Source organism: Prinia subflava, chromosome 5, assembly GCF_021018805.1.
Source record: "Prinia subflava isolate CZ2003 ecotype Zambia chromosome 5, Cam_Psub_1.2, whole genome shotgun sequence".
In the NCBI taxonomy this organism is placed as follows: domain Eukaryota; kingdom Metazoa; phylum Chordata; class Aves; order Passeriformes; family Cisticolidae; genus Prinia; species Prinia subflava.
The window spans coordinates 7,323,037-7,611,394 of NC_086251.1; the positions used below are offsets into that span (position 1 = coordinate 7,323,037).

The following is a 288,358-nucleotide window of genomic DNA, read 5'->3' on the forward strand; positions in this document are numbered from 1 at the left end:
CTATCCTATGCACAGGTGGCTTTTGTTGAAGTTCACCACAGTGAATTAATTGTGTGTTTCCTGATGATGAGGGAAGGTGCATGCATAGACCTTGGTCATCCCTACGTTGTGATGCCAAACCTTAAATAATTCAGAGGGAGGGATGAGGGAGCAGCCCGTGGTGATTTTGTGTTTGTCACCAATGGCTGTCCTGGCAAGGGTTCAGCTTGCCTGAAACCTTCCTTGTGAAGCAGTGGCACAGTGCAGAGATGGTTCTCGTGGATGGAAGCCTTTGGGAAAGGAGGGCCATGTCCTGTCTCTTGCCTTTCTAAAGACTGGTGTGATGACATCCTCTGTATGACAAAAGGCAGATGTATACATTGCTCTGGACTCTGAATGCCAGGCAGGAATTAAGAAAGGCATTGACAGTGGATATGTGTTGATGCCATCCTGTGCTTAACTGAGTGGTTGGTTTGTTTTTTGGTTTGGGTTTTTTTTTTTTTTTTTCCATTTTATTTCAGAGGATAAATTCCAAATATTTTCTGTAATCTAGTTTTTCTTTGGCAGGTTCAGAGATGAAACTGAATCTTGATGGCTAGTATCAGATCCCCTTAGATACATAAACACAAAATCACATTCCAGAGGGCAGGGAAGTTGTGCTGTTTTATCCCATTGTTGTCTGCAAGGAAGGTGTCTCAAAGACTCTTTGTATTAAGAATTACAGAAGAGAAATAATTATTTTTTTCTGAAATCATATTAAGATGACAACACTAACCAGTCAAATCATGAAATTATTCTAATGGGACCATGGACAAATGTTTCCTGTGGTGGTCAGTGCATTTATACATCACTCACCAGGACTGGCAGGGTGCAAGTCACAGAAGCCTGTGCTTGAGCACACTAATGTTAACTGGAGCCACTGAAGTGTTCCTCTGCACAATGGAAATTTTCTCTTACAGAAAAGTCTCTTTGCACTTTTTGCTCGTGTTACAGGTCATCTCCATATCACAATGACTTCACAGTATTGAAAAGAAGTATTTATGGTCCTGTGAACCTGACATTCTTAACTGTCTTTTTTGGCCTGTGATGCCTGTCAAAAACGGACTGTAAGGGGAAGGGGTGGTAGAGTTTTTATTTCTTTTAAATAAGGAGGGTAAAGGTTCTCTTGCAAGTGAGGAAAACTGGGTTTAGCTATGCTGGTTTATCAGCCAGGGTCAGTCCTTGCTGTGTGTCTGAAACTGGTTCAAGGGATGAAGAGCTGGATATTCTGGATCCTTTGGCCCTGTTCTGCAGTGTGGGTGCTCAAAGCACGAGTATTCTCTGGGGGAGACAAAAGGAAAAACGACTGCATTGTTGCCTGAATGTGTGGACCACCAAATGCAATAAAAAAAAGAAGCTCCTTTTCATTTTGCAACTTAAATGTTAAACTTCTGAAGTTCTGTAAGTTCTCATTTTTGCACTTGAGGGGGAGTAATAGCTGTGGAAGGTGTACATGTCACAAAAGAAAGATGGAAATTGTGACTCTTACCTTTTTATGTCCTGTCTGTGACGTGAAAGGCTTGCTCCAAAAGGGCATTTGACTAAAATAGCTTCATGGTGTTTCTGAGCAACCTCAGGTTTAACAATATTGCAGTTCTCTAGCTATCAGACAATCATATTAATCTGCAATAAGAAAACTTTCCACTTCCAGCTGTAACTGGGAGAGAAAAGTAGCAATGTTTCCAGCCAGGGCTCATGGATTTCATGTTTACATGTGGTTAGTGGGAACTGCCCTCTGGGAAAGATAAGTCTTCACCTTTTTGCAGTATCTCATAACCAGTGGAGATCAAACATGTCCTGAATAATACTTTTCCAGCTTAGTGATTGCAGAACTCACTTCTTCATACTTGATCTGTCAGCTAACTAGGTCTGATTTTTTTTTCTTTAGCTGATGTAATAAAATTTACTGTCCATTAAGTTTCTTTATGAATGAGCTCTGCTTCCCTCGAAGAAAAATGTGTAAATATACACCCCCTAATTTACAGTTTTGCCAAATATTTCAGGTTCCAACCCAGCCAGCTTTGACCAGTTAATGAAATTGTTGGTCTCTGGTGCTGATTCATTCAAAGAAAGCAGTCTGGTGAAATGCAAAGGCAAAGCCCAGCAGCAGTGATGCATGAATTAGTGGTATTAAGCCTCCTTTAGCCTCCATCTGTGTTCTCTTTTAGCTCTGCTAGATATTTATTTAGCAAGAAGGAAGAAATAAAATAATATCAGCTATTGGCTGTGGCATCTAGCAAGATTTCAGTCAGAGTTCTAGATTTCTCCTGCCAGTGATAGAAGTTATGATGTGACATTTGTGGAAAACTCAGTGGTTCTCCCACTTTATGAATTAGAATAGATAATTGTAGTTGCAGAGTCTGAGAGGTTTTCCCTGGTTTTATTATTTGTCTTCACTTGGCATAGTATTTTATTCCAGTCAGGTTTAATCTGATTTAGCTGCCTAATGAACTTGTTAAAACCTGTAAAACATTGCAGGAATTCTTTATGGTGACGATGGGGAAAGTGGACAATGGGAATGAGAGAAAAGAGGACTTTAAAGGGAAATCCTCCCCGTTTTGAAAGACAACTACAAACAGAATCTCTAAGCCTTTTTTTTTTTTTTTCCCCGATTCTAAAACTTTAGATTTTTGGTGTTGGAACTCTTTTTTCTATAAAAAGTTACCTAACATTTAGTAATACTACTGGGGCATCACTCCTATAATAAGTGGAATACAAAGATTCATTTATGTAGGAAATAGTCAAGTTTGTGGTCTCTCATATACACGAGTCTATAAAGGTGATAGAAACCTTCACTGTTGGCATGAGAACTTCAAAAAAGGAAAAATTGTGACACCAGCTCCCCCTCCCTGTGATCTCTGCTCTCCGGGCTGTTTCAGCTGCTGCTGTTCCCACCCCTCCAGGAGCCCTCGCAGAGGGGGAACACCACCTCTGCCTGAAGGATATTCAGGTTAGCCCAGCCGTGTCAGCCTCAGAGGCTGTTCAGTCTGACCCTCTCTGCCTGGTATTCCACACTGTTTTGAAAACTACGTGCCGAGTGGCATTGATGGGTTTTGTGTATTTTCCCACTGTACCATCAAGCTTCAGTGTTTTTAAATTCTGGTCTAAAACCTGGGGAAGCTTTGACCTTTTGTTGTTTTTCAATTTCTCCTTACCTTATGAAGGAACACCTGCTGTCTTAGGTGACCCCATGTGTGGATTGGAGTGGCTGTATGGCTATAAAGGGATCCATAACTCAGCTCCTTGTCCAATAAACAAAGCAAGGAAGTACAAGATGTGTTCATTTTGGTAATGTTCTCTATCGGGGCAAGAACTTTTTATCTGATCTGGTATAAAGATTCTCTCTTTTTAGTTCATGAAGATGGGTATGAATTATGTGCTGTCTTATGTCTTGATTTAGGGTATTTATTAAATCTGGCCTAAAGGCTGAAAGTAAATGTTTCAGTTCTTTTCTAAAAGCTCCAGCTTTGAGCTACAGGAAAGTGTGGGAGTTTTCCCCTTTCTGATCATGTTGCTTTGTTTTGTTCTTGAAAGTGTGACAGATTTACTATGGTTTCAAAAGGTCTTGCGAGTATCCTACAGGGTTGTGAGCAGACTCTTGGATTATTTTTTTTTTCTAAATTAGTCCACAGAGTCTTTCTTTTTTACTGGAAGCAAGTATGATTTTTGACTGGTTTCTTTTTATTCCACTCTAAGAATGTCAAGAATTTAGAAGTACCACATCATTAGAATGAAATCTAAGTTACAATGGTAATCAAATAATATACTGATTCTTTTTTCTTTAAATAAAAAATGCTTTTTTTTTCCACAAAAAAAGCCTTTCTGTGCAACAGCTTGGAGAGGAGGGGAAACATATTTAGTTTTTAGGCAAAGCCTTTAAAGTCAGATTAGAGACTAGTGCTTTTCATCTTTGAAAGGAAAGAAATTAATATTTCTCAAAGAGTTATTGATTCTATTTGTGCTGATGTTGCCCAAAGGTAATGGCTTTTAAGGAAATAATGTAATTATTTTAGTCATATTTGTGTCTATTTTTAAAAAAAACATGATTTGTATAAATTGGTATCTTCTTAATGGTAGACATGAATTAGTTTGAAATATTTTTCTGCTCCCTCTTGTACAAATGTTCTCTAGCCTTTGACCAACAATTGATGTTTTGTCTTTCTGGGACAGCACTGGAGATAAAATTTGGATCTGTGAACCAATGGAAGCTATTCGCCTCACATACCCTCACTGCAGAAAAGAAAGAATCTTCCTTCTTGCTGCTGGATTGGCATGTGTTGCCTCATTTAAACAAAACAAAATAATGAAGCATTTCTGGATTGCAGAGATATTCTTGGGCTCTTTTAGCAGACACAGTGAAGTGGAAAACACACTTTAATGAAGGGAGCTGATGGCGCTTTACTTTTACTCCTTCTTTTGTGTTTGTCACAGCCATTAAGTTCGTTTGGTTTAAGAAAATAACAAAAACAACAAACACCTCCCCGCCCCCCAAATCACAGAAAGTTAATTCCTATAACTCTGAATAACAAAAAATAACAAAGAAAGAAATTAAAAATACAAAAAGGAGTCCAGGAGGACTGGGTCACTTTTTAAAACAATCTTCTTAGGGTCTTGGCATTTATTTTGCCCTTGAAGGTTTAAGGACATTGAACTTTTCTGTTCGGGCCTTGTAAAAAGGACCTTGAAATGGAACTTTCAAGATGGTACATGATATGAGTTTGACTTTCCTGAGAAAAAGAAGAAATATAAGTTGCTAGGACAGTAGGAGAATCATCGCCTATTTCATGAGTTCTTCTCTTTGCCACAAACTGGCCATAAAATATGTTCCCAAACAGATGTCCTATTTCAAAACACCAAACTCACCTTCTTGCTGTGTGCTGAGGGCTTCCAATGCCATTTGATTATCAGAGTGCACTTAGAAGCATGAAAACTTCTACTGATAGAAATGGTGAACTTGTTCAGAGTTTGCACAGCAAACAGGAGGTCCTGTTTAATGAAAATCTCCATGGCAATAACTCCCAAATTATGCCTACCTGTTTTTCCTACAATCAAAAACTGCAGCTGGAATTAGTGCTGCTCTTAACAGCTAGCAGTGTGCTCTGCAGCCTGGCATCACTGAGTTCTGCATATATTCACAGAAATATTGTTTGACTGATGAGTCATCCTCAGAACACAGCATTGTAATGAAATAATGCTTGGCATGTAATAGATAAATCTAAGTTAAAACTGGTGGAAATTGCTTGAGCTGAGGGAAGAATTACATTGAAATGTGTTTGGGTTTTAGTTTTTTCTCCCCCCAAATCTTTTACAGCAAGAAGCAAAATAAATGAATATCACTAGGAAATAAACATCAGATTAGGTGTTTCTCTTCAGTCCTATCAGTGGTCCTTCCTCCCCCTTCGAGCAAAAACCAAGGCACGGAGTTGTATCTTGTGCCACAGGTGAACACATAATACTAAATATATCATTTTTATTGTACCTTGTTTTTTCCCTTTGCTTACAGGTTGTTTTGCCCTTGAAGAGTTGTTTTCCTATCTTTCCTCAAACCCCTCCACCTTCAGTCTACCCTTTGCTCTATCAATTTCACTGCAAAAGGTTACAGTGGCGTTTTCATGGTGTTTCACAATCAGTATGTGAATCCTGCTTCTGTATCATTTTTTCCTGAGAGACTTCAGCTGAGAAGTCCAGAGGGGGGAGGAGGACCCACCAAAAACAGACATCAATTCTCAGAGCTAAAAACTTTGTTTCTGAAATATTTACAGCAGAACCTTTCTAATGCCCTGGTGAAAGAAACAGAAGCTTGTTGAGGCAGGCCCTGCAGGGGGAAGTGTGAGGTTGCTGTAAATAACATGAGCCTTGGGCAGAATTTCTGTTGCTAAAATAACTGTATTATTTACAATCTACAGAGAAACAGTGTCTGCTGCGATTCCCACACTTTACAGTCTATATTGCACGTTTTTATCAACAAATAGGTAGAAACACCATCCAGAGTGATGTTTAGTGAAATTTGTGCTTAGCACAGTGCTGTTCACAGAGGTCAGACTGCAGTTGCCTGAAGATGTATGTCAGCTACACTATCCTGTTGATGGCTGAAGATTTCATTTCTTCTAGTCCAAATGTTTTTGGCAAGAGGCCAGTGGAATGTAATCCTATAGAGGAAATTATCTAGAAAAACCAGGGTCATAAAACTGGGTAGGTGAAAACGTGCAACTGAGGTGTTCAAGGAGGAAGAGCTGTGGTAGAATTTAAACAGATTGCGCCTTACTCGTAAACTCGTGTGGTCTTGTGACATTTTTGAACTGTGTGAGTTCAATTGGGATCAACAAGGACTTCTGAATATCTTTTATTCATGAAATTTCCATAGGAAAGCCACCCTGCAGTTGATTTTATCATTTAAACATGTGGTGTTTAGTATTTCAATAACTGCAAGAATTCCAAGAGTTTCCTTGAGCTCACACATTCTGTTCTAGACTCAGAACAGAAGTTTTCTGTGGGGAAGAAGAGACTGTTCCAGCAATTATAAAGCAAATAGCATAAAGAACAGGAAGGTAAACAGGAATATCTACAGGAAACAGGAATAGGGCAATTCAGCTTCTTGTTTCTTTAGATGATCTTGAAGTATTGCTGCGTGGTGGTTGTTATTCTGTGAGGGAACATGCTGTGTGTTGAACTTGGGCAAATAGAAATTCATGCCCTTTCATGTCTTGAGCTGTATAAAAGTAGGTGATTTTATAAAAATAAGCATTTTACCTAGTGTGCAGGCTACTTAAGACCAAAAAGGAAATAAACAATTTGGTATTTTTCTGGCATCCGATATTGAAATTGGCAATGAACAAACCATTTGCAATAGTGACCACGTGAGTCCTGTCTATTCTTGGACTTCACTAGAAAAGACAATACAAGGAAGGGTGAAACCACTATAGCACATTTTAAAAAATGTTCTCCCTTGCAGCCCTCAGCATTTCTGTAATCTTGTAATGTGACCATTAGAGTGGAAGCTGTGGGTTAGTAATACAGTCTCTTATTTGCTTAAGGCACTTAAAATATTCTCTACTTATTTAAAACTAAACTTACATTTCTACTTCATGTCAGCATGGATTTATGTATTTTAGTTTTCCTGAAGGTTTTAATTCAGCCCTCACATTTCTGAGTACTTCTGTGCCTGTGTGAATGGGGCCCAGAGGGATTTGCATCCCAACACTACTAGGACCCCCTTGCCTAAAAACCATCAGCTTTCTTAAACTTGAAAAACTACAACTGCAGAGTAAAAACATTCCTCAAAAACTTTGGAGAGAAACAAGGGGTTTTAGCACAGCTATGGTAGGGAATGTCCCAGTGCCTGGCGTTGGTGCTGGTTATGCACTCCCTCCCTCGTGCTGCTGTCCTATCTTACATTAAACCAGTAAAGCAGAATCATACAGTTTTTTATAATTTCTGGTTGAACAATAAACTGAACCTACAGAAGGTTATTTAATTCTTTCTAACTATCAATTGGAATTAAAAAGGATGATAACCTGTATGTTGCATTTTCTCTGACCTGTTTTGAGTTTACAGTCACTTCTGAAGTTCTACCCTTCTAATCCTCAGTAGTGGTTTCATTACTCTGAATTATCATTCTCTTTACTCTGGCATAATGCTCTTGAATGCTTCAGTGTCAATTCCTCTGAAACACTATGAAGATCCAAGCTTTCAGAAAAGAAAGAATTTGGAAGAAATAATCACTCCCTGTCTTGCAGGAATGGGAGGAAAAGGAGTATTGCAGATTTTTACGCTTCTTTTAAGAGATTTCTGTCTAGAAAAGTAATTCTCTAATGAGCAGTTGAAGGAAGTCACTTTCCACCTATTTACAGATTTTTTTTGAGACATCAGAGAACATGGGTAATGATGACAGTTGATGCTGGATTTAATTGGTACTTGGGCTGCAAAGCCTTCCTAGGAGTTTGTTCTCCGTTATGCTTAAGGAGAAGCTCCATTCATGCATTAAAAACTGATTAAGACAGAAAGGACAAAGAATAGGAAGAAATCATCAGTTGCCAAAGAGAAGACGGTCATGAGCAGGGGAGGTTGGGATCTGCACTGTTCAGCACACGTAGATGTGATCAGACAAGCATGTAAATAGTGAGGGTACCATAGCCTTGGTAACTTCTAAAGCCAGCTGCAAAAGGTGGGAGAAGCCATGACCCTGAATGATAAGTTGATGAAACAGCAAAACTGCAAAAAATTAATTGAAGTGTGGAGCTCCTGTCATGTGAGAAGGGACTGCATATATGAGACTCACACTGACAAGGAGCCATCTAAGAAGGGCGTCTGTGATAGGCCTGCACAATGTGTCTCTGTTTCTTTGGAATATGAGAAAGTACCGGTTCAGAACTTTGTGAATTTGTGATTGCTTGCACAGCTAGTGTAAGCAATCACTTGCAACCACTGACACAGACAGCCTTTAGGCCATTAAGTTTGCTGAAGCTTTTCCAGGAAAAGCCTGGCAAGAGGACTACTCTTGTCCCTCAATATTCAGAGCTAGACAGTATTTGGAAATAGGATATTTGGCTGCCTCAGTTCTTGTTTGACGTAGTACAATGATTTGTATTACTATAGTTAAAGATAGAAAAAAACAGCATTGAGGAATTGTTTGAGAAAGCCAAGATTTCTAGATGACAAAAATTGATTTCCATTTAGTCCCTTTTTTTTTTTTTTTTTTAACTGAATATAAAAAGATTCAGACATTGAGTGGGTTACAATCTCTGGAAATCTGTTTCAAATGTTTCCAAGGTTTAACACCTCAAAATGAAGAGACTTGAAGTTGCTTAGGGACAAGGTTGTCATTGGAGGTGTAGGGTGTAGACATATGACAGCTTTGAGGAGAACAGAACATAATGCTTCTCTGAGACGCTGTAGACGTGCCCCTCACAAAGGACCATATGTTGCATCTTTTACTCCTGCTGGTGAATTGCTGGTCACACATGAGTCACTTGAGATGGATTAACTGAGAGTTCTGTGCCTGGCAAACACTGAGAATGGAAAATGCTATCTGAAAACAGAAAATACAGACGTAAATTTTATAGCAACTGCATCAGGGAGATGGCAAATGGCTTCTGTGCCATGAGTCTGGTGATGGAGAAGACAACACACACCCCTGTGCCCCTAGCTCTTGCAGGTTGCTTTTTAATCTAACTGTCCACTAGATGTTTCAGTGTTCCTTCTGGCTCTATTCTGTTCCTTTGCATGAGGTGTTTTCTCATTGCTTCATGTGCAGTGAGAGCTCAGTGCAGAAGACAGGATACAGTTCAGTTTTCCCTTGGAACAGTGTCAGCACTCTCTTGTTTCTGTATCTTCCATTATGTTAAATTTCTTCCTTTCAGTGCTCAGTGTATGGTTTTGAAATGATGGAGCCCATGGCTTGGACAGGTGAACTCCTGGCTGGGTTAAGAACTTTCTGGACAGCCAGGTCCAGAGCGTGCTGGTGCATGGTGCCACATCCAGCTGGGGACAGTCACCAGTGGGGTTCCTCAGGGCTTCGTGTTGGAGAAGGTCCTGTTTAATAACCTTAGTGATGATCTGGTCATGAGCACTGAGGGCTCCCTCAGTGAGTTTGTGGATGGCACTAAGCTGGGTGGGAGTGTTGATCTGCTGGAGAAAAGAAGGCACTGCAGAGGGATCTGGACAGGCTGGAGGGATGAGCCAAGGCCAACGGTGTGAGGTTCAATAAGTCCAAGAACCAGGTCCAGTCCTTGGGTCACAACAACTCCATGCATTGCTATAGTCTGCGGGAGGAGGGCTGGGAAGGGTCCAGTGGAAAAGGACCTGGTGGTGCTGACTGACAGCAGCTGAAAGTGGCCAAGGAGTGACACCCTGGCCTGGATCAGCAGTGGTGTGGCCAGCAGGAGCAGGGCAGTGACTGTCCCCCTGTCCTGGGCACTGGTGAGGCCACGCCTCGAGTGCTGTGTCCAGTTCTGGGCCCCAGTTCAGGAAGGGCATTGAGGGGCTGGAGCGAGTCCAGAGAAGGGAAACAGAGCTGGGAGGGTCTGGGGAGTCCTTTGAGGAGCAGCTGAGGGAGCTGGGGGTGTTCAGCGTGGAGAAAAGGAGGCTCAGGGGAGACCTCATCCCTCTCTAGAACTGCCTGACAGGAACGGGGAGCCAGGTGGGGATCAGCCTCTTCTCCCAGGAAACAGTGACAGGATGAGAGCACACGGCCTCAAGCTGTGCCAAGGGAGGTTCAGGTTGCACATCAGGAGGAATTTCTTCACAGAAAGGGTGATCAGACTGTGAAAGGGGCTGCCCAGGGAGGTGATGGAATCCCTGCAGGTGTTCAGGAAAGAACTGGACATGGCACTTGGTGGTGTGGCCTATTTGACGTTGTGCTGTTCAGTCAAAGGCTGGAATGGATGATCTCAGAGCTCTTTTCCAAGCTGAGTGCTTCTAGGATTCATGGGATTCATGGATGTTAGTCATGTGAATGTCACTGGATGTCTGTGTGTTTGACTCTAAATCAGCCCTTGGGAGGCTGCAGTGGCCATGTGGAGCTGAGTTTTGCTATAGTTGGTGCTTTGCTGTCTTTGCAAAGTGGTGAAAAATGAGGAGTCCTGCATGACCTAAATGATCTGGTGATTGCTCAAAATGTCATGAAGGGTGATGTGTCACAGAACTAGTGTAAACTTAAAAGTGGTGGTTTTTAAATGAAGAATGGAAAAGATGACAGGGAATAATAGCAAAGGGACAGAGCTGATATGGACCCACAGAAAGCAAGAGAGAGACAAAGAGAAAATGCCAGAGGAATAAGGATGATGAGAATGTGTCCCAGCATAATAAGGAAAAGCAGTTTTTATTTTTCTCGTCTTCCTCCATCCTACTTATCATTCAGTCAGCTTTTTTCCAATTTTTCTTCCTTTTTTTTGTTTTGCATTCAGTTCCTATTCATTATCATACATCCATTTACCAAATCCCTTACTCCAAAACCCACCTCCAGAAAATGCAGAAGCATCTCTGCAACTCTTGCATATGTCTTTTTGTGGTTTAATAGAAGTTTAAGATTGGTTTAAAATTAGTGCTTGTGATGAGTTGGGACAATAGATACCAAAGATCATCAGATCACTTCCCTGGGGACTGAACACTTGACCTTTATCTTCAAAACAGAGAAAGTGGCCTGTTTTGAGGAGCTAAAATCCCAGTTTTACATTTTGAATTGTTGGAAAGATCTCATCTGCAGAAGGGGTAATCTCTGCTTGAGATGTACAGGTCTTGATTTGTGTGTGCAGGCTCAGACATCAGAGAATCCAGAAAAATTACCTTCTCAGAGTGATTCAGACTTTCCTAAATTTATTTAGTCGTCTCTCTCCACAATGTAAAATGCTGTGTCGCTTAGTGAGTGCCTTTGGAATTTTTTATCACCTTTCCAAAAGAAAAAAAGATGTGATAATCATGGGCGAGAAGGAAGAAATAATAGAAGAAAATCTCCTCAGGCTAGATAATAATGAAGATGATATCTCCACAAACTAATAGGATTTCAGCTAAGAATCTGAATAGAATGTGATAAAAATCAAGTTTAAAAGTTAAGCCTTTCCACTGATTTCTAATGAGGTGTAAGAAACTTGTTCTTATAAAATGGGGGAAGTATTTTTGGTTCTGATGTTTCAAGTGTCATCTTAGACATAAAAATGTTTTAACCTGCATCAAAATGCAGCAATAAAAATACAGTTCTTAAACATTTCCCTTCCATGAACTGTAATGATAAGTAAGAAATCCTAACCGAATTTCTTATAGGTCACTTTACAGCTGCCACTTATCTTGCATTATTTACTAGATTGTGAGGTTAATATTTCCTCAGCACCATTTGAAATGGTGTCCTATTACAGCAGTGTAATTGGGGGAAATCCACATTAAAGCCTGTAATACATAAATGTTTTATGAAATGTGAAATAATTACACAAAATAATTTGCATAGCATGACATAGCACAGCAGTATCAGGACAAGGATAAAATCATGACACCTATTTTAATAGCCTGCACCATAGATTGTACTGCCTCAAGCTTAAACACCTGAAGCAGAAAACATCACTTTGATTTAAGAGAAAATATTTCATAGACCTTGTGCTCCCCTATAATTTAAATGTTCAGAAAAGAAACATTTAAGGGTTTTGCCACCTAATTTTCTCCCTGACTATAATGTGATGCTGGCAGCATTTCTATTCTCCTATTGTTCCTTTTTCCTGTTTTTGTTCCCATCAAATTATTAAAGTGGGCTGCTTATGTATTTATGTAATATGTTGCATGAAGGGGTCTCATCTGGATTGTAATACTAAACAATAAATCAAAGTGACAAAACCAACCAGTTTCTAAATGGCATACACTTGGATACCTCCAACTTTGTATAAACCCATAAAAGAAGACTTTTAAAGGGACCTGTCTAGAATGTTGTTACCAGAGGCATGAAAGCAAGTGTATTTTTTTTGTGTATCAAAGCATCTGGAGGTTTTGCTATGAAGTCAGTTTTAAGAGTAGCTTCAGTAAAATCAAGGCTCAAGTTAGGAGACAGGAGTGCAGCTTTGGCTGTAGGAGAATGTGGTTATAAATGAAAATATATTTTAATCATGATCAGAGATCTGATGGGAACAAAAGGCTAAAGAACTATTAATAGTTACTGTAAGTTAATTAATTATGTACTGTTATGAGCAGCCTAATAAGGTTGTGAGACACATATCCATCTTTTTCCAAATGCTTGTGTCACTTATGGATGTGCCTAAAGTCATTAGTAACAAGTACTGTTCATATTTGTTTATAAAAACAGGTAGTGCTTAGTATTTTATATATTTCCATGGAAATTGTGATTTATTAATGCTTGTTACTCATTCCTTACCTGGACTGATTTCAGATAAGTTATGCTTTAAATTGAGAAGTCCCAGGCTAAGTCCTGGATGCTGCCTGAATTGCTGAAGAAATCGTATTTTGTGACTGCAGGCCGAGTTTACAAAGATTAAATGAAGTCTAGGTAACACTATTATTAAAGGCTTCAGCCACAGCACTTCCCTGCTCTCAGTTGCTACAGAAGCAAAGCTCTAACACTGAAGTGTTACACAAAGATAGGAAATAGGACAATAAATGATGGTGTGGACAAACATTCATTGCAGACCAAGCGGATTAAGTGACTTGCAGGGTGGAACTGTTCTAATGTATTCTGTCAGTGTTTTGTCTTTTACAAACCTTGAACTTGTTCATCGACTGCTTTATCCAGCAAAATTCCCTGTGTTATTGAAAATATTTTTTCTTAAAACGCAAATATTGTTTTCTCATTCAAATACCTTGTGCTATACATTCTAATTTCCAAGGGAGCTCTCTTGGGCTCACCTCTTGTAGCTTTACCACAGGGGGAAGCACTTTTAAACTGGCTAAGGTTTCAGTCAGTTTTCAGAGAGGCTCAGAAGACAGAGGGAGCAGTTTGTTTTTTCAGCTTTGTTGGCAGAGTTGACTGCAGCTTCTGTTGCTGCTGGTTTGTATGTGTCTGAGTACTCATCATTTTTACTGTTTCTATGGAGTACTAACTGATGGAGAGGAAGAAGTCATTCTGCCTTCTGGCAGGGCAGTTGACTGCCTTCTCTCTTGAATACCGGGTCTTGCTTGCAATTAATTTAAAAATAACAACCCTCAAGACAAATCATCTGCTTTTACTTCCCTTAAGATGTTGCAATGTACATTGGAGCTGCTGAAGGGTTTGAACGCTCACGTTTCTGCTTCAGAGCAGTGAGTGCTGGTACCTTGCTGGGCGCTCTGCACGCTGGCAAACCCTGGCGGCACCATCAGTTCTGGAGCGTGGCTACGGCGTGCAGTCAGTCCACAGCGTTTGGTATTCTTGCTTCCATTGGGTAAGCATCTAAAATAATTTTAGAATGTTAATTAACACGTGCCTCGTTGTTTCTAATACTGGAGACGCCGGTTACGTTTCTGTCTTGAGACTATCAAAAGAAAATGATCTCATATAGTACAAAAGCCCTTATTTAAAAGGAATGGAAAAGATTCATCATGTGCCTTCTCTCAAATCAGTGAGATTTCATATTGAGGGGAACTTGCCTTTTTACTGTGTTTTCAAAAATAATGCAAAATGCGAGGCGAAGAGAGGAAAGCAGCACGGCTGTGCCGAACTGAGTAGCGAGTTCCCGATCCTGCCCCTGACACTGGAGCTAATTCTGGATGTTCTCGGCTCGAGCGTGTCCCTCGGGCGGTGGGGGAGGCGATGCACGGATGGATCCGGGCTCGCCGCTGCGGATGCCGGCAACCATTCGGTGTTCGCAGCCTCAGCGGGCAGCCAGGAGGCTCAAAGCCCAGCACATCGCGGCGGTGGGTGCTGGCAGCAGCCCGGAGCCCCGCGGAGCCCGGGGCCGGTCTCCGCTTCCACCCCTCAGGCAAATGGGCGCCTGTGGGTGCCAGCGGCCCCGGGGCGCACCAAAGGCACCCCCGGCTGTCGCCTCCGCCTCTCCGGGCCGGGGATCCCTCGGCAGCGAGGGAGGGAGGCCGGCTCGGTGTGGAGCGAGGAGCAGGTGGGTCCCGCCGCGTCCCCGCCCCGCTGGGCGCCCATTGGCGGCGGGCGCCGTCAGTCGCGGCCCGGCCCCGCTCCCCGCAGGCTGCTCGGGGCTGCGGCTCGGCCGCGATGGGAGCGGCGGCGCAGGGAACAAAGTTTGCCCGCTCGGGCGCCGCGCTGCCCGCGCCGCTGCTGCCCGGGCCGGGGGGCGGCGCCTGAGGGCGGCGGGCAGCGCCTGAGGCGGCGGGCGCGCCTCGCCGGCGGCGGTCGGCGCTGCCGCCGCAAACTTTGGGCTGTTTTCGCCTGTGCTCCGAGCCGGGATTCTAATTGTCAGCCCTCCCCGCCCCCCACCTCTCCTTCTAGGTAGGCGACAAGTATTTTTTGTTCTGCGGATTAGAGAACTTTTTTTTTTTTGCATGGAAATGTACTGACTTCGGAGTGGTCTCCGTTTCGGGGAGAGGGGGGAAAGGATTGCTTTTCGTCGCAGCTTATTTTTGTTTTCTGGATCACAGGATTTTTGGAGCTATATGGAGGGATCTCAGGATGGTGTGCACCAGGAAAACCAAAACTTTAGTGTCCACTTGCGTGATTTTGAGTGGAATGACTAACATCGTCTGCCTGCTGTACGTGGGCTGGGTCACCAACTACATTGCCAGTGTTTACGTGAAAGTGCAGGAGCCGATCTCAGAAAAAAAGTTAGAGGAAGACAAAGGGGACACTTTAAGGATTATAGAAAGGCTGGACCATTTGGAAAATGTCATCAAGCAGCACATCCAAGGTACCACCTCGCCCCCGCTCGCTCGCCCTGCGCTCCCCTCTGCGTGTGCAGCTCCATCCCCTCCGCTGTGTGTCGGCTGTGTCCGTGTGTCGTGTCTGTGCCTCGGAGCCGAGACCCGCTGCCCATCTTGCCGTTTTCGTCTTTTATTTTTCCTTCTTTTTTTTTTTTTCTATTGCCGTTTGTTATTTTTCAAAATGGTTTGCTGCTGGTGGAATCCTTGTTCTCCCCCCCTTCTGAGCCTGACTCTGCTAATCCGTGCTGAGTCCCTGTGTTCCCTTGGGATGAGGAAGGTTTTCCCTTAGTGCCGCTGTAGTGCCGCCAGCCTCTCGGGATTATAACCGGGGCAATCTCTTTTCGTGCAATGCCTTTTAACTTGACCGCCCTTTAATGGGTGCGCTGGGAGAAGGGTTGAAGTGGGAAGGCACTGGGGGAGAATATGATTATTTCCCATGAGTTTGGGATTTCACATGACTTTTGCTTTGCTGGGGGATCTTCAGTGTCTTCCTTCATGTTTTCATCATCTGCATGGCATCACACCGTCACTGTCTCAGCCTGCCAAGTGAATTGGATGGTAGGGAGCCTTGGGGGTAGGTGAGAACCTGGACAAAATCTAGAGGTACCATCTTCCTCTACTTCTGCATAGCCTCCACCGAATGCTCAAACCCCAGTTCTAGTCTCTCCTAAATCTGAAAAAGAAAAGTAGTTTCATGTGGTGAAGGATACCTGTCCCCAGTGCAAAAAATCTTGCTCGCTTCCAGGCAGCTTTGACCTACTGGTCTTGTGGGAATATGGAGGAAATGGAGTGAGCAGGGTGGGTAATCCTGTATGAGCTGGGCTTCCCTCCTTGCCAATACACATAACTTTGTAGTGCTATTAAAGCCCAGCTACTTTGCTTTGACTTGTGTTTATATCTTCCTAAATATGGCATATCACCATTCATTTTGTGTATGCACTCATTTCTCAGATAGTCTTGTCATCTTGCTCAAAAGAGTAAAAGGCTGCTTTTTATATTTTTTTCCTCTTTCTGCCCTGGAGAATGGTTACAGCAGCTTCTTCAAGTTTTAAGTCCATACAGTCCTTAAGTTATTCTTGATTCCTGAAATGGATTTTAAAAAGGAAATGTATTCTTGTCTGTATGCCAGTGGAGTGCACTGTGGAAGCATATATGAAGGCAGGGATTTTCCAAAAGGCTCTGGCTAAGAACGACATACACGAAGTTAATGGACTTCCCTTACCAGGCTGGGGCATAACTCCCTCAGGTTTGTTGGTGTGAAATTCAACTAGCCTTGTTTATTTTCAAGGAAACTGGCAAGTGTTTTCAAGGAAACTGACAACTGTTTTCAAGGAAAGGAACCGCACTGGTGCCTTTCCTCACGAGTTCTTAGAGTTGTAGAGTAAAAGTGCACTTCAATCAGGGGAGAGAATTGCATGGATTAGAACATAAGCTTTTTTGGGGGGGGGAGGGTGACTATCCATTAGCCAAACCAGATGTTTTTTTCCTCAAATAATGCTTCTTTTAAAGTTGAAGAGGGTCTTTCAAAATTAACTAAGTGAACAGTTTGGTACTAAGTAAGTACTACAATATTAGGAGTTTAAAAAAAAAAAAAAAAGCTTGACAAGCTTCTTAAGCCTCTTTGAAACTACTTAGTCTTTAAGATAAATAAACAAATAAAATGAAAATCACAGATCCTTAGCTCAAAGTGGATTTTCTGTACCTTTATTTGCCAAACAATTATTACTGGGTTTCTCACAGGAGTTTCCATGGCAGATACTGCAGAATAGGGTATTACTTCAATCAGATTTTGCCTAAAACTGTGAAGTGCTGTGAATTCTGGGTCATGGTGCAAAACTCACTGAAGTTATTGAAAGAAACATCCTAGACTTGACTGGGTTTGATTTGAACTTGAAGGTCAGCTATAAGAAATTATATTTTTGAGAGCTGTTGCCAGAAATTGAGTAAACCAGCCGCTGTAATGGTTCCAGATATGGTTATAAGCTATCTGTAGTTTGCTATTAAACTTTTCCTTGGACCTCTTCTTTTTTGTGTTGGAGAGAGGTCTCAATAGCTCAGATGTTCTGCAATGCTGAACAGGCATGAAATTAGCACGGGTAATAGAATTACATTCCATAGGATATCCTGCAAATGCCAGAGAGCTTTGGCTGCTGCATTTTACACATGGGGTAGTGCTAATATTTCATTTTAATTTGCTTTCTGATTGAATTGTTTGATTAGATGCCATCTGGGAATTCCTGTAGCATATAAATTGCAATCTTGTAACATTTTATTAAGTGTCCTGGAAATGAGAAGAAATAAAACCTGCCTTCATATAAAACCCTTTTTAAAGTATGTATTTTTAAAGAGACATTTTCATGGCAAGAAAAGCATCAGACTGAAGAGAGATTTCCAGCTAAGAGAGGTTCAGAGGGAATCAAAGCTGGTGTGCCTTGTGTTTGGAAGGAGCTGTATGGGCAGGGAAACCCTGGGCCACAGAGAGAAGGATCCTGTGGATCTGAAGCTCCATGCTGAAACTTGAGCTGGCTGAACCCGGGGAATCCTGAGCGCCTGGCTTGTGGCCAGACACAGCTCACAAGATGGTTTTGGTCGAGTGACTCTACCTTTTTGCAGTGATGGCGACCTGCAGGACTCTCTGTGGCAGTGTGTTGTGGGATTTTGGTGTTACTTACATCTGGATGCTCCCCAGCCAGTACCAAGGAGATTCTCCTTCCCCCCAGCCCAGATCTTCAGTAGGAGGCACATGCTCCGTGCTAGCAGGCAGCCCACTGAGAGAAACTTTTAGTTCCCACCTCCTTTGGAGTTTGCAAACAGGATGGTGTGTTTTTCAAGATTAATTGTGTGTGTGTGTTTATGTGTATGAAAGAAACTGAGTAAAAGACCAGACGGGTGGCTTGATGCAAAATGCAGCTCTTGTCATGCCTGACAGAGGTATGTGGCACATGGACTGCGTAGCAGCACTGAGCTGTATTCCTGGAAAGTGTGCTTTAGAGGGCTGAGGTTAACAAGTGTTAAATGGGATAAAAGAATCTGTGTTCTGTTGAGTTCATAAACACCAAACTGGCTCAAAACCCCCAAACACTCTCACATTATTAAAATCAATAAAGAGTGCTTCAGACAGATCACAACATATCCTTCATCTTAATAATGCACCACGCATTGGCTCTGACACCAAAAACTCACCCTAAGTCGTACGTGCAGTTGGAAGATGAGGGGAGTGGGCAGGCTGCTCTTAATCTGATACTTAGTTTGTATCAGTGACAAAGTGAAAAACACCAGCCAAAAGGGAGCAATGTGCTGTTTCCTGCAGCCTCACTTTAGGCCATCATAGTTCACAGTTTAATTTTCCTTGAAAAGCTAAGCTGTGATTAAACCCATATCACTCAAAACACCGCTGCACATCATCCTGTCTGTCTTATTATGAAATGTCATTTTAGCAGTTTTAAGCCTTCCTGGTTTTAATCAGATGATGTTTTTGTTGCGGAATTATCTTAAAAAATTATAGACTGTGAAGTCCATGACATGAACTTGCTTCCTTGCCCCTGCCCCATTCTCCTCCCAACCCCTTGGGCCTAAACAGAATTACTAAACAGTTAGGACATAGGCTAGATCTAAATGGAAGTGGTAACACACAGTTCATTTCTGTGAATTAGCTGAATTCTTAGTTAAGGTCGTGGATGGTTGCTAAGACATCTGTGTCCTGCCAGGACTTTGGTGCTCCATCCTTGCAAGCTGCTGCATCTCTTCTTATCAGTGGAATATCAGGCGCTGTGTGGACTTGGGAAAATTTGAGATAGAAGAGTTGTTTACATTATCTTTCATTCTGCTGCTTAGAATGATTTGCTGTGTGGATTTACTTGAGCTAATATTAGCTGTCCCACAGTTGGATATCTGATCACCCTCTGTGGTCAGCTGGACAGGGGAGGGGTCTCAGTGTGTGGTTCACTCAATCCTGGTGTTAGGGTGAAATGATTTGTTCTCTCTGCATATTTTGAGCTTGGGAACTAGGTCAACTCACTCTCTTCATTTGAGCCTGGGAAAATTTAAATAAGTAAAAGTTGTGTTTCTATCTACCCTTTATTTCTTGATCTCAAACGCAAGGAAGAATGTCTTCTGTCCTTTGTAGCCTGTCTAAGTAACCCTAGGTGGGTTCCATAAAAGGTCACCAGGATTCAAATGGCCACTCCACCATGTCTCTTACTCCTGAGGTACTTTCCTTTTGGGAATAATTAATGGCTAAATCCCCCCAGTTTATTTCCCTCAAGCTCAAAAGCAATTAGGCATGTTTATCACTCGCTGCAGCGTGTTTATTCCACTGAGAAACAAATGAGCACCAGGCAGCAGCCCTGGGAACACTCAGCTCTTGCTCCACTGCAGAGGGCTCTGTATTCCCTGTCTCTGTACAAGCACAGAGATCTGCTGTCCCAGTGCACCTAATTGCAATGGAAGCAACTACTTGCATATGTAAGACAGGCAGGATTAATCCCATTATTTTTCCTCTTTAGACTGTGACTTCTCAAGTCATTCTAGATGGCTGCATGTCAGTGCAGATTAATTGGAATTTAACTTTCATGTTCTTCCATGCTTAGGGATGAGCACACTAAAGAACCTTTAATAGAGTTATTTCAACAGGAAGACTTAATTTGCTGTAAATTTTCAAGCAACACTGGAGGTGTAGGTATTTCAAGGACAATCTACTGAAGACTCAATGTAATTGATTTTGTTGACTAACCTTGATAGTATATTCTTACTGTTATTAAAATTAACTTTTTGGTGCTTTTAATATCTTTAGCTCCCTTCTAATTATATTATTGCTGGTTCTTCCACTGAGGATTTATGTCACTGGGATTAGGATGCAGTGGGCAAAACTGAGGAGTGGTAGTTTGGCCTTATTAAGGTAACTGGATTTCATTGCTGGATATTGAATGATTCCTTTCATGATTAAAGTTGTTTTCTTCAGAATGAGGTTTCTCTTTTTTTTGGTTTTCTATTTCTCTGATTGTCGTCTAGATTGCTCTGTTTCTTCAGGTTTATACACTGGAAATGGCATGGCAGATGTATTCAAGATTGTTCCTTTTGACAGAAACAAGAAAAGTTTTACTTGGTTACAGAGTGAGAGTGAATGACAGCTTTGTAGTTGGGAATTGACCTGGATTCCGTTTCCTTCAATCATGACAATTTCTGAAATTCACATGAATGAAGTCTTCAACAAAAGGTGAAAAAAAAAATGAGGAGCAGAGCTGTGACTTCCATGCCTGCCATAAATTCCCTCATTGCTAAACTAGAAAAGTATGCCTGTTTCTCTGAAAAATTTCATTTTTGTTGACATTTATCTCTGCATAATGGGGCAGCCTCAGTGGAAGGAGGAGGGTTTTTAGTGCAGTGTCTGAGCAGAGCATGGATGGGCTGAGCAGGGATGGAGAGAGCTGTTCAGGTTCTGCACTCAGCGCTTCCTTTGTGCCACTCTGGTGTCACTTTGGGCTGTGTTGCTCAGGTTGGCACCAGCAGCCTGCAGCTGTGCAGGGGTTCCAGCTGAGGTCTTTCCTGCCAGCTTGCTCTGCCCACTTCAGTACTAACGAGTGATTTTTGTCTGTATGACCAGAATAGAGGTAAACACGTCTGAAAAGGAACATGAAGCAAGACCTACACACAGCTGCTGGGAATTGTGTGTAATGTGTGAGAGATCAGCTTGGTCCTGGACTCTTGCTCTCTCACAGCATCACGTGGGGCAGTTTTTGTCTCTCTCCCCCTAGCATTTCTCCCTTGCCTGTGGCAAGTCACAGAAGCAATTTACTCGATCTGGGTCCTCAGTGTTGCATTGTGAAAGTGTGCACAAGCTTGGGGTGGTGGGGTAAGCCGGTGTTATCCGTCTGAATGTTAGAGACATGATGTACAGAAAATCTGTGGTGATTTAAAAAGGCAAATATTGGGCTCAAATCTTGAGACAGAGGGGCAGTTGTGAAAGATGGCTTAGCTGCCTCCTGAGGGTGGTGCAGGATCCTTATTTGTCTCTGGAACAGCCCAGGAACTTGATTATCTGCTATTGATACATGGAATGTGGAAAGGGACACAATGGGACATGAATCCTCTGTGGCTGGTTAATGGCTGTCCTTGTTTCTTGCAGCCATAAGATTATGTTGTCAGCCACACTTGGCCTGGAGATTGGAGGCTGGGCTCTGTGGTGCCTTGGAGTTGTCCCTGAGTCCAGAGCAGTGAGGTGATTTTCTGGTCCACAATTAACAAAATGAATGAATTTTTATTTCTGTCTAATGCAAGAGTGAAAAGTACCTTCGTATTGTGAAAACTAACTTCATTCCTCTGAGGCAGATCCCTTTTCATTCATCTGCTGTATTATTTCCCTTTTAATCATCTCTGGAGGTATCTTTCTGTGCTGCCCTTGGCCTTGCAGTGCAAGCTCTGCAGTCTCTAAAAACTCTGGGCTGCTTCCTTTTAGCAACCTGATGAACAGCCCAGTACCAAGATATTGGATTAGTGTGGATATTCTGCATAGACACTGGAATTCTCAGGTACATGAAGCTCAATGCTTTGACTTCATGCTGCTGTTATCTATACCTAAATCTGTCCTACACTTGTGCAATGCAGATGTGCTCTCTGTGAAACGACATTTTATTTCTGTTTTCTCCACAGCTTTTCTCTGCTCAACTGGTGTTTTGTAACTAAAGTGCTATTTCTAACATGATATCCTCAGTTTTCTGAGGGAAAGGCAGAGATGTTTAGGAGCTGAAGCCATGATGGTCATTGTTACAGTCTTCCAGCATCTCCTTTGGTTGCCTTTGAAAATTAACAAATGAGAATATTATGATTTCAATTTTTGGAATATGAAGGTGGAAGGTCCAAGCTGCCACCTTGAAGTGCTCTGCCTTTAAAATGCCAGTGTGCCCTCTCAAGTCTGTGAGGGTTTCTTGCTATAGTTGCTACTTCAAGTGTGTTTTAAACACATGAGATTTTAAAAATGTATTATTTCTATGGCAACAATGCTGTGGCATCTGGCAGGAATCCCAGCTATCCTGTGATCAGTGCCATGTGAACGTGTAGTGAAGCCCTGACTCGGAGCCTTCATCCCTAAGGATGAGGTGTGCAGGAGCAGGGCAGAGGAGGGGGATGGAGAGAACTGCCATGGCCCCACTTTTACTGACTGCTGGTGCCAGCTTTGAGTGCCCAGAAGAATCAGACACAAGGCCCTTTCTCCCCCAGGAGGAGCCCAGGGAGTGTGAGTCCTGCAGCAGCCAGATGTTGAGGTGTGCTGCAGCAGCCACATCTGTTGTCCAGTGACACAAATTTGAGGCTGACGTGAGCCCTGAAGTATGAGATTAAGTAGCCCTCCCAACATGCACATTTTAATTAGCACATCTTAAATACCACACAACTGCTTGTATGCTGGAAATTCAGGAGCTCAGTGACCTTGTGTTGGCAATGTCAGTAGGGGTGTGGAAATCCTGTTGTAGTTTTGGTTTTGACATTTCCTATCTCCTGAATCAAGCCCCATATTTTAAATGTGAATGTTTGAGTTTTCCTTTTATTACAGCTGTCACAGGTGATCTTTGAGAAAATAGGATTTCTATAAGCAGCTTTCTGAGGAGTGTAAGAAAAAGATAGTATTTCTGGTGAGTTTTTTTTCTTTATAGATAAATGATCATTCTAGTCTTCATTTTAGGGAGATAATACAGATTTTTAGACTGTGTTACTTGCTCATATGTAATCTGAATCTAGCTAAAGATCTCTTTCATGAATCATCCAACTAATGCATAGAATTACCTGTCCCTGCTTTCATGGTGGATTCAAATTGCTTTGAAGCTTTTCTTTCTGCGTCAAGTCAAGACTTGCCAGAGGCTTTGCAAGAAGATTTGGCATGCTGGAGGCATGCTAAACTTTTACCTTTAAAACTGTCAGATAAACTTTTCAAGCACTGCAGACTCAGTGAGTCTGTACTCATCCATTACAGGATTATCATTTCATTGCATTGAAATTATGGTTGAAGAAAAAGTCTTCTGGGATTTCTCTGTGCACAGAATAAAAAGCGGTTGCAGAACTGAGCACAGAATCATTTTTAAAATAACTTTGTTCTGTGTATTTGTCTTTCTCTGAGGTATTTATAATTTAACCAGCTGTAGATGGAATGATCATATTATGCCAGCCTTTCCTTCTTCTACTTGTGCTAACAGGAATATTTTAAGTTGCTCAAGTGAAGGGTGTGGGAGTAGTATGCTGTAATTTCTGTGGAATTTCTGATTAGAAGATGTGTTCACATTTAACAGTTTGGGGGACAAAGAGGGTCAAGGAAGAGAGAAGTACAAAAGCTACAGGCTGCACAAGACTACCTGAATGTTTTATCCTTTTCTAGTTGATACGAAATTGCAGTTACTGAGTGGAAACTCTGGATTCCCCACTGGTTTTATTGAAACTGGTGCTCGTGAGTTTCCATGGAGTGGAAAGAAGCGATGCTCCATTTTTGATTCTCTTCTGAAAGCCTTTTGCTTTCCTGTCGCTCTCAAAACCAATTTCACATCTAGTAGATTGCTACGAGTATTTGCTTGTTAATTAACCCCAAATCTGGCATTCAAAAGTTGAAGACTTAAATCTATTTATTTAGTTCATATGAATCTTATAAAACATGTGTAGCACCTTTAATGAAGTAAGATTTTTTTTTTTTTTTTTACATACAGCCAGACTATCATAAGCAAAATACTGGGCCTGAAGCCAAAATTGTGCTGCTCTTTGTCTCCAGTGTTATAATTGTGTCTTATTGTTTGGATCCTGCTTTTTCACAGTTAGAACTCTGTGACTTTACAACATGATGTCAGCCATAAAGGATTATGACATCATTAAACTTAGATGTAACAGAATGAGGTATTTTGAGCTTCTGTTTAGCTAATGTTTTCATGTGGCTGTAAAGCTGTACAAGTTTAAAATGAATTTCAAACTGTTAGGCATAAACCAAACAAACCAGCAGTAGAAAAACCCAAACAGAAGTTCTAAAGGGATGAGTAAACTTGTATGCAATGCTGAGAAAATGGATGAATTTAGGCACTAAAAGCAGGAAGACCAGAAAGAACTACAACAAAATGACAACAGAAGACTTATATTTGGATACATCATTCCCAGTTGCTGTCATTGTAACAGGAATGCTTTTGGTATGGAAACATTTAAATCTCATTGATTCATTGTTATACTTCCTGTAAGTGCAATTCTATCAACACACGAGTTTTCAGCACAGCTCATGTCTTTCTTACATAAAAAGACATCATATTTGTTAAAAGGACCTTCACAGTGCTGATTCTACTTCTCTCATTGAAGTACTGAGACAAAAATTTAGATATATGAATACGGAAATGTTAACAATATCTAAAATATTTTCTATATGACACCTTGTCTTGGGTTGAAAAATATAACCAAAAATGTGTATTCTATTTTCATCTGTTGAAGCCGGTTGGGAGATATTGTTCCTTATCTCTTGTAACTCTAGGGGTGGAAAGAGGGAGATGCCTTCTGTTAATGGGACACCTGATAACACCAGATAAGGCAGAGCCTTCTTATCTCTTCCTGCACCCATCCTCCTCCCAGGGACATCCCCTGGGAATGGGCCATTGAAGGCTCTCACAGGACTGATAACATCACCTCATCCCATTGGGAGATGCTCCACCCAGCGGGAGGAGCCAAAGCCTTTCCACCGGGATAAAACTACAATCCCAAACACCAAGGCAGCCTGTTTCCACTGGATTCCCAGAGGATGACTGCCCCTTTCTTGAGGATCATCTCTGCTTCAACGGAGCCACTTCTGTCACTCTGGGAGGACTTACTTCTGTCTGCTTCCAACACCCTGACCAACAGGGTGTCAGGTTTGCATTCTGACTCTGTCAGTGGTCCTTTGTGCTATTGCATTTATCTTATTTTTACCCTTGTGTTGTTTGTTTCTTCTCTCTCTATTAAATTGTGTTTCTGACTTGGAGTCTCACTGGTTTTGCTTTCAGACTAGTACACACCTCTCTCTAGAAACATGGTTCAGCTAAGGATCCATGTGTCTTGTCTGGAGGGTAGGAAGGGGCTCCACCATTCCCTGACAGGGGCTTACAGGGAAGGGTTTGTAAGTGGTAATGCAAAAGCTTGGTTAGATAAGCACATGGGAGTGTGTTTGCAAAATATCTCTGTCTGGAAGTGCAGAGGATGGAAGCATTGCCTGAAGAGTGCTGGAATCAGGTTTTCAGACCGTTGTCAGTGCTCTTTGCAGTAAGTGAGTGATAGCTGGTGGCTAGGCTGATTCCTTGCCTATTTTGTCTCTTTTCCTGGATGACTGCAGATGCAGGTGGAATACTGGGCCCCTGAGAGAATGGGGAGCCACACCATTGATTTTGTGTTAGAAGAAGTAAGCAGAGGTAAAGCTTTTCATGTGGGCACTGCCAGCTCTTGAGGGTAGGTTTTTAACTGCTCAGCCCTGGATTCTTTTTTACTTAATTAAGATGCTCTTGGAGAATTTCTAAATTTATGACAGGGTAAAATTCCTTGTTGTGAGGAAACCTGGAGACTTGAAAATACGTAAAAGGAAATTCAGTGTTGGAATGTGGGAAACATTCTTCAGCTCCTTGCAGTAACAACATGTCAATATATTTTTGTCTGCTTGACAATATGTAGGAAATGCCTTTGATTTTGTAAAATTGCATGTAATTTCTCAACATTCCTTTTGATTCTATTGATTACAGCTTTTCTGCTTGCCTAGAGACATTAAATAGCAAACCATCTGCTAAAAGTGGATTGGCAACATTCCTGAAAATTAACATTGAGAAAAAAAAAATGTTTAGCCTAAATATATTTCAAAGACCATTTCTCTTTGTGTTCTGAGATGAAGAGGAAAACAAAAGCTTCTGTTATGGTCTGGCAAAAGGTGGCAATACCTTGTGATATACCAGGATTGTCTTCACACTATGGGGAGAGAGATGTTGTCTGTGGCGAAAAAGCAAGAGTGGCACGAGGAGCTGTGGTGCAGAAGTGCAATTCCAAACACTGTCCCACGTGGCTGTGTGCTCACCACCTGCATCCCTGTCGCAGGGATTGATGGATAAGCAGCCACTGAGCCCAAGGCACTCTCTGTGTGCCTGCAGCAGGGAGATAAATACCTGCCTGCAGTCACTAACTCCATGGGTTAAGCGTAGGCTACAGACTAATCCCCAAGCCCTGCTAAAATAATGAGGTGGTAAACACAAAACTGGGGTGATCGTGGAGAGTGATATTGCTTTGGATTATGCCGAGTTCTGCTCACCAGTGACTTTCTGATTGCTGTTTTTTACAAAGACCTTTGTGTGAGCAGCGTTCGGGCTGTGAGTGGCTGTCCTGAAGTTGGGAACAGAATGCTTACAGGAGCAAGAGCTCTCAGAATGTTTGAAGTGTTGGGTCAGCCACGGGGAATGTTCCTTGGCAGGTTAAGACAAAAACCTTGTGGATTTAACCTGACTTCTGTGGCTGGCTTTGCCAGGTAAGAATGCCATGTAGCTTCCTTAAAAAAAAAAAAAGCGTATTTGTCTTAGGTCAAGAAGGAACAGAGAGGAAGAGTTATTCAGTGCTCTGTGTGTCAGCTCAGATTCAGTGGAAGATAATTCTGAGCATTTGCTTCATCAGCAACTGGATTATCATTTCTAATTATCCAATTAAGAGCAACTTTTAAGTAGTAAAGTCATCTCTGAAGGCAGTGTACCTTCACACCCTTTCTGTTACTAAGAAAAAAAGATACAAGGTTTTTATTTGAAAGTAAGAACGAGGAAGTCCTGGGAGTGGCTGTTCTGTCATAAGATTATTTTCCTTACCTTAAAAACCTTAAGATGCTGATAGATATTAAATTATTATTTTTAGACTGCATTCTTCCCATGGAAAGAATGCAACAGAGAGCCCCTGGACTGAGTTCTCAGTGTGACTGCACTCAAGGTCCTCGCTCTAAAACCTTCTCTCTGTCGGACCCACACAAATTGCTGTCATGGCCATGCTGTGTTAGCTCACGGATCTGAGGCACGGTGGGGCTGGGGAGGGAGCAGTGATCTGTGCAGGGCAGTGTGGAAAGCAGGGACTCTCCTCTGTGTCCCCTCTGATGCCCCAGGATTGTCCCCCGGGTTACCCACGGGATCAGGTACGGGGGCTCTGCCTTGCCTCACATCTGTGCATTTCCTTTTTTCTTGTCACCGTGTAAGCACTGGGTCCGAGGCATGAAGATGGGCAAGGGAAAGAAGAATCAAATATTCACTAGCATAGAAGAGAAAGTAATTACTGCAGGAGTGATGATGTAAAAGACCATGTCAAATTCCAGGCAGTGGCAAACATGATGTGTTCCCTGGTGCCTGGCTATTTTTAAGACTGGTGCTGAGCTGGCAGCCAGGCTGTTCTTGTGTCAGTGAGTGCCATGGCATTGTCTGGCTGTTTTCACAGCGAATGTGGTGCAGACAATGGGAGGGGCTTAGCCACAATGGCAACTTGTGACAGTGAGAGGGATGACAGGGAAAAAATGATAAAACAACAATGTAGGTTGTAGCAGTTTAGCTTTGCTATATTCAGCTAAGAAAAGAGAGTAGTTTTGCTTTAAAAATATTTTTAATGGATCTCTTTTGCTCTCTGTTCAATGTTTATGCCACACGTTTAAGAGTGACTTTGAATTTGCCTTTCTGCTATTTGATGAGAACAGATGTTATTTTCTCCCAACTTCTTGACACCTGGAACTGTCAAAATTCTCCATACTCATTCAATTATCATCCAACAAGAAGGATTTGTTCAAGCAATTTACCTAGAAGGGCCAATTCGAAACAAGATACCCATTTCACTGCTATTAAAATAAACTCAAGAAGTCCTCTTTATTTCATAGGAATGGGTAGCTCTGTCTTTGAGATACAAAATATAAAAAATAAAAATGCAATTTTATGAAGTCACCTTAGACAACAGGAATAATACTGGGAGTAGAAGGCCCCAGCTGAAGGAATTTACACATTTACATTTCCCAACTTTCAGTTCCAGTATTTTAAAAGGAAGTCTTGCACCCCCCTTGAAGTGAACAAACATAATTTTCCTACGGGTAACTATTGGTATTGATCCTTGAGGCCTGAGCACAGTGTTTGGGCCACATTCCTTTTCCCAGCACTGATCACCAGGATGTGTTTTCAAGTCATCTCATGTCTAGCAATGTTCTTGTTTCAGCTTGCCTTTGCAGCTCCAAACCCAAAAGGTGAACTAAAATGGATTGACTAGAGATACAAAGGAGGTTGCAGTCAAGCAAATAGAATTTGGTTGAAAATTTAAATAGTTTAAACCACTGCAGCAATGCCACGTGGCAGAATGTGCTTGAGGCCCAGTGAAGAGCATGATGATCTTTTCCCCTTTACCACTTTTCCCCTTTTCAATTTTTTTTTCCTGTTATTAAACCTAATTAATATCTTCTGTTTTCTTGGAGTGGTTCCCCCCACCCCCCTTCCCCTTATTATTTAAACCTTGTGCACCTGTGTTGTAATAAGTTAAGAGTTTTCAGTTGGTGGACTTGGGCAACTTGCAGATAAAAGTAGTTAGGAAAAGATAAGTGAGGCCATGGGATGTCTGGTAGAAATGTGCAGGACTTCCATGCTGCCTGTCTCTTGGAAAGAGATTTTTGAAAACTAAGTGACTGCTAAAAAGATCTGTGCTAAACTCTGTGAGCAGCCAAATTTCAGTGAGTAGTTACAATGCAAAATAGCATAAGGGGGAATGAAAATTGATTTCTCTCCAGCAACATGATGCACTTTACTAAAAAGCCATGGATGGTAAGGTTAGTCTCCTTATGTTCTTGTTATAACTTATTTTCCAGAAATGTGGAAGCAGCCAGTTGGCCAACATGCTTCCTTTCTACTTCCTCGAGAATGCCATTCTTTGAATGCCCTGGAGCCCAATATAGAATTGTAAGAGAAGCTCCATGGTCTGAATGCAAGTTGTTTCCAGTTGTTCAGTGTGGGTAATTTCATGAATGACTTTGTTTGTTGATATGTATATTTTAAATTGGGTCTTGATTGCCCTGACATGTTTTAGGCACTGCCTCTTACCTGACACAAAAAGTGCAGTCAAATCATGACAACTTCAAACTAGAAATGATGACAAAACACACAGCTGTCAGAGGAGCAGAATTCCAGTAAAATATTTTTTAAAAAACTTGTCCTATTTCTATAGGTCTCTTAGATATGTTTTGAATGTTTTTTTATTCTGTAAGTTACTTTGGAGCCTCCACTGCTTAATCTCCTTTAGTGTGTGTTACCTTTCAAAAAAAAAATGAAATTGCTTGAGGCATACTTCAGAGTTTTCACATAGGGAGCTGGAGGTAAAACACCAGCTAATAGAAATTCGGAGGAATTCACACAATAGGTTTTTATTATGATGTAATTGCCTAAAATTATTACCAGTAATGTTGGCATTAAAAGGAGGAATCAGATACCTGCTGGGTTATCTCATAAGCTTTCTATTTTTTATTTCTGAACCTGAATTATTAAGAAAGCAATCCATCTACCTTTCTAGTCACTTTGGAATCTAGCAATCAAATTGATGTAATCAGAGGTTAAAAATCTTGGAAATAACTATATCCATATAAGTCTCCTCCAACTAATAGAGGGAGACACTGTAGGTACTCTCTTGTGCCAGTTGAAAAGCTGCATTTATTAATTCTCACTGTCAGACAGTGTACATGGGAAAGAACACTCACCTGCTCCCAGTAATTTTCCTGAACATTGCAAAATTTTCAAAAGCACTCACATTAACCCCAGAACTAAGTCCAAAGGAAAACTGGCGTTATCTGCTCTTGTGCTCAGTGACCTGATTTATTTAATCATGTCCTGGGTCCTTCCTAAGCTTTTGGGAAGAATTTCTGAGCAGAAATGGGCCTGTTCATTCTGCTGAGGTGACTGCCTGATCCTGGCCTGTGCTGCAGCGCGTTTCCTTTTCCATCAGCTAAACTGAATTCTGATTGCAGATGGACGAGAAACTGGGCCACAGCAAAATTAGCAGCAGTATTAGTAAATGAGACAGAAAGTGTGCTCTGCTATTTCCAGATACTGTGCAGAGGAGCATCTGAGCTGACTGTCCATTTGCTCAGCTTGGCGGGATCACGTGGGCTCTCGGAGGCTGTGAGCAGGAATTCGAGTGGCTGTCGGAATTCAGCATCTCTGGGAACCAAGATGGGTGTTCACCACCCCAGTCTTCATTTCAGGAGCCAACTGTTCCATTTGCAAGGACCAGAGGATGTAAATAAGTGAAAACTGGATGGGAAATCACCAGGTTGCATGTGCACACTTGCAGAGCTTGGGAGCCTCAGTCAGTGGGAAGGGCTGAGCTTTTGACACGCTTCAGGCTTATTTATTACAAGCTTGGCAATTTCAAAACATACACCATCCCCGTGGGACAGATAAGTTTTCAGTGTCTGAATTCATGGAGTATAATTTCTGTCACTATCTGAAGGTCTTTCCTGTTTTCTGGGCACATGTGGTATCCTATAAGAAATCAGCTTTTTGCAGCTGCAGGTGGCATTTTGGCATTTCTCAGAGCACTGGTTTCATCACTTCGGTTAGCCAGTTGATTTTTACATAATCATTTGCCCTTCTACAGGAGCCTGAACTTGAAAACAAATTGTCAATAGAGTTCTTTGCCACTGAGCAACAGGAGCTAAGAATGTCAGTAAGATCTGCTGATGACCAAGCTGCAGTTAACAATTTTGGTGTACTACTCCCTGACATCTGTTTTCTAACTATTCTTAAATTAAAGTCAGCTTTCTGAGACAGAATATATTCTCAGAGCAGTAAGCACTGTCTTCACACTCTGTTAAGGTGAAGACAGGCCCCTGAGCCGGTCTGTAGGGAATTGTAACATTTACCTGGATTGGCAGTTCTCAGTTTGCAGAGAGCTCTCCCAGATTTCCATTTGGACCTCCAGAGCCATTGGAGCAGGATCATTATTGCTAGTGGGATGATCAGATACAGGAAAGATGAGGGTCTGGTGGAAACCTGCCTGTTGGAATAGCCGGGATCCTGAGTCATTCTTGAAGGGAATGGTCCTGCCTCCTTTGGATGTTACTGGTGGCTGTCTACCAGCAGGTGGGGATGATTTTTCTTCCATTCTGGCACAGGTGACACGTTGAGCTTGCTGAGCTGATTAATATCCCTAAACAAAAGCTTCAGTGTTTACTGTTCTAGAAGGAGGCTTGTCAAATTCAATCTGTCGTTACATTTACATGGCAAATTGGTTTGGGGATCTATAGTAATCAGCCTGTGTATGAATATTTTTCTGAAACAAACCACAGAAACTTGACACTGTTTGGGACCCTGTGCCATAAACAGAATGGCTAAAAGAATGCTTGCAGCAGGAAGGTAAATGTTGTTACATTTTTAATAAGAGCATTTTTTTTCTTCCATAATGGAAATTCTTTTGCTGTTTTTGTTGGGAATCTTCTTTGCCAAAGGACATACTTATCTCCTTTTGTTTAGGCTCAATTTATATGCTAACTGCTTTGGCAAAATACCAGCTGACCTTGTGACAATTTTGTACACAGTGGAACTGGGGCCCTCGTGGTGCTTGTTTCTGTCACTAGTTTGGGTGCACTTCCTTTTCTTGCTTTGCACTGCACGGGGAATGCTACCTTATACTTTTAAATTCATAAAGAAGAAACAAAGATGTGCAAGGAAGGTGCTGTGTTTCTTTTTGGGGCCAGATTTTTATGGTGCAGGTGTAGTTTCAATCCTCCTTTTTGAAATTGTCTGCCATTTCAAGGTGGCAGGGCAGGCATATTTGCAGGGTTACCATGTCCAGTTCAGGAAGAAAAAAAAAAAAAAGTGTAATTTGGCCTATTAAGGAAAACTCTGATAGCCCATCAGTTGTTGATGCTGTCAGCTCTGTACTTTGTATTACCTTGGCAAAAGTTCAGCTAGCAGGCTTTTGTAGAGTTATGGATTGTCTTGACAATGACTGAAACCTGTCTCTGAAGCAAATCTTATTTCATTTGATGACTACAGCATGGTTGCTTGGTAAAGCATATATTTTCTGTGGTTTTCTGTAATGTAATTTAGTGCTGTAGCAAATGTTTCACTCCTTGTTAGGAGAATTCCCTCATTCTGCAAATGAAGTCTGAAAATTTACTGTGGAGGCAACAAAGCCATTAAGAACTGCAGTAGTGCTGTACATGAACGAGAATTGCTGTCCATTATGGTGAGCTGATACTTTCACAGTGAAACCCATTTTAATTCATTCCTTAGTAAGAACTGCCTAGCAACTTATTGACAGAAGGCAATAGTTTTTCTTTTAAAATTTCACTTTCATGAAATTCTTTGCACATAGATTACAAAAAACCCTCAAATAACAAAACCAAACCACAACCCTCAAACCAATGTAATCACTTAAATCTTTCCCTAGAACAATAAAGAGATTTCTGCTAGGTAACTAGGGATACTTTGTGAATTATTACAAGCTTTAGACACAACACTCTAAGGAACTACAGTTTAAAAATCCTTGAGTTTAGCATTAATTTGGTAATGACAGATATGAGGGATATAATTAGAAAATCTTATGTGTGAGTACAAAACCTGTGAAACCTCACATCTGGCAATTTAAGGAATATCTGATCTTAATGTACGCTATTGATTGGTTTTTCAACCCAGAAGCTCTGTTTAATTATTAATACATCTCTCTCCAGGAATCTCCAGTTTCTAATGTGTGTTTAAAAGCAAAACCTCTTCCCTTCCTCCCCCTGCCTCTGGAAGCCCTGAAGCCCTGGTGCCTTTGCCTGACTAAGCTGGTGTTAACTCAGAGCTGCAGTACAACCTATCGAGGAGCTGGGTTGCCATTTACCCTGTTAATATCTTAATTTCATTAAGCTTGTGCTAATGGCCTCAGTGCCGTGAACACTTCCCTTCTAATGGAATGTTCTGAGCTATTGATTCTCTTCGGCTGATGTTATTGCATGCCTTAAGGTACAAACAAAGTCAGAGGCCAGCTCTTTGTTCTGCAGGTTTACTCCAGAAATGCTTCTGGACAGGTCAGAAAAGGATTCCAAGGCAAGCTGCCTACCCCTAAGTTTCACTGAGTTACAGGTGCTCAGCAATTTTAATGGAGAGCCTTTACTGAGACAGGAGTTTGATAATGGAAATGCACGTTCTGAACATCCATTTCCTCTTCCCCACATAGATTTTCCCATAATGACTCTTTAGAATAGAGGCATCCAAGATTTGCATGTTTGATTTTTCTGATCTTGAGAATATGTGCTGCCTTAAATTAAGCTCCCAATTGCCTTCTAAAAGTAACCTAATTATTTTTTTTCCTTGTCTTGGGGCTGGAAGTTTTCCAGACAAAATATTATATTTTCTGGATTGCAGAGTACTTTACTCTTTTCTTAATCCTAATGACTCCTGCAATCCTACTGGCTTGATCAGTAAAGCCACAGTCAGCATGACTGACACTGGGATAATCTGCTTCACTATGCATTTTGATAGAAATTAATTCCACCCTGACCCTGCTGTTTTGCCAGACCAATCTGTAGCCTGGTTCTTGACCAATTTTTGAAAACTATGGCTGGAACAGTTACGGTTGAGTTTTTACAAGTACAGAAAAGCCCAAGTGCTTTATTCTGTATATTCCAGATTGTTACCTGTGCGTGTAGTTTTTTCTTCTTAAATGTTTGTTTGTTTTGCTCAGTCATATAAGAGTAGGAAAATGTGTGTGCAGAACACTAAAATTTATTATGGCAGTCAAATTATGAGTTCAGTTTTTCTCTGTGTGCCAGTTACAATGGAGAGGGCAAATGTTAGTTGCTCACCTTGGGAAAAATGCATTTATTCCCTTGCACGAAAAGTCCAAGGTAAACTTTGAAAAACATTTTTATGAAATAACCATCTTGAGAGAGAATTTCCGTGCAGCTTTTCTATATCTTTATTTACTTATGCAGCTGAGAGGAGGAAGGGGGGAATAAAACCCCCACACAAATGTATTTGTACAACAAAAGAGAGAAAAACATATGCTAGAAGCTTGCTTTCTTCCTAGTACATTTACTGATTCAACAGTTCTACTGTGATAACTTCTAGAATTTTGCCTGAGGTTTTTCAGTTGATCACAACTTAAGGGGAAAAAACAACCAAACCCACACCAAATCCACAAACTTGGCCAAGGGTCTGCTCTCTTTGACTTGACAAAGGGCAGGATTTCTTTTCAAAGGTATGCTTAGCCTGGAGTTGACTTCTAAATTGAACTTTTGCCTCAAATGCATGTGGCAGGGTCATTGTTTGCAGCTGGGGGACAGTGCACAGGGCAGTGTTTGGACATGACATGCATTTAACATTTCCCCCTTGATTACTGGTGTCATGGTGTTCATGAGCATCTGCTGTTGCTGGCAAGTGCCAAATTAAGATCATCAGTAATTAAACTGAGTAATTACCTCAATTTCTGTATCTTCTGGTGTTGTCCAGAAAGAGGGAAGACAAGGAAGTCTCAGTGTTGCAGAGGGTCTCCTGTTCCTCTGTAGTCTCTAACCTTCCTTCCTGGAAGGTTCTGTGAGACTGAAACCTGCCTTAGGGCCAAGTTTTGTAATAATGCTCCAGTGGCAATTAAATGTACTTGGGTCTCTTGCTAATTCCTTGTGCAAGTCTGCTGAATGCTATCTGCAAGGGTTTGATTTGCTTGAAAGCATAGAAGATGGGAAAAACTCATAGACATTATATAATAATCATTTATTGTTTTCAAAGAAACGAAAAAAGAAGAACCAAGAGCTTATTTTAAAGGAAGTGTATTCTTAACTATTTCAAATTAATTCTGATATAATTTTGATTGGCAGTTTGGGTGACTTTGTGCCTCACTAACATTTGAATATTTTGCTTCACTTGGGTAGCTATCTTTCATGATAAATTTAAAATTGCTCATTTTAAATCAGTGCTTTACAGGAACTGAAGCAGCAACAATCTTTCTTCTGCAGAACGACAAAGAGCAGGAGCATGCACAAAGTGGATACTTTAAATAAAGATGTTCACAGGTCTAGTGTGAGCTCTGCTTATCCTTCTTCCTGCTCAGAGGTGCCCTCTCATTTACATAATGAGAAAGGACTCTGCACTGTATTTAATTGTTTTGCCTTGAACCTTGAGCAGCACCCTGGTTTTCACTTCCTTTCCCTGTTGTGACCATTAAAGAGAGTGGGAAGGCATTTAGCTGATGCAAAGTTGGTGTCAAGGCTCCCTGTAAAGGAAGAGGCTCAACTCAACCCAGCCTAGAACACTTTTCATTGCTCTGTGGAAGCACCTATTCCTATCCACAAACAGTAGAGGTAATAACCCACATGCAGATCCCTGCTGTAAAAGCAGCTTAATCTGACTCACCCACGTGCAGACATCCACCCTGTAAGTGCTTACAGTCAGATGAGATCAACCCCACTTTAAAGGTTTGTCAGTCTAAATCTCTTGAAATCAATAGAGTTAATTATGTGAGGCTGGCCAGTTTTAAGCAATGTCTTTGAGCAAGCAAAAACCCCTGGTTTTCCTTCTCTGCTAAACCAATATTTTGTTGTGTCATGTTAGACATCAGCTCCTCTTATTGAACCCTTTTAGGTTGGCTGTATCAGCCATATGTGAGGTTAAAATACACTGTTAAAATAAATTCAGTCCCAAGATGTTTATCTCAGTATTTTAGCACGAATATCATTGTCTGTTGTATTAGTGAATATATACATAAATACACTGACATACTGGCTCTTTGTTCTGGTTGCATCTGTAATAATCCCTTATTTCACTGGTAGTTTAATCTTCATTGTACTGAGCCTTTTACTTGGGATACTCATGTCCATTTAAATAAAACACTAGATTTGGGATGTATTATGCACAGTTGTAGCAATGCTGCAGAATCTCAGTCAGAAGCTAATAGAGAAGGCAGGAGGCTAGCAAGCAAACAGGGTATTACTGTGCAGACTGGAGATATTAATTTATATTTACAAACTCAGGAAATTATTTCTGCTGCCATTTGGGAATTTTGAGCGACAAGCCATTATGAGTACTAAAAACCAATTTATAGCAGTGCTTCAGTTCTAGCTTTTCCTGTAGGCTGCTGCTTCCACTGGGGACTGGGAATATGAGACTGGGCTCTTTTGTTTTGTGCAGATTTCAGTGCAGCATCACAGAGATAACACATCATGTGTAAGGCACAAGTTCTCATTTCTTTTCTTTTTTCCTCTTCATCCTGAAGTATTACAGTAGTGCCAGGGTCAGCTCAGCATACTCTGTTACAAGCCTGCAGTTGGGTTACAGCTTATCTTAAAAGAAATCCCAGTATTATAAAGAAGGAGTCATGGACAGGAAGGATTTGTAGTGCTTTGTTCTTTACTGTGGAAGTTACAGGAACAGGAAGGGTTTTGCCTGTGCTGCAGCAGGACCTGCTACACTTTGTGGCTTGGAGCTGAAGGGCACTTCCCAAACCAAGGGGATAATTTCTGCTGGTGAGGAAATTACCTTCTCTGGTAGTGTGGGAAAAGTGAAAATGGAAAGCACAAGGGACTGAGACCCTTGGCTTCAGTGAGAAGTGGATGTTGGCTGTGACTTGGGTGGTTGCCAGCCTCTGTTTATGTAATGGGAAAAGAGAGCCACACACTCTGCAAACAATTTAATTACACTTGGTTCTCTGGGGCTGCTGATCTGGTGGCTTTCACAAACATGAAAGGATTTCTTCATTTCATTAAAAAGTGAAAGCAGGGAAAATAATAAAAATGGGAGCAAAAAGAACACTTTCAAATGCTGCCGGTTAGAAAGAATTTGTAATGTGAAGATGATTGAGTGTTTTTATTTTTAAAGGCTTTATCTAAAGTCCAAGATTTGCAAAACAAAACAAAACAAAACAAAACAAAAAACAAAAAAAAAACAAAAAAAAAAAAAAAAAAAAAAAAGTTGAAGTAGGAACGGTTTCACAGGTAGCCTGAACCTCCTTTGAGGTCATTTTAATATTTTGTGTGTCATCCCTTACCCACTGGAGATCCAAAAGGGCATCTGTTCTTCAAGCCAGTGCCATATGCCAGCATTTGAATGTGCATATTGGTTTTTAGGGAGGATAAACCCCCACAAAACAAAGATGAACTAGAAGCAGCTGTGATAGCACAGTTTAAAATTCTTTAAATAGTCTCCAGCTCTCTTGAGATCAAGTGAAAGATAAATGTGAGTCTCCATAGCTGAGGACACGCTGTGCTCAGTGTATTTGGTACCAGAGGCTGTGCTGCCCTGTGCCTGGACTAACAGACCCAGCCTGGCCAGGCTGCCAGGGCCATCCCTGCCCTGCCCCTCCTGCCCTGTGCTGCACCAGCCCCTTCCCAGCCACTCTGGGCCTCTCTGCTGGCTTTAATTAAAGTCAGTGCAGTCCAGGAAGGGCAGTTCTGGTCGGCCCAGTGCTAGGCTGTTGTTTAGGAAGCCTGGGTTTAATGCAATTCCATGGGTATATATATGTGTTCTTCATCTGCAGACAAAACAACCTAATGAGCTGGACTGGGTAATGGCAAGATGAATATAAATAGCCCTGTGCTTTAGAATAGCATAATGTTATGCTGCTTGTCACAGCTTGTTACCTGCCTTGGCAATGTCACATTACAGGTTGTGATGTGTTTATGACAAGAGAGAGTCTGAAGGTCATGCAGGTCTCACGTCAGTGCTTTTTTTATTAGTTACCTTTCATATTTTTCTTCTTATTTCCCTGAGGATACTTTTTAAAGTTTTTTCTGTGTCAAATTAATTTTATTCAGTTTATTTATTTACTTCTAGAATGGCTCAGCATAAAAAGGGAAGATTCAAGGCAAAGAAAAAAAAGGCAAGCAGCAGATTCTTTCATGTTGTGCACCTTGAATTTAAGTGGATATGTAATTTGAGGCATCAGGCAAATTAAAGCTGGTTGGTTCCATCCAATTAACTGTGGTTGTATACAAAGAGTTAAACAGTTGCTGCTCATTATATTTAAGATGATAATTAGGGTGCTTAAGCTGTGTGTGAAACAACATGTATTATCTCATAAAGAAGTTTTTTCTAGTCATAGGATTTGTTCTTATTTAATAAGAATATTTATTTATGGACATCACAGAATGAATTAATTCAAATTAATTTTAAGGCTCTTTTGTGAGCTTTTTATATGTGGCCAGGTGATTGTCCAGTGGTTGCCATCCAAAGTTCAGTCTGAAACTGTTGTGAGTTTGCAGCCTTTGACATTTTTTTCTTCAGTACAGAATTAGTTCACGGTGTTCCAAACTCTGAACACCATTAGATCAATCATGATGGTTAGGAGTGAACTGTATTGTTTAAATTCTGCTTCTGATAAGGAGCATTTGTTGAATTCCTTGGTTTGGTGGGGCTGGAGCACAAGCTCTTTCCGAGCTCTGGGTGGAAGAGAGTGGTAGTAAAGGGGTTTTTGTCCAGAAATATATTATACCCTTTGCATATGGCATTAAGGAAGAATAGCTACTCTTCACCTATGTGGCCATACATGACAGAATAAAATTGTCCCAAAATGTGACAGGGATTCCTGAGAGTATTGTGATACAAGTAAACAGTTTGTGTTAAAAGGTTAATCTGCACAGTTGGGGCTTTTCTAGGAAAAGCGTGTGGAATTGCCAAATTTTGGTTGAGGTTTCAAGGCAACAGCTATTTCTGGTTGTTTTGAGGCTGGCACCTGCAGTTGTCTGGGACTTTCCAAGAGCCGCTTATCACAAAGTGTTTTACCTTCTGCCAGCCGTAAAAGTTGTTACTGAAATGAAAGATGTTGCCAAGATTCATCAGGAGATTTGCAGGGCTCTGCCTTTATTGAATCTCTCACCTCAGACAGGCAATGACCGATGTACTGACCTTGTCTCATGGGATTTTCTGTAGATTAATGTCTTCTGCCCTTTTCCTCCTGCTTTTGTTCTTCACCCTTCCGGTAAGTCCTGCTGGCGAACTGTCAATGCCTGGAGATCTTTGCGGATGAGAAGCCCTGGAAATTTTTATCCCAGCAACACCTGAAAAACAAGTACAAATCCTGAGTTTCCAACTGACGTTCAAATATAATGAATATAATATGGACAAAGTAAAAGCAGTGCTAGCTCGAAATCCCTGTCCTTTCCAGACCCCTCACTTAATTAAACGAGTGCTTGTACCTGCAAGAAGGGATAAGCTGAGAAAATCAGGTTTATTTTGATGCTACAGTTTTGGCAGACTGTACAATCCTTCCCATTTGCAGAACGGGCTTGGGGAGGATGTGGCTTCTCTAAGGAAATAATTCAAAGCCTGAGAGATGTGAATATTTTTTATGGTATTGATTATTAATGAAGCCAAGGGGAAGAAAGATATGACTACATTTTTTTTAAGGAAATTTGATAGCAAAATGTCACCACTGTTCTTACTAACTGAATTGGCACTCTTCTTCTGGCAGCTAAGACCGTCTGCACAAAAATAAAACTTGGGTCCTAATCTTGTAATAAAACAAATGTCCCCAGTTAGTGTCTGCCAATATTTGGTATTGCTAGAGTGCAAATCAGTTAAATCTCTACATGCTGCAATATCTAGATTATATCCAAGGCTCCAGGCTCTTACTTTAATAACAGCCAAGACTCAGCAAAGAGTTTTCTTTGAGCCCTGCGTTTTCCTGTCTTTGTGCATGGTTGTCTTAGAGTCTGATCTTGCAATTAGAGTACCACTGTCATCCCCAAAGACTGATCTTTTAATTTGTAGTTTTAAAGAAGCCTCTTTTCATGAAGTGAAAGGAAATTGCATATAAATATGAGTACCTTTTTGTGTAACTGGGACATTGTACAGCACTAAACCTCACAAATACTTCCTGTTGTATAGGCTATATGAATATTTTATTTATGAACATTCAAAACAGAATGATCTTGAATATATTAAGCAGTGAACAATTAAAAGAAAATAATTGCAGATTAAATGTAGGTGAAGTGATTTGAATTGTAAATAGAAGAAAGAAATTCAGGGTAGTATGAAGTTTGAGTTGTCATGTGCACACATTGAATTTAGGAGCATAAGTTTATGTTAAGTCACATGTAGATTAAGGCAAACATTACACTGTCCTGTCTAGCATCTCTGAATAATTAACAGGGGGAAAAAGAGAATTGTGCAGTAGATCTTTGGTTTGGAATTCCTTAAATTTAAATATCTGCTTCTGAATATGTCACTGAATGTTCTGCCTCCTCTCAGTCTCCTTACATCTGGTCACCACCACATAAAATTTGTATTTTCACCTAACCCTTCTCTACAGGCAGTAGAGTGAAACTGTTAAATTTAAATGCTTGGCAAATAATTTTGTTTCAGCTCAGAGCTGTGGACTAAATTGAAGGGGGAAATTAACAAATTAAGTTGTCTATATTGTATAACGTTAGTCCATGGAATCATTCTATATTTTACTGTAAGTGCTGGAACTTGTTATTCAAAATATGTGTAGGTGTACAGATCTCTTTTCCATTATGATGGCATCAGGTGTGACCTCTCTGGAAGCAGCCCAGCCTGGTGGGGAATGGATCTGGGATGTGAGAGTCTGTCCCTGATGCAGCTCTGGAGCAGAGGGAGTGAAGCTTCCTGCTTTGGGTGGCCGTGATTTAAACCTCCAGGACTGATCCACCTCTCAGTGGGAGATCTTGCTCACCTGCAGTCCAGCTTCAAATCTTACTGCATCAAAAGTAAACCCTGAATCTCAGCAAAAGAGGCTGGAAAGTGGAGCATCCTCCTGATCTTAGGGGACAGATCTGCAGTTTGTAAAAAAGCTACAGTGAACAGAAGCATAACACATCACTCTTACTGCATCTGCTCTCCAGAATTTTCATATGAAACATTATTTTGTTGTAAAGTTTCCCTTAATTCGGCCAGAATAATATTTTTAAAATAAGGACAGTTAAAGAATTAGGACTAGACAAATGTTTGTACTGCATCCAGGAGCTGCTGACAGCTGTAGTGTCAAACATTTAGTTGCTCTTCATTTGAATGAATCAGAATTTTTTATTCAATGAAAAATACTATCTCAGCCTAACAGTCAGTCTGGGGTGAAAACAAATTATATTTGTGAGTATGAACATTGTTTACAGAATAAACAATTATTCTATGAACCATTTATAGTTATTAGTACCGACCCCATTATGTGAAAGGTAGAAAGAGACAGCTTAGATGGGAAAGCTGCTCAGTATCTGAAAGGAATTTAACTTGCAAGACTCTGAGATTGAGGTTTGGTTACATTTTGTTGGTCATAAAACAAACAGCAGGATTTGCCTGTGAGATATATGGAAAGTTTATGAAAAAAATCTTTTGTAGGAATTAACACAGAGGCCTGGAGTGAAGTTTTAAAGTAGTGATGTCTCCCATTAAAAGTGATCCCTTTGTCTGGTCTTGATTTGCTGCAAGAGAGCGTGTATTGGAGTTTGCCAGTGTTAGGAAGATCTTTTTAGTTTCTTTTCAACCAGCAATGAATTTCAAGATACAGATGGCTTAAGGACATGTTAATTCAGTGTTATTTGTCAAAAATGTGTACTGTACCTTTTTTTTTCAGGCATGTCTTTGAATTTACTGAGATATTAGGCAACATCTTGAGGGAAAATGATAAAGCTGAGAGGACCTAGTGGTTCATTTCATGTAATTGGAATTTATTTAAGGCTCCTCATTTTTTCAGCCAGCTCTGGTAGAGATGTAGCCTTTGGAGGGCATAATGCCTGTTAAATCACCAAGACTTCTGCTCCTTAAAAATGAATACATTGGAACTTTAAAAAGAGAATTGCTCTTTGACACTGCTGAACAGTCTCATGCATGGGTTTTTCTGCTGCATGATCTCTGTACTCTGCTTAAATTACTTTTTAAAAGTTTCTAACTTACACTGAATTTTGGTCATCAAGAATTTTTATTCAAGAATGAAAAAAATACTGTGTAGTACAACAAGTGCTGGATCAGACCTTAGATGGGTCAATTCTGCCACTGACTTCTGGATTTGCTAGTTATTAGCAAGAAAACTTTCAAGTTCCTTGTAGGAAAGTGACAATTAGGAAAAAAAAAAAGGTGTGGAACAATACTGTTTATAAATCAGATCTGTAACACCTTTTGCCGTTGTTCCTGTGGTGAAGCAGATGTTTCAGGTTGTTGTGGTTTAGTTGTGGAGTTCTTTGAGGCAAGTTGAGTTTTGAGTTGTGACTTTTGGAGATGTTTGATGGCAGCAGTGACATCCATAGTGATGGGCAGCTCCTCTGACGGTCACATTCCAACTTTTGCAAGCACTGGTCTGAACTGAAGGCTCAGAGGAGGGCAGGGCTGGGGCAGAGCAGAGTTCAGGGCTCCCAAAGAGCAGCCCTGCCTGATCTCCCTTCTGCCCTTCACCTATTTGCATTTTCATTTGCCAAAGCCCTTTGGTTTCAGGGATCACTGGGGTGACCGCTCTGTGTAATTAGGACATTGCATACAGATTTTTCTAGTGTTTTGATTTGAAATGTGCCAGTTGCTAGGGAATCATCAATGTATCACCTCTGAGGCCCTTTCACATGCAAATTTAAATCTCACACTTGTCTGCAGCATTTTGAAAAAGAAAGTCAATATTTGACTTTTGCAAAAGCGTTACTTCTTTTTCTGAATCTGTGTTGAAATTCGATGAAGTTTTTTCTCTCTCTGCAGGTTTTCAGTTTCTAATGAGAAAAGGTAGGTGAAAAAAGGTATTCAGTGTAGTAGGCTTCATAGTAGCTGTATCATCAGATATCTGTGAGTGGCTTTCAAAATGTCCATAAGTTCTGTAAGTATATGATTGGGGTTTTTTTTGGGTTGGTTTTTTGTTTTCCATTTAAATCTTGGTATTTCTTTTCCATTATATAATCATTCCACACCACCAGTGAAAGTAAATTTAGGGTGGGAAGGAGTCATCAAAGCAAATAGCTTTCACTTGTAGGTAAGACAGGATCCTTGAAAGGGGTTTTGACCTTGTTCCTGTTGGGTAACTCCTAGAAAGCCTCTAACGGGTATTAAATGTGCACTGGCATAAGCTTGCAGACTGACTGGAGGGACAATGCAGGAAGATTCGTGTCACTTCTGGGTGACAGGCTTTCTTGGCATCTGTCAGCAGCAAGTGCAGCTGTGCTTGCTCCATCACAGGTTAGCTGAAAGCAGACAGGGCTGCGTTCTGGAAGGGCAGGTTTGGAGGCAGCAGCTGAAGCAGTAATGGGCCCTGACTGCTGTGGAAGTCCCTCTGCCTTCAGCAGGGATGGGGAACAGAAGATGTCTCCAGTGCTGAGAAACCTGGGCTCTGTGGGGGTAGCAAGTGCTGGCAGAGGAACGTGGCAAACAGGAGTTCTGGAGGAGAGGAACACGGTTCTCTCAGGAGTAATTGTGAGTTTGGGTTGTATTCCTGTGCAGTGGAACTGCCCAGATGAATTCAGGTGATGCTGGAAACTTGGACAATGTGGAATTGTGCCCTGTTTTTTGAGCCGTGGTGTTGCTCACCTGTTAGAGGTGTGGGGAGGGAAGGGGCTGTGTGTGCACAGGCACAGCACTGACTGCTGCCAGCACCAGGGACGGGTTTGCTCCCATTCTTAGGGTGTCTGGATGCCTCCCATGTTTGCAGTGTGTTTATCCTCACAGCCTTCCCCCTGGAATGGGAACGTGCTGTTCACTGCAGTCTTTCTGATGGGGAGCAGAGATGGATGGGGGCAGATGAGTGCCTCAGGGTGTCTGTAAAAGTGCTGCAAATTGAATCTGAGGTTCTGCAGGCTGGGGTTGATACATTTAATTGCTGTCACATCCCTCCACCTTTGAGCTATCCTGTGTTGTGAAACCATAATCGTGCTGAAGTGGGCTTGTTTTGATATTGCCTTCTAAATCTTCTGCATGTACCTGAGCCTTGCTGAAGTACTCTAAGTCAAGAAATGATTCATGCCAAGGTGAGTTATCTGATTTTCCGTGTTTTTTTTGTTGAGAATCTAACCTTGAAATGCACATTTCACACTGAGCTGAGAAATTCTTTTTTTGTGAACTTCATAGATTCCTACCAAACTGCAGAACTTCTCTAACTGGTGAAATTCTGTTTCTTCTGGGATGTAACTTATGACTTCACCTGCTTTATTTTCCCAGTTGTCAGTTTAGATTTGTATTTGTTTATACTAACTTATAAGAGGTTTTAGGAGAATTTTTTTAATTAGGGTTTTAGCCTATTACCATCCTGTAAATAGAAGAAGCTTCTTGAACTAATGTCTGAGCAACCAATCTTCTGCTTGGGTGTGTGAAGCTGCTTCAATGTTGAAAAATATTTCCATAGCAACCTATTAGAAGCACAGAATGTTTTTGCTGTGTAAGGTTTTTGTTGTTGGTGTTGTTACACCCTTGCAGTGGAGATTTTTGACTGCTGTAACCGAGCCATAAAAAAGTAGCCAGTAATAGCACAGCAACATTTGTTTTTCTATTTGGGACTTTGTTCTGCTTATATACTTTTATGAATAAATCTAAGCTGTTATTAATGAAATTACCTCAGGTTTCTAGAACAGCTACGTGTTTTGCCCACATTGTCCAGCATTTCTTTCAAGCCCTGATAAACCAGAATCAACAGACCTGCAGAGCAGAAGATCAGAGAGCAAAGGGGAGTTAACAATCATGTACCATGGGTGTGTTTAAACAGCTGGATGAGCTACTCCCTATCTCCCCTAGGGAAGAACCATGGTTTGGCATTTATTTTCATCAAGGGGTGGCTGTGCACCACTGTACCTGTGCTGGAGTGCCTCAGGATAATGGAGTGAGCCTGAATATTCAACTTCTGCTTTGGTCACATAAGGCAGTTGCACATTCCCTCCCAGGGCAGCCCTGTTTAGTCCTTTTTGGGTGGTGTTCCAGGTCATTTCCAGTCCTTATGGGTGGGCAGTAATAACAAGGAAGGCTCTGGACTTTTCCAGTCATGCTTTTTTTATGTTGCCAGATGAAATAAAGTCAGCAACAAGCTCGCACTTGGCTCCATAAGCAGAGTGACACAACACTGCTGCCCCTGAGTAGCTCCTTGTTTCACCACCATGTTGGCTGGGATTCCTGATGCATGATGAGGAATTTCTTTTGCCACCTGGTGGGCTGAAGGCTGGCAGGGAGGGAGGGTTTCAGGCTGCTCGGTCTTTCTTTTTGGTTGTCATTGTTGTTGTTATCTATTTTCTTTTGTTTAAATGTCTGTGTCATAGAGGAACCCAAGAAAACGAATTAGGGTTTTAAAAACATCTTTCCTGAGAAATTTCATATCTGCTCTGCATCGTCTTTTGCTTGTTTCCATATTAAGAAATCCTTTCCTGTTTTGCTCCTCTTTACCATGTCCCAGGCCCAATATCACTGCACTGACTGGATTTACCTCTCTTTGCATCCATAGATGGTTTAGTTGTGGACTTGGCAGTGTTAGGCTGGACTCAATCTAATGTTTTTTTACAATCTAAATGACATGAGGGACTAATGAAGAAACAGGAGAGGCAGTATGAAATTTAAAAGCTTGATTTGTTTCAAAAGATACACAAAATGGCATTTATTTGGCTTAAAGAAATTATTTGTTTGTACATTCATCTTACTTTGATAGTAATTTCTGGAATACTTGGATTTTGCCCCAGGACCTTGCAGTTGACTTCTCTGCTGCTCTGTAACCCTTTTGCCATTGTAAAACTTAATAGCTTTGAGTAGATATTTAAGTAGATACTGAGTGGTGTCTCAGAAAAGAGTTGATTGAAGAAGTGGGGCCTCATTTTACCTGTGGTGAAGGAACTGATTAACAAAGAGGATTACAGGGTGGGAGTGCTGCCCTAATCCTGTCACTTCCATGTTGTGATTATATGGAATACTTGCCCATTTAGTTCAAACTGATTTTTTTTATTTGATGTCACTATTTATTTAATTAAAAATGCTAAGGAGAAGTTCTGAACAGTTGGATTTACTGCATGGCAATGTGACTGTTTTGCACCAATTTACTCAATACCACTTAAAGGTTATTAATTTAGGTTATGCACCTTTCTGTAGGCTCACAGGCTGCTATATTTTGAGATTGATACAGGAAATCTGTACTTGTCACTGCTTAGCTTGGCTGTGATGTCACACACTGGGATCAACCAAGTGACACCACTTCACATTTGTGTCTGGGTTAGGAAGGCCGTGGGGATTGTGGAGGCTGCTGATGTAGCAGTGATACTGTGGTGCCTGTATCCTGACTGGTGTTTGTATACTGGTATGACTGACAGGATGCATTAATTAAAATTAGGATGGGATTTGGAGATTCTTACTGAGTTTATGTGAAAAACTACTTGCAAACTGCAGGAGTTTGGCCGTGTATAATTTGCTTTGCTGACCCTTGTTGACAGTGAGCCTTCAGGCTGAGAGAGGCAGCTCTTCACTTGGTTAATTTGTGAACCTCCAGCCTAACTCAGCTGCTGTTGGCTCCTGTGGGATTGGCGTGCAGAGGCCTCTCTGAAGAGCTGTCAGTTTAGCTGGCAGGTGTTTATTCTGCAGTGGTGTTATCTCTGGGCACTGCTGATCCCTATTTCAAAATAGCTGTGACACCAGTAAGCACTGAGGCTAGCATTTCTGAGAGTAAATTCAAAGAGCTTGATCCTACAGGCTGCACTACATCAAGGGAAAAGCTGACTTCTGGTAGCTTACTAAATGGCTGCCATGCCCCAGAACTCCATCATACATTGTGATCAGCTCCTACTTACTTGCTTCTTCTACCAGAAATCGTAGTATCCTAAAACTCCCATTAACATTGTGGCATTCTGGGAAACATCTTTTCTTGTTTCTCAAGGAAGAGTTTACTTTCTCATCTTTTTAATCTGAAGATTTGTGTTTTTTCTTACCAACTCTTCTCTCATAGTTACTTACTACTAACAGATTTCTTTTATTTTCCTTTTTAGCACTGGAGTAGTTTGCTACTAATAAGCTGCATCTTATAGCTGGAATATGTCTCTGTGGCTGAAACCCCAGGTCGTAGAGGAATATCAAAATTAAAACGTAGTCAAAGCTTTGTTCCTCTCTGAAGATATTTCACTCATATGTTTTGAGCACATTAGTTTTTCAAGGTGTTACTCTCCTTTTGTGCTACCTTTCAAGGCAGTGAAAATGTGTTAAAATTGACTAGACAATGTACAGACATAATGTCAAAAAATGGCATTGCTCTTTAGATTAAGCACCTGAACTTCCTCCCGTGGTGAAATGCACGTTTAGCGTGATTTGGTGTGAACAGAAACCAATTTTCATGGCTTTGCAGTTCAGTTAGTGGAGCATTTCATTACAGTGACTGGGAACCCTCTGCCTTCTTTCTTCAGAGTTAAATCCAGGCTCTTCTAAGGCTCAGAGTAATGTGTACTTTTTCTTGTTTTATCTTTACTCTTAGGATTTGCTAATACTCCCACGGCTGCCTTACATGTCATTCTGTTTTTCTCAGAGGTATCCAAGCAATTCCCATTTTCTTCCTGCTTCCTCTGAAAAACTTCAAAGATCCAAAACCAGAACCCCAAAGACAAGTCCAAGGGATGACAGAAAGACTGTGTTCTGGTTACATGTGCGTTCTGCCACGGACTCTTAAAGTCTGCCATAGATTTTGAAGTCCTTGATCTCTCTGCCTGAAATCCCCACCCGTGTAATTTTGGCCTGTTTCATGAGAGAATCCTAATTCTTCTGTGATATCCTGAAGGGGCTCACTGGTGTGCCATTCCTCTGGTTAGCTGCTGCCTCTTCTCTCAGTTCTGTGTTTCTGTGCTGCCACTCAGACCCTTCAAGTCTTCTGGCTGCTCAGAGGTCTGTTAAATCTGGTTCTGGCTGGAAATAAACAGGAAAGATGTAATGACTAAATAGGATTTTGCTGCATGCTGCAGGCAGATCTCTTTGTGTTCATCAGGAGCTGTGTTATGACCAGTACTGGAGAGTGAGAGAGTTTGTTTATAATTACAAAGTCTACCATGTGAATATTGATTCAACTACAATTAAAAAGAAAGGCGTCTCTTACGTTTTGAGAAAGAATCCTCAAGAGTCCCATCATGAATGTGTTAATGCATTTTGTAAGAGTGAGAGTGTTCCTGCAGCACATCCCACCCCCAAATGAGAGACATGCCAGGCTGTTTTTCATGCCTGTCAGTTATTGGAATGTAACAGATGTGAAACTCCAAGGCAAACTGCTGTGAGCAGCTCATGTCCTGACCAGCACTCTGTGTTAGTTAATAATACCTGTGTCTTCCACAAATGTGGGAAAACTTGTAGAGCACCAGCAGCACATGGAAGTATCTAGAAAAAGCAATGCAGTGTGTTTCAGATGTGCCAAAGGTTGGAGGAATTTGAATCCTGGTTCAGCCCCTATAGTTTGAATTGATATAAATGATATTTTCAGGTATAGTTTTTTTACTTTTAACAGAACTTACTTACAAAGTTGTTCTCCAGGTATCTCTTCCATCAGGCAAACCTGTGTGTATGAGTCAATGGTATATTTCCATAAAACAGTACAAGTACTCCTCTCCTACTGAAACCAACTTTTAAACAACCTGTGTGAGAGAGAATTACAGATTTGAATATTTATATATACTTGATTGATTTATATATAACCCTGATTGAGTATCAGGGTTATTTGACTTGATACTGTATCTCACCTAATTCTGAATGGTTTATCCAAAGCTCCTGCCTGTTCTTTTGTCTGTGTAACTCAGGACAGGCAGAATCCAGTTTTTGGAATGAACAGCACCTCGAACAAGTGAGAGATGGAGAACCTGAGGTGTTGTTTTGTCATACCAAGTCCAGTAACACGTGCTGAAGTTGAGATCGATCCTTCTCCCACTCAGTGGTGATGGGACAGCTTCTCTGTGGGGCAGTAGATGTGTGGATGTTAAAGAAGGTGAGCTGGCCAGCAGATCATGATGTCAGCATCCAGGGCTTTTCCTCTGGTGCTTTTTCGCTTAATTGCATGCTCCTGAGACATGCAAACCAATGCAAGCTGAGGATATCGTAGGGGTTCCTTGTTCTTCATGCTCTTTTAATCAATCAGTTGCTTGAAACACTTCTGTGGTTTAAGGTGAATGGCCAGTTATTGTAGAATTTTATGGTAGCTTTGACTAAAAACTTGACAAAGTTATATTTCATAACCCCTTTATTTCAGTAAACAGGGCAGTTGCTGACATCTCTTGAGGAAGCAGCACGTGTTTTTTCTTTCCCATTATGGGTTTGGGAGGGATCACTTCCTCACCATCCGTGGTGTGTCAACATGAACCCAAACTCCTCCCCAATGCTTTTCTCCTTTGGAAACTTTGCCTACACAGTGGGCTTCGTTCGTCTCTGTCCTAATTCCCTTCTGACTGTAAATGCAACAGGAACATTTGCAAAGAATAAATCTTTTCAGTGTATTGACAAAGCTGCTTCTGTAATTGTGTTAGCTGAAGCAGACGATGAGCTGAAATCCTTTCTGAATTAGGGTTTATGTAACTCTAACCCAATTCCAGGCTAAGCCTTGCAGCTTGATCCAGAACAGTGAGCACTGACAGCTCGTGGGTCTTGCTGCAGTCTGAAATGTGTGCCTAACACGATGAGGCTGCAATTGTTCAGTCTGCTTTTCCAGCTTGGGTCTGCCCTGCTTTACAGTCATTTCCCTGTGGTGGTGTCACCAGGAAAAGAAGGAGAAGAGGCTCAGCTGTAGCCAGGGGTGCAGTTGTTTCCCACTGGGACAGTTTGGGGTGCGAGGAGGAAGCCAAAGGAGTGGGGTTGACTGTTGGAGCAACTTGGTTGTTGCTGTTTCCAGAAGCTCCATTGGATGTGGCTGAGCTGGCCTGGGAAAGAAAGCACAGTCCACTGCAATGTGCTTGGTCTGAAAGCATTTCCTGTGAGCACACGGTGGCTGCCAGGAAGGATGGAGGGGGCTCACCTATCACAGGGTCTTTACACACTTGGGAGCCTTCCCTTAGCTCCCCACTGCTGCATTCTTTCACCATTGTGTTGGTCGGAAAATGGTGAAAAGCAGTAGAGCAGTGGCGTAGGTGAAGAGCTGGAAATTCTGTGTTCTTCTATAACTTTATTTACTGTGTATCACAGAGTGAAGGCACAACCAAGTTCATTGGAAGCCATAATTGTACCGTGTGTCAAAACAACACTAGGATCAAAAAAACTCCTCCCAGACTTGCACTGGATATTAGAAAAGAAGAATTGGTTGATGACACCAAAATCTCAATGGGAGTGAAAACCAGTATCACATATTTCACAAATTATCTGAGTTTTGTGCTACATAAAGGTATTCAATAAGAGGCAAAAAAAAAAAAAAAAAAAAAAAAGTTTTAAAGACAATCCCAACCATCTGTGCTCTTTTGCATTTTATAGACTTTGACACGTGTAATTTTTTATAAAAACTAATTTTAAATGATGAGGCCATTTTTTAGTTTTCAACATCTGCAAAGGAGTAGTAGTCAGGATGTTGGATTCTTCTTTCTGTATTTATTTGTAAATACTACATGGTGGAATTTGAAATTAGAGCAAAAAAAGGAACTTTGTGCAAAACAGGTGATATTTTTCTTGCCAGACATTACTATTTAACTTTTTTCAGTTCTGGAACATGAAAATTTCAGTACAAAAAAAAATTACTATTCAGCTTCCATAAAATTTTTAGCAGATATCCAGTGGCATTAGGTTTTGGACAAAATTTCTGGTAAGTAATTAGTAAGATGAAAATCAGCTTATTTTTTCACTCAAATAATATTTGACTCTCAACTAAAGATTAAAGAGCTCCCAAAAGCTTCCATAGTCTGCATTTGAAGACTAGTAGTAAACTCCCAATTGGATTATGACTGGTGGTTTTTCAGCTTCTGAGGAAAGAGGGGATTAATTGAAAATGTCAAGTTGGGTTTGTTGGATTTTTGAGGGGGCAGTGAGAAGGGTGACAGGGCCTTTTTTCCTTCCTTCAACAGTTCTAGAGATCAGAGTCTTCCCAGATATGATGAGTGTAAATTTGGAGCTGTGTTCAAACTGATCCTTGAGATTTGCATGGAAGTCATTAAGAAGTCTTTGGAGTTGAATGAGATTGTCATTAGAATTAAACTGGCTGTGCCAGGCAGCACCTACTGTCCAGATAGTGCTCAGGGAGAAAATGGAATGGAAAACTCCATCTGGACTCCTGAACAGTTTTATCATGTGGTGGCTGAATCTGTATTCTGAGCTTGAACTTTGACGTTTTGTGATACATATTAGGAAAAGTATTTGTAAATTCCCATTGGAGGCTCAAAGAAGGGATGTGTGGTTTATTTTTTGATCTTTTTTTATTTATTAGATATTCTGATGGATTAATCTGTAATCCTTTTGACTTGCAGAAAAGATGACTGTCTCAGATTTTGAGGTGCTGTAAGCATGTTTCCCAAAGGTTTACAGCAGGGTTAGGTAAAATACAGCCAGGCTTGGACAGGGCTGAGGAAAATAAGTCAGTCCTTGTTTAGAGTGTTGCTGGACACTGACAGCAAAATGTCTGAGTTAATACATGGAGCTGCAGCTCTATTCCATAAACCTGACAGTCCCTCCTTATTGTTTTGACAAAGATCATTGATTTCCATATTCAACCTTTTCTCTATTTGCAGTTTTTCACACTGCTAGTCTAATGTGATGGTGTGAAAAAATGTACTGCTTCTTTTTTTAAGACTTCTTGGGGCCTGGTACCTTTTACCTGCAGGGCTTTTGCCTAGAAAACAACTGTTTGTTGCACTTCAATTTCACATCAATATTTGTCATATTACACACGGATTTATACTTAATATATAATACACCTATATATTGTGTATCTCTAAATATTTACATATAATTTTAATACATACTGCATGATTGTTGCATGATTGTTGCAATATACAGATATTAGGTTATATTCATATAAATTTTTTTTTCAACTAAAAGCACATTTTTGTCATGTATTTCCTTGCGTTTCTTTTCATCTGTGGAGATGTATACATAATTTCTATGAATAATGGCAACTTTTATGCATCTCTACTCTTGAGTTGTTCTGTAGAGAGTATCCCGAAAAATTATCATCTATATGGAGTATTTCCCAATAGTAATTTACTCTGTAGTGTGTAGCCTGCTGGGACTTATTATGCAAATGCTATATTTGTTGGCTCAACCCTGTATTTTTCTGAAAGAATTTTTTTTCCATTGCTTTGGGGAAGAAAAAAAAAAAAAAGTTTTCACAAGGTCAGTATTCATTCCTTTCCTCACCTGTTATCCCTGTCCTTCCTTTTCAAAAAAATTAAGGCAGATTACCTCCCGTTGTTTGTATAAATATGTCCTAATTGCTTCATGTCAGTGAAGGCACTGAATGCCCACATGCAGACAGAATAAAACACTAGCTGTGGGGATGAAAAAAACCCTGCTGAGGTAGCCCTGAGTTTGAAAACAACTTTGGAGCTCTCGTTCTGAGGTCTGACCTTTCATTCCTTAGCAGCAGTCAGCTGGAGACAGACGCGTGGGGAGCTGAGGCGTGGTGAGATCCACGTCCTTTGGTCGTGTGCACATTTTTGCCTTGCAGCACAGATAGCTGAGCTGCAGGAGGAGATGCTGCTGATGAAATGGGAGGCTAAGGAAAGTGTCTGTCCTCCAATATTTTCACATTACAAAATATGTGGAATAATACTGCTCAAGAATATGTTCTAGGCAACAAACGAGTGTTAAAATTACCCTAATAACAAAATTACCCTAAATGATGAGAATTTTCCTTGCTGAAAAATCTGAGTTTCATAATAATTTCTTATTATCGGTTTTTAATTTCAAGCTGAGGAGCTTTGCAGCAGCTGTTTCAATTACTGTGATCTTGGGAATTTTTTTTTGTGGCTTCATTATGCTCTGAATGCGTTCTTGGCTTCCGTATTGTCATAAGGATTTTGTGGAACTCACTCTCTTCCCAGTGTACCCACACACACAGGACGAATGGATTCTGTTTGTAAATTCACAACTCCACAGCATAATTCGTGTTTGTAGAAGTGCTTTGTGCTGCTTAAGGGATGTGTAAATGCCCAGAGGGTTTTTTTAATCTCTTTGTATGTGATTGTGACCTTTGGCCACTGGGACTGGTGGCAGAGCAGCCACAGGGTTTGCCAGGCAAGGGTGAGATCTGTCCTTGTGTGCAAAGCCCCGTGCCAGGTGGGGACAGCAGGGACAGGGCTGACACAGACTCAGAGAATGCTGCTGGCCTCGGCTCCCTGCTCAGGCTGGTGCCTGGATGGGTCCTGCAGAGAAAATACCAAAGAGAGAAAGAGAGGAAGACTTTCAGAAAGCTGTGAAAGCAGGCCCCAGAAACAGGAGCAGAAGAACTTAGCTTTAGCTGCAGCTGCAAAGCTTGAAAATAGAAGTTACAGTAATACAGCAAGCAAGGACATGAAACAATAGTTTGAGTTTTAGGTTTGGCTAGGATAGACCTTTTAAGACTGCAGAAAAAAAAAGCCTAGCAAGATAGTAGAAGGTTTCAAGCTTAATAGGAGTATAGTGTAATGTTAATAGAAAGCATACAAGCAAACACTGTTGGAAGCAGGTGTACCTGTGCATTGGCTAGAACAATTGTCTGTAAGCTTTAGCAATATGCTGTTGGCTGGAAAACTTTTAAAATGCCCTGGGATAAAGAGATCTGTGAGCTGTTGTGGGAGCTGACAGTGGTCAAATAAGAGGTTTTCAGGCTTCAGGCATTAGCTGGAGCCTGTGGGAAAGCCAAGTACATAACTCCCCCCCTCTGGACAGGGAAATCATAAGGAGGAACCCAAACAACCCTTGTAGATATTCTTTTCCTGACACCTGGTGTTTTTCCAACTTGTTTACTGGCAAAGATGTTCCCAAAAGGGCGTAGGCTCTAAATGACCGATCACATTCTTTGTACTGAAGTGCTGTATGAAAGGGTGTGTCTTTTAATAAGCCTTCGCTGTATGCCCTCCAAAGGAGATCCGAGTTTTGAATCCTTATTCCTGCCCCAGAATATTGTAAGGATAAACTGTTGCCATCTTTCAATTGTCCCAAACCCTGCTGTGAGACTGATGCCGCAATAAAAGTTGGATGAGCATCTCCCAGTGGTCTCCCAGTGGTCCCAGATGCCCTCGGAAAGGGCATCCTTCCCAAGGAACAAACCCCTCCTGCCTCAGGAGTGTTCTGCCTCAAGAGTCAGTCCAGGTATTGCTTTGGCTCCCCTGAGCTCTGCCTTTGTGAAGAGGGAAGGTGAGGGAGGGAGGATGAAAACTTAGTGTGCAGAGTTTGGTTTATTTCTACCTGCTTTTGTCATGGGTGGCACTAAATGGAGTGAGATGAGGAATTTTCTTTTGGAATTCTGATAACCTTCAAGTTGTCAGTGTTATCTATAATACACTCACCTTTTTTTCTGGTTTTAAGCTTCTTGCTGTCCTTTTCCCTCTGATTACATGAGGCATTCTGGGGCTTTAATAAGACTGCATTGAAAGCTTTGTGTCTGTCATTTCCTTCATGTGACAAACAAGTCTTCTCATTGTATTTGCCAGCTTTTCATAAATGAATATTGCTTAATTTGACCACAGGAGTGCTTCTTGCTTTCCAATGGCAGACAACATCTTTTACTTTTAAAATACTTTTTTTGTTTTTGCCTTTTAAGTGTTACAAAATGACTGTATAGCAGAGGATAGACTTGGGATCTGAAAAAGAACCAATTTTTTCCTTCTGTGGTTTCTTGCACTTACTTCAGGCAGGTGTAAGGAGGATATTCAGAACAGGAGGAGCAAGTTCAAAACTGGCTATAATGAATGGGCCATGTAATATTTCCCTTTCTGCTCACTTAATTATTTAAAAGTATGCTAAAAATTCCATGTATGACAGAAGAAGATGTACTCACTTCTGTGCTGCTGGAAAGAAAAAGTTTTGTGTGGAACTAGAGTGGGAGTGAAGAAAAAAACAAGAGCACATTGTGTTTGGGAGGCAAATCAGACTAGTTCTCTTTAGCCATGTTATTTTTCAGACCTTGTATGCTGGAGGATTGGAGAATGGTTTTCTGAGGGTTCTGCTGCAAATGATTACTGGTACACACATCTCAGAGTTAGAAAGACATAGGGAATATGATGTATTTTTTTTGTTGAACTGAGACTGAGAGCCTAATTCCCCTCTGCTTTGGAACTCTTGTTTGATTTTACCTGGAGAAAAGGGTCAGTAACACCAATTCTGGGAACATTTTGTGATGTTACATTAATGGAAAGCTGTTGGAATCTAATTCTGCTTGATATTATCCAAGTGATACAGCACAGATGAGATGAGATGTGAATAATAAGGCCCAGAAACTTCATGAAATTTTGAAAATATTCATAAGAAAATCTGTTCAGAAATCTGAGAGCCAGCTATATGAGAAAGCAGTACTGAGTTGTAAGGCAAATTTAGTCAGTATGAATTGATGTAGTTTCACAAAGACAGATGAGGTTAAAGTAGTCCTTAATTTTTGCTCTGGTATGTAAGAAATTAGGCAAATTGGCAACATCTCTGACTTTCTAAGAATATCACCAGAGCAAGTACAGATGTGGCATCAACACTATTGTCAAAGTAGCTAAATTCTGAACAGTGTTACTTTGAATCTTTAATATATTATGCCAGAAACCAAGACATGCAGCAAGAAGATGATTTTCTTTTTCCTTAGCCCCTGGAAACACAGCTTTCCTGTGGTGTGCTTTAAGGGAGGCCACCATAGTGTTTCTGCTGTAAATTGTCTTTTAACACTTTTAACATGGTGATCAGAGACAAAACAATGTTGTTCCCTAGCTAATATTTGTACCTATTTCTTGGGATGCAAAAATGCTGAACCAGAATGAGATCTGAGGGAACACTAAACCTGGACTTTTCTGTGAGCAGAAAAACTGTAAAATATTGAAGTTAGAAGTGCTGTGAACACAAGGCTACCAAAAGGAGAAGAATCCTCATTTGGAGCCAGTGGCAGCAAAGCTCCTCATGTGTTACAGTGATGCCCTATTACTGTGCTTTCTGTACATTAACATGAATTAAAATGAATTAACAGTGGCTCAGGTCTTCAGTTTCCTTTAAAGACAGAAATAGGAGAGCCCTTTTAATGGATCTACTATATTCAGTTAGGCTAGAGCCAAAGTGGATCAACAAGAGATACGGAAGAGAGAAGCAAACAGGAGGAAAATGGGGACGTTGCTGGAGATGATGAGCATTCACTTAAAAATAAAAGCTAAACTTGGCCTTTATTATGCAGGTGATATTTGTTAGTATAGAACAACTGAAGCTGTAGAGCATGAACAAATTGCCTTTAGGAGAAGGTGAATTTTAAGAAAGGGCTAAAAGGTGAGTCATGTAGCCTTGTGTCAGAGGTAAAATGCCTCCTGCATTGCTGCTCCTTCTGCTCACTGTAGCTCTAGTGCTGCTCTCAGAGGATTAACATTGCTAACATGCCAATACCCTCAGCTGCTCTCCTGTCTTACTTCCCACCTTTTCTGTTTTGGTAGGGGCCAGAGGCTTGCACCCAATGCTCCCTGCTGTGTGGAGCCCTGTGCAAACATCAGTCATGGTTCTTGTCCTGAATGATTTGCACTGCAACAAGCAATCATGGTATAACAAGCAAGTGGATGGGCAGGAGGACATGGAGGAAAGGAGACAAAATTAGAGGCTACTTTATTATTGGTCTATGTGCACAATTCCTTTCAACAATCCCTTTAGCCCACAGAACACTACCTTATCTGTCACTTCAGATGGTGACAGACTGAGGCCAGTTGAGGTTTGTCATGTTGCCACCAAGCTTCATTAGATGTGAAAGTGAATTTGAATCCAATGTTGTTTTCCCTGTGGATTGTGCCTTTGGTAGGCAGTGGTATGGTGCACTTTGTAGAATCTCTCTGGTCTGTTTTCCTGTGACACCACTTTTTATTGCCAAACAGTACTGGATCAAATGAGAGATGTCCTGTCTTGAGCAGCAGCCATCAACAACAAGAGGAGGGCAAGCATGCATGATAATGTTTTCCATTCCCTTCTGAAACTTCAGTCATTTTCACCCCATGGATTTACTGAGATAGGCGTGGTCTCAGTGTTTTATTCTACCTGTGGTTTTCCATGCCCATTCCTGCCATTCCCCCTTCCATCAGCATGATCTTCTGCTCCTTACCAAGCTGGACAAACACTTCCAAAGCTAAGCATTTCTTCTGCCAGGTCTTTTTCTTGGAGTCAGTGATATATTATACAAATTCTATACCCTGGCTAACAGACAGTAAAAATGCACATTGCTGATCTAGCTCACATTAATTTGTGAAAATAGCTAAGGTAGAAAGAATTTTATCTAGGCTTTTCTGGTCACTGTTCCATCCCTGTGTCACGTACATCTGACCTGCACCTATCTACATTTTGCTCAGAGACACTAACTTAAATGAATTTCTTAACATTATGCCTTTATTTATATAACCAATGGTAGCATTGATAGCTAAATTAGCATGCAAAAGAGGGTGACTCACTTGTCAGTGTGACTTTTTTGATGATGCTTTATTTTACATAAAAATGATATTCTTGTTTCAGTGGCTCTTAAGTACACACTCAGTACTCTGAATTTCTCTGTCAGAACTGTGTCTCAAATGTCTTTAAGGCTTAGGAGTGAAGAGTAAATGAAGTTAAGATGCAGTCTCTCCTAGGTGTTGTTAGACTGTTATTTAAAATGGCTTTTTTATGACTTTGGTTTTCAGTATTGTTTGTTTCTCAGAATTGCATTTCTTCACATACTGTTTTCATGTAATCTGCACTCTGACACAAAGGTTGAAAATATATTTACTAAAAAGATCAGCCAGAAAACTAGTAAAACTCTTTGGTTTTTGATTTGGTGGTGGGTGTGTTGGTTGGTTGGTTGGTTTTGGGTGAGATTTCACTACAGAGGGGAAGATAAAGCTCCATGCACCTAAAAGATTTCCTGTTGGGAAGATGAATGCCTGTGCAGGAGGCACAGCCTGCTTGAGATTTTGCTGTGTGATGCCCTCAGACATATTTCATCTAAATGTACATTAAATTTTACAAATAACAGCAAAACAAGTTACAGGTAGGGTGATTTAGAATTCAGGCAGGTCGGCAGGAGAATGCTGGTGATGCCATTCCATTTGCCTTAGGCTGATATTAGTTATGTGCTGCCCTTCATTCCTGGGAAAAAAAAAAAAAAGGGTGGAAGCCTGGGAAGCACTGAATATGTGATTCTGAGGGTTACAGGTGCAGTGCAGGCTTTGCATTCAGAGATGTTCCCCACTGCTCCTGCTGCAGCGCCAGCTTTGCTCTCCTCCTGCACATTGGGGATCTGTTTTCATGAAGTATGGGGACCTGGGAAGGAAGGCATCTGTAGATTTGTTAGCCTGAGAGGAAAGGATGTCACAGTTCTTTGAAAAAAAACCCAAACGTTACTCTGGCACTCCGATGACTGTCATCTGATGTCCCGGGTGAGATGGTGGAAAATGTTAGAAAACCTTCAGACCCATGTACTGGAACACCTTCAGACAAACCTCTCAACAAAACCTGTGGCTCTTCTCCCAGGATGGGCTGGGTAACCTCTGGTAGCAGCACTGCAGAAAGTAACTTGTTATAGGTGATTGAAATAAAGGTGCTCGAATAATTAGCTTTGATCTAGGACTGCCTTGATCTAGTAAAATATTTAATGATTTTCATTTTGAGCTACAGCTGGGTGCTTATGCTGACTTTAGCTGTGTGAGTGGCTTATGAAATGAGGCTGCTGTTGAAGAGCTTTTTGGGCAGGCCTAGAAGACAATGAATAAATAGCATTCATCTGTGTCACTGCTGCTCTCTGGTCTCACTAGTTAGCCTTATGCCTTATGTGGTTTGCTTTGTGGCTTTCCCCTCCCCATTTTAAAGAGGTTAAGAACAAATTTTCTGAGCAGTGCTAATTGCAGCAGTGTGCACAGTACTCATCCATGTCTGCAGGGGTGGCAGAGCATGGCCCAGGCTCTGTTTGGTGGTGCAGAGCAATAGGACAAGAGGCAAGGGCAGAAAGCGATGCCCAGGAAGTTCCACCTGAACATGAGGAAGAACTTTGTCACTGTGCACTGATCATGCCCTGGAACAGGCTGCCCAGAGAGGGTGTGGAGGTTCTCTCACTGGAGATACTCCAGAACCTTCTGGACACAGTCCTGTGCCCTGTGGTCTGTGCTGGCCCTGCTTGGGCAGGGAGGTGGGACCAGATGATCCTCCCCTGTGGTCCCTTCCAGCCTGCCCCATTCTGTGATTCTGCATATACCCCATGCCACTTTAAAACTGGCTTCTTTTAATAATGTAGAACAATTATTAGAACAATTATGTGTTATCAAAATCTTTTCCTCAGTCTGGGAAGTCACAAGAAATAAGATCTGGTATGATTTCAACATATGCCTTGCTTTTTCTCTCTCTGTTTAGTTATCCTTTCGTGCAAGTCCTTGTCACTGATTTGGCAGCAGTGTTAGAAGTGGAAAAATCAGCTAAGAGTTACTGTCACTAAGAAAAAGCAGCTTGCAATGTGAAGTGCCTACTCAAAATACATATTTTTATAATCTTTTTTTAATGCATTCCACATTTTTGCTGCTTTTCTGGATTAACATGTTACATGGAATGCAAACACGAGAAACAGTGTGGGCAGATCCCTAGCAAGTGATGGGAGCGATGTGGGAAGGACACCCTGGGGACACCGATCTCTGGAAATGCTCAAGAGCTGCAGAAGATGAAGTACTCAAGTGTTGTTATTCACAGCAGAGGCTCATAGACCAGATTGTTTCTGCATTGTGCCCTTACTCGGGTCCTACAAAATGTACTTGAGAGGGGTTTTAAGAGGGTCTTCAGGATTTATTTGTGGAGCCTCTCACAGTAAAACTTATTTTTAGTTTACAAAAGAGCAGAGTGCATTTTTCAAAACTGAAATTTCTCTGTTGTTAACTGTTTCTAACCAGATCTAGACTGAAACAAGAATTACACTAGTCTCAAGACACATTTAGCCAAAGTGTTGTGAGGAGTGAATTTTTTGCAGCTTGGAATATACCCTTTTTCTGCTCGTTGTTCTGAAATGTCTACGCTTTCAGCTTAGTATAGAAACTGCATTTGTTACTAAGGGTGGAACTCAGGTAAGCTCAGGTGAGCAATTAGAGGTAATTTAAACGCTGGGGAGCAGATTGTAGCCACTTGTTTCCCCAGTCACGGACTGCAGGGAGGTGACTCCAGGAAAGGGAAAAAAAGGGGAGCAGTGCAGGACCTGTCCTTCACCCATGTCAGAAATACATCTTACATTGTTGGCTTTTCGTAAGTATTAAGATAAATGCTATATGTATGATGTTAAAATAGCTTTGCTGTGTAGATACAGCTTTTATTTCTGCTATTAGCAGAATTAGGTGTAGTAGTGATAGCTGATACAGTATGCTTGAACTGTCTGCTTAGTTAGGATAACATCCAGTGAACATTTGATGGAGACACTGCTAGTAACATGCCAGTTATTAGCATCTACCATCTAAAAAAAAATTCTAGACCACGGCCCAAACTAAAAGTGATAAAAAGAACGGACTGAAAACCTCAGCCAAGAAACATGCATGCTCTGAAAAGGTAGACCCAGAGAATGGCCGTGCAAACAGTTCCTAGAAAAGTGTGAGTATGCACAATGGACTATGAATATGCAACAGGCTAATGTAATAGTAAAGGTGTTTAAGGAATGTCTCCAGAAATAGTAAGTGTGCTCTTAGCTGAGTGCCAAGCACACCGATCATTAACCCTTTGCTTAATTATCTCTGTCTCCTATTGTCTTTAATTAAACTTTCTAAATTTTACCAAAAAAGTAAACCTCGTTTTTCACAACCCAGCAGCACAGTGTTGGCTTAAGCAGGAAAACTTCCAATGCTGAGTACCCAGTAATCTTCCTGGTGGGAATTCCCTTGCAGTTCCCTGGATATCTTGCAGGTGGGAGGGGATGTGCTCTTCTGTGATTAGCAGGATGTACCCCGGCATGGAGATTTCTTTCATAGCAAAACTGGTTAGACCTAAAGCACTGTAATGGTATTTCATGGTGGTCTGTGGTAAACGGTTCAAATTCAGAGTCAAATGATGATCTAGGAGTGGCATGGCAAGTCAGACTACTTTTATTTTGTTCTCTTTTCTAATAAAATATAAACAGTCTTTGGTTTAGGTTGGGCTGAGTAGATATGGAAGTTACCACTGTACAAGCAGGGCTGTCAAATTTAGTGTGCACATCTAGACTTATTTAATATTGAATCCTCAATTGCCCTTCTGTAAATGCTCTTAAAAATAGACAGTGATCACATCTCACAGGTCAAGCTATCTGCATTTTTATTCCCCCTGTTTCACATAAATGCACACCTGCTCTTTTATTTTCCGTGTATTACAGAATTAATTCATACAGGGGCTGCAGTGGAAGCTTTGGACTATTGTCAAATGGCCTTTTAAAATTGATAGAGATTCCTGTCACTGGTGGCTATGCAAATCTCCTGTCTCCCTTCTCTGTTTGCACTTCAGCAAATCTATTTGCTTCGTTCTATACTTTGTAGAGGGGAAGAAACTGACTTTGATTTTATTATTTTGTTTTGTGTTCTCAGCTCAGTGGCTGAGCTGTGCACTTTGGTGGGTGGGGTTAGAGGCGTGGGACTCCCAGTGCTGCAGGAGTCAGGAACTTTACGGAACTTTATGGTTTAAGGAACTGCAACAGAAACCCCCCCCTTGGTTAAAGACAGCTGGGAACCTGTGCATCCTAACCATTGGTTTTGTGATATGCAGCCTAACAGTGTAATGACCCTTAATGTTATGCTCATGTTTATTTCACAAGTTATGTGGAAATGTCTGAGCTTTTCTTTAACTTTCATCCCTCTTTTCCTCTTGCTTTCCAAAAGGAGTGTTGCTAATGAGTGCTCCTTTCAGCAGCTTAGTCCTGTGCTCCTCTTGGAGGTTTCTGATGCCAGGGGGTTGCTCACATGATGTGAGCATTATGTCCATATTCTCAGGCAGCCTACAGGAAAGATGTCTGGCAAAGCTGGAATGCAAAAAAAAACCCCACAAAAGCAACAAATCAAACCACCCCCCCCCGCCCTCCTCCCCAAAAAAAAGGTCTAAAATTGTAATCATTATTCTCATTAAAAGCAAGTTACCAAAACAGTTCTTTACAATTAGTTTTCCTTGACAGCTCTTCACATAAAAAAAAAACAACCTCAAGATTCCTATCCACTGAACCAAATCCCAGTGTAATTATTCCCGTGTGATAGCACTGAAAGGAATATGACTGCAGAGATAAAACCTAAAAGCAAAATCTGTCTCTCTGGTTTTGTTCCAGAACTGAGGAAAGTGAGGGCAATTAGTTGACCTAGAGAGGGTTTACACACAGTCCTAATGTGGTTTTTGATGCCTTCTGCAGAACAGTCCTGAAACCTGGTTCATTTACAGCCACAGGTGATGAGCAGGCTGGAATTCTAAAGGTGTGCTCATCAGAGCTCCCTGTACAAGCCTGGGTTCCTGCCCACAGGCAGATGGTCTGGAATTAAAATATCCTTCTACTTTCTTACTATTGTTTGTATTTTGAACGTGGGAGAGAAATGTCACTTCTCAGTTAATCCGTGTGCTAGCTGCCCTTGTATACAGCTGCTACCAAGAATCTCTGTTTTTAAGATGAACAAATTGGCAAAAGGTTGGGGCTCTTACCACATTTGGCTGATCTTTATAGAGGTTCCCCAGACACTTCCTATAGAAAAGAAATGCTGCAGAGAGGGAGATATTTATGATGCAGTTTCAGGAGACTCATTAACTTCCACAACATGGATGAACTTCAGGTAAAATAAACATTTAAAGGGCAGCCTAGCATTTTAAGGGACAGGTGGCAAGAATAATTTGTATCTGCGGTTATATTTATAAACATGGCATTTAGGAAACCTCAGATGCTGTACAAAAGCTTGTCACTATTTGGTTGCTTACTAAATAGGAGAAAAATTGTTATTATGAAACCATGCAAAAAGAAGAGATATCTAATGGCAGACATAAGGAGCAGAAATGGATTGGTTTTTTCCCCAGGTCAGGTTAAACCTGACAATAACAGCAAATGAACATTCTTTTACTCTTCTTCCTTTGATTTTGACTTTATTTTTCTCACACTTAGAATGAGAGAAGCTACAAGCCAAGTGGGATATTTCTGAATTGCTAGGAAGATATTTTGATGGTTTCATTGCCAGTGGTGACTGTGCAGTGGGAATACCCACATTCCTGCAAACTGAAGAGCAACCTAGTGATACTGGGTTACTTTTTATTTTCATTTTTGCTCAGGCTAGTTCTGCATCATTACATCTGTGGCATTAAAGCAGGTACTGGGTTAATGCCTTTGCAGGTGTTGCCAATTGTTCCTCTTAGGAGAAGGAGTGATCAGCTGTTAATGCTGATTCCTTGATGGAAATTACTGAGGGGCTATTGGCAAAGGCCAGCAGTCTGCTTTGTTTCAGCTGAGGTGGCTCTTTGTCTCTGGCTTGTGTGTCCCCCCAGTGTCAACACCCAGTTATCAAAATCTAGTTATCAGTTTTACTGAAGAAACATTGCTCAGTAGAGAATTCAGTTTGTTTTCTCTTTGCCACACTGGCATGGGCTTTGGAATGCTAGCAGGGAAAAATAAATCCAAGTCAGGCTTTTCATCTAATCTTGTTTTCTCCTAATCCATGGTGTCAGGCCAGTGGCACATTAACAGCCACGTACTTGCTATGCAAGGAATTGTTTGTGAAGTTTTTTTCTGCAGGGTGAACCTATGATATCAAGGTTGATTTTTGTCAAATGTTTCTGTTTGCTGTGTTGATGTCCCAGGTTACCAAGGGCCTAGGCACCATGACTAGCAATGTCTCTTGAAATCAGACTTGAAATCCATTTTGTAATAAAAAACAAAACAAAACAGTTTAAAAGCTGGTCTTATTGTCCTTTGCCTGTGTTTAAATGAGTGAGGAGTAATTGTATGTTCATTAGATAGAAGGCATAGCAAGATGCAAAGGTTTGAACTTTAGAGTAAGTAATTTCAGGTTGACAACTAATTTTTAAAGATCAAAGTAAATGACAGAAGTGTTTTTTTGATTCAAATTTACTCCTTAATGCTTTCTGTTCTAACTTAGATACTGCCATAGTTGAATCATTGTGTTTGATGCAGAACTTACAGAATTAGCAGACCTGATCTGGATTAAATTTTGGGAAGACTTGCACTAGCTGCAAGTTACTGGGGTAAAACTGTCTGAGCTTAGAGAGCTCCTGTGTGGGAGGTGCAATCTCAGGAGCAGTGGGGCTCTCTGCCCTTAGCCTGTAAGCACAGAGAACTCCTAAAAAATTCCTTTGGGCATGAAATTGAAGTATAATGTATAGTAGGCATAGGGGGTTTTGGGTCAGTGTAAGGTTATCAGTTATATTGTACCGAGTAAGTTAAATGTTAGAATAATATAATAAATTAAAGTTACTGCTTTGTTGTCCTTCCATGAAGAAGCAGAATGAGTTAATTCACTTGTGGTGAACTTAATGTCTGGCTAGCCATTAGAATGGCTCCAGTGCAATTACTTTTGTAGATCATAATAGTCTTGAAAAGTAAATAGTTTATAAAAGAAAAAACCTTGAAGGAAATTACAGAAAGCATTATGGCTTTTTGAGAGGCATGCCTTTGCATCTATATATACTTTTTTCTTAATCAAACAAAATTAAATTGGTCTGTTAGTTATTTCTGCAATATTTTTTTGTCTCCTGCAATCCAGCAATTCGTTAATGAGTGTTTGTCCAGTCAGAGCAGCAGGGGGCTTGATTGCCAGAATGTTTCTTAGAGAGGGGAGGTTGTCCTCAAAGACTTTTTTTCTTCTTTTTTTTTTTTTTTCTTTTTTTTTTTTTTTTTAAATATAAGAATTTAAAAAAGGCAAAAAAAAAAAGAAGGTTAAACGAAAGTCATTCTCTGCTTGCAGTTGCTATGGCTGAAGGGCCCCCACTTCTGTCATTTTTGGAGGCATCAGAATTGATACTGGCTTTGTCCCCACTGCAGGCAGTGACAAGGGGTACAAAGGTTTCACAGAGCTGGCTGCAGTGAGCTGCAGTTGCAAAAGATGTGCCTCAGGTCAGTGCCTGAGGTCTCCACAGGGTTGTTTTCCTGTGTTTCCTCACTCTTCCTCCTTGCAGTGTGATATACGTCTCATTCTCTTAACCACCTTCTTGTGTGTTCCCTTTGTTTTTCCCCACGTGTTCCGTGTTCTCCCTGCGCTTCTCTCACACGCTGAATCTCACTTGCTGAGGTACAATCATGTGTTTCCTCTCTTTCTGGGACAAGATTATCCAGACAGCTGACATGTGAAGTGTCTCTGGAAGATGGGGTGCCCAGAACATTCACCAGCTGTGGTACTCCACAGTTGTTAGCCTGTCACCACCTCAGCTGACACAGAAATCCTTGTTTGATCCTGGATCCTAATTCCCCTGAGCCAGATGTGTCTGGGTACTGCTTCTGCACTTACCTGGCAGCCTTAAACAGCTCAGGATGTCCAGAGTCAGAGCTACCCTCGGTTTTTATACAGCTGTTATTTAACCTAAGAGGCTGAGAGGGGCAATGGGGGAAGGCAAATCAATTAGATATGCTTAAGTGTCTCTAAGCAAATAGACATGTTGCTCTCAGAGGACTTTTTGGCTACAGTCTTTAGGGTTTGATTATTCCCTACTATGGTGTGAGATACTCCAGGGGGACTGGATGATGTAGATAGCAACATATCATATACTGTGCTCTCAAAAATGGCTGATTATGGAACCTAAAACCAAAAAGAGCTTGCAGACTCTGATCTTTTGCCCAGTTTTTACTTTCTTGTGACCTTCTCATGACCTGCATCTTACCTTGCTCTGTGTGCTATTAGCACATGCTTTATGTTCTTTGTAACAGCAAATTCAGCTTGCTGTGGGGAGCCATGGATATTGTAATAACAAACAGGAGTGGGTAATAAGGCTGCAGAAATTAGTGTAGAGAATTGGCCTCACTCCACAAATCATCCAGCCATTTATGTGCTGACTGCTGTAGTATTTATGTGAAGGTGCTAGATGAATGTATATGAGCATTTTTATGTGTATGCATCTCCCTATAACCCATTCTTCAGTCCACATGGGAAAGAAGGCTGCAAACTTGGAGGTGAAATCCAAGGAAAGAGTTAGTGTATTAATTAGTTTATTGGAGTGTAAGGATTGTTAACCACCTATCTGATCATTTTAAACTTTTAATTTTAAGACGTTCGTTTCTGCTCTCTCTGAAGCTGGAAAATTAAATGTGGGAAGATGTATGTAAATCCACTGTTGCAGTAATGTTGATGGAGGACAGCCACAGGAGTGCCTTGCAGGACAGCAGCTCCCTGTGAGAGGCACAGGGACACTCGAATGCTCACCCAGCAGCAGTATGTGTACTAAAGCTCTTCAGCAAAATCTGTATTTCTACACCTGTTCCGTTTTTCAGGATAGTAACTGACTTTCAGTGGGGCTTCTTGCTTGGGCTTCTTGCTTGTTTGGGAAACAAAAGCAAATTTCTCCAGCACCTTGCTGTAGTTCTTTTTGGTTCATGATTGTGTTTCTTAGAGCACATCGTGATTACTCTAAGCCGTGACCTCCACCAGACCTGTTAGTTTCTTGAAAAGGCTACTTAAAAGTATTCAGCATTTCATTTTTTTAGGCACATAATATCACACTTAGGAAGAATATATGCACTCGAGTTTAACTTTGGAGAAAGTGTGGTATTCCTAGAGTTGAGAGGGTAATTAATCTTTGAGTAAATATATCAAGTTGAAATCTTTGTAAGTTCATAATGGAGGTGTGTTAGCATCCAGTATCCCCAAGGCATGCCAACAAGAACGGCTTTTCAGGATTTTGGACAAGTAAATGTTTAAAATTATTGTGACTTTGGTGAAATTGTAATTTTTTTCTTGCCTCTGCCAATACAGGAGATGGAACAATTCTATTTTCTTAGATGCACAAGTTATAGCTCTATCATGTTTTTCATACCAAGCAAACTGACAGTATTTCCTTGAATAACTGCAGTATTTCCATGTAATGAGTTGGATGAATGAAAAGATTAAAAAAAATAATAAATTGGGCAGTCTGTTTTCATCAGTTTGGTAGGTCACAATATTATATAAGGTCATTAACTATCACTGCAGCCAGTTTTCAGATGGCATCTAGAGTTGTGCACAGACATCAAATTTGAAGTTCTGCTTACTCTTACAGTAACAGGACAACTTCTTTTCCATACAAGAAATAGATTTTATATACACAAATAAAAATCTATATCCATAAAGCCTGTGAACCCCTAATGTGGTATTTGCTGTCCAGTCAGGAGTCACATTTGAAACCACACTACTTAAAAACTTAGGACAGTCTTTTTTCCTGATAAACAAAGCAAATGCTTATTTATTTGGTGCACAGACAATACAGAGATGTGGCACGTTTTTTGGAAGAGAAGATGCATTTCATGAGTGTTTTTAACTGCAGCAAAATAGTGGAATAATTGATTTGTGCTGCGGATAGGGAATTCTGTGATCTGTTTGTAAATTTGAAAGCGTTTTGGGATTGAAAACCCAAAGTAAGACACGTCTAGGCAATAACAGTAAATAGGGAGAGATGCAGAACCGCCCCCATTGTAATACATGGAATCTTTCTATAGCTTGTTTGTTTGTTTTTCAGTAGAAGGTGCAGCAAACAACCTGTGGAAAGCTCTTGCTTTTCTCCCTTGTGCTTTGCTGGTGTGAGTTTTGGTTGGCTTAATGCAGTGTGCTGAGGATGTGTGGTTGGACTTGCCTGTGTACCTGCCCCTGGCCTCTCACAATGACTGACTTCTTTGGAAAAACCATGTAAGTCAATCAGAACCCTCTGGAAAAGGTGATTATTCCCCCAGTTGACATTAATCCTTCAGCAGGTCATTTTTTTCCCCCTCCAAACTCTTCTGTGGACAGGCTTCCTCAGCTGAGCACAAACTTAGAGTTTAGTGGTTCTGTTTGTTCCATACTCCACCTATCCTCTTGGTGGACAGAATAAAATTTGCCGACTGGCTTCAAGGCTGATGTTCTTTGGAAATAATGCACTGTGTGCCTTATTTAGCCTTGATGTAGCACAAGATGTCCCTTAAGCAAGGTTGGATTTCTCTTTTTTCCTTGTGTTTTGCTTACTTTCATCTTGAAATGCTGATATTTGCACTGCAGTTTAAACATTATTAAACAATACTTAGTTACCATGAAAAGAGCAGACCTGATAATTTCTGAAAATGTACTGATGCAGCCTTGCTTCTCTTGCATACTGACATATACTTTGTGAAATAAAAGCTTGCATTACTTTTCTATTATACTAGTAAATTGCTTTTAGCCTGTTGATTGGTAGCTGTATTTTACTGGTTATATCCAGATGTAACTCAGATGCCTAAAAACATCATTTTACAGGCTAAAGTATGTGGAAATTCCCCGTGTGTGACTGGGGAAATCTCCTCCTCTGTGCAAACGGGCTGCCTGGCTCGTTCCTGCAGAATGGGTGGGATGGAGCATTGCAGCTCTATCTGCGGAATGCACAGACTGGATTTTGGGGCTGGTGGGCAGAAGGTTCTCTGTGAGGTATTGGAAGCATGAGAGAGAGGTTGTGTGAGTCCTCTCAGTCCAGGCACAGCCACCACTTGGTGGATTTAGCAGGAATGTGCAACAGAGAGAAAGAAGCAGGCAGTGCAGTCCCACCACTGCTGCCTTTCCACTTCCTTGGGCTCTGCTTTCGCTGCTGAGGCAGGAATTCATTCAGTGCAGGAGTTACTTACAGTACAGCTGTGCTGCTTTGATGGTGCCATCTGCCATGCATGGGTGGGAGCCAGCTTCCTGCAGGCTGCACATTCCAAGAGGAGCTTTCCTTGGCACACCCAGGAGCCTGCATGCCCCATCAAAGGTGGGAGCAAAGGAAACTGGGCAGCTCCTGGGAACCGCTTAGCTGAGATCTGCATCTTCGGACTCTGCTGCTAGGACCTGAGATACTTGTGTCTAACTGAGGTGGGTTTTCATCAGCATTGAGGTGATTCTCATCAGAAGCAGCCCTGCTGGCCAGTGCTCATTTTTTCTCCTTTTAGATGAACTGCCTAATTCAGCTTTGTAAGGTGCAGCCAGCCGCGTCTGCCAGGGCATAGCTAGAAGAGCGAAATTGCGAATTGCCGTCTAAAGAGATCATCCCCTTAATTGCAGCAGGCCTTAATTCACATTCCATGGGTGCATTTTTGCATTATTGCTTAATCAAAAAGCTGCTGGAGCCAAATATTTTTGTGGATGTATCTGTGTCCTGTATCTCTCCTGGTGTTTGCTGTGTTGCCTGTGTCAAGTGAGGCTTTCCTGCTCCCTTACCTGGAGGCACTGCTGCCGGGGCCCTGTGTCAGAGCAGCTCAGGAGCTCACTGTGTGCAGGGTGGGCAAAGCTGTGGAGGAATTTGCCTTTTTCTGGGCCAGCTGAAGCTGACAAAGTGAAAGCACCTGCTTAGTTCAGCTGCTTGGTTGATGCTGCCCTGTGCACTGGGGAGTGAAAATCTTACTAGAACCAGAGGGCAGTGCTGGTCAGAGCCACACGTCTCATCAGCCCAGAGTGAAGCTGGGGGTTGTTATGTGATTATTTTGCAGCAGAATAGGGGATTGTGCTCCAGAGGGTTGATCTCAAAGACCTCTTGAGCTGTACGAATCAAGGGAGGTGTTGAGACATAATCTCATGTACAAAACAAGTGAAAACTTGGCTGGTCTAATAAATGGGAAAATAAGCTTTGCCCAAGTCTGTGCTTCAGAGAAAGCTAATGAATGTTTTTAATAAAAATGTGTCAAGTATTGCTTTAATGTATTCCTTATTTAAAAAGAAAATAGATTATTTTAACTAAGTTATATCTCCTTTTCCACACTTGGGGTACAGGGAGTTTTCCTCATAATTTGGCAGTGTTTTCCTGGGTTTTTGTGTCAGCCAGTATTTGCTGGACAGAATTGAACTAGGTATGAAAGTTTTCTCTGAGAAGAGCTGGTTGATGAGCTTTTTTTTTCTAGGTGATGTTTACTTGAATGCATTTTTAGCCTCTTAGCAATAACACTGCCTACTTTCATCTTATTTTTACTTAATTCACCCCATGCACAGCATGCAGAAGGACCACAGTCCCTGGTCTGAGGAATGACTGTACATCCTTGCCCTGTAGACTTTCTTTAAATCACTGCACTTGCAGAGTTTTCCCAGTGGATTGAGGGTCTGTCTGTGGAGAGAAATCAGCACAGGGAGTAGTGGCAATTCAACTGGAGGCCGGTTAGGTGCATTTCAGATGAACACTGGTTTTATTCCTAAGTGTCTGCTGTGGCTGGAGCTCATCTGAGCATGGCAACTCCTTCAGACTTTGTTTGAAATAGTGAACAATAATCTTGACACTTGTGTGAGAGCCGTGTCAGCTTACAGTGACAATTTAAGTCGTTGACAAATGGCAGCTATTTGCCATCTGTCCCTTGTTGTAGTCGTGCATTTCTGTACCCGAGCAGGTGTTTCCATATAAGGAAGTGAAGCTAGAATTTTCTATAGCCTGCTCGCTGTAATTGGCTCAGTCCCAACACAGACACAGTGATAGGACTGTAGAAGTGCACCTCAAAGTCTAGTGTCCATCTCATTGGGCCAAGAGCCAAAAAAGCCCACCTAGACCATCGAGTACTAAAGGGCCTGCATAAGGGTACACGAGGCTTTTTGGGAGTGCCTTAGCCTGTGTAGCTTTGATTGGTACACTGTGCTCGGCTTATCTCTTTTCATTTTGTAACGTTTATTATTTTTCCTGTTATTAAAACTTTATTTTACAAAGCATATCCTGGGAAGCCGTCTCGCTATTTTATTAAGCCATTTCTCCGCTGGCTGGACCCTCGGAGTTATCGGGAGATACCCCGATAAATGGCGCCTTCGAACAGGGACCCTACATTAGGGTAACTGAATCGAAGTTTGCTGACAAAGCCCTCACGTTCAGCTAGGCCATTTTGCTCTTGGTTTCGTTTTTTTAAAAGCGAGCTCGTGGTGGTTTTTTTGGTCGTGAAAATAAAACCACATTTTTGGGTCAAAAAGGCTGAGAGGGAGCCTTTTGACTGAACCCCTATACCGGTGAGAGGGGGTCTTTGCCGGACACCGATTCTGGTACAAGGTGGATTACTCTTTAGAAGAGAGAAGCTACAGTCTAGCAGAGCTGGAGAACAGCTAATCACCGAGTGAACTGAGAGAGTCGGAGACAACCAAGAGCTGCCGGGAGATCACAAGAGCCATTCTGGTGAGTGACAATGGGGACCCGGCAATCCGTAGAACAGCGAGACACCTTTTGTTATTTTAATTATAAACTGACTATTCAAGACTATAAGTTTGAGAGGAAAGAACTTAAAAAACTTGTGAAATGGGTCTATAAGAAGTATCCGGACACTAATACAGCTGAAACAGTAACAGTGGAATTTTGGGACATTGAAGTTGTATAATTCAAAGAAAAAATCTGTGTTAAAATTAAGACCCATCTTTAAAACTGTGTTAGACTTTGTAACAGAAGAAGGCGAAAGGCTCAGCAGTGAAAAAACACTTGAAACTGCAGAAAGAGAAACCTTGGGAAAAGCCTCTAAAAGCAACCATAAAAAAGGAGCCCAGAAAGTAAAATGCAAAAAGGCTCCTGCTCACCTTAGACATGAAGATAAAAATCCAAGTTCTGATGCCCCAAGTCCCAGAAAAAACCGGTTTGATTTACTCCCGAGAAGCAGGCAGGGAAGGGCTCAAAGCCCTCCCCCGAGCCGTCCTCAGACCCCCGGAGTGGGACCTGTGCCAGCCTTGGCCAAGCCGGCAAGGGTTCCATTCCAACCGCCCTCCCCACCCCCTCAGTCACCCAGTACGAGATTCGGGCGATCCCGGTCCGTTAATTTTGAGCGCGCGAGTTTTGAACAAAGCCCTGAAAGCGCGGGCTCACAGAACAATGAAAAACGTGGAATCCTCCCCATCTCTGAGGCAGAAGCTGCAGCTCCATGTGGGCGGGCTCAGTACAGCCCGACGCTGCGGCACGCCCCATCTGATGTGTCGCTCAGCTCCTCCCACTCCAGCACGAGAAGCTCCCCCTCCATGGGCAGTCCCAAGCCTCAGGCACCGCCCCGGGTTGCCACCCACAGCCTGGACAGACACGCCCTGGCTGTGACGAGCGTGGGAACCGGATGTGACATCCCGGAACTTGCCCTCCCCAAGATGGCGGCGCCCATGCCGGAGAAATGTAAACAAACTCCGATAGAAAATCAGAAGGTTTCCCACACGTCCTGCAGTTTCTCTGATGATTCAGAGGATTCATCAGCCAGCATAGACCCCTGGCACAACATAAGGAAAGAAACCAGCACCCCAGAGCCAGCCCGGCTCTGGCGACAAGAGACCAAAACAAAACAAAAACAAGGACAGAGCAAGACTGAAGCAGTGAAAGTTTATCATCGTCTAAAACCCTCCAAGAAAACAGAACAGAGACAGCTAACAGTTCAATTCCAGCAGCCAAGATACAAAGTAGACTTCGTCCAAAAGAAGACTGTCATGAAAACCACCACAAGAATCCACCAAAGCAGCAGGCTCAAAATACCTTAAAACCCTGACCTATTCTTTTATTTTGCAGTTTTAACAAGAAACCCAGAACTTTATAAGTTAATTTTTTCATTAAGATCTGGAAAAGACTACCAAGTAATTCCAAAACAAAAGGTTTTTCTTTTCTGTTTTGTTAATTAAGCAAGAAGATTGTAATAACTTACCCAAAAATTTATATTCCAAACTAATTATAAAAGCGAATTTCTAAATAATTTTTCCTTTACAGGAAAAGATTCTGCAAAAATATTTTGCTTGCTCATATCTTTAATTGAAATAGTTAATTCAAAATTCAAAAGTTTTTAAAAATAGCCCGTATAAATATTACAAAAAAAAAAAAAATTATTAAATTCATCTCTATAATTAAATTGAAAACCTTTCAAAATTCATACTCCTCTAAAAACAATTCGTTTTATAAATAAGTCAAGAAAATCTAAAATCTCATAACCATGTAGTAAAATCCTAACACCAAAAAAAAAAAAAAAAAAAAAAGATTTTAAGAAAGTCTAAAAACTATATCTCAAAACCAAAAAAGAACAACTGTCTACATGTTTTTCAAAGTTCATATTTTATGTTTACAAATTTTTATGTTGCAAGTTTGGTAGAGGGAGCGAAGACCTCTCAAGAAAAAGTTCTAATCAATTGTAAAATTCACATTAAAATACTAATCTTTTTCCTTTTTTTCTCAACAGCAACTGTATTGTGTCACATGTTAAAGCAAACACTAAACTCCTAAGTTTTATAGCAAATAGCAAGGTAACAGCAAACTTTTAACCATACATCAAAATACATCAGCTCTTGTAAAAAGTGTCACATATATCTCAAAGTCAAATTAAGACAATTGTGCAACCATGCCCAAACTACCAAACACTAACTACACCATCAATAGCAGCAAAAGTTAACCCTCAAAATTAAAAACAAGTATCATGCAATATCAACCATTTAAACAATTCAAACAAATTCACTTGTCTAACCACACACTTTTTAAAGTATGTTCTACCTCAACACATAAAGGAGAAAAAGACCAAAAAAGACAATTAAAACATCTCTTGTAAACATTTCTCATTCCTAAATGTACAGTTCTTAAAATTACAGAAGTTTTTCAACATATCAAATCTACCACATATTATAACTAATTCATTCAAAAGCCAATCTATTGTTAAAAAACACACAAACAGCTAAAAATGCTCTTTAAAAGATAAAAATGGGAAAGGGTGTAGTGCTTTCTATTATAGAAAGGTTGAACAAAGTTATATATATGTTTTTTAATCTCTCATATTCATAAAAATTCTGAAAACAAGACAAATTTTAGAGCCTGTCCTTTATGGCAGGGAGAGAGGTTTTGTTTGTCTCCACAGGTACAGACTCTAAGAAAGTTCCTGCAAAAGAAGTTGAGTCACAACTACAAAAGAAGAAAGGAGAGCAGAACACACCTCAAGAAGAGCATGCAAAAGGACCCAGAGTGACCACAGACTGTGTCTTCAAAAAGACTTCTGCATTTTGACACAGCCCAGCACTATAGACACTGAAATACGTTTGAAGCAGAGACTTAAGTTTTATAAAAGTTGCACTGTTAAAATTTCTGAAGTTATTATTGTCATGTCAAAATTGTTCGTTGTTGTATGTTAAAAGTTATTGTCAAATCTTTATGCAAAAGAAAAAGAAAATATAGTTCACTTGAAAAAATCTCCCCAAACAAAAAGTAAAATAAAATTCATATGTAATTTGAGACTAAAAATTAATTTTAAAGATTGGCTAATAAAAAGAAAGTACCAAATTTAAAATTTTGTAATCCATAAAACTACAGCTTAACTATAAACCAAATTTTTAAATAACAATAAGTTATTGACACAATCACAATTATGAACAAAAGTGAGAATTTTTTCAAAGTAACTATTTCCCTTTTTTTTTCTTTTTTTAATATGATTTTACAGGGTGAGATGTAGTCGTGCATTTCTGTACCCGAGCAGGTGTTTCCATATAAGGAAGTGAAGCTAGAATTTTCTATAGCCTGCTCGCTGTAATTGGCTTGGTCCCAACACAGACACAGTGATAGGACTGTAGAAGTGCACCTCAAAGTCTAGTGTCCATCTCATTGGGCCAAGAGCCAAAAAAGCCCACCTAGACCATCGAGTACTAAAGGGCCTGCATAAGGGTACACGAGGCTTTTTGGGAGTGCCTTAGCCTGTGTAGCTTTGATTGGTACACTGTGCTCGGCTTATCTCTTTTCATTTTGTAACGTTTATTATTTTTCCTGTTATTAAAACTTTATTTTACAAAGCATATCCTGGGAAGCCGTCTCGCTATTTTATTAAGCCATTTCTCCGCTGGCTGGACCCTCGGAGTTATCGGGAGATACCCCGATACCTTGTATCAGCCCAGAATCCATATGCAACTTAGTGTTGGTTGAGTGGATTAACTTTCTCTTTATAGTTTTGCCATAGCAAGCAACTCTCTGTTCCACTTTAGTTTCATGATTCTTTTTTCTCCAGATGTGTTTTTTTTTTGTGAGAAAGAAAAAGAAAAAAAAAAAGCCCTACAAAAAAGGTAAACACTGGGCATGTGAGCTGTGTTGACTTCTGTGGGACTGTTCATTTTCCAAAGCAAAGGGCTGTGGTTCTCCAAGAGGGCGAGGAAGGGGACAGATGAGACTCCTGTTCCCAGTCAGTTGCAGAGCCTTGCTGTCCTGTTTTGACAGCAAGATGCAAATTCCCACAAAAATTGTGTGGGGTGGGGACTACTGATTCCAGGATGGCAATTCAGCTGTTATGGAGCAGCTGTTGGGAACCTGAAGACACCTCAGAGGTGTCAGACCTCTGACTGCCATAGAGAGTTTTGATTCCCTTAGTTCAGTGAGCTGCACACCTATTTTGGATGGACTCTGTCCTGGGTGTCAGCAGCCAGACTGCTCTTCCTGGAGCTCTGTACCATGTCCAGAGCTGAGGAGGCACTGCCACCTCAGGAGTGGGGTTATGGAAAGAAGCGTGGCTGAATCCCTGCCAGAAACCTGACACACAACAGCCTGGGATAAGCAGGAGGTGGGCACAGCTGGCTGTGAAGTTGTGGCTGATGCCTCACCCCGGTGACCTTTCCAAAAGGAGACTTGTCCCCCAGAAACCCTCTTCAAACAGGAGCAGCAGCCCAGCTTAGAGCAGAGCTCGATGTCACTGTGGGGATTTTGGCAAGTAGAAATGGATATAAGAAGCAGTTATGATAACAGGTGGAGTTCTATTTAAACTATTCTATTTCAAGAGTGGAGATAGTTAAGGTGTGGCTGTATTTATGCACACAGGGCTTATTAGAAAGCAATGTTTCATTCAGTCTTCAAGGGCTCCAGCCTGCACTGCTGTTAGCTGTTCTTCACTTGCCTGAAGCTTGGCTTTGCTTAGCCTGGTGGGCTCTGAGTAGCATCAACTAAAATAGAATTGCTGTGCTGGGTAAGTTCTAGAATAGATTTCTGTGAGAAATAGGAAGGAAGAAAAATCCTGCTTTTAAAAAAAACCCCAAACTTGCTTAGTTGCATAAATGCAAGGGACAAAGCAGTGTTTTTCATGCAAAAAATATTGTGATATGTCAGCATGTTGGCACTGATGGTGAATAAGCTGTTTTAAATATACATCCCAGAAACAGGAAATATGCTGTGATATTTCGGTCTGGGAACCTATCTTAAATGGAGGAAAAAGGATACAAAATGATACCATGTAGCTGGAATTTTGGATTTTATTGAGAAGTGAATAAAAAGTGATCGTGAACTCTTTCTATAGACAGCTGTTAAGCAAGTTTTAAAATATTTCTAAGAAAAATTGACTAGCAAGGCAGCACACTGAGGTAATGAGAGATGCAATGTCAACCCTTATGCATGAATAAATGTTTAGTATGGTTTAATGGCATTTCTGAGGTTGGTGTTGGAATAGCTGCTTTCATTAATGATCTTTCAAAGCTGAGTGAAGGCATTATTACAGAGATAAAATCATTCTCTAACAGCACAAAGGTAATAATACATTGGTGGTGGATTTGGAAGGCTGTTTTGGAGAGAGAGCACCAAACAGTGCAAGTTCTTGGACATGGCTGTAAAAACTTTGTAGACTTAAAAGATGATTTCCACTGCATCTGACTGCTTTCCAAGCAGGCATAGATGTCTTGTCAGAATCAGCCTTGCTGGAAGCCGGAGGCTGAAAGTTAGAGGAGGAATTAATTCTATAATATTTGTTCCTGAGAATGAAAATAGAAACAGTGGCCCTATCTCCTGTGAAAACCTTTTGTTTTCCAACGTGAAAGCTGCAAACCTTTTGGGGTTTTTCCTCTTTTTTTTTTTTTTTTTTTTTGTTTTTTTTTTTTTTTTTTTTTTTTTTTGTTTTTTTTTTTGTTTTTTTTTGTTTTTTGTTTCTTTGTTTTTTCCTGATACCATTCTCTCTTTTCCCCAAAAGTACTCAGAGCCTCTGGAATATGAATCATGCTGTCTGTCCCTAAGAGCTGTGATGCCACTAGCATCAAACTATTAAACAGGGAGAGAAGGCCTTTTCTCCTTGGCTCTTAGCTCATGTATTTAATTCTGATTTAGAGGACAGACCAGAGTAGTGTCCATCACACCATAAATGGATGCACATGGGAACAGGCTTCTTGAGAAATCAAATTTATTGTCCACTAGATATTAACATCTATGATTTTGCAAAGTAATTTAGCACTTCACTATGACTGACATTTATCAATGGGATGTAACTCATAAATGGCACGTTCCTGCTTTTTCAACAAGGACATTCTTCAGGCTGTGTTGGAGAAATAGTAAAAGAAGTTAAATTTGAAAGTAAGATAATGTAGGTCACTATTTAAACTATATTGAAGTTTTTATAGTAATGAATAAAAGCAAAGTCCCTGTTTTTAAAGCATACTTCATTTTTTGTGAGAACAGATACTCCACCACTTTTGTTTTGGATGGTGTAGAAATGTATTGCTGCCTAATAAGAAGTGCAAAACTTGGAATATTTATATGGTATCTCCTGTGTTATGAGGGGAGTGAAACCTGGGCAAATTTCCTGAGCAACTTCAAAAGGGACATTAAGCTTTGTTGAAAGAAATGATGTTTGTAAACACTAGAATTGTGAAATGCCCTAGGAGTGGTTGTCTGCAACTTGTGTTGTTTTCTTTCATGCAATAACTGCCACTGAAATACAGCAATTGCACATTTTGAATTATAGAGCTTTTTCTGGTGTTTTGGCTAATACTGCAAATACTTGTGGGTTCCAAAGCAAGGAAATGAATTGGAGTATGCAGGATGATATTGGATTGTCACGCCTGCTGTTTGTAGGGGTTTTTGGATTGATTTGTTTTTCTTTTCTGAAGCAAAGTTATCTCAAGCTCTGTGATTTGTGCTGATTCTCATTCCTGGTGGCTCTCATCAAACCAGTCTTTGATTGAGAAAGGATTCTACCTGTTTGATGCATCCAAGAATAAATAAAAATAAAAATGTGTTTTACCTTTCCACTCCCTCCACCAGCTGGGGTTTCACTGGGAAGGTAATTGATAAATTCAAGAGTAGCAGGAATGAAAATTATTTTGGAAGGAAAGGTGTAAGTTTTCACAGTAGCACATTCAGAGATGCAGTGTTTTTACAAGCACTGCTGTAAAATGAGTATGAACAAATACCTTGATTTTTTTTTCCCTTTATCTTAGCAACACACCTTCTCAGTAAATAGCAGGAAGGAGAGCACTACCAGACAAAGCTAACAGGCTAAAGTTCACCCTAGGGGTTTACTTATGTTATGCTTTAATTATGGAGAGATTTTCAGTTTTGAAGTTGATTTTCAATTCTTACTAGATGAATTTTTATAGATGGAATAATCCTTCCTTCATGAAATAGAATTATTAAAAAATGACGGTGTTAATAATGCAAATTTAAGAATCTTGACATGCAAATGTTCCTAATAAAAGGAAGAGCAAACTGTGTAGAGTACTTAGTTTGCAAAGAATTCAGCATCAGAGTTTAGTATTGCTCTGGAGTGCAGTTATTTGAAAGTAAAATGTATGAAAACAATCAAATACAAATACGATGTTTTAGGGTTTGGGGAGTTTTTTTGTGAAGTCAGGCAACTTAAGGAAAGTGGAAATCTTTTAATTAATATTTTGCAGAACCACTCATTAAAACTTGGAAGTGCTTAACTAAACAAAACCTTAATTGAAAGTGTCAGAAGTGATCCATGGCCGTATTACAATTTTCTTCTTTATGCATCATTTCCTTTGCCATTTAGTTATACCAGCCACTACTCTGACCTATCAGTTCAGATACAAAATGTTCACCCTGGTTTTTTGTGCTCTGTAAAAAGAGTTAAAATAGGCTTAGATCAAAAAAGGTATGAGCTTTATTGGTTGAGTTTTTTTCTAGAGCAACATCAGTGTTGTGAACAGGTGGTCACAGGAAAAACGGTGGGATCCAGGGATGCAAAAGGCTCTATTCCATGTGTACTCGTTGTATCCTTGAGTCTGATTTATTATTTAAACATGTTTTTATGAAAGGTGAAAAGTATTTTAACGCCTCTAACAATGGCTTTGTTAAATCCAGATGTCTGTAGTAAAATGGATGATCTAAAAATCCTTAACTGGCATAGATAAAGATGGTAGTCTAATCAACAGGTATTGTTTTTAATTAATTTCAACCAGTGTATTTTACTACTATCACATAGATTTTTGTGTATGAGATAAATATTTCTAAAAAAAAAAAAAGTTAATTGGGACATATTTTTGATGATTTTTTGAAGTGCTACTCACTTTGTGAATTTTGTAGCAGGAGTGAGTTATAAACTCACTTTGAGTAAACACATTCAAACCCTTTCACTACACAGTTATTTGCTGCTCACTCAGAATGAGTTCTCACCGTGCTTTGTGTAGTTTTCCAGAACTGGCTTCTGCCCTTTCCCAGCTGAGGATCTGCACTCACAGCAGTGCAGCAGCCACACAGCTCAAAGAGAGGGGTTTTTCCCCAGGAATCCAAGCCTCTGAGAGCACTGATGGAAGCTGACCTTACCTCCCATTATGCTTGTGGAGAAATGGTCTGTAGGAATGGAAGAAGCTGTAGAGTAATCCAGTTTATTGAATATGTTCTTGGGGCTTTCCAGACCTTGATACCTTCCTCTGAATCATGGCTATAGCTTATAATTGTCTTGCAGCCTGTGTGGCTACCCCAGGGCAAAGTTGATTTTAAAAGTAGTTTCAAAAGGAATACAAGTTCTTGTGTGCCTTAGAGGCACTCAGGCAAGCTTGCCCTGTGCTCATCTGAGCTGCTTTGTTCTGTAATGGTTAAAATTAGGTCTGAAAAGTTTCTTTGAGATATTAGCAGGCAAGACAAGTCCTCATAACCCAGGAGAGGAAATTTATGTGTTGTATCCTCTCCCTGCTCTGCTTATCAAAATGTTTTCAAAGACACATTCAGATCTAAGAGTATTTTAAAGGGAAATCATCTTGGCCCCAGGTAGTCTTTCTCAGGGCAATATAGGATTCATCTGTCCTTTGAAGCTGACAGTTCTATCAATTTACATCCCCTGTTTTAAAGTCCCTTCATGTTTTGAAGAGAAAAACTCATGATCATCTTTCACAGAAAAAACCCCCAAACCTTTCTGGTTGTCTCTGCAGTGAGAGGTAAAGAATAAGTTTTGAAAAATACAATAATGGGAAACTAGGCTAGCAGGGAAGATTCCACTGTGCTGTTTTGCTGGGAAGTATGGAAGTCGAAGGTTTGAACCTGAACAGAATATGAATGAATTTTAGCCCTTTTAACCCCAGTGGTTCATCAGGTGTCTGTTCTCATCAATTAATACAATGCTCCACTCTCCTCAGGAATGGTGCTGTACCACGCAAAATTCTGGACTGTCAGCTGCTCTGAGAAATGAATGCCAATCACAGAAAACACTAGATCCAGGTCTCTTTGCAAATTGTGACTCTTACAACAAATATCATCTGGACTAAAAACAAACCCCAGCTGGAATATGGAATCCAAGGAACTTGGATCCTAGAGAAAACTGAATATAGAAAAGAGCAGTTGTAGTTGTATTTCTTTCAGATGTAGTTGGATTTCTTTCAGATGGAGGTTTGTGAGTGCAGAGAAAAAAAAAAAGCTCAGATCAGTAATTTCACATTCTGGCAGGAAGATGTGTGTAATAAAGTCCCTGGGCTATAAAGAGTTTGGCATGTGGAGTCCCATCTCTGTTTGTCCAAGAGGAAACAACCTTTAATGTACAAACCAAGCCTAAACTGGGAAGTGAAGCACATTGCAGGAATATAAACTGGGTTTTATGGCTGTTTTTAATGGCACTTAATGGAAAGCTATTTTCAACTCAAGCAGCACATTTGTGTGTGTGACTGCCCTTCCTTGCAGTTTTTGGCTGCGTTTCTTAGCTGACAGAGGCAAGGGAAGGCTCACTGAGACGCCACCTCTGAAAGGTGCTGCTGTTCATTCAGCAATGGCCTTGGGATTTCCACAATGAGATTTATTCATGAGACTCCTCCAGCAGGCTCCTGTTCAAGTAGGAGGTGAGAGTTCCCTTGGAAAACAAGAGGTGTCTCACATTTGCATCCTTAGGAGGTTCTTACTAAACTTATCCTTGGAACCACGGAGTGCTGTGTGCGGCGAGGCGTAACAGCGAGTCGCCGCTGGCTGGCGCTGGATGTGAGTGCACCAAAGGGACACGGAAATTCAGTGAGATGCTCTTGGCTTGGAAATCTGTCCTGTTGATGTTCTCAGTCACACAGCGGTGCTGAGTGCCTCTCCCCTGCCTCCTGTGCAGGCGTGGATGTGCAAGAGCCCCAGCAGGGCTGATGTGACGTGGCCGGAGTCACTGCAGGCAGGCTGCTCAGATTAATGTAATCTGTGTTGATCTCGAACACCACTCATACTGCAGATTAGTTCCTCACTCCCTGATTACAGCTGACCTCTTTTTCTGACATGCCCTGACATTTTACCTTACAAAGAATGTAAGGCACAAGCAAGTGTTGTATTAATTACCCTCTTTAATACCCGTCATGCTTTCCCATTTCTGGCAGAGGCTCACTATGAAGTAGATCCGAAAGAATGTCTTGTGTAAAACTGGAGAGCTGCTCGTTTTGCTTTGTTACTAGGGCTCCCATCAATAGCTGTCTCACTCTTATGGATAGTTAATCCTTTCTCTCTCACCAAAATTCAGAGTAACAGAGGTAGTACTACATTTAATTCAATGTGGTAACTCATTTCTCCAGCATTCCACACCAACATCTCTCCCATTTCAGATAAAGTGATGCAAGTACGTGCATTTTTATTTAGCCTCTTCCAGGCCACTGCACAAAACTAGGAGGTTACTTTTCTGAATTAATTCCTGCAAATAGCTACAAGTGATGTGTTTGGTTTCTGCATCACCAGCATTACATGAGAAACAAAAGGATTTATGTTTCTCTGTCCAGACCTTCTCTTGATGAAAATATTGTTCTGGGACTTCAGCTACAGCTTTTGCACATCTGACTCTTGGAGTCAAAGAAGTCTTGATGATTACCTAGGAGAAGCAGATCAAGTTTCTCGTTCCAATTTCTTCTTACTCTCTTTTTAAAAATGTCTAGTCACACATATTTCACAGGACCAGAGTTTTCTGCATGGATTTTGGTTAATACCTTGCATAATTACCTGCTTCAGATACTGTCAGTGTGTTATATAATCCAGGTGTTGTGTAATGAGCACTGCACTGTACAGTGCATAATGCCTGCTATAACATGTGTATTATATAATGAGTGTAGAGCTACTAGGAGCTAGGAAGGTTTTTCTGCTATGTTGTCCTATCTCTACCAGCAGCCAGTGCATATGGAGGAAAGCAAAAAAAAGTGTTGAACATCAGCTTCCCTGAAATATTCTCCTGGCTTTCAGCAATTAGTACTTCAGGGAATTGTGGAGGTGGTGACCACTCCAGAGTGAAAATAACCCCTCAGTAACCTGGGAGTCTCTGCTGCTGGTGAATCCACGTCTGCTATGTGTCTAAAAGAGCCTGTGAAATGAGCTGTAGGACACAGGTTACGCTGCCCTGGCACGATGCAGTCCACTGGGCAGGAAAAGAGCAATAAATAGGTAAAGCAGAGGCGCCTGTTCCTTTCCTGAAGGATCCCACAGGGCAGTGTTATCATGGCACACTTGCACCATGTGCTTTATATCACATGGAGTATTTTGGTCAGCAATGTCAAGAATCTTGAACTCACGCAAATTTATTTCTTCAGAATTACATAGGAAGAAAGCAGATTTGGAAGTTTTCTCAAGTTTTGAGTTTTGAAATTGAAATAAATAAGCTTTCCAGTAGACCCATACTGCACCAAGTAGTGAGAAGTGTATTTCATGTGGCAGACATGCTAGACATTATTGAGTCCTTTAGGATCTTCCTCACATGGATTTAGATGTTGGATAGAAATATTGTTGAGTGAAAGTTACAGAGTCCTCAGGCTACTTTAATAGATATCCCCAATCCCTTGCAGAAAACAAAAAACAAGGCAAGACTTTGTACGTTTTATTTAGAATTAGACGGACTCCTTCAAATGGATTACTGCAGTAATAAACAGAGGAAAATGTACAATTTTCAGGTTTTAAATTGGTAATATCAATTATCTGCTGAGGTTACGTGAAAAGAAAATGAAGGAATCATGTTTTCACTGTTTTAGTTCTGGTGTTTTCCTTTCCTTTTCAGCTCACAGATACTTTTCTTGTGCTTTTTAATATTTTATCTAGAAATATGTAAAAAAACCCCTATGAGTTTAATTCATGTTGTCAGGTGTTTATTCCAGTATTGTCTCTTTCTCAAATGGTAGAGAAATTTCCCTTTTTGTTTAGACATTTGTGAAAGTGGAGGAAGAAAGAAAAAAGATACAAAATGAGAAAAGGAAAAAACACTAATGAAAGAAATATGTGGTTATGCAGAGAAACAAATATATAGAAAAGAAATTAATTTGTGAAAGTACCTGTCTCTCCAGGTATAAATTTATAAACATTTACTTTATCACAGAAGCAGTGTTTTGAAAATCTGTGCCCCTTTTCTTGTTCTGTAGATACTTTAAGGTTAATCCATATGAATGTATCTCTGCTGCTCATGCTGACTGAAAATGAGATCTATTTTTTTTTTGTCTGAAACGTTTTGAGAACACTTTCTATTTTGATTTCTTGAGATTACAGATTCTTTTGAAGTAAAATAGTCAAATTTTAGAAAAACGGAAGGCAGGCACTTGATTCACTTGAATGTTCGCTGTAAGTGTCTTCCTTTCTCACATCTTTCTAGCTGGGATTTGAGGTCCAGCTAGTTCCTGGGATATGGCACAGTCTGTGTAGGTTTCTGCAATGACAGTGACATTCCATTCGTTCTCTGCCAGCTGCTGCTCTCCAGAAGTTTAACTTTGACCGTGTGTGGATGTTCTCCAGACTGTGGGCGATGGGTTTGGTGTCTAACCCAGTGCAACCAGGATTTGCTTTGCCAAATCAGCTGAGAGGGGCTGGCTTGTGGTGGTGGTCAGAGCTGCGAGGCTGAAATGCTGCCCTGCTGGGGAGAGGGCTGTGGGAGCTGTGGCTCTGAGTAATGGCACTGTGGTCTGGATTGGTTTCTTTGGTCGTGCAACTGTGAAGCTGCTGGCAGAGCAAGACTGTGCGCTCGGAAAGCGGAAGAAGAGCTTTGTTATTAAGCTGCAAAGGCAGCAGCCAGGCTGCCTGAACAGAAATTCATGTTCTCAAACAGAAGTAGAGCCTGCATTGAATGGAGTCTTAAGGGTGCTGGTTCACAGCTGGGATGCAAGGTGCAACTCAGAATTTGCCTGAGGAGCTGAGCTTTGTAGGTCGTGACGGTGGTGACAAATCCTGCCTTGAAGTGTCAGCAGGGTGTCAGCCGGTGATTCAGAGCACCCAGCAAAGGTACCTGCTGGGTCTGTATCTGCAGAGGGCTCCTGCATTCACCCCTTGCATTGCACTCAGGACTCAAGACCTGCTTATTTAAACCTGCAGTTTAATCTTCTTTTTGCCAGGGTCGGGATTAAGTGTGGTATTTCTTGTTCAGACTCAGGTGTTTATTAATTCTTATCTATATTACAGTCTCACAAGATGTAAGTTCTATAGCACTTCTAGCTAACAAACTAAAAAATGGAGCCATCTCTCTCTCTCTCTACAAGTCCTTTTAAGGATAAATAGTCCAATTATGAAATGACACCTAAATTACTTTTACTTTTAACCCAATGACCAACCACCGGTGGCCCGCAATGCGGACTTTTAAATCCAATTATAAAATACTACCCAGACCCATGAAGAAGAAGGTCAAAAAGGACTGGCCTCCACCCTAAAACCTCCATCTTGCTTTATATATATATATATTACTATATTCTAAAACCTTAAACTCTTAAGTTTTCCACCATGTGATATCACACACTTCTATTCAAACTACACACCCATAATCCCAGTTCTGTCATTCAATTTTGGGAGCCTTTTCCAAGGCCTCAGGTCAAATGCAGGGTTTTCTTGGGGGTCAGTGCCTGTCAGCACAGAAAGCCTAAAATTCTCAGTGACCAGGGTTGCAACACTTACTAAGAAATTTCCTGATGAGGTCAGTGGGATTTGGATCCAGTCTTCTACTGTGATGTTCAGATCAGGGACTTTTTGACTTCTACCAACTCTTAGTAAGACAAAGAATTACCCTGTTGTGGTATGCTTAGATGAATATTTGTGCACCTTTCAAGGAGGAGCATGTCCTAAATCACACAATTAATACATCCTGTACTGCGCTCACGGTCTGATGTTAACACCAGCTGGCAGGTGCTGGCATTCAGTAAGCTGAAAATTTGCAAACTGCTTTTCCCTTACGGCTCTTATGTGAGGGTTCCTGATTTAATTTGAACTAGAGGATGTGCCTTTAGTGGTCTGTCAGTAATGGAGAAATCTCAAGAATCTTTTGCATAGCTTGCTCTATTATTTCTTTAGCAGTTGGCTGCATTTATGAGAAGCAAACGTGTTCAGTTAATAAAAAGGATAATTTTCTTTGAGCTTCATTACCTTGAAAATTCAGTAAAATAGGTTCAGTTGGACCTCTAAAATACCATTCATAAAAAGTGGAGGGCCTTGCTGCTTCTCCTGGGTAATTGGAAAGGTGCTGGTGTTTAACAGACTTCCTAAATTGATTTATGCTACTCATGAGCGCCCCGTAGCAGCGTTTTCAATGCTTTGGAAAGTAGATAATCATTTCTAAATTAAGTAATTCTGTCAAATCTGACCTGGAGGGATCAGGTTTTATGTGTTGCCCTAAAATTAACAGAAATTCTGCTTTGGGTCCTCAGAAAATTTGAAGATCGAAGAAAAGCAGACTCTGAGCAAGAGTTCTGTGCAACTACTGTGCTTTGCCTTTTTTGTAACTATCTCATAAAGTTAGATCGTTCCCTCTCCTCAAGCAATTATAACTTAATTTCTTTATATTAATTTTGATTCTTATTCAGAGAGTTTTATCTCTTCATTACAGACTCTAGCTGTAATTTAGCTTTTAAAGCATTGCTGATTAAAAAGAGATTTATTTTACTGAGCTAAACATTATTTTAAAATGGGTATAGAGGCATCTGCTAACACACCTCCCTCTGAATATTGTTAATTGTATGAGCAGAGCTATCTAGAAGTCAATTTTGTCATTATCAGATGCTTTCAGGGATGTTAAAGGTTTTAATTTAATGACTTCCAAAGAGTTTTTGCCATTTATCGTTAGAAAGGGACTTGAGAATAGGTTGATTCTTCCAGTGGTAACCAATCAGTAGTCAAGGTACTCATGTGGGATGACACTTTGAATCTGATCTTTCTTTTTGGATTCTTTCGGTTGAAGGTTTAAATATCTTTTTGGCACAATTGAAAATTTAACTTCTAGAGCTCAGGATTCACCTTTGACAGGGTGACATGACTGAATGTATTTCAGCAAGAGATTTAGTTCTTTCTGGTGACTCATCGTTGTCTTACAACAATTTAAATTTTTCTGATAGGCCAGGGTTACAGGTAGAATAGCAGCTTCTTTATTTGTTAGATTACTTTAAATATTGCATGAAAAAAGAAATTCCACAGATGTGCCTTTCACTTCAGGAATATTAATGGCTTACATTTCTTTTTTATTTACATGGTTTTTGTGTGCGTGGTGGATTAAACAGTCTTTGTGTTTCACATTCACGTTTTGGATAGAATCAAATTAATCAGAGACTTGGCATTTAGAAAAGGAAAACAGAGGCAACATAAATGTAGCCTGAAGGTTTGTTTCAGTTATGTAGTCCTTGGGGAGGATAGTCAAATCAGGAAAACCAATCCAAGCTGCATAGTCCGTAACAATTTATAAAATTAAAAAATTGGAGAATGCTAGATTTCCCTATGAAGTCTACCTCACAAAACTGGGTATGCAATATGAAATTTAGCACTTGGCTGTGATCCTGTGGTGAGCATCAAAACTGAGTTAAAATGAAATCTGAACTGCCAGGTATGTAGTTGAAATTCTAGACTTTTATAGAGTAACTTTTTGATTACTTGAATATACCCAGTATCTTCCTCTTTTGATAAAATGCTGAATTTTAGCATTAAGAAATCCCCTTGCATGATAGCAAGATGAATCAGTAAAAAAAGTAATGTTATTATCCATGAGGAGCATCAATAAATATCTATTTGTACTCTTCATCTCTATGATTATCATGCTTCAAATATAAATCTACCACAATGCCTTGTTATATATGCTGGAAAACAATCCATGGAGGATTTTTTTAATGAAGAATTATTTTGTCAAAAGATATATCTGCAGATCTTTTATAAGGGAAAATGAAAGGGTGAATGAAAATTAAATCGAATACTTTATTAATGGTATGCCATCACAGTGGTTTGGTATCTTCTCTTGTGTTTTAGGGTGAGTTCTGTCTCTGAAAATGAACAAAGTGAAGCACTTGATTGTATCTTGAGCTGAGTTGTGTAATGGTAGGTGATTCTGGATGAATTATGCAATGGCCATCTTTTTCTCCCAATGTATCTAGTCCAGGAGGAAAAAAAAACAAAACAATGCACATTGTGTAGAGCCCCAGAGAAAACTCTGAAGCTGTTGAGCGAGCTCATGGATATGGATCAGAAATGCCAGGTGAGATACTGCCCTGTTTCCAGGCTCCAGTCTCTGGTGGAATGCTTTTGCTTTCCTGCTGTCAGAAAGACATCCCTGAAGGCTGGGGCGCCTCCAGGGCCACTCTCTCCATCTCAGGCCAGGTGTTGTTTGCTCCCATTGCTCGGATTGGAACGCTGTGAAACATCCCGTTGTGTTCTTGGGGCTGTTTGAATCTGAGTATCAGAGAATCATTTAAGGTTGGAAAAGGCATCCAAGAGCATCAGGTCCAACCTTTGACAGAGCAGCACCGTGTCTGCTAAACCACATTGCCAGCCGCCACGTCTGCTCATTTGTTGGACTCTTCCAGGGATGGTGGCTCCCCCACTTCCCTGGGGAGCTTGCTCCAGTGCTCAGCCTCTCTTTCAGTGAAGTAGTTTTCCTAACATCGAGCCTGAATCTCCTGTGGCCCAACTTGAGACTGTTTTCTCTTGTCAGTCCTGGCCACTGGTGACTCTGTATCACACCACGTTACACAAGGAGCTCTTTAAACCAGAGAGCTGTGGAGAATCTGGTACAAAGCTAAAATCCAGTGGGATACCTTTGGCTTACTTGCCAAGATGGTGTATGAGCCACTAATAGAATGTTGTCTCCTCAAAGACAATCTGTCCTGTCTGTCTAGAACTGTTTGTCCTACTGCTCCGCAAATGACAAAGAACCAGGTGGAAAATCTCTGTGTTCTTGTCAAACGTTTTGTGAGCACACAGGTATTGACTAAAATGAAATGGGGACTGGCAGAGAGAAGAAAAAAATTATTGCAGTCTTGGTCTTGCCACAGAGTGTCCTCTGTGTTATTCTGACGTGGGAGATATGGCCAAAGAGGGCTGGCACTGCTGGGGAAGAACAGGGGAGAAGGAGGCAATTATGGAGACGTACTGAAATTTGGGAACATTTCTTTGAAGCCAACTCGTCATGGACAAAATGAGTAAATAGTCAAAATGACAACATGTAATGTTTGCAGTATGCAAAACTTATTTGTTACATTCACGCTCTTTTTTTCAGAACATGAATTGCAGTCTCTCAAAGGAGTAAAGGGACTGCTGCACATCCCAGTAATGGCACATTAATGCTGAGTACTGTGCTAAAAGCTAAAAGCAGCTTCTGGAAGGAGTATAGTTAAATTTCATTTCTTTACAGCCTAGAGTAGAATTTGATATTAAAATGTAAGCACGTTGTATGCAAAACTGAAATACTGTAATTAAGAAATACAGCATTATCATGTCTAAGCATTTTAAACTCAAATACCTGAATCACAAAATTGACCAAGAAAGGTGTGATTTAAAAATATTGACTTTCCATGATGCATTTCAATTTTTAAACCTCATTTTAGGACCTGCCGATTTGTTCTGCAGTCAGAGTGGTTGAAATTTTATTTTCTTAAGGAAATCTGGAGTTGTCAATTTAAATGTTTGTGGTTAAAAGAAACATTAGTAAGAAACAGAAAGCTAAAACCAACAAGAATGTGTTTTGCCATTGCATGCATGTGAAGCACTCCATATGCTCCATTTCCAGCTTGGAGTGGAAGCTAACCCCAAGGAATACTTCAGCTGTCACATTTCACTCTTCGTTCACTGTCATCTGTGATGTGAAGGGGTCACATCATCTGTACAATGATTGGGAATTAGGCTGTTTCTGGTGCTGGAGAAGTGGCAGTATCCAGCAGATGAGATCCCACAAGTGTGGTTTTCCAGTCTGTAACTTTTGTATGCCAGTGTTAACAAAGGGTTACCTGTAGAGATGGGGTGTTTTGACAGCCCTCTGAAGGGGGTCAGAGCCTTCTTTCAGGCATCTGTGCTCTCTGGCTTTTCTGGAAATCTGCTGTAGATCAAATAACTTGCTTTTAATTAATTTTTGACACTTAGAAAATAAAAACAGTTGAAGGGAATTGCTTCTGGGGCTTAATTCTGTCAGCTGTTACCAATAACATGAACAAAAAAGTATTCTGGAATCAGTTGTGTGCTCCCAGTTCAGGTGAGTCAACCAGATTCTCTTTTTTTGTCACAGCTCAGTGAATTCAAAGTGCTTTGCACTTGAGCCCTGCTGCAAACCCCTGTGAAGTGCTCTACTTGAGGGAGTTGTGCTGCCAGTTGAAAATCATCTGAACAATTCCCCTGGGGTAAAAGGTTTCGGAGCTGGAGTGTAGAAGTCCTTTCTCTCAGAACCCTCCTAGCCATTAAGCACTGGTGCTTTGCCTTTCCCACCTCACTGGGTTGCTTCTGTGCAGGATTTTTTAACTGAGGAGTTCTGACATCAGCCCATTTTGAGGGAGACAGTGTCAATCAGCAGCATCCCCTGACCCTTCCCCATCGGGTCTCACGATGAGCTTGTGCCAGAAGATATAGCTGGGAGAGCTGTCACTGCTCACTCACTTGGCAGTGATTGTTCTTGGGGAAGTTGCAAACTGCAGCTCAGTGGAATGACACGGTTTGATTTTGTGTGTTGAGAGAAAAACAGCTGTGAAATTTTGTGGAAGACCCGAAGGAATTTTTTTTCCTGCCCTCTCTTCTTGCTTCATCTTGCCAGTGGGAAGGAGTATAAGAGAGTGGCTTGCATGATAATTCAGTGCTAGATCTGGAACTAACTCCTGGTCCCTGAAAAACCTCAAGTATCAAAGGAAAAGAAGAAGTCTGAGTTTGACTGTAAGGCTAAGCTCCGCTGAAGGGCTGCAGATTTATTGAGCGTTAAATGTCAGTACCAACGTAATAAAGATGGTACACAGTCGGTGATGAGAACTTTTCTGAAGAAAAATCCTTTTCAGTAAGTTGTCAACCTGTCTGGAGTTGTGAATTGTTATTAAAAACCAAAAAGACAAAATCCAAAGAAGACAGGTAGACAGAATGGAAGCACCTTCTGAGCTGCTCAGCTTTCAGAGGCATTTCTGCAAGCTTAGTCCTACATTTGTTGTTTTGGAGTGTTGATCTCTTTTGATAAAGAATTGCTTTGGGAAGGGCATCTCTTAAAAAAAAAATCTGTCATGCTTCACACGTGTTTCTTTTCTTGACCAGAGGGGCCTGGGTGAGGCACAGCTGGAGCAGAATGCAAGGCTGTGTGTATAATGTGGCCCTTATCAGGCAAAACTGCCTTTTTTGAAGCGTGCTCAAAGCACCATTTCTGTGGTATGGCGTAAAAAAAATCACACAGAAAATACCGCGTGTTCTCCTGGGGATGGAAAGTTATTTAAATGTTGTGCTTTGGATACTGGGAACTTTAAAGAGAGGTGTATGTCATAGCTGGGAAGGTATTTTGAGAAGTGAGGGTGGGGAGTGCAGTTATGCCATGAGTGGGGCTGGAATCCTTCTTCAGTGTAACAAACAGCACCAGGCTGTCTCTGAGGCTGGCTGAGTATGGATTTTCAGTGGTCTAGGACCAAGCTCAGCGTTTGCTGGTCAAGGCCAGGGGATCTGGGACTGGATGCAGCTCATAGATGCTGTGGCTGGGTCAATATTGCAGGAATCCATTTGGAGGCAGGCTTGCTGAGCTGAGGCTGCCCATTACCATCTGTGGCTGTCAAGAAGCAGAGCCAGAGTTTCTGTTCCTTGCAGGCAGGGAATCTGATTGAGGTTATTCTTTAGTGTGTAAAATCAAAAACACTGTAAAATTTATAACCTCCTCTACTCACTGCCTGCTTTCCATTTTGTAAACTCTCTGTGATGACAGTAATCTTTCTTGAGGTTTTATTATTATTATTCCATCTGATCTTCTGAAAACTGCTGCTGACAATGCTTTAAACAAATCCAGCATTTACAAAAAATGTATAAATACACACTGTCTCAACTAAAAAACTGATTATCGAGTATGGTGGGTACTCCTGGATTTTTCTTAAAGGTGTTGCATTTTGCTTTGACAGCCTTGCAGAGTCCAACAGGTTGCGAAGAGAGCTTTTGGGTAGGTACTGCTACATTATGCTTGAGGCTCTTTCATTTCAGTGGCTGGATCTCATTTACTCCTTCAGCATTTTTTCTCTATTTCTGGTCCCAGGCTAGTGTTTCATCATAAATAATAGGAACAAGAAAGAAATTAATTAAAAAAAAATCCCTTTTCTAGACCATATTAAAGGCATTATTTATTTAAAGGATTTAAATTTTTGCCTTAATGCCAATGCCATGCGCTGGTTATGATCCAGTTGAGCAGCAACTGAAGACTTCATTTTTTTGGAAGACTTTGTTTACTGCTTGAGGCTGATGACACTTCTGTGTTTTGATCACTTAAGAGTGTGGAACTCACATGCCAAACATTCCTGTAGTTTTAAACAATAAATCTTGAACAGAATAAAGAGCGCTTTTTCTTTGTCTGAGCACCTGGTAGAGGATGCTTTAGCCACTAAAGAACCACAAGCTAAGTATTAGACACATAATAGAGAGCTTTCTATTACAAATGAAAAATAAAATGGTATTTTATGCTGTGGAGTGATGAGGTTAATAACTGTAAAGATGCAAATGTCTTGCTGAAGGTGAAACTGGGCAAGAAGCTGAGGCAACCTGCTGCTATTGCCTGAACTGGAAAATCAATGTCTTTGTTTTGCTGTGGGGAATACTGGCTGAGGCTGTGTGTGCCCAGCTCCCAGTGGGTGTCATTAGGAGCACAAGTACAGCTCAGCTGTACAGGGGTAGCAGGCGTGTACCTCTGATGAAGAGAAACTCAGAACATCTGTCCTGATACTTGACACTGTAAGAGGGCATTGGAGTCTGTTGTTTCTTGAAGCACTTGCCAGGATGCATTTCTGACCAAGTCACTGAACAGAGAGGATTTAATAATGCTGCAGCTAATGAGTGGTTTCAGCTTTGTGTGTGGAAGTGGAAACGTTTTGGTAAAGCACTGAACTTCCATAATAATCCATAATAATAATGATTGGAAGGATTACAAACTTCAAATCTGACTTAAACAGGTTGCCCTCTTGTCAATTAGTGATCTCTGAAAACAAGGCTGCTTGTAAGTGAACACTTGTGTCAGGATCTCCTGCTGCTGTGCTCCCTGGAGGGGGATTACCCAGCTATCACAACACCTCAAAATCACTGTGGGTATTTGGTCGACCTTCAAGATTCTTTGGAAGAGGTAATAGGTTATCTGTCTGCATTGGCTGCTTCTTCCACCCATCTGCCAAATTGATGTGATCAGCTTCACGAGCCAGGTGTATCTCATGCAAAATAACTTCATTCTGCTGTCACTTTTTCTCTGCTTGTTGGTCTTTTTTTCAGTTGGATCGTACCTTCTTGAAAGCTTTTGTTTGCTAGCCAGAGTGATGGCTATGCAAAAATGTAAGCAGATAATAAAACATGGATCATTTCCCATCTTCTGAATCAGTAAAAGTAGTAAATTCTAAAATTTTTTGCAAGTAAGCACAATCGATAGCTGGTCCTATAAAATGCAACCAAGTGCTCTTAACGCTGCTTTTTATTCAATACTGGGTCTTGTTCAGCATGTCCTGTGGGATTTGGCAGAGAATTTTAACCAGCTGCAGTGTTTTCAGAATGGCACCCTGAAAGCTCTGTCCACATGTGAAAACACAATGTTCTGGTAGGCTGGGCAGAGCTGGTACCCTGGCATCACACTGGCACACCTGTCCTTGTCCTCACGGTACTCTGGAAATTAAGGCACTCTTGTTCCTGAAGGAGGGGCTGCAGATGGCAGGAATCTGCACAAGAACTGAACCCCACCACCACAGCTGTTTTCTCTGGTGGTTCCTTTGGGGGATACAGCACTAGCAGGAGACAGCCTGAAGGGAAAGAGAATCCAGTGTGTCTCTCTGCCGTAATTTACACACTGAGTCTTGGCTTCTCTTTGACCTAAAATGGTCTCTTTAAGCTGGATTAGCCTGAGAGTACCTTTGTCCTGGGAACAAAGGATTTATCATCTTCCTGCATTGTTTTTGTAAAATCTCCTCTGACTCTTTCCAGATAAATTACATCCGCTATGTTTTTGAGTGGTGTACAAAGCAAGTACAGGTACCAAAATGAGATCCTGATCTCTTCAGGGGAGAACAAGCATCATTCCAGAGGAGGCTGGAAGCCTGGCTGGAGAATCAAGAAAAAGAACCATGAAAAAGCCAATCTAAATAGTGATATGTGCCCCAGAGAGGACTGTTGCAGAGCAGTATTTGTAAAGAGTTGATCTTCAGGTGGAGGAAAGAAGTTCAGGTGAGAGGAGAAGGAAGTTTAAAAACAAATATTGTGACCGTAAAGCATATCTGCAAACTGAGGGAGTAGCTGGGGGATCAGTGGGATGAGGTTTCTGTAGCACATGTGGGAGAATAGGCTTCCTACTAACATATTCAGAGCTAGGGAGAAAAAGGGGGAACTTTTTGCTGAAATGTCAGGACAACAAAAGCAGCTTTCCTGCTTTTGAAAAGGAAACATATTTGTTTGAATCTCTACAGGAAAGTAACAACATACCTTGTGTAGTGGAGCTTAGCTTACTTATTACTATGGCAAAGCTTTAAAACGGTATGAAACTTTTTTTTTAATGTCCATCAAGTAAAATTTTTCTCATCAGAGTTGGGCTTGAGCAATATAAATCAACATCAATACACTTGGGAAAGGCATTGTCATGAATTGCCTTCAGGATAGGTAATAAATATGGTAAAGGTTTCAACTGTGCATCAAGAACATCACAGAGCTATAGAGATTTCAATTGACAAAGACTTTTAGAAAGAAGCAAAGCATAGCTGCAGTTGGAGAGCATGTGCTAATTAGTAAGCTGATGTGTCAGCACCATCACCAAGTTGCTCAGTATGGGGGACGGCAGTTTCACAAGTTGCTTTATGGGCTCTTTAAAAGAAGCATAAATAGAATAGTCAAACCCATGGAAAATGCTTTTAATACTTTTTTTTTTATAGATCACTTTAATTTTTGCTAGGTAGAGGATAGATAATTGTACTCGGTGACTACTAAAATCAAGTAATGTTTCCCTTTGTATTCTGGGGAGTGGCGTGCACATCTGATAGCCCGACCTTGCAGATAAAATCTCTGTTTTTTGCATGTTTTGCATCTCTTGTAGCCATTGCCATAAAAACCATTGTCAGCAGTGTGTCACCAGAGAGCATTCTTGACTTAAAAGCTGTTTCTTCTGAGCTGCCTGTTGGTTTTCCAGGCTGGATTGCCCTCGTTAAGTAATGAGCTTGACAGTGCTGGTGGCTGTTAGGAATGCTAACGGCTTCCCTAACTTGAAGACAGAATTCTCAAGGCTAATCTAAATTCTCATTCAATAGTTGCTCATTGGCTTTTCGTGAAGACTTCCATTTATTAAGGAGAACAGTTTGGTATTTAATTTCACAGAAAGAGTAATGATCTTTCTAAAAGTTTTTGAATTTTCATCCAAGTAATTAATCTCATCTATGCATAAGCTCAATCTTGCATGAATATATTTTGCTTCGACGAATTTTAACTGATTAGAAAAATGTTTTTATTGTAGAAATTGTGGGAATGCTCTGCTCTATCTACCCTTCACTATTCCAAATAACATTTTAAAAATGTAGCTAGCAAAATCTTCTGAAGTATTAGAATGCCATGGTAGATTACGAGATACCTAATCAATAAAGCATAAATTAGTATGTGTTTAAATTGGTATATAATAGACCTCCAATTCATGTACCCTTAAAAATGGAGATTTTTTTTCCCAGTATTTCTTGGGGCTCTCATCTGTGTTGTTTTCCTTCAGTGTCTTTGTTGCAATAGTTTCTTTGCTCAGAACAAGCTCCTTGATACCTTCCTCCTGGATATTCCTTTTTTTTACACATTCAGAACTAGCCGATGTTCAATGTTGATGGAAACACGGATCACCCTGAAGCTGGCATCCAGCAGGTCATGGCAGGATGTAGGAGAAGCAGCCTGACAGCCACATTTCTGTGCCTATCACAGACTCAGACACGTGTAGAATGACGAGCCGCAGCTCTGCAGTGTCTCTGTAAGCTCAGGACAGATCTGGCTGGCACTGGGACAGGCTTCCCAGGGAAGAGGTCGTGGCACCAAGCCTGCCACAGCTCAGGGAGCACCTGCACAATGCTCTCAGTCGTGTGGTTTAGTTTGAATAGGCCTGCCAGGAGCAGGGAGGTGGACTTGGTGATCCTTATGGGTCTCTTCCAGTGTGAGATGAAATGTTCTGTGATTCCGAGAAACAGTTTTTAACCAAAAAAACCATTCTGCTATGACTGCTATGGGAAAACATATCTAAGTCAATTTTACATTTACATTGAATACAAAATAAGCTGTGAAAATTGTAAGTTTGGATATCAAAGACTATTTATTTATATGGAAACTGGAGATTCACACGACCTTTGTGATTCTGTTTTTGTTGCTAAGATGAAGATTGGGAATCAGGTTGTTCTTTGTGAAAACAGAAATTGCAGACAGTTTTGGGGGGTTTTATCAGCTACAGAGTAATTTGCTTTCTGGATCTGAGGGAATAAGTTATTAGATACGACTTTGTGTAAATAGGCATTAATCTTAATAATAATGTACAGTGGCCTCCCTGACCTTAGAAAGAGTTCTGACTGTGCCTGGATTTATCATGGAGAATCAACAGCAATTACAAGGAGACTGCAAATGTCCTTGTGGGGTCTTCAGTCCTACAGAACTGAATCTCCCCAGTTCTCCCCAGTCTTACAGGATAAATATTTCAGCTTCTTATGCTGACTTGTTTGGAAGCTCTGTGAGGAAGAAGAGGGGAAAAATGAGATGAGGGGCAGAAGATGCAGCTTGGTTTCCTAGCTGAGGTATCCCTATGTGTTTTCATGCTCAGTTAACTGTGCTTATACTCTTGACTCTAATTAAAGACTGTTTTTATTTAATATTTACAGTATGATCTGGGCAGCACTGAGATAAAAGAAATACTAATGATTTCAGATGCAAAGGCACAGCTATGTCCCTTACAGGAGAAGGCATTCCTTTAAATATTTGAAAAAAATGAGAAGAAAAAAGCCCCAACAACTTAACCTGTATGGTTGTTCTTAAATAATGCACATGGAAAGTATTACTAAAAGCTGCACAGAAACCTATTTATGTTGGTTGGAAACATCCCCCAGAAAATTTGTGGTGTTTTTTTTTTTTTACAGTGCAAGTCTTCTGCCCTGCTGTTTTAATTCTAATTTCACTTTCCCCCCCTCACTGATCTGCTGGAAGTGGTTCAGATGGAAGATGGGAAGAACAAGATCATAGCAAGTGGATGCTAAGAGATTCTGAAATATGATCATTAGCAGCTGTTTGAGATTCAGTGGCTGTAATATGTTAATGAACTATTAAATTATGCAGATAGAAATCAGTGAAAGAGGAATGACATCAAATGGAATTATGTGACAAATATGACAAAATCTCATTCCTCACTCTCCTGTTCTTTTCTAACGGAAAATATTAAATTAAAAATGGAATTCTGTGTTTATACATTGAAATTCTGTGAAGAAGCTTGCATAAATCCAAACTAATTAATTTTCTTTGTCAAGTATGGCTAAAAGACAAACAGATGACGATGTTAAAAGGCAGACCTTAGAAATCCAGTTAAGCATTGGCAAGACACGATCATCTATCACCCAGTCACAAGTGAAACAAAGTTTTGAGTTATTCCTCCTTAATTTGCAGTGCTGTTTTCTTCTGTCAGTATGTCTTCTTACCTCTTGGAAAGATACATTATGATTTTCTAAGTCCTGTAGTTTGAATATACTTTATATAAAGCTGTTCATTTAACTGATAGTTGTGAAAGAATAACTCCATTTCCTTAAATGTTAAAATAATGTTGGAATTACTGTTTCAATGTTCCTTTATGCTTTATCTTCTCCATTAAGGAGCGTTTGCTTCAAAAGTGTGGTTTAGAAATTAGTATCTAAATTAAACATTAGCAAGGGCTGAGTTGGTGCCCAGTAGGGAGATCTGAGTAGTCATTGCAGAAAACACAAGGAGCAACACTGTGGTATTTAAAGTGTCCTTTTACTCCAAGAAAAAAGAGATTTACATTGACTTTCTTCCACCCCTGCATAATTTACTGCTTTCCACACAGCAGCTCTGCATTGCTGGTTGGAGGGAATGTAATGAAAGTGCTTCCTCTTCTTGCTCTTACCTGTTCTCTGCTTCTATGATTCCGTACAACGGCAAAAATATATTGTAAAAAATATATTAAGAGATATCCTAATACTCAGGGCTGTGCTGAGATTAATGTTAATAATTGGAAATAGAAGTTTTAAAGAAGTTTAAAGATTTATAGAACATGGCTTTTTTTTAAGTGCTGGAAGCTGTGAGCATCAGTGTGTGAGAGCTACCAGCAGAAAAATACCATTAATAAGAAACTCCTATGAGTCTGTTGAGTGTATTTAAATTAGGGTTTTTTTTTTCCCCAAAACATGAAAAAGGGGTCTCTTTTTATGAGACAGGTTTTAGCTTTGGTCAAAAGTATGTCTTTGCTGCAGTTTCAGCACTTGTTTGTGATTGAGAAGCTGCTCATGTTCTTCACATCAGTAGTATTCAAAGTCAGATTATGTCAGTGTTTGTCCTGTAGTATCACAGTGCTGTTTACTCAAGTTCTAGCTGGTGGCATGACTGTGTAAGTAGCATCTCACTTAGGTATACCCTTGTACATTTACTAAGCCAAATTTAAAAAACAACATGAAGAATTTAATGTAAATTTCTGAACCAGATTCCCAAAATACAGTCTGATGAAAAACAGCGTGAAAATTTGAAGACAAACACTTTCCGAGACTCTACAAACATTTGTTTTTATGGGTCAAGGATGTATCTTTTGACTCTGGAATCTTCCTCTACGTGTAAATGGAGCATGTAAATTCCCTGGAGTTTCTTTAATTATCCCAAACACTTAAATTTTACCAAATAAAAAAAAAGTGATAAAATGAGCATATGTTTCTACAGTGTGCAAGTGTTATGAGAATAAAATTTAAGTGTCTTTTCAGGAACTCCTCAGAGGAGTTTTGAATGCTCTAGCATCATAAGAATAAATCATAACACTTAGTAGCTGGTACTGTTTGGCCTCCCAGCTTTGGGAGTGTCACTTTCAGGGAACAGATTTGCAGACAGTTATTAGACCACGTTTACTGCACAGATGGTTTGCATACCTCTGAGCAAGGAAAAACAAAAATGGGAATGGGAGAAGAGAGGAGTGAAGCAGGCAGTGTAATTAAGCAAAGAAGTGCACATGCTGTTTGGGCTAAAAGATACAGTTTAAAGAAGGGGATTTTGCCTCAACAAAATTATTTGCCTGCAGTATTTTCTAACCTGCTGTATGATTAGGTCAGTTGGGAATGGAAACCCTCTTGGTAACAATTGTTGTTCACAGAACCAGGCTGTAGGAAAACGAATATCTGAGTCCACGTGACTCTTTGCAGGGAAAATGGTGCTGCTGAAATATCTAATATTCCTCACAAGCCACACTCTAAAGAGGTTGGAAAAATCTAGTAAATCTCCTTACGCACAAAACAAATCCTCTGATACTAGTTAAGGAAATGGAATTGTAACATAAACATCTGCTCCTTGTAATGCAGAGAGTGTTGGAGCCTGGTGGCTTGGAATCAGCCAAACCAACATTATCAGGATTAACTTCTTGTGGGACAGGGACAGCGAGCAAGTGAAGATTGGGGATGGCCAGCCTGTCTGCTGATCCAGAGGAATTGGTGAAAAGTGGCTGATCTTAACGTCCCTGCTAATGAGAAGAAAGAAGAGTTTTATTGGTTTTGTAAGCATTTCGGTGATGGCTGGTGCTGAGCAGCTCTGAAGTGCAGCTTTGTTTTAATACTCCTGCAAGGCAGGGGATGCACTGCTGTTCCTGTTTTACAATGGCAAAATGAGATCCACAGGGAAAACATTCTGGCTGTTCTGCGAGCGCTCAGCCGTGCGGAGATAATCAAGGAATTATTTTAGGAGGAAAACCGAATCCTCTTTTTCCATTACAGCTGTTGAAGGGTACTGTGAGTAGCAAGAGGGGAAAAGTAGTCAAAGTCTTGGTCTAAGTTCCCAGTTCAACCATCATCCTCCACAGGAGGCCAAAGGATGTGCTGCTGGCTGTGGACAGTTTGCTTATGAAGATTGTGTAAAATTAGACTGGAGACTGTACGGGAAAATACCAATGACAAATCTTCCATTGACTCTGGGTGATGCTGAGGACCTAAAGAAGTGGAAATCTGCTATGTGTGGTTCCACTTCTTGGAGTATTGGAGAACCTGGTGGTAAATGAAGCAAAAAAAAAGTTGTGATGGGAAAACAGACACTCCTTCCTTCACAGCTTGCTAGCTCTTTGGCAGGCAAGTGCATAAACAAAGAAGTGTTATCAGTGCAAATGTCTGAAGGGACAGAACCTTCTGTAACAACATTTATTGGAGAAGAAACCATACAAGATTTTGCTCCATTCTCTGATTCTGATCAGCCTACTCTTATGTAAATCATATGGGATGAGCAAGATCTCATCAGTATTTCCTTGCATATTTCTTTTTTTGTTAGACTCCCACATTGGCAGAGATGCAGCTGCAGAGAGATGCTAATAACAGTCAGAAACTGCTCTGCTGAACTTTTTAGCAGGCCACTCTTCCAAAAGGAGGATGGAGCCAAACTCGTGTAGGAGTTCCCTTGGTATCAATGGCTGTTTCTTTCAGGAGTGTTTGGATAAGCATTGGCAAGTTTTCTAAACCACCCCAAACTTTCTATCTGGGAGCATTAAGCTCTTAAAATGCACATTTATATTTTTCTGGTAAGTGAGCTTAACATGCAAAAGCAGCCTGGGAGTTGGAGATTTGACTCCTGTGCACCTGCTGGCCTCTTTCACACAATGACCACAATGACGCTAAACGCGGAGAGAGATTGCACAGGTGAATTTTAGTCAGGTGGACAGGGAAGTAGAGGCATTACAAAATTCCAGCCAAATTGTGGCTCTGCTCATGGAATAAGCTCAGTCTCCTCAGCAGGTTTACAAATCCTTTTCACCAGGGACACAAAGAAACACTATGGGGGCTTGGGAGATTTTTTCTGGCTAAGTTTTGGAGTTGTTTGTTAGGACTAAGGCAGTGGGCTTCCTGCTTTCTAACTTGCTTTAATTCATGTTATAATTATTTCTTTTTATTGGATGAAAATATTCCATTTTCCAGGTAAAACATTTAATTCTCTGACATTGCCTCAAGCTAGGATTTGTTTACAAAATTCCTGGAGCCTTTACTGCCGTTCCCTTTACTTGCCTGCCAACTGTGTTTAGGTGTCAAAGTATTAAAGGGCAGCTTTTCTCCAGGAGCAAAGATTGATTGGAAACAAACTGTTAAGAAGCTTAATTTGCTGTTAAAAAAATCATTTGCACTTTGAATATAGAAAATCATTGGTTTTATTGATGAACAGTTATTCCAAAGGAACATCAGCTTCTCCCTATCCTTCTGTTCAGAGCTGGCTGCTTCTAGAACTTCTTCCTTCACTAGTTCTGTGCACTTAATGTCCTGACTCTTATGGTAAAGTGATTTTTTCGTTCTTTTCTTTTTCAGATAGGGTTTAATTAGCCCATCCCACCCCAGTGACTGACCAGTAATTAATTTGCAAGCCCTGTGGATTTCAAACATCTGCAGGGCAGGCGGAGCAAATGAAAAAACCAGTGCTCATTTTGGACATAACCTCGGGATTAATGAAATATGTTATAGTGCTTAACAATTCCTAAAAGCATTATATAAATTCAAAATTGAATATCTCACAATTCTCGGGTGATCTATCAGAATGTATTTTTCTGGTATCTATCCAAAAAATGTCTACTACAAGTAATGATAAATAATAAAGTCTCTGATTGTCTAGTACTAAAGATATTCTGCAAAGCTGGTGAAAGTCTGTTTTAATTACCCATTTTTTAGGTGTTTTTGCTGATGTTTGCTAACACTCCTGGATAATTCTGTTTCAGTTTAGAGCAGCTAGGATAAATAAGCACCTCTCTGGGATTATGTGTATATGAGATATGTCCTAAGTGCTCTCATCTATTTAATGCACATGAAATGTAACTGTGGTATCCTTCAGCAGCTTTTAAAAAGAAAGCAACCTCTACTCCTGCCCACTTTAAGGTAGCTTACATGAGAATTTACCTATAGTAGAATATTTTAAATGCTCTTCTAGATCTTCACCTGGTAGAAATCAGTAGGAAGTCCTTTTTTCCCACTCAGTTAAGCAGCTTTGCCGTGGATGCCAGTGCATCCTCGATGTAGCTGTTGCCTCTGCACCCAGTGACTCGGTGGGAGCTCGGTGAGATGTGGATGTTTCTGCAGGAGCAGTGCAGCAGGCACAGTGCTCCTCTGACCTGGGTTAAATTTGGGTGCTGTGCTGGTGAGGGCTGGAACCATTCTTAACAAAGAATTTTGATCTTTATCTTCGGACAAAATGAACAAGTTGATTTTCTCTTCAGGATGTGTGACACACAGGGTTATTAAAAAAAACAAAACAAAACAGAAGAAAACTTTTGCACAATTCCAAAATACGTGCCAGTAAGGGATGGAGCTTTTTTCTCCTCATCCTTTTTTTTGCTTTGTGGGTTTACCAGAAGCTTGTCATCAGGTGTGGGGTGAGGACAGGAAGAACAAAGATGTGTTTGAATTTTACCAAAGTATAACTTGGGTTTATGTTGCATGAAAGATAATAAATTAAAAGCCATTGAAGATGTTTCTACTTCTCTTCTTCTGTGTTGATTTAGCAGATTTGTAAGAAGTTGATTTGTGAATCTCAGATGTTTTCAATAATGCTTCTCACACTAAAGTCACAGAGATCTGCAGGGAAATCTGTAGTCTTATGATGAGAAACTACTAACTAAATTGCCCGTTGTATCTAGCATAATGAATTGAATTTTCCAATATTTTCATTTAGTTTCCTATTTTGGCAGTAATGCCAGTTTTTCTTGGCTTCCTCATTTTTCCTCTTGCTTCTTATTTCTGTTTAAAACTGTATTTCTAGCTATAAATTTGTTTCATTCTCTAGTCTAGCTGTATTTTGGTGTTTTTTGTCTTGTTTTGGGGGGTTTTCTTGTTTCTTTGTTTTTATTAAAATTCTGACAGAGCTATGATGACTTACAAAAAAACCAAAAACAAAACAAAAAACCAAACCAAAAAAACCCAACAAAACCCCAAACCCAAAAAACCCCACAACCAAACAAAAAACCCAACAACAACAGACAAGACCCCCAAAAACCAAAGCAGAAATAACCAGCCAGCCAGATGTTCCCATTCTTCACACAACTGAAGCAGAGGAACAGTCAACTTAGTCAATGTCAAAAAGATTTTTCTTAAAGTTAGTCTGCTCTTTAAAGTTACAAAGGAAATGCAAAATGCTGTAAGTTTTAAGCCATTTTTTCTGCAGTTCTTAAATTAAGACACACTAGAGGAAAATTCTCAGATACCTAATAAATATTTCTCTAAGTTCCTAGTTGTAGAATAGAGAGTGAGCTGAGAATAATAGCAAACCAAAGTATTTGCTGGGTGCAATCTAGAAAATCTAGCAGTTCCTCTTTGCCTTCTATTGATGCAGACTGCTGCTTGTCCACATGATTTGTTGTCTCCTCTCAGCATGTTTTTGACTTACTGTCCTATTTCCAAAATTAAGCTAAAGTATCATCTCACATCATTTACCCAAATACCTGTGAAACCAGAGAACTTGATCTGATTGCATTTTCTTTAATTTTTCTATTTCCAGGACAGTCCTTGACATGGTGATAGGCTCAGTGTGTTACTGATGTTAGCATTAGCACAAACCATCTACCTGGTATCAAAGATGGGAGAGTGCTTTTAATTTGTCACTCATGTTTTTTTTGCCAAGAGGAGGAGCTGTTATGCTTAGGGTTTGTGTTTGGGGGTTTTGTTTGTTTTCTTGTTTTGGTTTTGTATTTCTTTTTTCTTTTTTTTTTCTTTTAATTGAGGTGTAGTTTGCAAACCTTTAAAATGTACCTGCTCCCTGCTGCTGCATTTGTCTGCATCCAGTGCTGTGGCACCTGAGAATGGAAAATGCTTTTACAGAAGAGCACACTGGCTCTTCTAAGCAGCCCTGTTCTTCTTCCTAAGTCTTCAGGGTCCTTTTGAAACTGAAACTCATCTTTGTCTCTTGGGGTAGCTTAGGAGGATTCTTGGAAGTGTGAAGTAGCTCCACTGTGCAATAATGCCTGCACGGGTTTGGGAAGCACTTTTTAAGCAGGAGCCCTGTCAAGCAGAGTCCCACTTAGCCAAGTGTTTGTGCACTGAGGTGCTGGTGAGACCACGGTGGTGGAAGGGGTGAAGCAGCTTACAATGTCCAATTTTGAAGTACTTAGGAGAAGAGAAAAGGATGTCTTGAGTGAGGGAGCTGCTGCTCTCTAAAACTTCGGTGTTCACAAAGAAGTGGCCAAAACAAAATTCCTCAGAGGACTGAAAGAACTGAATGGACGTTGCAGAAGTAATCTGAGAGAGCTCAGTACAGCCTGGCAAGCAGAGAAAAATCTCATTTTCTGTGATTACTGAAAGAGGAAGCCTATTTTTGGTGCTTTGAGTTGGGTGACTGTAGAGGAGAGTTAGTTCTGTTTCCTTGTGTCAACTTTACTTTTGGTGTGACTACTCAACTCTGCATAAAAGGAAAAGCTGTATGTATATGACTAATTAGCTGTGTCACAGCCTGACAGCTCCTGGCAAAATAGTTTTCAGAATAGTTAAGTGCCTTTCATGTTTACTCCAGGTGACACAGACTTGGGTTTATGATATAAAACACACTGAGCTTTTAAAGCCTCTCAGCTGCACAGATGCAAACTCCACTAATTCCAAAGAAAAATGTGGTGTGCTATTCATTAAATGCAGATGAGTTTCCTTTTTTAGTAAGCCCATTAGCAGATGCCTAAATTTAGGAGCACGTGCAGTGACAATCAGTGGAATATTCTGAACCTTTTTATCTTCCTTCTTGCTCTGGAACTCGCTGTGCTGTGTCTTTGAGAGGGCTCAGACTCCAGCCCCTGATGTGGAGCCTGGGTTATTCTGTTACCTTTGCCAAGTGCTCTTTATATATAAATCTCCTCGGTTTCCACTTACTTCTTTCATGGTGATAAGGAAGTGGGGAAAGTTGTCATTAGAAATTCAGCTTTGTGCCTGAGCATCAAGTAGAAGCAATCTCAGTTTTTGGCACAGCTCTGTTTCCAGGGTGCAAACTGGTCTGTCATCTGTGAATTTCTGTTGTCTTCCACTCTTACCTGGAAAAAAACACCCAGGGTAACCAGCTAACTTAATGAAAAACTGTTAGTTCTGCAAAATTGGGGTTTAATTTGTACCTTCTTTTCCTGTCTCACTATCATAAAGTTTCCTGGGCGTCTTGAAAATATTATCACAAATAATTTAAAAAATGGCAGTTATGTGTGATGGTAACATGATGTCTTTTTCATCCAAGACAGGAAACATGTTAGGCCAGTGCAATAATTCTCACAGAATTGCACAGGTCAGAGATTATGGGTTTAAACTGGTCTAGCATTTTCCTTGCCAATCTGATCTAATCAGCATTGCAGGGGGGTTTATTCCTCCTGACCAATACCATGACCTGAAACTCTGGTGACAAAGGCTGTCACTCTGCTTGTCTGAAAAATTGGGAAGGTAATTGTGCCCATCTCATTTTTCTCTTTCCATTATGGGTACCACTGCTGGTTCAGGGCACTTACACTGCGGTTTGAGATACTGAAATTTGTATATCACAACTGAATAAGTTCACCAAGTCAATTTTCAGGCAGATTTTGGCAGATTATTATTGTATTTTTAGTCTCTTATTCCAAAAAATGTGGTATGTTTGCCTACAGATTAGGTTTAAGTTAATGCCTTAAGTACAGAATTATTTGAAATGAGAAAAGTAACTTTGCCAGTAAAAACAGTACTTCTTTTAATGAAATGGGTAATCCTTTAAGTTATAGTCAATAAATAATTATTCTGACCACCCTTTATCTTGGAGGTCTATAGTTATGAAATTATGTGTTGCTTCAAATAAATTGATGCTGTCTTAAAATCTGGTTTCCAGGTAGAAGGGATGCAGAGAGATATTGCTTAGGACAAACTGAAAATTGTGTTTTAGAAAGTCTGAAGATTTGGAACTTGGTACTGCTTAGTCTTTAATATCCTCATAGTGTGTTTTTTGAAAATACGCCTTTTACACCTTGGAGAAAACAAAATTGCTCCCTGACAAAATATTGATGTCAATGGATGCAGAAAGCCTTAAAAGTGCAGTATTGGTACCTGTCAGAGAGTTCTCTGTCTTCATCTGAGGGGAAATGTGTTGTACTTGCAAATTTGTATTTCCTTAGATAGGCCCATTTCAGTAAATTAGCAGCTTTTACCCTGTTTTCAAGTTGTCCAGGCTTGTAGTAACTTTATGTTAACTTTGCCAGAATGATGCATGGACCTGTCTGGCCTGATTCATATCCATGGCACAGTTATGGCTAAAGGGGAATTTAATGGGCTGGTAGTGGGAACATATCTAGCAGAAACAACAGTGGCCAGGATTTATAGTGTTTTCAGATCAGAACAGGCCAGATGGAGTGCATACAGAAGAAATATATAGCCCTTACCAAGACCTCGTTCCTATAAAATGTTGTTTGTGTGCACCCACATCGTATATTTTGGCATTGACTTGATAACAAACATTTCGTTTTTCTCCTATGCATTTTCCTACCCATACGAAATAACCACTATCATTTTGGAATGTGCTGGTTAATTAGCAGTTGAAAGGTTTGGTACTTGTAGTTCTGAGAGCTCTTTAACAAGTTCTGAAGAAGCCTCAAAGCCCTCAGGTTTCTCTCAAGACCCAAATTTTCCTGTTTCTTACACTGCCCTCTAGCGCTGAGCGCGTTTTGAGAGACATCTCCAGACATCTTCCTTCGGTGTGAAGCTCTTCTGTGCCACGACTTTTTAGGAGCTCTTGGGTTATCAGGGTCTGCCAGGACAGGGAGCATCCACCTTCTCTGTGTTAATGTCTGTCCTTGTTGGGTGCTGGGCTGAATTTCCACCCTAATATGCACAATAAGCATGGACTGTTTATCAGAAAGAGCTCCAAACAGAAACAAATTAAAATAGATGTTAGCAGCATGCTAATAGCTTATACCATTATGTATGTGCATTGGCTGCTTAAATGCAGCAAAGGTAGCATTTAAATTAATTGCATATATATTGTGTTTCAAGTTCTAAAAAATACAAAAATTGAGCGAGTTTTAGCATTTCCTTCTGTATGTGCTGTCATACACAGTTTATTCTTTAAAGTTTTGTCTGATTGCATAGTATTCATAGTGTTATCATGACTTCTTGACAGCTGTTGAGGAGAGGATCACATTTCTTTTTTTGAGTTTTTTTTTTCTATTCCCTCTCTGTCTGATCTGTCTGGTATTGACACTAACTACAGAGTGTGCAAAGACTGGATATGGAGCTGAATCCTCTCAGGATGGTTGTGTGTTTTGCATGTAGTTCAGATCAGGTTTATTTTTTCCTAAGATTAGGGCTCTGCCGCTCTGTCATCTGTGCAGACAGGGTCTGACAGGCTCTGTCAGTCTCTCTGAGGATCCCTGGCAACTTCAGTACGACTGGCTAAGCTGTAAGTAAGCAGAAGTAGCAGAATTTAACCCACTTGGATACTGCATTTTTTCTTAGGAGCACTTCTGCTAAAGTCATTTCTTTGGGAGCAAGACTAGAATGCCAAGTGGAATTAACTTAACTTGAATACTCACAGCAATGAAGTTCACTTTTCAGCACAAAGCTATATTAATGCTGACACCTTGCCAGCAGTATTGTGTTTTTTTGGGGGGAGGCAAGAGAATAAGTAAAATAACTTTTTTGAGGGAAGATCTGTTGCTGTAACTTTCAATGTTTGTCTTCTGAGTATACTTTCCTCCATTGCTGAGGCAGTAGTGCATCTTGGTGAGCTGCTTCTGCTTTTGCTTGTCGGTGTTTCACCACGCCATGCCAAGAAAGATGTTTTCATTTAGAGATTCACTCATCTGATACAGGATTTATAGCAGGCTCCTGCACGGGAGCAGCCTTGCAAGGCGGGAATTGTTAAACCACAATTTTTGAGAATGCTGATAAGGCGTTTTCATGAATGACAACAGATTTTGAAAGTGGGATTTTCCTCTGTGTATCTTGCTGTGTGACAAAGTTTGGGTGAAGTTTTCACACTTCTAAGCAGTGTATCATGGCTCTGTGACCCAGTGCCAGCCTGGGATTTTTACCTGTCACACCGAACAGCCTCAGGCAAGAGGGTGGAGAGGGTATGGATTGCCGAACAGATGAAGGGCACCTGCAGGGGAAAAGGATGAAAAGATCCTCCCTTCTGTAGAAAGCTGAAAGGCTACTGCCTGCAGGAAATAGAGTATAGATTTTTTGAGTGCTGGGAGCCAGAGCCAGAGTTTGAGGCCATTAGGCCTCACAAGAGAGCTGAGCTTTGTTTTGCCTTTAATCATAGTCTGCTTAGATGCACATCATGAGTCCTCCTTGCACGCTGAGGCAAGGCACAGCTGTGGCATCACCTCTGTAACCATGGCCTGTTCCTTCCTCTCTGGGCTGGGAAATCAAAGGGTCAGGCACTGGAGAATTTGGGGGAGCACGTGATCAAAGCCTTTCCTCCTGCTCCCTGGCATCATCTCCAGCTCCTTTTTGTGAGCAGCCTGTTCCACGTGAGCATGTCTCATTCAGTGCAGGTGTTGATGCCTTCTGCATGTCTTTAGCTGCCATAGGGATGTTTTTGCTGACCTACTGTATCTGCCTTCTTGTTACTGGCACTTAATGAAATCAGCAGATAAGGTTACACTGCAGGCTCTGTAAAGCAGTTCTGTTTCCATGGAAGGCATTTTCACAGTGGCAAAGCTTTGATGTGAAGCACTGCTGCTTTTGTGACTAGACCTGCAGTCAAATAAGGGGTAGAACCAAAATGAAACGTAGGTGCTTGTGAGAACAGCATGTCTGAATCTGTCTCTGCAACTATTTTTGCAGCCCTTTCCTGACTTGATCCTTTCTCTTAATTGTGAACCTGTTCATGGTAACTTTTTTTAGGAAGAAGTGTTGAAATCTGAATGGGGCTGAAAAATTAGTCTCTCTTAATGAGCTTCAAAGGCTTTCATGGAGATTAAATCAAAGTTATTAATTAAATGATTGTGTTAATTGGTAATAAATATTTGCTTTCTTTAGAGGTTGTAGCACAAAGCAGCAATCAGGCAACAAAATGTCTATCCCTTATTATCTCAGTGGTGTCTTTTGATTTGGTGTCTCTGATTTATTTTATACAGTGAGCAATAGGAAGAGGAGAGTGAATTTCTGTCTTGGAGGCTGGTCAGTGAGACCAGTTGAAGCGATAGATTTATATAAACATTAACTGCATAACTAGGAAATGTGAGTATGAGCTAAAGAGACAGAGATAATTTTGGAAAACAAACGGTGGGTTTTTTAGCTCAGGTAAGCAATGTGTGACCAACTCCAGGCTGATGATGCCATCACCAGCCAGTCTTCTGGAAGGAGATTCTTTGGCCCAGATGTGCAGCCAGCTGACATCTGTGTGGTAAATCTCTGCTGCTAATGGATTTAACTGCAGGGTGTCAGTCTGCCAGGAGTTAATACCAGGTTCGTGTCTGGTGCAGCTTTGCATGGTCTGTAAAGTTAACGTCGGGAGGACCTCCCGGTAACACTTGCAGGGACTCTTCCCACAGGAGAAATGGAACTGATCTTTCCTTTTTGGTACTAGCTGAGCAGATGAATGTGCCTGCCTTTGTATTGCTTCAGGCAGTACTGCTCACGTGTCACCTTTCAGCCTTTGCTCCCCAGCATCGTTCTGTGACTGTGGGAGCAAGTGGGAAGGAGGCCTGGCTGTGGGACCTCAGGCCATGGCCTGTTTACAGAGGCCAGGGCATCAAATGCACTTGTTGACTCGTCAAAAGGCAGCTGATGGTCCCTAATCATTATTTTTATTTCTTGTGAGGGACCAGCTGAAGAAAGTGCCTTCCCTCAAGGGTTTTCAGCCAAATAAAGGAAAGAAAGGTTTTGTCATCAGAGATATGGGCTTAATTCCATTGATTGGAATTGTAATTGAAAGCTCCTGCTAATGTGGGTTTTTTTTCTTGTAGAGCAATGTATTAAATAACATGTTTGTTTAGCATACAAAAAAATTATTGCATTTGGTAAGTGGTTTAGTAGAGCTTCTAAACTAAATTCACAGAAATCCATTACTGGAAAATCTTAAACTGAGATACAGCCTTGATTACTGAGCACTTTTTCAATCAGAAAACAGCAAGAGATTCACAAATCACTTCAGGAAATGCTCTGACCCACAGAATCATTAGATAAAATTCAATATATACCCGTGTGAGTCTGTGAAGGTAGTTGTTTCTGGGATGGCTCTTCATCCATGAAAATACAGAGACATCTGCAACCTCCTATGCTGCTGTGATTTTTGAACTGGTATTCAAATGCTTTTCTGCCTTTCTCAAGTTAGGACCCTCTAAAATGATCTGAGTTTATCCAACTTGAGTAGTTGCCAAGCTCCTCTCTCAGACATCTGTGTGGTAACAGGGCCTGTCAGAGTAGTTTCTTCCTTTGACTGAGGGTTTAGTTTGTCTTTCATCTTTGAAGAGTTAGAGCTGATTCCTGAATTCAGGCTGGGAGACAGTTCTTTGACGAGTAAAGAAAAATTTCCTATTTACAGAAGTTGGAACATAGTGTAGGAAGCAAGTGCCATTAGTTTCCTGTCAGTGTTGTCAGGGGGAAAAAAGGAGAACATCTTGAACAAATCAAATAACCTAGTCTTCTCAATTTATGTTTTTGCATTTTGGGTTCTTTTTAGTAGGAGATCAAAGGATGCTTCAAGGCGTTCTTTGGGAGCCAGGATTCTGATGGCATATTCTGCTAGTACATCAGCTGTTGTCTTTAGGTGCTTCCATGAAGGTTAAGTCAGCTCTCAGGCCTGTAGGTGACTCTGGGTGCTGAGGAGGACTTTGGGGACAATTGACAGATTTGAAAAAGATTCACTTTAATTTTCGTAAGTCTTTGTCTTGTAAGTACAGCCCTTTCTAAAAGAAAGGAGAGGTTTTGGGTCACTGTTAATGTGACTGTTGATAAATAGTAAGAACTTCCAGCAAAAGAAGGTGTTTTTTCTTTGCATGGCTCTAGTTCATGTTGACAAATCAGAGTCAAGTAAGGCATTTGATCTTGCCTTACAGGTGTGCTGTGGATTGTAAAGTGTTTTCAGAAACAAGGGGTTCTCTTGGTTAGATTATGTGGTCAAATGTGATGGGTCAGTCACAGAGAGCTCACAAGTCACCTTGAACAGACTTTCTGTGCAACTGAACATTGAGAATGAATGCTGTGATTTCATTGTACTGGAGCTCTTCTTAAACTGAGTTCTAGGCATGTTTTTCCCCCTCCTCTCTGTTTGGCATAGCAGCCAGAGATGTGGCCTTGTGAAATGCAAACCTTTTCTAATCATGCAAATACTCAGAGTGATGATCCCATGCACCTAAATATGGACTAAAAATTCAAATAGGCTGGGTTGGTAAACTGGAGCATAGTTATTGCATGACTGAAATGGGTTTGCTATTTAAACATGGATGCCTAGTACAGTGAATTTTCTCTGATTTGAATATGTAGTTTTAAAGAACTTACTTTACACACGGACTTTGGCAGCCATTTTATGCATTACACACAGATGCTTTGTCTCTCCCCTTCAAAACTTCAGTCTTTTCCTAGCAAGATAATCCAGGCTGAAATGAAATATTTCATCTTAGTATATAAAAGCAAAATAGCGTTCTTTTCTGATAAGGCTCCTTCTGAAATTTAATTCATTTGGGTTTATCAGTCCTGTCCTCTAGTCAGATTGTGATAAAAAAAGAATTGTTTCTACCTAACCTTATTTGACTATTAAATTGTGATCCTTACGTGCTAATAGTTACACCAACAGAGAGTGCATGAGGGCACGTCATGGGAAGACTTGGAGGCAGCAAGTGGAGCTGAAGTTAACACTTTTTAAAACAGCAGATCTTTGTTGTTTCCATTTGTTTCTCATAGAAGCTCCACCCAAACTGGAAGACAGTCCTGTGGAAGCATTAATGGACTCATCCCTGTTTGCAAAATATAAAACAATATAACATTCTTTTCTGATAAGGCTCCTTCTGAAATTTAATTCATTTGGGTTTATCAGTCCTGGCCTCTAGTCAGACTGTGATAAAAAAGAATTGTTTCTACCTAACCTTATTTGACTATTAAATTGTGATCCTTACGTGCTAATAGTTACACCAACAGAGAGTGCATGAGGGCACGTCATGGGAAGACTTGGAGGCAGCAAGTGGAGCTGAAGTTAACACTTTTTAAAACAGCAGATCCTTGCTGTTTTCCTTTGGCCTTTGTCTCTTGTAGAAGCTGCACCCAAAACTGCAAGACAGCTCTATGGAAGCGTTCATGGACTTGTCACTGTTTGCAAAATATAAAAGAAAAATAGCATTCTTTTCTGATAAGGCTCCTTCTGAAATTTAATTCATTTGGGTTTATCAGTCCTGGCCTCTAGTCAGACTGTGATAAAAAAGAATGGTTTCTACCTAACCTTATTTGACTATTAAATTGTGAGCCTTACGTGCTAATAGTTACACTGACCCAAGAGTACGTGAGGGCATGTCACGGGAAGAACTTACAGGCAGCAAGTGGAGCTGAAGTTAATGCTTTTTAAAACAGCAGATCCTTGTTTCCTTGTGTCTCTCTTAGAAGCTCCACCCAAGCTGGAGGACAGCCCTGCGGAGGCGTTCACGGACTCGTCCCTGTTTGCTCACTGGGGGCAGGAGCTGAGCCCCGAGCACCGGCGCATCGCCCTGAAGCAGTTCCAGTACTACGGCTACAACGCCTACCTGAGCGACCGCCTGCCGCTGGACAGGGCGCTGCCCGACCTGCGGCCCAGCGGGTGAGCTGCTCTTTGTCTGCTTCTTCCTGGAGTTGGGGTTAAATGAGCGAGATGGTGTTTTGTGTTTGGCCTTAGATGGTTACGAATTCTTGCCGTCGTCTAGTTAGGGACAGCGCAAAACAGCGACATAGACTGTCGGCACTCAGAAGGCAAAGAAAGCCAATCTTTATTGTTTCTCCATTCTGTTATAGACATCTTTGAGAAAGAGAGATGACTGGACATTCAGAACAACACCCCTTGACCGTTTTATCCAAGTAAATAAGAAGCTAGAAAAACACCACCCGCTAACGGTTTTTTCACCTTCCAAGGATTGTTTTTGATTCCTCCACATACTTTCCCAGGCCTATGTGGCTGAATGTCACACAGACTCAGACGCTGCTCTTGCTGTCTGATTTCTCTCTCTGATCAGGTTTTCAGCATCCATAATTTTTTATTTATATTATCGTTTTATAAGTTGCGGGTTTTACAGTACTTTTAGTTAACAAACTAAAATTGGAGCTCTCTTTATTTCTTCACAAGGCCTTTTAACGATAAGCTGTCTAATTGGGAAATGATACTTAAATTATTTTTACTTTTAACGCAATAACTAACCACCTGTGACCTGCAATGTGGACTTTTCTATCTAATAACAAAATGCTACTTAAACTCATGAAGAAGAAGGTAAAAAAGAAGGACTGGCATACACCCTAAAACCTCCATCTTGCTTTATATATATATATATACATATTACTGTATACTAAAACCTTAAACTCCAAGTTTTCTACCATGTGATATTACACGCTTCTATTCAAATTTTACACCCACAGTCTCAGTGCTGTCATTCAATTCTGGAAGCCTTCTCCACAGGTCCAATGCAGTGTTTTCTTGGGGGTCAGTGCCTGTCAGCACAGAAACCCTAAAATTCTCAGTGACCAGGGTTCCAACAAGTGCTGGGGCACCCTCTGGGCAGCCTGCAGTTCTTGTCCACCTGCAAGCCTTGCCTCGTAGTTGAGGCACAGATGTGTTGAAATTCTGTGTGAGGCCAGCGTGATGTGAGCCCCACGAGGGTTCAACGCACTCTGGGGGTGTCCAGCAACCTCCCAGAAATGGCTTAAAATGATTAGCTAGACGGCTGGATCGGATGTGTTCTGAAAAAGCAAAAAGGTTTTAATTAAAGAGAAAATCACAGATGATACAAAACAAAAAGCAAAAGCCGTGCACAGTGCAGAGAAGCCCCTAGCACTGCTAAGACACACTGAAAATCTGAGAGGCTTTGTGCTCTTTCTTTTGTACCCAACGATTTAGGAGGGTTTTTTGGCAAGCTGCCCAATAGAAACAGCTACAGGTTTTGAGGTACAGGACAAAGATCCAACAGGTAGGTGCCTTTGTGCTGGTACTGGGCCAATGACGATGAGTGAAGCACAGAACTTTCTGGTTCTTCTCCCTTAGAAGTCCTGGGGTGTAACAGAAACTTTTCCTGTTATGGAACATCCACTCGGTTGTGGGGGTGCAGTGTAACACAGATGGCAGCCAGAATGAGCAATTTCTACCAAATGGATGCAGGCTCCAAGTTTCAGTTGTCCTCTGAAGCGCTGCTGTGCCCAAAGTCAGTCCTGGTCAAGTCCCACCAAGTACTCATTAAAATTTCTTCAGGATCCGTTGGAAGCTTCATCTCACCGACAATTTACATTAGATAGCAGGTGTGGTTTTTTCTGCTAAAAGAAGAACCTTTTGGTGCTAGTTTTTGGTTTTATCAGATAATCTGGCTAAGTAAGGGCTACTTTCTTTGAAAGCACAGAACTGCCTGATGAAAGTCAGTCAGCAGGTGAAGCTGGTGAGTTTTAGTGGTGAAATGCACCCTTGAGCCAAGCACTGAAAGCCCAGGGATCCTGCTTCCCTGGGCAGGTCTCTGCTCAGTATCACTCTTGCCAGTCAGGGTGAGTGCATCCAGGGTTATTCCACAATGGGGATTCCACTTGGGCAGTTGGATGGGACCAAGGGAGGGAACAACCTCCCCTTCAGTGCATCTGAGGCCTCTTTAGACAGGACTGTTCACAGAGACAGTTAATGCTCAGCTTTTTTGGAGCCTTGGTGATACATCTGATGCTTTGAACAAACAGAAGCTCTGGAGATGGATAAACGGGTGGAAGGAAAACTGCATTTTTGCAACTCATTAAAAAAAGAAATCATTAAAAAAATATGCTGGGTACTTAGTGAATCAAATGTGATCTTATTCACTATTTCTAAACAAATATTTTAATAACTAAAGCAGTAGTGCACTTTGCTGCGCATCAAATTGATGCTGCACATTAAGCTGATGATAGCAAAAATGTATGAACACCATCCCAGGCAGCACTTCAACAGTATCTATGCTATATTTTATTGTATATTACATTGTAGAAATATTTTTGTTGCAGATGTGCTGAAATACTGACATTAAGGAAATCAAAGTCCATGCACTTGTATCTGTGTTTTAGTTAAATCAGTTTAGCAGTGCCTGTAGAGACACTCTCTTTTTTGTTTTTTAATTGTAAACTAATCCAGAGGAAAAAGAAATCTTTTTAACTAGACATCAGTGATAGAAATGTTTCTGTTCTTACAGCTCTTTTGAAATTACTCTTCTGAATGATTTCAATATAAATTTTTTATGACTATGTGTTTTAAAAATTAAAAATACAGAGAAAACGAATGTTCCTGTAGCTGAAAACAAATGAAAGTTAGGATTTTAAAAGAAACTCTAGTTAGAAATGAATCATGATCCTAATTCCTGTGAAAGTTTTGATCCTTTGCTGACTGTCTGCCAGAAACATGACAGACAGCACAATATGTTTAGGGACACATAAATACAAAATAATGGCTCAGTCATGGTAGCTCAGGCAGGTTCCCCACACACTCCTTAGGCTGGGGAGCAGGCAGGGACTGTGACACTGGGATGCAGTAAGTTCTGACCCTGAGGGAAGTGAACTGTCTTGTCACACAGTGTGCAAACCAGAGCCACAGGTGTTCTGAAAGTCCTGTTGAAAAAAGAATTCCTGCTCCCGACAGGCAAAGTCTCATTTGTGTCAGAGCACATGAATGAATGTTATGGGGAGAAAAGGTCTACCCTGTGAGAGTATGTTTCCAGTGTAATAATCAATACAGGGATTTCTAGCACCTGGTTTTTAAGCCAAGTGCAGAAGTCCCTTCCCAGGTCTGTCTAGGTGTATTTAAATTATCCTTGGGCAGGTCCTGGGCTCAAGCAGCACAGCCTGAAAGCCAGGGACAGCTGGTGTGAGGAGAGCATGCAGTGAGTGACATGGAGACCAAGTTAGGCAACTTTGCTGGACCTCAGATAGTTGGGGTATTTCTGTTCTGGCTGGAAATGTGTGAGGGCACAGATAGAAGAGGTACCACAGCAGCTCTGAACAGAGTTAGCCAAGGTCTATCCAAGCTCATTAGCCTGGATTTAGCAGTGATGCTGCAAGAGTCAGCATGACAGTGGAACCCTATCAGAACCTATCGTATGACAGCAGTATTTGGGAAGACAACAATATTTGCAACTGAAACCTAAGGAAATTCATACATTGTTAGCCCCAGTTGAGAGCAGGGGAATTAAGTGGTCTGCCAAAATTATGATATTAGTCCTTTATATCATACTGGTATGACTCAGCTTTGACCTTTCTGCCTTCAGTGCTGTGAGGATTCACATCAGCATATCTTGGCGGGGAGCTCAGCGTGTCTTTGCGAGGTTCTGCAGAGAGAAAGGCCATTCCACGTGTGTAGTAACACCAAATTAGAACATGCAGCATTTTCTAGAGTTGAGGTTGTCAACATTAAATGCCATGACAGAAGCAGAGGGCAATTAGAGATTGCTGAGCCACAAGACAGCTGGAGGAGAGGGCAAAAACCCAGCCTTGCCCAGTCCTTCAGCATGGGTGGCAGTAGAACACATTTAGCAGTTTAGGGCAGTGCAGTCTGCCCAAGACTCTGACCTCTGGCTTCTCTAGAAAAAGTTCATCACATTGGATGGAAACATGCAGCAGAGCACAGTTGGGTCAAGCTGTGGCAGTTGTCACACCTTTCAGAAGGACCTTCCCATGCTTTAGGTACTGCAGAGTGGTTTCTGACCCACTCTACAGCCCTGAGCCTCCTGTTGCACTCTGAATTGGGTTCCTTTTCACTGCGAGTATTTGTGCTAGCACAGGGTATCCCCAGCACAGTCCAAAATAATCTCTTGTAAATCAATAAGAGATTAACTGCCCTGGATACTTTAGCCTCCTGAAGCAATCATCACACCCTGAAGTGGGCTGAGTTTTTGCAGTACTCAGTAGACAATGCAGGGTTTATTGTGGAGCACTGTCTCTGCCAGGGCGTGATTTTTGTGATTTTGTGCTGCTGAAGTTGGGTGCTGTGCTGTTTCCCACCCTTCTGTGCATCTGTTAGTCCATAATCTGTCTGCATCACAGACTGACAAATAGCTTCTGCTTCTAATGAGCTTGGAAGCACTGAGGAAGGCAGTGTTGCCCTTGCTGCATGCAGGAACAGAGGATAATAGTTCTGTGTTAGCTGTAATTCTGTTGTGCTCATTACTTTTAGTAGGGCAGGCAGTAGCCACAAAGCTTATGAGTGAAATGTGAAGGAAACAAGCTGATGCAGAAATTCATTATAACAAGCTTGGTTGTTTAGGGGTCCTGAAGCTGTCTCCCAAACTCCTTTTGAGTGGATGCACTTAAGAGTCTACTTTGTTGGCTTGTAAATTTTTGTTGCCTGATCCATTGTGCTGAAGCACATGTGGGAGAGGGAGGTGATATTCTTCTTTGATTATGTGATGAGCAAGAGAGGCGCAGCAGGAAGGAAGGTTTGCAGCAGGATCCCAGCAGAGGAGCTGTTTCAGAGAGTTTGGCTCCTGCATGGACTGTCTAAAACAAAGAAACCTGGCCAGTAAATGCAAACCAACCTTTTCAGCCAGTGTAACTGACTGGAAGAAAGCAAAGAAGCAAAAGAAAGAAGCAAAGGCAGGAAGGGTGGAAGGCAAAAGAAGCATTTAAAGCTCAGATGTTTTAATTCTTTGGAGACTGTCAAATAGCATGGCATAGCATGTGGCTTGCAGCAGGTTTGCCCTTTTCCTGGCTGAAAGTTTGGCATCTAGAAAAGTGCAGAGAAGAAATAGCTTTGGCTATTTTGTAAGCACTTCTTCCTTCAAACAATATCACCACTCCCAAACTGGTTATTGAGAGGCTCAGTTTGGCAAGAGACAATGGTAGAAGCCTTGAAGACAGCAAAATCAGGTTTGTGATAAAGTGGGCACAAACACAGCAGGCAAGAGATCCCCTGAATGAAGATGGGACTACAAGGGAGAAAAATCAAGCATTGGCTGGTTGAGGAGAGTGATGTGGTTTGGGACCAAAGTTGTTTATGTGTGTACACACCTGTCCAAAATGTCCATCAGACTTATCCAGGTAAACACAGTCCTGGATGTAGCATGCATCAGACATCTATGATTTTTTTTTTCCTTTATTAAAACTGATATAAGAAAATCATATGATTTCAACTAGTGAGGTTCAGGCTGGGCATTTCACAGCTTCTCCCCAAAATTCAGCTCCTCCAGACTTGCCTTCCATAAATCTTTGTCCCCACATGTCCCTGTGGGGACAAACCCAGTTCTGTTCTGCTGGGTTTATGTTAGTGATGGATATGGCTCCTTGTTAGTTTCTGACCAGGTTCTTTTGTTGCTGCTGGTAAAAGAGAACATTAGTATTGCTTGTTGGTTTTGATGTTTCAAAGGAGTAATTTAAAAAGAGCACAAAAGCCTGTGATGTATTGTTTTGGACAGATGTCCTAAAATTACCAAATTATTCAGTACTCTTTTTAAGTACTTAATGTTTAATTCTGTCCTATTTCATGCTGTCTTTTGCTTATCTCTCTACCTCTGGTTCTTCTTTTTCTTATCTCACCTTTGCCTTTAGAGTGGTTCCCAGCAGCAGTGTGTGCTGCCTGAGCAGCCACCCCCTGGGATTCTGAGCTCAGCTTCGTTCTCCTGCTGGGATCTACCCCCTCAAATGGCTGTCCTAGAAGTGTTTAATATCACTGGCAGTGATACCAAATCTGCTGCAGTCTTCAGGCTGCTCTAATAACCCAAGTTAATGATGATGCACACTTGTACAGGAAAAAAAAAGACCTTTTCAAATGCTGTTCAATGCCAACCTGGTTAACATAGCTCAGTTAGCACTTAAAATACTGATAACAGCAAAAGGAAAAATGAAGTATGATCACATAATGAAATTATAAACATAAATACATAAATAGTTTGCAGGAATTCCTAAAATACTCAGTTCTTTTACCAGAGTTTTAGTGTTACTTATTTCATTTATACCAGAATGTGGTTTTTTTTCTACTCCCATATATTTTGAACTTCTGTTTGACATGTTGGGTGTGGACAAATTGTTACTAGTTCTTAGAGAAAGTAAGTACCAGTTCTGTTTGTGCTTGTGCTTCTCAGAAATTCTTACCCTATTGAAACTACGAGTTGCTCCCATGTATGTTACTAAAACAACACATGAACCCCAAAAGTTAATATCCTTATTGCATCTTGTGCTAAACAAAACAAATAAAAAAGTGGAATATGTGCTATAAATTCTTTTCTAAACAAAAACTTGGGGTTTTGCTGTTGTTTGATGTGATACTATTGGTGGAAGTTTTTTCAAAGCTTGCAGAAAATAATTTGTGTTCATAATTTATGTACATATTTGTTGAAGGTCTCAGAGATAAGTTATTAATACAGGAAATAATTTTTGGTTTGCTGCTTTAATGCGTAGTTACGCTAAACTAATTTTAATGGCTAATGACTGGCTAAATTGAATTATCACAATGCAGAGAGGAACAGAGTTGTCTTGTGGACAAATATTTGAAAGAAGCCTCATAATGTATGCTGCCCTCCGTTTACCAGAGCTGTGCTTGAAATAGAACACCAGGAGTTTCTCTAAATTTCTGGTAACCATGACAACTGCTATTTAGCGCTATTAGCCCGGTGTAATTGAGCCGAGTGCGTTGCTGGTGGTAATTTTGGGCTTTGTTGGAGTGACATTCACACGCGCGGCTCTGAGTGCCATTTGGAGTCCGTGTCTGAGGCTGAGCTCACCCTGGGCCAGGCCGTGTCCCTCGTGGGTTGTGTGTTCGTGGGGAGCCCCCAAGGGGCGCGAAGGGCAGGTCGGGGCTGTTCCCAGCCGGGATGAGCCCTTGGCGGGGATGCCACCGACACTTGCACCTTGTGGTTGCCACGCAACCGCTCCCTTCTCCCAGCTCCGTGGAGCTGAGATTTCCACCCATACCATCTCCTCTTTCCCCCCTTCTGCATGTTTCAGACACTTACACACACCCCCTCGCTCTCTGGAGCTATTTTTTTGCTCATTCCTATCACTGTGGAATTTTGTTCTGCATAAAGATGATGACAGACGTGCTTGTGAAAACGCACAGGTGCTCTGCGTTCTGTGCAGGATCTGGGGCTGGGTTAATGTTTAAATAAATAAAAAAATGTAGGTAATTCCCGCTGTCACCAGCTGATACGAAAGACAATGTAGAGAGGGAAAAGTGTTTTTTAAAAACTGCAGACACACTGAAAACTAAGTGAATTTGAGCTGGAAGTAATGAGAATGAGTCTGAATGGAAAAAAAAAAAGGAAACATGAACTCAGTTCAGGACTGTACCCTCATTGAAAATGAGTCTTCTTGAAAAGACAAAAGAAATTAGACAAATCAGGAGTCTAATTCTATTCTCTCGTGTCATCTGTAGTTTTCTTTTAAGGCATGGTGGTGCAAAAAGGGAATCAAAATACATGGACAGGATTAAAAGCTTTGCTCTTGTCTGTACAAGTTGCCAGCAATGAAAAATTTTGTCCAGAGTGATAAAAATTGCAAATATATAAGATGTAAATGAATGCAGGTGGGAAAACCAATACAAATAATTTCTTTTAAATGGATGGAAGACTCACCAGAAGCAGAAATTTTGTTTGAGCATTTCAGTTTATGTATTGATTTATGGCAGGGCAGCAGTGTATTTGGGGCTGTTTTTTCATCTAGAACCTTTTTGGAATATAATTTGTCACTAGTTTCTTGCTATAGAATATTTTACATTTATCTCATGCTTAGCTTATTTGACAGATGAGAAAAAACCACCAGTAGTTAAAGAAACAACTTCTTCTAACTATTTTCAAAAATCCCTGTTTTTCTTAATTTAATAGGTACAATATCTTACCAGATAGTTTGATTTTTTGCTGGAGTCTCATTGTAACTCCTTTGTACATTGTTATGGCTGAAGATAACAAATATTACCATGCCTGAGGCAGACAGCTAAAAGATAGATTTGCTGTAGAGTTGTTTGCTGGACCATTTTGTATCTGTTCATTTTGGCTGCAAGCACATCACTAAAATAACAAGTATTGTAGGTTCTTTAGAGGGTAATACTGAAGCTTATTTTAGTAGATTTAAACCTGTTAACTAGTTCATAGTCTATTTGAAGTCAAGTTTTCAAAACTTGGATGCATACACACCATTTGGCATGAACAGGTCTGTTCTTCAAAGACCTGGATCTGCAATGGTGTTAGCATCTTTTGGAAAAAATTGAGTGTTAGTATTTCAGAATTCTGATGTGATTATAAGTACGGAGGCTTCCCAGCCACTTTGAGCCTGAAATGTGCACACTGGAAATCCTTCTGATGGATGCCACTTAAACCTGATGGTCCCTAAAACTCACATTTGTCAAAGACTCGCCCCAGCTTTGACAGTGCTCAGCCCAAGTAAATTTATGCCTGCTTCAACTACTGCATTATCTGGGCAGGACTTTTAGAGATTGTTCACCACCAAAGGTGATCTTCTTTTTGAGGAACAATTTCAGAGGTGAAAACACTCACTCTAAGGTACAGGAGGCAGGTGTGGAAACTATCTTTTCTCCTTAAGAAGGTGTGAAACCAGTGTGTGTCTATGGATTGGGACTGTTTTGATAGAGATGAGGAAGCTCAGAGGGAATGTCAAGGCAAATATCTGAAGGGAGGCTGCGAAGAGGGCAGAGCCAGGCTCTTCTCAGTGCTGCCCAGAGGCAGTGGGCACAAACTGAAGCACAGGGTGTAGAGTCCCCACCATTAGAGGTATCCCAACCCTGTCTGGGTGGGGAAAATGCTGTTCCTGGGCAGCTGGCTCTAGGGGACTCTGCCTGAGCAAGGGGCTGGGCAGGAGGACTTCCCAAGGCCCATTCCAACCTCACCCATGCTGTGATTGTATGGCACCCCAGTAAACTGCCCTGACACCTGGCTTGCAGGCTCTGTGAAAATGCCTTTGTTTCTTCAGCCAAACCGTCACTAGCAAAAAGGAAATAATAAATATTAGCTTGTAAAAGAAAAAAAAAGCGTTCACAAGAATTTTTGTGGCATTATAATCTAGAAGGTTGGACATAGCCATGAAGAGTGGAGGGTTTAAAATGCACGAACATCCATTTGAACATGTGCTGCAGGTCCTTCCTCCAAGGGATTTACCCTAAACACGAGGTTAGAGAGACTTGGTATCACTCCAGCTGAGTTTAATTGCTCCACAGAAAGTGGAATGACCCTGAAAAGGGGGTCTGAAAATAATCACACCAAGCTGGCTAGTAGTTGGCTCTCTGGGGAGATCAGGGAAGATTGAACTCATGCTCCCTCTGTCCTGGCTGAAGGTTTTAACTCCTGCACTACTGGCTGAAAGAGAAAAACAGTGCTGCCTGGAACTAATTGTCTTCTGGAAGAAAAGGCAGCTCCCCTTGCCTCTTATTGTAGTGCTTTACTTTGCATAAAATCCACTTCTGGATGCTTTAAAGAAAACTTTTCATTTTGATGCTGCAAGCTGTCTTACCAGTGGATAGAGGATTAGCACACCAGTAGAAATACAATCTGATTTGGGAAAGAAAGTTTTAGTTTGTTATGATGCAGAAGATCAAGCCACAAGTGGGAATCAGTAAATCCAAACATAATTTTAATTATTTCCCACTGGTATTGGTGCCATGGAACAAAACGTTGTGGATCTCTGTGACACTGAGATTTCATATTTGTTTCCAAAAGGTGTATGAACCAGGTTATTAAAAATACACTGTATACTTTTAAAGATTTGAACTATTAGTACTTCTTCCAGACTGTGTTTTCTGTTTTATATGTCCTTATTATTCTTTTGTGTGGTGACGGAGAGAAAAGAACCTAAAATATTAAATAGCTTCTTTAATGTGATTTCCATCAAACCAATGACTGAATTTAGAAAATTGGTTGACCAGCTGAATTCTGAATATTGTGCTGTCTCAGTTGTTTTGGTGTCATGTGTCCTATGCACTGACTTTTTTCAGAACCTGAAAAGCCTAGAAGTAAATTAATCACCTTGACTGAACTTAATTTTTTTTACAACATCCAGCACATGAAGAGGAATGCTTTTGTGATACTTCAATCTATTTATTTGCTCCACAAATTAAAATACAAAATCCTAAAAGATTTTTTCTCCTTGAACTGAAGAATTTGGTTAAGGAGTCATATTCAAGCATGATGTAAAAGTACTAAATCCATCCATGCTTTCTGTATGCAGTACATTGGCTGTTCGTTTTGCTTTCCACAGTTTTCAGGGGTTCCTGGATGTAGTAAACCCTGGCATCTGGACAGGATAGCCACTCAGTGTTGTAAGGAGGTAGAGAAAACCATTAACATCAATAATTTCTATTTACAAAGTCTGTCTAAAAATGATGCCTGAGTCAACCTGTGCCTAATTGCATCCTAGTAAATAGTTTCAGATCTGAGAAAAAGGTACAATTAATTATTGTTCAGAAACATTGTATTAAAATACTAAAAGTTTCACAGAAAAATAATTAATTCCATTTACTCAATTAAGTTGTGGCTTTGTTAAAAAAGCAAATATTTTGCTGACAGTTTAACAAGGTAAAGTGGCAAAAGAGCTTTCTGCTCATATAATTGAAAGATTTGACTTTTTGGAAAGAAGGAGGTGAAAAAAAAAAACAAACCAGTAAAACACTAAGGAGCTTTAAAGTTGTGGGCAGCACTTGCATACTGCTGCTTCCATAAGCGAGTTGGAGTGTGGCTGAAATATCTGTTTTTGAAAAGGGAAAGAAAATGCACCAGGCTATGGGGGTGTTCCTCTTTCTGATTAAGCCCCTTGTCTGTGCATACAGGTAAGTTTTCCACTGTTGCATGTGTTTTTCTGGCTGCACCATCTGTCTTAGCTTTAGTAGCAGGGTGTTCTTTGGAGCACTATCTTTCAATGCGTTCTTACAACCGGGGCTAGATTTCTCTGGAAGGGTTTTTGTTTGCATTGTGCCTGCCCAGAATTTACATCTTTTCCTCAACCTTTCTCTCCAGGTGCAGAAACCTGACGTTTCCTGAGAGCCTCCCCGAGGTCAGCATCGTGTTCATCTTCGTTAACGAGGCGCTCTCGGTGATCCTGCGCTCCATCCGCTCAGCCATCGACCGCACTCCTGCCCACCTGCTCAAGGAGATCATCCTAGTTGATGATAACAGTAACAATGGTAAGAGATTTAGTCCTTCCCCTGTGGGTTTTTTATCCCCTCCCTGCCCTGAGGCTGGATCATACAAGAGAAACTTGGAATCCTGGCTCTTGCTCGTCCTTTTGGCCGTTCAAATGTTATCGGTGTGCTTTCGCCCTTCTTCATCCCACCCTCCTGCTGGGCTGTCCTGAACCCTGCATGAGTGGGGTATGTTTAAAAGTGTGTACAAAAAGAGAATGTTTGAGGTGTTTTGTATTCAGAATTTTGAATGTAACAATAGATTAGACCTAGCAAGTTTTACTCGTAGTGCTTCAGAGTGTTTTCAAGCTTGTTTGGTTTCTGCGCTTCTCCTGTTTCCACTGTGTGATTCCACATGTGTGCTCTGTTTTGTATAAAATGTCTTTTTGGGTTTCTTAGACTTCTCCTTTAGATTTCCTCTCCTCATTAAGCAACTTACCTTGCTGCTTCTCTGTTGTCTGTGCTCAGATGTTGCTCTCCATGGTCTGAAGGATTGCACTGCCCATCTCTGATGGTTCAGTGCTTGCCGGGGTGTTTGTCAGTGAGGCCATGCTGGACACTATTTACAAGTCTTATTTTCTAGCAACTTTAGTAATGAAATTTTAATAAGCACAGAATGCTGAACTTAAAAATTCTGCTGTGCTGGGGGCATTAATTCTGAGCTGCTAAAATGCAAGGAGAATCTGAATTTACCCAGTTGAAGGAAAAAGCTGAACAAAGGGCTTCTCTTATCCTTGCCATCACGACTGCTGTTACCTGGCTATATCCCTGTAGCTAAATCCTGTGTCTTGCTGCTGATGTGTCTCAAATTTGTACAGAAAAGAAACTTAGAGGGAAGCAAGTAAATAAGTTCCCCACCCCAGGCTATGCACGTCATCATATCCTCTTCTGCTGACTATAAATGAAGGAAAAACTGCAGTCCTGACGCTTTAAAGTACAAAACTCAACAACTTGGTGTAGGCCTATGCCTTAAGTGTTGTCCTCTCCCTTATGCAACACCTGGCAATTTGATAGGAAAGAGCACAACACTGAAATACACCTTTGGCTGGTGGACTTGGCTGCCATTGTGTGAATCCACTTTTCAAATGGGAACTCAGAGAATCTGAGTAGCTGCTGGTGCTGCAGGGCCTGAGGTCTCTGGACATTGATAAACTGGCCACAAAGCAGACATAAAAGGAGAGAAATAGTCTGGTGGAAAAAAAGGTGGCTTCTAGAGTTTGAGTCTGATGCTGTGTGGTTTACAGGCAGTTATTGCAGTGGGCACATTGCAGAGCAATGTCAGAAATACCAGTGCTTCTGAGAGCCTGTCATCACTGCCATGAGCTCTTTGCACTGTGCTCTACAGACTTGTCAAAATCATTCTTTTTCATTATTTCATACCTGAAATAGATCAGAAATCACAGGAACTCCTTCATCTTTCAGGAAAACCTGTCTAGCCACATTTTTTGTTAGTACCAGTATTGGTACAGTACTCTGTAATATTTTATGATTTGCTGTGCCTTCTATTCAGGCTTGCCTTTCTTACCTTTCAGTGCCTTAAATCCTTGGGTTCCTGGCCCCAAGCAGGGAGACAGAAATTGAGAGGAAGGTAACCTTTGGTTTAGCTGCCTTGGCTCGGTGTTATGTGTCATTTTATACAAAATCACACTGTGCAGAGCTATAGTTAGTCTCACAGAAAAATTCAGCCCTCCACAGGATTTTGTGCTACTTCTCTAACCCCTCCTCTGGCATCTCTTCCCTGCAGTTGTAAATTAGATTTCTAGTCCTCTTTATCCCATAATGTATGCTGAAGACCTGGTAATAGGCATATATTTGGATCAGATGGATGTTTGGAATGAGAGCGATTGTAAAGATGATTTATGGGCTTTCCTACTATCAGTTTAAATCTTGAAATATTTATTTTAAAACTTACTTTTCCTTTTACAATATTCTATTTTCCATTTTTTCCTCCCTTCTAGCATTGCTGAGATGAATCCTTTATATTTAGTGTCATTCTGTGTTTTTGTTAGTAGCTCTTTAGCCTGCAAGTGTTGCTGCTTGGAAGATAAGTGGGTTACTCTGGGTTTCCCTGTAATGTTACCGGAGGGGACAAACACTTGGTTTGTGCTTGCAGTGGGCTCCAGCCCTGCTTCTCACAGGGATCTGTCAGAATCCTCATTATAAGTGGTATTTTTGCTCTCAGGCTTTTCCCAGGCATGGCAGCTTCTCTTAACTTGATGCGAGATTTCTTTCTGTGGTGCCTCAGCCATGGGCTTCACAGGCAGGAAACATCACACTGTGGGAAGTGACTGGAAAGAAAAAGTGAGACCAGAGATCTGGCAGAGTCCAAATGGGCACGTTTTAATGAATCCCAAATTTCCACAGGCCTGTATTTTGGAAAAGAGCAGTGCAAGAATTAGATGGGTTTTTTTAAATTCTGGAAGGCTGATTTCAGAAACCATTAATTCAAGTAAAGGGCCAAAGTCTGTACGTTTGTCTTGAGCAATATGTGCTGTGGTATTTCATTTCATGCACTTCAAGGTATGTCAAGCAAATTATTTATGACTTTCCCTAAACCTCAGTGCAGTTTTTCAAGTTCCAAATTATGTTTCAGGAGACCCCAGTTACTTTCTTTGGGAAGTTTCCCTTTTTAAAAATAAATGTTTGGAGTCAGAAAATTGTGAAAATGCCAGTGCATGCCATTTAAAAGCAGAAAATAGATTTCGCAGGTCCTAAAATTTTGATCCTTTATTTAATAAAGCTGTTTGAATGGCTTAATGTGTGCATTTCACCATACCATCTTTTCTGGTGGAATCCCGATGAAGATTGCTCTGAATTGTTTAATATTTGCTGATAGGTAGATTAGTAGTAGAATTTAATTTATTGAAAGATAAAAAAAGCACATTTCAGTGACTGCCTGTGTACTATATAATGAGAACAAAACAAAAGAACGAAAGTTTTATTAAAACAAGCCAAGTATCAGTGTTATTTATTTGTGTCTCATTCGAGTCTTAGTCACGTTGGTGACTAAGCAACTGCACAGATTTCAGATGTTTTACTGGATTTTTTTAAGTGTCAGGTCAGAATCTTTCCCCTTCTCCTTACTTTGCAGAGATAATGAACATATAAGTTTACAAATTGGCAATATAATTATTAATTTATTTTTTCCTTCAAAAGCAGTAGAATTTTATTTTTATTTTCAGAGAAGAGGCTTAAAAATTTTAAGTGACCGCACCCATGGCTGCTGGTGATTATTAGACCTCAGAAACATATTTAGAAGCATTGCCTGAGCTGGAGACTACTGGCATTGTGGTTTATCTGCCCCTGGTTTGTGGCATCCTGCCCTTTGGGGACAGGGTGATGACCTTCTGTGCCATTGGAGCCCTGGCTTGGCTTTTGAGTCTTTTTGCTGGCACTGAGCACCACTGCATCACAAAGTACCTCTTGAAGGTGTTTTCAGATGATTTGAAACCTCTCTAGAAAAGCTCCTTGTGAGCCATGATGAGTTCAGCTTCATGGGGAGGCAGTGAGCATTAGTGTGTCCAGAGTGTGCCTTGCAAAATCGAATACTGTAGCAGTAATTATCATCCTCTAGGACATTTTTATTTCACATTCCAGTTCATAATATTGCAGTAGAGGCTCAGATTTTGCAAGGTTCCTTCCTTTTCCTTGAAGCATTGCTTATGAATGAAATATTCCTACATGTTCAGTGTAATGATTCTCATTTTGCCCTGAGATTTGCATGAGTGCAGCTATTGAGCTGCAGTAATAATTCTGGGTACCACAGGATGTAAATTTTACGCCTTGCGGTGTTGAGAATTAGCACAGACTGGTAAAAAGTGGGTCAGGTGCAGTCATATCACCTGTGAGAGGTTGTCCTCAAAACAGTGACTGAAAAGAAACTCTTCAAAAAGCATCCAGAGCTTTTCATTAAAAAGGTATATTTCTTTGGTAATTCTTAGGAGATAGTTGGGAATAGAAGAATGTCTGATTTTTTTTTCTTTGCAAAAGCAGTGATGAATAAAGCTCAAGACTACTGTTCAAATGCATGCTAGATTTCACAGCACAGCATAATTTGAAGATGGCTTACTTGTAGATCATACAACTATGAAAAACCTGTTGGTAGCAGTCTCCTAGGGAAAACCTTTTGTCTTGCATTCTTTCTGTTTGGATTCTTGTTCTTCCCTTACTTGAATGTCAGGAAAGCTCAGAGACAAACGGAAACATCTGAAAGCAAGGAAATAGGCCAACTTTATCCAAACCTGCATTCATTTTTGGGCTGTGGTTTATGCATTGGGAAGGCTTTACTTCATCTGCCTAGACTGATTCTCTGCATTAGTTAAAGATCTTGATACTGAAATCATTCTTGCACAAGCAAACTCTTAGAAGGGGATTGACAAGAAAAGAGGGCTGTGAAGTGCTGGTCAGGAATCAGGTGCTAAAAAGCAAATAGGTATGTATAGAGCAGGAAATCTGTTCCCTTTGTGGATTTGAGAACAATGTTGGCTGCTGTTGCAAACTCTGCGTTTTACTTTGGTAACGTTTAGCGCTGCAACTTGAATTAATGAAGGCAATTCTTTGAGCATATGTCTGCTGCTACGTGTTGTGTGCCTCTGCTGGGACTGCAGTGAGGTGTGCCAGCTACTGGGGATGCATCTGAAAAGACAGAAAAAGGAAATAACTGGAGGCAAACCCTCGTCCTTTGGCCATCTGCTCCAGGCGCCACCAGAAGTTAGAGCATAATGTTCTTCTTATTCAGGGCTGTGAGAGACTGTCCTGGCAATGCAGATCAGAACTCTGGTGGAAAAAAAAAAAGTGAACTACTAATGTAAATAGACTGTGAGATTTTTATGAGGACACTGAGTCCTGGAGATGATGTCCTAGACTGGCTGTAGACTGTTGTCTCCTCTTACTTGTCAGTCCTTGTGAATGAATTTGATTCTTGCTTTAAAGGGGAGAAGTTGTGGAGTAGGATATCAAAATGAAGTGAGAAACAGAGCAGAGAAGAGAACCACACTGCTGATGAATAAGGCACTTTGTCCCAATTATTCTTCCCCCTGGTTTTAGTTTGGGGGTTTTTGTTTGTTTTGGTTTTGTTGTGGTTTGGTTGTGGTTTTTTGTTTATCACTCTTCACACCATTTTCTCCTCCTGTGTTCATTCCTTCTTCTTTTGATGCAGGGGTGGGCTAGTTCCTTTACTGTCTCAGTCCACCTGCCTTGTCCTCCTTCTACCCTGGCGGTCTGCCCTTTTTGAATGCTCACTCCCTCATCCCCATTCCCTACAACTCATCCTTCTTTGTGAGCTGGTGTCCACCAGGCTACCTGTGCCTCTTACCATCCCACTGTTTGCTGCACTTTCTCACAAACTGCATTCCTCCATCTCCCCATCTCACTGCTCAGCTTTCCCTTGCTTTTAGCTGCAGTAATTAAACTCCTGCCTGAATCATCCCTTCCTGCCTTCCTCTACCTCCCAGGAATAGTCTGTTCATTCCTTTTTTTGGGCATGTTTTTATCATTTCCCGCTTTCTTCCTTTTTCTCTCCACTGCCTCCTTTTGGTACATGTTTTTCCATTCTCTTTTGCTTTCATTTAAGAATAGTTATGGAGTTTTCATTCAGCTTTCCTGACTCCCCCGTGCCTGAACTCCATAGTCCATCATACTCAGGACTCACATTCCATCACACAAGGGGCAGGGACAGCATCCCTTGCTGGAGGCAAGGCTCTGGTTTTTGTGGTTTCATCATTACAGTTGTGTGAAAGCTATTCCATAAGCAGCGTGGAGTTTTATACTAGGAACCCCCACAGTCTCCTTTCTTTGTAACTGCAGTGGAAGGTCCTTAGCCTTCCTTTTCTGGGCACTTAGGAGAGCTCCAGTGCTATGGGACCATTTGCCTCTGTGGAAGCTCTGTGTGCTCCAAAGGTGTTGGCAGTGACAAAGTGGCCTTTCAGCAGAACAGTTATTTTAATCATCTGCAATACACCACCGTTCAGTCTGTTGGTATGGCTGGAAAAGCAACATTTCAATGTGTGTGCCAGCTGATAGCAGAACCTCTGCCCACATCAGGGGGTGGCTGTGCAGGGCAGAGCTTTTATTGCAGTCTCCTGACATCAGACTTTATGACTCAAGCATTCAGATAATGCTATGAATTGAATCTTCCCTAGGCAGCAGAGCCCAAAAGTTAATGTATGGCCATCTTATCTTTTATTCCATCCGTCAGGTAATTTGGCTTGTTCAGTCCTGATCCACTTGCAGTGTTGCACTCTGATAAATACCTTTTTCTGATAAATACCTTTTTCTGATAAATACCTTTTCCTGATAAATACCTTTTCCTGATAAATACCATTTCCTGTGTCAGATTCAGCACACCAAGTCTAAGGGGAATCCTTGAATGCCAGTGTGCCAGTTCATGCTGTGCTTCTATTCCACATCTGCTGTGTCCCCTGAATGGCAGGCGGTGCAATGCACAGTCAGGGTGTTCTTGCCCTTTGTGAAAAACCAGGTTCGCTTTCTGAGAAAAATTTAGAAGTTTAATAAAAAATAAAAAAGAAAATTAGGAGCCAGAAATAAAGCAAAGAGTTCTTGGCCGAGGGTGCCTAGTGAGCTGCCAGAGAACACACCTTACCCCTTCACATCTCTTGTTTTTAGGGATCAGTATGTTACATATTCAATAGACCCTAATGCATTATTCAGACATTCCTTTGAGTTCAGATGTTCTCTTGATTTTGACCCCCCCACCTGTCCCATTTCACCAAATTAACATTTTATCACTCCTTGTAGATAAAAGTTCTTGTTGACACCTTTTTGTCGTCCTGTGTCTCATGCTTCTGATACTGGGAAATCAATAAATTCCTTCTTGTAGCTTTGATTCAGATTGTCTTCATCTGGTTAATTCAGGAATGCAGATTTCCTGAATTCTACCTTCTGGTAGACCCTACCTTCTGGTTTGACCCCTACCTTCTGGTTTGACCTGTTTTAAATGTTACAAAAAAAAAATCTTTATTTTTAACGCTATGTTACACCTCAAAAAGAAAATATACATCCATCACATTTCTAAACTCTGTTAATAATAAGATACATTAAAACCTTCCCACATTATACATATAGCATTCATTTTAATATTTGCTAAAAGCCAACTTTATGATATGAATTTGTAACACCCTTCCTCCCCACGCCTGTCCTGCCACCCTCTCATGACTGAGAGCACACTCATGTGTGCCCTCATGTGCCTGGCCATAGCAAAGCCCGGAATGGGTGAATAAATTCCAGTTCCAGTTTCTAGGTGATGATAAGTAGCTGCACACTGGCACTTTGGGGTATTCTGGAGGAATGATTTGGGTCAGCTTACAGAAAACAGCAATGAGGAATTCATCCTGTGTGCTTTGGAGGTGCTCTGGGCTGCTGGCACCCCGACTGTGAGGATGCCAGCACATAAATACTGCCTTGGTGCACTTCTCAGTACCATCACTGTGATTTTAGCCTCAAAAATAATCTCTGGAGAGCTCTGAGAAATTGCTTTATTGAAAAACCCTTTTCTTTTCCCATTTTTCCTCCCTTTCACATTTTTCAGATTATTTTGACTTGAAAAATTCTCGAATGGTTTCTGTTGATAGTGTTCTCAAGCAATTGTCACTAAATTCAAGTAGCAGCCACTGGTATAGATTTGGTGCAGTGACAAACATGCATGTGCAGCCCATGAGAAAAGTGCCAATATCTGTTGATGTCAGGAAGATGCTGTGCTTTGATCAAATTATTTCCTTTTGACGTCTTTTCCCATGAACTCTTTGGCAGAAATAGTATTTGAAATATTCTAGTAATGTAAGCTCTTATGAGCCTGAATGACTTCTTAAAGGTTTTCTTTCTCTTTCCTTATCAAAAGAATGGCACTTATAATTGAAAGAGTTTGACAGGGTGTGGGAAAATACTCTGTAATGTCAGACAAAGGAGTTAAAGGATTTTGTCCTACAGAAAGTTAAGAAATGAAAATTGTCTTTTAAATGAACTTCATTAAAATTTGCCTTTTCTTCTCAACCCAAGCATACTTTTTTAAAAAAGAAAAGTGAATAAAAAGATAACTTTCATAAAATCAATACTGAGTTCTTAACTTTACGCAGTGGTAAAACTTCCTGCCAGAGCTGATAATTTCAAACAGTTTAATTTCTTTGTGATAGAACCTCAAAATTCTTGATGTGCTGAAGGGTCCAAGACATGATAAGAGATTTGCCTAAGGAAGTATTTGAGAGTGTTCAAGCGTATCGCTAAATGATAAAAACCAGTTAGCAAAATATATGAATAAATTACAGATTAATCTTTGGTCACCACACAAAGGCACATTTAGAGGCACTGCTAGATATTTTAAGGGCATTGTGGAACCTACTGTAAGTCCAAAGTTCAAATACAGAACATTTTAACAAAGGATATGTGAATTCTAAAAACACTAAATCAATTCATGTTGGCTTTTCTTTTGGCCTGCTTTTCTGAAGATATGCTTGGCATTGAGTTCTTTGAAAATGTTCTCAAAGTATTTTCAGTGGCCATATTTTAATTTCTCGACTTCACTTGTTCACTGCTCGTGATTTCTGGGGATGTTACTAAGATGGAGTTCCTTCCTTTCACCTTGGAAAAGCAACCTATTTAAAGTTGTGTGCTTCAACTAGCAGCCAGGGAAAACTTTGGGGAAGCTCAATTTGAAACTTCATGGAAAATGTGATGAAGATGACGAAAAGCTAACATTTTCATTTATGATGATGCAGTTAGCAAGGGAAAAATGAGGAATTTTTATTTATGATGATACAATTAACAAGGGAAAAATGAGGACTTAAGGGTTAGGCTGTGAGAGAGTGAGAATTCCCACTTGTTTTTCCTCACCTGGTGTATTTGGGAAAAAAAAAAGTTTTGTTTTCATTGAGCCTTCATGACCAGAGCTGTTGTTAACTCCACTTAGTGTTGTGGAACTCTGTTGTGAGAGTCTCTGGGGGTCCATGAGTCCGTATGGATGGAGATACAGGTTATATGCTGAAAATATAAATACCCTTCATGCTGAAAATATAAATACCCTTCATGTTCCTTGTGGTTTTCACAAGTGTCCAGGAGTGTGTTAGGTTTTGGGGAAGCCCTGCAGCCAGTTTCCTACAGGGCTGGGCAAATCTTGCTCTCCTGGCAGTCTGATAGGTGACAGCTTCAGGCTGGGGACCTGTGTGGTGTTGAATTCTCCTGCCCCATCCCTGTGGCATTTTGCAATGGAGTTTGTGAATAAACTGATGATTTTATTTTTATTTTTTTCATCTTAGTTTCCTTTCAAGCATGATCTGAGAGCAATGGTAGATGCTTTTTGGTCCCAACTCAAAGGATGATTTGCCTTTCATTAAATTTAAAGGGGTTTGTCTGCACTGCAGTGTGAACTTTCCACTGGGTAATTCAGAACCATGATGAATGCTAAATAATATGGCAGCATGAATCATTGTTGTTTTTGTTTGGCAGCAGGGAAAGCCTTGATGGAATTGCTAAGTGCTTTCAGTTCTCTCCAGATAGCTCAGTGTCGGCTGCTGCATTGTTCCTTTGCTCCTCACTGACACACTCCTTTGGCCCAGTGCCTGTCTAATCATTGTTTAATGTTTCAAAAGCTGCCACCTTCTATTTGAAGCAATCTTTTCAAGCAGTACAAATACCAGCAGATTTGCATACAGTAGAAATAGAAATAATTGGAAAAATAAAGTTTTTAAAAAAATAAAGAAATGAGATGTTAACAGCATTAATATTTTATGAAGATGAAAAAAAATTCTGCATTGCTAATCAAATTATGGTGGAATTTAAGGAAGCCTAAAGATATTTCTGTGGGTAAATAGATGGTCTCTCAGTCTTAGAGGCTATGGAATAATTACTCCTCCTGACCTATTGCTCCTAATCTCAAGCTTTGCTCACGTACGCGAAGTGGAAAGAGAACAACAACAAGGTCTTCTAAAATGAGAAACAAGTTGCAACTCATTTGCCAGCAAATAAACAAGTTGACAACTTCTCTGCCAGCAAATAAACAATGATTTCTGTTTTTTATTACCGTGAATGACTGCAGTGTCAGTACTTGAAAAATGTATTTACATTCCCGTGTCAAATAAGTGACTGTGATTCCCTGCCTTGTAGTGTTATTATTACTGTATGGGCAACAAGTCTGAAACATCTCCCCATGGTCTGCTTCGTATATGAAATGTCTAGGATTACATTTCAGTGATATTTTGCCCTTGAAGCTTCTTTGTTGGTTGACAAAGAGTTTTGGAACATGCAAGTGAAACTGGGTAGTGCTGGCTCTGGTTTTGTGTGTTCTCTCATCAGGTATCTCTGTTTGCAAAGAAATTCTCTCCTTACCAATCCTCCCCCCCCACAAACAGATAAAACTCAAAGAATACCGAGGCAAAAGTTGTGTGACTGTGTGTATGGTTAATATCTCACAGGCAAAGACAAAATGTATTCCATAGTTAGCTTCAATTTTTATTAATGCTATTTGTGCACAGTGTTCTGTAAAAGGGCAAGAACAGAATGAAGCTGTGCCATGACAACCTCTGGAATCTTGTGTGCAAGTCTCACAAGACCTGTGAGACTCTCAGGGTTCCTGTTCTTCTAGGAATAAATCTTGAGCATCTGAGCTTGGAGCATTAGTCCAATGTGAGAAAAGAGACTTTAGGAAAGCTTTTTTATCAACAACATTCAGCTATAGCATAGCCAAGGGGGGAAAAAATGGTAGATTGGTTAAAAGAAAGGGAGATCTTTTTGACTGAGAAGCAAATACTTTGTTCAGAATTCCCTTCTCCTGGGGAGGCCAAAGACTGACTAAGGACAAGAGAAACAGTCAAGTTGTTGGGTGTTTTTTTTTTGTTTTTTTTTTTTTTTTTTTTTTTTTTTTTTTTTTTTTTGTTTTGTTTTGTTTTGTTTTTTTTTTTTTTTTTGGTCTAGATCTGCACACTGTTGGAGCTATCTGAGGTAAGCAGTGTCTGACTTGGGAAATTATCATTTAGTCTGTCTCCTTGCTTCAGCAATTATGTCTCCCAGAGGAGAAGAACATCACAAAGTAATGAAGTTACAGGAAACCTCAGTGGCTTGTTAAAAGGAACATCATCACATGTGGACACAGAATGATCACATAGATCACAGGAAGAGAAATTTCAGATGAAATAAGAGAATTTGTACTTTAATTTTACCCTGCAAGCCTGAAAAGATCAGTTGTTACCCAGTGATACAGAAGTACTTTACAGGTTGCCTGATACTCAGTTGACCCTGAGCAGTATTTTATGTAACTCCAACTAAACTTCCACTGATGTACTCTTCTCCTAAAATCTGAGTAAGTGTCTCTGTAACTGTACGCCCCAGTAGGAGCTCTGGGAAGAGTTTGATGGCAGGGAATGTTGGTAGTTCATATCCTTGAAAACACATGGAGCATGGGAACTGCTCGGTGCCTCTCTCTCAGATGGAAATTCAGCAGCCTGGAATACTCTGCAAAGCTTCAGACGTCATGTGGGCAGGAGCACTTCTGCAGGAGACAGATCAGTAAATCCAGTTTAAAGCAGTCAAAATTACTGTTTTACTGCATGCTGTAGAATGGGATTTTCTGTTGGTTTTGCAGATGTGCAGTCATGGTCCCTGAGGTGAGAATGGTACAGTAATTTTAGTGTTCAAGCTTCCATCACAGACAGCTCTTGGTGCTGGTGTGCTTCCCTTTCTCAAAATGATGCTGTGATTAAACTGAGCATGATACTAAATCTAAAGAAGATCAGATACATGAAAGCTCTCAGTTGAAAATTATTTTTAAAAACAGGAAAAAAGTGGGTTATTCAGCTACTTAAAAAGTTTTAGAGTTTGTTTTATTTTTTCTGTAGCTTGTTTTATTCTTATGTCAGTACTCCATCTTTACCAAATGTTTAAAGCTTGTAGGTTTTGTTTCTAATTTGTGGACCAGTCTTGGAAGGTGCTGACTCCTAGGACTGAATTTTTCATTAGTAAGCTGTGTTCTACAGCATGACATAGGTTTTTTGTTGTGACAGAGAAAAATATTATCCATAAAGTTGTCTGATTAGTCCAGAGAGGGTTACCACCCAATGAAGGCAATCCAGGCCTTCAGTGGTGTTAGGTCAGCTCGCATAGCCCATCTCCTCAGATTAGAAGTGGTTCATCACTGAGAGGGAGTGTTGTCTTCCCAACTGGAGGTAAGTGGAGCCTCTGTGATCCTGTCAGCTCCCACCAGAAGTTTGAGCTCCTTGGAGCACCCATCTGAGAGCCAACAGAGTCTACCAGGAAGAAGATTATAAAACTGAACCCAAGTCACTTTCAGAGATCTGCAATTCATCCTGCAGGCTCTGCACAGGTCAGCCATGTCCAATATTTGTTCTTTTTGCCACTCATTCAATCACACCCACAAATTAGGAAGTCAGGGGTCTTTTAAAATATCTAAAAAGAAAAACCTTAGAGAAGGTGAATGAATAAAATGGTCTGTTAAACTAACCATTATTTTATGGCCCTGAACTTGAAACACTGAGAGAAATTACTTAGATGCAGTAAAATGGGAGAAAAAAAAAAAAGGGGTTCTAATCAGCTTTCCTTATACTGGAAAGTACCCTAGAAAAATATACCTATTGCTTCAGAGTATATCAAACTGAGTTTAATCAACTGTGGGTTACTGCATAATAGCTCAATCAACTTCAGGTCAACAAGAAAGAAAGTAGAGGAATTTTTTTAGTAAAACTATAAAAGAAGATGCATGTTGAATAGTTTGCTTGACTTCCTGGGTTTGGATTATCAAAGTTATCAAAGTAACATGAAAAAACAGCATTGAGTGATTTATCTCTCTCAGGATCTTATGCATCAAGACTTGGCTCTGATGTATGACAAAGCATATTTCAAAAATTGCATGAATTTTTATGGTGTTGCACAGTGTTGTGTGCACACTGTGGTTTGGAGTTCGTGTAGATTATTTTCTAGCAAATGCTAAACTCTCTGGACAGACTCTGCTCCACTGCTGCTCTGGCTGTCTTTCCCCATCCTGACACAGCAGCAGTGGGGTGATGGATTTAATACAGAACAATGATCACTTAGCTTAGGCCAGATGCAACCTGAGCTAGCAAATCTGTGTGCTGGAGATGGATTTTATTTCAATTAAGTTTCCAAATTCAGACACCTTTAATGGCAGCAGGTTCCTCTGGCTGTCAGATCCAGGCTTTCTGCAGGCTTAACTTCCCCTACCTGTCCATCTCCAGTTGGACTAAGGGGATTTCTGATTCTGGTCATTTTTAAAGGTTCCTAGCAGTGTGAAGCTACATTTCTGTCTGTGCCATACATACCCATTACAGTAGGTAAATCCTGTGATTTATATAACTGTCTGTGACGGGGGAAAAGTGTTTTCTCTGCCTTTGTACTATATTTTTAAAATGTGATGCCGCTTGCAGTTACCTGTGTAATCAGTTACTTGTTCAGTGGTTTCCTGACTGAGAAAGACCTATAAAAGCACCAGTAAGTATAAAATAAATATGTTTCTATTTTTTAATGGGCCTTTTTAGCAGTGGAAGGTCATTCTCTGTGAGTTTTGGGTAATTTGATTAAAGATACTTCTGAAATTGAGGAGTAAACTGCCTGCATTATCCTATTACCAGCAGAACCCGTGTTGACTAAGCTTCAGCCCAGGGGCTCAGTAGCATCCCAAAAGGGAGTTGACTAGTGACAGCTGAGAAATACACAAATTATGGAGAATAAAAAGACAGTTTTGAAGGGAATAGTGAACAGATCTTTGGCCTGTCACTGTAGGTACTGTACAGTTATTCTGAGAGAACCTGTGTAGCTGCCTGATAGTCCCACGTCTGTTTGGTAGAATGAGGCACCACCAATGCCCTGTCTGGCATTCTTCTGGAAAAAATTAGTGAGGAATCTCTGTAAATATTCTGCAAGACACACTTTAGCACAATTCTGATTCCAACAGTTTCATCTGCCCCAGGAGACAAAACTCAGTTTGTGGGTGAAGTGTGCAGAAGTTCCTGCAGAACAGGAGCAGGAGTGCTGGGGCTGGGTCTGCCCGGAATGGGTGAGGCTCCCCAGGACAGGCAGGAGTGACAGCAGGTTGGTGGTGTGGCACTGCAGGATGTTTCTGCCTCTCTCTGTAGGAAATAAATGCCTCTCCAATGTGTGCCAAGTCATGGCTCCACTGGGGAAGACTTGAGCAATTATTACTGCTCGCTCAGGTCCATCCCTGGCGTCAGATTCCAGGCTCCTCACTGTGTTTCCTTGGCATTTCTTTCAGCAGACTCTTTTGCTAATGTGCTGTTACTGGCACAGATTGAGAAGCACAAGTCTGCTCAAGAAAATCTCACTTAAAATTTAGTTCCCTTCTGAAAAGTATCTAACCCTCATAACTGTCCTGTTTAGTGCATTATGGACTGAGCACCTCATCATGCAGCCAGTTGTGTATGTTGTAAGCCTGGTTACTTGTGTGATTTATATTATTTTGTAAGCTCCCATGTGGAAACAGGGAAGTATTCCTTCGTTTAGGTACTCTTCATCAATTAGATGCATAATGGATGCCATCCTCCTTGATGCCATTGCATCCAGAGAAATTATTTGTATCATATGATACCAGAACTGATGAACAGTGACTTCAGTCTCTTGGCTTCCATAAACAGAGTGATAATTCATCACTGATTTGATATGGAAGAAAAATTGAAATCCAAGGAACTGTATGTACTGTGACAACTGTCTGGAATATTTATTAGACAATTTATAAATTCCTGTCATCTTATTATTCCTTTTAAGATCGAGAATATGTTAAATAACCAAATTAATTTATTTCTGAAGGGTGTTCAGTGCAAATCACAAGATGGTTGTGGACTTTTTGTCTGAGATGGTAGATGAGTTTCATTGTTAATCAGCTGACTTTAGTAAATTTTTTGTTTTTAAGTGCTTAAAATACTTTTCTTTCAATCAGTTATGTCCTTGGTGGGATTTGATACATTTGATGTTTTCCTGGTTTAGCTTTTAAGACTTATATTTAATTTTCCTTATTTTATTGAAATTGACAGCTTTATATCCTAACACCTTCCCTGTATTCCTCCTGCAGTTTTGTGCTTGTTTTTTCTCAAACTAGTTCTTTGCTCTTTTTTTTGATTGTGTTCAAGTGATTTGGCAGTGAGCAAATTTGGACGTTTTTCCTGTGTTCTGTATAAAAGCTGGTTTTTAAATGTTACTGATGACTGTGTAGGGTTTCAAGCCAGCTGTGTGTCTTGCCAAATTGTAAAAGCTATCATCCCCCCACAGGCTGCTGGTGTGGCCGTCCAGCAGTGCTGGTGGGAGGATTCCCTCGCAGCTTGGCGAGGGGAGATAGCGCTATCTGTCATTCCACTTCCCCCGTCCCAGGGGCAGCCTGAAACACCAGCTTCAAAAGCAAAGTTGCTACAATGAATTTGCCATCAGAAATATGTTAATATTTATGAATCTTCAAAGGGGCTTGTTGCTCAAGAGTAGCTCTTGGTCTTCAGATTTATGAGGAAAAGGTATCCTTGTCAGTGGAGAGTTGCAGAAAGAGTTTTACGTCTTTTATGCCATTTTTTTTGTCTTATGGCTCATGGCTTTTATAAGTGGATAGCCTGAAGAAAGTTATTTTTATGGTTTCAAATGCAAATATCTAGACTTAATTACTGCAGGTTTGGAGTTTGTGCTTTTTAACTGTGCCAGACAACAGAGTTAGGTACACTGTTAATATATTTGCCTTTACAGTGTGCTTCATTTGATCCATCTATAAAGAGCATGGGACAATATTTGCTGAGTAAACTTAAAAGGAGATGAGAGAAACTTCTGTCAGGATTAATTGGAACAAGTGTCTCTCTGTGTTGGAAGGACCAGATGATCTCTGTTTAGTGCTACAGTCTGATGGTATATTTGTAAAACTATTTTTGGTCTTTTAACAGAAGAGCACTAAGGTGAAGTTCACAAACATTCATTTATTAGTCAGCATGTGGATTTTCAGGCAGGGAATTCATTTTCAAAGAAACCTCTTATGGTTTCTGACCTGCCATAACAAATATTTCAGAAGCTGTTGCTCCCGTTGAAGGGAAGGTGGCAGAGTTGCAACCAGCAGGACAAAGTTCTCTCTGTATTTGGTAGGTTTATTTTCACTCCACTGTAAGTAATTTCTGACCTCAACATTTTGTGAGGCCTGGATAAATAGGAAAAAATTAGATTCTCTGAAAGCCCTTAACAGTCCTGTGAATGTTCTTCTGCCAACAGGCAGAGCCGGAGTTATCTTTAGCATCTCTCACGTTGGAATATTCAAAGTAGTTGGTCACCATTCACTGTGTCCACATGAAAAAATGTTTTTGAGGTGTACTCTTAAGCAGAGATCCCTGTACATGAAAAAAGCCCCATCAGGCTCTGCAATCTGTTTGAATTATGTATGGAGAATACACATAAAAAGGCTCACAGCTTGTTCTTTGCATAACAGCCTGTGGTGCGTAAGATCACCAGATTCCTTCTCATTAATGCTTTCTCATTTACCATCTGCAAACAAGTCACTGCAAGGCTCAATTTCTTTAGCAAACTGTTGCTCTTGGAAGACTTGTGACACAGAACAGCTACAGTGGGATTGGTATTTATTAACTGGTGTTACATAGGTTTAAAGTGGAAGTGTTTTATAACTTAGTCACTGACAGGCAGAGCTTTATAACCAATGAAACAGACTCAGTCCCATTATTTCACTACTGGTGAGCCCATTTGTTCAGCTGCATGCTGAAGGGTTGGTCTCTGCAGGTTTGTGAAAATCAGGAAAATTCTACTTAATGACCTAAGCAAGGGCTCAGGAATCCAGCTTCAGACATCTGTTTCGAAAACCTTGACCTTACAGTGTCAGAAACTTGTGCTTGGTTTCTTGGCAGAGTTTTAGTTTATCTATGAAATTGAAAAAATACTGTTATTAAAATCAGATTCTGTAAAACTATGACTGGATGTTGCAACCTCACAGGAGGGCTGAATCACTCACATCCCAGTTCCTGTATTGCTCTCAAACCATCTACTCATTGTTGTCATTTGTTCTGTACCCTTATTTTCTCAGAAGATTGGTGTGCATCAAAAGAAATGAATGCATCCTCTCCAAGGCAGATGTGAACCCCTGGAGACCCTCTAGTCCCACCACCTGCTCAAAGCTGGGTCAGCCAGAACAAATTGCCCATGTCCAGTTAGGTTTCAAAATCTTCAGCCTCAGTAATATCTTTGTTACACTAGTTAAACAGGTTGGGTGGAAATTTAAGCCAGAAATATAAGTTTAAAACTTAAAAAAATGTTGACTGCATTTTGGCATGTGAACATAATCACTTTTGATTTATGAGCCCAGTGGAGCCTCACTTACTGTATTTGTTTAATTCAGATGCTGAATAGTTCTCACCAAAGCTGCTCTTGTCATCTTAATTCACAGAATTATTTCTGATGGCCAGATGCTAAGGAGTTGTAAAAGTGCCTTCTCTTCAACAATTAAAAGGATGGAGCTTCAGAGCAGCCTCTCACATGACTCAGAGACTGTGGTCATTAAAATGCAGATTCCAGGAGAACAGTTAGCTGTATTTTAAGAATGCCGTATTGGCACTGAACTGCACTTGCAAGACAGCAGACCTGAGGTAACAGCTCAGGGGGTTTGGTGCCATGCCCCAAGGAGCTCAGCCAAGCTGCTGTCCCAGAGCTGGAGGGGACACATCTGCACAGTGCCCCACGTGCTGGGAGCTGCCGTGGTGCCCTGTCCTCACAGGATGAGCCTTTGCCTGCTGAGTGCCAAATCCCAGCCGTGTATGCCTGGTGGCACTGAGATCCTGGATGTTTCAGGCTTTCAGACAGAGAGGGTTTAATTCTGGTGGGTCATGCAGTAGTGAAACACCAAGTGTTTGTGAAGAGGATGAAATGACTGGATTTTGGTGACAAGAATGACGTTATTTCAGTGAAAAACCATCAAGAGGCGTGCCCTGTTTCTCCTGCTGGTTTTGTTCATTACAGTGCAAGTCAATCCAAAGGGATCAATGGGTTCCAAAATCGAAGTAGCAGAATGGGTGGAGAAAAATAAGGCATTGTTTGATAATAGGTGTTATGTGTGGACACAGCCAGGGGGAAATGGAGACACAGATCATCCAACTACTCTTGAATTTTGATCCCAGCAGGTTTCAGAGGGATTTGTGGGTGCTACTGCATATCAAATATCGGGTCCATTTCACATCAGTAGGGAAGGACAGTCTTGACAAGAGCAAAAGGATGGGGGAGTCGAATTCATCAGGGAATTGTCACATGGAAACAGTGGTGGCATGGTTGGTACTGAAGGGATATACATCCCTTTGAGCTTTATCCAGGGATAACTTGTACTCTGCTCCCTAATTAATGTCTTTAGATTGGCTCCCTCTGTTTACTAAGATATGACTGATATGTTATTTGTTTATCCACCTGAAGGGATTAAACAAGGCATGTACAAGAGGAACAAATCTTTATTAGGATTTGATACAAAAAACCTTTTCTGAAGCACGACTGCAGCACAACAGTTTTAATTAGTTTTCACAAATGCTTCCAATTAACACATACACTGTTTGCTTTTTAGCTACCAAGAAGAATCACTAACATAGCAAATAAAAAAGGAATCTTGACATAAGCTTTCATGTGCAGCTTAGCAAAAAGGCTGAGAATAACTCCTTGTTAGGTAGTCTTTTTGCTTTTCAGAAAGTTATTTGCTTTTGCAGTAGGTTTGAGCTTTTTGTTCTTCTGGGTGGTAATGGAAAACAGAAAAAAACCTCACCTGCCACGTTTTTCAAACAGATGCTAGGAAACCTACTGGTTCTCTGTGTTTTAATCACCCTGACTTGTCTGTGGTGAGAGACAGGAACATTGACTAGTCTCCAGTTTGTAGTATTTGAACTGTGACCACTTTTTGTTTGCTACTTCAGGCATTTTGCTTCTTTATGTTTATGGCATTTACTGGAGTTACTTTCCTGATTTGTGTTCCCTAATTGGAATTGCAGTGTGTGGTTCAGGTTCTTCACACTAGCTGCTGTTGTAGCTCAGGTAGCAAACCCTGCCAGTTCCTTTGACAACAGCTTTGCAAGCAGCTCTTCTGAGGGATCTATAAACCTCTCAGGTAGAGATTACTGTGCAGAATGTAAGTGGCTGCATTTGATTTTTTTGTTTATGTCAAACTGCTCTGTGGAAAATGCTGGATTATCCATGTGGTACGGCTATGAAATGAAAAAGTTAGTGCTTAACATAATTTATTAAAATAATATTATTTTGTTTTGTTTCCATAAGCAGAACCTTGCTTTAAGCGTACTGCATTGTATATATGGAAGCTATAAGGAAGAAAATAATTACCCTTGGTTTAGGGTATAATACTTAATACTTCGTATTATTACTTTCAGTGTGTGTAGGATCACTGTGTTTGCTAAGTAGGGTACAATTTACACATTTTTAACTTAACATAGGGCAGGTTTAGAAAGTGGGGGTGATGTGAGAGCCTTGGAGCTGGAAGAGCCACACGCCTCAAGAAGCTTCTTGCACTGTGGAATAAATGCTGCTCAGGATTTTGCAGGTTTGGATATGAATTATAACTCTGAGTTTTGTACCCATCGAAGCAACCTCCTCCTGTGACACAAGAATGTAGCTGTACAAACCCTCTGATGAATGCCATGTAGGAAAATGAGATCATTACCCAGTCCAAAGTTGTCTTCAATGCAACATATTGCAGTACGCAGACAAGGTGGAAATTTAATGCTTGAAGATGGAGAGAATTTAATCATGGAATTTCATTACACATTTAGCTGTTCAGGAAGCATTCTTTTGAAGATGCTAAAGGGTTTAAATCTGAGAAGTCAGGCAGTAACTACTCTGAAAAATGTGGATATACTGCAAATCAAATTGCAAATCATTGCAAATAAAAATCTAGTCCAAGGAAATTAGCTAGTATCGGTACAAAATCATTATTCACAGTGAAAGGTCAAACAGAATACTGGAAGAATTGGATAGTAGGTAGTTTCAAGCCTTTGGATATCTATAAGAAATGGAGTCTGGTAGTTTTTCTGCAGAGTTACAGACTATAGCATGGCTGGCTAAATGAGATACAGGCAGCACTTAATGCTAACAAGTCCTTCATAGAAACATGTCCTGGAAAAAAAACCAACTTAAAATTCCCAAGTAACGTTTTATGTAAATGTCAGGATTCAGAATTTTAATGTGTATAAAAATAATCACGTCAGTAAAAAATAAGCTGGGAGCTCTTATGGAAGTCATTTAAATGGGCTGCATTTATTGAGAAAATGAAGCTATTTGAAAAATGCAGTGGGGGAGGGCCGGATACAAGTGCCCATGTGCACAGTTTTCCACATGAACAATCAGTTTCACACATCCTGAGTTCTCCTTAATGGGCAGTGACTGATGTGTCCCAGGAGTCTCTCTGCTTTGACCACAGGTGTTCACAAGCCTTGCTTCAGAAGGTAAATTTTGAAGTAAAGAGCTAAAATTAAATGACAAAAAAAAAAAAAAAAAAAAAAAAAAAAAAAAAAAAAAAAAAAAGGAGAGAGAGAGAAAAAAACAAACTGAAATTACTGTGAATTCTCCCAGAACACAAATGTTGAACAAACCTGGTCTAATAGATCTAAATATTAGCATGAGGCACTGTAATTCAAGAATATTCTCCTCAATTTTTGTTTGCCTAATACTTAATTAAAAAAAAAAAGGCAGCTTTTAAAATGTTTTTGTTAAAACATGTAAAAAAAAAAAAAGGTTCTACTGCCAGTTGCTCCTAGGGAGCAGGAAAGGCAAGGCTGGTGTGTGCTCTTGTGTGTGCTCTTGTGTGTGCATGTTTTATGCAGGCAAGGTTTCCACCATGCTGGGAGGCATACTAACAGCAAGATTAACATATCTAGTTTTAAAATAACATACACCCAATTAAGCAGGATTTAACCAAGTCTTTCCCAGACTGCACTAAGTTGCTCACATCAGTGCTGTTGTGAATTGAAAAGGTATGTTGAATTTTAGTTCAAGTTACTACCTGGGTTATTTTTAATGCCTAGTCTTTTTTTTTTTTTTTTCCTGAAAACAGAAGGATTTCTGCTGCTGTCCCTTCCCTTGCATGTTTCTGATGCAAAAAGGCAGGGCATAAACAGCAGTGTAATATAACAATTGACTCCCAAACATGTCTTTAGAAATAATGGATTGATTGTGATTAAGTGCCTACAGAAAAATTATCTATAATAACTGATGAAAGGCTTGGAACAATTTGCCTCGGAATATATTTGTGATATATTTAAAGATACAAATTCTATAGTATTTTGTTCTATTAAGACTTGGAGTTCAGGATTTTTAGGAAGCAGTGGATGATATAGTAGTGTAATAAGCAGTTTTCTTGGAGATTGTATGTACTGGATTTAAAGATCCTCCACAGCTACCAAATGGCACCATCCCAGCACTGTGTTACTCCTAAGGAGTAAGCAAATATGCTGGGAAAGAAGCAAGCCAGGATTTGTTGCTTTAATTTGAAAATGTTCATAGTTGATTCTTCCAAAAAACCAGTTTCTGTCTTTGGAAACAAACCTGTGGCTCTTATGGTATTCCAACCAAATAATTTCTGATTTGAATGGGCATAAAATCTACTTGGATTTTATCCATACTTTGGGAACTTTCAAAAATGAGCAGTTGCAACTTCCAAGTTCTTCAAATGATGTAAATTAAAAGCCACGACCTACATAGCACAGTAGCTGCCTTCCAAGTTGTCCCAAAGGAACTTGGCAGTGTTGCTGAGGTGACTTTCCTGGAAGGGTTGCAGTGGAAGTGCATTCTGAAGGCAGCTCTTTGCTTGCTGGAAAGTGATGGGCTGGGTCCTGCTCCTTCCCTTTATGCCAGGTGAGCAGGACTGGATGGCTTTGCAGGTAATAAATTGTGTTTGGCTGAATTTTTCAAGACTGTATGATCAAATAAGAGGATATGTGAGAGCTGACTCTTAAGAGGTGTAATTTTTAACTTGCACCTCAGTGTGACACTGCATTTGGGCCCTGGACACATAACAGTGTTTTCTGAGAAGTTCTCACTGACTTCAGTGGCTCCAGTATCTCCCATGTAAAATGTTTACCTGCAAAGGGCACTACCTGACCTACTCTGTCTGCATTGCCAGAGATAGATTAGCTATTAGAATAACAACCAGATTGGCTCATGTTGGGATAATTTGCTTTTAATTTTATTCCAAGAAACATCCTGTGTGACTGCAGCTCTGCTTATGTAAAACCAGGTCCTTTTTGTGCACTCATCCCATCTGCTGAGCAGAGCCCTCCTGTATTTCTCCCTGGTGGATTGGGTGCTGTATTGCTCTTGCTCTGTGAATTGCATCCTTCTGCAAGCAGCCTTTGAAAGGAGAAGGTAATAGCAGGTCACACACAGCATGGTCACAGGTAGCCAAGGAATCAACCTTTTTGGCTTGGGATATGGACAGAACTGCTTGCATCTGATGTGCAGGAATTGTCTGGTACAGCGAGAGTCATTCAGTCATAATAAAACGTTACCAAATGTAACTCTGCATTTGGGCAAGGTTAAAGAAAAAGAAAAAGGCCCTGTGAAGTAGTGTTATTGCTGTCCTGACCCTCGAGGATGCTTTCACAGTATCATCAGGTTTTGTGCATGTTGGTTTGCTCCCAGGGAAGGGATTCTGTGCAACAAATATAAAGTTAGATTATAATTTCTGATATCAAGTAAGATTTTAATAAAAATCAACATGGCACGCAAGGCTAAGTCCTATTCAAATCAAAACCTTTTAATGCTCTGTATCATTCTTTTAAATAAGTACTTAACAGTGAATGTTGTTTCATATTGTTTACTTGGACCTGTTTTGAGTAAAGGATTGGATTGCACAGGTCCAACAAACAAGAGATTGCTTTCTCTTTCCTATTCCTTTTATAACCCTGTTCTCAGAGGAGTATAGAAGAGGTTTGATCCAGAGAGGAATATTAGCAACTCTGTTTCATCCAGCTCTAACTGAGTATTGGCACATTCCATTTTTAATGCAACTTATGTGACTAATTTCCTCAGAATCCGCTCCAGAAATAAAGTGGTTACACTTGGACTAGTGTGTTTTAATTGGCAGAGGTTTTTCCTTATGAATCTGTTATCACAACATGAAGTGCCACACTGTGTCTTGGAGTCATGATTATTTATCAAGTTTACAGTAGAATGAGCAGCTTGCTGCATCTTATGAAAGTACAGAGGTTTCTAATGTGCTCTTTAGATTGTATTTTTCTTGATTTATACAGTCGGATCTGGCTCTGTTCAGGCATTTAGTTTCTTTTCTGAATAGCGATTTTCCACACACATCCAAGAAATAGATTAGAATTAAATGCTGTATATTGGAGGGGAAAAAATGCCATTTGGATTACTGGAAACAGCTGGGACTAGAATGCATTTCTCAAGCACTTCTTTTAACATTTAAAGGTCATTTTACAGATGAATCCAGGAACACCAAGGAATGAAATGATGAACTCAGAATTTTGGGGCAGGTTATTCTGGCAATGCATTATATCAATGTGTCAGCTCTAATGCACACCCTTGGTGTTATGTTATGCCTCTCACTCTGCAGCCCCTTTCTAGAACCACTGTATCCAAAAAAACCCCATCAGAAGTGACTCTTGCATCGGATGTGATAGGAGTATCTGATTTCAGCAACAGTGCTTATTCCTGCCCTCAGTGATCACGTTATTGTAACCATGATCCATCCAGTAACAGCCCCTGAACAGGAACAGCCTTGCACTGAAAGCTGGAGTGGGACAGTGCTCCTGCTGAGAGGAATTCAAGCAGCCAGCAATCTATACATCGAGTGGAACTGTTAAGTTTATATAGTTAGGTCTGTATTTAAAGATGCTTTGAAATTTAAAGACCTTTCTAGGATTCTAGGTGTGGCTCTGAGGAGATACATGGCAGTCTCTGTCCCTCTGGGTGGCAGCTGGTGGCAGCACTTGGCAAGTCCCTGTTCTGTGTTTAGCTGGGATTGCATGTTCCACACATGCACCCCTGACTGGCAGCCTAAGAAAAGGCTTTTTGTGCCTTTTTATTTGTCCTGCCCTGCCTCTTAAAGAGTTGGAATGTTCACCTGAGAGGAAATTTGTTTTCTTTTCCTCTCTGAATGCCAACACATCCCTTTAGTAAGCTCTGCTCTGTCCCCAGAGATAAGGATGCGAGTCTCCCCTTGTTGGTGGGATGGAAGGGCAGTGTTCGGTTCCTTTGGTGCAATGCATTTCTGCTGACATTAGCAAGATCCCAGATACCAGCTGCCTCTTAATCCTGGCACAGCGATGTGGAAGAGCCCTTGAATCTGCTCTGAGCCAGAGATCTCAGGGCTCCATATGGGCCACGGCTCAAAATGCAGAATCACAGCCTGAGGGAACTTGTGTGGTGATAATGTGCAGCCCTGGGATTTGGGAGATCCAGGTTCAATTCCTCCCCTTCTGCAACTTCTGGTGTCACCTTGGAGATTCATCTGTTATCTCGGTTTATGTCTGGCAAAGAGTTGGGAGGATAATGCTAGAATGGGGGCTCAGTGATCCTTAAGATGGGATCCACCTTACATGAATCTAGTCTTGTCTCCAAACAATACTCAATAAATAACAGAAGGGAAATAAAAAGAACTTACAGCCCTTGTAATAAAGACATTACCCCAGAAGATTAGTAGTAACAAAACATAACAGCTGTAATATTTATTTCTTCTGTATCCCCCTCCTCCACAACACAGTGTTGACCTGTTAGAGTTTCCAAAAGATGCTTTTCATAGTTCTTTCCATACTTTTGGGATTTATTAAGACACAGCATTATTTCTATGTAGGACTTAATGATCTGAAGTGTGGTATCCCATTTTCATGGCTGGGATTGGAAATATATATCTTTTAGAAAAAAACCCCAAAATGAACCTAAGTAGTGAAAGTGTCTGCTAGATGGCTAAGGAAGAGTTGCTGGCACGGTTGTCTTCTGTTTTTTGTTGGAAGCTGTTTAGTTGCTGTTTTGAAGTGGATTTATTTGCTGTGTGTTGTCCTTTTGCTGTGGGATTCCCAGGACCTTACACAAGGATTTATTGAAATGCCCGCCTGAGCTCCTTCCCTGCAGAAAGAACAAGTTTGTGAAGGAGCTGAGAAAGGATCAAAGCAGCCCCTATTAGACCCCTTGAAAACTCCCCATTCCTCTGTACGGATTTGCCAGGGCAGTCAAAAGAATGTGTGTGTGTGAAGGGGTAAGAGGGGAAATGCATTTCTTTTCCCTGCCCTTACAGTGGGAGAAGGGTGCTGTTCATGTCCTAAAAACCCCTTGGTTTGTAATCCAGGATGTGAGCTGGAATAGATTGTTGTAGGCAGTTTATCTTACTAGACCTGAGGAGGCCTGACAGCAGCTGGGACTTTGGCTTGCGAATGCAAAGGTTGTGAAAGTTCATTACACTCTCTATCTTTACATGTGGCTAGCCTGAACTTCTGAGATTAGACTATGCATCTCTGTCGAGGGTGCAAGTTATGTATGGGAGTGCTGGAGAAGGATTCCACTGCTTTTTTTGTTTCTGATGTCTGTCCAGATCAATGCCTTGCATCACGTTGGTAATTTCCCCTGGGTGGTTTATCTGTTAGCAGATAACAGAGGGTTATTAAATACGTGTGCACAGCAGGCCCTCCTTATCTGCCTGAGCATTGTTACCCTCTGCTGCAGACATTCTCTGTACACATGTGCATTACAAATGACATGCCTCTGTCTGGTTATAAATATTTTCCATTTGGAATTATCTGCTTCTGCTGCAGAGATGAGAGTTGATCACTCGAGCATGAAAGATAAGCGACCAAAGGTAAGAGAAATAAAAATGATGAAGCACTGAGCTGCATATGAAATAAGTGACATAATCCACGTATCCTATTAGATAAAGTGCAGCAGAACAGGTTCTCTTTATATGCCTAACTGCTGCCATGAATTCATGTAATAACATGAATTCAGGTTGGCTGCCTACAGAGGGACTTAGGGAGAAGAGAGGAGGGATTTTGCTACAAACCTGTCCTAATAGGCTCTCTTTATTTGCCAGAAAGTAAGTTAGCTATGTTAGTACACACTAAAGGTGGAAAAGCAGCTCTTCCTGTTCCCAAGACTTGGAGCCAAAATTAATTGGGTAAAGAAGATGGAAAAATTTTGGTTTAAAATTAATTGGCTTGTGTGAATTGTGTCTCTTTGCCAGGTCACTGGTCTTTCATGCAGAAGTAAGATGTACCTGATGAGGCAGATGTTCCCAGTGTGGCAGCAGCCCTTGAGGTGCAATGACTTCCTGAGCTGTGCCAGGTGGCTGTTTTGCCTTCCTGCAGGGCACTGGGTCCCGTTCTGACCTGCTGCATTCAGGGGATTCAGGAAGGCTCTGGGATCCTTGCCAGAAGCAAGCTGACCAGTGGTCTCTTGGCTCCAAATGCAGGCATAAGCTCCTGCTGTATTCCTGCAGGTGCTGTAATGATTTGCCTTTAAAAGTGTCCTTTATGATCCAAGGAAATATCCAACACTTTTCTTTGCCTGGGGGACCAGAGTGTGCCTTCCAGGGAGCTCATTGAACACAAAGAGATAAAATAATGAATTGGCAGCCTTTTACCCCTTTCAAATAACATGTCAATCCACCATTTTTGGCACAAGGAGGCCAATTGTTAATTTAAACTTGGTTCTGTACTGAAGACTAATTCTTTCCCTTCACAGTAAAAGAAGCCATGTTTGTGCCAAGGTAAAGAGGGGCATGGTGATTCCTGGGCCTTTGACATGGAAGTAAACACTTCCCTGAAGGAAAAGCACAAGGTTTGCAGAGATGGCAATAATGTGCACCATGCATTGCTGGGCCAAAGTCAGCACAGACTCTTAGACTTTAGAAAATGCAGAGTGTTATGAGTGTTATTTCCTTTATATATTTGTTATTTTAGCTCAGTTGGCAAACTTACTGAGAAAAAGGTGAGTAAAACGCATGTCTCAGCCAAGCATGGCGTGGGGCTTCGTAAATGTGGTGGTTCTGAGAGATGCAAGCTCGTTCAAGCACTCAGAGTGGGAGTGTGTTAAAGTATGAGAGTTACTGAAAGTTTGCCTTAGTTGGTTGTTCCTTAAGCTCCTTCTCAATGACTGTGAGGTACTAATTTGTTATTTATGGCAAGGCTGTTTGTATCAAGTACTTTGACATTTGAAGTGTGGGGGCAGACCCACAGCTGCTGTAGGACACTGCTGTAAGGGCCTGAGGCACCTGACAGCACTGAGCCTCCCCACTTCTCAATTTAGGAGGGACAGAGGCTTACAAAAGATAGCCCACTTCATGCAGCTGGATGAAAAGCATGATCTGTAGATGGTTTTTCTTTCAAGAAAACGGGGTGGCTGATGCCTTCTAACTCCTCATGCTCCTTGCCTCCACCCTGAGCAGCTTCTGCTGTTTCCTAAGAAGGCAAAGTTGTGTGAATCCTTTAGCACTGCTTTGTCTTACTGAGTAGGGGAACTTGACAAACAAAATCTTTGTCAATTTGTTAAAAATAAACAAACAACCTCTTGGAAGAGTTTGAACTTAATTATGTTAATATTAAACATAATTATGGCACACTAATTATGTTTTCTACATTTGTGAAGAGAGTTGTGCTGTACTCTCCAGACATCTGTACCATATAGAGACAGGTGGTAGAGTGCAACATTTCCAAGTGCCATTTTCCCACTCCATATATGGCTGTTCTTTCATTCCAATTGCAGAGCCTCATTCAGCTTAGTCAAATTGAGGCCCTATTTGAGAGATTCTGCGCTGAAAGGCAAATGCATCTATCTTTATAAGCCTGTTTGTTTCCATAATTAGACACTGAATCAACAGTGTATTGAAGATGACATATTTGCTTATTCCCTGTCTTCTCCCTATGGTGACATAAAGCTGTGAAGCACAATAATTAATGAAAAAAACTGTTTGTTATTCAGGCAACATATCTTGAAGTGGGAAAAAAAAAAAGAACATGGGTTGAAATGATGTTGCTGAAGACCATCAGTGCCATAGCAAGTGTATGAATAGTTCTGGGGGGAGAGTCCCATCATTCAGGCCAGTTGGGCTGGGCGCTCTAAAACTGTCAAACACAATTGAACTCAGATTTCTCATGTAAAACTCAGGAGGACATGGAATGCATGGGGGGAAAACTGGCTCAGCTCTTTTGCTAGGGCATCTTTAAAGTGTTTTCCAAAATTGTGACTTTTTAACTTCATTAACATGTCTTCTCTGACTCGTGGCTGAGTGAAAATGATCCATTTTTCACAACCTTATCTTTTCTTCTGGGAGAATCTGCCCAATAGGTCTTGTAAGACAAGAGGGTGCACGTAATGCTCTGCTCAGCACTCTGCCTTTGCAGAGCAAAGCTGATCTGTTTTAAATAACAAAGGCCAGAAAGTGCCTGACTGCAAAATATTGCTCTGTCTCATGTGCATATGCCACAGACTGCTTGTGGGCCAGTGTTGAAGATTAAGGAAAAAGCAGCAGTTTCCTCAACCACCTGAGGTGATCCTGAAGCCCAGGGGATGGTTCCTCCATGCTGACTGACCCCGGGTGAGCCTCCAGGGTTCCCCTGAGATGCTCTCAGGCCGTTCACTTCATTTGCAAAGAGCTGTGGTGTAACCAGAAAACCAGAAGCGTGCACTGCCTGGTAGATGTCACAGCTCTAATGTGCAGCTGAAGTCATGCTGGTGGCAAGCCAAGGTTTGGGTTCCACTTCCATCTCTCTCCCTTCTACACCAAGCTATGAAATAGATTTTGTGTTTACTCAAGCTTCTCGAGTCAGTCCACATTAGGAGCAGTGTAAGGCAGGAGTAGGAATAGCCCACTTAGTGAAATGGAGTGACTGAGAGAACAATGACTCTGTCAAGGCTACTGATTTTCGAGTTCTTGATTAGAGCCTGCTTTCCTTTCACTCGTTTTATCCTCAGTGGTGATGCTGCATTGTTTGGCAAAGCTTCCTGCTATTGGAAAGCTGGGAGCAGCCACTTACTTACACCAAGAACAAAGCTTTGATCTCTTGTTTTGATATTCACTCTCCACAGCGTTGCCTTTTGGGAGCAGAGAATGGGTTTGCACTATTTTTAGGTGCATAGGATTACAGTACCATAAATGTCTCCTTTTCGATGTAGCCTGCTGTTAGCCAGTGGTTGGTTTGATAGTTCTGTGCTTGCTACAAATCTCTTTGTGTTGGGGGGTGAGCAGTAAGAATTGTGGTTTGGAACAAGCATGGTAGAAATTAATGTGATTTTTTTTCACTTCATAAAGGAGAAAAAGCCTACTGATCAATAAGCAGCAAGTCTAATACAAAATAGAAGAGTGCTCTGTGCTATGTAAGTGGCTCATGTTGTTTATTCCAGGTGATACAGTCACAGACAAGAAAATTGAATAGATATTGGCAATGTAACGTCAAAAATTCTGGGAATATATCCAGTCAATTCCTGAAATATTGCTGCAGTTTAAATGTTGTGGTGGACATGATCAGCAGACTGTTTCTTTTTCATTCTTGTTTTTATGACAACTTGTAAGTATTAGGACTTTTCAGTGGTATTCTCTCATTTCATGCAGAGTTCAGTGGCACAAAGGTACGTGGCATGCACAGTCCTTTGAGGAATCAGCTGCATCACACCTGGTGGCTGTCGAAGAGTCTTTGCAAACAGGGACGAATTTAAGGAGGCTTTGTGCTTGATGAGCTCTGTTCCTCTGTCAGCTCTAGAGAGGACACACCCACCTGCTTTCCAAGGATGAGCGTTTAATGTGGCTCATAAAGTGTGCTTGCTTTTAATTTTCTGTGCCATTAACCATTCCAGCATGCCTGTTGTCCAGATCTGTATGATCTGATTTTGCAGTCAGGCACTTTCTGGCCTTGGTTGTTTAAAACAGATCAGCTTCCAGCTCCCTGGAGCAGGAGGCTGATAGTTTGAGAAGCTGCCTGGGCTTGATGCAGGACACCCCAAAATGCACATGCCAATGTGCCTGAGGGTTGTCCAAACACTCCCTGAACTCAGGCACGTTCGGTGCTGTGACCACTTCCCTGGGGAACCTGTTCCTCAGGAGAATTCAGTGGCTTGCTGTGAGAATGACATGTAAAACAACAACACGGAGGCAGGAGGTCTGCAGTGAAAAGCTGATCCCCCAAAGAGAGGGCAAGCCTGTTTATTTCTTTCATCTTTATACATTTGTGGGTCTGGTTGTGGATTGGTTTTTGGGGTTACTACCCCTTCACCTCACTGGCCAGACCCGCTGTCAACCAACATTATTTTCAGGCTAGAAATATGTAAGCAAAGGACAACAAGAAAGGCTGTTTATGTTCCAAAGTGTGAGAAAGTGAAAAACTGACTCTTAATATTGTACAGAAACTAAAGAACGGACTCTATCTTATGAACAAGTAGAAGGCTTTAAAAAAACTCAGAAAAACCAAGGCAACAGCTTGCTCAAGTTTTCACAGAAAGGACTGGTCAGCACTGAGGTTTAATGCAGATTTGATAGTGCCCAGTATAGCATTATAGCCACAGGAGCATTATTCTGCATCACAGCAAAGACATTCCTGGATTGGTGGAGAGACACAGAATAAAGGGAACTTATTGTCCCAAAGGGAATTCTGAGTGATACCATAATGTAAATAGAACATAGGAGTGCTAATAAAGAAAAAAAGGGATCAGTGCTTTCAGTTAATAATAATTGTGAACACAATATTTATACTCCACATATTGAATTTTCTCATGCAGTGGTCTTTAAACCAGAGATATAATAACTGTTGATCTAAGAGTTATTATATTTTAATTAGGAATGATTCTCCTCCAGACCTTTTAATGGCCTTTGTTCTAAGAGCAAAAGTTGTTGAATTTTTAAATTGAGACAGAAACCAGTTGACAAAGTTGAGAAAGAAAAACGGAAAGAGGAAAAACAATGCATTTTCTTCTTACTTCTCTTTTTTTTTTCTTGAAATATTAGTAGAGAAGATTCATGGAAAATACTTATGCTTTTTTCTTTGGCCTGGAACTACAAGACAGGTGCCTTGTTTATTGTTACAGTAATATAATATGCTCTTAGGCAGCTATGACACTTCATTTTGTGGCATGCTATTGTTAAAGAGTGCCAGGATTCTGATGGCAGTCATGTAGGCTAAATAGTTATATATGAGGGTTTTTTTTATTGCTATATAATTTATTGTCTTCCTCCTTTTTGTTCGCCTCCTTTTACACTGACTATTTGAGAATTCTGAGTACTGTGTGAAGGCTACTCGCGTTTCGCTGCAAGAACGGATTTTCACGTCTTGTCAGGCTAACACGCAGTTCTCTCCCCTCTGCAGAGGAGCTGAAGGAGAAGCTGCAGCAGTATGTGGATGAGGTGAATGCCCACAAGCCTGGTTTCATCAAGGTTGTGCGGCACAGCAAGCAGGAGGGGCTGATCCGCTCGCGGGTCAGCGGCTGGCGGGCGGCCACCGCTCCTGTCGTCGCTCTCTTCGACGCCCACGTGGAGTTCAACGTGGGCTGGTAGGTGCCTCCTTCAGGTCCTCTGGCCCAGGGGCCTTTCCCAAGCACTGGTGTTGAGTTTCTGACTGGCATTCCTCTTGCATTTGGAGAGTGAGCTAGAATCATGAGCTTTTTAATGAAGATTCAGACATAACCATGGGCACGAGCAGGAAAAATGTGTTTGTACTGTTTAATATGGTCTAGATCCATCCTTATGGTTTGAGTTATCTGCTGATCTAATTGCAGTGCATTTAAATCACATTGGGAAACTGCACGTTAAAAATCTCCAATAATGTAGCCCTTTGCTCATGAGAGCAAATGTATCTTCTTTTCATTAAAAATATTTTGGGTTTTTATGTTCTGCAGTGTAAACAAAGAGGTGTTATTTTGGCCACTCTGCAAAAGTAAATATAACTAAAATAATGCACTTTTAACTTGTTCAGTTAGTATCTCCCTTGTATTTAGTATCTCCCTTGCTCCTTAAGTAAAAATGATGGTAAAAAGGCAGGACCTTCTGTCCCTAGGATAGATCTATTATTAACTCTGATCCTGATGTCCTTGATAACGTTGGGAGCCTGAAGTTATCGTTACTTGGTAGCAGGGGTATAAATGCTCTATGATATGCAGATACTCATTTCTTCCATCCACCAGCTCAAATCAAGGTTAACATCAGGCCATCCATGAGAAAATGTTGCAGTGTGTTATTCTGGGGCAAATCCTGCACTGTCAAAACTCCATCTTAAAGCAGAGAGGGCTCTGAATGGGTAACAGCTTTAGACTTTGCTCTTTCTGAAAAATACAGCATAAGCTCCTTTATTGTTTATTTGGTGGTGGGCTAAATAATCTTTAAAGTCTCCTTCCAAACCAAATTATTCTATGATTTCCATCAGTGCTGTGCTTGTATTAATGTAATCTCAACTTTGTATTTTTTTTTTTTTTTTTTTTTTTTAGGGCTGAACCAGTGCTCACCAGGATAAAAGAAAACAGGAAGAGAGTAATTTCTCCATCCTTCGATAACATTAAGTATGATAATTTTGAAATAGAGGAGTATCCCCTCTCAGCTCAGGGGTTTGACTGGGAGCTGTGGTGCCGGTATCTGAACCCTCCTAAGTCCTGGTGGAAACTGGAGAACACAACTGCTCCAATAAGGTAACAGTGGCCTAAAGTACAGTGCCATTGGCCATGCTCTCCTAGGTATGGCACAGGGCGAGTGGGCTCAGCCTATGTAATAGGTTTTACTGACTGTAAAGTTCAAATACTTAAATGTCCCAGAGCTGTCCTCTTCAGCTTTGTCCTTGACACCGGCACAGTCATCACGAAAACTCTCATTTTCAGTAGATCTTTTTAAAGGTTTTTAAAGGAAACTTTTGATTTCAGTAGATATTTTTAAGGGTTTTTAAAGGAAACTCCTGTTTTCAGTAGATCTTTTTAAAAAGGTTTCCTGCCGAAGTGGAATGGTAGGCAGGGCTGCTCAGCAGCACTGCTTTCTCCAAATGTCTTCCCTGCTAATTTAGTGCTTACAGGCCAGAAATGGAGTTTTCTTTGCAGTTACATTACATAAGCAGAGCTGATCTGACGACTGTATTCTTTATAATGCCGTCACATGGATGTACAGCTGTGCTGTGTCCTAGGAGTTCATGTTTGGTCACTGACACTGTGAGCAAAGGCTGTGTTGGGGTCCTTGCTTTGGGACAGTCAGGGGCTCTACTTTCTTACCATGTGCAGAGTGTTGTTAGGTGCAGAACAATGCCTTTGTCTCAGGGAGGGGAGTAGTAGCCTCTGAACCCACTCTGCAGCCCTGCTGAGATTGCAGGGCTTTCTTGTAGGTACTCATTCATTCCAAGGAGGCCATTGGTCCCTGTGCTGTAGCTCCCTGTAGAAAGAACACTGTTTTCACCACCTGAAAAGCAGAACCTCACATAGCCCTGGCAGCTCTTTTTCATCCAGTAGCTCTGCCTTTACAGGCAGGCCCTTTTCTCAGGTTCTGTCAGTTTAACACTCTGAACTGCACTGAACAGGACCTAGAATTGGAAAGCAGGAGATAAAAATTAAAAGGTTTGCCACAGACAAATGTAAAAAAGGGTGATAATTTCCACATCATTAGAAACAGTTATTGCTGTTAATGAACTCTGTTAACGCTATAAAAATGTTCCTGTGAAGACAGGTTGAGAGAGTTGGGGTTGTTCAGCCAGGATAAGAAAAGGCTTCAGGGAGAATTCAGCATCTTCCAGTCCCTAAAGGGTGGTTCCAAGAAAGCTGGGAAGGGACAACAGTAAGTAGTGATAGGACAAGAGGGAATGGCTTTAAACTGACAGAGGGCTGCATTATGTTAGATACTAGGATGAAATTCTTTACATGAGGGTTGTGAGACACTGGCACAGGTTACCCAGGGAAGTTGTGGATGCCCCATCCATGGAAGTGTTCAAGGCCAGGCTGAATGGGGCTCTGAGCAGCCTGGTCTATTTGAAGATGTACCTGCTCATGGCTGGGGTTTGAAATGAGACGGTCTTTAAAGTCCCTTCCAGCCCAAGCCACTCTGAGATCCAGTGATTAATTATACAGAATAATTATGATGATTGTTAAAATTAAAAGTATTGAAACACAGTAATGAGCAAATGTACCTTTCCATTTTACCCCCAAACTCTGTTCTATATGAGGACTGGGGAGTGAGTGTCCTTCATGACTTTGAGTTTGTTCCCTAACCCTTTCCCTGGCACATTTTTTTTAATTCAGTGCAATATGGTGCATGTGTGTGTTGGATAATTAAAACAAACACACCAACAAACAAAGCCATGTGTATTGATGGATGGTTTCTATCATGCCTCCATTATGCTTTTAGAATTATGGCAAAGGGGAAGCAGGTGCTCTGAGAGATACGTAAAAACAACAACAAAAGCAAAAGTACCGTATCATAAAGGAAGAGTAACTTTTGTATTGGTGTTAATTGCTATTTTCTTCATTAATAAATACATCAGAAACAATCTTTCATTGTTATAAAGTGGGTACTATAGCATTTAGAGGCTTTAATATATAGATTTCTGTAGAACTGTACCATTTGTGATCAAGGCAGCCTATGATCTGTTTGACAGCAGATGTGTCCACTAGCTGTAACTTGAGTGTGTTCTCAATAAAAGCAGTGATTTCCCCTGTACTGCTAATTAATATCCTGTCACTAGCAGTGTGCCTGATACCAGCATAATAATCTGAAAAGAAATATTTATCTCTTGCAGTTGTGGATTATAAGGTAGGAGAAAAATGAAAAGGCTAAATGACTCTGTATCCTTCTCCACTGCATCTCATAAATGTAAAATTGTACCCTCTGTGGCTGAACTCTCACCTGATTAAAACTGGTTCTGTATAGTAAAAATCAGTTTGTTCAGACCATGCCAGACCATAAACAGAGCTTTACTGATCCAGTAAAGCTATGTGATGTGTTTAAATTTGGCTCAGGACAATGGACTAATGTTACACTATCCTGGTAAAGGCAGACTTTTCTTGATTCGGTATTAAAAAACCTTATCTGGATGGTCCTATTCAAGAAATAATCTCATTTTTTTTATGTTAGCTTACAGACACAAGTTTTTTAGCTCTGGCTGAACTTGGCTTCTGGCTAAACACACACAATGTGCATCAGTGGGTATCATTTGCAATTGTCAGAGACAAGAGACTTGAGGACTTGGCAAGGACAGAGACTCCATGGCTGGTGCCTCAGAAACAAAATTGGGGCTCCTGGGCCTTGACTGTTAGCACTGAAATCATAACTGCTCTGGTGAATAATTATGTCTGATAATTTAATTTCCTTCAGTGGTTTTCATTTCACTTTAGAATTAAGAATATTAGAAAGCAAGGCTCAATAAAACTCTTTGAGAAATACTTTCTTAAGAAACTGTTTTGCTGCACCATTTTACCTAGCAATGATAAGCACAATCTATCTGAATAATTAAATTCTTCCTAATTTATCTGCTAATTTTGGTTGCTGCTGGTTTATTCTTCCAGAAGTCCTGCATTGATTGGATGCTTCATAGTAGATAGAGAATACTTCCAAGAGATTGGATTACTGGATGAAGGCATGGAAGTATATGGAGGAGAGAATGTGGAGCTCGGAATCAGGGTAAGGAAAATAATTAGCCACTACTGGGGGCTTACATTTAAAATACAGCTTGCTCCTTATTGCAGGGGGGAAAAGCAGTCCAGAACTTGGATGATAGCATGCAAAGGAGATCCACAGCTCCTAGACATGTGAATTTATTTGAGGAGAGAGGGGAAAAAACAGCAAAAGCTCTCTTTACAGAACTTAATCTGGGACAAGGGTAGAAATTCAGAATTTAGGATTGTTCTTTCAACAGTGCCAGAATTTTGCAGAGTTGATACCTAAAACTCCCTGCTTACCTGTGATCACAGATTCAGTAAGGAAAACAGTTTCTCACAGGTGAGATGGGAAAAACCTTTTTAGATTACTTGGTTTATTTAAATTAGGAAAATCACTGTGGAGCCAAGTGGAATATAAAGGCATTAATGCTGCCTTCCAGAGGGAAGGGAATTAAGATATTCATGAAATGCATAAGTGGATATATTTTCTTTTCCCATTGTACACTCTTCACCTGTTTGCTATAAGGCAGTATTGTGTGTGACTTGTGTACTTCTTTCTGTGTCTCTTCACACTAAATACCTTTCTGATCTCTTTGGGAGTCTCACAGGTTTTTGAGAAGAGCAGAATTCTTAGGTAGATAATGGTAATGAAAAATGATGTGGTGTGTTATAAAACTGAAGTCTGAACCTTGTTATGAAATGTAAGGGGAGGTTAAGGTTGTGTTTGGAGCCTTTTAGTTACCAGAATAAAAGCACACTGTTGTACAATAGCAAAAAAAAAAAAAAAAAGGAACTTAGTGTAAGAATATAGAATTATCTCCCGAGATAGCAAGATATAACAAAAATACTGAAGTTTTATTTCTGGTTTCTTGAAATTCTTTTTCTTCTGCCTGTCAGAGTTATTTGAACTGAGTGAAGCACAGGCCCCCTTCCAGCTACACTAGAGCACTTTTTTAAGGAAAGGGACAGAAAAATGCGAGACTGCTTCTTTTAATAACACCATTCTTCTCACTAAGAAGGCCAGAGAGCTGCCTCCTGTTCCCTGCAAAAGCTTATTTTGCAGCTCAGTGTTGCGATGAGCTGAAATCTAACGTCACTTGGATTTTTCTGTTCTTTTTCCAACTGACAAAAAGCTATTGTTTCCTCATGAGTGCTAGGAGTTTTCTCTCAGTTTGCATCATGAGATGTACCCTGTCTGGTCCACAATACATAGCCTTGGAGGAGTTGATTGTTGGTATGTGTTGATACACAAGACCAGAGAGACACAGTGTCTGCATAATTGAAATTTTGGAGTAAGGCTGGACACTGCTCTGATTTCCTTATGGCTTTTTGTCTGTCTCCAGGGAGGCAGTGCCTGACCTACATAAAGTACTTTCATCTGTAACAGATTGTGGTGTGCAAGGTAGCATAACATATGCTGCCTTATCTGACTTTATGCTGGCTTGGATCTGTGTTCCTGGCTATATGAAAACAAATTACAGAGCTGTAATAAACAGATTTTTCAGCAGTTTTTTACCAGCTCTTCTCACAATCCTCAGCGTGTCCGAGATCATACAAGGATGGGACTCAGTGAGGGGAGACCTCACCGTGGTCTTCAGCATCCTCTTGAGAGGTGCAGGCACTGATCTTTTCCCTCTGGAGACCAGAGACAGACCCGAGGGAATGGCCTGAAGTGATGTCACAGGAGGTTTAGGTTGGATATCAGCAAAAAGTTTTTCACCCAGAGGCTGGTTGGTCACTGGAACATCTCTAGATTACTTGTGTTGCTTTCAACTGCAGAGCCGGTGATGAATCACTTAATCAAAACGTTGTTGTACAAAAAACGACAGTATAATTACAACATTACTGCAATAAATAATGTTTCCATTTTAAAATGGTGCTCTCCCGTCTATGACTGTGTATTACTCACTGTAAAGTGAGTACCTCATCTTTCATTGCTGTTTTCCTTTTCTTTTTTTAAGAAATATCTAGATTTTTCTAGTATTCTGCTGTGTGATTACAGGATAACAGACAGACAGACACTGTCTGTCCAAAACAGCCTGCTAGGGAAGTTTTAGGCATAAGCTTGTAAAAGCAAACATCTAGAGGAACTGGAGAGTTTATTTTTGATGCAGAAGTAGCAGCAGGAGTTTGGATCATTTGAGCTACCTGTTTATCTTAAACATGGTAAGTAGAGCATGGTCCCGTGTCCTCATATTACTGATTCTGTTCCAGAGGATGTAAAACTACTATGAGGAATTAGACTCTGCCAAAATGGAGACTTCTCCCACTATCCCCACCCAGGAGTTATTTTTGTCACCTCATCATCTGCACAAATATCTGGTTATTTGTATTATATGAGTGCAAGAAAATCCCCAGCTGTTGGAAACTGTATTTGAAGTATCCATTGTTGGTAAACCGTAACAAGCCACAGAAAACAGGGCTTTGCAGGATTAGTCTCTTGATTCTGAAGAATTTGTTTCGTTACTCAGCTCTGCTGGTCTCTGATTTGGAATACTATTTTAACTTCTAAGATTTTTACCCTTGTCTGTGGCTTTGTAACAGCATTTGTGAAATACTAAGCATATATTATTAAATAAATATTAATAGAGATCTTTTGCCTTGAGGTGGAAGCTGACAGATGAGTTCAAAACACGAATGCATTTGATTCTTAGAAGAAACACTTTATTTACTCCTCGAGCAAACATTTTCTTGCAAAGCTATTTATTTGCCCTGTAAGACAAAAAGGCAGGCTGGTTGATGCAAGACTTGATAGGATCTCTTTGAGCAGTTCAATCACTTTATCAGGGATTTTTTAAAGATTCATTTACTGTGAAGCAGCATCATATTTGTAAATTCAGGTTAGGATGAGTGGTGCTTCTTTTTGGTTTATGTTCAATCATTCCCAATTGAATAGATTTAAGTGTGCTTTTAAATTACCAGATTGCATTTGGAGGGCAAATTGGAATCACATTCTTATCCATGTGACCAAGCAGGAGCTGTGTTGGTAACTGCCTTAAAGTGGAAAAAGAGTGTAAGGCTGGTGTTTCTCAGTGGCATTTGGGCTCAGCTTCTGGTTTGTGCCTGCACAAGCAGTTCCTGTGGCCGTGGAAGACCCTACAAATCCTCTGCAATCAGCTGGATGCAGTCAGTTTCTGCTTTGGATGGTTCAAGTCTAGTTTGCAGCAGGCTTCTTAAAGGCCTCTTCCAATTCCTACTGAAGTTAGAAGAAGATTTTCTATCAAAAGCAACCCTGTAGCAATGCTTTTGTCTTCTAAAGTAGCCTACATGCTTGATAAGGCTCCCAAATATCTGTTACAATAAGTTATTTCTGCCACTTTTAGGGATGCCTTAACAGACACTCAGTGATTTGCCCCAGGTTCCAGACTAAGTCATCATTGGAATCAAGGAAATGCAAGCCCAGGCTTTGACTTAGAATAATTCTGTCTGTCACAAAGACTTTGTGCTTGCAGATGAATTCATGTTCACAAGGATATAATGGCCCTATTAAGTGGATAAGAGGAAATTTTATTAGAAAGTAAAAGCTCTGTAAGGGAAAAGGATTGGGTCATGTTCCCAGTAAATGGTGTATCAGGACTTTACATCAGCTGACCCAGGAGGAAAATTGCATTTATAGTTAGACTGAGTATGGCTCGCTACTTTTGTGCTGTATATTGCTGTAGTGTAATTAATTGCTTCATTTCTTGCTAGTCTGGTGGTTTGTCTGCAGACCTTTTGTGAAGCTGATGCTCTCTCTGTTGGTGGAGAACTAGAGGAATGCAGTTAATGAACAGAGATGGAGAAATGAGTTATTTGAGCAGAAAATAGTCCCAGTGTTCAGTGGGGTATTTCCCATACATTAGGGTTCCTCTGTGACAAAGCAAGCACATGTGAAGTCTCCCATGCCTCTCTCTCTGATCTATTGCTTTTTAAATTCCAGAAGTTACTTCCATTGTTTGTTTGTTTTGGAGTGAGTCTTTTATTGCTGTTTGTTTGAGGTTTTTCTAATGTATTTTTGGGCCTTACCTATCTTGTTTTTTCTTTAGCCTCCCCCATACTTCTGGGATCATGATTTTTCATTGCCTGTTAATTAAGTGTCTCTCCCATTTGGTGCATAGATACTGATAGCTCCTTACATGTTCCAGCCATTTCCAATCCACTGTGTCTGTCTATCCTGATTGTTCCTCACCCCAGATCTTTCTTATAATATTGCCCTTGGGGTAGTGTTCTTTTTGTAAATCACAAGCAAGTGAAGATATTTGTGCTTGCCCTCACATGGCCATACTTATCTGGAAACATTTTGCCCTTTTTCCTCTTTTCCTGGAAGCTTCCAGCAAATTTACCTGTCAGTGTTCCTAACACAGGCCCGAAGTTACATGAAACTGTGACTATATTGGATGTAAATGGATGTCTGGTTTTATCAAGGAAAGCCTTTGCACTTTTGTCCTGGGCATGCCTGGGGTGGAGATGATTTTGTTCCTAGTAGCTGGTGCAGTGCTGTGCTTTGGGTTTAGGATGAGAATAATGTTAAACCACACCAACAGTGTTCAAGCTCGAGTGTAGTTTCACAGCCCATAGGCTACACTGGATTACATTTTCTCCTTTTCCCTGCCATGCTCTTGTTCTCATTCCTGCAGCAGCTCACCAGTGCTTTGGCCCTGCCAGCACCGTGGTCTGCCCCACACCTGCTGCCTCTGAACATCTCTGCTTCAGTAAACTTTAATTTTCTTTTAAATGCAGGGTTAATTTTAACATTAAACAGTTTGTGATTCACATCGTGCTGCCTCACAAACTGTTTTGCCAGGCAGATTGACAGGCTGGTGTGCCAAGAGGTAGAAATGTCTGGGAATGAGCAAAGAAGGTGAGGGGTTTTTCACCAAGCTGCTGTGTTGTGGCACTGTTTGCATGGAGAGAGAGCAGTGGATGTGTCGTGTGTGCCTGGTGTCCCTTTCTGTCCTTGCTGCTGGGCCTCCCTTCATGGCACTGCACTGAGCAATGTAGATCTTCCCTGAGTATGCCTCAGGAAAATGAATCAAGACGTTTCCCATTCTTGCACTTGCAGCTATCATGGCTTGTTGTAGTCTTAAAGGCATGTTTTTAGGTTGTTTTCAGTAAGGAGGCCAATATCCTTTGCCGCTAGGGAATGATTTGCTGTACAGAAAACATCCTTAGTGTGTGATCACAAGTGCTGCTCAACAGTATGAGGTTGGTGATGTGTAAAGGCAAAGGGCTGAGAAGTCTGAAAACAGAAATATCCTTAGTTGTTGCTCTAACTTTAAATACTGCTTTTTCAGATAATGATTTCTCTTTAACTTTGTATTAAAGCTTTCAATAGAGAGAAGTTTCTTTTTCTTTTATCCATTTTGTGGATTGAGAAAAGACTATTTCTAGATTGAAGCCTGAAAGAAAAAAACTGTAAAGATTGACCAAACGGTACTTCTTACAAGATGTAGCCTCTGCTTTTCATAGCCCACACTTTCACCAGGACAGAAATAAATCCTCAGCAGTGCAGGGATGGCATAAGCACTGGCCTAGCACCCTGTGTAACCAGCAGTGGCTTATCAGTGTGCACAGGATTATTCCTGAGGTTAGTTTTGTTTTGCAAAGTACCTCACTGTGTTAACAATCTGAATCCCAAGATGACACAGACCAAATTTCTCTATTTACAGGGCTGTAATTCCAGCAGGTTAAAAAAGAAAGGCTCTGTTGAGAACAAAATAAGGAATTGTCATGCCTCCAAATTCTGTCAGTCATGACATTACCAGGAACTGGCTTTTTTTTTGGCTTATTCTGGTTTCAGTCGCTCCTACATTGGAATAATTGTTTTTCCCCCTGTTCTGCCCATGAATGCCTCAGCAGGTAACCTGCAGCTACCGCATGTGTAATTATACATTACCAAGGAATCAGTTTTGTGGTTTTGCTATTTCTGGGGAGAGAACATTTTATTAGCTGCTCCCACAGGAAAGGAAAGTATTACAGCAGCAGCTAACACAAGCCATCTCTATAACCTACCAGGAGGGATGAGGAGGCACTTGGAGATGTCTCATAAATGTTTTATCACCAATTGTGCATGTGTGGTTGCAGATTACCAAGTGGGAAGAAATACAGGTATCTTGATGTTTTATGAGAGGAAATTTTTGTTTATAGTGGTATGAGAAGAAGTAAAACAATTTAACTCAATATACGCTTAAAAATCAATGGACTCAAGTGAGATGCAAATTAATAATTAGCTTCATGTTTAATGCCTTCCTGCAATTTCAAATCATGGGATAGTGTCATTGCCATTGTACTTTCTGGTACTTCAAGAGGTCTTACATTTTTTATAAGCTTTGTTCCATTTGCATATTGGGGTTTAATTGTCCAATTACAGCTTCAGGTTGTGAGGTCCCATCCTTCCTGTTCCTCCCTTCATCCACCATTGTTTTTGCTTTTGGGCCTGAAAGTTGTCCTTGGTCTCCAGCAGGAAAAGGATTTGTTCTGTCTCCCTATTCTGTGAAGAGCTCACCAGCACTTAGTGTGAGGCTCAGAACTGCACCCCTGGGCAGCACAGAATCTGGAAATACAAAAGCTAAAGCTTAAGGCAACAGGAGGGATGGTCTCGCTCTGCTCTGGGCTGAGGCAGCCTCACCTTGAGTGCTGGAGGAAATTTTGGGTACCACAATATAAAAGAGACCTTAAATTGTTAGAGAGTGTCCAAAGGAGGGCAGTGAAGATGATGAAGGGCCTTGAGGAGAAGCCGTGTGAGGAGCAGCTGAGGGCACTGGGTCTGCTCAGCCTGGAGGAGACTGAGGTCAGACCTCACTGCAGTTACAAATCCCTGGTGAGGGGAAGAGCAGGGACAGGCACTGATCTCTGCTCTGTGGTGACAGTGACAGGACCCGAGGGAAGGACCTGAAACTGAGTCAGGGGAGCTTTAGGTTGGACATGAGGAAAAGATCCTTCACAGAGGGTGGCTGGGCGCTGGAACAGCTCCCCAGGGAAATGGTCACAGCACCAGCCTGACAGAGCTCGGGAAGTGTTTGGATAAGGCTTTCTCTTGGTGTGACTCTTGTGGTGTCCTGTGCAGGGCCAGGAACAGGACTTTGATGATCCTTGTGGGTCCCTCCCAGCTCAGCGTGTTGTATTCTGTGGTCAAGTCTTCAGGCACAGTGAAGATTAACAAGACTGCTCAAGCTAAATGTAGCTGTGGTAAGGGAGAGAAAGGTAAAACCATTTTGATGAACCTAAAAGATGGCCAGCACAATACATTGCTCCATGAGTGCTAAACCAGTGGTGATCCTGTTCTTCAGTCCCCAGCTTTTGTTCTTTTTAAGACAGAAAGTGATTTCTTTTACTTCCTGTTCATGACTTAAACTTGGCAATGCAGTCATTGCTGTGTGGGTTATTTACTGTGCCTGGCAATGAGATGGACACGTTTGGAAGAGAACAGAGCCATAACCCTTCAGTGACCCTTGACATGTGTTAACTCCAAGTGGAGAATGGTTCCTGCAGTTTAAACCAGCTGCACACCATGTGGAGTTTAACAGTGCACCATAAAAGTTTCACAGCTCGTGAAGGTGCACGTCAAATTAATCCCTGCAGAACAAAACAATTTTAAAAGTACATAATGAAGCAATTAGCTAAAAGAGGAAGAAAAGTAATGACAATTTAATTTGGGAAGAATCTTTACATGTATTATGTTTTTAATGAGAGTGTTTTATGAAGGCACAATTAATGTAAAATGAGGCCTGTGAGGCAATTAATGATGACTTCAAAAGTTAGACTTAAGGGATAATTTACATTTTAAATATGAAGACCAGCTCTAGTTATGTGAAAGTCTTTTATTTTCCTTTTAAAAAGCCTTTTAGATGGGGGGGGGATGTTTTTGTAGGTTACTTACATTAAGATATCAGCTTGGTTATGAAAAAAGGCTGTTCTTACATACAAATAAATAAATTACCTGAAAGTATGACGGGATGGTGTGATGATCAGAAATATTTAGTGAAGATTATCTGAATTCAGTGGAGATACGACCTAAATAAATATTAAAGTATTTCATCCACTGGGTATAGTTTCTAGCTCTACAGAGGCAGATACCCCACAAATGAGCATGACAATCCAAAAATTTCCAGGATGTGATTGAAAACTCACTGATAGGAATATGAACATTGATTTCAGTCACCTTTGTGTCTGGCAACTCTCTCTGTCCTTTCTGCAGTCACCTGTCGAGTTACCAAAATAAAAATTCAGATTCAAAATTATTATGGTATTGAATGAAAACAGCTTATTCATACTGGTCTGTAAGACATCAAGCTCATTACTGGTTATCAGTAAACCACTACTGGTAATGACAAAGGCTGACATGATTCACAAGTAGTTTTTACAATAAGTTGTTCCTAAAAATGTATTTCAAAGATAGTGGTAACTAATTAGTTTGTATCCACAATAGTAATTAATTTACACTGACTGTGTTTTGTTAACTTCAGGGCATCTTTAATGAGTACTTCTAATTTTGTAATTTGCAGCCTTCACAGAAGCTAGAAATTACTTCAGCTTTTTGAGAAATCACATAATTATTAAAAGGTTTTTGTTTGCAGTCCAAATGAAGTGATGGTATCAAACAGGGTCACATCAGCTCTTGGAGAAACTGCACGATCTGTGTAAATTTAATGAATGCAGTACATGCTAATAAACTGCTCAATGACTTGTAGGGTTTATTTTTTTATCAGATTAAGGTTCTAGAACATAAAAAGAACACTCAGTGATTAAAGACATAAAAAGAAACTTCTAATGAAGAAGTGTTATGTCATTTTATAATGAAGCATAAATTAAATATTCGAGAGAGGGATCGGCTTTAGAGTTGTGATTGTTTTGATTAAATATGTAAATTCAAATACATTTAAACAAAATTGGGGAGGATTTACTAAATAATGTGGTGAAAGAGATTTTCCAGGTGTGAATGGAATTTGCTTTAAAAAACTTGTAACCAGACTGGTTTGGGTATTTGTAAGGAGGCGTGAGTGGCCCACGGCTCCATGAGTGCTGTGGGGTGCCTGGGGGGAGTGAGTGAGGGGTGACAGGGGTTTCAGGGCTTGGCAGATTTCTCTTAGAAGCTGCTTGCTGTGTTCCTGCTCCTGTCACCTGTGCCACCCCCCTGGACTGCCCCGTGCTCAGGTCCTGTATCCCTTGAGCAGGGGCAGGCACAGCTGAGCTGCTGTGCCACCGCCTGTGCCCTCTCCGTGGTTTGAAGTTGCTCTCCTGGCTCTCCCAGTGTGGAGAGCCTGTTTGCTCTGTGGTGCTACGTTAACCTTGTTGAACATAAATTCTCCCAGATTTAGGGCCACAATTACAACGATGTACAAATAAACATTGAGTAAATTAACAGTGTGAAGTGCTTAGAGCTTGGACAGATTGTCCACATAAGCCACAACAATTGAAGATTTAATAGGGACTTTATCCTCCTTTCCTCCTCACTCCCCCAGTAGATTCTCTGCATTCCTTTAATGTTGCTGTCATCTCTCCTTTGATTTGCTTAGTTGAGGTCATGGGGTGTGCTGATTTTAGCCTTTCAGCTCTGTAAGTGTTCACCTTGGCACTGCTACTGTCCCTTTGGACCTTGAATTTTTTAATGTAATGTCACTACCTTTTGGAAGTGGTGAAGGGACAAGGAACCCTTTCAAGAAGAGGAATCCCTCTAAGTCCTTCTTGGGGCTGTACCAAATATATGAACCTCCTCAGGAAATTCAAGTATAAAGAGCCCTTTCTCAGGCTGTCTTGGAAGAGAGCATTGAAAATGCACTGAAGCAGGCTCAGAGCTCTGTGGAAGGGAAACTCCAGTTGCTGTGTTCCTTTCCTGAAAGACTGTTTTTGCAAAGTAAGCCAGCAGGACCAGAACCTCAAGAAATTCCTCCAGAGCAAAGCAAACCTTTTGCCTTGTTGAGACTCCAGCAATCATGGAAAGTGCTCCCAAAGATACATAGACCCTCACACTCCAAAACTTTCTAAGGCAAAGTCTGAGACCTGTTGGTACAGTGTGGCAATTGATGCTTTTACAGCAAGACATGTGAATTACTACTTATTGTGTCACAGTGATGAAAGCATATCTTATTTTTTACAACTGCTTATTTCGAAATTTGGCAGGAAATTGAGATTATTCTTGGTCTTTCACTGCTTGCCTGTCATAGGTAAATCATCTTCATGGGCAACAGGAAAAGTTGCTGAATTTCCTTTTAACCATGGTTTAGGAAATTAATCAAGTTTTTTCCTTGCAATTTGTACAAGCACATTAGTCATTAAGTATTACTGATTGCAGCCACAGTATGCTCAGAGATATAACATTTTACTTCAAACCATTCCATGTGGTTATAAAAAGTCTTTGAAGCTCTTTTATCTTTAGACTTCTTGCTAAAGCCATGGGTGATAATTTGAAAAAGCTCTACTGATTTTTAACTTTTGTATGTATTTATAGCCATCACATAAAATAGCAGTGCTGGAAAACTAGAAGGGTGCTATTCAGTGTGGTTAAAGCCTGAATAAAGATTGCTAATGACACAAAAAATAGCTGCAAAATCCACAGGGGAAATGTGTGAAGCTGCAAGGAACTAACCCCTCAATTGCTATTCCTTCTTGTCTACAGAAATTTTATTAGATGTAGAACAGGCCACTCTAAAAAGCTTCTCAACTTCCCTCTGAGTAGAGTCTTTGAGAAAGTATATTTCTTAGAATTAAAATATTAATTTAAAAAAACCCTAAAAAATTTATCTGACTGAAAGGTATTTGTTCAGAGTAATTAATTAGTATTTCCTGTGCACTTCTGATGTGAGATTTATACCATCTCAAGTTTTTTCTCTTGAAAAACCACCCAGCTATCCACAATAGCTCCAACACAATGGTTAGAGCACCAAGGATTAATGTACATAATTGAAAGAGATGAGGGGAGGTAGAATTGGACAGATTCAAGTGAAGAGTTGGTCTAGAAGGGAAAGAAACTGCAAGAAATTCCATTATTTAAAATATAATCACTGGAGAATTAAAAAAAGAAAACACCCTGATGCTTTTTGTAACCATTAATTATGTTTATTGTTTAGTATTCATGCGTGCAGTTCGGGGTAGTGTCGTGTATGAATAGCAAAGCCCTTCATTCCTTGGCAGGAGGAATTTCCATATTTTAGAGAGCTGGGAATCCAGATTTCCATGAGATTTCAGGAGAGCTTCATGTCATTTGAAAGTCCCACTTTAGTGCCTGCTACCTACTTTTTTTTTTTTTTAAACAACTTACCACTCCCTAAATGCAATAAAACATTTGGATAAAAGAGATTTCTTGCTGGACTGTGATCCCACTGGAAAAGAACACTGGGAGGGAGGAGGGACATTGGTTTGTCCCAGATGAGACTAGCTGGGCATGTCAGGATTGTACTTTCTGTCTCCTAAGAGCATTGCCTCTCCTTCACTTGGCAAGGTGTCATAGCCTGTATCCAAGGTCATGCTCCTTGTTGAGTGCTACAGCTAAGTTTTGTGGATTTTAGGAGATGTTTCTTTGGAAATAATATGGTTTTGAAACTGTTTAAGGCAATTTAGCAGTTCTGTATTGATAGCTAATTAATTGATAAAAATTAATTAGTCTTTGAAAATAGAACAAAGACTGACAGTGTCTGGGAGAAAGGAGTGGCCACTGGAATTGATTAACTGGTGCTTATTCAGGTAGTTGGTAATTCTTATTTGTAAACTCTGTTAAAGACTTGGTCATCCGAGGTTGTTCTTTGAAGACATCTTACTTCATTATAAAGTCAAATCAAGTTTCCTGATAACTGAAACAATGCTAAAATTATAGATGAATCTGCTCTTCTGAATTTCAGTTCCTAGAAATTTGCTTGGAAATTCAGCTTATTGCAGACTGTGAATATTTTTGGCTCAACTTCTTGTCAAGATGGCATTGAGACCTAGCTCTGAAAATCCCACAAAAGATTTGGTGTTCACTTGCTGGCCTGGGCTTGTGGCCATCCCTGGTTGGCATGAGCAGAGGCTGGGCAGAGAGTACACAGTGCATGTGTATTGTGAATTGTCCTGTCCTGGGCTAAGTTATGGCCATCTCTACATCTTCCTTGTCTTTTATGATACTAATTTAGGCAGTGTACAGTGAGTAACTCTGAAACAATTTATAGCTGGATGTCCATGCTGTACTGAGAAATGACTTGGACTGAAAGCAGGCGTTCCGTGAGCACAGCCTTGTGGTACTTCACATTTAATCTTTATTAGGAGATGTAGCTGGACCATTTATAATTAAATGTTTGACAAACCATTATTTTTGTTAGATTGTTAAACTGGATTGCCCACTTAATATGATATTTAGAAAGACAGGACACAAATGTTTCCAGATTATTTAGTCTTGTGCCAGATCAATGCCATGTTTATTTTTTAATATTTATGACCATCTTGCTCTGATTTTGATAATGGTTATGTTTATTTACTGTAATGGTCTTCCAAGTTCTGGACACAGAGATGTGCTGAAGTCTTTTCATCTCCCTTTCTGACTGTACAGCAGGTTCATGGGTTAGCTCCCTTTCCACAGAGCTCTGCAAACCAGGGCTCTGTCTCTTCTCCCAGCATATGCTGAATGCAATTAGGCACCAGTTCAGAAAAAGCTTTGTAAACATTCTGAATTCATGCCACATTTTCTGGTCTCAGGAGCTGCCAAATGCCTAAATGCTGTATTCAAGCCAGATGTCTAAATATATAAAATGAATGACTGAACAAAGTGCCTCCTTAGTAGAGCATATGCCTATAGGGTGGACAGATCTGAGGGGCCTGAGATCAGCTCCAGAACAGGATGTTCTGCCAGCCCACATCCCTGGCCACCAGGAGGGAGACCAGAATATGATCCCCTGGATGAGTGTACAAGGAAAGAACACCCTTGCTTCTCATTTTTTGCTCTCTTAATATGAGGTACCAAGCCTCAGGAGTCGGTGCTGGCAGTATCATAAGGCAAACTCTGTCACTTCTCAGTGAGCATGCCTGCCTCTGGGACACCCAGCTACTTGTTCAGCAAGATCAAACAGTTTGGGTACATCTGGGCTTTCACCTGAGCAGCATCCACTCAACCATTATGAATGGGCTGCCTTGATCTTGTTAGGAAGGTTACGTAATACAAGGTACATGGAAAAAGAGCTGCTATGTAAAATAACTCATGTAGTTCACTGACTCTGAAGTTTGGCAAAGTGGTTTCCTCATTTGTTGAGAGCAGAAAGAGGAAATGAGAAATGAAAGCAGTAATTATGACTAATGTTGTGTACTCTAGCTCAGTTGTGATAGTGGGCAAAACTGAAATCTATTTGAGCAGGTAGAGTAACCTACATTAAAAAACCTATTATAAGATAGTTTCTGATCAAATTGTTCACACAACAGCTTTTGTTAGGCACTGTCAGTCTTCATCACTCCTCGAAAGAAATAGACCTGGTCCTTTCTCACCCATGTTCAAAGCAAAGCATAAGATGCATTTATGCTCCTCATCTTCATAGAACCTGAAACTTCAGCTGTCTGAAGAAGCTGGTTGGCTTGGTTTCCCTGTTATGACAAGCTGCCTAGTTTGAGATTCTGGGTAGTGCATGTATGGTCTGGTATGGACTGTACAGAACCTCAGAGAAAAGCCTTGCAAGGCTTAGAACTTGAGCCAGGTGTTACTGTTTTGAGTGCCCTATAAATAATTTATATTAATAATCTTGAGAACAACTGATTTAATCCAGGTAGAGTACGATGAGAGGCTACTGGTAATGTAGAAACTCTGAATTAAGGTTAAGCAGCAACAATAATTAATGGTAAGGCAAGGCAATAACTCCACTCATAACCTCTGTATAGTCCAACAAGTCCTGAGTGGTTCCTCTCCTCTGTAGCAATTGCAGTGTGTTTGCTGGGGGCCAGCAGTGGTGCAGGGAGCTGCCATGTCCTTTTCTTTTCCCCTGCTAGGTGTGGCAGTGTGGGGGAAGCGTCGAGGTGCTGCCTTGCTCCAGGATTGCCCACATCGAACGAGCGCACAAACCGTACACGGAGGATCTGACTGCCCACGTCCGCAGGAACGCCCTGAGGGTGGCTGAGGTCTGGATGGATGAGTTCAAGAGCCACGTCTACATGGCCTGGAACATACCCCAGGAGGTGAGTCACACTCACAGTGCTTCCAAGCTTTGCCTTTTGGTTTTGGTTCCTACCAGAACCCGCCTTTGGTTTTGGAGCCTTTTGGTTTGGGTTCCTACCCTGAATTTTGATTTTTCTGGTAGGATTTCCTATGTGTGTATGTATGTATTTATATCTCACACACAGGCATAAGGTATATGCCTATACATACACAATTGCATATAAACATATATATGTAGTTGTGTCTTATTCTAGAACATTTTTTTTGTCTTTAGGTTCCTTAAAAATTTAATTTCTTCTCCAGTTTATTCTCTTCACTGATGACTCTTCATGGGTATTTTAAACTAGTAGCTGCAGAAATATGGGGGGAAAACCCATCAAATTTACATTGCACATCTTAATCTGAATTTGAGTCTCCTATTTATCATCACAGAGAACTGTAATTCCACCAGATTTATGAGGAGACATCTGCCAGGGGGTGTTGGATCTCTTGATGCAAGTGTGGGGAGTCTGAAAAGTATTTCACATGAGAGTGAGGGTGGCTGGTGGGTGTCATGTCATGTTGCAGAATCTTGTTGCAACTCCCCACTAGACTCCTTGTCCTGATTTCTGTGGATGAGCACTGCTTGGTCCATTGCATTGAAGAGATAGTGTCAGATGGCCAACGTCAGAGTTCAGTTTGATTTTAGCTGTTCTTATTTCTATAGTCAATGGTATTTAATCTGTGAACAGCTATGAGCTGAAAGGCTCAGAGCAAGGGCACTGTACTTACTGAGTAACAGGATCTATGTGAATAGATTGTTTCCACTTGGAAGCTGGGAATCATAGCTCTATTGAATTTGGAGTTTAACTCAGAATACAACAGCAAAAGCCAACAGTCTAGACTTAAATTAAAGGGCAGATTAGTTTTTGTTTAATAAAATCTCTCTGATTTGACAACAGTTCAGAGAAACTGGTTTTGCTACAATTTCTGTGTCAAGAAATAAAATGCTGTACTTCTCCTTTAGTTTAATTAGAAGAAAATGTTAGAAATGAGAAATCAGCTAAATGCATGAATGCTGATGTTGGTTCAGCTGCTCTCAGTCGCTTCTTGCATCTCTCATGATTAAAACTAGATAATTTTGGCAAACTGGGGATTGTCCTATTTTTAGGTTGCAGCATTAGCCACATAATTTGCTATGACCATGAAAAGAATCCTCTATACCCTGACATGAGAGGATTTTTCTGAAAGTCCCGTGTTCACGGAATCCAAGCTGCCCTCTATGTGTCCCTGTTTTGAGTAGTTGCACAGCAGTCCATACAAGAATGAAGACATTTCTGCACTGGATAGGGTTGCTTATTTTGTATCAAAGCATTTCCAAATGAATTTTACTTGCCATTAGCCTGGTAGATTTAAACTTCAGTTTCTATTTCATATTGTTAATTATTTTCTTGAAGATGGGTTGATCTTCATTGATTGATCCAAGTTTTAGTTTTTTGACTTGAAAACATAACATTAACACAAACCTTAGAAATTCCTTTTGCTAACAAGGATGTAGAGCACTATACACTGATTTGCATCGTGTTCATCTGGATGTGATGGTGGTGTTGCTTAATCTTGTGCAAATTTGAGATCTGAATGCGATTTGAGATCAAATTCATAAAGAATGCAAAGATAAATTGCATGTGGGCAGCTACAGGAGTAATTCTCTCTCTGGAAGCTAATGAGTACTGGTAATGGACTGTGAAGGTAAAAGAAATGTATTTAGTTACAATAGTGAGGACTTTCCATTAAATATGTTGTTCCAAAATGTTAAACACGGGACCTGATTTTTTCCATGGAAGAATTCCCAGATCTGTGAGGAGTCAGATGTTTCCAAAGGTTTTAGTCTTTGGGATCTAATAAAGATAATAAAAAGGAGTCAGACTCATTTTGCAGTGCTGTGACTGCCCTCGTGGGATCTCTGGGCTCCTCTCTGAAGTACTGAGGGTTTCAAATGGAGACCTCTGCTGCCATGGTGACTTCTGCATCATTGACACTTGGATAAATAGATTCAGAAAAGCACTTGAAATCCAGAGGGAAGATTCTTCAAGTCCCAGAGTCAAGAACTGTGCTTTCCACGTGTTCTGCCTGTGCTTGTGGTTTTGTTTGTTGGGTTTGGGTTTTTTTCCCCCATCATATTCTCAGCTTTGAGGAACACTCTCTTATTGGTGGTGATAAAGCCAATGTGCTAGATGTGAGCTATTTTCCTTCTCCAGCTGCATGAAAGGATGTGATTACTGATGCTCCTCCTTATCCTGTGAACTGTGAGGGAACAGGCACTGGTGCTTTCAGGGCTGCATGAGAAAGGATTTGGGAGGCAGTGGACCAATTTAGCACTTGATCCCAGGAAGCCTTGTTAAGGCTTGGGGTGGAATGCCTGTGTGCTGGCACCCTGCTTTTCCTTCACACAGGATACACTGGCAAGTGCAGCGTGAGCAGGATCTGTTCACGACATCCACTGATTGTCTTTCAGCACCCTACAGCCTCTTTATTTAGTCACTTGCTGCAAAATTCAGAAAAAAAAACCCAATTAAGAAATAGTTCCACGTAAAGTTTTATGAATGATGTAGGACTAGAGAAGGAGAGTCACCAGTTTTAAAAATGTATGTCTGATCTGTGTATTCCAGATCATAGTTTCCTACTTTTTAGCATACTTTGCCAATGTGGAAGTCAATTTGACTTTAGTTAGAAAATGCTTCCATAATAAAATATACTTCTTCCAGATTAGCATTAATTCAATGCTTTGGGGTGCAGTGGTTGCTTCGGCAGCTGAGAAATGTAGATACTTCTACAGATACCTTTTTTTCTTGTGTAACTAAGAAAATTCAGTGCTTTCAGTGTTTTTTTAAATCTTGTCTCACAGCTGACAAAATCTTTAGGGTGTTTATGGCCCAGTAAAGGCTGTTGTTAAAGGAGATAGATTATAAGATTTCCCTATTAAAATGTATTTATCCTGTGTTTTGCTCTGAGGCAGAAATTGTGGAGCAAAATGTCTCATTTTACTTCCTGTCAAGAGCAGCCACAGATTTGCACTTAGATCCCTCTCTCAGAATTTCTACTGATGTGATAAATTATTGATCTTTATATACACGCCCTTTATGAAAGTCATGCTTTGTGATCTGCTCTTATGAAAAGCAGAAACTAGGTTAGCCAGAAACGTAAAGGGGAATAAAAATTATGGAGAGAATATTCAGCAATTGCTTTTAACAAAAATAACAAACTTCTCTTTTTACATTACAAAAGAACTTTAATAAGTGCTGTTTCAGAGAGGTGAGCAGAGCTTCTGCTCTTTGCAGTCAAGCAGTAACCCAGACTTCAGACATGGCCAGAAAGTGCCATACGCTAATGATTAGGCCACAGTGGGACACCAGCAATGCCCATGTTTCTGGGACAACTTGCTACTTCCTGCCAATTCCTTTTGGATTGGGAAAGTGCCAGGAAATTGGAGATCAATGGTGATATCCATTGGAAACTGGATCTAAACCCACTGGAGTCAATGGGAGTAGTCCCATTCACCAAAGCAGACTGTGATGGTGAACTGTATCATATTTAACTGGGACACTTCTGGGGTGTGTGTGGGTAGCAGAACTCACTTCACAACCAAAACATGGTTATTGTCATGGGTCAAAACCCTGTCTGACTCCTGGGGATGGTGCTGTGCAGGGCCAGGAGTTGGGCCTGATGATCCTGGCAGGTGCCTGCCAACTCAGTTCGTTCTGTGATTCTGCAGTGAGGGAGGTTCTGGGTGTTTGGTTCACACAGAAGTGTATCACTGACGTCTCTCCGGCTTCTTCTGCCCTTTGTTCCACGTGCAGGACTCTGGAATTGATATTGGTGACATCTCGGAGAGGAAGGCTCTACGGAAAAAGCTGCAGTGCAAGACCTTTAGGTGGTACCTTGTCAGCGTGTATCCAGAAATGAGAATGTACTCAGATACCGTCGCCTACGGGGTGGTAAGGACCTTGCTTACATTTCCCTTTGTACAAACGGGGGGGAGAAAGGTGTAAGAGTGGAAGTAATTCACTAATACAATGCCTGACTCAAAGAATCAGATCAGTTTGGAGTCACTAGTTAAATTATACATTGGACTGATTAGCTGACAGAGACAGCTGCTCTGCTGTCTTTTGTGCTGAGGTATCCTGAACATTCCCTTCCTCCCTGATTTTTTGTTGTTTGCTTGCTTCATGGTTTCACAGAAATACTCGAGGTGGATTCTGCAGACACATTGCAGCTGACTGGTTTGTGGCAGTAGGGGAATTCACCAAATAGGCTCAATATTTCAACTGCAACCTTCTTAAGATTGTAGCCAGATGTTAATTTAGAATCATGGAGTCATTTAGGATGGGAAAACCTTTAATATCATCACATCCAACTGTTAAAGGCTGATGCTTTCCCTTCTTAAACTTTTAGCCATTTAAGCGAAGTCTTGATCCACCCTAGAACAGGTATCACAGTCAAAGACTAACCAAAGCTAACCAAATTTCACATAGCTGACCCACGTGTAAAGCACCACTAGAGAGGTTCAAGAACTATGTTGCATCCAACAGAAAGTGCAGCTAAATCCATGAATTTTGGGCTCACCATTGCTTGTGGGACTGTAGTGCCCTTGTCTGTGTTGCAATCATGCTTGAGTTGCACGGTGCTAATTAAGGCAGAAGCAATTCTTGCCCCTCAGAAACTGGCAGGGCCCCTATCAGGGGGAGCAGGTGTGCATGGCATGGAAGATGAGCAGAACAAATTAACACAGGCTCATAATAAGGTAGTAGACCTAGGATGTCCTTTTCACATTCTCCTCCACAGTCATTTTCACAAAAATCGATTCCTGTGAATTAAATTTTTCTTTCTGCATGACAATCCTAATTAGAAAATGCAAGAGCAGATCATACAGATGAAAGGTTTGTCTTTAGACATTCCTCCTCAAAAAGAAAACTGATCTGTGCAGTTAGCCAGTATGGCTCTGGAAGAGCCCTGAGGGTGCCACAGAGCAGCTGCTGTGTTTTGGCAAACAAAGGCATTGTACATCCTGAAAAGTTCTGTGGCCCCTGTGATGATAAGTTTAAATAACCATGCTGGCTTTTCATACAGTCATACAAGAAAAGCATTTCCAGCAAAGGTTTAGGTCATTGCCAAATGCATGAGATAATGGTTACTTTCCAGACTAGTTCAGAACAATGCCAAAGTCACACCTGTGTGTGAGGAGCCTCTGCCACACTCCATGGAATTGCCCTCAGTGATGCCATGATCTACTCAAGTGTGGAGTTTCCTGAGGAGAGGGAGGCACAGCAGCTAACTAGTGCATGGTTCTGCTTGTAGGTGGCTCTAGATGAAAAAAGTCTCTTTAGGTAGAAGTGTTAACAATATAAACAAAGGAGGGGCAGTGGAAAAGCTAAAGTACTTGTCTCAGGATCAACTCTGCATCGTGCGAGTCAAAATGAAAATCAGCAACAGTGATTTTATACTCTGCTGAGAGATTTTCATCAACCAAAAAGAGTAAGAAGAGTTTTTCACAGAAAAACTGAACACAGTGGTCAGCCTGGAGAAGAGAAGGCTTCAGGGAGATCTTAGAGCAGCCTTCTAGTTCCTAAAGAGGGCTGAAGAGAGCTGGAGAAGGGCTTTTCATGAGGATGGATAGTGATAGGACAAGAGAGAATGGCTTTAAACTGAAAAAAGGCAGGGTTAAGTTAGATACTTGGAAGAAATTCTTTAAGGGTGGTGAGGCATTGGAAGAGGTTGCCCAGAGAGATCATGGGCTCTTTGTCCACCTGGAGGTGTTCTAGACCAGGCTGGATGGGTCCTTGAGTAACCTGGTGTAGTGGAAGGTGTCCTAGCCCATGGCAGGGGGGTTGGAATGAGCCATCTTTAATGTGTCTCCAACCCCAGCCATCCTGTGATCCTGGGATTTAGGGACTGCCTGGCAATGCACATGACTCTCATCAGCTGAGAGGTGTGAGGAGCAGGCCCTGTTTGTACCATCACAAGGGAAGTAGAGAACAACAATGACAACAGATAAAGAGGGAGTGTTTTGTGAAATACACAGCTCACTGTTTTATGAAATACTGTCGTGTGACACGAGATTAAGTGCCCCTATCCTTTTAGTAAAAGAATCACATGGATGTCTGATCTTCTCTTGTGTCTGCTTTGCTGTTTGCTTGCACATCTTACAGGAGAGAAAGGTGTGATATTTCAAAGCAAGTCAGCTGCTTTCTGATTCTCTAAATTCTTCCATTCATCAACTGGCTTCATTTTTTTTTCTGTAGAAAATAGAGATACTGCTACTATAGCATTGTCATAAATTTTAAAAAAATGCTGAGTAATTGAAAAAACTGTCTGAATGGGGGTAAAGGTAAGAGTATAGGCACCTGCAGAGTTACTCCACATATTTATCTCCTGAATCCTGCATTTCCTCATGTTCTGTGAGAGTTGGGGAAATAGTTGCATCACTCAGGTCTAGCTTATGCTGTGGCATATAGCTAGGGTTGGCGTTGGTGGCAGAGTTCATATTTGGGAAGCAAATTTCATTCTCAGTTGTCCAGTACCCTCCTATTTAGAAGAAAGCAATGCCACTGTTATAACGCTGTTGTATTCAGATTAATGATAATTATTTCTGGGTTTCAGCACAGGGATTGTCGCTTATATTTTGGATTGTTCTTAAGATTAAGTCTTGGTAGGCTAAAATTGCATTACTCAGGTTAATTGTTGGTTGCCACAAAGCCACTAGATTTTGAAAAGTGATTGTTCCTGAGAATCTGGGCCTCAGATTTTGAAACAGCATTATTAGTTAACAGGTCACTGGCTGTTTTGTTTCCGTTTTTTTGCTGCCTTTATTATGGGGATTCTTGTGGAAAAGTTTATAACATTAGTACTAGGACAAGCATTAGGATTGGAGTTTATGGAAGAAGTTTTAAAACACAAAGGTAGTGATAGACCCAGGTATGAATTAATGAGGCTGATATTTATCATTGGTTTGGACAGAGAGGGGTGCTTTGACATCTGTTTGTGATTAGAGTCATGGCTAGGGTTACATTATGAGTAAGAAATAGAAAGCTTTGAGAGAGAAGATTTTATATAATTCTCAAGGCTTTAGTTCTTGAGAGGAATGCCAGTATTGATAGCTAATGCATATTTTCTCTTTAGTGGTGAGATGCATCCAGTCCATTACTGGATTTAGTGAGGTTTGGAGTTGGAAGTCTTGTACAGATGAGTTGATGGTTTCAATTTTATTCACTGCCAGGCTTCATCCTCTGGCTTGTCCACTCCTCTTATGTGCTAGTGCAGTTCTAGGCTTCTTTTCTGAAGGTATGAGTTTGTTTTCCTCAAAGGAGGCCCCTGTGCACAGCTGGCAGAACTGCCCAGTTAGTCCCAGGTGGCTGCAAACCACATCTCCCCTCCATCAGGCATTGCATCCTGTTCCCTGAGCCAGCCTGACACCCCTGAACACCTTTACACACGTCCCTGGGTGTGCAGTCCTCACCTCTGAACAGGCCTCCCAGCTATCTGTGCTCATTAATTTAGCACTTTACTTTCAGAAAACTCTGTCTCAGCATTGCCCAGGTTTTTCACAGGGCTTTGTGCTGACCAGGGCCAAGTACTTTGCAGTCTGTTCCTTGCTGTGTGTGGGTTAGCCCAGAATAATCAGGGGAGCTGGTGCATAACAATCGCCCTGAAGTCTCCAGGTGTCAGCTGAAAGCAGTTTTTTGAATTATTTCTGGAAATCAGAAGACTCTCCTGAGTGATTCTTAAAAGCTGTTTAATTCCTCATCTATCTTGCTCAGCAGGATACATTCAGGTTCTGTATACAGTATGTACCAGAGACTAAATACTTCTAAAACATATCAAAAAATTATTGCTATCCCTGAAGGCTGTTTGAAATATACCCTGCCTGAAACTTTGTGCAACGTTATTGAAATCAATATGGTGTTAGATTATCTGCAAGGAAGAATTTAGTCCAGATGCTTTCTCTTCAAGATCATTGCTGCAACATATTTTAATTTTGCATATTTCCTTACTCAGCTACATATGATTTTTTTTCAAAGAAAAGAAAGTAATCACACCATCTTTTTCTCATGTAAGACTTGCTTGATTTCTTTTTTTTTTTTTCCTGTTTATTTTAGCTGCAGAATTCCCTGAAAAGTGATTTGTGCCTTGATCAAGGGCCAGACACAGAGAATATCCCAATCATGTATATCTGCCACGGAATGACACCACAGGTTAGTTTGTCTAATGATCTCTGATTTTGCTGCTGCTCTGAGCAGATTGTGTGGGAGGAACCAGCTTGTACCTGTCATTGTTTTCCTGCAACAATCCCTTGGTAAGATGCTTTTTCACAGAGAGACGACATTTTCTCTGTAAGTTGAGAAGCACTGGTGTAATAATGCTTTGACAAGGAAGTTGATTTATTCATTTTGAAAGAATTTAAGGAATATGAGAGTCAGCACTGACCCAGATTTGCTGATAAAAGCTTTCATTTCTGATCCTTAACTGTGCATGTCATATGAATGAAGCAATGCATTCTAAAACATTTTGCATACACACATAGGTATACTCACAGTTTATTTATGCATTATCTGAAGCAACCTGGTTTTTTACTCTATATTTACTGTGTCATTTCCACAAATGTGAAATGTATGGCCACCTTCTTCACCCCATACAGCTCTGTCAAATTCCAACCCCCATTCTTGTGAAAACCTCTCTTCTAAATCTCCTTTTTTCTTTCTCTGCTGTTGTCGTCTTACTCTAGTATGTGCCAAAGACTCAAATTACCAAAACCTTTCCATTATCCTACATAATAGCTGGATTTACTAACTTGGCAGACAAGAGGGTTAGGACCTGTGTCTCCCCAACTAAGAACATGGGCTTAAGGGAAAGGGTTTTGAGACAAATCTTAAGAGGAAAAATCATGTTGCATGGCCTAGAAGACGCTTGTCAAAGACAGATGTGCAGATTATTTAACCCTAAAAATAACATATGCAAAAATGACATAAAGGAAATGGATATACTTGTGGGGGTGACTGGAGAAACTGAAAAATCCCTCCAATTTGAATGATTTTTTACCCAAGTTTTATATTTGCTGTCTCAAAAGGATCCTATAACACCCCACCCTATGGAGTTATGGAATGTGGTTTTAGCCAGGAGTTGTTAGTTACCTGAACTGACTCTACAGCAAATGAATCCTCACAGTATCTCAGAAATAAAAACAGAGCAGCAGGGTGGTCTTGTCCCCTGTGCCTGGACCTCACAGTGCAGTGGAAGCACGAGTTTGGTGAGGTGCAGACAGGATTCTGTACTTCCCTGCCAGGCTGCATGTGCTGCAGCTCTGTTCTGCACTGGCTTCCTTCGCTGAGAGCCTTCAACACTGATCATAGTGGCATCGTGCTTGAGCACATTATGAATGATGAAGCCAGAAACATCTCAAAATCCCATCCATCAGACTCACTCAGTGCATGGGCTGTGCCTTATTTGTCACATAATGATGAGGGACCCCTGTTTGCCTGCAGGAGGTTTGCAGACAGTCCTCAGTGCCTGCAAAGGGACTGTGCAATTCACCCCTGAGCCAGAGCCATTATTCCTCATCCCTTGGGAGCACACCATAACTCCTGGCACATCATCTGTGAGAGCAGCACACTGCAGGCATGCCTGGAAATTCCAATTAGAAACTTTAATTAGAGTTGAGAGACAAACAACAATAACTAAAGTCGCTTCAATTGGCGCAGTTGGGTATTCACCAGATAAAGAACTACCTCTGAATGTCAGCTCAAGTTCTGTGCAAACGAGATAGCAGCAAACAAATGATAGAGGGGAAGGAGGCAAGGCAAACTTTTCTTGACAGGACTCTGCTCCTTCATAATTTAAATGTTGTGTCTCCTCCCCATTACTGTGTATTTCATCTTGTAACTAATGTTAAAAACAACATCCAAAAAGGCCAAATTTGGGTAAGAGCCCAGTAATGACTGAGAACTGTTTCACAAGAGAATTAGACTTTTTCAATGTTAGGGATTACAGCATTAAGAGGGTAAGAACTAACAAACATCACTCAGCATACTTCTGTGAGATTTCCATTGCAATGTTGCATCTCTTGCTTAAGCAGTGCACTTCTTCTCTTGCATGTTGCAAATATTTGTATAAATATTCCTTTTAATCATAGTGATCTTTCTTGCCAGTAGCCACAAAAAATATTGCTAAGATGTTAATTTTATTCTAGTAGTGGTGAGATGCTGTATAAAGGAGATGTTTTTCCCACCTGGCAGTCCTTACCAAAACAGATTAGTGCCCTGATTCAGATGGGTGATGCTGTTCTTAGCTTGGATGCAAAGTTTTTTCTGTTGTAGCTATTCCATTTACAGTTTTATTGCTGCCACCACTTGGCACACTTGCATCTAGATGTGCAACAATATATCTGCCTGCCAGGAGCCACTCCCTCATATGCAGTTAAGTTGATGTTATTAGTTACTACTACAGCCCCTTTTCTAAACTGGGTAACTTCCTTTTTTTTCCCTCACTAACTGCTTTCAGATGTTTTTGAATTTTCATCTTTTTGCACGAGAAGAGGCTTAGATAAGGTGTTTGACATCAAGGAAATGTCTTACAGTCATAGGTACAGCTTCCTTTTAATATGCTTCTTTTAATAGCTTTTTTCCTTATAATATGATTCAAATAGGAAAGAAATCATCAAAGTCAATAGAAAGGGAACTGCCTACCTGACATTAAAATTCCATAAAATGCTCTGGTTTTTTTTAGACAGTATCAAAAATATCATGTGTAGCTTCATAATTAAAAGAGTAGAAAATGGCAAGGAAATATCCTAAAATATTGCAATGATATGGTCAGCAGTATATTTTCCCATGGTGTTTCTGTTTCATTTTAAATAGAATCAGGGTTAGTGATGGTGAGACTTCTGTGATTTGGATTTCTAAGTGTTTCTGCAACCCACTCTGTGTCTGCTGTAACTAACATTGGCATATTCACAGTTCATCCCTGCAAATATCTTGGAGTGCTTTGTAACTGTTTTTTTCAGGTAGAGAAACTGATGCAAATCTTACGTGTGGTTAAATATTAAGATGGAATGGAAAATCTGTCCATTTCTGTAGTCCTCTGATGCTACTCATGGGAAAGAATTCCTCACAGCTGGGTGTTTGGCTTGGCCTGAAAAGCAGAAGGCACTTGAAAAACTACAATCCATGGTTAGGTGTGTTTCCTACCCTCCCTCAGTCCTCAGAGGGTGCCTTCCAGGGCAGCTGTGTTTTGTCCTGCTCCCCAGCAGCCTGGACATTTCAGGAGTTATCATTCACTGTGTAGAGCACCTTGAATGTTCGACTGGTGGAAAAAACAAAGGGTGATAATCCTGCAGTGTACCTCCATGAATTTAAGGGAAGAATTCCTATTCCTTTACCTCTAGTAGGAGTGAATTCATTAGAAAATGCTGCCCAGATAATTAGAGTTTCTGTTGAGAGCTTCCTTGTCTCAGTGGTGGCATCTGAACAGCATGGCTGCCTAAGGAGCTCATCGTCCTCTGATTGTGATGCTGAGGGGTGTTTCTCCCTGAGCATCACATCTTTCCATTCCTGCCTTTAGACACTCTCTGCCCAAACCAGCACTGTCACTTCTGCTCCACCTGTACAGCCACACACAGAGTTTTGGGTTAATTCCCCAGACTCGTGTGTGGGAACATCCCCATCACGCCTGAGCCTCTGCTGCTGCTCCTCCAGCCACCAGGGTGGCAGGAGCTGTTGGATGTGCACAGACAAGGCCCTCAGGTGGTTTTGGTACCTCTGCTGTGCTGCTGGCCATGGTTTGTGAGGCACTTTCAGGGTCTGTGCTAGCCTGTCACACCAAGCCTCCCCTGCTGTGCTCAGCACAGCTGGGCAAAACCCGGCTTCTGCAGCTGTTGGAACAGCCAAAACAGTAAATGCAGCATGGTAAAATAATTAACCACAGGAGTTAAACCAGGCTCCTACTGCACTGTTTAGTGGTGGTAGGAATTGTGTTGCTTTAATCACATAAGATCAGTCCACAGCTCCCCATCAGAGTGATACAGGGAATCAGGAAAACTGGGAGATGAGGTGGCTTGGCAGTGAGAGGAGATAAATGAGAAGGCAGAAGAACAGTTCTGGCAAAACAGTACCTCAAACATAAAGTTGATGTGAGGCTCTGGGGGGTTTGCTGGGTTTTTTTCAAGTGCTTCATGTAGAAAAGGATAAAGGTACTGTTCTAATTCCTGAACCTGTTAAAGTAAAGCAACAATTCAGTCATACATTGAGGCCTTAGAAGATCCATTCCCTGCTGTGCCCCTGTTCTGCATGGAAAAGATGGTTGCTGTAGTTGCAGTGAGTACCTGCCCCAGGCCTGACTGCATTCCCTTCCTGATTCTGGGCTCTGCCTGGGTGTTTGCTGTTGTTTATGACTGCTATTTAACCAGGCCTGTAATCTTGAAGGCGGGCTGATGACAGCATGTCTCTTGCATTAAAACTGCTCCTGAGTGATAGTTTAGAAGATTCTTTTATGAGAATGAAATACCACATTATTAGAGACTTTATTATGTAATAAATAAGTACCATCAATCAATGAAGTGATATTTTAAGTGCAGATTTACCTTGAAAATTGCTTGTGACTGAGAGGATAATGGGCAGTTCTGTTCCTTTGTTCAATAGCTTCTGGCTCATATAATTCTCAATTTATAAGCAGTTAAACCCCGAAGCTCATCTAGTGATGTGAAAGTCAGTGGAAACCAGTTAGACTTTGAGGAATTCAAGTTGAGGACCAGGGTCAGAAGATTAAATGGAGAGAATCACTAGAAAAGAAATCCAGGTGAGAAGGGACACCCATTTATATAATTTCATATTCTTGTGAGAGATTGCAGAACTGACACCAGGGACTACAGCCCTGCCTGGTATGAATTATTGCATCTCCAGTGAGGGCAGTGGAAGGGAATCCTGCCAACACACAAAGCTGTGCCGGTTCAATGTACAAGGCTCTGACCTGAAAGCATAATGGATATTCAAAGCACGGTGTCTGAAGTACTGGGAGCAGTTGCAAAAGCTCCCAGAAACTTCTAAACTTCTAAGAAGGCTTTGTGTGGTTCATGAATGCTTTTTTTAAAGAGTTTGTCATATATGTTTTTATAAAAGCGATGTTTTCTTCCATCAAATCTCTTAGCATGGTGATTGTTCATACGCAGATATTTTTCATACATTCCAGAAAATGTGTTCTGTTATTTAAAAGTTTAAGTGTGTGTGTAAAACACATAAGCATTGCAAACTGAGACCCTGTGCAAGAAAATAGTTTAGCAGAAGGCCCCACATGCAACAGATGCTGATTCACAGGGAATAAGGAAGAAAACAAAACCTGCAGATGGATCAATGACTGGCCCTTCAGAGCTGAAAAATCACTGCCCTGAAGAGGAAGTGTCTACAATAATAACATTTCAGGCAGCCTTTTTTAGGCATTAAACGGGAGCAGAGCAGCTGTTGAACAGCTCTCAGGGATATGAAAACTCAGGGCTGATGTTCACGTTTGTCTGGGAGGCAAATGTCAGCCACGTTCAGCAGCTGTGTACAGGGCAGCCTGATCTGGCAGCACCAGTTCTTCCCAGCGTGGGCTGAACTGGGCAGTCAGGAGGATCCTTCCCTGTGTGCAGACACATGGAGGGCTGTGCAGGGCCTGGGCTGTGCAGAGCACCCAGCTCTGTGCTGGTGCAGGCACTTGGCAGTGAGCAGTCATCATGAGCAGAGGCAGCATCGGGTTTGCAGCTGGACTGGCTGATCTTAGCCCTCCTGTCCAGCCCAAATTAGAGAGGCTTTCATTGCAGCTGAAGATCAGTGGAGTTGAGTGCTTAGCTGGTGAGCGTGGAGCTGAGGGATTTGCACACTCCTGTCTTGGCCCAGCCAAAGTGAGTCTGTCATTATTCCCATGCCTGGCGGGGCAGCCTGACTCCCAGGGGTGTGTGCTCCTCTTCTTCCAGGGGCTGCCTCTGACAGCACTGCCAGCTCATTGTTGTCCTTTGCCTTTTTCATGAACTCCTGTGCAATGATCTAAGCACTGGGCCTAACTCTAACTTTCATTTACTTGCTTGACCTCTGGGAGCAAGGATATTTTTCCATAATAAATAGCCTTTTTTTTTCCTTTTTTTTTTTCTTTCCCCCTAGGTTGCTCAGTTTGGTAGATGCCCAAGTAAGAGAAGATAGAGAGTCAGTGAAACTGCCTGGCAAGCATGGTTATCAGCATTAATAAGTCATAATTTTTATTTTAAACATATTCTGTAAATTGCTGTGGCAATTAATGTCTTATATAAGACATTCCTGCTGAGTAGTTTATTAAGGCTATTTATATTTCTGCTAATTTCTTTCAGTGCATAAATCCTGATCTTGATCATGGTAAAGTTAATAGGAATTGTGACCTTGTTTGCAAGGGAAGCAAAATCTGGTGTTAGTTTTTTGCAATCCCTTTCAAAGTCGAGTTTTTCTATGTATACCTGAGAAGATGAATTCAAAGCTGCAGACTCTCTAGAATATGTGACAGGTACATCAGGGAGCTACAGAGATGTTTCAAAGGCTTCCAAAACCAACCAGTCCTTCTTGGCATAGAACACAGGCAATGCAATGCTTTCTTCTGGGGGATGTGTTGTGGATGAAGACACTTCACATTGTATAATACTTTTAATTTTTAATCTTTTTCCTTAAGTTTGACTCTGGCCATATAATAAATTCTCATTATTTCCTTCAGTGCAAAGTTTCAGAGGGAGAATCTGCTAATCTGATTTCTGGGTTTGGAGCAGTTTCATACTGAGCCCTTTGCCATGAGTGAATTATTTCTGTGCTTGCTGTGGCAGCGTTAAGTTTGCAGTTGGACTCAACCTTAAAAGTCTTTTCCAAGCTGAAGAAGAGAGTTTTTCATTTCAGGTGAAGACCCATGGTGTTGAATTTTTAGCTTGTGAGTGTGGATCTGATGGGTCTGAGGGATTTGCACACTCTATTTTGCAACTGAATACAGTCTTTATAATAATAGGACAGAGACCAACCTGTCTCTTCATTTTATGAAAGTATCAGACACTAATGAATGTCATTTTCTGTTCAGAGGGTAAATGTCACTGGAATTCAAAAGAATCAGCACAAGAAGTCCTTCTTCAGGTTTCAGAGCTGGGATAAGTCTTTTGTATTTTACACTTCACCGGTTGAAAACAAAAGCAGAGGAAAAAAATGCTGTAGAACTGCATTATTCTGGATCAGAGGGAATATCTTTTACATCCCTCAATTTGGAAATAATGGAATGGATATTTCTGCTTATTTATTTTTGTGTTTGAAACCATGTAGTGTGAAAACATTGCGTGTGCCTGCGAGAATTGAGAGAACTGATCACTTGGAATTGAAACTCCAACCATGGTGAAATGAGAGAGTTGAAAAATAATCTTTTTTTTCCGAAGAGTAACATTGATTTTCTCATTTGGAAGCATATAGGATTTTTGTAGTCTTGGAGAAATGGTTTTGTTTTGAAGAAATTTTATCTTTGTTTCAATAGAATGGCATAGAATGAAAAAGAACTTAAAATTTCTTCTGAAATGTGTTCTTCCCTAGTGTACAGGATCACTGCTGAAGGTGAGCATGAATGAAAAAGAGAAAATACTACTCTAAACTGAAATTAATGATCTGGCTAAAGCACTAATGTTGGCACCCAGGTTTCAGGACCTGAGCTGAAGTTAAAAAGCAAGAATTCAAAAAGTAGTTCAATTCTTTTAAGTGCTGTGAGGAAGAGTATTAAGAACTTGAATTACTTCAAAACTTAGAGCCAAGAAGGCGCTAAGAAAAAAAATAGCCAAGCATTTTTCTGGTTGAGAAATGACTGCTCCTTTGAGGAAGCAGATACAGCAGGATAGTCAAAGATAACTTGGCCAGTGCCACAGAAGACACATGCTTGAAAAAGCAAATAAAACCCCTAACCACAAAATGTAACAGGAATAAAAGCAGTTGCCTGTAATATGCTGTATCTATTCACTCATCCATTCTTCTAAATAAGAGGGAAATGCTCATCTCAGAGAATGGATAAGAGCTCTTTTATGATAGCAGAACTATTTAATATTTTACAGTGGAGGTACTGGTGCAATTTTCCATATATTAGAAGATGTGCTGAAAAGATAGACAAGCATAAGTTAACCTTTAATGGGAGGAAAGATTGCAAATGCCGATCAGAAGCAATGTCAGAAGGGTACTCAGAAAATGCTATCAAAGGCATTCAGTTCCTCAGCTTTTGCCTAGCAAAGCAGGATTTCCATAGAGATAATAGAAACTTCAACTGGCAAAAAATCTGATGTAATTTACCTAGCCTTGATAAACTCAGCTTTCATCACATTACTGCAGAAAAGAATAATGCATCTTGTCAGCAAAAAATAGTAGTGAGGGAGCGTGTAGAGTGCTCAAAGCAGCACCCTGAGGCCACAGAGGATGCTCCTGTGGAGAGACAGGGGGATTCATCAATTAATCAATTAACACCTCTGTTCCCCTCTGTTGGACCACACAGCTTAGACTGGGGGCTTTCTCACTGTGTGGTTTCTTGGGGAGGGATTTTATTTGCTGCTTTTAAGAAAAACTGGTTAGTTGACGATGCTGTACATCACAGAAGGTTCCTCACAGATTTTGTTTTAATAATTTATGAAGTATTTTCACTTTGTGGTTTTTTTGTGTCATGTTATCATTACCTTGCCTGTTTTCTGTATTGCTTTAGGTCTTACATTTGCCTCTCAGCCTTTGGGTTATTCATTCTGAATTCTGTTGCCTTTCTGTATGACTAAATCCATCTTTATCATGTTTTCTGGTTATCTTGTCCACAGTTGCTATGTCTGTTATTGATATGGAAGGAGAGGAGCATATATCTGCTGTCTTTATAGTTTGACCAGAACCAATTTATTCAGCATTTTGTTAAATAGGTGAGGCTGGTGCAGAAAGAAGGCAAGTGGAATATCAAACTAATTGATTTCCAGGCTATGTAATGCTCTCTTTTGATTTTTTTTTTAAATTTTATGAGATTCAAATAATTATCACTGAGATTCTCATGGTCACTGTAAGAGCTTTCTTTGCTAGTTTACATTTTTAAGGCAATTTGCCCAGGATATCTGTAATAAAAAAACCCTGCACTGAAAATGTAATTGAAACTGTTGAGAGCAACTGCAGTGCCTGAGAATTTAAAATTACCAGAGCATTTCAAGCTCTCATGTACTTTTTTAATTTAGAAGACATTAGAGTTGTTATCCTGAATATTATACAACATTTCAGAACAATTCTCATCTAGGAAATAAAAATGCCCATACATTTCCAGGCTTTTTCTGTTTTTTTTCCTTGTGCTATGCTATAATAAGTGATTTTTTTTTGTAAGGCTAGTTTTGGTCAAATTGATTTCAGCAGTTTAAAATACCATACCATTTGAAAATGTGGAGGTGAAATATTGCTGGGCTTCTAGATGACAAGCCTGCCACTGGATTTTGGGTTTGGGTTCAGAGCTGTGGGCTGGTGCTGAAGGCTTTGGAGCCCACAGCCCCAGGTGAGTCGGGGTGTGTGGTGCTTTTGGGGTGCTGCTGCCTCTGCAGGGCCTGGTTCCTGCCCTGATCTTGGGGCCCAAAGCTGCCCCCTCTGAGCTCTAATTCTGCAAATGAGCCCTTCTCTATGAGATGATGCAGTACAACCACTGAAGAAGGGCAGGGCTCTCCTTTGCGAGTTTGGAAATGGTTTTAGTTCACACTCCTGGGGAAACAGAGCAGCTGTGTTGGGTACCTGCAGTCTCTAGTCTCACAGTCTGAGGCTGTGGGAGCATTTCACATTTTGTAAGTGCATTAATTTGAAATAGATCAGAGCTGGATGTTATGTAGCTCTTACTAGAGTTATCCATATTTTAAAGATGTCTCTTCTCATTGCAAATTGGCAGTTCAATCAGCAGTTTTTAAAACCAATTGTCGCTTACAATCTAAATTCAGCATAAAACTAACAGTTATTGGAGCACATGCAGAGCACTTGGAGATGGATGGTGTAGTAATTGTGGGATGGTTGTCAATTTAAACATTCTTTTGATTAATACTACACTGCCTCTCATTACTTCATCAGACACAGACGTTCTGAAGGTCAGATTTTTGTTTCTCAAATTCTTAACAGCGTGTTATTAACTATTAGAGAAGATAGTTAATATGGTAGATGGAAAATTCACTTTATAGTTACTTTAGTTTTACTGATAATTTTATTATGTCATTCCATTAATTGAAGTCATCCGCTGGCTCATTTAGAATTCATGGACCAAGTTCAGTGCCCATGGAAGCATATTTAGCTCCCTCTGTAATTACATGAGCCATATTACTTCCACAGCCTTCATTCAGATTCTGATCAGCAATTCAGCCTCAGCTTAGTTTCTCCTCTGGTATTGTTCAGCCCTTGCAGATTGTGGTTATTTGCAGAAATGTTTATGGAATGATTGCATCCACAGCGTGTTTCTGTGAACAGGGTGGGGGTTTTTTTGTCCTGCTCATTAACCATCGTTTGTCCAATTGGGAAGCACAGAGAATGTCAGAAATTATTTGTTCACATAAGATGCTGATTGAATAGTTATGAGTGACTGAAAAAAAAACCCCTGCATTGATTTGGAAGCCAAGGAAAGAGCTATATTTGTCAGATAATTCATTTAAAATCAGCAATCAAACTCTTAGCTCTTAGCAAGAGTTGAGTTCAGTCTCAACCTGAATATATTTACAAAGTGGATGTATTTTTTCCCAAAGAAAATATGGGATACTGGAGATTTTAATCTAGGGTGGTTTCAAGAGCCAATGGCTAGAAATCAAAGCCAGCTGCATTCCATCAGGAATAAGGTGCATATTCCTGTCAGAGCAGGCCAGTGGCCATCACAGGAAGTGATTGCTGAGGTTATCCAAGCTGACACAACTCTGGAAATATCATTTACTGCAGTACAAATCATTGCACTTAGAGGTAAGCAGGTGGAAATACAGAGTCTGTGGCATACGGGGGAGCAGAGTGAAAAACTGGTGGTCCTTTTTGGCTCATGAATCTACTCACATGTCAGCCAAGTGGCAGTCACAGCCAGGACTTCTTGGAATTTCAGTTCACCTGAGAGGGTTCCAAAATAACACTTGATTGTTACAGTGGATGAATAATGGCATGCCTTTAAAGAAAATTTTGGGAGGTAGGTTTTAATGTGTTCTCGTATAGCTTTAAAAATAGTTGTTAAATTTCTTGAATTAATTGTCCCCTTTATTTTTGTTTTTGTTTTATTTCTCCAAAAGTGTGATTGCACAAATTGTACAGGGATAGCTGTGTTATGCCAAGCCTGTCTGCTCAGCTGGCTGTCCATAAAGGCTCAGAGCAATCAAGTGGAGAAGCTGAGGAATGCATTTAAGTCATTCTGATGTTACTACAGAATTAACTTTGGGGGTTTTTTGGCAGGGAACTGCACTGATTGTGGACATTGCAGCTTTGTTGCTCTTGCTGTGTTAAAGACAGTGATTTGTTCAGCATGCATATTCCATTTCAGCGGTTATTTTTGGTGCTTTCAGGCTCTCAAATTAGCCTTAAAACTGTGATGCCTGCATTGACTGACTCACAAACGGCAGTTTGGGAAGTTAAAAATAGAAACACAGCTCATGAACTCACTGGTTTTGATAAAACAACATGAGATTTAATTAAAAATTTTTTAAAAAGGATAAAGCTGAGGTTACTGCATTAAACCTGGAATTTTTTAGATCCTGCTGCTTTGCCTTTGGGATGGAGGTCTCTGACCAAAAGGGCATGGACAGGACTCAGTGTGGCAGAAGCAGATCACAGTAAATCAGAGCTGTAAATTTCATGTTGGTTTGGGGGTTTAATTTGATCTTCTATTTTATATTAACACAGAACCAAATGCTTACATTTTTTTACTTGCCCTTAAATGTGTTTACCTGAGGAAATCTTCAGCTGTTCAAATAGAAATTATTATCAAATACCATTGCATCAGTGGGACTCAGTGTGCTAAAAAGGTTTTCTTTGTTAAATTGTGCCTGCCCAGTGTTTTCATTGGAGGGGGCATATTTTGGGTACCAGCTGGACTCAGGGTTGTGTGCTGTCAGCACTGCTGGGTCAAATTATGGCAATGACTGACTAATCATAATTCAATTTATTTGTGTCCAGTGCAGTCACGACACTAAGTCCTTTCCTCTACTGGATTGATTTAAACATCTCATCAAGTTTAACCTCTTTCTTGTTAGCAACTATGAATTTGGGGGGGTGTAAGCATTTCTGGAGCAGATTGGTTTTTTCCCCAGATGACATTTTTAAATTCAATACGATAAGTAAGAGGAGTAACGGTGAGTGTTTGCATAAAGGTAGACTGAGAGTCTGGGGACCTTCCTGAGCACTCAAGGCACATTTAAGTGTGAGCTGTCAAGTGAGCTTCATGTCATTCTGCCAGATGTGTGACATCCACTCCGAGGTGCCTCATTTCCCCCCTTTCAGCAGGGGCCACGCTGAATGATTATGGATTAGCTGTGTGCTGCAGAGCACCCATTTCTGGCAGACTCTGCTGCAGCCTCTGCTTGCTGCACATAAATTTGAAGGAATTCTCTAATTTGATCAATACTCCCAGTAGTTAAGGACACTAAGAAGAAATAACACCACTTCCAAATACTGTGTCAGGTTTGATGTTTACTTCAGCTTCTCTGGCACTGTTTAGACTTCTAAACATCAATATTGATTAACTTTTTTGTTAATTAAACATTTACCTCTTAGGATTCTTCCTGTCCCTCCAACTTTGTTGCTCTCCAGCAGTTTTCAGCCTTGTTCTTATGGGAAACTATTTCCCACAGTCACCGAATGTTGGAGGGACCTCTGGAGATCATCTAGGCCAACCCCCCTGCTTAAGCAGGATCAGCTAGAGCAAGGAAAATGTCTCATGATACTTTATTTTCTTGTTCTGTCCATAAGAGCAGATGAAGCCCAGTTCATCTTGGGAATATATGGGTAAATTAATGGCATTGAAATTATTATTGAAATTATTTCATCTCTTCCTGAATTTGCCATCTCTCAGACAAATATGTTGTCTGGACAGGAGTGAAGAAGAGATCCACGATCTCAGGCTAATCACTTCCCCAAAAGGCTAAAAAGGTCTCCAAGATTTGAGATAGATATAAAAGAAACTAATATTTCTGACACCTCTTCTTTAAAGGAGCAAAAGCAATAATTTAAAAAGCTTTAAATATATAAGGTAACAATAACCAAATAGAGTAACCCATGAAAATGTTTCATCTTCAGTAGGAAGCAGTGGCAGCTGTGAGTCAATAGTGTAAATAAGGGTGGGGATGGAGCCAGCTGATTGTGAGGGATAAACTCTGGGTGCTTTGGGATAACAGGACACTGACTAAAGCTCTAAATTCAGCTAGGCTGGCCCAAGGATTTCAGTCAGTGCCTAAAGAAATGCTTTCTGGGTAGCAGCCATGAAATGGTTTTAATTAAATAATAATTATATCAGGCTTTAAATGCAAAGCAGCTTCAAACAAGTCAGATACTCTGTGCAACAGGAGGGTAAATCTGGTGCCCCATGTGCCACAGAGAATGGAAAGTTAGTTTTATTTAGAGAGCTCTCAACACCATACCAGGATCAGGTATGTCAGTGTGATTCAGCATCTCAGATGAGGATGTACCCTGTCACCTCAGCTTCCCATTCGTCTCCCAAATTGTTCTGTGATTGTTGCAGGAACAAAACTTTCTGGCACCTCCTTTTAGGGTTGATGCAATTCGGTTCACAGGGAAAGGAAAGGGCTCTGTTGGCTTGAAGCACACAACAAGATTTTATACTGAATGCTCAGGGCTGTGGGTGGTGTGATTTTAACTGTTCCACTGTCTGCCTGCAGTGAATCTGACAGGTGCAGGTCACACAGTGAGCTGCACTGGGGACTGACAAATTGCTGCCCCCAGATTCTGCTGAAGAGGCTGACAGCAGTGGGCTTGGAAAGGAGCCTGCTGAAGGAGTGACTTGTAGCTGGCTGTAGCTGTGTCCTCCAGGTGTGTACCAAGGGGACATCTGGACCAGCAGGTCGCTGACTGAAAATCTGATGCTTTACTTCAGTCTGGTTTAGTCTGGGGGTGAAAGCTAAGCACAATTAATGCAGCTTTGAGTCAAACTCAGCTCTGCTCTCCTGAGGTTTTGCCACACTTGGTTCCTGTCACAGGTCACCACAGCCCGGCTGGGACAAGGACAGGGTGTGAGCTGCCTCTTTCCCCAGCTCCTGACAGGCTGGCTGGGCCTTGGAGCTGTCTAGCAATTGAGAGGGTCACTGCCCTCCCTGGGTGCAGTTTGGGCTGGATACAGGGCTCAGAACTGCAGTGGTGTCATCTCCCCCTGGCAGTGCCCTGGCACAGCATCCCCTCTGTTGTGGACACGGGCCCGTGTGCCCTGGGAAAGAGGGGAGAATTCCATTCCACTAATTATTAATTAATTCCCAAACCACGATTTCTCCAGTGCATGCCTCCGACAGCCCTGCCCTCCATGGGAACATCTAGCCCTAGAGGCCCTGTGTAGGGCCATAGATTGGTGTTTTAGGGACAATCTGCACAAAATAATACAAATCACTAAATAGTTTATTGTACAATAGACAATTGCAATAATCCTTATTAGTGTTTCTATTCATATGCAAATTAAGAAGCTAACAGTAGTCATTGTTGTTGGTTTAGAACAATCAAAGGATATTGTAAAATTAATTTACTTAAAAGAGTCCTGAAAGAACTATTATTTATATTGTGAATATTCAGTGACTTTTAATTATGAGTGACTGATGTGCCTAGTTTTTGTATTAATTCTAAACAGCAAGACAGCAGGCTTTTTCTATTCTTTAAGTCTGTGTCCTGCAGATACTGTTGTGGGATAATCTACTTCAGATATTAAAATAAAGCCTTCTAAGCCAGGCAGAAAATGCAGGCAAAAATCTGACATAATCTGTCTTTGGTGCTGAAGGCAGCTCAGCGTCACAGCCCAGTGGTACCTCGGCAGCCTGGAGCTTAGCAGAGATATTTTAGCTATTCAGTGTTGGACTTGAAGGTCATTTAAACAGCCTGGGTTTGGAGTTGTTGGTTTTATTTTGCTGCCTCAACCATCTGATAAGCTGCTACTCAGAAATCTGAGCCTCTTCTGCTTGGACTGTGAAGGGCCTGAGTTGACGTCGAGGCTTCACTGTAAGATAGAATGGCCTAGAAATGAAATTAAATGAAATGAATGAAAATGGGGAGGTGAGAGGGGGAGATACCATTCTATTTGCATGATTAAGCAACATGCCCTTGCATACCCCACAGTATTTGCAGTTGCATTTCTTGCCAAGGTTTCCAGCCTGATTTGTGCAAGGGGCACAACACCGAGTTGGCAGCGTTGGCAGCTGTAGGAGAAGTGAAGCTCACCCAGCCAAGCACAGTAAGGCTTCCTCACAGCTAGGGCAGTTGAATTAATGTCTTCCTTGACATCAAACCAATTTTCTGCTTTTTGAACTGCTTTATTTGTTTATTTGTTCCTAGTTTAGAAAATCTTTTAAGACTTAAATACTCAGGATGAGAAATCTTGATGTGTGGTTGCTTCTAACAGCATTCTTCTCTTCCATCTTTCTGTTAAAAAATGGTATTAGCTCTAAAAGTACATTTAGTGACAGAAATGTATTAGATGATGCTTTTCTTTGCCCTTCTTTTGGGGGCCAGAAGAGCAGAAGAAAAGAGGAATCTCTGGGATATGAGCACAGTATTTCAGCCTGAAACACATTTCAATCTCACTTGCAGAGCTCTGTGAACTTTGCAATTTATTCATGAACACAGGCAGGATCGAAGCTCCAGCTTCTGCATGAGGTCATAGTGTGCAGGATCTTCATTTAAATTCTAGGTGTGACTTCTTTCTCTGAGTGTCATTTGCTGTCACCCTGAAAACAGTGGAGCCACTCCATCAAGACATTTGGTGGGCAGGGAAAGAGCCTATTCTATTAAGGCACATATATTTCTCCACTTGCCTTGGAGAGCTTAAAAGTATTTCAGGGAAAAAAAAATTCTTTTAGGATACAGTTGGGATGGATAAAGCCTCATAAATTCCTGTCAGTCTCTACAGAATAAGACCAACAGTAAAGATTGAAACAAATCAGTTGAAGTGATGGGTTTTATTACTTGAAATACATTATCTAGAGCTAAGGCATAATATTTTTACTTTTTGTAGGCTACTCTAATCAAGGATTTGCTTGGAATATTGATGCTGTCGATTTAAAGATGAGAAATTCTTTTCATCAGTTTAATGGGCTTAACTTGGTTTAAGAGGAAAAAAATACTCTTGAGTGTGCCCAGGTGGGAGCAGAGTAATTTTCCTTTGTTTCCATGGAAGGGAGGGTGCCCCAAGCTGCACCTCTCACCCCTGCCCTCTGAACAGCCACACCACAGGCCCCCATCAGCACAAACCCTCCATGGCCTTTGCTCTTCTATAAAAATGAGAGAAGCTGAACTGTTGATGACAGAGATAATCAACATAAAATGGTAAATGTGCTCTTTGCTTTGGTGGTTATCAATCCTGTCTGCAACATCAGAATTCAGGCAGTCTCATCCATTAATACTCTGTTGTGAAATTGGCTGTTAAGTCACATAAGTCATTTAAAGAAAAGGACATCACAGCACAGACATTTATTCATATTATGACAAAGCAGGCAGCTAAACCTGACAGAGATTTCTTTTGTTATAGTTTATTAAAAACAATGTTACCGAGCATGAACCTAGGCTACCTATGATATTTGTCTTTCCTGTCAATGCAGGCATGTATGACATGATAATCTGAGGGAAACCGTGTCAGGTTTTACTCTGAGAAGTGACTAAATCTAACCTGGGAAAACACTACAGAAGTGCCCACTGAGCAGCTCAAGTGGTGGAGCTTGATGCAAGAACTGCTGCTTGTCACTGAAGCTGCAGCTCTGAATGTTGTGTGCATGGAAATGCACGATGTACCTGCAAGTAATGAGCCTTTAAGGTGGAGTTCCCAGATACAATATCTCAGCTGCAAGACAATTCCTGAAGCCATGTGAGAGACAAAACACCAAAGAAAATTGTCTGTGTGAGTGCTGTGCATCAGCGCTGAGTTTCTCTCACATTCCTGTGTTTGAACAAAGTGAAGTTCTTTTTGTTTTGGTGTTTGAGGCCCTCTGCTGCACTGCAGAAGGTTTTTGTCCCTCCTCACTGTGTTGGAACACTGGGAGTGCTCCAGACCACAGGTGCTGCTCATCCTGTGGGTCTGCAGATGGGTTGTGTTCCTAAGTACTTCACAACTTTCATATATCCAGAATAAGACTTTCAGAGTATTATTATTTCAGAGAGGTCAGGAGGTCAAGTGGGAGGTTAAAACTGCTGCTGAAGGAAACACTGCTAATAGGAGTAGGTGAAAACTTCAGAGCTTCCCTTTTGCCAAAGTGCTCTGACACTCTGGTATGTTCTAAGTTGTTATTTTAGTTTTAATTTGCATATTAATTTTGACATTTCCATTGTAACTGAGGTCTCTGAGCAGATTCTTTGGCTGCAGGTGGTTTGCCACTTTAGTTTGTCCTCTCAAGGATGTATGCTTGAAAGTCTCTTTATAAACTTAACTCTGGCTGATGAACTCTTGTGAGTGCATTGTTCTTTGGGGTTTTTCTGTGGGGGAAAAATAAATATGTCCTTGCTAGTAGTTGAAAAAAAAACCAAACAAAAGAAATTGTCACTAACCAGCTTAGGTTAAAATGTGTTGCCTCACTTCCACGTAGAAGTTTTAATGTCTTTATTTTATTGTCTTTAGCACAAAAAATAACTACATTTTAGATGATTTTTTTCTTGAATTTGCATGTGTTGGTGTCAGTATGGTGTCTCTGGAAAACTGACATGAAATGCACACGAGATTCTAAGAATGGGTGAGACTGACTCATCTGATCTTAGAAACAGATCTTGATTCTTTTCAGTGAAAAAAGGAGAAAAAGAGTAGGCTTAGGCATTAAGAAACATCTGTGGGGAGCTGGAGGTTCTTCCAGAGTTGTACAGGAGCTGCCTTACATTTTCCTGTCACAAAATGATGAAAAATTACAGCACTTGTGGAACACAAGAGGAGTTAAAGGCCCTCTGTCTCCACAGTCATTGCTCACTGCCATACAAAATTAAACATGACAGGGCTGGGTTACAGAGCAAAACTAAATGAATCTACAAACTGAAAACTGCAAACAAACAGACAAGAACCTCAAAACCCTTGAGATCAAGATGTTTACTCTAGAGCATCTTAAGAGGGTGTGGCACTTGTTGTAATTCGCCTTAACTTATCCCTTGTAGACAAAAAATTCATCAAATTTAGTTTAGAGAACGTGATAGTGGTAGAAATAACATCTTTTAGAAAACTGTCAGATGGTTATACCACTAGAGGAACCACTTTCTGAGGTGTGGTAAGCTACCTGATTTATCCCTGGCTCTGCATCTTTTTAATTGTTATGCTTATTATTGCAGTTCTAGGCATTCCAATAATGACCCAGATGTCTTTTATATCAAGTGCTCTACAAGCTCAGAATAAAACCTGTGCCCTTGACTTGAAGAGCTAAAGCCTACAAATAGAATATTGGAAACAGGAGATTCTGGAAGAGAGGAGAAGGGAGTGCTAGGAGGTACTGACAGAGCATTCTCGAGTAATGCTTTGGATTCATCAGAAGAAATAAAGTTACTGATCCATTTTTGTCTTTTTGGAAATTTGGGAAATTCTGTGGAATGGGCAAAGAACAGTGAAGGCTGGCAATTAGGAGCTGGATGATAAGCTAGTGATACTTGTTTGGCTGATAAGTAACAGGAGAAGGGTTCAGAAGGGCTTTGAAAATGAAGACAAGCAGTTTAAGCAGTGTGGAAAACAGAACAAGAGGCAGGATGTTGCCTTCCTGAAATGCCTCTGAAAACTGAGCTTTCAGAAGGATTCAGGAGGGATTTGAAGTGGGCATGAGTCTGGACATCAGTGAGAGAAGCAGCAAGGGTCAATTTTAAGAGGAAAAGCTGTATTTTATTGCAGGAAAAATAGGCTGCAGGGCAAGACTTGATGATTTAGGAAGAGGTTCAATGTGAAGACGTGCATTATGTAAACACACAATTATCTGAACATGACTGTGTCCATAGTATTCTGGAGGCCTAGCTATGAAAAGGTCAAAAAAATCTACTTTTAAAGTTATTGATGGTGAGCTACCAAATGCTATACACAGATGGCAGTGAACTAGCTCAGATTTTAATTTGCCTAGAAGTCAGCTCTGCTTTAAAGGATGGGCCCGTGCATCAGCATATAGAAACAAAGGCTGTTTGTTTCTTGGTGAATATGTGTTGAAGGAAAAGAAAACAGGGTGAGAAAGACATGAGGTTCTTGAGGAATACACAAGGAAAACTGTGAAGGTTAGAGATTGGTGGGAAAGGATGAAGGAAACTGCAGATAGGTCCAAGTCACAGGAGCCCTAAGAAAACAGGTTTAAAAAAACAAAACAAAAAAACAACAGGACATGGATGCCAGAATAGCTCTTGACTTTTTTTACTGCCTTTTAAAAATTTTTTTCTTGTGGAAGAGATGTAGAGATCTTGTGCAGAGAAATGAGCAAAACGTGGAGAAGCATTAGGAAGCAAATCAAGTCAGATTTTAATTTATCCAGGACCTGTTAATTCTGTACTTACCAGAATTAGGAGAACTATGGCAGTAAATACTGAGAGCATATATAAAACCCATGATTGACAGTTTTATTCAATTTAAAAAGTGGAGCTTAAGTAATAGGATTTTTGTTTGCTTGTTTTAAATAAAACCAAAGCAGAATACCAAAGTAGGGAACGCCAGAATTAGGTATTCCACTGCAATATAAGTTCATGAATTTAAATTAAAAAGAAAAGGTCTGGCATTTAGTACCTATCTATTTTCTATTAAAATGTTAGCATTTTTGTGTCTTTAAGCATGTATTCATAGCACCACACTGTGTTGTTTAAAGTTTCTGAGCACCTTGGTTTTATTATTATCAAATATTGTTGCTCAGAGTTCAGGTCTTAATTAGTGCATGGACATGAGAAGAGCAAGTAGGTCAGATAATCAGTATGCTGGTGCCTTAATTCAGCAGATGCAAATCTGAACACTGAAGTGAAAAGGTGAGCCTTTCTTACACACTTTAATACAATTAAAATCTAAGTTAAGGTGTTGCTACATTGGTATACCAGAGCTGTTTGTCAGCTCTTCACTAAGGCAAGATTCATAGTTAATAGATCCTCAGCATGGATAAATATCATCATAATGGTTTTAAAGTTGAATTGTCAGGCTGGAAACCTCCCTCCAAAAATAGCATGAATCTTCTGAGGGTTGCCCTGTGGCTTAGGGGTACCTTTCTATAATTCTCAGCCCCTGTTCTCATGTATTTCCTTCCTCAGCAGTGTTTTAGGGCAGCACAAGACACAGAGATGGTGTTGCTACAGCACAGCCTCTCTCCTCTGCCACTTCCTACACAAATAGTAAATGGGAAAACACTTGATTTTTATCTTGGTGATGTATATGTTTGTGTGGCTCAGAATGACCTTGGATTGTGTTGGGCATTTTCTTACCAGGGTTGGAAAGCTCTTTCCTTCAGGTGTGTTTATGTATCAAGAAATGCCAGAATAGGAATCACCAACAATACAAATAGCCAAGTAAAGGCAATGGGAGCTCAGTCTGGATTTACTGGAACCCACCAGGCTGCTCCTTAGCTGGAGTTACAGTCAAGTATGAATCTGCTATGAGACCTTGGACCTAGTATGTTAATATATTACTCCTGACAATAAATGACTTCATGGATTCATCTGGAGAAAAATATGGTTCAAAGATAGAATAAAGTAGTGGTGAATCAGGCTTCTTATCCCTCATAGTTATTATGCCAAAGGCAGGGTAGCAAATAAATACTGCTGGTGGTGAGCCTTAAGTTTGCCCATTATAAATGCAGACTCCTCTACCAGTCTCCAGCGTGATTTCATCTGGGAACATTGCCATGAGAATTACAAATGGCTTTCAGCCTGAAAATTGGTTTGTATTGCTCTAAACTTCCAGTGGGGAGTTAGCAATTTATCCTTCAGATAATCATCTGTGTTAAGTTGAACATCTCAGTGTCACTTTTTGCTACATGATAAACCTGCTCCTATGAACAGTTTACTGCAACTGGCAACCCCCTTCAGCCCTGAAGTCTTTATAAAGTCTGGTGGCTTTTCTAATAACAAATGTGGAGCCAAAAATCCCATTGCACTCAGAGTGAGTGGATTTTCAGTGTCAATTGCAATGGGAATCACAATTTGACCTTTTAGGGCAAACTTCTCAAGAACAGAAGCTCTACATGACATCGTTGAGAGGCCAAAGCTGTGCATTTGTGTCCAAGTAAGCAGAGCTCATTTACCTTCCCCTGTACTCTACAGCATCATGGGGGGGTTGTGCAGATTTTATCTTGTGTAGGTGTAACATTTTCACTGGGCAAAAGAAAAAGTTGGTTGAATTACCTGGAGTTTCATTTCTCCCATGGCAGATTTAGGTGTGTTCTGCACTGCACCACTGCAGCGCAGCACACGAGATGTGAGTGATGCACCAAAATTATCCTTCCAGCCCTACAGGAAACCTGCCATGGCATTCAGGTTGGTGATTTTCAGAAAGAGCAGCAGCACCTTTCAGTTTGCCAGGCCCTGACTGAGTGGCTGATCTGTACCAGTGAGGTCTGTCCCAGCCTTTTGGTCTGGCTCAGGCTGGGGGAGAGCTGAAGTATGAGAGGGAATTCTGTGGATTGTGCTTAGCATCATCCCTCTCTGTAAAACAGGAGCAGCCAAAGCTTGTCAGAGCTTTAACATCAGCAAAGAAGTATTCTACATGCCCGTGCTAGGTTCCATATACATTATCCCAGCTCCAACCCCTTGTAAATCACACACTCTTATTTTTCAGTTTTGAGCACTCTTGCTCAGCTCTGCTTTGTGCTGTGCACGTGTGTGTGCTGTGCAGGGCTTCAGGGAGCACTAGCTGAGCAGAGGGTGAGCTCTTTGGCCCTGAGAGCGCTGTGCAAGTGATATTTCAAGATTACAGCCTAAAGCAGAATTTGTCTTGGAGGAGATGGGTGGAATAGAAGGGCCAAAAGACCTTTTGTTGTGAATGTAACAACTGAGATTTAGGGGAGATTGTGACTCCAAGCATAAGCTGTCTGTTTTCTCTTTCCTGCCGATTTTCTTCATGAGATTGCATCAGGAGAGAGGGAGAATCCTGGCATGCCTCAAAAATGAGCAAGGGTACTGCTTGGCCCAGTGGCAAATAAAGGGGTGAAGATGCATCTCCTTATTTCTGGAGTAGCAGTACTGAATACAGCTTTTGTTTTCATTGCAATATTGTAGGTTTTCTTAATAGGCAAATTTTTAGAAAATGTTAAGCTTAGAATATTAAATAGGACAAAATAACATTGAGCAAAGTAGTTCACCTGAAATGTAGGTGTGGAGAGCATTTCAAACACCTAATTTCCTCTAATAGTTCCTAGTCATTATTACGATTTCCTGAGAACCCTGTGCAGCTCTCAACTACCACTCATTCATGTTCTCATCTTTTAGATATATTTTTTAAGGACAAATAAACATTTTTCTCAAAAAAAAAAAAAAAAAGCTATATAGTTTAACAAAAATAAATATGCCTTAACTAAACCTCACACCTTCATATGAGGATTTGGGGAACCATTTTATTAGTTTTAATTATGTGATACCAATCTCCATTTTCTTGTCTCAATGTGAGTAGGCAGATTATTGGGTAGAGCAAACGGAAATGAAGCGATGGCTTTAGATAGGACACTTCTGAGAAAATAAATTCAAGAAGGCTGCAGAATAATTGGTCCTTTAGTAGGAAGGTGCCAGTTTACAGGCATAAGGGTAGTTGCAGGCCAAGTTTCTCAGCAGATATTGAAAATACTGGAAACAATTTACAAGAAATCCCCCCATTTTACAGTCTGGGGGAAGATTAGTTATGAAGAGTTTAGTTACGAGGCTGGTCTGTGAGAACAGAAAAGAGACTGGAACAGAAGCCTTGTGGCAGACACCTCTGTCATGCTTTGAAGGCAACCCATGTGCTTCTCTTCAGACCCAGGCCGGAGACCTCTGTTACTTTAATCGTTTGCTTGCTGCAAACCATTATATTGATAACACAGGCTTTTTTTTTTTTTAAGAATTTCTTTCCCATCACTTTAATGTGCTGTGAGCCCCAGGCTTCCAGGGGAAGTTTCCTGAGGTCACCGAATGCAGCTGGACCTGCAGGGGAAGCAGGCAGCCTGTCCCTGTGTGCGTGGCACTCACCCACCTGAAGGAGAGGTGGCAGTGCCAAAGGCTCAGGGCACACGTTGACTCTGAGCCTTCGTGGTCACAAATCCTGCCCAGGTTTTTACAGAGTTTCTCACTGACAGTAATGCTGAATCCTTGCAGGTTCACTTTTTGAGAAGGTGAGGGCCTTTTGTCAAACCTGATTTCCTGAACAGAGGTACTCCCTGCCACATGCCCAGGAGACACAGTTGTACATCAGTGCTGCTGTGGTGAAAAAACAAGATGGTAAAATGCTGGGGGCTAGAACAGACTAATGAAATGTGAGGAGGCTTATTTTGTTACAGATGAAGGGAGTTGTTACCAGGTGCTTTGGTACCAAGCAAGATTCTTCCAGTGGAAATTCAGTAGCTCCTCCAGGAGTATGTGTGTGATGGTGATGTGAAAATGTGTGCTTGTTTTGCTAAGGAACTTAGAATGAATGCTGTAAATCAGCATAGAGCATGTCTTGACTTCAGTGGAACTAAATAAATTTTTGTCTAAGGTCTAATCCCTTGAGCAAGCACTGCTGTGACATTTGCTGTTGTAGCTCAAATGAAAAGTCCAAGTTCTAAGTAAAATTTTCAAAGTTACCCCAACAACTTAGCAGTTCATATTTAGTGTTCAGTCATTTGGACTTCCAGGGCAGCACTGGAGTGATTGTTCAACAAATCACTGCCCTGAATTACTGCAGAATTTCTGTCCTGTTGTGTTGGTTGATGGTGATGTTTGCAATATTGTAGAAAAAATGTGCTGGTAAAATGCATTTCGCCTGTATCTGTTCAAGTGTTATAAACAAAAGTGCCTCAATTGCCCATTTTGTGCTGAAGTGGACTGTAAAACAGCTCGTGTGCTTGTTGATGCTTGTTAAAAGCATCCTCCTCAAGAAGGACTGCTGTGACCATTTATCTGTTCAACAGCTTGTTTAAATCACAAGTGCGAGCTGTGTGTTTACAGGGCTGCAGGACCTTAAAGCGTGAGCACGGTTTTAATCTGCAAGGCCATACTTCACATGAAGGTCAGTTTAAAATATGTTCAATAAAAAGGCATAGATGTGCATAGCTAACATGCACATTTTGAGAGGGTAATTCAGTTCATGTAACTCAGGCCATTTCCTACAGCCTGCTCCAGACAACTCATTTGTGTACTACCCTTAAACTAAAAAAAAAACCCCAAATTATAAGACACACACTGCCCCCCACCCCCAAAAATGAAAACAAAACAAAACCCCAAAAAACCACCAAAACAAAACAACAAGTATTTTGGAAAATGCAAGTAAAGAAACAGAAACAGGAAGGTCTGATATGAAAGCAATTAAAGTATTTTTAATATATGACATTTTTTAAAGGGAGGCTTTACCATGGTTTCATGTTTAGTAGCTTTAGGTTCAGATTAGAACATTAATTAGTAGTGTCAATAGCTAATACTTTTTTACCAAATGGATCTCCTGCCTTCATCCCCACACAGTTATTATTGTGTTCTCTCAGTGCAGGGCCTGTTTCATTCTCAGGGTGGGGGAGAGGAACCAGAGACTGTCAGCAGGTTTTAGGAAAAGTTTTCTGGCCAAGTGCAACACAAACCAGTACCTCCCTGTTGGCTAACATGCTGCTCAAATCGAATTTTTAGAGGTTGTGTGCTTTTGATGTGATTCCTTCAGTAGAAAAACACAGCAGTCAAGCTGCAGGGTTGTGCAGTGTTTTCAATTCTGAAGTAAGAAATAGATTTATTGTATAAGAGACTGAAATGTTTGTAATGATATATAGAACAGTTAAATGTTGTCTACATTACTGGATAAGCAAAGTGACATCTTGAAAGAGCCTTGCTGGACAGGCTGCCACCCTACCATGTTCTGTTTTAGTCTGAGCTTATTTTTACATGCCACTTACTGAGCTGAAAGGTGCCTTTCCCAACACTAGGTGACAATTCAAGATTGCTCACCTCTTCTTCTAACTGGCCCACAATGGAAAATGAAGTGGTATTATCAAGTAGGCTCTCTTAATTAGCAACCTGCTAATTAAATCTGTTAAGCATATTTGTATTTGATTGTTCTGCTTCTGTATAATTTTGCCAACAAGCAGAATTGAGTAGTTCCTCCAGGCAAAGCCATTGCTCTGCTGCTGCCCAGACTGAACCATTGAGCCTTGACCCCAGAAAAAGCTTTGGGCCACGCTGCAAAAGGCTCAGGTGTCTGAGCTAATAAAAACTGCTCAGCCCTGAGGGTTTGCAGGCACCCTGCTTTCCTTGTGCAGATCTTGAGCCATAGAAGGCACTTCTCAGAGTTACAGCCAAGCCTGCTCAGTTGTTTCCAGTGACTGATACATATCATTAAGAAAAAGAAAATACAACCCCCCTTCATTTTCTTGTATGTTTTCTGTAGTGTGACAGACTGACACATGTGCTGAAGTGAAATACCCCTTTCCTATTAGCTAAAAATTTAAATAACTGACACTTTCCCTTTATGTTTTCTAGTAGTAGTTTGAGGTAAGAGGTAAACGAGCGGCAACAAAAAGTTCAGCTGTAAGGTGAACAATCCCCTTTTAAGATCATCTTGTTCTTATAACCTTGTTCTGTCACTACTTCACTCTCTCTCCAAAACAAAAAATCATCTAAACAGATCATAAACATGTCTAAAATAGTTGCTCTTGTCTGTCTAGAAAGTGCATTCTAAATGTTTATTTGTTTTCTGAGGCATCAGCTTTGTTTGCAGGAATGTTAATAACCTGAGTTGTGGATGCAGTGTGATCTTGTTAGTGTGCTCACAGTTCTTACACTGCTTCAGTCCTTACTTCAATCCTAACCATCCGTTCTGGAAATGTGCTCTGCCAGGCCCTTTTATTACCCTGCTCTCTCCTGTAGGCATGACTGAACTATCCAACTTCTCTCTGTTCAACCTCTTAATACTTTCACTCACTTCACTTCAGCCAGCTCAGGCTTGTTATCATTTCTGTGGGGTGAAAACAATGAAACTTCATTAAGGGGAGGCAAAACCTTGGATTAGTCTAAACCATTAATGGTAACTTAATTAACTTTAATGCAGCTCTGTCAGGTTACATCTGCCCTGGCAGAGCTACAGGAGGGCAAACAGGGGACACAGTCTTGTCCAAAACACCACTGTTTGTTGTGATTGTATTCAATCCCTGCACTGATTGCTTCCAGCATTACTTTTATTTGTTTGTTTGTTTGTTTATTACATGAAGCTCCTAAATCTTTTGGCAGACCTGGCTTGTTCTGCTTTTCTGCTTTCTCTCTTATTTTACCAGAGTTTTCACAAATGAGAATGCTCACACACAGAACAATTTACAACATTAAAGTGAACAAATACCAGGAAATTCTGAGTACCAAAAAGAGTCCTAAACACACCCAGCGTAATTTCTAGTTTTCCTTTTGTTCCAGATGAATAAAATAGCAGCAATGAATGATAGGGGCATTAATTTGGTGCTTCTGTCCACTCTTGCAATTCTGCCAACCCTGAGTTATCAAAAACTTAACACCTACAGCATGATGCTTCCATTTTGCATTTCTTGTGATCCTTCCAACAAAAAGGTCTGATTTTAGCAAAATAAATTCTATTTGTGATTAGCAAACAGGCAATCCTGGCATAGTTCTGTGTTACCTTCCTGGTAACCTGTCAATCTGAAAGAGGACACATCTGCTCCATCCTTCCCCTTCTTTTTCTTTCTTCTGGAGAAACCTCCCACATATCTTTGCAGTCAGACAGAGTAGAAGGAATTTGTATAACATAATAAACTCATGTCTTTGGTCCCAGGTGTAATCCCTGAGGCCTTTGAGTGCCCTTCTTTGCTAGAAATACAGAGCAGCCAGTGTCTGTCCCTTTTCCAGTCTGTGTCTGTGTGTATTGACATATAAAAAGTAAAATGAGAACAAATGCCCTGAAACGTGGCCATTCTGTTCTCTCTCCTGCCTGTATCTGTCACCAGTTGCTAATAACTTTTTTTATATATAGTAGCTGCTTCAAGTGTGGGTTTTAGCATTTAATTGTAGAAAACCTTCATTTGACTTTTTATCTGTCCTTTAAAAGACTGAGATGCTCTGAACTCCTGGGCTGCTGTGCTCTTTTTTTACCTCTCCAGTGAGGTGTTATCCTCTGATGAAATAGTCTAATCAGAGCTGATGGCCGTATTCACATATTCAAGCCAATCCCAGGGTGTAGATCTTCCTCTTTGAAGACCCCCAGTATGACCACAGAAAAGAGAAGTAAAAAGGCACATGATGAGACACAATAATCAGTTGTATTTGCATAATTCCTCTTAAATACTTAACCGGCATTTAAGCAATTAATTGTCAGTTTAGACCAACTTTTAAAACATTGTGTTGCTTCCTGAATGAAAGGAAACAATTTAAAAGCCACTATGGGGTCAGCCTGCTATTCAGCATATTTGTCTTTGCCATTAGCTTCTGGGTAAAAGTGCTGCTTCTGTGTAGAGGCCACCAATGTTGTTTGTGCTTCCTGTTGCAGAATGTTTATTACACGAGCAGCCAGCAGCTCCACGTGGGCGTTCTGAGCCCCACCATCGACGATGATGACAACAGATGCCTGGTGGACGTGAACAGCAGGCCCAGGCTCATTGAATGCAACTATGCCAAAGCCAAGAGAATGAAGCTTTACTGGCAATTTACTCAGGTAATTCTTACCCAGCAGCCATTTCAGAGAGTTCTAAAGCTCTGTTTCTGTGTTGAAGTGTGGATAATCTGTCTGCTAACAGAACACAACCAGGTTTATCCTTGCTCTCTTTGCACAGAGGCAGGAAGCTGGTGTTTAGTTTTGATCCTGATGTCAGCTGCCTCAGAAGGGTACAAAACTTGTATTGTATTTTCTGAGTTCACCATGAATAACTTGTTTCTAAGGCACAGCACTGTTATGGGTGGGGGGAAAAGGTTATTTCAGTGGAGTCAAATGCAAAGTAACCTCTTTAGGAAAGAGGAACAGAAATCTTTTTGGTTTTTGTTAGAGGTAGCAACTCAGAAATGGGGGTAGTGGATCATTGATGGTAACAGCCTCAAAATGAGCTCATTCTGCAGTTTCTTTCTTTAAAAAGCTCATGCTTTTCCACATGAGTGTCAGAGATGCAGGAAGAGGCTCAAGGAAAGGCTGAGAGGTGCTTTCAAAGTGATGAGAATGCTGATAGGACATGCAGGCCAGATCTGGTGTTTGCATTCATTACTGGTTCAGAAATGTAAGGGAGAGTGAAGAAGCCACAGAAGTTCTGGGGCTAGAAAAGGTGCTCTGCCACATGACACTTCTGGAGATCACTCTGGTTTAGCCAAGAGCAAATGGCAAGGTGACTCAAGGCATCTCAGTGTTATCCTGAAGACAAAACAGGTTCTTTGGCTAGAAGCTAAAGACAGTCAAATTCTGTTTCTCCAGGAAAGATGAGTTTTTCCTAAGGTAGGTTTAACACAGTGGAATGTTGCCACGTCAGGTACTGGCACGCTGGTGAACCAATGAAATGAAATGACATTAATTTCTAAAACAAGTGCATGAATTTGGCTTCTGGGGGAAATGTCCTGTCTAGTGAGAGTTTGCCTGGTGTCACAGCTGCTCCTCTGCAGTTTTAGTTGGGTACTCCAGCCCACAGGCTGAGGCTCACCATTAAAGGCAGGGTTTTTTTCCTGCATTTAATTTTTCTGTACCATCCATGTGAGTTTGCAAGTATCTTTTCTGTCAGCTCAATAATTCCTTTAACAGACATTACCCATCTAATTTAGGACGTGGTTAATACAGTTAGTATCAGTCTTGGTGCAGACAGCATCTGGACGTTAACCAGTAAAGCATAATATTAGCTTATCCTATGTATTTGTATTTATATATACATACATTATATATACATATGTATTTATACTTGAAAGTCATCTAGGTCTTTAAGAGGTGAGTCTCAAGCCACAGATTTTAAATCCCCAAATTGGCCCCTCAGGAGCAAAGTTTTAATTATATCTTCTCACTAAATTTGACACCAGTCTTCTCATGAGGGGAGCCTCACTGCATCCATCTCTTGTGCTTGATTTTTTTATAGCATTTCTAAAAAATACGATTAACTTTAAAGAGTATTTCAGTAACATTTTAGCATGGTCCACCAATCCGGTGATTGCACTGTATACCCCAAAGTTTTGGTGCCAACGAATGGTTCCTACTGCAGGATACTGCCACTATTTCAGAACACTGATTATGTTAGATTATATTTTGGGAGGGGGGGAGGGGGCAGCAGTAGAAGACATTGATAGTTTAGCTATTAAACTCTTTCCAAACGGGATTTAGCAGTGTTGGGTTTGTTGCAGTTCCACGCTCCAGCTGCACTCCGGGAATGAGGGAGCGGCAGCGGTGGGGAGCAGCCGTGAGCGGGGAATGCGCTCCGGCTGCTGCCGCCTGCTCAGCTCGCGCGTTCCGCAGGGAGCTGCGAACCGACCGCGGCTCGGGGCTTTTCTGGAGGATCAAACTCACTCCGCGCGGGTGACTTTGATCCTCCAGATAAAACCCCACCGAGGCCGCCGCCTCCACGGCGGCTTCCCGGGGAGCGGCAGCGGCCGCCCCGCGCCCCCTGGGCAGGCTGTGTCCCGCCGGAGCCATTTTACGGAGGCGCCGGCACGCGGGTTCCGCCTCCCGGCGCTTTGTGCGGAGGCTTCACGTGGCTTAGACCGAACGCGGTTACAAAGGGGATATAACAGTTTTAATAGTGTTTTCAGCATGAAAAACGGAATTCAAAGGTAACTTTTCCATCGTTCGTGGGTAGAGGGAACAGGAACGGACCTGCGGACACAGGAGGTGCTGACCCAGAGGTCTCTGGAGCCCGGGGCGGGGGGCGGTTCCCGCAGCAGCTGCGGTCCCTTCAGCAGATTGTCATTTCTTTAACCAATGTCTAATAAAATATCACTGTTCCTGTGCTCCCCCGCCCTGTTCCTGTCTCTGTGCATTTTGTGCCGTCCCGCGGCCGCCTGCAGCCGCAGCCTTTCGCTGCTTTGTGCATTGGCCGCTTGAATTTCGATTGAAATGTCATTTCATTGAATTTCGTTTCTCTGCGGGCTGTTCGAGCCTGACTTTGTGGATTCCGGCTCAGTCTCAGCTTAGCCCTCCTCCTTTTTCATCAGCTGTTGTAACAAGGTAGCCGAGACTCCGTTTTCAATTCATGCGGGAAAAGCCGATTCTTTATTCACATCACTTATTTTATACATTTTTCACAGACTTCATGTGCAGCACCTGTTGGCTGGTAGTTTTCTTATTTCATTTTTGGTCAGAAGGTGAGTAGTGTGTATGTGCTAAGATTCAGGGTGTTGACATTATTCCTTTATGGGTTCTCATGGAACAGATCTGTTTACAGCTCTTGTTTGCACAGATGCACTTGTTTTTCAATCCAAGAATAGGTTGTTGTGTTAACAAACATTTCATACAAAGATTATTGCAAATTGCTTAACTACACTTAGAAGGCATGACAGGCTAGCTGTTAATTTAATAGAGCAGGCCTGATTTTATGAGGTCTTTCTTTTATAAATTCTTCTCTTATAAATTCTTTCTTTTTATAATTTCTTCTGCATGTCTCAACCTGTATGGCTTTTTTTTTTTTTTTTTTATGTCCTTCAGGTAAGATTTTCCTCCTCCTTTGTACTTTGTAATGATGAGTGAATTCCACATGACAAAAGTAGAAGATGAGGTTGTCCTCAGTTAGGGAACTCCTTGCTTCTGTAGATCTATTAGAGAATTATTTCTTTAATTATTAAGTCACATCTTTTAGATGAGAAGTGTGTGTATTCGCTTGTGCATAAATCTCAAACTTGATTTCTTTTTTAATTTCTCTTTTACTTTGATTTTAAAATTTTAAATTCCTTGGCTATCTTCAGTTGCAGGGAACTGGAGTCAGGCCAGTCCACTGCTCCCTTGTGGACAAAATTATGGTTTGATGGGCAGGCACTTGGAGGGAATCTCTGCCTCTGGTGTCTGTCCTGTACAGAAGCTTGCATTGAGCATTCAAAGCTTGTAGGGTGTGTTTGTGTAATCAGGATCTATCTGAGCACATTTCCATGCTCCACAGTTTTGTACAGCTGCCAAATGCAATGAGACCCAATAAAATGCAGGCTTTGGTGGCATTCTTGCTTCCAAAGCTTCTTCAAGTGTTTATAACAGTAATTATGTCAAATTATGTAAATTAGCCCAGAAAAGACTCCCATCAGCTGGGTGATGTTCAAGAATTTTATTGTTCGGGCTGTTTGTCATGTCTTCTCTTAGGGAAATGTTTGTTTTGGAGATATTTTTGTGCTGGGATCTCTTCTAGATGTCTGACAGCTCATCTAGTTCAGTTTGTTCTCCACTTTTTCATTTAACCAGAACAAAGTTAGAGCTTGTAGCAAAAAAAAAGTAAGCAATCAGAAATTAGACAAGGCAGAGAAGATAGAGGCAAGAATTACATGGTAGTAAAAAGGTGAGAATTTTAGTAAAAATACGATTTGAAACATGGCCTCGAGGAGGCTGCTTTGGCATCCTGAGGCACGAGGAAAGCAAAACCTCAGGCTGTGAGCTGGTTTGGTGGGGAGCAGGTGCAGCACTGGTGGCAGCAGCAGCTCCCGTGGAGCAGAGCGCTGGCACAGAGCACCAGCTCAGCAGCATTTGTCACTGTCCCCGTGCTCCGTGAAGCTGTGGGGCTGCTGCAGGGGCTGGGGGTGGCAGAGAAGGGAAGTGGGAGCTGCACAGAATGAAGGACAGAGCACCTGGCGAGGCCTCGGGACAGCGGTTGGTAGAAACTGCTTGTGCCCAGCCCAGACCTCTGATGACGATGAGGTTTGATGATGTTCTGGAGAACCAGTACATTCTCAGTGCTGCAATGAGGTCTTTTCAGAGGGCAGATCCCAGATTTGGGGGATTTTAAGAAGTCTCTGAGTCTCCAGTCTGATTTCTCAGGTGTTTTGCAGTTGCCTGGCCTACAAGTGGAATTTGTCTCCATGTACCTCACCTGGGTGGCAGCAGAGCAGTTAGAAAGTTCACTTACCTCCTTAGGGCTCCTCCAGGGCATAGCAAAGGCAAAAGGAGGAAGCTTTTCTGTAATTACTCTTTATCTGGAACTGTCTTTCCGTTTCTGCTTAGCTGGACAGGGATGTGATTATTCCATTTCTAACCAGATGAGCCACACTCTCACTTTTTGCTGTAGTGAGAAATGCAGTAGAGGAGAGCTCTGTGTAAAAAGAGGCAAAAGAAACAACACCAGGCTGAGCTAAAACCATGGGATTTAATCATTTACAGCTGTTTCATACTTAGATAATTTAAGTGATTCAGCTTCGAGTGTGGCTGCCATGGAAATGTAGGAAGACTCTGCATCTACAGGGATGGACACTCACCACATCCTTCGTTGGAAGGAGATGATCTGCAGGCCTGTCCTGTTCCCTTATCTTCTGGTAGCATTGTGGAGCATCTTATACATGTGTGGAGAATTGTGGTTCTAGTCCCTGCTGAAGCTTTCCACAGGATGTTTTCCCATTCCTAAATCTTTGGAGGGAGTGGTTTATGCTATGCCCAGAAACTGTAAATAAAACTTGTTGCTGACAGCTGTAGTTACAATATGTATTTCTTAAATGTCATAGTAGGAATTGTTTGAGAAGGAAAATGGAAGACAGACAAGCATATTAATTAGTGAGTTGTTACAGGTATTCCTCAGATAAATATGATGATTTAGATCTTATTTAAATAGGTATTAGGTAATAGATAACGAGATCTTCTGTTCAGCTGTATAACGAAAAAACAGACCTTAAAATCCCTGAATTTCCATCTTGTTCCTCCTGCAGCCTCTGGCCTTTCAGTTACTCTTACCCACCTTTATCTGATGAACACAAAGGTTGTGCAGTGCTGCATTTTCCCCCGCCACATCCCAGAGAAGCACGGGATTGAGCTGCCTGGCAGGATTAAACTGCTGGGCTGGGGAGCAGGCAGAGAATCTCTGCACCAGTCCCAGATGCCCCCTTTGCTGAGCACACAGGGTGCAGGAGCAGAGCCCAGCACCATTACACAGCAGCCCTATTCCAGTGTCCACTCCTGTTTTCCATCCCTTAGCCAAGGACATCAGCCTGCAAGAGGGATTCATCTCAGCAGAGCTGTGTGTGCCCCCATCCACTCCATCAGATTCCTCCATTATGAGAGCCACAGGCTGGCAAAGCAGCACCATTGATTTATCAAGAGTTTGGATTTATGTGGAATTTCCAACCACAAAGGATGCAAATACTCTCAATATGTCTCTGTAGTTCAAGACATGCTGTACTGCTACAGAACTGTGTAATTAGGCAGTGCTGTTTGCCTGGCACCTCAGGACAGACAGGGATGGTGTGATCCTGTTAAAAGAGATACAGACTTTGATCCTGCAGAAGAAATATAAAGAAAAACAGAACCTAATTACTCATTTAAATGAGCCAATGGACTGAGTTAAGCCCTGTATTTTTAGTGAGGCAATCTGATTTTTAAGTAATCAGTGTTGCCAAGTGTGGAGTTTTGAACCTCAGACATAAAAGAGCAGTTCCAGAAACCCCAGGGCCCCACTGTTGGTGTAGTGATCCAGTACATCAGCAGAATTTCTGTATTTAGGTATTCTTTGCCCATTTTTTGATCAAATATTACCCAGGTTGCCTGTACCTAATATTTCAACTGATTGGACAACAGCACAAGATGTTACAGCTGGAGGATGAGGAAGCTGAACCATTGTTCTGCTCAGACATGAGAAAATGATAGTTAATGTTTCAATTTTCATTTTGCTCTAGTAAATTTATCCCTAAGACGTGTAACATAATATTCTTGTCATATTTTAACATGACAATATTAATTTAAAAAAAGGTATATTAAAATATTTATTTTTGAACTACATGAACTACATCTTACTAGAAGCCTATAAACATTTTAGTACCATTTCAGCAGAATGGAATTGAGAAGTACAAAAATCTGAATGCATACAGGCTTTCTCCATTTTGAATACTAGACTGCAACTTAAATATGAAAATGTATATGCAAAAAACATGCATAAAAATATGGAATAGAAATATTACTATAAAGTATTGTGTTTTAACAACTGATGTTGGATTTGCTTGGCAATTACTGCTAACTTATGCTAAATTTACTTGTTAATTATTGCCGTAGCTAGTGGTAACCAAAATTTCATTGTATCACTTTAGTTTTCTGTTTGGAGTAATTTTCTAGTAGCAAGTTTTAATCTTTGCAAATTGGTGTAGAACTTGCCAGCTAGAAAGTTTGTGTGAAATACAGCAGTAAAATGAGCTTTTAGTGGGTGCATTTCAAATCTTTTCTAGCATATCACATTATGCAGTATTTACTCTCCTGAGAACTACATTTAAGCTCCAAAGACACTTGTGCTGAATTAATTTAGAAGAAAGTTAACACATACCCATGTTTTTCCTTCAAAACAGATACCCTATTTGCATATTTTAACATCTAATTTGAATTGCCACATTTATTTACAAGGAAATTATTTGTTGGAGTTGCACATGAATTCTTCCTCACTTCAGCTCTCTGGATAGGCTGCAGCCAACAATGGCAGGTGACAGCTGCTGCCAAGGCATCAAAACAGTGGCCAAATGCAGAATCTCTCCTACAGCCTGAGTGATAACCAGCACTTACCCAGTGAGGGGCCTGAGTTTCAGGAGATCTGAGCTCTGCTTCTGATTCCTCCTTTGCATTACTGCACCAGTCTCTGCGTGGGTTCTGCATTCCCCAGCTGTGGGAGGGATGGAAGGAGTTCTGCTGGTGTTATTTCTAAGTTCCCAGCTGAAATCAAAACTCTGTCCCTGTCAAGTCAGTAAAAGTTGCATCTTAATCCCAATGGACTTAAAAGTGGTATGTATGTAAGCAAGATTTGGCTACCAAGTGATTGTCTACAGTCTGAGATAAGAAGATGAGAAAAATGTTCCCCTGGAAGTCAAATAAATCAGGATGAAAAAATTGGCAAGAAAAGAGTGTTTGTTACTCAGTGAAATGATCAGGCCATCAAGCATGGTGTCCTGAACCCAGGAGTGGTGACACTCAGTATATCAGACAAAAAATCCTGATTCTTTTCGTTACTGTCTGAGTAAACTGCACAAGGTCTGTGCTGCAGCAGCAGCAAGGACATTCCTTTCCCAATATCAGTTACAACCAGATTTGTGTGGTTAGTGGGGAAAAAGCCATTTTCAATAACTAGACACTATCATCAGAGTCCCAAAGAGCCCAGCCTGAATTCCCATGTGGGAATATGCAGATCAATTGAAATAGTGGTGCAAATTCATTTCCTAATTTGCTTCACTTGGCACTCAATTTATTTCTTAGGCTCTAGAGACTGGTTTAATCATAAGCATATAATGATAATGCAAGTAGTTCAGGTTCTGGGTTAAAATGCATTAAGCCTCCTTCTTATGGAGCATTCAGATTAGAAAACTTAGATTAATTAAACACAACACACACAAAAGAAGTAAAATTGTCATTCAGAACTTTTGTTTTCCAAGGGACTTATTTCTCACAAATAATTTCATCCAAACTCATAAACCTTTGGAAATCTGTTAACATGTCTAGGAAAAACATAAAAATTGTAGGTTTCCTAGTTGTGCTGAAAGGAGTTTCTCATTTATCTGGCTGGAGAAGAGTAATCAGTATAACCTATGCTAAGGCTGATCAGTAACAGCGTGAAGTTGTGTTCTTCACATCACTTTTCCATCTGTGCTACATTAGAGCAATATTTCCATCCCTGGGTAGAAAAAGAGAAGGAATGAGGCAGCGAGGTGCTCCTAGGCACAAGCTACAGCCGTGAGACGTGGAGGGGTTTGGACCCCTCACTACCAGCAAGACATTGAGGTGCTGGAGTGTGTCCAGAGAAGGGCAGCAGGGCTGCTGCTGGGTCTGGAGCACAAGGCTGGGGGACACAGAGGTGGCTCCTGGGGCCTTCCTGCCCTGGGGGAAAGGAGGCTGTACCAGGGGGGCGTTGGTCTCTTTTCCCTGGGATAGGATGAGAGGAAACGGCCTCGAGCTGTGCCAGGGGAGGCGTGGATTGGATATCAGGAAGAATTCCTTCACAGGAAGGGTTGTCAAGCAGTGAAATAGGCTGCCTGGGGAAGTGCTGGAGTCCTTGTTCCTGGAGATACTTATTAGACACATAAAAGTGACACCTAGGGACATGGTTTGGTTACAGCACTGATAGTGTTGAATTAATGGTTGAACTCAATGAGCTAAAAGGTCTTTCACCACCAAAACACTTCTGTAATTCTATATACCACAATGATACTACTTCAAATGGGAAGGCAAAATCTAGGAATACACAGTTTGCTGCAACACAGAGCACAAGATCAATTAACTAGATTAATTACCTGATCCACAAGACTGTCCCAGGCAACAGTACTTACTGTTTCCCAGAAATGAGCTGTGTTGAGAGCCAGCAGTTCACTGTAAGTCCAGGAGGAGGATTCCCTTCTTGACCCCTGATGTGCTCTCTTCGAGAAGATTGAGGCTTGATTTGTCTGAACGATCATCTCAGCATGCCTAAAAGGAGTTATCAGCACTCTTAAAATTAACTCTGCCCATCAAAAACATCCAGTCAGTCACTGAACATTGGCTGATGTCTGAGACAATGAATTCAACAGGTTTCCTATACTCTCATAAGTCACAATAGTTGCAGCAAATTCTTTATCTAACACTCCTTTTTTCCCTAGAAGCTTTGTTTACCAGTTCCTCACTGCTATTCACAGATACTCATACTTTTGAACACTAAAGGCACTAATTTTCATTCCTCTACTAAACAAAGTCCTGTTTTTATTTCATGTTACTATATTTTGTAATTTCCCCACCATCTGAATATTCCATCACACTTCAAAACATCTTTGTTGCCTTTCTCTGACTTACTCTTCAAACATCTTGAAGCAAGCCTAGATCACAGCAGATGAATCAAGCCTGAGTTGTTTGCAGAAATCATTTATATGTAATCTCAGAATGGAAGAGAAAAAGGTAACTTTTCTGAGCTTTTCACAAAATGCATTATTAAAACATGCAAATAAAGCAAATGTTTCCAGCGCTCCTGTCTTTTTCTTGGTTGTATCAAGATATTGTTTCACTACAGGCAGCTGTTGCATGGCACAATCAATGAAAAGAAAAACTGTAAAAAATTCTGGGTTTTAGTTAGAGAAAAATGATCCTGCAGAAAACACTGGACAAAGCATTAACTTCGGGTATTTTCTATGGGTCAAGTCTCACACAGGACTCCAGAGGTGTTTCAAACACAGGATTTACCTCTATCCAACTCCTCTCCTACTAGAGGGAGTGCAAAATGCAGCAGTTGTAGTTGTTGCTGTGAACTAACATCGTTTAGAAACACGTCTCAAGTTCTGATGTAGCACTTGAGTATCCAAGTTGGAGCACTGAGTAGGCAGGAATGTGGTGGGTTCTGCACATGCAGTTTTCTGAATGCTACTAAGTGGGACAGCAGGCAGATTAGGACAAAGGAAGACATCAGAGACACGAGTGAACATCATCCCTTTAGTGGTGAGGAAAATAAAATCAGAAATATCAATCTGTGAATCATCCCTCACCAACACATCTCTGCAGCTTGCTCCTTTAAGTTCCCAAAAAGGCAGTTTATTTCTGGGTGACCTGTGCTGTTACTGGGTGCTCAGGACAGCTGTGGTCACAAAAACCAAGCACACCATCCTCTGCAGAGGAACAAGCCAATTTTTTCCTTTCCCACAAAGGACTTGCTGGGTAAGCCTGGCTCTCAGAAGATTATCATAACACATCATCATCTGGATTTGATGCTAAATAAAAACCAAACACTGCCTTCAGCTGCAAATCCTGCATTTAGCCATAATTATCAGGGCGATGTATGGATAAAGGATTCCCTTTTCAATCTTTCCACTCTACCACAGCCACCAAGACAGTGTTCAATAATTCCAAAACTCATATTATCATTTTATTATCATAAACAATACTTGTTTCTGCAGATGTTCTAGCATGTCAGGTAGATTTCTTGGCCACTGCTGATACAGTAATAATTAATCTTTACTTTCTGAAAAATACCTTAGTCTGGCTAATGTATTGTATTCCAAAACTTGTATTTTCTTAGTCTTATCCCAATTTTCTGGAGTAAAACACATTTCCAGCTATTATATCCTAAAATGCTTCTTGGTATTTCAGTGAAGGCTTGAATTTAATTATCTTCAAGTTACTATTTTCTTAATCTTGCTATTAACGGGACTGCAACCTGTTACAAATTTGTGATAACTTTTTATATATGTGGAGAAATAGTAGTGATAGATACATATCCATGTTCCATTTAGTTTTGTTTATTTTTTTACTGTATCTCTGTAATTTGTTTTCTATTCCAGTTACATTCTCTGTATCAAACTGCATTTCCTTGTACCGGTTTAGTTGCTTTTATTTTAATACCTTAATTAACAGTGTCGTGTATTTCTACATCCTGGAGAGAGTCAGACAATCCAATCTAGAGTAAATATAGCAGAAGATGATTGCACAGATCACTAAAACCTTTTTAGTTACTAAAACCTGCTCTGGACATACAGATGAGTCTGCTTCATTTGATTTGTCACAGCTGCAGTATTAAAAATTTGTTGCAGCATTATGAAAATCCAGCATTTATGATCATGTAAAGCCTGAACGCTCACATGTCTTGGGAGAGGAATGAGGCAAAATTGTAATGTAGACATTAAAGTGGTGTAACTGTTGAATGATGTGTCCAATCCCACTGTCAGGGGATGTTTCACAGTATTTACACACTGAGTACCAGCAGGTGGGTGTAAGTGTTTGGGTGGCTACCTGACAACAGAACTTGAGTGCAGGAGGAGGGGAAAAATTAACTTTTTCCTTAAGAAATGGTTTGGCTGATCCCTATTATAACACTACTTACATTTACATTGTATGTAGTAATTAGTTTTGTTTATTATTGGAAAGACAAATTCAGATTTTAAGTGTGTCTTGTAAAAATTCTTATTTGCTTATCTACCCTGTAAATAAAGATATAAGTAGCTGAACATATACCAATATATTTTCGATACTACTACTGTACATGATACTTCATATACATAAAAGCAGTTAAAATACACCTTATTGTCACAATACTCATCTAAAATATATTGCAAAGCATGTCTTTGAGTAAAAGATAAGAATATACTTCAGTGAGAAATATTTCAATTAAAATAGTTCAAATTACTTGATGAAAAATTTTGAACAGCAAAACATGTTGTAGAGCCTGCTTTACTTACAGCTCACCTGTTAGACAAAGAGTTGGAAAATTTGTCATACTTCTTTGGATTCAAGAAGGAGTTAATCAGTTACCTCTATATTATATATATCTATGTCTTTTATAAACTGAAAAGCAGAAAATCTAAACTGAATAACATCATCCAATATTTCCAAGAAGCAGGCAATACTGAAAATACATTAATTAGTAGATGGAATAATTTTTTTTTGTCCTGTGAACATTTTCTTACTGCTTCAACATCCATACAGAAGTGAATCACAGAGGAATAGAAATGCCTTGTATAATCTGAATAATTTTCTTCAGGATTAAATTTGGTGTTCTAACAGTCACTGAAAATTTACGCCAGTGTTCTGGGGAAATGCACGAGGAGATCAAGTGTTCTGTGAGGAGTGGAGATTATCTCTGCCTCAGACACCTCACCATAATTCTTTGATTCAAATGTATCAAAGCAACAGCAAAGATTAGAGTTTCTGCCTCAAAGGCAGAGCGAACATGTAAATATTTGAGGTCACTGATTGAGGTCCAAATAGAAAATTAATAGACTACAGAATGCAATGATCTATACAGTGTGTGTGAGAGGAGGCTGGATGTACTTATTAACCTTTCCAGACATTTTTCTGAAATAGCCATGGTTGGGCAAGCAGGTAGGAGCATGTTTTTTCTCTTTCAGGTAGAATAACATGAGCTATGATGTGATGAGCAAAAGGCAGGTTTAAACTCTGAAATGAAAAGTGTTCACTTTAGAGTAAGTCCTTAAGAATAGCCATTAATCTGATTTTCAGTAATGCTGACAACCTCCAGTGCTCATTTAACATCCCTCATCTCTACCAGTGAGCAGGTCTGGTAACTGCATCCACCACCCCAGTAAACCAAAACAAATCCCACAGAACAGTTCAGCAAAAACTGTCTGATAACTCTGCACAACTTGGTACTGCAGGCACATCAAGCAGTGTTCGTGAGTGCCACACTGTAGGATAAATTCTGCTTTAGTGAGAGACTGGGAAGGAACCCCTCACACACAGTGGAAATGCGGAAACTGCAATGACTCTAAAGGAGGTCAGAAGCATTGCTTTCCACTCTGCCTACCAGGATGTTGACTTGAGACAGTGTTAATATTAAAAATACACTTCTGAAGCACTCGATCAGTTTTCTGTGTGTCTGAGTGCCAGCAGGAGCTGAGAACATTTGTGCTTCTCACAGGAATTGCTTCAATTTGCTCCACAAAAACCATGCAGTTTTCAGTCAGACTTGTTAGTGCTGACACATTCAGTCTATTTTTTACAGAATAGTTGACCTGGCTGCTTATTTATCCTCTTGAGACTTCTACTCCCATTGAGCTGCCTCTCATCATCAGTGATCTTAATCCTAATTCTGTTCAATTGCTCAGAATTCCTCTTGAAACTTGTTTCAGCCTACGGAATTGTGTTTAATGTCTCGTGATTAAAGAGATTACCCTAGGCTATCAATTTGTGCCTTTAAATTGGGAACTAGAGATCTTGCCTAGAACGGGGGAAGGAACCCAGATGGGCAACTCGCCTTTCGCTGAGCCTGAACTGTAGTAACATGATAAACCATTTTGCCAAGCACGCAGTAAACCCAATTATGAGAGTTTTATACAAGTTTGGATAACTGCTTATTTAAAAAAAGGCAAAAAATAATTAACTGAAAGGACACCTTTGCCTGCATTTGGCCTTAGGGCTCCAAATGCTAATGATGACGACAGACTGCCGAAACCATTCAGGAATGCTGTCATTTGGAGGCCAAGCCAGTTAGGGGAGCAAAGTATAGTGCTAGCTTTTGGTGCCTCAGCCCTGCTTGGCCAATTCTCTCACTGGAGTTGCTCAGTTTGTGTGCTTTAATGCTTACACAGCTCACTAGTTCAGGCCTTGCAACCCAGAGCTGACAGGACAATCCCACTGTCCCAGGCTTGCATTGGGCATATGAAGGGGTGAAAACAAATGCAGTTAAGTAGAAAAATAGCGGGAATTTTAAAGTAAGTACCATAGAAACCTTCCTGCCTGTACTTCAGAGCAGTTCTTTCATTTATATGGCTGCTGGAAGCATCCAAAGCTGTGTACACTGCACCCTCTCTGAGGGCTGAAGCAGTGGCTCTGCACAGACCTTGCATCTCTTAGAACAGCTTAGCTCCCAACAGGGCTTGAGCCTTCCCATTTCTCGTGTGTGGTTAATAAAGGCACGTCTTGCTAGAAGCATCTGTGCTCTCCACAGCACTGAATTCACACACATTAGCCACCACTTGACTTTGGTGTCTCTTTTCTATTCCGTACAGCAGCTCCAATGTGCTCGGCAGGGTGGGTTTCAGTAGCCAATGCAGAGCACTTCCCACACATCAGAAAAAGCTTCCTTGGCTTTTTATCTCCCAATTCACTTTGTTTCTGTTAAATAAAAGCCAGATTTCACATGAGGACACATCAGAAAGAGTGAAGGAGTGTGAGGGAGCTCTTTATATGCTGTTGTGGTTGCTTGCTTTTGTTTTTTTTTTTTAAGAGTACACTTTGTTTGTGTAGCTGCCTGTATTAAAGTATTTCTCATGAATACATTTACTGTAACACCTAGGTCTGCTCTACAAATCTTAGAAAAAAGGAAAAAATGTTGCCTCCACTGAAAACATCCTCCTTCCTCCACCCCCAGATCGACAAGGCATTTCAACTGAAAGAAACCCTTCACCAGTGAAACAAATGGGAATTAAGCAGAAAAATTCCAACTCTGCATGGCAGGCTTTAAGTCTTTAACGCTGTGCCCTCCTCCACCTGACAGAGTTCCAAGTGCAATACTTCACAAAGAAATGGAGAGAGGGAATTCTGTTCCTCTCCCTATGGCCAGTAAGTTAGAAATGACAGGAGAAGCCTCAGAGTACCATGCAGAGTCATATCCCATGTCCAGAAATCAGGCGAGTGATGGACCCAACCAGGTTAATTTACCGACAAGACAAAGTGGGACAGCTTTCCTCAGCCTCCAGGATCTGAGCTGAGGATGTGTCAAGCACCAGAGTCGGAAGAGAGGCAACCGAGAAATGAAAGATACAAAATTAGTTTGTAGCAACACAAAGCATCTCCAGCATCAGCTGATGAAACAATGAAGTTAATCTCGATCTTGGGTTTAGGCAGAAACACTTGTAAAGTGTAATTCCCAATTCCCAGTTTAAGCCAAGAGAGCTGACCCTGGGTGCCATGCAACACTGAGTCTATGCAGAGGAAAACCACACTCCACAGCCTTCATCAAGAATAAAAATGTCATGTCATTCCAGGAGAAAACAAGATAACTGTTCCTTTCACAAGGAGAAAATATCCATTACTTCAGAGTTTTACAAGTGAATAACCTAGTTCAGAGCTCATTAAATTAACTTGGAGAAAAAAGACAATCAACCTCACTAGAATGATCTCCAGAAGGCCAAAGTAACCACAGAGTGAGGGAATGAGAATAGTGGGGTGGGGATGTAGGGTGAGTGTCTAGGATAAGAGAAGAAATGGAATATAATAAAGCTTTGACAAAATTTTCGTCCTAGTTTCTTCAAATTTCTTGTATGTCATGCAGTGTTATTGCTTCTGGATAGTTTGGAGTTTATGCTCCCACCAGACAGCCAAATTTAACTACTGTTATTAATAGAAATGTCAATAACAGTCATGCAGCAGTGGGAAAATACAGTTCACTCAGCATTTCATTATGGAGGGGCATTAAAATGCCTCTGCAAGCCTGTCTGTCTGGTCAGGTGATCAGTGGAAATTGTATCAAGGCTGCACATAGACCTACCAGGAGGATCCATGGGAGCCACACGTTTTGAAGCTTTGTGGATTATTCTAGAAATGGTCCCTCTTACCCAACGCTGTATTTAAAATGTGGAGCTTTCAAACCTAACTCTGTACTACATCAGCCAGGCCCCAAATATTATTTTAGAAGTCATGTCTTAGGGAAAGTTCTTGCTGAGCCTTAGTGGTGGGATAGGAGAGGACCCTCATGGCACGAGCTGCCCTTGTCTGGGGAGCAGCCTGCTCCGAAACAGCACACGGCCCTTCTGTGGGGTTTATGCCAGTGTCCTTGTGATTATAACAGAAATCCTTCCCAGTTATGACTTTATAAAGCAAGGTATAACACAGATGTGAACAAAACTGTGAGGTGGTGGGGTTTTTATATAGCATTGGGTGTTTGGTTTGGGTTTTTTATGGCAACTATTTTTTCCCATGGTACATATAAGCAATTTAAATGCTTCTGCTCTTTCCATACTTCAGGTGTACTAATCTAATTCTTTGATTTTCACATTAAGCCCGTAATTCTCTACACAAGTCCAAGAGACTTTAGAGAAAGCCACTTTCAGACTTCTGTGCAATTACTCTACTCTATGTATCTCCATGTATCTTGGAAGAAACCTCCCATTCACTCATGTGTACAAGTTATCTTTTGGCTTCCTTAGACAGGAGAGAGGAGGAAAGAACCAACTGAGAACAGATTTAAAGGAGGGGAAAATGTAATTTATGTCACCTGCATGACAGTTTAATTGTCACTGAGGTCTATAGCTGTCTGTGTGATAGCAGTGATTTAAAGCTTGATGCCACTCAAAAGTGAAAGCAGGCTTTAATAAGGCAGCATTAAGCTGGGAATTGAACAGAATCAATACTGAAGATTAGCAACAAAAGATTATAAAAGACCTTTCATTATTCAAGGAATAAACAATTTTTATGCATTTTATCCTTTATATAGCATACCCTGGCTGTCTTTTACCTTACTTTGGTGTTCAGAAGTGCAGTAGAGCCACAAAATCAGGGCACTGAAGCAAACAGGAAAGCTTTGGCTCATGGTTAAAATGCATGGCGAGAAACACAGCTCAATTCCAGAAATCCCATTTGCTGAAATGGAAACCAGGCAATTGAGCCTATTGCAAACTGCATCAGAGATTAAAGCAGCCTGTGACAAAGGAACCTTCACTCCCAATCCAACGCTTATCTTGTCTATAACTGGGAAGCTTTTCGCAGTAGGCAGAGACTGGAATGTTCTATAACTTACATTACCCCACAGCAGCAATGCAACAAGATTGGTGTTTAACACAAACCCTTCTTTCTCTTTTTCCCCCCAATCTTTGTGCAGGGAGGTCCTATCCAGAACCGAAAATCCAAGCGCTGCCTGGAACTGCAGGAAAACAACGAGAACGAGTTTGGATTTCAGCTGGTCCTTCAGAAGTGCACTGGACAGCGCTGGTCCATAACAAATGTCCTGAGAAGCTTGTCATCATAGCAGACTAAATTTTGTACCCATTTCTTTTTGCTACCGTGTAGCAAGTACTGCATTGTCGCCTGCTGTACTGTATTCCTACGCTTCCTATCCCCCCCAGTTCCTTCTCGCCCCTTTTCTGTCTCTGGTTTGATTTTGTGAGTGTGTGGAAATAGGGTTTGTGGGCTGGAAATAAGACGTTTTTATTTCACAATGATGTTTTCATGACATTTATAGAGACGCTGAATGACAGGTGACGGGTAGGCTATCCTGAAGTATTTTACAACTGTAAATAGGAGGCAAATGGAGAATATTTATAACTCAAACTTTTATTGAATAAAAAAGTCCAAACACTATTACTGTCTAGCTGTCTCCATGGAAATCCATTTGGAAGTTAAGTGCTGGTTTCACTGCTTTCATTAACCCAAGCCTGATCTCGGCATGTTGCTGCAGAGCATCAGGATTCTCCAGACTCCAGATAAAAAGTTCTACCTGCACATGAATAGCTACAGTGAGGGAGGATTTTCTCCATTCTCCCTCTCCAGAGATCTGTCTAGGCCACTGTAGCCACTGGTGTGCAAATACAGGGGGAAGGTGTGGTGTGTGGAGGTGCACAGTATGCCCCCAAGTGTTTCTCCTTTGCTGTACCACTTAATGAAACCCCAGAGAGAACCCCAGGGCTCAAGTGAGGCAGAGAAGAGAATTTGTTAAAAAAGAAGAGGAAAAACAGCTACAAGAGAAAAGCAGCAGCTACTGGAAGAAAACTAAAATATAAACCCTGACATTTTGCAGTGGGTTGGCTTCCATTTCAGTGGCTGAACTTTCCTTCCAATTCCTCATTGTTCTTACACTCCTTTTTTAAAATGCACTTGTTCCCTGGGTACCACAGGCTTGGGTAAAAATGGCTCCATCCAAGAGAAAAAGGTTATGAATTCACTCTGCCTTTCTCCCTGCCTTGAAGGAGGTGTGAATGCAATTCCGTATCCCTTCACCTCTGCTAAGACCAGTGAGGAGAGAAAATTTGATGAGGTAAACCAGAACACTGGGATTACCAGAGTCTATTTCCAGCTGCTTTTATTTGTATGTAAATTCCTTTCTCTTTTATTACTCTATTTGTTCTTTTTCTGTTCTGTTTGCTACCTTAAGCAACAGTCCTAACCTGTTTTGAGTTGATTGTGTGCCAGACTGTCTTTTACAGGCCAGTTCCACCTTCAGCATCCGCTCACAGCCTTGCTCCTGGGGCTGTTCAGTAAGCCTTGGGGCACATTAATTATAGCTGTTCTAACTTCTGCTATATATATTTATTATATACATACATGTATAGTTACCATACATCTGCTTCTCAAAGAGGAAAACCCTGAGCCAGCAACAGGAGAAAAGTCACAGAGGTGGTGAGGGGCTGAGCACCTGACCTTTGACTGGCCCCACACATGAAAATTGGAATTAGAATGCAGAGTTGTTTTGAGCAGTCCCTAATCCAGCCATTATAGGTGAATGGAGAAGAAACGACATGTTCAGATGGAAAAAGCATGGGACACATGCAGAGGAGCAGGAGACAAACTGAGCTTCCTTCCAGCAAAGATACCGAGGCTTTGGTGCATGGCGATGCAGCCATAAGGAAAAAACAAATGCCGTGGATCAAACCAATCTCCTCTTGATTTCTCCAGGCTTGCTGCTGTGGGCCTTCACTTTTTGGTCTGGAATGTTTTTATTTATGAGCACTAGAGGGAGATACCAGGCAAAGACTTGAAAGAAAGGTGCTGAGCTCTGAACTGCTATGTTTCATGCCAAAATGAGTATCCTGTGTCCAGAATCTGCCCAGAGAATAGTGGAGTTACTCCTTGATCACATGGCAGCAGCATGCTGATGCCCACTGCCAAGTGAAAAAAGAAAACAAACCTACAAAAAACCACACCCCACTGAAGTGACCTGCATCATGGTGCAGAACCACAGTCACAGAATGGTTGGGTTGGAAGAGGCCTTAGAGATCTCTAGAACACCCCTCTGCCATGGGCAGGGACACCTTCCACCTGCCCAGGTTGCTCAAAAGCCCCGTCCAGCCTGGCCCTGAACACTCCCAGGGATGGGGCATCCACATTCTCTGGACAGCCTGTGCCTCACCACCCTCACAGGAAGGAAATTCCTCCCCATATCCAACCTCAGTCTGAAACTATTGCTCCCTGTCCTAGCACCCGTGTTCTATCCAGCTGAGCCTCTGCTACACACCAGCTCCAGAGCTTCCCTTGCTTCCCATGGGGTCTGCACTCAGGAACACTTTCCTTCAACAGCCTTACAGGGAATCCCTCAGTGGTGACTGGGTTTAAATTTGAGCACACTGCCATTCCAGTAACTACAGACAAATCGCCAGAATAAAAATTCCTGGTGGGGAACCCCATAAATCTCGACTTGAAACGTTACTTTGTACTGCAGCAATTTGGCTATAGGTAAAATGCATGTTTTAGAATATACTTTCTCCTTTGTTTTTTATCGTGGAGCAAACATTTTTATGTGATCACATCATAAAAGGGAAAGGGGTTTAAATCTGTGGGCAAGCCTACAAAATGGGTACAGTAAAAATAAATGTACATAAGCATTCATGTTATTGTACCCTGAGACCTCAGGTCTCTGAACAGACTTTCTTTGACAAGCCTCTGAGAAAAACACAACAGCACCAGCAGAACTGAAGGACGTGGGCACATTTCACTGGACACTCTTAGTCATGAACTGCCTCATCATTCCTTTCTTTTGCAGCTGCACAAAAATTACACAGATACAGGAGCACTGCCTCACACTGCAAAGGACAAATAATCAAAAGTACCAAGTGGAAAATAAAACTCATCATCGCTTTCTGGAAAACTATAGAATCTTATTCAACCATCAGTGCCTCAAAAGGTAAAAAACATTCCCTAACAATAGTTGTTTGTATCTGGGGGAGGGTTTGATGGTTTTAAAGAGGAACAGCTAGCATTGAATACTATTCCAGGAGTCATACAGCTCCTCCAACTGAGTCTGGTCACAGATGAAGATGACCAGAAAGATCCAGTCTGCTCCCTCTTCCTCCTACTGCTTGACAACTCTTCCCATACATTTGGATCAGTTTTTCTTGACAAATAACAACAGTACATCTACCACATCCACCAACTGATAAGGATATACTGACAAAGGAGACAGCACATTTCAAGAAACCCTAAGCCTTCTTCCCTTAGTCCTTGCTTCAATATTTATGGCCAGTAAATATCTTCTCAGGTATCATTCACTCATCCCAGGATATCACCTGCAGTGGTTTCCCAAGGCTGGAAGGTTTCCCAAGGTTTCCCACTGTGTTCTCTCCCCACATCAGCAAATGGGGCAAGAGGGAGGAGGAGGAAAGGAAGGAAGAAGCTGTGCTGGTGACATGAGGACAACATGCAGAGAAATGCAGTGCCACATCCTTAGGGGTGGCTTGGGTTTGGCTGGCACCAGAGATCCCTAGGCAGTACTTCTGGAGAAGGGCTGTGCAGTCTGCAGAAGAGATCCAGCTTCTAGGAATTTATTCATTTATGTGTTTATGTACTTATTTTTACAAAGCTACAGGTATTCAGGGGTATGGATTACCCACACCATGCCTGTTCATTCCCAACTGGAACTCTGACAGGACAATTCAAAGTTATCCTTGCCTGCCTGATCTTTCCAACATCTGCTGGGAGTGACTGTGCGGGGTAGGGTTAAGGATTGTCCTCTTCTTGCTGTGAAAGAGGCAGGGGTTTTTTAAATTTTGTCTTTCTGAAAGACCAAAATTTCACCCTCCAGCATCATGCCTCCTGTGTCTTTTAGAAACAGAAGTTAATCAGTCAAAACTAATCACTGAGCCTTTTTATGTATGTTAATCAAGAGGTAGTTGCAAAAATGTTAATTAGTTGTCACATAGCATTTTATACTGGGTAGCACTGAATGCTTACTTAGCTGGAGATATAAAGGGAAACATTTTATAAAGTCATACTTAAATAGATTGCACCACAATTTTGCTTGCAGACCTAAATTGAGTGTATTTGTGTGTATCTGTCTCTACATCATTGAATACATGTAAATTTATATATAAAACATAAGCATGGGTGTACACAGACTGTTTACTGGCCAACCACAACAGAAGAAAAATCACATTCATGGGCACTTTCTCCAACTACAGTCTTAAAGATGTGCAGATAAGACACCAGAATGTCAGGTTTGATTCACAATTACAGCACTGCTACACAGAACACCTTCAGCACTACTTCTGTTTTTAAAGCTGATAAAAAAAGCAGAACACATCATCCTATTTCAACATTTGTTCAAGTGAATGTTGTTTCCTCCAGTAACTTCCCCAACCAGAATACAAAATAGCTGTGCTAACACAGAGGCTCAGGAGGCAATTATCAAGGCTTTTATCTAACAGTGTGTCTCTGCTGATTTTCTGAATTTTCCCCCTGCTACACACCTTGCATTAAAAATACTTAAAAGTGCAGAAGTTGAGTCTCAGTTATGTCACTCATGGCTGTATTGTAAACCAGCAAAGCAATGTATTTTTGTTTACTGACTAACATTAGCTTTGCATTGTCAGGTGGAAGTGATTATTTTACCTGAGTTCAGTCTTGCTCTGGATAGTCTGAGGGGAGTTTTGTGATAAACCATCTGAAACCTTTTTTTAGCACTACAAAAACGTCCTTTTCATGATAATATATTATTTCCAGTGAAGTAGCCTCATTTGAGGTGCATAGATGATAGGACAGAATTTTTCAATTACAAGGATATCATCTTATGATAGGAAAACAACAAATATGTATTAGTTGCAAAAGGCCAAAGGTACATGACATTTTCATTCAGCTTTTAAAAGGAAGGAGACTGAGTGTTCTAAGTAAATTGGACCACAGTTTAGAACGTGGTGACTGCTCAGACCTAAAAGTGTTAAGAGTAAAGTTAAGCCTTTAAATTCTGCTGACATTCTTGATCAGAAGTCTGTGTAGGTGGTAGTTTTGGGGGTTTTTTTTTAAATTAACAATAGCAGGCAAAAAATTCAAGATACTTATTCTTTCTTATTCCTAGAGAACCAAAGCTCCTGTCAGCACAGACGAAGAACATTGTGAGCTTCAGCTTGTCATTTGGGCTGATATTCACCTTCTCTCATTACTAAAATCCCTTGTATTTCAGTGTTTTATTTCCCCATCTGTAACACCTGCTCCAGAGCTGGCATACCAACAACTAACCTCAGGAAGATCTGCCCATTTTCTGCAAATGAAAATAGGAAATACCCATATTCAAGTGCCCATAAGTGCCAGTTATTCTTGTACCAGTCGTGAACAGATGACAAGTGCACTCATTCCAATTCAAAACAAACCACCAAAGGCTGCATTCTTATTTTCAGCATCTGTTAGGAAGGGTTTTCTGTGCATCACATTTTTGTGATTTACCATTATTTTATAGTTTTCTATATTCTCCTAGACATTGTTCAGCTATAGAACAAGAAGTATCACTTGAGTTAAATGCTCTGGAAATGCTCACAATTAAAGAGGAGAGTCTAAAAATATGTCCCAAGCATGTTGACAGGTCACCTTGAATAAGCAGTGACAATCACAAAAAGGATCCTGTGCACAAAAAGGATCTTGCCAGCAAAATTGGATGCTGAGACCTTTCTAAGCAGTAGAAAAAGTACAGCACAAGCACTGCAAACACAAGAATTAAAAGTTATTGTATGGACAGCACTTTCCAAAACAGGTCTTGTGCTTTAAGCATTTTTGCTGAGCATGTCTCATCAGATCTGGCAGCCATTCAGAGAGAGCTTCTTTTGTTAAGAGATGAAGAAAGATCATCACACTGGAGAAGTGAACATTCATTTTTACTGTTCCTCACATGCTTTGCTACTGAGCATTTTTACCCGGGTACACATTACACGAGAGAAAAAAATACCACCAAACCACAAAACCTGTATCAAAGACAACTTCAAATTTCTGGCAGGTATCACTTTTCCAATCTGCCTTACTTTCATATTCTCAGAAAACAGAGTCCAAATTTCAGCTGAATTACTTGGAAGCCACATTGGCTGTGTGAGGTGCCTAATCCTGCCTGCAGCTGAATGCAATGTGTGCCACCTCCATTTCTCTAACCTGTGTTGTGCCTAGGCACTTCAATGTTAGATTTATGTGTACTTAACAGTCAACAAAGTTAAAGAAAAAGCCTCTCTTACACCCAAATTTTTAGCAGAGATACAGAAGTATTCAAAGTGTCAGTTCAGATTTGAACCAGTTGATATTTAAACCATTTTATTGTTCCCATAGCATGACTTCCTCTACTTGGTCTCACAATCAATAACTCCTGTCAAGGATGGCCAACTTGAATAATTCTTCTTGAAAGTAAAGCTTTCAGGTATGAAATCCTTGACCAGAATTTCCCGAGAGAGATTGAATCACATAGAGCTTTCATCATCTAGAAAGATCTGAAAAGAATAATACTGTATCATATCTAAGCTCCCACAAGTTAAGTTTTACTGCAGTTTCAGAAGCCTGTCCACTTGGACTTTAGATTGTCTGCAGAAGTCGTCATTCACTTTATGGAAAACATTTGGGAGATATGAATATTAACTGAGTCAAATTATCTTGAGAGCCATCATCTTGTACATTAATTTCAGTGGGGCCACCTGCAGTGACACGCTTTCCAGGAGGAACGTGGTTATGAAAACCTGCCCCTTGATTATCAATTCCAGTGTGGCCTGTTGATCCATGCTGTTCTTTTACCCCAACAGAATGCCTTGCACTGGTAAGGGCACAGTAGAATCAAGAGATTATTAAAAATTACTACATGAGTCAGAGGTACAGGAAGATTGAGTTTTCCAGCAGATTTTGCTGTGCCCAGTGTTTTACCCAGAAACAGCACCTGTGTTACTCCTGCTTTTTAAAAACTGAGCAGAAATTCCTGTGGCATGAATGATGCTGCCAGCAGTTCCCTGTGACACAACAGTGGTTTATACAACACCTTTCTGACCCCTCCTGGTGCTCCTCGGCTAGAGTAATAACCACCACAAAAACAGTGTAAAACAAAGTTGACAACTATAAAAGGAAACAATGAACTGGTACAAACACATCGAGGAAAAAATGAGTTCGAGCCGAAGTTTGGCTTGAGGCCAAACAAACACACACAGGTTTGCAGCAAGCTGCAGACAAGCACCCAAGTGCAACCCTGATTTCCCAGCTGGAAGATGGGAAGGTGCTGAAGTTGTTATCTCAAAGAGATAACACAAACCTTGCTGTAGAGTGTTTTTATATTACTGATTAATCACAGAGGCAAGAGGTTCTGTGTGCCTCCTGTCAGGTTTTTGGGTGGGATCACCAGACAACAAGTGGCAGCCATCACCCTTCCCTGGGAGCAGCACACAGAGGTTTGGCCACCAAGAGTGACGTCTAAAGCAGCTGGCTGTACTTGCAGCCAGCCCTTCTGCGTACCCACAGCTCTGGAAAGGCGTCCTGGTGCTCTGCCCTTGCTTCCCTCCTCCTTTGGAAATGGTGAGGTTAACTTAAAACACTTCACCACAATCCTCATCCTACTCCTTCTCTCAGTCTCCCATTCCTTCGGTCACATGAGGCTGAGCAGAAGAGATTTATGCCTCTCCAAAAGAGTACAATAGAAATACCAGTAAAGATGCTGCAATAGTTGCCATAACAACTGCTTTTAGCTGGAATAGGAGTAAGGAATACAATTTCTTTTTGTCCACAAACTAACAATGTCTTCATTATCTCTAAGCAGACCCTTGTAAAGAGCTGAATTCTTTTAAAGCTGTTACCCTTGAGGATGTGTTTTAGATCTGCCTTTTACCCTTCAGAATAATAACAATCCTAATTAACACCTTAGGTTCTGGTATCTGCTTCTTCAACTTCCTGCCCACATACAAAGCCCAAGGGTTTTTTCAACAAAATCACCGAAATAGAGATAACATCAGCTTGTTTGTAGAAAGCATGGCCTGTACTTCACAGGTAGTTTGAGTCCATGTTTGTCTTAAAGATAAGTTCTAGTGATCAGTAACAGCACAAGGCTACAGTGACCACAGAGATCAAAATATTTTTCTTTATCTCATTTTAAAACAGACCTCAGTCAATGAAAAGGGGAGAGGTGCTGAATTTTATGTATGTTGTCATTTTTGAAGACTGCACTTTTCAGAGATTCCCTTGTTTCCAATCCACTCTCCACAAACAGGGAATGCTACCACAGCAGCTGGTTTGGCCTGAAACACCTGCTGGAGACCAGGAAGGGAGAACCACCTACAGCCGTGGCTGCAGAAACCTGTAAAGGGCCAGAGAGAGAACAGAGAGGAGAAAAAGGGTTCCTGGCAAAGGGTGCAAGACACAGGGGTGACAAACCTGTGCTTCAAAGTGCAGCACCTTGCATGAGACACATGGAGGGACAGACTCACTGATGGGAAAATGAGCCACAATTCTTAGGTAGGAGGGATCTCCAGTTGTTCAGCCTTACCTCTTGCCTAGCAAGGCAGGGTGCTGAGGGCACAGAGGGCATAAGCCAGGACGTCCACTTGAGGGTGACTGAAAACCTTCCAGTACCTGGGAGTGTGTGGTGGAGAGAGGAACTGCACACAGATGTTTGCAAAGTCTTGGAAGGACATGGTATATTTAATGGCTGGTCACAGAGAAATCCAGCTAGCACAGCATTCTGGTTATTTATTGTGTTGTTTAAAGTCCCAAGTGCAATTTTCTGTAATTACTTTGCAGATATTTTTAGTGCTGCACTCTCTCTATTCATAGCCTCTTAGGAAACGAGTAATTCCACGTCCCCTGGAAACTGTGAGCACCACAGCCACTGGCTAGGCACAGTGGGGATCCAGCTGGTTTTTCCAGCTGTTACTGGAAATAGCAAATGTCACCGTTCTGCCAATATCCATTCTGACAGCCCTGCTCCCCCACTCCCACAGATGCTCAGAGAACTTTGCACCAGTGCTGCCGTTCCTCACACAATGGAACACCCTTTGCATTTGATGGTGTTTTCTGATAGGTGCTGATTTCACATGGCCTATGCATTCAAGCAGAACTTCCTCCAGGAGAAATCGCCCAAGGAATTGTTTTGTGGGCTCTATTTTAACTTATCACTGTATGTATTTACACAGAGCTGTATCCAGGGGATCGTTTGCAGGTGTGTGTGAGGAGGCAGCCCCACAGCCTGTGTGAGCCCTCATGTCCTACAGTCCCTGCTCCCAGCAGCCAGTCTGATGCTCACCTGATAAAAGGCTCCTCAGCTTGGCTGGATCTCCTCTGGCTGCTGCCCAAGGTGCACTCACAGGCCACATTGCTCGTGCCACTGCCTGCTGCAGCCAGAGCACTGCAGGAGTGCATTTCTGTGAGCTCTGGCCACCGAGCATCACAATTATCTGCTAGAGATGCATTCAGACCAGCAAAGCCAGCGCGGCTATTTCCAGCCCTTTCATCACATTTTTACAAATAAGCAACACACAAATTGTTGCTCTGAGTTTTCCTAAAGACAAACTGGGCAAGAACCCAGGCTGGACACGAGGATTCCATCTCTAATGATATTACATAATTACCTCTCTAATGATGTTATAAAATTATAAGATGAAGCATGATAGCAATTTGAACTTGGCAATCATTTATCTTTTCAGAACTGATACCTTGTAATTGCTGATCATCTTGTCACAGCAGCAATTTAACCAAAATACCAGACTTAATTTTATACTATTATAATGAAGTATTTACATTTGCCATGAAAATAAAAAAATAAATTACCATTTACCAAATAAAAAAAGGGCACATGTCAACATTTCAACATCGGAATCAAGAGATTGGATATAATTAGGCAGGGGGGAAAAAGAAGCACCAAACAAAAAATACCTTTTTAATCTTTCCTTTCCAAAATAAAGAGTGTTCCTAAAACAGCAGTATTATATGACATTATATGGTATTTCCAGAGAAGCACTAATTAGGTCTCACAGTTCAAAAAGAAAGAAATAAATGTACAATGCAGTATTAAACTCATTGTTTTGAATTCCTTCTCAGACCTTGACAGGTGCTCAGGCCTGAGTGAAATATTTCCTCCTTGACTTTTTGGACACTCTTTTCTACTGGCCAACATTGTTTTGCAGGCTTTCAGTGAAACCAACTCCTGACACTTGCACGTTTTGGTTTGTGGAAATTGTTAGTCTACAAGGAGCTACAGGGAAATTGTAATGAAAAGCTCATTAAAAGTTAGTACACTAGGAAAAGAAAAAAAATGGACTGTTTCAAAGGACCTGAAGTGTTTAATTTCAGTGATTAGTGGACTAAAAACTGAATCCTGCCTTGACCCAGGTTGTGCTTAGCACAGGTTCATCTTGGTAGAAAGAAAATAGTCTCTGCTGCACCTGGCTCCTATTTTAAGCTTCAGCTTCACCAAAAAATCATTGGGTACAGAAGCATGGGATGTAATTCCTGAAGATGTGACTGGTCATGTTCTCTGAACCCTCACATAAGTTCAGTCACTACTCAAAACCAGCAGGATGAGAAGGTTTTCCCTTTTGTCAGCAGTTAACACCACTCACACTGAAGTGGCTGTTACATTAAATAACCTCCTTTCCCCAGGAATAAAAGCCCATTTTTCCCAACTTTCAGGGGAGTGACTTTCCTAAACAACACCTTTTTGAAGTAGTCTGGCAAGGGCTTTCCCCTCTTCAGTGTACTTTATCACAGTGTTTCTGAGTTATTGCAGTGGAACCATACCTCATGAAGAGAAATTGGAGCTGCTGCTGCTGCCACCACCCCTGCTAACCCACAGGAGCTTGGTGCAGCACTTCATCACAAAAAGTCAAAGGTTTAAACACAGCAGCAGCACATTCCTGTTGTTACCTTGCCAGAACCTCTGTTCATCAGTGTTACTGATACCCTGCAAACAGCTCCAGGTGGTTAACACACCCTGTGGCACTGGCAGGTGGAGTGCTGTGCACAGGGTCTTTTTACAAAGGCTGCTTCTGCCCAGAGGAACAAAATTCCGTGCTGAGGGAAATCCCCCTCTCAGTCAGACTGTGGCTCATCTGCTCCCTTTCTGCTGACTCTGAGTGTTGTCAGCCCTGATCATCTGGACATCTTTGCACACCTGACCTCACAGTGCTCCTCAGTCATCATATTCAACATCAGTCACGACTGGAGTGGCCACTGTGCTGTGCATACAATGCCTTTGGAGTGAGCATTTAGTAAATTCTGCTCCCCTCCCACTCCAGTTAGATGTTTTCTTGGATTTCCAGCTGGACACCTTGAAACAAGAGCACTAAAATTGCTGGCTTTGCAGTTGGTTTACCATACAGCAGGCAGTTGTCACATAAAAATAAAACGGTGAAGAATCTCACAGAATAAATCAGTATCACTCCTAAGGCAAGTGTGGGTCACATCATCAGCACACATCCAGTTCCCTGTCAAGTAACTGAAGTATAGCAGAGGATATAATAATTAATGAGCAAAACTGATATTTGAAATAGAAAGCATCCTGCATCCTTATCATGCAAGAAGCAGCACAGGCAGAAACTTCTTCAGAAACCATCACCTAGAATTGATGGCTGACCTACAGCTTGAGTAAGGGCCCCTCTTGTCAGGGGATTTCAAGGCTCTCTGCAGATTAAATGCCTTTGAGGTGCACCATTAGTCCTGCCACTTGGCAGAGGAGTTCAGCAATTTCCCCCAGGTCACAGGCAACAGCAAATCTCTACCAGCAGCAGCCAGTGAAACATTTTCAGAGGCTGAAATGGATGCACAAATAACATTTGTGCATTAGAGCACCTTCACCAGCAATACTCGCCACCTGCTTTATACCACTGCTTTAAAATCCTGCCTAAATAATTATTAGTCTTCATAACATTCCCATGAAATAGGTGACTAATTCATTGCTACTGTACAACAAGTTAAAATGAGGAATACAGAAGTACTTTGTCCAGTAATCTGTGAACTAGTCCTGTATAAGAAATGACTAGACAATGATTTTTGAAGTGTGTGTTCATTTTAAATCACCACGAAGACCCTACCCTACTATCTTAATACTCCCTCTAAACATTCAGGTGCTGAGATTCACCTACAAGCAGGGAAACAGGATTTTAAGAAAAACAAAATCATCAAGGTGATCCATCTGACTATTAAAATACATACATACTGTATTATGCACCTAGAAACATTTGCCTGGATAAGAGGCAGAGAAGTTCACCCAAATCTGTTGCACTGGGAAAAAGTGAAGCAGTACAGAATGATTTTATACTTTAATGGGAAAGTTGTACTGTTAATGGGAATTAGAACCAGAGCACTAAAATTTAGCAAGTTCCTCCTTGAGAATATAGAAATATGCACCCCAAACAGTTTTTATTTTTGGTTGTTTTTTTTTTTTTTAGGGAGATGGGGGTCTGGCAGGCTAGGCAACAAAGTTGCTTGCTTGTATGTTTGGGAGGATATTTTTTTGTTATATTGCCTTTTCATTTTTTCTCTCCCAGAGCTAACACAACGGATAAAAGCTTTTAAATGATATAAGAAGCTCATAAAGCTGGATTTGCACTGCAGACAGCTCAAATTCTGGTCAGCTCCCACTCATCCCGTGCCCTCCTGGCACTGTGGGCCAGCACTGCTTTGTCACTGTGTAGAACTGATGGGAGCCCTGCTGGGACAGTGGGATTTACGTGAGGAACACAGATCTGGAGAGTCCTGGTACTTCCCAAAGTGACAACGGTGTGTTAGTCCTTGAATTTTGTCTTTTCAGGGCATTAAGTCCGAGGAGAAGCACTTGTAATAAATATTGCTGCAATACGACCCACAGAACACCCTCTCTTCTACAAACACATGAGGAGTCATTGCCCTTGCTCTGAGGAATTCACAATTTGCCAGGCACATAAAAGCAGAGGGAAGGAAGAGCACAAAGAATGAGGGGCACTGGCTGGTCTCAGGAGTTCTCTGCATGCAGGAAGGCAAACACATGCACAGGCAAAAATCATCCCTGCACTTATGCTTCTAAATAACTTTTATCACCTGGGGAATGGAATAAAAACAGAAGAGTATATCCAGCCAGGATGGTAACAAAAAAATGAACCTTTGGGAAGACATTTCAGGTTCAAAAGAAAGCAAATTATGATTGCAGCAGCATGCCAAGGAAACAGTAGTGTCTACTGAATGCAAGGAGGACTAGCAGAGATAAATCTGAGAGCACCAGCCTGACAGAGTCTAGAGGCACTTGTGCATTAACAAGTCTTTATCCTGAGAAAGCCAGGCTGGAATACAAAGACACCACCAGCATTAAACCAGGAGGAGCAATTCAGGTACTGGCATGATCAAAAGGAAATTATTTTTCTCAGAGTAGGCTTTGGAGGAAAAGGTTATTTGTGTCTGCTGCAATGGGGTGACAGGCCAGAGGATGAAGTGAAAGAGAGCTTAGATTAAAGTGCTCTGTTTTCTAGGGGTACAGGAGAAAGACAGGAGAATAAAAAGCTTAAAAACAGAGGGAGAAAATTCCCCAGCTCCAGTCTGCTTTTGTTGTTGTCTGTTATAGGTTTTGGGGGGGTTGGGTTTTTTTAAAGATGAAAAACTGACAAAATGCCACTGGTTCTTAAAAGAGAAGATTCCCCTTTCCCCTCTGGCTAAAGCCTGCCTTGAGTTCCTTTATGTTTAAAAATTCCAAACGTGCCCCAAGACTACCTCAATCCTGGGCTTCTGGCCCCAGTTCATGTACTTGGATTTGTACTGGGCTCAATCATCAGAAGTACAACAGCAATGAGAAGAGTGCTGGCCAAGAATGCACTAAATCAACGGGGGAAAATGTAAAGACAATGGAAAGGAGCTGGAGGTGAGTAAAGGGCAGTAAAGCACGGAGCAACTACAGGAACACACGAGCTGTTCGTCCCAAAAAACAAGTGAGGCAGGAGCTCAAGGTGAGGGACTGGGCACCTGTCCCATCTGTGAGAGCTAGTGGTGTTCATCTGTGAGAAAAGAACAAGGTTCTGAGGGAGAGAATGGCTGTCCAGGCCAAAGGAAACATCATAAACAAGATTTTTAAGTGTTCAAAATAAGTAACAATAAATGTCGTTCAAAGTCTACTTCATACCACTTTGCACAGTTCTAAGAGAACACTTTCCAAGAGATAACTTTGTGCTTCCCAAGCAAAATGAAATATCTATTTTTTTATGTCTATACACAATTACTAACAGGCAAAGATATGACAGGACTGAAGGGTGAAAAAAGAACAAACCACAAAAGATAAATCAAGATCATAACCACAGTGCCATGATCCACTCCTCCCTCATCTTCCCCTATGTAATTATCCCTAATAAGTCACAATGAAAAAAAGCAAGCATAGAGAATTTGAAAACCTATTCATCTACAAGCTTAAATGTTGTGCTATACTGTGTCTTGAAAGCAAGTGCTTGGTATTGTCCTGAATAGTAAAAAATGCAGGCACAACTAAGCAGCAGTACATTCTGAAACATAAATGTAGCACGGCACAATACAATGTCCCAGGCACCATCAAATGTCTGCTGACATAAAAATATATAACTGCAGATTCCTAAATCATGCAGTATCGATAGGAGTCCAGTGAGAATTAGCACAAACACATTGATTTTTTTTTTTCTGATGGATTTTTTTTCCCCTGGGTGATACAATAAACAGTGACTGGGGTACATAATCTGAGCTCTGTTATAAAAACTGGTTTCACGCAGTTTAATCCCCATAAGGAGAACGTTGAATCCCAGCACTAATAATTAGAAAATACAAAGCTAAAATGGGTTTCAATATTCTTTTTCATGTTTTCTGTTGTTGCCTGCCCCAGGAAGCCAGAGAAGCAGAGTTTACAAGTACCACACATTCTTATTTGTTATGCTCTTCTGCACAGCCATGAAACAAGACAGGAATTCCACATTCAAATTGCACTGTCAGTAAATGGCCTTTTTCTTTCCTTTAGGAAAGGTTTTCCAAGCCCTCTGGGATCAAAAGCGGTACCATTAGAAGATGGATGGGAGAGTATGGAGAAATAAACAGAAAATTCAGTAATTTTCCAGACTTTTGCCAAAAAATATTGTATTACTCATACCCCACCACAACCCCTCCAGACTACAGTCATGGTACAGGTGCCATCTAACGTCAGGATCAGGAGCAAATACACGGCCACAGTTTCTGCCAAAGACTCTATGTGACCTCAAACATGGCACAAGGCTTATCTTACCCTCAGACCCCACATCCTGAAAGAGAGATTTAAAAGATCTCTCTCATGGTTTTGAACATTAATCCCTTACAATTCCCACAGGGTTGGTAGAAGACTGATCACCACGTTTTGAAACACCTCCAGGGATTAAACTGGCGACCTTCAGGGCAGACTGCAAGTTCACCAGCTGAACTCAGGAATAGTTCCTGTTACTAGAATTATTAAAAGATCCATAATCCAAGTCCAAACTCCATACAACAGTGCAAACTGCAGCTCTTGTGCTTTATGCTGGCCAGTAACAGCAGAGGAACATAAATAAGGCAAGGACAGAAAAACTGATAGTGAATGTGCACTGCCTGATTGTTTCCTATTCATTGTTATGGGATGATGACAATCTACCTGTGGAATAAATTCTGTCCTCTGCTGTGTTTGCCATCTCCCAAGCAGTGTGATCTTCCAGTTACCACCGGTACTGGCTCCTTCAAAGTGTTCTTTTTGTGTGCAGAAATACCCATTCCTCTCTATCTGAAAAATCTAAAGTCTTCAAAGAGTCATCCTTATCAGCACTTGTCAGTCTGGCTCAGTCCATTCAAACCTGGCTTGGTCTGCCTGGATTTACAAGGAACTTCTTGCAAAGAAATTATTTACTCTTGCTTCCCACTGCTGTTGAGGGAAATGGGATTCTCATTCATAATTAGAGCTATTGATCTCTGAACTGCAGCTCTCCACAGCTCCCTGGGCTCAGGAGATAAGCCAAATGCTCTCTCCTGCCCCAGAAGAACTCAACTTTTGTCACTCCGTGCAATCCTAACTAGGACAAGCACTGACAACACAAACCTGTAAAGCATCACAGACCACCAGGAGAACAGCGTGGGTGACTTGCAGCTGTGACATGTGGGAATTGCCTTGTTTTAATCCAGGACTGTCCATGAACAACTCCCTGGAGCTCTCTAGCAGGGATGCAGGGGTGGTGCCAGGACAGAAGCCCGCTCAGCCAGCTCAGCGTGTTTGTTGGACCGTGCCCACTTTCCAGGATGGTCCCTCTAACTCAGCGTGCCCAACAGGAATTCCAGCCCCAGAAATCCAAGGTGGAAGAGCAGCTTTCCCCTCCCAGCTTCTGTGTAGTGAATAATTTGGCATTAGACAGCTCTGGTCTTTCTTAGGAAAGGTGATTGCAGGGATGAAGGGAGACAGAACAGAATAAAAAGATAGATAGTGAAACTATGACTCTGAATTTATTATTTAGGCAAACCCACACTTGAAAATGGAATGCAAGTTTTACTTGAATATTATCTCCTGTCTATCTACAGAGAGGTTATACTAGCCATCAAACTCCCTGACTGAAAGGGGCCAAAGACAGTCCTCTCAGAAATATATTGTATTATACAGGCAATGCATGTGCCTGTGGATACCATAAAGCTTGCCTATATCTGACAAATCAGAGATTTTTTCCAAAATTAAACACCAGATCTTGCATACAAACCAACATCTTAAAAGAAAACATTATCTACTGTTACGTTAGAAGGAGTTTTATGTTTGTAATCAGACCTATACCAAGGTCCCTCCATTTAATGTTTTAAGGGAGGGGATAAAAAAAAGGGGTAGAATGAAGGTTCAGAAATGGAGCACTTAAACCCCAGAAATTTACTAGTCTTAAAATGCCCACTGGATACATCAGCCGTGCACAGTACAGACGGATTTACACATTTTGAGGAAAGGGTTGAGTCGAATTTTGGCACAGGTAGACTTTACTTAATCCCAGGTAGAGAATACTCATGTAAATACAGATTTTACAGTTGCTTCCCTTAAAAACTTGATGTTCAAATATGGATCAGGAACACAGAACACAAACTAAATGTTGAAAACTCTTTAGGAAATCTGGTGCTGTAGGTACCAGCTGTCATATCTGGATGTGGCATGGATAAAGCATCCCAGAACTCATCCAAGTGTCCTGAGTTAGATTTCTCAGCACACAGAGGGGTTTTTTTTTTACCTGCACATTTTACCATGGCCCTTTTACTGCCAGGGAGTAGCTATGCTTTGGATAAAATCTAAAATACATGCCAGAGGGGTAACAGAACAAATACTGCTGTTAAAACAGCAGTTGTGGTTTGTATCACTCATCTGAAGGAAAACACATCTTAAAATTTGTTCTCCTTTTTCATACCGATGAAACCCACTGAAATATCTAGAGATTGTTCTGCTTTAGACAGAGGGCAGGTTAATGAACTCTGTGTTTTACTTCAGTTCACTGAAATGGCCAGCCAAGGGTTCCAGCAGGGCATTTTCCCTGAGAATTTGTTATATACAGGGAAATCTGATACACTGCAGCCAAGAAACATCTCTGGCATCTCGGATGTGATCAGGACAGAAGGGGAGCTGGATGCATCCAGCTGGGGTCTACAGGATTGCTCATCTGCTCACAGAAGCTCAGGATGAACTTGGTATTTTCTTGGCTCCCTGCTAGCCTTGCTGACATTACCAGCTAGAGAGAAAAATCTTCAAAAGCTCAGGGTTTCATTACCTTTCCTTCCCTAGGATTCATCTTATTTACTCCCTCTTGAGGAAGCCTCTTTCTTGTCACAGCTTATTTAAATGATGCCGTGGACTGGAAGTGCTGTAGAGCTGCGTCTGTGATTTCAGAGTTCACAAGCAGCCATTTGAATATTCCAGAGCTGAGCAAACTGAGGTCTGGGATGAAAGGTAAGTGCCAGGTCCGGGCCTTCCATTGTAAGGAAGCTCATAAAACACTTCTGTGTGAAGTACAGAGCATCATCCTTCAAAGGTACTTTCTCCATGTATAGCTGTGCACTTGGAGTGTAATCTCCAGAAGCACTTTTATCTGCTTTTTAAACCCAAATACCAGCGACTGATTTTTTTCTTTCTTCTTTTCCTCTAAGTGAAGTTTCAGAAAGGAATGATTTGGGCCTGATAAATGCTTGATGAACTCATCAGCATTAACAGTTCTTTGAAAGCTATTATTTCTGCAGAGAGAAATAATCAAATTTCTTTTCCCTTTGAGATGCACTGACGGCAGTACAGCTCTGCCACATGAAAGAATGAACTTCTCAATTCCACTTCAGAAATAGCTTTCATGTTAATATCTACTATTTGGGTAATTTTGCTAACAAGAAAAATCATAAAAAGTGGGACAATGCAAACCTAATCAACACAAATGCCTCCTAAATGAAAAGAGAACCTCATTAAAAACCAATAGCAATTTGTTTTTTGTACAGAGGAAATATTCTCAGTTGCCTTGTGTTAGGGAAATTGTTGGCAACGTGACACACACTGATGCAGATGAGCTACTCATTGTCACCAAATTTTTAAGTACAAACAGGCTTTAGTGCCTGAGGTGACAATCAGAATCAGCCGTGTATTCTCAGGAGTGTCACCAAAGAAAGGCTCAGATTTCATCTGTCAGATTGCAGGCTCAGAAAAACAACCTGGAAATTGGTCTTGAGGACCCAACTTTGAATGACTAGTTAACCAGTAGAAGAGACAAATGCAATTCAGAATTAATATAAAACAATTAAGTATGAAGACAATTCAGAATTAACAATAAAAATTAAGCCTTTTTCCTAATAACTTCCTCTTTTTTCCATTGTGATAACCCATGGCAAAATGCACCATTATAATGTTTAAATGGAAACTGGCTGAACAATTGCTGGAATGCTTTGATCTTAAAATTTCCAGATGCTTGTTTGAATGATTTATGCACATAAACACCTCCTGCTAAATACAGTCTTGTTCTCCACAGTCTTCTTGAATGAAAATCAGAGAGGAGAAACTGGTTGGTTAATATGAAGCTTCCTGTCATCAGACAGGGTTTCCTTCAGCAGAAGTAAGAGCCATTACTAATAGAGAATTGAAAGGTACTCCCAGAGCCTTTACTGCAGTGAGCTTGTTCTCACAATGACTATAGGACATGCATGACATATGTGACACATATTTTTTTCAGCTGGCTTGTGTTCCATCCAGACAACAGGAATGTGATAGGGAGGGTTTTAAAGTAAATTCTAGCAATTTATTATTTACATGTCTAAGAGCTAATTGTCAGAGCCAGAGTTCTCCAGTTTGGATTTACAGTGCAGTGGTGAACCTAAGGATAAAATAAAAAGCAGGCTCCCCCATTTTGGAGCCCTTTGTCAAACACAGAATGACTGTACTGATAGGGGACCTGCAAAGGGAATCATCAAAACTCCCTGCCCTTCATCCATGTGCTATGAATATCTCAGATTACCAGACCTATAAGCTGTTCTTAAAAAAGAGAAGAGAGGAGGAAAACAAAACCAGTACTTTTCTACCATGCAAAATTTTATCCTTATTTAGGTTCTAATTTGAAGAACAGAACTGAGTGTTCTAAGTAACGCAGATGGATGCATTAAAAAACCCCAAAAAACCCCATGAAGAATTAACAATAAGCTTTGGCCTGACCCAATTTTGCCAGCCTTGTCATAGCTGAATTAGAAAATCCTCTTACAAGCTCAGCTTGAGCAGAATTTATGTTGATTTCACATGCGTTTTACTTGAGGAGGCTGCATATTCCTCCTCTCCACAAGGTTGGAAATCCACTGCAATGACTTCCAAAACAGTCATCAAGCTTGGAAAATTCCACAATTTCCCTGTTAGTGAAATTCACAGTTATATTTAAAAAGAAATCTTTGATTTTTGGTAGACAGATTTTAAAGTCTTAGTCATTGCTAAATGAGAGGCTATAGGTACTAAGCAATTTCAAAAACAGGCTTCTAATTTACCTTTCCCAAGTGAAGGGTAAATTGCCCTGATTTCTTGGCTCTCATCTCCTGTCTGCTCTTTGGTTTGTTTTTTTTTTTTTTTTTTTCTGAGTAAATGGTACACTAGACCCAATTCTGTCTCTGTGAGTTTTATTTCCTCCTTAGCAAAGGAAGAGGCAATATTTCCTTGTCTAAAACATGCCATAGGCAAGAGCAGATGAACTTTAGGACATGCAAGGCCCTCACCAGGTGTGTTTGGGATGTGTTTGAGAGAAAAGATAATAGGAAAGTGAGAAACATGAGAACAAAAATGAAAGGAAGAGTGGAGTAAGGCAAACAAATTATTGTCCTTCCAGATGTAACAAGAATCCATGAGTAGCTGATTTGTCCCAGCACACATTAAGCTTGGTTCATCCAGGAGAACTGGAGAGAGCTGAAAGAACAGAGAACTGAAGCCTGACATTCCAACCAGTGAAGAGCATTTCCCACATCAGGAATAAACCTCTGGGCTCTAGTGGAAGAGGAGAGAAAAGGGACACACAGCAGAGAAGTCAGCTCTTTGCTGGAGCTGCTTGCTGCAGCTGACAGAGGAACAACCCAGTTCCTGCCCTTTTCCAGGAAAAACATCTCTGTGTGTGCACTTGCAGGGGGCAGTTCATGGCACATGCCCTACTTTTGGCCTTTCTCATCCTCCCTGAGGAAAAGAGTGTCAAGTGTGAACATATTCCCCTTCCCATTTAGCAGAGCTCCTCATCCCACGCTCTAGAGCTGCCGTGTCACCCAAGAATTCTATCATCACCACTATTCACAAAATCCCCACATCCCCTCTCCTCATCCCATGCCACCATTCTCTCTCAATTTGCCTATGAATCAGATACTAAAATTTGCCTTTCAGCCTTTGGGAAAAAATGGCTCACCCGTGGAGCTCTTTGAAGGCTCAGCATACAAAACCCCTGATTGTCACCCTGGTGCTCTGTGCCCTTCACACAGAGGTGAGCCTTCCACCCTTCAGCATCATCCTCCACCTGCTTTTTGACATGTCCAAAACTCTCCAGCTGCACTAATGACTGATCAAATCAATGGAATAATCACAGGAACACCCCACATCTGTCTTCTTCTGTATTGTATCACCTTCTTAGCCCCTCAGGCAGCATAAATGTGTCACCAGTTGGCCACTATCGTCTATGACTGGGCTCACTAATTTCAAATACAGTGGAAAGAATTACTCTAGTACAGTGTAAAGAATTATCCTGTGCAGATATGCAGTACAATCAAGTTATCAATTTTTTTCTCTTTAGTTTCCAGATAAAGAATAGCAGGTATAGTGCAATAAATTAATTTGATGGGATTCATGAAAAACAGCACTATTTCGTATAGGGCACAAATAGCTTTTTATGCAGTTTTTTCCCCCTATAAATTCAATAGGAATAGACAAAATAGGACACTTAAACTTTCATTTAGATTTTGCTAGAGGAATCTCAAGGAGCAGTGTTTAACAGCAGAGTATAGGCACTGCTGCTCCATAAGCAGACCACAACTGCTCTCTTCATCTTTGAATTCTCTGGACTTTATTTCAGGGCATCTCTATCAAAAAATAGCCAGATTAGAGCTTATTCTCAATTGAGTAAAAAGTTGTGAATCCATCAGTATGCACAGGTTTTAAGCACATTCTCTGGGGCACCTCACTAGGAGTTGCATGATGAATTTAAGCCTGCATCCATGGGGGTCTAAGAACCACCAAGCCTTAAAACTTTAGTTAATAATCTTTTATGCAGATAAAAAAAATCAGAGATGGACTTCACTCACAGCTTAAGAAGAATCAAATGATGATTTAACTGAGTGTTTCCAGAACTTTTTAGAAATAGTCATAATCCATTGAATGTAAAAATTGTAGGGTTTTAATCATATGTATCTGTTCTCATGACAGATAATTGCACATGTGTGGTAATTTAGGAGAAACATCCCTTTTTTTGTCTACACCTCAAGGCAATGTTTGGTTGAGGTGTGGCATGAGTGTTCCCAGAACATCTAATTTAGTACAAAAGGTAAAAACCTCGTGTACTGGAAAAAATCTGTCTACTAAAAAATCCTACATTTTTAGCAGAACTGGGATGTCATCCTGGCTTAGTGCATGCTAACACAGTGTGAATGTCTGCAGCCATCCTTTGAAAATAAATGCCACTGGACAGAAAGGTACCGAGCTTACCCCAAAACAGCAGCAAGCAAAAGTGAGATCTGCTGTAGTTGGGGATCTGTGGTGCTGCAGTCCTGGGGTTTGTGTTGCTCTGGAGACCACATCACAGGATAATACGTGGTGGATATCCAGGGGAGAAAACACAGGAAGATGAGACCCAGCAGCAAGGAGACAGACAGATGACACTGCCATCCCCAGCCTCCTAAATTTAAAACATGATTTTTAAACATGATATGGAAAGCTATTCATCGGTACAACTTCTCTGCCTCCTAGATATTCAGATGAGATTTCCCCAAGTATTTGATACTTGCTATTTCATAATAAATTAAAAAATAAGACAATAAAAATTAAAATTAGCCATTTCAAAGCTGAGACTAAAATAAAATCCTTCTGACCACAGGGAATGATGACATCTGAAACATCAGGAGACCCTACAGAGTGGAAGGATCCCAGGGTTTCTGTTGGGCCTTCTCCGTGCTTTAGCAATAACTCCCTAGTGGCATTCAGAGGTTGGGAAAGAAATGGTGGACACATGAAAATCTAGCAAAGCCAAAAGAGCTCTTAGCCAGAAAAATCTGAAGGAAATAAATCAACCTCAACTTTCATGCTGCTGTGTGAATATATATGTGTGTATATATAAATACATACATGTTTTCAGTGTGTAATTCTAAAAGAACTGGGGGCCAAAGACACATGAAATACACTTTATCCTAAATTTTTGCTTATATAAAGTGACAAGATGTCAAGGGTTTATTAATGAAGTTCCTTTCGCTGGCATTCTTAGTGTTTGTTTTATAAATTTTAAAATCCTGTGCTTTGTTTCTATTCATACTTTAGCCTGACCTTCCTACAATGACCAAGCTGATGTTGTGATTAATGAGCCAATTATTTTCATCTGAGACATGGAACAAAACAAATAGCCTACTCACCTCCAATTTACTTTGTTAATAAACAGTGCCCCCACCTCCTTTTTTTAACCACTGAAAGTTTATGATGGATTTTCTATGCAACTCATTCCCTAAATTAATGGGGTCTGAACAGGGAAGGCTGGAAATGCAGGGGTTTAATTACCTGTGCTATTAAAGCAAGATGTAAATACAACTTTCCTGATCTGAAGCGAGCAGTGCTCAGAAGGGAGGCTGACAGGAGGGCAAAAAGGAAGAAGACAAGCAGTTCAAAACAGTCACCCTCCCCACAACACTAAGAGAGGGTATCAGCTTTCTTCCCTTGTCTTCTGAGGCACATTTTTACCATTTATTCCAAAAAATGTCCCTCATTAGTATGTAAGACAGGTTCAGAATGTGAACATTCTTTTTGTGAACAACAACAGAATGTGAAAATTCTTTTTTATAAATAAATTCTAAGCCTTGTGGGTGGACTGTACATTTGTAAAAGGAAGGAAATAATGGAAAGAAGAAAAAAAAACCTGTGGGAAAAGCTTTCTGCATCCAGGGAGCACCACAGTTAAACAAATAAATACACTGGAAAGGCATCAAGGGAAAAGCATTATATTATACTCAAGAGACAATTCAACAGCAATAATGGAAACTGTACAAGGACTTCCAAACTACAGGTCCTGAGAACCTCCTGCCTCCCTGAACAGCTGCAAAACTCCAGATCCTCCTGCAGCTCTGGGGCCTTGGGCAATTTGGTGTCTGCCAGAGCTTGCTGCAGAGGAACCTCCCTGCTGGTGGCTGCAGACAGCAGCACAGACAGCTCTGAGCCTGCCTGTGATAGGACACAGCTTGATATGAAGAGCAAACACTTTGCTTTCCTTCAGCATTTCTCTTCCTTCAGGCTGGGAGTTTCATTTTCTTTTTGACAGCTTATGAAAGACAGGAGAGAGAGGCACCTCCAAGGCAGTGGAGATAACAGTTTGCAACACCCAGTGCAAAAAGAAGACTTATTTTACTCTGTGTGCTGCTCTGAGTACCAAGGCCTCAGCAAAACACCCTCAAATAATGATGATGATAACCCTGTCCTGCAGCATTTCAGGTGAGAATCTGTGTGTGCCTTCCACTGGAAAGTCTCCCTCTCCTCCATGACCTAATCACCAATGTACTTGACAAGGATCATCTTGACAAATACCCAAAAAAGCCACAAACCCAAAAAAATCAACCCACTCAAAATAATAAAGTAAAAAAAGAAGAAGAAAAAAGAATGAATAAGAAAACAACAAAGGGAGGATTATGAAAATACCTTGCCCAAGGTCACTCACCAAGTTTGTCAGAGATAATAAGAGAGTCAGACCCAGCCTGAACTCCAGACAGACACAAAAGTTCCTCTCCTCATGCCTCTAGTTCAGAGGGTCCATGACCTGTTTGAGAAGCCAGTGCTGCTCTTTGCACCATGTCACAGATGGGAGACAATACATGGAACAATCCCAGCTCCCTCAGCACACTGGATAAACTTTAAACCACACAGGGTATAAACTTTAAAGTTCAGGTATTCAAAGGTGTCACTTCCCCCATCTGTTTCAGAATGCAGCAATTTGGGTTTTTTCCCTGTTCAGTGCTGCAGATGGTTTGGGCATCAAATTAAAACATTCATCATCTTTCTGTGAGCCCTGAGTCAATCCTGTACCCATCTAGGTCAGGGTACGAGTGCTTGGCCCAGCAGGGAATCTCTCCCTGGCCTGAATAAACACAGATTCTAGAAAGTGCTTGGAGTTTTGAGGCTTTGGGTTGATAGCAGCATTTGAATTGTGCATCAGCCTATGAAGGATGAAGAATGCAAAGTTGCTGAACATGTTTTAGAAAATCTGCATCTTACAGGAATATTTTTGCTACTGACACTTACAACCCATTCTTTATATTGGATTTCCTAACTAATTCCCTGAATTTATATTTTAAATATTTTAAAATATAGAATTTAGGTTTGATGTGCCTTCTTCTATTCTTAGCACTTTATGAGAGTCTACTATCCTCAGACCTTGATCTCATACCAGTGGCTATGTAATCCCAAGGTAAAGCTTCATAATGGTGTTTAAGGAATTCTGTTGATTAATAGTTTTCCTTGTCAATTAATAATCAACAACCTCTATATGCCACAGGCCAGCCTGTCTTATTAATGTTCACATTTTTCGGGGTATAAACAGTCATACCTCCTCCCAAAAGCTTGAGAAGAAAAAGTGTTTTATATTGAAAACAATAAAGATTCTAAAAAGCACACACAGAGCTAAGAGCAGTACCAAGGCACTCAAATATCTCCAGTGCTGGATGTAGAAGAAAAGAACTTGCTACAGAATACTGAAAAAGGAAAATCCTCATCATCTTTGAAGCAGATTTTTTCTTTTTTGATCTTCAGCTGAAAGCAATTCAACTGTTCTTTCTGATGAACTGCAAAATCCTATAGCTGGAGTCACTCATGCATAGTCTTTAGGAAATCAGAAAAGAATAGTTTGAACTTTGGAATTCCAGAAATAAGATACAATTTCTTATACAGAAATAAGAAAACTCATCTTGATGGAAAGCTACTTTTCAGGATGATCCTGTGCTCTAAATGAATGCTGACTTTTGAAGAGTTCTGGAGAAACCTGTGCCATTTCAGCAAGCACTAATTGATATTTACAGAGTGCTGCTGAGTGGGGTCATCAACATTTCAAATAGCTCCAAAAGTCAGACAGATTAGGTACAAATGTAGGAAACCTCTCCAGTGCTTCTTTCTTGATGTACATGAAGTTAAGGCTCTAAAATTGCTTCATTTTAAGAACTACAAAAATAAGAAAAATGCTAACAACTGTCTACACCACCACCAATACTAAAAACGACCCTGGATTTGAGAAAACCTTTAGACAGTCTGCACCAGGGTGTCACAGAGCACATTTTAAAGGTTCCTTCATTCTCAAACTTTCCATAAAACTCCAGCATTTATCACCTACCCCAAACCTGGGAAGCAAAGTGGCCAAATTTTCAAAAGAAAATCTGAAGTCATTACCAATTACTGAAAATTTTAACCACTTTAAATAAATAAATGACCCCTTTAGGGAACTCAATTACAGTTTGCTAAAATGCTAATAGATGTGGCCCTTTTCCTCACCCTTCTCTCTCACCTCCTGAACTCCTTGAAATGCACTAGCTGAACAAGTATTACTTTAAATCTCTTATTTTCTCTGTTCAGTATCTTCATATTTTAGCACTCTTCCAGTAATCAGAAAGAGCAACCATTTTGTTCTCAGCCGTTAAGTGTCTAATAACACTGCTTGTGTTTTATTTGGAAGAACAAAACACAAGTCAACAGTACCAAAGTAAACCAAAACAAACCAAGCAAAAAAACACAACAAAACCCAAAAACTCAACCCAAATCAAACCTCCCAGTTCTGAATTTCCATGCTCAATGACCAATGGAAAACCTGTGAACACATTCTGGTGACAAGGATAGAATTTTAACACAGAATATGGCTTAAGAAAGAGGTAGGACAAAAGGGTATGGTGATTGATTCTGAGCTGCATGAAAAGAAAAATATTAGTAACTGCACAATAGACTTGAGTTTGACATAAGATCACTGCTCTTGCATTAAAAAGAACAAAAATAAAATACATAATCATTGAGGCAGTATAGAATTTTCTTCCATATCTGCCTTTCTGCATTAAAAAAGGAGAAAACAGAGCTTGAATGTACATGCCAGAAGGTTGATAGGCAAAGACACATGACAGCTAATGTATCTTTCAAAATTAAGTCCCAAAATAGAGAACTTAATTGTGCTGCAAGTATTTAATTTGTTGTAAAACAGGGCCCTTGCCAAGCCAGTTTATTATGTGAGATGTGCCAGCTGTGGCAGCCCAGCCTTCCCAGGGGCTTGAGCTACAAGCTCAGATCTTCAAAACCTGTTACATTCCTTATTTATGAGCTGATACACTTTGATCAGCCAAGCCAGTCACTCTCTCCTCCTCTTTATTTTCATCTTTCACCAAACTCATGATAAAATTTCGTTTCAGACAGGTCTATAGAGGGATGTTATACTTGGGGCAATTCACTCAAGATTATTTTCTATGTTAATTTCAGAAGCAGATAAAAAACAAATATACTCCATCACTGAATTTTCCTGACAGTCCCTCTCTTTTTGCAGAAAGGCACAACCACACTATAAAGATTAAACTAAATAACACATCCTCACACCCACTGGGAGAAAACATTCCTCATCTTTCAATAGACTGAATATGTAGGAAATGGCATAAGCAAATTCAATACATCCTATAAGCTGACAAATTTAGCTGCACATTCAAGTATTTCCTTGAGAAGAGTAGTAAAAGGCTTTGTAAGCCCTTGGCAGATTTTCTATTTAATTTAGTGTTTCACAGGTGATGGGGTTAACTAGCAGCTGAGGCTTTGATCAGCTGGCAATCAATACCTCAATCAAACCCAGAATATCTAGAACACAGAAAGAGTATGAAGTGTACAGGCAAGTGCAAAGCCCTCTGCATCACACATGGAGCAAACGGGGTGCTCTGTAAGGGTCCAGGGATTTAAAAATCGTTTTGTAATTCTGCATGTTCCTTAGACAGAGAAAATGAGAAACTGTGGGGTTAAGTATATTTCAGAGGCAAGGGGCTGAGAAGAATTTCTCTTTTCCTAAAACCTTCCCCAGTCATGTGGATACCCTTGTCTGAGAGACCAAAAATGGACAGCTTTTTGTGGTTGCCCATTTCTGAATAACAGTAGCACAAAAAGCCCATTTTTAACTTACCAAGAAACTGCTCCGTTATTCTACTCATAGATAAGGAAGTACAAAGGAAACATGAACTATAGCTACTTCTGTCTGTTGCTGCTGAGCTCTGTACAGCTCTTAGTGCCTGACAGAAATTATTAACTGAAAAGCCTTTCAAATTTGAAAAGAAATACTGTGGATCTCAGCTGTGAATTTTTAAGCTTCCAGCATTGCCAGGAGGGGGGAAGGACAAAAGGGGAAAGAAAAGAAGTTTCAATTTTGTCTCCTGAAATGGGAAGACCATTTCTTTCCCGGCTGTATGTGTGAGGGGGTAAGTAGGTTAGAGACGTTTTGTGCTCTTTACCTGAGTGCAGCTCCTGGGAAAGTTGGCAGTGGCCCAAGAAAAATCAAGGTAAACCCATTTCCATTTCTTACATACTGAACACCCTTCTTATTGTCCTCCTTTCCCTTTTAAGTGTCATAAAATTAGACAACAAAAATCCACAGCTCCATAAGAAAATTGGATCTAAACTGGTACAGCCACAGATTTGTCTACCAGAGTGAATGCTTTTACAAGATTGACAAGGCATGATCCTCTTCATTGCTTAAGCTGGCAGTTTTATTGTAGTGTCAGAATTTAAAAAGTGTTTCCATGGTTTAATTCCAGCTGGAAACCAAGCCCCACACAGCTGCTCACTCACTCCACCATGCTGGGATGGGAGAGAGAAGCAAAAGTGGGTGAACTCATGGGCTGAGGTAAAGATGGTTTAATGAGCAAAGAAAAAGCAGTGCAGCTGAGCAAAGCAAAGCAAGGAATTAATTCCTGGCTTCCCATGGGCAGCCATCTCCAGGAAGGCAGGGCTCCATCAGGCAGCAGTGACTTGGGAAATCAAACTCCATCACTCTGAGCGTCCCCTGCCTGCCCTCCTCCTCCTTCCCCCAGCTTTGCACACCAAGCATGACCTCACATGTGTGGGGTGTCCCTTGGGTCAGGGGCCAGCTGTCCCTGCTGTGCCTCCTCCCAGCCTCCTGTGCACCCCATCTTCCTCACTGGTGGGGTGAGAGGCACAAAACGCCTTGATACTGCTCAGCAGCAACCAAAACACTCTGTGCCACCAACTCTCTTTTCATTGCAAATCCAAAATGCAGCCCAGTGCCAGCTGCTGTGAAGAGAGGTAATTCTACCCCAGCCTAAACCTGCCAGTGTCCATTTTCCTCCTCTGAATGATGGGCCTGTCAAAATCTTCAGTCAAGGCTCAGTCTTTACAGCTCTGCAGGCCTTAGCTGCTGGAGCTGTTCCAGCTCTAAACACTGAGAGTCACTGCTGATGTGCTACAGCAGGGTAAATCAATATAGCACCCACTTCAGCACCTCATCTCCTCATCAGAGGTGCTCCACAGAAAGTGAGCTTTCCTCTGTCAGATCCAAAGAAATACAGGCTGCACAGGACTGCAAGGATACACAGTGCACAGGAATGTGGCCCTCAGGCTCACCACGTGTACTAATGGAGACCCAGTACATAGATTAGGGCAGGAATTTTGGTTTATGGAGTATGGTGTTACAGGAAAAATTAAGAACATTGTCAATGCCAAAGTTTCTATACTATTTGAAGTCAGACTGAAGAATCCACAGACTAATCTGATTCTGTGCCAATGTTTGCACCTGGCTTGAGTTTTTTGTTGTTTGACCTAATTTTTAATCTTGTTGGATATGAAATCTATACTCCATTAAAATAAATAAATATATATTTAATATAAACAAAATTATTCACTAGATTACAAATCTCAGTACTCAAACTCTAAAGTTACTTAGAAAACTCAGTGCTTGAAATTCAGCCTTTTCCAAGATGTTTAAGTAGCCACCATCAGTATGGATATGGGAATCTTGAGGAACACCTGGTTCAAAAAACCCCAGCAAATATGGCTCATGTTTTATAAAACAAACTTCTCATATTCTATGAAATTATGAAGAGAAAGGAAATCACTTTTGCTACATCAAGGTGTAAACCCTATTTTAGTGTCAATTGTTGAAATTGATCCTATGCTTCAGGAAAAACCTTTGCCATATATTTAGGCCATATTTCTCCCCTGATAATTTCCACCATAGCTTTCTCTGTCTTCTTAATTTCTGAAGTTTCTAGACAACGCCACAGTTCTAGATATCATCACAGGATATTTAAACAGTTGTTTTAAAACTGGAGGTTGCATTAGCATAGGGAATCAAAAGCATCTCCAGAATATTTTATGTCACACCACATTTTGTTGTTGTTATTTTTTTTATAAAATTACAAACCAAAAACCCCCTTAATCATACACTGCCACACAAACCAAAGCAGAGTTTTGAAGCTGTAAGGATAGAACAGGCACCAAGCTGTTTTCCCAAGCTGTAATTGGAAGCCAGCTTGGCAGGAGCTGTGTTCTACTGGAACACGACAACTCACCCTGCTTGTTTAACCTTCACCATCACCAACACAGCTCTGCATCCCACAGCTGGGGGCTCTGGGAGGGACCTGTGCTGCTTCTGCCCCTGGATGTGCCTCACACCACCACCACCACACAAGGAATCCTGCCATTCCCTGCTGGAGCAGCTTGGAATGCTGATAGCTCCAAACAAAGGTGTGTTCTTTTGGCTGGGGGATTTTTAACGCTTCAGGAATTGTTACTCACAGCTTACTGCAAGAGCCAAATAAAACCTGGATCCCAACTCAGTAAGCAATTAGATTAATAAATCAAACTGCTGCAACACTGTACAACAGCACAAACATGACAAGATAAACTCTCTCACTGAACATTACTGCATGTCTTTAAGGAACCTGAAAGATTTGCTTCTCAGGGAGGATTGGAAATTCAAAAATTCAAAATTCACTAAAAGCTGTTCAGATCTGGAGACTTGTTTTTTATTGACCTGATAGTGCTTCCAGTGAAGAACAAAAAACCAAGCCAGTCTAACAAAAAGTAAATGTACCCCGGCCAAGATGAAAATAATGTGCATTTTAACAATTTATAAACAGGACATAAATAACTTAATTTAGCTTTCTGCATGCACTTCTGATGGGGAACCCATCTGCTGTATTTTATAAGCACACCTTAGAGTGAAATAAGTTATGCTTTGCAGTCAATAAAGGAAAGTAGATGTAAACAAGGGAGTCAAGCAAAGCAGCTAAGTGCCTACATGTGAACCAAGGAACACCATTCATTGCTACCACTGTGGTAGCCCAGTTCTAAAACACTGCTTTTCCTTTACTAACTCTGCACAGCACAAGAAAAGACCATGTATAAAAGACAACATTATAATCTGTCAGGAGTTTCACTCTAGAACATAAGCAATGGGTCTCAGTTCCACTGACAGTTTGATTTTCCTCTCTTACACTTGAAAGAAATTATAATTTCAGCCTCTCACATCACATCCGGGGCAGCTTTTTGACCCTCCAAGCACACTTGCCATAATTTTGAAAATATAAACCAAGCCAAAATTAGTCTCAATCACATGAAACAGAGCTGTTCTGATCAGTGTAGGTTTTATGTGTCCCAAATGAGTAACACAACCCCAAAATCATAACAGTGATCTCCACCACATAAACTGAGATTTCACAAACTGCACATGCACAGATCCTCTTGTCATTGCCTTAGACCAGCCCTTGGTTCTGCAGTGCTGCTGTGCCATTAATTACACCAATTTCCCATGTAAGCTGAAGAGATAAGGGTTCTCAGAGATCAGTTCCACATTTTGATCAATCGCTCTGATAGCTGGGCTCAACTTTGCAGTTCTGGGCAGGGGGACCCTGGGGCAAAGGACACCACTGTAGAGGAGAAGGGAGTTTCATTCCAGTCATGTGCCAGCCCAAAGGAATGATAACTCTGCTCTTAATGCAGATTGCATTAGAGCCAGCCTAAAGTTTGCTGCCGCAGCTCAAACCCATATTTGAACTAACATGACATTTTCAGAGTGTTTTGTTGGGGTTTTTTGCTGGTTTTTTTGTTCATTTTAATTCCATTTGTTAAGTACAAAAATGCTGAGATCTTCCAAACTCAGAGCACTTAACAGCGATAGGTTGTCCACACAGCAGCAGCATTTTCTTAGACCCCTGAGGATTCTGTCCAGCTGACCCTGCTTCCCCTCCCTGAACTCAGCTCTGCACCCCAGAGCATTGCTGACCTAAATGCAAACCCTTTCTCCTCAGCTCCCTCTGCCCAGCCAGCCCCTTCCCTCTGGAGATAAAGGCAGCCTCAGCAAAAAAATTGTTCTCATTGCTCTGTGCAGAGGGTGAAGGTCTCCACTGGGCAAATCACCAGCTTACATTATACACACACTTACACATATCTAGGGGAACGATGTTATTTCACAATCCTGACAGCTTAATTTAACTTCATCTCAATAAAGACATATGCCACATCCCACACAGAGCTTTACTCTCCCACTATTCCTAATAAAACATTTTCAAATTAGAGAACATGCTCATGTTGAGCTACATATCATTTTCAACTGTTGCCTTCATTCATCTGAATTCCTACTGTATTTGATTTTAAGTGCATATTACTTCAAATGCAGCTTCTCACTGTGGATATCAAATGCTCTTATAGAATGTTCCAAGGGCTATACATCAGCAGTTTATTTCCCTCTATTTAAGAGCAGTAAAGTCATTGTAGTATTTTTGGTTGGTGTTAAATATGCAGAATATCAGTAATCTGTTAAGAAATGCCATGCAAGGCAGTTCAGAGAAAAGTCACTGATGAACTTGTGCTAGAACAAACTCCTGTCACACTGGCTATCAAATTAGCAAGCACATATTCTTTCTTGCCTTTAACTATTCTCATTCTAACTTTTACAGCTTATTGGACTACATCAACTCCATGGTTCAGATTTTCTTTTAAAACAAACAAAAAAACCCCCAAACTCTTCCCATAGTACTCTGATTGGTATTATAATGCATATTTAATTATGTTTTCCTGCCAAACTTCCAAAGCATGAAGTTAAGAAAGAAGAGGTAGATCCCAGCTGTGCTTTTGGAATGCAAATAGGAACAATCTACCTCTGTACAGTTATCAATAATTAACACCCAGTTACGTTCCACTACTGATGCTACGACAGATGGAAAAATCACAAAAATCTTCATGCCACAATCTGGAAGGGAGGGAAAAGTCTGTAACAAGCTATTTCATCCATGTGGTTTTGCCCCACATCTTTATACATTTCACTTCCTCTTTCTGTCCTATTACCCTGCTATTTTGACAAGTGCTACTTTTAGTAAGACAATATGACACAACCTTGACATTCTTTTAAAATTAGCATCATCCCTGGCGCTGGTACTTCATTTGCACTATTTTGCCTGTTTGCTCTCCCCAGCAATCCTTGCAGTGTGCACCTTCCTGAAGCGTGTTGAGCTCTGGAAATGTCAAGACTTTTTCAAGCCAGAGGCAGTTGCTCTTGGTTGCCCTCCTCACACACCCTCTTGTGTTTAGAAAAAGGAAGTTAACAGAGAAACAATAAACAAAACAACTCACAAATCAACCCTTCAATTTTTTCTTTAACCCACAGGCTGAGCATCTGTTTTCTCAGAGCTCATTCCACATTATCTTTAACTACAGTCACTACACTGGACCAAAACCATTCTATCTAATAATTAACCAAAATACCACCATAACACTGTTAAAGCACTAATAATATTTCAGTTCAAGAATTAAAAGTTCATGAATTCTCCAGCCATAAAAATGTTAATTCAGACTGTGTGTAAAGAAACTACAAAATACTTTTCCCCTTATCAGGATGAGCCTTATGTTGTTAAAAAGCTTTAGTCGGTTGTATGTTTGTATCTTTAAGCTTTTTCTTTGCTAGCTACAACTGCATGTGTCAGCAAGTCAGTGGGACTGCACGCAGAGTTTAGAAGTGCATGAAAATTCAAATCCCTCAGGTTAAACAGTAAACAGAAAACCTTTGGCTAAAAGGCTTCTTTTTTAACAGAAAAGCAGGAGTTGGAGTTCTTGTTCTCAAAAATCCACTGCCTTCCCCTTTCTTCTAATTCTTCAAATGGGATCCAAAGCTCCAGCCATACAAACAGCAGTGTCTGCTGCCTTCACATCTCTTGCTGGCATCCCTGATAGATCATGACTGAAATGGATTTTATTTAAGTGCGTGACACTGCAAAGGGAAGAGACGAAGTGAGAAGAACTTAATGCTGTCTTTGCAAATACCAGCATACACTTAACTAAACTTGGAAATACCCAAGAAAATGGACACCTAGAGGTGCATTTTAGAGGTGCTATATTGTAGTCACAATCACTGCTGTCCTGTTTGCTTCTTGTAAAACAACAGTGATTCCTGTAATGTGTTTCCTCTTCTTTCTGTCTGTCAGGAGAGCTGCAGATCAGACAGACCAACTCTTTCTAGTCAGGGCATTAGGACTCAGGGATAAGGAGTTTATTACTGCTCAAAGGCACTCCAGGACATTTTCTCTAGTCTCCCACCCCCAAACAGACATGCTCAAAGAAAGTTGCTTCAAGAGAAGCTTCATGTTTGTAGAAGCTCTGACTGAAGGAAAACACCTGCCTCTCCTGAGCCTTGCTTAGCAATTCAGATCTGCTAGCTAGGCTTAAAGCACTGCTGGAACTCCTAGGCTGCAGGGAGAAAACCTCAAGTTTTTGTTTTTATTTACCTAAAAGAACCTGTCTCTGATGACAGTGGGAGCATCATTTGCTTAACTGAATAAACTGCCAAATTCAGAACAGCAACAGACAGCAGAGCTGGCTGTAGCCAACATAAAAATAAAACCCCTCTTGGCAGCATTAAAATTTAAAGACTGAGTCAGTCACATCTAGAGGTAATGGGGAAACCAAGAGCCTTGGACCATTCACTTTCAGTGTAATTCAGGCTGCACCTTTAAGTAACTCAGGGACTCTACTATAAGCACTACTTAGAAACGACTGAAAAAGAAGATGAGGAGAGATGAAGCTGCTTTCCCCCCTTCCCCACTCCTTTTTTTATGTTCTCACAGCTGACAAAACCCATCTCCTAGCTGCTTGGAGCAAAAATATTCCTATTTTTTTTAAAGAATTTTCTGATGCTCTCTCAATGGGAAACTGAGCAGAGTCAGGTCCCAGTACCTACAGTGTCAATCAAACTGAAAGGAAGGATGATTCCCTCAGCATCTTTATGTTTAATTACTCCTTGCAGTCTCACAAGGGGTTAAGCTAGGCTGGCTTTTCCTTAAAGGCCTCACAATCCTCAGGTCTTTTGACACAGAATTTGAAAAACAGGTCTAGTAAAGTTCAAAAAAGCTTTTAAAAATGAAGCCTGAAAAAGATGTTCTGCTCCTTAAATCCCAGTCCTCAGTGAAAGATGGGAAGCTGAAGGGACTGAGTGCATGTTCTTGTTTAATCAAGGCAATCTCTACTTTTAGGAATAGCAGGAGACTGTTGTTTAAATTACATGTGTTGTGCAAAACTAACCTTCAGTCAGGAGTGTCTAAAAACGCCCTAATAACTCTTTTAGGCACATTTAAGAATTTTGATCTGTTTAGAGAAGTCTGTGATGTTTAGAATTCTAAGCATGTACTCTGAGGCATAATCTTAGAAGGTTACAAGATCGTCCTTTTACCAGCAATAGAGCTCACCTCCTAAAGAGTTCATTTCAATATTCCTGCCAGAGTGAGTGAAGTCACCATGTTCTCTTGTGCAATCTGAATATACTATTCCCTATTTCATTTCCTATTTGTGTCCCTGACTACAAAGGATGCTTTTAGGACCAAGAATGTGTTGCTGGTTTTCTGTGAATGGGAAGCAGGGAGCACAGAATTCCCTAGATGTTAACAAGACACTGATAATGTGAGTCAGTGGTACTACTTGATACCCATCAGATGGAGAGGTGCAAAGTTGTGCTTCCTCTCTGTTGAATCATTCATGTGGATGAGAAAACCTCCCCAAAAATAAACCAATGAATTTTCCTGCTGACTGGAAAACTCATCACACAATATTTCTCCAGTCTGATGCTAAAGAAAACTCAGATATGAGATATCTCCTATTACTAAAAGCAGTGAAAAACATAAAACTGAAACCAGTTACTCTAAAGTACCTAAACCACAAAATGTTGGACAAAAAATATAATGTAATTGCTTCCAGGATTATTTTAGCTTCACTATGGTTGCAAATAAACACAAACATTACAGTGGACTGTTGAAGAGTCTATCAGACTGTCAACAGACTCTTCAATAGTTGAGAGTCAATTTGACAACTCAATTACCTGAGAAAAACCTACTTGAGCATTCAAATCCTGGAAGTTCATATTTACAAAGCAGCAAAGAGAAACTCAGGCTCTTGCCACCATTTCAGCTCTAAAAGCTTCTAATGTAAAATCATACTAAGGGGAAAATAAAATCACCTCAGTACTCTTCAAAACAAGAATATGAGTACAAAATTAAAGCAGTAAGTCTTGTCTGCACAGGGCTTGGTGTAGGATCTGCACACATTAACTAAAACATTTTAAGCTACATTCTGAACAGTTGCCTTTGCAAGTGTCCTTTCAGAAATCATCTGAGATGCTGCTCTGCAGGAACTCTGACTCACTGAATTAAGAGATACCATTGAGTCGTGGTAGCTGAGTCATTGGGTAGTTACATTTCCATCTAAAACTATTTTTAATCACTTGAAGATACTCAAAATAGTAAGGATTTCAAAGAAAAAGGGAAAACATTAATTCAGAAATGCGGGTCTTGCTTTTACACACATTCTCTTGCAATAAAAGCCATAAGGACATACACAAGGAAAAAAGTTATATAGATATCAAATTTTGGAATCAGGAAATGTATAAAAATAGGGTGCTTCTCAGGTATTTCTACTGGAAAACTGAACTTTTAAAGCACAGATCAACCACTGTTCCTGCTACTTTTCACTGAGTTTCATTTATTTGGCAGCCTGTACAGAGCTATAATTCTTTTCATCATTACTGTAACAATGTCACTGCTGATGCTCCATTGAGTTTTTAAGGATTCTAGGGAAATGTATGCTACTTTGTGGGTATAATTGATTTAGAGTCAATAAGATCTCAAAATAGGGGAAAAGATGAAGGGAGCAACCAGCCTGCTTTTCCTAACTCCAGCTTTGTCAGTCTCACATCTGCCCTCAGTGCCCATTAACAACTACTCTTATTCTCAGACATTTTACTCACTTTTAATAGAGAATTACCTTAATAACCTGCTACTGAACAGAATGAGAGAACAGCAAATGGTCATCCACTGATTTCAGCACTGAAAATATTCCACCTAAGATTTAAGTTTCATCTTATAACCTCTCCAAACAGTAGAGATATTTTGAATCAAAATCAATGCTAGACAGAGATGAACAACAAAAAATGCACAGAAATCTGATTCACTTCTTTCAACTCTTTTTTATAAAGAGGTCCATTCATCTAATAAGCTGAAGTAGAGATGTCACAGTTTTATCTGTTTCTAGAGCATTTATAGTGAAAATCTACTGTGGAAGTCCAGCAACCTCCTTTTTTCTGATACTTCTGCTCCTCACTTTTTTTCCTTCCCCAAAGGATCACAGCTCATCCTCCACCCCAACACCAACAATAAAACCCAAAAAAACACAAAAATCCACAATCAGAGAAAGAAATAAGGTTGGGCTTCTTCTGAATCACTTACTAAATTGATTAGTCCAATTTTTCCCATTTTATTTTTCCCACCATCTTTTTTACCTTCACTTTTCCTCCAGCTATATAAAAACAAAACAAACAAACAAAGCTAAATCAAACTCCAGTGCAACAAACACACAAACACCTCCATCAACCACTTCTGTGCTTAAATCTCGACTGAAGATATTTATCCATGAATTGTGTCAGTTTAATTTGGATTGTCAGCCTTTAGAGGCAAGGATAATATCTGATACAGTTCTTGTAAGCTCCATGTTCTTATACTATTCATTCTTCTTATATTATCACTCATAAAATTTTACAACTGTATGACTAAAAGGAGAGAAATATCTACATTTCCCTGAAGTTCAAGACAATTTGGCACTGACTGCCCATTTCCCCATTGAAACAAGCAAGCCGTTCTCCAAATTTAGATCCAGAGCTTGATTCAGCTGAGAGACGCCTTCTTCTTGGGTTACTCCTTCCTTGCCACTTACTGATATCAAACAGGTACATTTTATTCAGCTGTTTCATGGCCTCAGACTTGCACATACAGAGAGATTTGCAGAGCAGTATGAGAGTAGGGGGACCTCAAATATGTGACTCAGAGGGCTCAGAGGTTATGTTGAAATTACACTTCTTTTGGAAAGCTTTTCCTCCAGGAGTACCACACCAGTGAAACACAGTACTTTTACCATAGTCTCTCCTTAGCTTTGAAGGGATCCATTTGTTTTTCCTTATTTTTCTAGGAGGACTAATCTTATTTCTTCACCCACATTAATTCCTATTACTTCCCCATTACTGTGCTACTGCAAAAGTATTTCCATTTGCAGTTGCATACCATTGCTAATGGCATTCTTTATGCTCTGCTCTATAGAAGTTCTGAAGGAATATCTGGAAGTTATTTGAAGTTGATGTATCAATATTTCTTCTTTAGAGATTTTGCTTTCCCCTTTGAAAGATTTAATCCTCTTCACAGCAACACAAATTCAGACTTTGATGCCAAAAAGGGTTTAAGTAGCTGTTCAGCTAAGCAGGATGTAGAGTTTCTTCAAATGATTCTCGTATCCAATCCATAACTTTTAGGCAAACAAAAGCTTGTCTTCCAGAAAACTGCATTTTTGTCATCTTAAGAAAAAACCACAATGCCAGTCTGCAATGAGTTACTGACTTGCATGAGCCATTTTCTGCCTTCCTAATTCACTTGAAAACCCAGCAAAAAATCCACATCTCTCAAGGGAAGCAGAGTTTGTATCTGAATTATTTTTCCAGGCACTTAAAGAGATAAATCAAGAATTTAAAAGAAACTGAATCAGTGAGTATTTCCCAGCAGCCTGCTTGAACTCTGCTCTGCAGGCTTATAAAACTTCTTGCTTTCAGACACAAAGATGATGAGATATCCCCCAAAGGAAGTCCCTCATGAACATCCCAGAGAAAAATCACAGACAGCATTATCCAGGGAAAGAGAACTGAAGTCACATGAGATGTAATTATTGAAGTTTTCTCACAATTACATATATAACTGTAACTTATACTAAGTAAAATGAGTTTTGCAAACTCTTCTAAGTAGTGCATAAATAATAATATTTCCAACAGTGGGAGCCATCCCAGCAACAGGACAAATTCTTTGTTTTGGAAAATACATTCCAGGTTTAGTGGAAATGTTTTGAGTTCACAAAAAAATTAGTAAGTTTTCAGCCCAAAAATTAATCTAATTTTTTTTAAATTTGGAGTGAGATTCTGTGTGGTGTCTCTCTGAGGCAGCTTTTGAAAGACTTTAGTGAGATAACAGTGAATTAAAAAAAGGACATCAGTATCATCCTACATTGGAAGAGAGGAGATTTTTTAAAATTTTAATTAAAGGATTTGTGAATCTGGAAGACTGCTCATGTTGATTTATTTAATGAATTGCTCAAAGTTTGTTTTAAAGTGCCACCATTTAGTATCAATTAACATTTATATTTAAAAAAAACCCCAAACACATTCACTGTCAGAACATAACACAATCTCTGATTGAGAAAAAGGGAAAAAACACATGATGTGACTGAGCAGCTTTCTGAACTAGAGCACATAAACATTTCCATGTTGCTCATCCTTTAGAATGGCAGCAGCTAGATCTAAGAATTTCACATGCAAAAATCTGTAACTGAAACAAGATGCAGTAGAAAAATTCAATACAGTCATTAATAATTTTGCTCTTGAAGTTTACAAAATATGAGAAGATAGTGCAAGTCTGCTGAGTTTGGACTTTTATATCTGTCCTTTGTATTCTGCACACTGATTTGGCAGAAGCTCTAGGCCAAGTCCTGCATTATTGGCCAGGCCAAAGGGCTCCCCAGGATCTGGCAGACAAAGAGCTGGGCCTCACAGCTGATCAGCATTGTAAGAAATTATCCAAAAGTGGATTTATGCCTGAAATAACACAGGGAAATCTCTTACAGGATTTATGTACTGCTCAGTGTGGAAGAGTGCTCTTGCCTCATGAGGAAGCCTAGATGTCTAGAGAAATGTTTTTATGTTCTTTAACTCTGATATACAAAAAAATTGAAGAGGCCCTGACTCAGCATTCAGGGTGTTTCAGTGTAATTTCATCTTCAAATAATTAGAGCAAGTAACCTTTTAGGGTTATGTGGAGCAGGTACTCAAGAATGAAATTAAAATTCTCAGACACTTCAATATTATTCATTTCATTACAGAGCTGCATACTTTATATGCCCCCAAAATACAGCAAACATAGATGGTCCAGTGTAGAAAAGGCAAGGGAAGCCTTTGAAAGGAGACGAGGAAGGAGCAGAAGGGACATGCAAAACCACCAATGAACAGTGAATCACACACCTCATAAACCCCCACAGAGGGAGAGGCTGCCCAGTTCACAGCCTCTGTCCCCAGACTGCAGTGACTGCCTGATTAGACAAAGTTATTACTGAAGCTGCACCTTCATCTGTGAGCAGTCAACGAGAAGCCAAGGAGCAGCCTCATAAGCTGAGGAGGCCAAAGCATGAGGTGTTTGTCCAGCTCACACCAGTTCTCACTGGCACCTCTGTGTCAGACCCTTTGGACCCCACTGGAACAACAAAGGCTCCATTACAGCAGGCTAATGACAACTTCAACTCCTCTCTTCAAAATCTGAATTTTGATTCAACTGATTAAAGCATGTACATGTCCATAAAAAAACCCCACAGGTTTAGGACAGTCTCCACAGCTTTTGGCACTGGAAAACCTGAAGCAGGTACCCTAGGGCAAGCTAATAAATGGTTACTTTCACATGCAGCAGCAGTATTAAGTCACTATCTCCAAAAAAACCTTCCTACCTTATTTATTTCACTAGAATGGTGGCTCTGATTTCACAATTGATTATATCATAAAAGCAGCAATGCAGAAGCAGCAGTAGAGAATTGTGACATAGTTTTATACACGTATTAAAAGTTTACACAGCTTAGAACTCCATGTTGTACTGCAGCAGTATTTCATTACTTCCAAATTAATTGTCCAACCAGTTTAGACCCCAAACTAAGCTTTCATGAGAGGTACAAAATAGCAGTATCACCACTAGAAGCCCACTAGTGACAGGCAGCTGTGCATCTGCAAAGATTAAAGAATCTGAACCCTCCTTGAGCCTTTTCTCTGGAAGCAGCCATAATCACAGACTTTGAAGACAAATACAATGACTCCAGAAAGCTTAAAAAGAAAAAGAGAAAAAGAAAGCCTTGGGTGAGGAAAAAAAAACCCACAGGAAAAGATAAGGTTCTCTCTCACAATAGGGTAGCAAATTGGATGTACATACTTATCTTCAAGTACTTAAAGACTTAAATTCATCTGGTAGGTCTGTACTCATCAGAAAGTCAGGAAAAAGTCTAAAGGGCTGTGGGCCAACATCTGCTATTTTACTTTCCTAGGATGGGACAATTAGAAGCACAAATAAGGGGGTCGTCACCCTATTAAGATTAGCAGCACAGCTCTGTACAGCTTCCTGTCAGGGCAGTAATTCAGTAAATTAGAGTTTCAGAAGTTTACCTGATGTAAATGAATAAGAATTTAGAAATTAAAAAAAGGGAGTGGAGGTCTGTGGTTTTTTGGGGTTTTTTTTGTGGACATAATAGACAAGCTTTATAAAGTTCTATATAGTAGCTAATTTGTCCACTCATTTTCAAAGGTTTCTAAGTTTCTAAAGTTTTCTAGGTTACCTTATCACACTTTTAGATAATGTCTGTTGTACATCACTCAAGAAACAAACTCCAGTCATTGTGCACTCTGAAACTCCCAGTATTATAAAAGCAACATCTGAAGAACACAGCCAAACAGGGGTAGAAAAAACAGATATTAATCCAATTCACCAACCTGATTGTTGTCTCTCCAGTCCCCTCACAAAGCAAGACCTTCTCAGGAGCTCTGCAGAGTCCTGACTGGCAGAGTGAGGGCTGGGGGTGGGATGAGATGGAGCTACAGGTGTGTGTGTGTACCATCCCAGCTGAGTGCCTGCACATGGATACACAATTCCTGCATTTCGGTGGGCAGGGCAGAACAAGAAATCCACTTTTCACTTTTCCTACCCTCTACAGAGGAGAAAAGAATAGAAGTATGAGGGACTGACTCATTAGAGTTTAAAGCTACAAGCTTTAAAAAGCAAGATGTAAAGATAGAATTGTTTGGACTCTTAAAGTAATTAACTATTGCTTTTACTGAAACCCTTTTAAAAATCACCTTACACTGAAAACTCCTGGGAATTTTTGAAAAGAATGTAATTTATGTCTCCAGTCCAAAGGTGATGGCAAAATTGTCTACAAACACAACGAAATGGAGCCTCTTCTTTGATGAATTTCATGGGGAAATATTTTTTGAGGTTATTTAGTATTTTCTGATACCTGCAGTTAAAAAAAGAACTGTGATGAACTGACTACAACACACATTCCCTATTCTTTGCCCTGTGGGGAGAGGGAGGGAGAGAAATTTGGGGTGAAGTTGAACCCAGAAAAAGGGAGGGGTGGAGGGAATGTTGAGTCCAGCTGGAGAGGGCAGTGACAGAGTGGCTTTGGTGGACACTCCTCTGCCTTACTCATTCAAGCACCAGCACTGGTTACCAGTGCTGGTCATGTCAGGACTGCCACAGAACTAAATTGGCTTCAGCATGGTTAAATGGGTGAAGTTTTGGGGTTTGGATTGGATTTTTTTTGTTTGGTTTGGTGTTGTTGTGTTGTTTTTGTTTTTTTTTTAATGGAAACTGCTGCTCTGCTTTTGCCTCTGAATTTTTGCACGACTCAACACCCAAAAATGTAGCAGCACACTAAAGTTGTGTGATCAACTCTCAGGCTGACAAGGGAGGAGGAGACAAAGCCGTGCTCAGCTGACAGAATGACCAAAATATGATCTCCTGGTGTGAATGGAGTGTGCAGGTCCACAAAAAAATCGGTGAAATGTAGGATTAAGGTGAGATTGATGTGTAACAGTATTTGGTCAGACATCTGCTGTTTGTCACTCTGAGTCTGAGCAATGATTTTACAGATGAAAACATTCTATATCTGTCATCTGTTTTTTATTAGAAATTCATAGGATGAATATTTTAATCTTAGTTGAAGAGAAACTTGGAAAGTAAATAAAAATGAGGGAATACAAAGATTAACTCTTAAATCTATTCATACAATAAATATTACATACTAATTACATACTTCCTGAGTGAATGTATTTTTTCTCATTGTTCATTTTGTTGACATGACAATAAATTAATGTTGGGGGGCTAAAGCTTCCCCCTCAGTTGTGTTGGGCCTAACTTTATGTGCATATATTTCTGAGCTCAAAGGGTGCATGAGAAACAAGTCAAGGAGGAAATGTGCATTCTAGGGTGCATAAAAAATCACCTGGAAAACCAATGTTGATAGAATACAAATGTTCACTGACAGGGTAGATAGTGGGTCAAATATCATTATTAAACTGTAAGGCTCCCTGAGAAAGAGGGATGGACAGTGCTGAAGAGCAAAAACTAAAACCCAGTTTATTGGGGTTTTTTACTCTTCCATCTTTGTGATCTTCCAGTATTGTGGGGAAATGTTTCTGTCTTATGAACAGAAGCATTCATTTCATCTGTGTGAAATGAAATATGTTTTGCAAGAAAAATCCAGTATCAGTCTTAATTGACCTATTTTTTTTTTTTTTTTTGTAAATGCAGGGAAGAAGATAAACCTAAACCATTCCATTCAGTATTACTTGGTGACTAACCTGTTAAGGAAGAATTAAGAGCATGCTGAACATGTGGATACAGCACAGTTTATTCATTGTAGAAGCTGAAAAGATTCACCATTCACTGTGAATTATTTTGCTGAATGTGAGGTCCTGAATCACTTTTTTTTGTGTGCAGTGCAGCAGTAAGTTCTCTGTTTGCAGTTAATCTGTGTTTATTACACACCAGAGGGCCAAAATCAACCCAATTATAAGTAAATAAAATTCTGTTAATGTCAGGGAAATTACCAAAGTGCTAAGCTTGTTACCCAATATTCTTTACCACATTGGTTGGCAGAAAAGGGTACCTGCTTTCTAAGAATGTTGACTGCAGGTCCTTTTCATTTCTTTTCAGTTTTTCATGCTTTTAAAATGTCTCAGAATGATCATGTGAGATGATAGAAAACACAGACTTGTTAGACACCGCTGCTGGCTTTGGGGCAGTTGTTTAGATATTACATTTAGATCTTTATGTTCTTCCTTTCATCTGGTAATAAGATGTTTACAATGAACCATTTTCTTCCTCAGGCCATTTTCCATGTGATAAAGTTGTCCACAAGCAAGAAAGCATCACCCCATTGCCTCTGACTATGGAACTGCTAGTTCAGATAAGCTTTGCTCTGATAGAAAATCATCAAGCCTGTACTGTTTAATTTTTTTCCTTTCAAGACTGAGTGCACCACAATGGATCACGGAAGCAGGAAGAGCTATGGGTGGGGAATGTGATGACAATTTTGGCAATGAATTCAGTATTGCTAGTATTTTGAGGCTACAGTAAAGACAAAAAAATCTTTATGTTTCATGGCATTTTGACATTTTTTTGCCATGATGTCTTTTTCTTGTATGTTCCAACAAATTAAATCCTTGGCAATATTTATATGAGTTTTCAAGTTGAGTGTCATTCAGAGCTTAAATGCGTAGTGTAAATGAACTATGAGCACAGAAAACATTCTGTCTAAAATTTATCTAGACTGTAAGAGCCCTATCCTTCCTCAGGTATGTTACAACTTTAATTTGGACTTTTCCCCCCCTCACTTTTACTTACAAAGAGCACATACTAATTGTATTAATAAGTAAGAAAGCACATTCACAGGGACCATTAAGATATTAGACATCCTGGGCAAGGATTCTACAATTTAGCTGTTGGTCCCTTTGGAAAACTCCTTTTGAAATAAAACCAAGCAAAAACCACAGCAGCTTGTGGTTTTTTTAAATATTCCATTACATGGACAATACAGAGCTGACAGTGTATCTGCACTTTAATTTCTTTCCCCTTTCAGTAAGTTTGGGTAGTGTATGGCTGTATAGTGCCATTAAAAATCTATGAAATTGCAAGGAACTTGAAGACTGTGCTCTGTTGTGAAAAACAGTATTTGTATAAGTAATTTGTGGCTCAGTACTAAAAATGCCATTATTTCAAACCTGAATGTTAATGGTTGCTGCCTGTGTAGTTAATTTTACTCTCAAATTAAGTGGACTCCTCAGTATTGTATTATTTGTAAAGTAGTAGCCACAGGCTTTTTTTTTTCTTTTTCCTTTTTTCTTTTTCCTTTCTTCTTAATGAGTTTTTTAAAGTATTTTATCCAGTTTCAAAGAAAAATCAGGATGTTTTCTCCAGCAAGTAAGGTGCCTACTTTTACACATCCACAATCCTGTTTTTCTCTGGAAATTGTAATGCTGGTTAATGAATTTCCTTCACTTTGCAAAAAGTACTGCTGTGGATACGACATCCAAATTACCATTTTGCTTGTTTATGTAAAGCCTAAAAATGATGATCATACTGCTCTGACTGCATCTTTAAAAGGAATTCATTGTACTTCTACATGAAACACAGGAAATGGTAGATAATGTGTGCATTGTTTGTTATCACCTTAACCTATGAACCCAAGTTGGTGTGGGATTTTGTTCACTATGAGAAGAATATCTCTTTACAAGGGATTTAACTCAGTTTAACCATGTACCTCAAGAGCATGCAATTTTAGGTGTGAGTGGTAAAGAGCTAGTAAGCAAGCTGAATTATTTACTCACAAAGATATCCCACTAACATTCACAGAGGATTTTCTAAAGCAATTGGTGCCATGGCTGTGTTTCCAAGGCTGTGGGTTTAGGATTTTAAGTTAGAAGCATTTGTCTGAGGAAACAAAATGGACTGGGAGTTTAATGACTCTTTACAACTCAACATGAGAGGAGATTGCAGCCTGGTGGGGTTGGTCTCCAAGAAACCAGTGACAGGATGCCAGGAAATGCCCTTAGGTCACACCAGGGGAAGTTTGGATTGGATGTGAGGACAACATTCCCTGAAAGGGCTGCCGAGCACTGGGACAGACTGCCCAGGGAGGTGTTTGAGTCACCACTCCTGGAGACATTCAAAATCCCTGTGGATGTGGCACTTAGGGACATGGTTTCATGGTGGCCTTGGCAGTGCTGGGCTCACAGCTGGACGCAGTGATCCTATTTCAGTATCAGTGATTCCATGGTTCTGTGATTCTCTAGCCTTTCACACAGACCCTCCCTACAAGGTTAATCCAGCACCAGTTTGGCAACGTGAAGTTGATGCTCACTGGTTGATTCATTTGATTCCCACTGACAGGAGCTTTGTCAGTGGTTGTATAGAAGTATCCAGCAATTGCAGCAATGAAATATCTGTAGCTGCTACACATAAACAGCTTTATTCACAATGTGTTTATCTCCACTGGTGTAAATAAGTGTCGCCTACTACTGCTCCAGCACATATTCAGCTTCTCTATGACTGTAATATTGATGTTCCCCCTTGAATTTCCTTCATGATTTGGTTATTTAGGTATGATAAGTGACGTCAGATATTAGGCCTTGCTTAAAGATATCAGCAATGACAATCAGCTTCAAAGATGAGAATTGACTTGAGCTTCCAGACCTTGAAATAACCTGCTTAGCCACTTATCTCTGTGTGGTGCTATGCATTACTTCTAAATAAATACTAAATTGTATTACATCTCAGAATTTATACACTAAACTAAATGAAATGCAGTATCTATCATGATGCTTTGTGGTTTTAATTGTAGATTGGTTGATCTTTTCCATTAAGAACTAGAGGACAGTTTGCTACATCAGCAGTCAATCCCTGGAATAACCATAGGATACCAGGGTAAGAGAGTAGAAATTCTAAACATCTGGTGAAACTTCTTATTTCAGAAACCAAAGCAAACAAAATCTTTCTGTCAGACATCTGGGGAAGAGACAATGTCAGATCTCACACTGGTTTACAGACAGCTGCACAGCAGTTCCAGAATGCATATTCCTAAGGAAATAAATCTTCCCTCTTCGCTGATTTTCAGAAGGGGCACAGGATTTTGCTTCCACCAGATTTAGTTTGAAGATGCTGAGGGACCCAGGAAGATGGAGTGACACTTGCCCACAGCACAATATTGGAAATGTCCTCTGTATGGCTTACTGGACTGAGGACACATAATGGAATTTCTTCTGAAGCCTTTTGTGCAGCTCTGGAAGGTCCTTGATCACAGTCTGCTCCCTAATTGCACCCTAGAGAATAAAAACGCTCTCTCTTTCTGCCTCTTGCACACAGCAAAAATCTAAACAGAGGCAGAGTTGTAAAGCAGCCTCTCAATCAGCAAGGGGTCACAAGAGGACCTGGCCACAAAAGCAGTGTGCCCTCAAGCCCTCAAGTTGCTATTTAAGGGACAACCCTGGAAGATAATGTGTGCTAGCTCCTTAGATTTCCTTCAGGTTGTGAGCTGCTCAATCACTGCAAAGAGGCTGGAAATTACATCAGAAAAATCCCCTCAGGGAAAGGTAACCACTGAAGAAAGATGGAGAAAAAGGTGAAAACTACAGACTAAAACCTGTCCTCTACTTTATCATAGGCATGAGACTACAAAGTGTGTGACTGTAATCCAAGAGAAATTGAGTTCATCCAGATTCTGGATGCCTTAATGGTCTAAAACTTCATCAGGGGACATCCAACAGCAGTCACAGTCCTTAACAGTTCTGAGTAAGAAAACTGAGTACCTGTAATAATACCTAAAAGCGTGTGAACCATCTGAATTGAAGATTTCCTTCTCCTAAGTGAGGTACAGCACAGTTTCATTTGATTTCTTGCCACAGGTCTGTGAGGTTTTAGAGTCCAGATATTCCCAGGTCTAGGAACAGAGATGCCTTCACCTCTGGGATTCCCTGTAATTTTGTCAGACACTTCCCACAAACTCCTCTTTGGTGAAGTGAACTCTGATTCCTCAGCTGAGTCCCTAGATCCTAGGTTCAAATTGCAGAGTCTCTCTGGCAAAGCAGATGAGAAATATCTTGAGACATAAGAATTTTCTTTTGTTTTGGCTTCAAAAGCTTTCCTTTCATGTGGCTGAGCAAGAGCTAAGAACACAACAAATGCATCATTGAAAAAAATGAACAAATGCTTCCTTCTGAGGTCATCTAAAAGATTGATTTTGACTTTGCCAACTGGACAACCAGTAATAATCTCCTGTAACTATGAAATAAATGAGGATATACTTTAAATCTAAGTTTCTAATTTACATAATTTATTTATCAAATTCACAACAACTCAATGCATTTTTACTTGAGTTTCTCTCATGCAAACATTTTTTTTCCTTTTACCATTTTCCTGCCTTGCTGTACTCTTTAATAAGTCCCTCTAAGAAATGGCTATTACTCTTAGGTGATGGGAAAACAGAAAACACAGGCAGTGAGTCTGTTTGGGGTTTTTTTTCGCTTTTGAGCAGAGTCACTTCTGCACCCAAAAATCACTTTTCCAGGCAGTGAACATGGGCTTCGTTTTTTAATCCCCCCAAAAATGTCACAGCCAAATTATTCTGTATGAGAAATACTGGGAGGCTTCTCTTTTTCCTCACTGCCTCTACACATAAGAGAAAGCAACATTACTTAAGCTTGGAGTTTAATTATTGCCATATTTTTAGGGAAGCCTTGGAATTTCCTTTTCCTATTTTATTTTTGTGAACAGAATTCCAAACTGAAACACTGAAGTTACATACAGACAGTGTTTTTGCCTCTGTATAACAGGCACAATTAGTCTTATCCATGCAATTATAAAAATCAAAATATATTCTGAAAGATTAGATATATACTCTCTATCTGGTACTGATTCACTGGAAAGGGGTTTTTTTTTCCTAAACGTATTTTGCTTAAAAACTGTATCTAACACTGTTTGGCTTGTAACACTAAAAAAATCCACAGTGCCTAATCATCAAAAAACACCTTTCCTGTAGGTGGTGTTAACTGTGCTTCTTTTTAGATTCAAATGATCCAACATTAAAACTGTGGATTATTAAGTGATTCCTTCGATATCAGTAGGATTAGCAGATCCTTAGATCTTTGAAGAATTCAGGCCAAAATTACGGATGTGAGTGTGTAAACTCTGCAATCTGCCTGTAATCTTGGTACCAGTAATCAAAGGTAATTCAAGACTGCAGTAAATCCACTTTCACCTTTGAATTGCTACACCCTGACTTTTCCCATCCAGCAGACATCTTGCTACTTTATCTTCTGATTTTTTCCCACCTCAGTCACGGTATTTCTAGAATTAAGGACAATTTTATCATCAAATTTCTAGTATAGCTAAGACAAAGCAGTAATTCTCTTTTCTGAAATGTCTGCTTTTTTGCAGCCTTGAAATGAAAGATCACTTTCTTGCTAGAACAGAGATAAAACAGAAATACTTGGCTAATGGGCAATTTATAAAAAACCCCAACCTATATGACCTTCAAATTCAAGAGCAATTTTTCACACTTTCTAACCAAGATCTTTTTTTTTTCTCATTTTCAGCATTTAATAGGATGAGTTATTTCTCAAGCACAATTCCCCACCTTATCTTTAAGTGCACAATTATGTCACAAAGGGCACAAGCAAGATAAATCCAAGTGTTTTTCTTGGATTTGAGTATATTGAGATTCCAGAGATTTTCTTTATTATGCAGAATGCATATTTTGTACTAAAAAGTTTTAGAGCCTCAGAGGGGCTTTCTGTAACATTTCTAAAAAGATACTAAGAGCTGATAATAAGTTGATATTTAAAGGGGACTTAAAAGAACATAAAACTAATCATTGCCATATCCACATAGTGCTGTCAAACATGAATAGAGATCATTGTATTAACATCAATAATTCCTCCTGAAAGCTTTTACATTTGGCATTGCTAGCATTACTAAATATGTTCATGTCAGCTACTTTAATAGTTTTCCTAATGCCATAACTTTCTTCAGTTAATTAGAAAAAAATTAGCACGCTTAATTAATGGGCCCTACTAATAATATGTTATCCCAGATGTGTGTGAATGATACCCTGTTACTAGCAGTGATGCAGCTTAATTAATGCTGCCAAACACTGTGACCTTCTTAACAGCAAAAGGCACACCAATGTTCCCAGAAACAAAATTAGATGTCTTTAAAACAGAAACAAAGCAAAAGTGCACCAAGGGCAAAGTGATGCTGCCATGCTGGGCTTAAGCAACTCCAAACCTACACAGAATAACACAAACCCTGCCTGACACCTAAATTCTAACAGAAAAAACAAAATATCTGGTGACTGAACCAGAGTGTGGTGTTGCTTGGCAGCTCAGTGGGAGATGAGTATCCACAGCTTTGTTCCTGCATGGGACAAAGAAACACAGGGAAAACCAAACGTGTGAAAGTCCTTGGTGCTGCTTAGGACACCTCCATTTGTCAGTGCTGGTGAATGTGCTCCTTCTCAAGCTGCCCAGACACAGCGTCACAGGAGCTTTTAGACTTTCTGACTACAGAAGATAGAATTTAAGGTTACAGACATGGCCTCAGGTGAGAAAAGAGGCATCACAGGACCTTGTTCTTTGGTGTGGTTGGCAGCAGGGCTTTGCTAGTGCTAGGATTTACAACATTCCTTTGTTTAACAGCATAAAATCATTAATTTGTATTAAATTCAAGTCAATTCATTACTTTAAAGAGTAATAAACAGAAAATACGAAGTGTCACAGTTTAGTAGCAAAAAAAATCATTAATTTAAGCTATTTTCCCCAGAAGGAATAATGTGAACTTTACCAATTGCCCAAAATGAAACACTGCAAGGTAAAATAACTTGGTTTTCTCCTTTTATGTGAACCACAGGAACTGCTCCTGTGACCTTTGTGTGCATACAGCATAGCTGTTTACACCTAAGTGCTTCAGGTTACCCACATTGCCATTTATTCATATCTGTGAAGTATCATGCACATTTCTGAGTGCTATAAAAATTAACACTTGAAGGAGCACAATAAATGAGTGAGTCAGCAAAATAAAATTAAGCTTGCATCAGTACAGCCACTTTGGAATGATACATGACTCTTACAGGGTAGTGCAGCCTGGGACTTGGATGGCTGAAAATTAATTTGCCTGGTAACACAGTTCTATTGTTTCCTTTCCTTCCTGGGGAGGGGAAGAGAAGGATGGAGCTAAACCCCACATTCATTCTGGAAACACAAATCAAACCCTTTAATACAATCAACACTCAAAACTGAGGTGGTTTGGTATTTTCTTGAAATTTCATTCTTATTGCCAGTGAAAGGCCTGCTGGTGATAAGGGTTTACTGGTGATAAAGCCTACTGGTCATTCATATCTGAATGAATCTTTTACTCTAGAGAACATGCCAAACTCCAGAAGATAAATGTCTCTAGAGAAAGAATGGTCCAGGGCTGCCCTTGGCTCCCTGAACACTTCAGCAGATTGTGTTACCACTGGTTTTGAAATTACATTGCAGTGGCCTCTTGCAAGTTCTGGGAGCCCCAGAAACAATTCAAACTCTTTCCAGCTGCTTTGCATTGAGTATTCTCCTGGCAGATCTGTGCTGGCAAGTTCTGCTACAGAGTCAGAATGGTTTTACATCGCTAAATGTCGGAAATGCCCGACCTGACTTGCAGGGACAAAGGTAATGCAGTTAGAGGCAGAAGAGACATTGGGTTCTGATAGGTAGCAGCCCACACAGTATTTTTTTAACAGGATTACCTCTGGCATTTTCTCCACTCACTCCTGGCACAACAATTTTGACCTGTCTCAGCATTCCTGAAACAGTTTCAAGTTTATTATTAAACTTTTTCAAGTTTATTATTATCTCAAGGCTCAGAGATTTTCTGTCAAAGGTGCACCTGTGCCACACATTCATCCTTACTCTCACCTGGTTTAAGTTCAGACAATGCCAAGACTTCCTGGTGGAAGGGATTCTCTCAGCCTTTCTCTGTCCCCCACCATCCATTATCAGCAGTTCCCACAAATAGAAACCTACACTCTATTTTTTGAGTGCTCAGTGCTGGTCCCAATGCACTGATTTATTTCACTGCTGTTACAGACCACATACTGCTGGTGTCTTTTACTAATTAACTCCAAATGAATAATGTCTGCTTTCCCTGCCCATTTTAAATTACAGACCTGACCTAGAATGCCTCTCTTTTATTCTAAGAATAAAGAACTTTCTTTTACTAAAAAAGTTCTGAAAAAGACATGGCATTGGCCACAATGTATCCATAACCAATATTTTCTTTTATTACCATATTTAAATCTAAATTAAGCTCTAGGTCTAGGCATGTCAAATAGGTTTCTAATATGAAATCTTGCTTTATTTTGAAAAAGATATCGTTCTCCAATCTCCTTTTACTTTGCACCAATTTCACCTTGCTCTTGCCTGACCTACTTCACAGCAAGGTTTACTCTGCTTCTCATAAACTGAACTTTCCTGTCATCTCATGGGATTCACCTGAACCACAAGAACTGTTACATCAACAGAATTATTAATAAATACGGGATCTTTCACATGAAAGGAAACACAAAGCATCTCAGTAATGCTGTAGAAGTACAAGAGAAGTGTGATCTTTATGAGACAGTCACAAGTTGTTTGCTCAAATGCAGAGAGTAATCTGGACTGAATGAGAATTGCACTGAGTTTATGAATAGCTAAATCTCACACTTCCTACCAGCAAAGATTAGGCAACATTTGACTGTTTTTAGAAAAAGTTAGGCACTCTAAAATAAAACACTATATCTTCAACAAAGTACATTAACTAAAAGATATGGATAAACATTTCACTCTGTAATAGCCTGTTTTATCCACATAAAGTGTAACATGCTTACTGCCTTTTACCATCAGAACTGCCAGCAGAATGTATCTGTGAGCCACCAATTTATACCTGTTGAGCCACTTTTTATCCTCCTGCTTCTTTTCTGCTTAACAATGCAAGAAACCTGCAAGGAAAAACATTACACAGCTTTAAATCACTTTGTTTGCAGCAGCAAATAATTATGAAAAGAGTGACCTTCCTATAACTCATTTATATATGTACTGAGGGGAAAATTCTTCCTGGCATGAAAGTAGACAGCAAGAAAAGTGCTCTACATCAGGTATGGATTTAAACGAGAAACAAGACTTGGTTCACTATCCATGCATATTTTAAAACTTAGAGATTTAAGAGTGCCATCAGATCTGGTTTATGAATACCGCAGATCATCTGATTACTCTACTCAGTTCCAGTGCATTGCACAGTAGGACCTTCATCAGTGATGCCAAAAACTATTCAAGATACCATCTAAAAAAGGTAGTGAGGCTACGTCATAACCCTTTATGTATTTTGACTGAAACTGAAAGAACATTCTGCAAGAATTCTTGCGTAATATCAGTCTATAACATAACCTGTTCACTCAGAAGCTTTGTGAGTCATTAGGAAATCCCTCACTTAGAATAATAATTTGTGGCTGCACCTCTTGCTAAAGAAAAGCATCGGATTATTATAATTACAAGCTTGCACAGAACAGTTCAATTAAAAATCAGGCAACAGAAAATATCATGCTTTAAATGAGCAACCAATAAGCAGATTCTACAGGTGGAAAATATTCCAGAGCATGGTATCTGGGCCATACAGCTGCCAGGTTTGCCTTCTGTATAGCAACACTGACAGAGAAAACAGTCAAGGGGGGTTCAGATTTACATTTTTCACCACAGTAAACATGGGCAGACCCTGTGAATTACATGTTTAGGGAGCTGCATGTGGGGCTGCAGCACTACAGTGAGAACTGGTTTTCCCCTCCTAAACCTAGAAGTAATGCCCTGGAAAGACCAGCTATATTCTGCTCATATGTGTACAGTATCAGGATTGAGAATGCAAGTTGTGGACTCCTTAGGCAGCACAAGCACCAAAAGGTTTCTGAACAAGCAGGGGTGTGAAATACTGAGACACTGGACTGTAAATCCACTAGGTCATTTAAGATTGTTCAGGAAAGGCTATAATTTCATGTTCAGGGACAATTCTGCCCCAAACCCCTTAATTTTTATTGATCAAAACTTTGATCTCTATGTTAATATGTTTGTTAAGTTATGCATAACAGAAATATATGGCCCTGGCATAAAATGGGTCTTTAAACTCAAGCAGTTTTCTGTGGTGGGTTGATCCTGGCTGGACACCCACCAAAGGTGCTCTATCACTCATCTCCACAACTGGACAGGGGAGAAAGAATATAATGAAAGCTTCATGAGCTGAAGTAAGGACAGGGACACATCACTCACCAATTGCCATTATGGGACAAACAGGCTCTGCTTGAGGAAATGAATTGAGTTTACTACCAATCAGACTAACTGCTGGCACGTTTATACATGTGCATTTATTCAATAAACTCATTAATTAGTTGTAATGATTAGACTCAATGCTAATTTAGCACCGAGATCCTCCTGCTTTTGGACCCAAACCCAATTGAAAAGTACTACAATAAGCATGACATTTTGGTAAAGACACACACCTAATCCACAGCCCAGTGAAGCCACATGGTGGCATTAACTTAGAAGCTGAAGTAGTATTGGAACATATCACATTCTTGATCATTATTTCAATGCATCTTGCTTATCAATTCAATTCTATCTTTTCCTTTACCATCCAGCCAGCAACTTTCCCTTGAGTTTTTGTCCTAAGTTTTCCACTCAGGTCACAAGAAATTCAATATTAGCACTAATGGACCATCCATTTCCAAGAAACAACTTCCACACAAGAGAATTCAAAGCTATTCTTCACAGCACAAGATTTCTATGGGATAATCATGATCCAGAGTGTAAGAAGGAAGAAACAGAAGAGTAGATCTCTAGAGAAAACACAAAATAATTCTTCAGTTACATTTTTGTCAAAATTTCCTGGGAGCAACCCTTTAGAAATAGGCCAGCAAAGATATTTTGATTCCATATCAAATCCATGTACATTTACACGTGCTCAAATACAACACTCAGGACTATTCCAATGATGATCTGGAACCTTTTACAATGTCAGAGCTTACTGAAGCCACAAGTCATGTACCTCTCAGGATAATAACACTACAGGGTTAGTTTGCCAGCCAATTGGCTACCAAAGACAAATGTGCAGTGATGTACAGAGCTTGGCTGCTCAGTCAATATTCACCACCATTTGAATCCATTACAGTCAGCCAAGAAAGTGACTTCTTCCAATTATGCAGGCTTCTTTAAAAGAAAGGGAGAAAGGAGTTTATTTTGAAAATATAAACTTCTATTCTCTCTGCACATTATCATTAGCAGGATAGCCTTTACTGTCCTAAGACCACACAAAAGGCATTTTAGAACACCAAACTACAAAAGGAAATGGGACCAAACATGGGTTTCTGCTCTTCTGCCTGGCAGGAGTATTTAAACAGAGACAGATCTGGAGTTCCAAGGCTGCCATTCAGATTGTTAAATGGGCTAATTGACACAGTTTTCTTCAGCAGGAAGGTGCCATACAAGAGATCAACAATAGCAATGAAGAGAAACTCTGCTTTAGCAGCAGCTACCACTGAATCTCCACCTTTTCTACCCAGCACGTTCAGCAGACACAGAGTTTGGGGTTTTTTCTCAGTTTTGCAGAGTATGGCCATTCTGATCAAAATCTCTCATTTTCTTCAAGGACTGCACACTCAGATTGATGCTGTGTGACTCAGAGAGGCTAAATTCTGTATCAGATGGCTGGTACAGATACCATACAGAGAAGGCTAAACCTTTTCATCTTGGAGTGGATGATTGTGAAACGCATCTATGCAATTATTCAAATTGCTTGACTCACTGTTGGTAGAGAAGGTTAATTCTGCTTAAGCCCTTTTTGAAGGATAACTTGAGCCTAAATAATAATAATTTAAAAGTGTTCAGTAACTGTTCTTTAAGACTTATTGTTTTATTCCCAGCCAAGAATAGAAAAAAAATTCTATTATTTAGAAAAGGTAAACAAATGAGCATCTGTGGATCTTTACAACAGAAAGTTATGTCAGGGTTGGTATTTCAGCTAAGGGTAGGACTTTAGACACTGTTTTATGAATACAACACAGATAATAGCTCAGTGAACTTGTTGCACTGTAACAGCTTAAGGAGTGAAGGCATCAACAATACTAATGACAATTTCAGATCCAAGATCCCACAGTCCATTCCTGAGGAAAGGCAAGGGATATTTGGTTGCACCAAGAGCACTGGACTATCTGATATCAGGACTGTGTGAACAGAAGGAAGATCCTCCAGTACACTCCCACTGACACTGTGCAGTGGCCAAACTCTATGGAAAACTTCCGGAAAACATCCAAGTAGAATTCACTGGGGACAATTCAGAGATAATAATAAATAACAGAAATGTATGAGCAGAACTCAGAATGCTTTACGAGACAGGTATGCAGTGAGAGAAACAGAGACAGACACTAGAGTCTATTAGAAATATATTCCCAATAATATGCTCTAGTGATTTAATTACAACTACAAAATGCAGAAAGGAACTGGAGATAATAATTCTAATTTCTTAGGTTGCTACCTTGCCATGCAATGCCTCTCATGACATGCAGTCAAATAACCTACATGTTTAACTAAACCACAATCAGAGCAATGATTTGGAAACTGCTGGCATCAGTGATTTTAGATTATGAGGCACAGCTCACGGCTTTTTTCCCTTAAACACTCTTGTTCAATAGAATGAAATTACAAACAAAGGGACACAGAAGTTTCCTTTCTCCTTGTTTTCTACTAGAAAACAAGCTGCTTAATAGAGAAAATATCAATACTACATTATCTGCTTGACAAGAGCGCCAGGAAGAACAGATGTGGTGCAAGCCCTGAAAATGCCTTGACTTGCAGAACATGAGCTTCATTCCCTTTTGGACTGACTGTCCATCCATGCCCTGGTATTCCACTGCTGATGTCTTCCTGTGGAAGGCATTTAAATATGTGCCACACCGAGGAGCTGGGTGGCTGGGTCTGGCTGGGGTTGCTGCACTTGCACATTCTCAGGGCTTGCTCCTTTCCTTGCCCCTCCTCAATGAGTGCGCTGGAGGTGAGCAAGAGTCTGAGCACAGACACAGCCTGGACAGCCATCCCAAACTGGGAAAAGGGATATTCCGTGTTGTACAACGACATGATCAGCAATAAAAGGATTTTTGAGAAAGCAGACATTGCTCAGAGGCTGCCTATACCTATTAGTCTCCTTTTGGGAAGTGGTTAGTGATGGTCTTCACATCATTATCTTGGGAGATTTTTTCTCCCTCTTTGTTTATTAAACTGTTTATCTCAACAGAAGTTTTGTTACTTTGTGGGGAAATGCGGTGCTTAGCTGCTGGCTGGGGCAAACCCATCTCACCGGGATTAAAAGAAAAAAAAAATCAAATCTACAAAATGGCAGCTTCCACTCCATATAAGACTCCTGTAGCTACAGGAGAGCAGGACCCCTTTCTGACAATGCTAAAAATCTCCTTTCCTTCTTTAAGCAGTCTGGAATAGTGAGACACAGTAAGGCTGAGAAAATCAGTGAGTCTCAGAGTCATTGCAAATTACATTACCTTAGGTGAGATTGCAAAATACACAGGACTCCAAATCCACTTTAAGGTTTTTACAGCGATTTAAATACTTATTTTAAATTATAACTGTGGGCAAGTGAATTGGTAGTAAAAATGAGATTGTTTAGAATGACAAATATAAATTGATCACAGTGCCATTCATTGCTCCTTCTCCAGTGGAAATACAGTACAGTAATGAGAGATCTGTTGGAGGGAGCAGATGCTTTAATGGATATGGAACAGGACCACAGTTTGCAGGTCTGCCCTTGGTTTTCACACTGTCATTCCCCATATGACCACTCTGCTCACTGGAACATGCAAAATTTTCAGGAAGAAAATTCAGGCTAAGGAGCAGCACAATTTTCAGTTTACATTTTTCAGAATATCAGTATTTTTCAAAGGTGTTAGTCCAAGGTTTTGTATTTCCACTAAGAAAACGCCACCATTTTACTGTGTAGATGTTAGTAGCTCAAGCTAAACATATTGCTTCATTTGCTGAGCATAAAAACAATTTCAAAACTAGCTTGTCCATGTTTTCAAGTGTCCAGAAGAATTTCATTATGTAGCCTGTCATTTGGATAGGGATATCTGACAAAACCACCATCAGTGGAACCCACAGAAATCAGGAGGCCTCAGAGCTGGTGAGTGCAAACTAGTTAAAAATGCTGCTGTTGCTCACCACCAGATAAGGCACGCTCAAATTTTTAAAGAGAAGATTTTTTACAGATATTTAAAATCAATTACTCATTTCTTAAAATGCAAATTGCCGTGACTGGTGCTGTCAGGGTGCAATAATCTTCTCAAAAACCTGCAATGCAGGTTGCAAATGTTCATGGTGTGTGTACCAGCTTTGAGGAAACAGCTATTTATTATCATTGGATCTTGTAACCATCACTTCAGATTTTTTGCCATTGCAATTCCTTGAAAGGTTTGCAAATACTTGTGATTTAATGTTGATATTTCATTTATTGTGGAAAAAAAGCTCTGAATGCTTTTTTAGCATTCACATGTGAGCTTATAACTTAAATGTGGAGCAATAAATGAGAAGCTCAAATGATAGAGCACTGGAAATATTAGTATTCCTATTGCATTGGCAACAAGTTCAAGATAATTTGCCCACATATTTAAGATGCTTTTCAATATATGTTGTTTAAGACAATATATTTTGCAGTAGTAGAGAGTGTACTGTGCAGCACAGAAAAGAGTACCTGAGGGGGGTTGATGGTGAGCATGAGAAAAAGGAACAATAGTTAATCACACAGTTTAGTTAATCAAATTAAAAAATTTGTTCCATGTAGCTTTTAGTTTAGTTCAGTTTATTGCTGCTTGAAAAATTGATTTAAAACACCAAATGCAAGAAATTCTCAAAAAAAAAGCTCTAAAGTGTAAAAATACATCCTTTGTTACATTCTGCCTTTAATCTCCTCCAGTTTAAACCCCAAATATGAACATACCCCTGGGAAAGATTTCACATGGTCAGAGGTTTCTCTTTCTGAAACAACAGACCTTGACTTCTTCTTCACCTGGCTATGAACACCTGATTGTAAAGCCCCAGAGGCTGGGCATTTTCCACTGGAGCTGCTCAGCCTTCCCCTCCCTGCCAGCAGTCCTTCGCTGTGTTCTGGTGGTGCTGGAGCCCTGAACAGCTCCGTGCTCTGCTCTGTGTATGGACAGCAGGTGAGTTCCACAGCTGGGGGGTTTCACAGCTCAGGGGCAGGTAACAGAGCTCAGCCACACCCCAGGCTCTCCAGGTGCTCAGAGAGACTCTGAAAAGTCTGCTGGACAAAACCCTTGATACTCATCACAAGCAACGCACCTAGATGGTTCTAGTGCCATTACTGAGCCCCAACAATCTAAAGTGCTGATTATTTCCCATATGTGTTTTTTTTCTGAAACAGAAATACTGATTCTCCCTTTTCTCAGCTTCAGTTTGTCTTGTATATTTACATGATAACCTCTTCTGGGTAAAGACTGTGTATGCAGCCACTGATATAGATTGGTTTTGATCCTACTCTTTTCTAGCATAAGCAAAGCAAATACTTAATAAAAAGGGAATTGCCATTTTTATCATCCAAAAATAATGAACAACCTTTAAACATTGCAGACATTTGTTCCCAGATCTTGCTGAAAGATAGTTTCAGTTAAAATAAATGCCTGGTCTTCAATTCTTCCAATGAAAGAACTTGCTGTAGATTTAATAGTAAAGTGTTTAATTTGACATGCTGTTAATTGGTTAAGTACCATGACTTTTTAGCCTTCCGGGATTTTGTGTGTGTTCTCCAGGGTCTAAACTAATCCTCATGTTCATCCTGTTTATCTCTCTACTTGTTTAATCCACTTGAGGTAAATTAATCAACACTTCAACTGCCAACTTCTCCAACAGAAACAATGGCTGTCAGTCCAAAAATATAAGGGCAAAGAGAAGCCAGGCCTTGTATCCAGGCAGTGAGACATTCAGAACCATCTGAGGGAATGGGGACCTCCAAAACATACTGAAAAATATGGTGCTTTTATTCCCCAAAATGACTGGAAATCTACTTTTAAATTCTAGGCAAGGTACTTATCAAGCATGGTCAAAACGCTCTGTCCTGACATGCAGCTTAAGGAAGCCTCAGGTCTTGGTTACAAAGAGTTCCAAAGTGAATTCTGCAGTCACTCAGCAGAGGAAAAGGCTGAGCATTTGTTGGAACTCACTGCTCAGCTGGCAATGCCAGCAAAGTTAAATACCCTTAAATGCCAAAGTTAAATACCCCATTTTACCCAAAATTAAATACCATTCTGGGCGGTGGCAAACAGAATCAGGACCTTTCAAATCCACCATGCATTCTATTTATAAGGATATTCTCAGCTGGCTGTCATTTCCGCTGAAAATTGTAATTACAAGGCCTTTTTGGGAATGTTTCAAAATTAACTTGAATGGATTTGTGGGCTTTTGTGATTTTTCACCTTTCAGGTGAAATAATCTGAAGAAAACAGTTCTTGGTTATTGAAAAAGCAAACCTCTAATGATTTTTCTAGTGGTTTTAGGTTCAAGTAACTAAAGTCTTCATGCTAGCATGACTTTTTTTTTCCAGAATACCTTCTGTTCTCAAAACCTAGTCTCAAGAAAGAGCTCTTAAAATTAATTTTAATGATAATTTAAAGAAAATGTCTTCTAACAGCACCACAGATTTTTCCAAGGCTGTAATTTATTCTGACACTAAAGAAAGTAGCTAGAATTCTTTAAAGTATAAAATAGTATTTTTTGTAATACAATAAAATACGATAAAGTTGGATATAAAGGTTTTTACCACTGCAGAATTAAATATAATAATAGATAATGAGGTAGCAAAAGGAAACAGATGGTGAAACCTGACTTGGAACACAGTGAAAGGTCCTCCTTTATCTGCTTTATGTAATACCAGAACACATTAGCCACACATGAATATCTTCACAGAACCTCTAAGTCACATTATTGAACTCTCAGATTAAAAGAGACTTATTGTGAAACTGCTTTCAGAGCCCTATGTGCATCTTGCTTTTCACAGCACAATATTTCACTGGCCTATCCCATATAATTTGTAACAATTTAAAACTGCCAGTAGCTGGCTTACAAATAGGAAATTATATCATTTACATAACTACCCAAATTTACCTGTTTTTACATGGTAATAATCATAACTTGATATAATAATCAGATTGGTCTCTAAAAGCTACTGTTGTCACAAACTAAACAAAATGCAGGTTTTTGTGGTGTTTTGGAGGATTCTCATGGTCAGCAAAACTGTACAGGAAGGCACAAATGCAGACCAAACAGCCTGGCAGTGTCATACTGCACTCAGAGATTCATTTTCTGTCCCAGTCTGTACAGCTTTTGTGAGGAGAAACTGCATTGGTCCCAGACAAATATCCCCTCCCTAGGGCTTTCTAACATCCTGTAGGAGTTTCTGTGGGTCAGAGCTGAGACAGAACTGAGACTTCAATTCAGAGCAAGAAAGCTCCACACAGACTTCCTTTGACGTATTAAATGATCAGGTCATATCAAACCAAACCCCACAGAACCTAAAATGGAAACTCATTTTCCTGCTTCACAATTATCCTTTAAAGCATATTGTCTTTCACTGGGAACCTTGCTTTTCTATTGATTTTCATATAGTCTTCCTATTCTGATAAAATGCTGTAGATTACTAAATATTTAAAATGCTAAAACAATTGCAGGAGTGTTGGAAATCCTCTTCAAGTCTGTATGAACAGCTGAAGTTGTGCTCTATATTCTGTACCTAACCAAAATATCAGCAAAAT

General features: G+C 40.6%; 1 protein-coding gene across 2 annotated transcripts; it reads left to right on the plus strand.

The window, feature by feature from the left end:
• Nucleotides 1-14,223: 14,223 nt before the first annotated feature.
• On the plus strand, nucleotides 14,224-227,067 carry GALNT18 (polypeptide N-acetylgalactosaminyltransferase 18). 2 transcript variants are annotated; one of them, XM_063397923.1, is made up of 12 exons: nucleotides 14,224-14,887; nucleotides 15,037-15,302; nucleotides 112,607-112,799; nucleotides 124,132-124,298; nucleotides 155,600-155,783; nucleotides 156,714-156,911; nucleotides 159,759-159,873; nucleotides 173,769-173,954; nucleotides 177,771-177,908; nucleotides 182,067-182,162; nucleotides 209,737-209,901; nucleotides 226,589-227,067. In XM_063397923.1, the coding sequence occupies exons 2-12, from the start codon at nucleotides 15,068-15,070 to the stop codon at nucleotides 226,733-226,735; spliced, it is 1,824 nt and encodes a 607-aa protein (XP_063253993.1). In that variant the 5' UTR covers nucleotides 14,224-14,887; nucleotides 15,037-15,067; the 3' UTR covers nucleotides 226,736-227,067. The 2 variants fall into 2 exon arrangements, with proteins under 2 accessions (XP_063253993.1, XP_063253994.1); XM_063397924.1 differs by lacking the exons at nucleotides 14,224-14,887; nucleotides 15,037-15,302 and adding an exon at nucleotides 60,388-60,515.
• Nucleotides 227,068-288,358: the final 61,291 nt, after the last annotated feature.

What these genes read in the sequence shown, in the direction of transcription:
- GALNT18 (XM_063397923.1), top strand. Translation starts at nt 15,068, where the DNA reads ATGGTGTGCACCAGGAAAACCAAAACTTTAGTGTCCACTTGCGTGATT. An exon ending in CATCAAGCAGCACATCCAAG is followed by an intron (nt 15,303 to 112,606) that starts GTACCACCTCGC and finishes TGTCTCTCTTAG; the next exon opens with AAGCTCCACCCAAGCTGGAG. An exon ending in ATACCGTCGCCTACGGGGTG is followed by an intron (nt 177,909 to 182,066) that starts GTAAGGACCTTG and finishes TGTTTATTTTAG; the next exon opens with CTGCAGAATTCCCTGAAAAG.